The following is a 288,358-nucleotide window of genomic DNA, read 5'->3' as shown; positions in this document are numbered from 1 at the left end:
ATTGCTCCCAGGTGCATAGCTCCCTTACCTTGTGTGCTGAGCCCCCCCAAAACCCACTCCCCACAACTGTACAACACTACCATAGCCCTTATGGGTGAAGGGGGGCACCTAGATGTGGGTACAGTAGGTTTTGGGTGGGTTTTGGAGGGCTCACATTTACCACCACAAGTGTAACAGGTAGGGGGAGATGAGCCTGGATCTGCCTGCCTGAAGTGCACTGCACTCACTAAAACTGCTCCAGGGACCTGCATACTGCTGTCTTGGAGCTGGGTATGATATTTGAGGGCCGGCATAGAGGCTGGAAAAAATATTTTTTAACATTTTGTTAGGGTGGGAGAGGGTTAATGGCCACTGGGGGAGTAAGGGGAGGTCATCCCCGATTCCCTCCTTTGGTCATATGGTCATTTAGGGCACATTTTTGTGGCTTGGTCGTAAGAAAAAAAAAGGACCAGGTAAAGTCGTTCAAGTGTTCGTCAGGGATGCCCCTCTTTTTTCCATTATCAGTCGAGGACGCCCATGTGTTAGGCACGCCCCAGTCCCACCTGTGCTATGCTTCTGACACGCCCCCGTGAACTTTGGTCATCCCCATGACGGAAAGCAGTTGAGGACACACAAAATCGGCTTTTGATTATGCTGATTTGGGCAACCCTGTGAGAAGGACGCCCATCTTGCGATTTGTGTTGAAAGTTGGGTGCCCTTCTCTTTTGAAAATAAGCCTGACTGTGGTCACGTGTTTCTCAGTCCAGGTGGCTGGTCTGAACTCGAAACAGGCTCCACTTCTCCCTTCACATACCAAATTAATTAGAGCTGTGTCTTATCTTCTACATTCCAAATCATTTTCATACAAACAGAATTACTTTAATCAAACATACAGACCCCGAGTACACTTGTCGGTCAAGGCGGAGTTGAAAAATAATCTTTAAAATTCACTTCCACTACACAGGGGGTCTGGTATGGGAGTCCACTAGACCATCAGCGTCATTTGTGGGGGTTAAGGGATGCTGTCACCATTGTTGGGGATAGAGGTGTTGGATTACCACCACCATCTGTGGAGCTGGGGAGTGGTGGTGCCACTAGGGCCACCAGCGATCCGAGAAGAACAGCAGCACTTCATCACAGATTGCCCTCTGCTACTGTGCTGTAACACCAGCTTTGAGCTGGTGGAAAGATTCACCACTATAAAACATTTTTATTTAAAAAAAAACTGCCTTTTTTTTAATTACATTGAGGAACAATTCTTAGTTCAGCAAGTTGATGCATTTTTCTTGCCCACTGTGCTACTCTTCAGTTCAGCAGTGTTACACTGATTTTCCCATGCTAATCTCTCTTGTTTAAGGATGGGTGGAGTTTAAAGGTGGAACTTTCTGGCATTTTAAGCCTGCACTGGGGCTAGGGAGGGGAGTGTTAGATCCACTGGGTCACCAGAAATCAGAGGTCTCCCGGGGGGGGGGGGGGATGGGGATCAGTGTTGGGTACTAATATATTACTTTTAAAGGTAACGAGTAACTGTAATGATTACTTTCAATTAAATGTAATAAAATAGCTTTAACCATTACTTTTTCACTATCAAGTAATATATCTCAATTTATATAGTCACAGTAACTGTAATATATTACTTTTCACAGTAAATTAACATTACTTTTACTACTACTACTTATCATTTCTATAGCACTACTAGACATACACATGAACATGAACAGACAGTCCCTGCTTGACAGAGCTTACAATCTAATCAAGACAGACAAACAGGACAAATAAGGGATAAGGGAATTACTAAAGTGCGAATGATAAAGCATGGGTACTAAACAAGTGAAGAGGGGTTAGGAGTGGCATCAAAAAAGTGTGCTTTTGGCCTAGATTTGAAGATAGTCAGAGATGGAGCTTGACCTACTGGCTCAGGAAGTCTATTCCAGGCATATGTTGCAGCAAGATAAAAGGAGCAGAGTCTGGAGTTAGCAGTGGAGGAGAAGGGTGCAGATAAGAGAGATTTACCCAATGAATGGAGTTCCCAGGGAGGAGTGTAGGGAGAGATAAGAGTGGAGAGGTACTGAGGAGCTGTCGAGTGAGTGCACTTGTAAAGTCAATAAGAGAAGTTTGAATTGTATGCAGAAACGGATAAGGAGCCAATAAAGTGATTTGAGGAGAGGGCTAAAATGAGCATAGCGACACTGGCTGAATATAAGTTGTGCAGCAGAATTTTGAACAGATCGAAGGGGAGAGAAATGGCTTAATGGGAGACCTGTGAGTAGCAAATTGCAATAGTCTAAGCGAGAGGTGATAAGAGTATGGATATGGGTTCTGGTAGTGTGCTCAGAAAGGAAAGGATGAATTTGGTGATATTATAGAGAAACAAATGACAGGTTTTAGCAGTCTGTTGAATATGTGCAGAGAAAGAGAGAAAGGAGTCAAAGATGACCCCAAGTTTACGAGTTGATGAGACAGGGAGGATGAGAGTGTTATCCACAGAGATAGGGAGAAGAGGAGAGGTTGGTTTAGGGGGAAAGATAAGAAGCTCAGTCTTGGTCATGTTTAGTTTCAGATGGCGGTGAGACATCCAGGCAGCAATGTCAGACAGGCAGGCTGATACTTTGGCCTGGGTTCCTGCTGAAATTTCTGGTGTGGAGAGGTAGATCTGGGAGTCATCAGCATAAAGGTTATACTGAAAACCATGGAATGAGATCAGAGTATCAATGGAAGAAGTATAGATGGAGAAAAGAAGAGGACAGATCCCTGAGGTACACCAACTGATAGTGGGATAGAAGTAGAGGATGATCCACTAGAGTATAAGCTAAAAGTATGATGGGAGAGATAAGAAGAAAACCAGGAAAGAACAGAGCCCTGAAATCCAAGTGAGGACAGTATATCAAGGAGTAGATGGTGATCAACAGTGTCAAAAGCAGCAGATAGATCGAGAAGGGAGACCTTTGGATCTGGCCAGGAACAGGTCATTGGAGATTTTAGCAAGCGTTGTTTCAGTTGAATGAAGAGGGTGAAAGCCAGACTGAAGGTTGAGATAAAAGAAAGTCAAGACAATGGCGATGAACAGCACGTTCAAATATCTTGGATAGGAAAGGGAGGAGGAAGATGGGGTGATAGTTGGAAGGACGGGTAGGGTCCAATGAAGGTTTTTTTGAGGAGTGGTGTAACTATGGTATGTTTGAAAGCATCAGGAACTGTTGCAGTGGAAAGTGAAAGATTGAAGATATGACAGATAGAAGGGATGACAATAGGAAACATAGTGGATGGGTGGGAATAGGATCAGAGGAACAAGTAATCAGTTTGGAGGAGGAAAGAAAATATGCAGTTTCCTCTTCAGTGATTTCAGAAAAGGGAGGCATGGGTTGAAGGAGGGTTGAGAGAATGGACTGAGGGAAGGAGAGGTGGAGGTTACGGTTGAGAAATCAAGAAAAATCTTGTGAACCTTATCATGAAAGTGCACAGGAACGTAAATAGAGGATTTTAGAGGTCAGCCAAGGCTGGGGTTTGGTACACCTTACAGAACAGGGAATGGGAAAAGCGACAGTATTCAGAGCAGAGGAGAGAGTAGCATTATAGGAAGAGACAGCCTCACTGACAGACTTTGATAACATAGTGGTTGAAAAGAGGTTTGAAACACTGGAGGACAGAGTAGAAGAGTCAATAGCCTGAAGATTCCTAAATGTATTGGTGGAGATTGGATGGCATTGGGAGGAGGGTATTTAAGTGTAAAAGTTATCAGAAGATGGTCAGAGAGGGGAAGAGCTGAGGTGCAGAAACTGGAGAGTGTGCAGTTGGAGAAGAAGATAAGGTCAAGACAGTGGCCATTCTGGTGAGTAGGGGTAATGGAGCACAGTTGAAGGATGAAAGAGGATGTTAAAGCGAGAAACTGGGAAGCATAAGAGTCAGAGGGGTCATTAGCATGAATGTTAAAATCCCCAAGAATGAGAGAAGGAGATGAAGATTCAAGAAAGAAGGAAAGCCAGGAGTCAAAGTTAGTGAGAAAGGAAGAAAGGGACTTATCAGGGGGTCGATAAATGATGGCTATTCGGAGAGGTAGAGGAGTGAATAGATGGATGGAGTAGACTTCGAAGGAAGAAACGCAATGAAGTGGAAGCAGAGGTTGAAATCTACAAGAGGGTGAGAGTAGTAGCCCTACAGCACCTCTGCGGCCGACCAGGTGAGGAGAGAAAAGGTAAACTCCATGACACAGAGCTGCAGCTGAAGCAGAGTCTTAAGGGCAAAGCCATTTCAGTTAGGGCAAGCAGATTGAGAGTATGAAAGATAAAGAGGTTGTGGATACAGTGGTGGAAATAAGTATTTGATCCCTTGCTGATTTTGTAAGTTTGCCCACTGACAAAGACATGAGCAGCCCATAATTGAAGGGTAGGTTATTGGTAACAGTGAGAGATAGCACATCACAAATTAAATCCGGAAAATCACATTGTGGAAAGTATATGAATTTATTTGCATTCTGCAGAGGGAAATAAGTATTTAATCCCTCTGGCAAACAAGACCTAATACTTGGTGGCAAAACCCTTGTTGGCAAGCACAGCGGTCAGACGTCTTCTGTAGTTGATGATGAGGTTTGCACACATGTCAGGAGGAATTTTGGTCCACTCCTCTTTGCAGATCATCTCTAAATCATTAAGAGTTCTGGGCTGTCGCTTGGCAACTCGCAGCTTCAGCTCCCTCCATAAGTTTTCAATGGGATTAAGGTCTGGTGACTGGCTAGGCCACTCCATGACCCTAATGTGCTTCTTCCTGAGCCACTCCTTTGTTGCCTTGGCTGTATGTTTTGGGTCATTGTCGTGCTGGAAGACCCAGCCACGACCCATTTTTAAGGCCCTGGCGGAGGGAAGGAGGTTGTCACTCAGAATTGTACGGTACATGGCCCCATCCATTCTCCCATTGATGCGGTGAAGTAGTCCTGTGCCCTTAGCAGAGAAACACCCCCAAAACATAACATTTCCACCTCCATGCTTGACAGTGGGGATGGTGTTCTTTGGGTCATAGGCAGCATTTCTCTTCCTCCAAACACGGCGAGTTGAGTTCATGCCAAAGAGCTCAATTTTTGTCTCATCTGACCACAGCACCTTCTCCCAATCACTCTCGGCATCATCCAGGTGTTCACTGGCAAACTTCAGACGGGCCGTCACATGTGCCTTCCGGAGCAGGGGGACCTTGCGGGCACTGCAGGATTGCAATCCGTTATGTCGTAATGTGTTACCAATGGTTTTCGTGGTGACAGTGGTCCCAGCTGCCTTGAGATCATTGACAAGTTCCCCCCTTGTAGTTGTAGGCTGATTTCTAACCTTCCTCATGATCAAGGATACCCCACGAGGTGAGATTTTGCGTGGAGCCCCAGATCTTTGTCGATTGACAGTCATTTTGTACTTCTTCCATTTTCTTACTATGGCACCAACAGTAGTCTCCTTCTCGCCCAGCGTCTTACTGATGGTTTTGTAGCCCATTCCAGCCTTGTGCAGGTGTATGATCTTGTCCCTGACATCCTTAGACAGCTCCTTGCTCTTGGCCATTTTGTAGAGGTTAGAGTCTGACTGATTCACTGAGTCTGTGGACAGGTGTCTTTCATACAGGTGACCATTGCCGACAGCTGTCTGTCATGCAGGTAACGAGTTGATTTGGAGCATCTACCTGGTCTGTAGGGGCCAGATCTCTTACTGGTTGGTGGGGGATCAAATACTTATTTCCCTCTGCAGAATGCAAATAAATTCATATACTTTCCACAATGTGATTTTCCGGATTTAATTTGTGATGTGCTATCTCTCACTGTTACCAATAACCTACCCTTCAATTATGGGCTGCTCATGTCTTTGTCAGTGGGCAAACTTACAAAATCAGCAAGGGATCAAATACTTATTTCCACCACTGTATAGGAAAGTTTGTTGCAGACAGAGCAGCATTCCACAGAGCACATGAGAAAAGCAGAGAAGAAGGGGAGAGGAGAGGAACAAAAATTAGATTGGAGACATCATGGTATGACATGCATGAATAGGATGAGAGCTGATGTGGAGGACCAGGATTAGGATTGATATCCCCAACGGAGAGCAAGAGAAGGAGCAAGAGAGTACAGAGAAGAGTGGAGTGGCCTAGTGATTAGGGTGCTGGACTTTGGTCCTGGGGAACTGAGTTCGATTCCCGGCACAGGCAGCTCCTTGTGACTCTGGGCAAGTCACTTAACCCTCCATTGCCTGCCGCATTGAGCCTGCCATGAGTGGGAAAGCGTGGGGTATAAATGTAACAAAAATAAAATAAAATAGTAGGCCATGACAATAGTGATGAAAGTGAGTTGTACTCAGACAGAATGGAGATTGTTGAATGAAAGGAAGGAAATGTTGAAGGTTGAGAGCTGAGAAGGGAGAAGACAAAAGGAATGGTGAAATGACAAAAGCAGAAGGTGGGCAATGTGTTCCTGCAGTATACAGTGGTTTCAGGTTGAGAAAGAGATTGGAAAGGCATAGTGCCAAGAACAGAAACTGTACTGAGTCATAAGAAATAATAGAGAGAAAATACAAAGCATATAGAGAAAATGTTTGGTGCGTGACACCTGGAGCGAAGGCCTTGAGTGGATTGGGGTGAACCTGGGAGTCACACCTGAGAAGGCAGTGAGGATATGCAGATGGGCTGCAAGTCCTCCACAGCAACTTTCATAAAATAACTTGGCCAACACTGGATGGGTTCTAGAGGGAGCTGCAATTTAGGCCAAAGGGCTCTTTAATTTTTTCATGCCATGTGTGGGAAATTAAAACAAAAATCCCATACATTGCCAAAGCCAGGAATGTATGAGGCTGTGGCAACACATGAAAAACTCTTTGCAAAGTATAACCAAGGATCTAAATGAGCCAGGATCTCATTTGTATCTTGTAGCTACACTTTGCAAAAGCAAATACTAACCCATGGACATTTAAAATATACAGTGGGGGAAATAAGTATTTGATCCCTTGCTGATTTTGTAAGTTTGCCCACTGACAAAGACATGAGCAGCCCATAATTGAAGGGTAGGTTATTGGTAACAGTGAGAGATAGCACATCACAAATTAAATCCGGAAAATCACATTGTGGAAAGTATATGAATTTATTTGCATTCTGCAGAGGGAAATAAGTATTTGATCCCCCACCAACCAGTAAGAGATCTGGCCCCTACAGACCAGGTAGATGCTCCAAATCAACTCGTTACCTGCATGACAGACAGCTGTCAGCAATGGTCACCTGTATGAAAGACACCTGTCCACAGACTCAGTGAATCAGTCAGACTCTAACCTCTACAAAATGGCCAAGAGCAAGGAGCTGTCTAAGGATGTCAGGGACAAGATCATACACCTGCACAAGGCTGGAATGGGCTACAAAACCATCAGTAAGACGCTGGGCGAGAAGGAGACAACTGTTGGTGCCATAGTAAGAAAATGGAAGAAGTACAAAATGACTGTCAATCGACAAAGATCTGGGGCTCCACGCAAAATCTCACCTCGTGGGGTATCCTTGATCATGAGGAAGGTTAGAAATCAGCCTACAACTACAAGGGGGGAACTTGTCAATGATCTCAAGGCAGCTGGGACCACTGTCACCACGAAAACCATTGGTAACACATTACGACATAACGGATTGCAATCCTGCAGTGCCCGCAAGGTCCCCCTGCTCCGGAAGGCACATGTGACGGCCCGTCTGAAGTTTGCCAGTGAACACCTGGATGATGCCGAGAGTGATTGGGAGAAGGTGCTGTGGTCAGATGAGACAAAAATTGAGCTCTTTGGCATGAACTCAACTCGCCGTGTTTGGAGGAAGAGAAATGCTGCCTATGACCCAAAGAACACCGTCCCCACTGTCAAGCATGGAGGTGGAAATGTTATGTTTTGGGGGTGTTTCTCTGCTAAGGGCACAGGACTACTTCACCGCATCAATGGGAGAATGGATGGGGCCACGTACCGTACAATTCTGAGGGACAACCTCCTTCCCTCCGCCAGGGCCTTAAAAATGGGTCGTGGCTGGGTCTTCCAGCACGACAATGACCCAAAACATACAGCCAAGGCAACAAAGGAGTGGCTCAGGAAGAAGCACATTAGGGTCATGGAGTGGCCTAGCCAGTCACCAGACCTTAATCCCATTGAAAACTTATGGAGGGAGCTGAAGCTGCGAGTTGCCAAGCGACAGCCCAGAACTCTTAATGATTTAGAGATGATCTGCAAAGAGGAGTGGACCAAAATTCCTCCTGACATGTGTGCAAACCTCATCATCCACTACAGAAGACGTCTGACCGCTGTGCTTGCCAACAAGGGTTTTGCCACCAAGTATTAGGTCTTGTTTGCCAGAGGGATTAAATACTTATTTCCCTCTGCAGAATGCAAATAAATTCATATACTTTCCACAATGTGATTTTCCGGATTTAATTTGTGATGTGCTATCTCTCACTGTTACCAATAACCTACCCTTCAATTATGGGCTGCTCATTTCTTTGTCAGTGGGCAAACTTACAAAATCAGCAAGGGATCAAATACTTATTTCCCCCACTGTAATATATAAAAGTAATTTGGCCTTTGCTGCCTGAATGAAGCGTGTGTTGCTGGAGTGTGACTCACAAGCACTTGGAGTTGTTGGATCATCGTGGACTAAAGGGCGAGATAGGGGGAAATAATCCATGAACATTAGGATGGTGGCAAGGGGCTGGCACTGATATTACACAGGAACAAGCCAAAGATGTGCACATGATAGGTGACTCAAGAGAAGGAAATTTGAACAAACTCCAGTGCAGTTCCTCTTGTGGTTCAGAAATGAATGTGTGGAAATTCTAAACCAATTGAGAGGGGAAAAAATGTTGTTGTTTTTTTCACTATCTTTTATCTGAATCTTTCAAGTGTGTAACAAATGCAGGCCACTGGACAAAACTGCATCCTGGCAACTGCTTTCAGTACCATCTTCCAGTGAGAGCTAAGTGTTGTCTGGACATGTAGATTCAGAGAGTGGATGTGGGTGGGGTCTGCTTTCGAAATGAGAATTAAGGGGTATGTGTAGAGCTTGTGATCATATAGAACCCTGATGGCGAACCTATGACACGCGTGTCAGCACTGACACACGTAGCCATTTTGGATGACACGCGGGTTGAAAGCCGGCAACAAATAGAACCCAGCCTACCTGCTCTTACTGCCAGGGCTGGTCTTAGGCAGGGGCGACAGGGGCGTTGGTGGACACTGCAGCTTCAGAACCCCCCTCTGAGTCAGAACCCCCCTGCTCCGCCCCACCTCGCAGCCTTGGTAACCAGCAGTCCTCTTTGTCAGAATCATCCAATTAGGAGTGCCCTTTTAGGCGCCAGACAGCTCCCTACAACAAATCACAGCTCACTGCAGTTGTAGCTCAGCCAGGTGAAAAAACTGCCTGAGGCTTGAGGCAATTGTGATTAAATGCAGTGTTGCCAGGTGGGCGGTTTTACCGCCCAATTGGGCGGTTTTCCGCGACCCGCCAGGGGAAATTTTTGCCCGCGGCGGGTTGCGGTTTTTTGGGCTGCTTTTTGGGCTTCAGGGCGTTTTTTTGGGCGGCTTTTTCGGCCGCGGGGGGCGGGGTTAGTGACGTTTTGGGCGGGGTTAGTGACGTTTTGGGCGGGGCCGATGACGTGGGAGGCGGGGCCGATGACGTGGGAGGCGGGGCCGGTGACGGGGGAGGCGGGGCCGGTAACGGCGGGGGGTGATGACGCGGGGGTGGGGGTGTCAGGGGCGGGGTTTGAGTTTGGGCGGGTTTTGGGCGGTTTTTATGCTGGATTGGGTGGGAAAAAAATTTTCCACCTGGCAACACTGATTAAATGTCGAACCTGAGTGTTGAGTTGCGAGTAACCCAGGCAGCTGCTGCTCTCTTCAGACAAATAAAGTCGGGTCAGTGGCTGCTTTCTTCCTCTGTGATCCTGTTGCAGCCTTAGCTCAGCTGTGCTTGGACACTGACTGCTGCTCCTGCTCCACACTTATTTGGGAAGTTCCTAAAAATACCGGTCCAGCTAAGAAATCACTTTTCATTGCTTTTATAATGCTCCTTTAACTACTTGTTTGTAGCAATTCGTTATGAGAGAGGGAAAACAAAAAGGGAGAATAAATCATGGGTGCCGTTTCCCGACATTAGAAATAGCGGCAGGTAAGTTAAATAATTAGTTTTTGGTTTATTAAATACGGTTATATATTACAATTATACATTTTTGTTATTTAAACTATAAATATCGCGAAATTATGGTTTTTTTCCTTGAAGTGACACACCACCCGAGTTATGCTCAGTTTTTTGGCGAATTTTGACACACCAAGCTCAAAAGGTTGCCCATCACTGATATAGAAGATGTATGGTGTATGTTTTTTTGGCTGTATGTTTGTAACAGGTGAGATTGTGGAGGGATTTTATGTTTGGATGGGAAGCCTCATGAGTATAGGGCAGTGTTTCCCATACTGTGTGTCGTGGCGAACTCACAGGGATGTCGCGGGGGGAGTTGGGAGATGATACTTCTTAAAGGCATCACGCCACGTACCACATGCAGACCACAGTTAATCTCAGGGCCCACTACCGCCGGAGATAGAAACAGGGCAAAGGTAATGTACTGTTTTGTACTGCTTAGTTATGGGTGGGCCAGGGAACTTCTTTTACTTTTCTTTTGCTGACTGCCCACTCAATCTACTGCCGCCCCTGCTTCAACGGGTCCACAGCAGCAATTCACACACGCTGGCTGCCTACCCTGGGGGCAGGAAGTGGCAGGCAGCGTCCGGGAATCGCTGCCGCTGTTGTGCTGCAGTTACTTGAAAAGCCACAGATTTTGATGGGTTTGCATGTTATTTGGATTTCAAAGTCTGGTTTTCAGGTAACTGCAGCACAACAGCGGTAGCGATTCCCACATGCTGCCTGCTGTTTCCTGCCCCCGGGGTAGGCAGACAGCGCGTGTGAATTGCTGCTGTGGACCCGTTGAAGCAGAAAGTTTCCTTGAGCTTGGGGGGGGGGGGGGGAGGGAGGGGTTGAATTCTTGGACATAGAGGTGGAGGGAGAGATGCTGTATGGAGAAGGGAGAGATGCTGCATGAGATTTATGATGTCTCAGAGAAATGTGCAGCTGGGGGGAGGTTGGTTGGGGGGGGGGGGGGGGTGGCCTGAGAAAAAATGTCTGGCAGGGAGAGGGGACACCTGAGAGCCTGAAAGGAAATGTGTTGTTGGAGGGGGGGGGGGGGGGAGAAATGTGTGGTAGGGGAAGGGGCGCCACAAAAAATTACTTGGACACTAAGGGTGCCGTGAACTGAAAATGTTTGGGAACCACTGGTATAGGGAGATTGTGTATGTTGGATAGGTGTGGGGTGCCCATGTATGTGCAGGTGTAGTGACTGAGAGAGAAGGTGTGTGGAGGTACTGGTAGGGTGTCATACGTGCTAAAATTGTTGGGTGTGTGTTTTTAAGAAGCATGGCTGTGGGGGGGGGAGGATAGTTGTTGGAGTATGGGTGAGTTCTCATGAATTACCACAGCCAGATTTGTTGTAAAGTGTTTGTTGGGGCTCTGTGAACTGAGAAGCTGTGTTATTTTCACCCATATACATGTGGTCCTCCCAAGTACAACCCCACCACAAACTCCAGCACACTCACACCATCTACGGATCTACGGTGGAAAGCATTCCTGAAGTAATGCCGCTGCATGCTTTCCCTGCTGGTTCATGTTTTCTAACATATGGAATGTTGGAAAGAGTAATATAAAAGTTACTGACAGGTGTTGGTAGGCACCGTAACGCTCCAAAAGGAAAAGAAATTCAGTATGCAAGAAGAAAATGTGAATATCTCAGATGAGCTCAAAAATCAGGCAGATCAGATTGGTGTTTTAGGAAACAGGGCATTCACCCCAAAAAATTCCTATTACTTTCTATGGGATTCTATTAAAATCTGTTAGAATGGTTAAAAGGTTAATACAGTGGTGGAAATAAGTATTTGATCCCTTGCTGATTTTGTAAGTTTGCCCACTGACAAAGACATGAGCAGCCCATAATTGAAGGGTAGGTTATTGGTAACAGTGAGAGATAGCACATCACAAATTAAATCCGGAAAATCACATTGTGGAAAGTATATGAATTTATTTGCATTCTGCAGAGGGAAATAAGTATTTGATCCCCCACCAACCAGTAAGAGATCTGGCCCCTACAGACCAGGTAGATGCTCCAAATCAACTCGTTACCTGCATGACAGACAGCTGTCGGCAATGGTCACCTGTATGAAAGACACCTGTCCACAGACTCAGTGAATCAGTCAGACTCTAACCTCTACAAAATGGCCAAGAGCAAGGAGCTGTCTAAGGATGTCAGGGACAAGATCATACACCTGCACAAGGCTGGAATGGGCTACAAAACCATCAGTAAGACGCTGGGCGAGAAGGAGACAACTGTTGGTGCCATAGTAAGAAAATGGAAGAAGTACAAAATGACTGTCAATCGACAAAGATCTGGGGCTCCACGCAAAATCTCACCTCGTGGGGTATCCTTGATCATGAGGAAGGTTAGAAATCAGCCTACAACTACAAGGGGGGAACTTGTCAATGATCTCAAGGCAGCTGGGACCACTGTCACCACGAAAACCATTGGTAACACATTACGACATAACGGATTGCAATCCTGCAGTGCCCGCAAGGTCCCCCTGCTCCGGAAGGCACATGTGACGGCCCGTCTGAAGTTTGCCAGTGAACACCTGGATGATGCCGAGAGTGATTGGGAGAAGGTGCTGTGGTCAGATGAGACAAAAATTGAGCTCTTTGGCATGAACTCAACTCGCCGTGTTTGGAGGAAGAGAAATGCTGCCTATGACCCAAAGAACACCGTCCCCACTGTCAAGCATGGAGGTGGAAATGTTATGTTTTGGGGGTGTTTCTCTGCTAAGGGCACAGGACTACTTCACCGCATCAATGGGAGAATGGATGGGGCCATGTACCTTACAATTCTGAGTGACAACCTCCTTCCCTCCGCCAGGGCCTTAAAAATGGGTCGTGGCTGGGTCTTCCAGCACGACAATGACCCAAAACATACAGCCAAGGCAACAAAGGAGTGGCTCAGGAAGAAGCACATTAGGGTCATGGAGTGGCCTAGCCAGTCACCAGACCTTAATCCCATTGAAAACTTATGGAGGGAGCTGAAGCTGCGAGTTGCCAAGCGACAGCCCAGAACTCTTAATGATTTAGAGATGATCTGCAAAGAGGAGTGGACCAAAATTCCTCCTGACATGTGTGCAAACCTCATCATCAACTACAGAAGACGTCTGACCGCTGTGCTTGCCAACAAGGGTTTTGCCACCAAGTATTAGGTCTTGTTTGCCAGAGGGATTAAATACTTATTTCCCTCTGCAGAATGCATGGAGTGGCCTAGCCAGTCACCAGACCTTAATCCCATTGAAAACTTATGGAGGGAGCTGAAGCTGCGAGTTGCCAAGCGACAGCCCAGAACTCTTAATGATTTAGAGATGATCTGCAAAGAGGAGTGGACCAAAATTCCTCCTGACATGTGTGCAAACCTCATCATCAACTACAGAAGACGTCTGACCGCTGTGCTTGCCAACAAGGGTTTTGCCACCAAGTATTAGGTCTTGTTTGCCAGAGGGATTAAATACTTATTTCCCTCTGCAGAATGCAAATAAATTCATATACTTTCCACAATGTGATTTTCCGGATTTAATTTGTGATGTGCTATCTCTCACTGTTACCAATAACCTACCCTTCAATTATGGGCTGCTCATGTCTTTGTCAGTGGGCAAACTTACAAAATCAGCAAGGGATCAAATACTTATTTCCACCACTGTAAGTGACTAGTGTTTCGGGGGCCTTTTTACTAAGCCGCGTAGGCACGTACACACGTCCTACACGCGTCAACTTGGAGTTACCGCCCGGCTACCATGAGGCCCAAACAGTAATTTCATTATATACGCGTGTCTGCTACGTGCATCGGAAAATAATTATTATTTTCCTGCATGCGGCAAAGACCTGGCGGGAATTGTCATTCTACACATGTAGACGATTACCGCATGGTTACCGTTTGAGACCTTACCGCTAAGTCAATGGCTGGTGGTAAGGTCTCAGACCCAAAATTTGTATTTTGCTGCACGTCCATTTTCAGCAAAAAAAAAAGAGGCCGTTTTACAGACGCGCTGAAAAATGGATCTGCGCGCATCCAAAGCATGCACCTACACTAGCGTAGCCCATTTTTCGGCCCACCTTAGTAAAAGGACGCCTCAGTCTAATCTCCCTCCTCTTACCCTCTCAGCACTTTGGCATAGATCAACCCATGCAAAGACAGGGAATGATAACTGAAGCAACTGGTAAAGGATTGCCCCAAAAGGTGCCTTTATAACCACCATCCCACACTTCCCAAGTCATACACACACCCACAGCTCCTACAGGTGCAAGCACACCTTCCCCCTGGAAGATACAAAGAAAAGTCTTCCATCCTCCAGGAACTGTAGAGCGTTGTACAGATCAGGAGGCCACTTGTATGGTAACTTTAGAAAGAGGGAAGAACCTCTCACTGGGGAAAACAAAAGTCCCAGAGCAAAGCAAAATAACGAACCACAATGTCCATAAAAAACTCATTTTGCTATACTCATATACACCCATTTAAAAAATCTTGTAACCAAAACAATGTGTTAAAACGCTGAGGCAGCACTCTCACATGGAGCACAGGAAAAACAGAAGGTGTACTGATTGGATAAAGCAGCACAAAGACATTCTGAAGAGTGGATGTTTTTGTGCTGCTTCATCCGATCTGTACACCTTTTTCCTGTGCTCCATGTGAGAGTGCTGCTGCAGTGTTTCAACCATAAGAACATAGCCCAGTATCCTGTTTTCCAAACAGTGGCCAAGCCAGGTCTCAACTACCTGGCAGAAACCCGAATGGTGGCAACACTCCATACTACAAATCCCAGGGCAAGCAGTTGCTTCCCATGTCTGTCTCAATAGCAGACTTTTCCTCCAAGAATTTGTCCAAACCTTTTTCAAACCCAGATATGCTAACCGCTGTTACCAAATCCTCCGGCAAAGAGTTCTAGAGCTTAACTATTCGTTGAGTGAAAAAATATTTCCTCCTATTTGTTTTAAAAGTATTTCCATTTAACTTGTTTGAGTGTCCCCTAGTCTTTGTACTTTTGGAACGAGTAGAAAAATCAATTTACTTCTACTCATTCTACATCACTCAGGATTTGTTTTGGTTACAAGAATGTTAATTTGACCCCTGAAGCAGGCAGTTTGTACCGCCGAAACACGGACTGTGTCGGGTCCTCCCTTTCAATCAGCAAATAAAGCAGTTTTAAGCACCATTTCCTGTGTTGGATTGTCCTTTGGCCAGCCAATTCACATATGTTCAGTTCCACTTGTTGGACATACAAGACCCCTGAGGCAGACACTCTATGTCGAAACATGGTGTCTGTCGTGTCTTTTATGTAATAGCAAGAAAAGAAGAGGTTTTTTAAACTTAATTTATTATCAAGAAACTTTTTACTTGCCTCATGAATAAAAGTACGGTTTAATTTTTAAGTCCCATTGTTTGTTGAGCCTTTTTCTGTTTCCCACTTTTAATCTCCTGTTATTTTCTCCATGGGATTCATATCGGCCTCAACGTGGTTCCTGTTTAGTTTCCTGCTTCATTTATGGGAATCTTCATTTGTTTTTGTTTTTCCCATTCATTTCAATTGGGGAGGGGGGCAATGCTGTAAATAGTGTAAACACATTGAAAAGAGGGAGTGGAGGAGTAGCCTAGTGGTTAGTGCAGTGGACGTTGATCCTTGGGAACTGAGTTCAATTCCCACTGCAGCTCCTTGTGACTCTGGGCAAGTCACTTAACCCTCCATTGCCCCTGGTACAAAATAAGTAACTGAATATATGTAAACCGCTTTGAATGTAGTTGCAAAAACCTCAGAAAGGCAGTATATCAAGTCCAATTTCCCTTTCCCTCTTAGTGAAGATTACACACCATTTATGACACAGGAAAATAAATTCAGGCTAAAAATGACTTGTTTCAAACCAATGCACATCCCCCTAGCTTTTAGTTGTGAAGAGAGCCAGAACTATAAATGTGAAAAATAAATATATAAATAAGTTGGAAAACTACTGTGAATCTCTTCTGAGAAAGATGGGTATGCATTAGCCTAAATGCAGTGAAATATACCAGTGAATCTGGGTTTCATTCCAAAAGTATAGCTGTATCTAGGGTTTGAGGAGCTGCTTAATATTGAAGGGTGTGAGAGGGATGTTGATTTCAGTCTTTGGAAGTCTGTTTGCTATAGGTCCTCTCTTGTAACCTAAAAACTGAGAAGTTAATTGAGCTTATGAGATGAACAAAAGGGGACTATACATGATTGTATTTTTCTCAATGATGTCTATTTCACGTGTTAATAAAAAAAAAAAGTGAAATAAAACCCAGAGGCCAACTGGAGCCTCCAATCTTGTAACAGGAAGGGAACTGGATGGGCTTTACGGTCCATTTTTACAGTCATAATCTGCTTCTATTTTATTCCTAATTAATGCAGAGACACAAAATAGCACATCACAAAGAAAATCAAGACAACACCTCCATGGGGGCACATTTTTCAGGAGCAGACCACTGCATCAAGCACTTTATGGTCAGAACACTAGCAGACAAATTCAGAACCGTCTATGAATATAAGGCAAATTAGAACGATTAATTAAAAACAAACAGGAAAGTACTCTGACCCGTTACCAGCCATAACTTAGCTGCACTCTGCAACACACCACTTCCTAATGACTTCTCCACCCCTCTCTCCAGAAATAATATACATAGAGCAGGGGTTCCCAAAGCTGTCCTGTGGAACCCCAGGCAGTCAGGTTTTCAGGATATGCACAATGAATATGTATGAGATAGATTTGCATACCAAGGAGGCAGTGTATGCAAATCAATCTCATGAATATTCATTGTGGATGTCCTGAAAACCTGCAGGATAGGTTTGGAAACCACTGGCTTAGAGAGAAGTGGTGTCTGGCTGTTGTTGACTGCTGGGGTCCACAGCCTGCCACAGAACCCAATTTTTCAAAGTGATTGGGGTGCTAAGCTCAATGGAAATTGCCAATCCATGGAAAGGGTGGAGTTTGCTCAATAGCACAAGTGCTCAAGCACTCACAGACACCCGTGCACCCTGCTACAAAGTATCTCTGCATTGCCCCTGAACTGCCCCCTTAACAGAAGTGCCTGCTGACTCTGGCAGCTACACAATTGAAGAACGGATGAAAGAGGTACCCCTGCCTTGCTGTATTTCTAGCAAGTAAAGCAACAGAAGACACTGCACAAACAAACGAGCACTTACTGTCCTATTTTCACACAGCACTCGTTCCAATCTATTTAGCTCCACCTTTCACAACATACAGCTGGGAAAGCGAGAGCAGCTGACGCACCCAAACAGGCAAAAGTCATCAGAGGGCACAACATGTAGCAGCTAGTGAACTGCTGAGCATCACTGAAGGAGGCTGGGAGAAGCAGTTACTGTCCCCAAGTTTTGCCAAGTACTTTTATCAAATTTCAACAAGGTAACACTACAGTACAGTTGAAGTCGAGGCTGCTTTTACCAATCGGCAAAGAGGGCAGTTGCCCTGGGCCCCTGCATAATAGGAGCCCAATTAGCCAGTTGCCCATTGGTAAATTTAGTGCAAAGTCCGGTCTCTCTCTCTTCTCTGCTTCTCCCCCTCTCAGGACTCTAGTATCTCTCCCTGTCCATTCCTCCACTCTCCCTCCTCCCCACAGTCCTCTGTTCTTTTCTGTTGCCAGTGGTGGCAGTGATTAAGACTATGCAGAAACAGGAAGTTGCATCTCAGGAGGCAGGACATGGAAAAGGAAAGGTCTCAACACCAGCAGCCTGTCTTAATTGCTGCTAGTGATGGAAAAAATACAGAGGACTACAGGGAGGAGCAGAGATCAAGAGGAATGGAGAGGGAGAGATGCTGGACTCACAGGGTAGGGGGAAGAAGCTAAAAACAGGGATAAATGGGGAGGGAGCAACCATAGGGACAAGGGCACAGAGGATCAATGCTAGAAAAGGGGGGGAGAGATGGGAAATCAGGGGTGATGCTGGAAAAGTGGGAGGATAGGGACAGGGACACAGATGGGAGATGCTGGACAGGATGAATAGAGATGCAGAGGGAGATGGATAGTGGACATGGAGAGAGAAGAAATTTAAAATGGACAGGAAAACCTGCAAAAACATGAACATCAGAGAAAAGCAGAAAAGGGATACTAGGACAAAAGTGAATGAAAAAAAATGCTCAGATAACAAAGGTGTATAGAATGTTTGTATGTTTGGGAAGCTTGTCAGGTGCCCTTGACCTGGATTGGCCGCTGTCGGGGACAGGATGCTGGACTCGATGGCCCTTTGGTCTTTTCCCAGTATGGCATTACTTATGTACTTATGAAGTCATATGACTGGCTACATGGATATGAACGGGACATAGGTGGCAAAGTTGAAATGGTGCTGGGTCAGTGGACACTGAGCAGGAGGGGGGGGGGACAGAAAGCCTGGGTTTAGGGAGGGAGAGGGCTGGAAACAAGATGGTGGAGGGTGAAAGTGAGCATGAAATGGATAAAGTAAGATAGGAAAAGGAGTAAAAGATGGGAGAGTCATACAAGACAGAGAGAAAAGAGAAAACACGAGCACAGGTATTTCAGTACAGAAACTTGAGACTGTAGATGTTTTGCAGGTGTCAGTTACAGTGTGGGATTCATTTGTATATTCAGATAGCATCATCTTTTCTTTTGACCCACTCATTTTGTGTTAACCTGATAGAGTGTTAGCTCCCAAAAGCTAGTGGATAAACTCAAAGCCACACAACACTAGAAAACATTACTATACCTAAAGCCTTCAGATGGCTCTGGTGAACATTGGTTTTTCCCTCAGAAGTCTCAGAGCTCACCCACTAATTCACTGCACTGTGCTACAAGCTCTAGGTTCCATTCCCAGATCAGACAAGAGGTCGAAAACTGACCAGCCTTTTCTAAACAATGCATTAGCCAGTCTTCACAATATAACCTTTTACTTGATTTTGTTTTCACTCTTAGTCTTCCTTTGTTGTCCCAATTAGTTTTGTTTCTACTCTTAAACCCATGATGATGTAAAGATGTGAAAGTTGTATATGATGAAAAAGAGAAGAGAGAATCTATGCATTTGAAACCTGATGTTGGAGAATAATAAACAAAGTTTTTCTATACTGTCTCAACCTCTTAAGATTGGACAGTTTACAAAAAGCCATGGAGGAATAACCAATGGAACTTTATAAGTCTAAGTGCTTTGAAAATGAGCCCCTCAGTTTCATACCATCAGTAAGTAGACACACTGGATCACAATTTAAAATTAGAAATTTCCTAAACTTTTTAGTGAACCAGAATTTCAACAATTTTTGAAATTTCAAGTAGTTGCTTTCACATCTAACCTCTGTCGGTAAAGAGTTCCACAACCTACAATAAAAAGCTTTTCACAGGTAGAAGCTAAGCATATCATTGAGATTAATGGAAGCTTGCATTTGTTAACATAAATCAGGTGTGTAAAAATGATTTCTAATCCTCAATAAAGAGAACAAAGGGCAGACACCATGAAGTACTTCAAAAGACAAACAAAAAATTCTGAATTTATTCAAGCTACAAGAAGCTGCCAGTGCAGAGATTTAAAAAAAGTGGAGTAATCCTATCAGATTTTGATTTATATAGAATCTTAGCTGCTGTACTCTGAAATAGCTACATTCTCAGTAACAAAGACCGTGAAATACCTAAATATAAGCAACTGCAATAATCCATGCATGAAAAAACAAAAGCATTAACTAATTTTTGTATGTCAAAGAAAATAAAGTTCTAATTTAGCAGAGAAACTACAATTTATGGAACACGGTAGACATCAGAAAATACACTTGTGCACCACCCTTCTAAGTTTGAGTCAATCCAGACTCCCATTTCATACTGTAGTTTGAATTGGAACAATAGCTTTTTATAATTTAAGAGTAAGTGAATGCAGAGGATTGGCTTTACCTCCCACCCACAAAACAACAGTCTTCTCCTTGCTCTGCTTAAGATCCTGATTGCTCATCCGAAATTGAAAAATATGCTCAGAATTCCTTTGACAGCAAGAATAACTAGACAGTTCTAGCCCAGAAAAAGCATGCTTGCACCTTGGAGACCATGATGCTAAAAAATAAATTAAATTTAAAAAATTAAAAAAAATTATATTCTTTAGACATGTGATGCAAAGAATGGAACAGAAAACCCATGAACAAATAAACAAGGAGAACCTCAACGTAGAGAGTCCAGTCAAAATAAAAGTAGAGGGTGGACAATGGACACTCCAATACAGGAACTGGTGCCTAAAAGTCGCTTTATTGGGTGCTATTACAGCAGGACCCAACAAGGTCCGTGTTTCAGCACAACAAACCGCCTGCCTCAGGGGTCAAAATATATTCTAAAAACATATAAAAACATCAATCATCACATAAGGATGTAAAAAGAATTGAAGCGGTGCAAAGAAAAGCTACGAGGATGGTATGGGATTTGCGTTACAAGACGTATGAGGAGAGACTTGCGGACCTGAACATGTATACCCTGGAGGAAAGGAGGAACATGGGTGATATGATACAGACGTTCAAATATTTGAAAGGTATTAATCTGCAAACAAACCTTTTCCGGAGATGGGAAGGCAGTAGAACGAGAGGGCATGAAATGAGATTGAAGAGGGGCACACTTGAGAAAAATGTCAGGAAGTATTTTTTCACGGAGAGGGTGGTGGATGCTTGGAATGCCCTCCCGCGGGAGGTGGTGGAGATGAAAACGGTAACGGAATTCAAACATGGGTGGGATAAACATAAAGGAATCCTGTGCAGAAGGGATCCTCAGGAGCTTAGCCTAGAATGGGTGGCAGAGCTGGTGGTTGGGAGGCGGGGCTAGTGCTGGGCAGACTTATACGGTCTGTGCCGGGGCTGGTGGTTGGGAGGCAGGACTAGTGCTGGGCAGACTTATACGGTCTGTGCTGGGGCTGGTGGTTGGGCGGCGGGGATAGTGCTGGGCAGACTTATACGGTCTGTGCCAGAGCTGGTGGTGGGAGGCGGGGTTGGTGGTTGGGAGGCGGGGATAGGGCTGGCCAGACTTATACGGTCTGTGCCCTGAAGAGGACAGTACAAATAAAAAAGTAGCACATATGAATTTATCTTCTTGGGCAGACTGGATGGACCGTGCAGGTCTTTTTCTGCCGTCATCTACTATGTTACTATATAAAATAACACATCATACATTGTATATTAAAATAAAAAACAATGTTTTGTGCACATGCACTTAAAACCACATGTAAAATATAAGATAATAGCGATGACAATGAAGATAAAAAGGTTTATATGATGATAAAAAGTATAGAGGGAACTGTATTATGAAAAGATCGTCATATTTTATCTCCATTGTCATCACTAGTACCTTATTTTTTATGTGTTTTTATTTAAGTGCATGTGCACAAAAAATTGTTTTTTTTTTTTAGTTTGATATACAATGTATAAGATGTGTTATTTTCTATGTACTGATTGATATTTTTATATGTTTTTAGTATATATTGTGACCCGAGGCAGGTGGTTTGCTGCGCTGAAACACGGACCTTGTTGGGTCCTGCTGTAATAGCACCCAATAAAGCGACTTTTAAGCACCAGTTCCTGTGATGGAGTGTCCATTGTTCACCCTCTACTTTTATTTTGACAGAAAAATCATGCTCAATAATGTGGAATCAAACATTTAAAAAAAAATGAAGACGAAAACAAGGTAGACAGATGGGATCAAAGAAGACTATCTCTGCAGTAATTTAGACAGTACCTAGTATGAGATCATCTTGGGGAGAGGCTGTTCATTGGGTCACAAGGAAGAAACACCAATTCAATGGAACAATAACAAATTGGAAAATTTTCCAATTTCCATCTTAAGCACTCCAGCTTACTACTTCTACAGTGGAAGGTTTAAGCAGAGAAAGCTTTCAGGTTTTAGAAAACATCAGGAAATAAATAAATAGATCAGGAATTTCTGATTTTTTCTTCTAACTACATACTTTTGCTTGTACTGTTGCTTCACAAGTGACCGGATCGGATTGGGTGAGAAGGGGGCAATGAGTAACCACTTTGACTTCTGCTTTTCCCAGGACTGAATACTGTGTCACCACTCTGGAAAGAGCTGGTTTATAAACAGAGACTTCTCGTGGTAATGACACATTGTGAATGTTAAGACTGTTACTCAGAGGCAAATGCTGCTTAGGATGTCCCTTCAAGTTCCAATTTCAGTCCTGACCAGGGTGACACCTCACATACACTCACTATCTGTTACTGAATTTCTCACCTTTTTATCCACAGATTTTCATCTTCTCTAGTTCTTTTCATCTCCATTACTCATCAGTGCATTCTCTTCCTCCATGCTACAGTCTGTCCCTCTCACACTCTGAACTCTTTTCTTACATCTCTCAAGTTTAGGACTTTTCCTTCAAGATTGATTTCTTTTTGTCTCCTCTTTCTGATCTGTCTCCTCCTCTCTGACCATACCCTTATCATCAGAGGAAACAGCCCCCTAAACATTCTTCAAGCAGCTTCCCATAAAAGCTGGAGGCCAGGATTGAGACTTAAAAAATGAGTAACCAAAGTTAGTTTAATATCAGTACTTATCTCTTTATGCATTCTTGTATCCCACTATTATCCAAAAGCAAATTTTGGTTCAAAGTAGCTTACAATTACATTTTGGTGGAGTTACAATAGTGTTGTGTAATGTGGAGAGGGCATGTATAGTTTGTGTGGTTATTTATAAAGTTTTTGAAGAGAGAGATTTGAAGAGGAAAATGTAGTGGTAGCTTTTGTGTTCAGTTGTAGAGTTTTGGTGACGTTTATTCTTATAGTTTTTGAAGAGATAGATTTGAAAGGAAGGCGATCTTTGTGATTAGCTGTAGAAGTTTTTGAAGAAATAGGTTTTCATTTCTTTTCTGAATTGGAGATTTGTGATCCCTGGATGGATTGCTCACGTAAATCGAGGCATAATAAGAAGAATAGGAAGGTGACGTTTTTAAATTCCTCGAGCGATTCATCTGGGGAAGACACGAGTAATAAGCCTGTTAGAGATGGGAGTGAGCAGGGTTCTGTGGAGATACAGCAACCACAGCCCTCTAATAGAGCTCAAGCAGCAGCTGTGGCCCCTTTAGCAACTGAGTTGCGCAAGAGTCGGAACCCTAAATCCAGTAATAAATTTATCTACAAAAAATTTAACTAGAGATCATATCTCAGTATTGGCATTAGGGTTATCCTTTATTCCTACTGCATTTTATGATGCATTTACAGTACGGGTACAACTGCAAATTTTTTTTAGAAAATTAAGGTTGCATGCCTTTTTTGGTATACAGGATAGTGCGATGAATACTGGTGAGGATGAAACAGTGTCACATACCATGTCGGCTACTTTTTTTAAACGGTACAAAGTACCTTCAACGTGGATGCCCCCAGGGATTATAGATGCAGCAGTTGACACCTATCAGAAATTGGTTATGAGGGATTTGGAAGAAATGGAGAGACATCAAATGTTTGTGTGGAATAACTTAACAAGGGCACAGAGAGATGCTTTGCAGGATCTTAACCCTAGAACGCATGACGTTAAAAATATACATATTAACGTCATGGTGGCCTTTTAGGCCCCCATGCACATAATGTAGAAAAACACACTTAAATAACTTTCACAAGTTTATTTCAAAATTGCTCAATAAAATATGAAGAGTGGACAACATTTTAATTATAATTTTTCACAGAAAACACCAAAAAATCTTTTTTTCCCCAAATTTCACGCAAAGACATGAAAACACACAAAAATGCATAGAAATCTATAGCAAACTTGCTGCAGCTACATTTTTATTCTAACTTTCTTTTCTATTATATTAGTCTTCCAAACAATTCTGACATGTTATTTTTTCAGAAGCGTGTTCTTTGCAAACAGTTTCCTTACAAGTGGAACAATATCGCTCAGTTTTCCTCTCTATGTTTCTTGGACACATGAAACAACGCTTTCGTTTTCTTTCTCCTGGCTCTGGAGTAATCTGAAACTGTACGCCACACCGTTTCATTGCTTCTTTAGTTTTCTTTGGCAAGCATTTCAAGTCGCTTCGCTCTATCATGTGAGGTATTACAAGTTCATGACAAAGGTCCTTCAAGAATAAGCGTCTCCTGTCCTTCCTCTGTGCATGAAATTCAGGATGAGTTTCTGTATAAATAATGAATGAATTTAGGGCTGCTACATCAAGCATATTTGAAAATAGTACTACAGGCCATCGTTTTGTTTGCCTCTTACACGAATATTCTCCCACCATCTCATCCATTTTATCTACACCTCCTTTTGTTGCATTGTAATGCAGGATGATTTCTGGTTTCAATTTTTGGTTATTGCTGTCAACACTGCAATCGTGATGCATGGTACTGAGTAAAATTACAGATTTCTCCTTCTTTGCCTTGTAAGATACCAAAGTCGCTTTGTTATTGAATCCAAAGACACTCTCATAAAGTGCTCGCTGACGATTGTGTTTGAGTGCTGCTGGAATTTCTCGTCTGTTTTGCTTTATAGTACCAACAAGTGTAATAGCTTTTGCAAGCAGAAAATTGCCTAGTTCAACATTGGTGAAATAATTGTCCATGGTGATGTTTCTACCTGAATTGAATATTGGAACAGCAAGAGTTTTGACTATTTCAGACCCCAGATCCTTCTGTACTGGTGCACCAACCTCTTTGCCACAGTAGATTACGCCATTTATGCCATAATAATTTGCAGAATCACACATCCAGAAGATTTTTATACCGTACTTGGCTGGCTTGCTGGGCATGTATTGTATGAATTTGCAGCGTCCTCTGAACGGTACAAGTTGCTCATCTACAGTAACATTAGTACTAGGATTGTAAAGTTTTGTGCAATTTTTGATAAATATGTTCCAGATATAACTGATAGGGGCTAATTTGTCTGTTTCAAACCTCGCTGCACGAGTTCGCTTATCATCAAAGCGAATGATCCTTCTAATTTCCTCATATCTGCCCACTGACATTGTCGCCTTATAGTGTGGATCAGAAAGTGGGTCCAGAAATAATTCTCATATTGGGACATTATACGATTTTTGACTCCCTGCCAGCAGGAAAAGTCCAATATATGCATAAAGTTCCTCTTTTGAGATATTTTTCCAGGACTTATTTTTTGCTGAAGCGATACGTCTTCCTTCTAGGTTTGAACATAATAGGACCTCTTCTGCAATATTGTCAGAAAAATAAGTACAGAATACATCTTTAGGGGTAAAGTAACTGGGACTTCCCACAGCTCCTTGAGCCTGTCTCACAATATTGTGTATTGGAGTACGTCCGACTAATGTAGGATTACTGTCCCAAAAAACATTCGTTTTGGATGTTCTACTTATCACTTCTTGAGGATCCACTAGATTCACTTCTTCATCATCAGAAGAATCACTGGATGAGGATGTTTGATTAGCTGGTGGCAGATATTCTTCATCAGACAAAGATAGTTCACTTTCATCAGCGCTTTGAAACATAATCGCTTCAATCTCTTGGTCAGTCAGACACTTGGAGGAAGACTGTGCCATTGCTGACTAGATGTTAGAAAATGAAACAGATTTCCTCTCAACAGCTTATCTTATCACAGGTCCTTCAGCAATTAGCTCACAGTGTATACTGTCCTCAGTGTTCAGAGGACCTGAGGTGATGTCATGGCCTTATCACTCCCTCCAAAAATCACATGACATCCTCACATGTTATTATCCACACCCTGGCCCCTCCACCAGCATTACTGAGTACAAATAAAGTAACTTGAGACACAAACACTTCTGAGAACATGATAAAAACAGCGGGGGCCTAAAAGGCCCCCAATTCGTATAGATGTAGTTTTCACCAAACAAGCATTGTTACACCATAATGCCTATGAAAAAAAATTATATGAACAACTGGATATTATCAACAATGACATACTTGAGTAATACCTTGAGTTTCAAAATTCTAACTAAAGTAATTTTGCAGATAATAGCAAAAATGTAAGCATGGGGGCCTAAAAGGCCCCCAATATGCGTTCTAGGGTTAAACAGGACTCTACCATTGTGGTGTCCCATGCTGATAAAAGCGGGGCTGTAGTTATACAGGATGTAGAATTGTATAAACAAGAGGCTTATCGGCAGTTATTAGATAGTTCATTTTATAGAAGTCTGACAGTGGCCCCTACGAGTGATTACATTGATGAAGTTAGCGAGTTGTTGAATTCGGCTCTGGATTACAATGTTATATTTCAAACATTTTTATTGAATATACTCCAAAATAATACAACACATAGTCCAGTTGTACAACATTTCCTATAATAATGCTATCAACATTGTAATAACATGAACTGAATTATCAACAATCACTTTTCTCCCCTCCCTACCCCCCCTTTTCATTCCCTTACTATAACGTTCTGATGATTCGACGGTTCTATTACAACCCCTTATCATCAACCATACCTTAGTCTCAATCTTATTGGCCAAATCTTATGCTTCTCCCCCTCTCCCCCCCCCAGCCCCCCCCGCCCCCCCCCCCCCCCCCGTTGGCATGGTTCAGCCTTATCTCAACCTATCCTCTCCATTTCCCCATGGCAACCCATTGAGCACTTGGCTTCTTGCTTTCGATGAAATCATATTTATGTATTGTCCCCACACCGTCAAAAACCGCACTTGCCGTTTTGGTGTCACTCTCGCCCCTCTCACTTCCCATAACATCAGTTGGTGCATCTTATTTCGCCAGTACCAGTAAGAGGGGGGTGTGTCCAATATCCAGTGATTCATAATACATTTTTTCCCCACTATACAAGATTTGCTCAGGAACACTCTTTCTCCCTGGGTCCCTGCATCCTATTGTTCAGGCACACTCAGCAGCATTCTTTCAAACGTAATAAGAACTTGGGAGCCTGTGACCTCCCTTACGAATTGGCCTATTCTCCCCCAGAATGCCTTTATGGTCTTACATTGCCATATACAGTGTGTTAGATTAGCACCGCCCTGCCCACATTTTAGGCACCCATCCGTCTCTGTCACCCATGCATGAAGTGCCCTTCTGGGAGAGAGGTATGCCCTATGTATTATTCTATATTGGCACTCTTGCAACTCTGCACTATGTATCACCTTCTGCATGCCCCTCAATGATTGTTGTAAATGGTGTTCAGAGATATTCCTATGAATTTCAGTTTCCCACTTCATCGCCACCTCAGTTACCCGCCTCTCCGGTAGCCCTTTCTCTAGCTCTCTAAAAAAACAAGATACAGAGACCTGTCCCAACGCATCCCCTTCCAAGAACTCCCTCAACTTAATCTCAAATCTATGAGTTAGTCCTCCCTTTGGGATACTATGTATGTAGTGGGCAAGCTGGTGGTATGCCAATATCCCCAATGGCCCCCCTGAACACTTACGTTGAAAGTCAGCTATGGAAATCACAGTGTTATCGTCCCTGAGAAAACTACCCAATAACTCCACCCCTTGGCCTTGAAGTGTGCGAAACACTGCATTATCACTGCCCGGTGTGAAATCCTTATTCCCAACAAGAGGTAATAGTCTGCTAGCCGTTGGATCCTGACCCCACCTTTGTACCAATTCCCGCCACATGTGCCATAGCGGCCCCAGCAACATGCTATCTTTAACTTTTTCAGGTAGTTGTCCTTTTCGCCTAACATGGATTAAGTAAGTCAGGTGCCAGGGATGAAAGTATGCCCTTTCTAGATCCACATCCGTGTAGGTGTTTGTATCAAGGACCCAATCCCTCAAATGCCTCAATAGACATGTCTGATTATATGTCCTCATGTCTGGAATGCCTAACCCTCCCTGCCTCCAATTCTCTATTAGATATTGCCACTTCTTCCTAGGTTTTCTACCAGCCCAGCAATACTTCACTACTAGTCTTCGCAATGCTACCAACTCTCGCCTTCCCAGGCGCAACGGTAACGCTTGCAGTACGTAAAGCCAGCGCGGGAATATTATCATTCGAAATAGTTGTATCCGACCCATAAGTGACATAGGTAGCCCAGACCAACGGGATAATTGTTCCTGAGTATCCTTTAGCAACTTGGCGATATTCAGGTCATAAATTTGTCTGGTATCCATAGGGAGCTGTATTCCCAGATACCTAAAGGAACCCCTTGCCCACCTTATAGGGAATCTATCTCCCCACTCCCCCTCGAGTTCTGCATTGCTAGCTAGCGCTTCAGATTTCAGGAGGTTCAATCTGAATCCTGAGTAGTCCCCATACTCCTTTAAACTTTCCATGAGATGTGGCAGAGATCGTTTGGGATCAGTGATTAATACCAACAGATCATCTGCGAAGGCTGCTGTTTTAAAACTATGGTCGCGTATCGTAACTCCCTGAATATCAGTATTATGTTGGATTTCTCTGAGGAGAGGGTCCAACGCCAATATGAAAAGTAATGGCGATAATGGACGTCCTTGTCTCGTGCCTCTCTTTATCGGGAACCAGTCAGACCGTAGACCATTGGCGAATATCTGAGCCTGCGGATCTGTATACAAAGTTCTTACTGCCCTCACATATAAACCTGTGATCCTATAGGCCTTCAACACTGCAAACAAATAATTCCAATCAACTCGGTCAAACGCCTTTTCGGCGTCGAAACTAATTAGCACAGCTTTGCTCCTATCATGTCTTATTTTTTCCAGGGCGACCCATATTCTACGCATATTCTTAGCTATTACCCTCCCACACGTAAACCCCACTTGTGAATCTATAATTAAAGATGGTAAACATCTGGCTAGCCGATTTGCCAGTATCTTTGCTAAGAGTTTTAATTCAGTGTTCAGCAACGAGATCGGCCTATACGAGTCTGGTTTATCAGCTGGCTTACCTGGTTTTGGCAATACGCTAATTTGTGCTCTATTTAGGTGCCTAGGCAGTTGTCCTTGTTGTATGTTGTCATTAAACACTGCGGTCAATACAGGGCTGATCTCACTATTAAGGACTGGATTACAATGTTATAACTGCAAAGGAATATAAATATTTACTACAGAAAAAGCCTTGTATCCCGTCTATTTTTCACCCAAAATACACAAGACGTTAGATCGGCCTCCGGGGCGTCCCATAGTATTGGGGATAGGTTCCCTATTAGAACCCCTATCCCAGTATTTAGATCATCATTTATATTTAGAGGTTGGGAAAATTCAATCTTAAGTGAGAGATTCTGGTGATTTGCTAGCATTTTAAAACAATGAACAAATACCCTCTGAGCAGCAGATTCTTCTAATGACTCTAGATGTTACAGCGCTCTATACGAGCATACTACTACTACTACTAGTTAGCATTTCTATAGCGCTGCAGCGCTGTACAAGTTTAAACATGGGGAGGACAGTCCCTGCTCAAGAGAGCTTACAATCTAAAGGTAACAAACTAAGTAGTCAGTGTAGGTATCATGAATGGGGAAGGTGGTTATGCGCCAAAAGCAAGGGAGAAGAGATGGGCTTTGAGTAAGGACTTGAAAATGGGCAGGGAGGGCGCATGGCATATGGTCTCGGGAAGTCTGTTCCAGGCATAAGGTGATGCGAGGCAGAAGGGGCGGAGTCTGGAGTTAGCGGTGGTGGAGAAGGGTACAGATAGGAGTGATTTGTCCTGAGAGCGGAGGTTATGGGTGGGAACATACGGGGAGAGGAGGGTAGAGAGGTAATGGGGGGCTGCAGATTGAGTGCACTTGAAGGTCAATAGGAGAAGCTTGAATTGTATACGGTAGCGGATCGGGAGCCAGTGAAGCGACTTGAGGAGAGGGGTGATATGAGAGTATCGGTTCACGCGGTAAATAAGACGTGAGGCGGAATTTTGGATAGATTGAAGGGGGGATAGGTGGCTAAGCGGGAGACCAGCGAGAAGGTTGCAATAGTCAAGATGAGAGGTAACGAGCGAGTGGATGAGGGTTCGGGTGGTCTGTTCAGAGAGGAATGGGCGAATTTTGCTAATATTATAGAGGAAGAAGCGACAGGTCTTGGCTGTCTGTTGGATATGGGCAGAGAAGGAGAGGGAGGAGTCGAAAATGACTCCGAGATTGCGGGCTGAAGAGACGGGGAGGATGAGGGCGTTGTCAACAGAGACGGAAAGTGGGGGAAGAGGAGAGGAGGCTGCTTGTTTGGATATTATTAAGAGTACTATATTACGTTTACAGTTATCTGATGAGAAAACTCAGTTGTTGCTTGAGATGGCTAAGTTGGTGATTGAAAGAAATTATTTTCAATGTCTAGATGTTTTTTCTACAGATTAGAGGGGTTGCCATGGGGGCCACGGTTGCCCCCACGGTGGCCTGCCTCTATATGGCAGAATATGAGGATCGATTCATGTACCCTTCAGATCATTTTCAAAATCATATTGTGACCTGGAAGAGGTACATTGATGATATTGTTATCATATGGTCAGGATCTGAGGGTGAAGCTGATAGATTTGTTAATTTCTTGAACAACTGTGATGTTAATATTCAATTTGTCAAGCAGTCAGTAGGTTTGTCAGTCCAATTTCTAGATATTGACATTATGTATGCTAATAATCAATTTACAACTGGAGTATATCGTAAGCCTATAGATAGAAACACTTTACTTCATTTTGATAGTCACCATCCACGCAAGTTAAAGGAGTCTATACCAACTGGCCAATTTTTAAGGATCAAGAGGTTGAGTTCAAATCAGGAAAAATATAATCAACAAGCACAATTGCTAGTCACCAGGTTTAGGAATCGTGGGTATCCACAACATACTATCAGGAGAGCATATAAACGTGCTAAATATGCTCAACAGTGTTGGTTGAATACACCTAACAATACTGTGAAAGATCAAGGGGAATACATTAATTGTATACTTCCATTTTTTATGTTTCAACGGTTTTTATTACTGATTCAGCATGTTACACATTGACATACATTTCGATATTTGATTGTTTAAACAACATAACATGCTTATATGTATAGTTCCTCAGCTTCTAATAAGTTCCCTCCCATTCCTCCTCCCTCCCCTCAAACCTTTATTAGGAACATAGTGCTTATATCTTTGTTGTTATATGAACTTCTAATTAAAATATTGAATTCAAATAGTCACTCTTATACAGTGCTTGCTTTTACCCTATCCTAATCTACTTCCTCCTCTCCCTTACTTGAACTTTAACAGTTTTTATTAATGACTTTTCCAGTTGCATAGATCCAACACTGTAAGTAATATATACATGCATGCTTCCTATCTAATATAGCAGTGTTGCTGTAATGAAAAATCGTCATCAAAGTGTGTTTGCTTTAACTAAATTATCCCCCTCTATCCCTACCCATCTTTAGTTTAAACGATTTTTGTTAATACTACAGCAGAATAAACATTGCCGTACAAATCTCAGTTCACGACTCGCATCAATCTTTGAACTAACTAAACAACGTCTGAACTAGCAATTAACGTTGTTTCCCCCCTCTTTTTATACAACTATCCCCTTCCCTCCATCTCTACTTTTTTTTTTTTTTAACCAACAACCCAGATGTTCATGAGAATACAATCTCCAATAGATATAGCTGCGGTAGAGTAGGTCAGCTAGGGAGCCCATTAATTGGGCCTTCAGCAGTCTGCTCATGTACACTTGCTACCCCCTCCTCCCCCCCCCTCATCCTGTTCACTTATCCCAAATCCTGTCAGTTCTGTTCTCCTTCGTAACCCCACGGTAGCCCATTAAGAACTTGGCTGCGTGCCCTTGGGGATATCGCATTTATATATTTCATCCAAATGCTCAAGAATCGCCCTTGTCTTTTCGGTGTCAGTCGTGCCCCTCTCGCTTCCCAGAGCATGAGTTGATGGAGCTTGTTCCTCCAGTACCAGTGGGAGGGAGGCATGTCCTTAACCCAATGATTCAGAATACACTTTTTCCCCACTATACAAGATTTACTCAAGAACACTCGTTCCCCTTGTGTACCTATACCCCACTGCCCCGGAATACCAAATAACATTCTATCAAAGGTGATGGCCACAGGATATCCTAGTACCCTACTCAAGAAATTGCGGAGGCCCCACCAATAAAGTTGGATGCTTTGGCACATCCACATACAATGTACCAGGGTTGCCCCTCCCTGTTTACATTTCATGCAAGTGTCCGATTCTATAACCTTCGCATGAAATGCCCTTCTGGGTGAGAAGTAGGCTCTGTGTACTGCCCTAAACTGGCATTCGTGGAGTTCTGCACTGTGAACTATCTTCGATATCCCCCTCACTGATTGTTGTATGTGACGTTCAGATATTTGGTGCTGTACTTCTGCACTCCACCTTGTAGCCACCTCTTGAACTAGTCTTGCTGGTTGTCCCTTCTCTAATTCCTTACAAAACCAGGACACTGATACTTGGCCCAACTCGTCGCCCTCCAGGAATTCTCGCAGCTGTCTCCCAAAACGAAGAGACAGCCCCTCTTTCGGCAGGCTATGTGCATAATGAGCTAGTTGATGATATGCCAGTATCATCGCCGGCCCCCCTGAGCACTGTTGCATAAAATCAGCCGCCGGTGTCAAGGTTCCATCCTCTTGCAGAAAACTTTCTAACAGTTCTACCCCCTGCTCCCGAAGCCTATGAAACACAACATTTTCTCTACCTGGTGTAAAATCATCATTACCAGCTAAGGGGATCAAGGCACTGGCAGTCGGGTCTTGCCCCCATCGCCGTAATAATTCCCTCCACAAATGCCACATCGGTCTCTAATTCTTTCAGGCAGTTTTCCTTTTCGTTTAACATGTAATAAATAATTCAAGTGCCAGGGGTAGAAAAACGCTCGTTCCATCCTTGTATCCGTATGTGTGGTCGTGTCTAGGACCCAATCCCGCAGGTGCCTCAGGAAACAGGCCTGGTTGTACTGCCTCATATCCGGTATTCCCAGGCCTCCCTATCTCTAGTTCCCTATTAAATATTGCTATTTCATCTTAGGCTTTTTACCGGCCCAGCAAAATTGAACCACCAACCTCCTAAGTGCCGTTAAATCTCGTTTCACCAGCCTTAGTGGTAAAGCCTGTAACACATATAACCATCTTGGGAACACTATCATTCGATAAAGTTGTATCCTTCCCATTAGGGACAGGGGAAGCACCGACCACCGGGAAAATTGCTCTTTCGTTTCTTGGATCAACTTGGCTATGTTAAGATCATATATCAACTGGGTATCCATTGGTAGTTGTATTCCCAAGTAGTGGAAGGACCCTTGCGCCCATCTTAGGGGGAACCGGTCAACCCACTCACGCTGAAGGTCTGCAGAACTTGCCAATGCCTCCGACTTCAGAAGGTTCAATCTGAATCCTGCAAAATTCCCATATTCCTCTAGACTTTCCATCAAGTAGGATAAGGAATGTCTGGGCTCTGTAAGTAACACCAATAAGTCATCGGCAAATGCAGCTGTCTTAAAAATATATTCCCGAATTGTCACTCCTTGAATATCTGTGTTGTTTTGAATCTCTCTCAGCAATGGGTCCAAGGTTAGAATAAAAAGCAATGATGATAAGGGACAGCCCTGCCTCGTACCTCTCCTTATCGAGAACCAGTCCGACCGTATCCCATTCGCCAATATCTGCGCCTTTGGGTCTGCATACAGAGCTCTAACCGCCCTCATATAATTACCAGTGATGCCATAGGCCCTCAGTACTCCAAACACGAAATCCCAATCCACTCTATCAAACGCTTTTTCAGCGTCGAAACTTATTAACAGAGCCGGGGCCTGTTCTAGTCTTACCCTTTCCAATGCTGCCCATATTCTTCGCATGTTCTTACCGATCACCCTACCACACGTGAACCCCACCTGCGAGTCCATTAATAAAGATGGTAAGAATCTGGCTAACCGATTTGCCAAGATTTTAGCCAGAAATTTTAGCTCAGCATTCAATAGTGAGATCGGCCTGTAAGAATCTGGGCTATTTGGTGGCTTACCTGGTTTGGGCAGGACACTAATTTGCGCTCTATTAAGATGTATTGGCATCTGCCCTTGCTGTATGACTACATTAAACACTGCCGTAAGCACCGGACTTATCTCTGTGTTTAGAATTTTATAAAATTCATTCCTTAATCCATCCGGCCCCGGTGCCTTCCCTAATTTACTCCATTTGATCACTAAGTCTACCTCTTCCACCGCTATCAGTGCATTCAACACTTCTGCATCCTCTTCAGAAACCCTTGGTAGCTCCATACTATGAAGATATGCGGAACTGGGTTGCACTAGATCCTCCTGCTGCGTATACATTTGACTAAAAAAATCCGCCAAAACTGCAACTATTCCTTCATCATTATTAACCTGTTCTCCGTTGGCCACCTTCATGGTAAGGATTTTTTTAGCACTAAGCCTCTTGCTGGCGAGCCGAGCCAGAAACCTCCCACTTTTATTGGCGAATCTATATAGCTGGTACTTATAATATATATTTGCTTTCTGCGTCTGCTCCTGTAAGAGTTCATTTAGAGTCTGCTGCGCTTCTAGCAACTGTTTGCGAATACGCAAAGAATGTCCTTGGCCGTATTGCTTCCTTAGAGCCATCACCTGCATTTCCAGGCTAAACACCTCCCTATTCCTAGCCCTCTTTTTGAAGGCCAAGTAAGATATTATTTCTCCCCTGAGAATGGTTTTAGCCGCCTCCCAGAAGAGAATTGGATCTGTCTTGTGTTGTTCGTTATTAATACTATATTCCCTCCATTTCTCCACTAAAAAAGGAAGAAATTGACTATCTCGATATAGATAAGCAGGAAAGCGCCATGCCCCTAATGTAAGCCTCCCTTCTCCCACCCTAAACTGCAGTCTAACCCAGGCATGATCCGAAATCATAATGGGGCCTATCTGAACATCTTCCACTTTAGTCATTAATTCTCTTGAAAATATTATGTAATCTATTCTAGACATTGTTTGGTGGGCTCTGGAGAGGTGTGTGAAATCTTTTTCTGTGGGATGTAATGTTCTCCACCCATCAACCAGCCCCAGGGCAGCACACAGCCTCGATACTCCCCTCTCCCGTCTGGTCAATTCTCTTCCCGTCGGTTTAGATCTGTCCCAAACTGGGTCGAGAACATCATTCATATCACCCCCTAGTACTATTGGAACTTCTCCCAATGCGTGTATTTTGCGAATAATTTGTGCAAAAAATTGTTTATCATAGTTATTAGGTGCATAGATATTACAAAGCAGTAATGGCTGCCTTTCTAAAATCACTGAAGCCAGGACATACCTCCCTCTGGGGTCTACAACCACTCTTTTCACCTCTACATTAAGACCCTTTCTTACTAAAGTTACTACTCCTCCCTTTTTTCCCATAGCCGGAGTGTCATACAGTTCTCCCACCCACCATGTTTTCAACTTAGCATGCTCTTCTCGCGTAAGGTGCGTTTCTTGCAAGAAAGCTACTGACACCTTTTATCATTCAGCGCTTTCAATATCTTCTGCCGCTTAACTGGGAAGTGTATGCCCCCAATATGCCAGGTCATTATCTGCAAAGTAGTCATATCACACCTCTCTCACCTCTGCGGTTTTCCACATCTTGTCTTCTAATAATCATCATGCGCCAAGGGAGTGTCCCAGCCTCCACTCCCTCGGCCAATTGTACCACCATCCCTTCTATCACTTCTACCCCTAACATCTTACTCAATGCACACTCATTGCTAGTACACACCAACAGGACTATCCCAACCCTCCCCTGCCACCCCCCCCCCTTCCAACCCCCCTCCACCGCTCCCCCCCACCCCCTCCCACCACCCTTCCTCCAAACTTCCCATATAGTGCCCCTGGGTCTCTGAATGAGACCATCACGTTTAACACCACTCACCCCCCACCCCTCCTGTAACCATTCCGTAAGATCCACACTGCCCCAACAGTAACTTTTTACGCATCTCATCTCTCCTGAAGTCCCAGATGTCCAAAATAAGTAGTCTCAGTCTTCTTTGGCTGGGACCACAAGGTTTGGGCGTCTAAGACATCACTTTTCCGGGTTGGACAGTCATTCCTCCAACACGTCCTTTCTCTGCCCGCTGGCTAGCATCACTTGTGCCTAAAATAGGTCATTAATACCAATAAATTTGTAAATCCACCGTTCACAACTCAGCCACTCTTTCATGCCTTATATCCGCTCCATCGCCTTCCTGTGCCATTTCCTTCTGTCGCTCATCTGGGCTCTACCGTGCTCAAAAAGGCTTGTGCTTGTTCCACCGTGGTGTAGATCTTTGTATCGGCTTGATACGCGATTCTGAGCTTAGCTGGATATTGTAGTGCAAATCTGATCTTCAAGGCGAAAAGCCGGTTACAGATTGGTGAGAATTTCCTCCGCTGTTGCGCTACGGCAGCTGAATAGTCTTGAAAACAGAGGATTTTTTTATTTCCATAGTGCAGCTCCTGATCACATCTCAGAGCTTGCAAGATGGCCTCCTTGTGTGCGAAATTCAACAGACGACATATCACCACTCGCGGTCGTGCATGCTCTTGATGTTTGGGCCCCACGCGGTGAGCTCTTTCCACGTGCAAGGCCCCGAGATCCGCTGGGAGCTGCAATTGCTCTGGCAGCCATTTTTCTAGAAACGCCCTCAAACTGTGACCCTCCAATGCTTCAGGGAGCCCCACAAAACGGAGATTATTCCTCCTAGATCTATTTTCAAGATCCTCAAGCTTTTCTTCATAGCTGACTACCTGGGCCTTCAGCCTGGTATTTTCCTCCTCCATCGTGTTCACCCTGTCCTCGAGGGCTCCGTGTCTCTGCTGAAATTCAGCCAAGTCTTTATTTATTTGCCCCAAGTGTTCCTGTACCTGGGCTAATTTACTGTCGATGGGCCCCAGCCTTCTGTCCAGCAGTGGCTCCATGGCGGTCGTCACCTCCACTGCCACCTCCGCCGAGCTCAGGATGTTCGCTATCGGGCTCGCCAGGGCCACCATCTTGTCTTCACCAGCTCTCGTTTTTTCCTTCTCCCGTCGGACCCCCTTCGCCGCCATGAAGTCTCGATGTTGCGGGCTAACTCGCTGGTCTTTAGGCTCCCACTATCGCGGTCGCAAAAAAGAAGTCGCCCTGTGTGCGGGAACTCGCCGATCGTGAGGGATTAGTGGATAAGCTGGCGGCAGCAAGGTTTTCAGCACCCGCTCTCGATCATGGCGTCACGTGATCCTTGTATACTTCCATTTTATAAGCAGACAGGGTTGATTCAAAATATAATTATGAAACACTGGTCTCTTTTATCCTTGCATCTGGCATTAATAAATAAGCCATGGCTTTCATGTACTCGTGACAGGAATGTTGGAGAGATATTATCTAAGAAAAGGCTAGTCAATGTGAATATGGGATGTCTGGTGGCCATACACAATGTAATACTTGTGTTTATTGTAGACACGCTTTGTACATTGATTGTGTGTGGGTTCAATTGATTGGTAAATATTATTATTTAAGAATGAAAACTGATTGTAACTCTCACAATGTGATTTATGGTATATGTTGTCTGTGCCAATTGTGGTATATTGGTGAAACCACACGCAAGATCAAAATGTGTGTAGCACAGCACCTCAGCAACATTAGACTTAAGAAAGTTGATACTCCGCTTGTTAGCCATTGGTTACAGTTTAACCATTTGGTTGATGACTTAAAATTTGTAGTATTGTTTCAATTACAGGGCCAAGCGGGCAATCCTGAGCGGGAACTAATCCGCAGGGAACAGTGGGGTACTGTGAAACCATATGGTTTAAATAAGGAAGTGGACTGGCCTTTATTGATAGCACTATAAAGAAGGAAGTGAGATATACGGAGAATCATCTGATTCACGTAGCTGGTGGGACCGGATACAGAGGTAATCCTGGGTGTACCAGATGCTCTAATGGGGCTGTTAAAGGTATTGTTAAAACATCCGTTTTTTTTTTAATATGAGTTGTAGGGTGCTTGTATTAGAATGTGAGTAATTGTTAATGTTATTTGTGAACGGTCTCCTGATGAAGAAAATGAAACACGGCCTGTGTTGAGACCATTGTGTTCGTTGGATGTTTGATGAAAGGAACAGGTCAACCCTAAATGATCTCCAAATAAGAACTGGAAGCAGTGAAGATTTCACGTCTGATGGTGGTCGGGACTGAGTCTGCAGCGGAACATTTTGTCACTCATCTGTTGCACATCGATGCTTCATCTGTGAACGTTGTGTTTTTCATCTTTGAAATTTTCTACTGATTGGATACTGGACGTTGTTTATTGGGACATGGTTATGTAACATCACAGCAGATTTATAGATCTGTGATGGTCTATTGTGGATTTGATGTATCCTGTAAAAAAATTTATATAGTTGAGGTAGATGAAATGTTAGTTATTGTATGGAGTGATATGTGAGATCTACTGGGTTGAGTTGGGATATTTGATGCAATAAATGTTTAAAGAGGAAACTAGCGTGATATATTGAGAATTTATATAATTAGTGGAATTAATGAGTACATGATTAAACACTGGTATACTTAGAAGGGCATTTTTTAAAAAAACATCCAAGTCAAATTTTGGATGTTAAAAACATACAAAAATTGAGTGCTGCCTTTTTCTAAATGTTTTGTGCTCAGTGCATTTTTCTTTTGAGACCATTTTGGAAAATAAAATGTCCAAGAGAACAACACCCAAAATACAGCCATTCGGATGTCTGAGTGCCACCATTCTTAGTAGACTGGCCACACAGACATCTCAACAGAACACTGGGTCAGCTTTGGCAGCACTGAAGTGGACTTCACATAAAAGGTCCCAGGTACACATCTCACCATAACCCCCTTATATTGTACGGTAAGCCCTCTAAGAGCAGCAAAATACCTACTATACACCACAATAGTTCTCAAACTTGCAGGTATCACTTATATGTAGGTACAGTAGATATTTAATGTATTTTGGGGGGGCTCACACATTCCACCACATGTACCAGTTAGAGTGGGATATGGGCCTGGGTCCCCTTTTGCTACAGTCCACTGCACTGACCACTAGGCTAACTCCTAGGACCTGCTTGCTGCTCTAATAGGAATGGCCATCATATCTAAAGCTGTCATGGGAGGGGAGGGGTCAGTGACCACTGTGGGACCACGCTTGTCGATTCGATCACACATCCCCCTTACTCAAAGAACATTACTGATTTTCCATGGAATTTTGACAATCTTTCACATCTTACTATTCCCTATTCACCAGCAAGAGTCCTCCATTCTTTAAATGATAACCATCTTGTCCTACCAGGTCCCAAACTTGCCCAGCTAGAAACGACCAGACACCTTCCTTCTTTTTCTTTCTCCTCATATTTGGAACTCTATGCCTCTTTCCCTCCATGGCAAACCATCCCTTAAAAACGTTAAGGCAAACCTGAAAACCTGGCCTTCCAGACAAGCCATTGGAGATCAAGATTATCCAAAGTTGCTACCAGTTGGCTAGGTGCACCAACTCTTGCTCTTGGCTGTGTGCTTTATTCTTTCCTTTGCATGAATGTATTTCTTTTCTATTTGATTGGGCTTTCCTCTGTTTTCTTAACCTGGCTTTTCAGACAAGCCTTTGGAGATCAAGATTATCCAGAAGTTGCTGCCAGTTGGCTAAGTGAATCAACTCTTGCTCTTGGCTGTGTGCTTTATTCTTTCCATTGCGTGAATGTATTTCTTTTCTATTTGATTGGGTTCTCCTCTGTTTTCTTTTGTGTGAGTGTATCTCTTTCCTGTCAATAATTGGAGTTCCTTTCCTTTTTCTTTGTTTTAGTTATGTACACCACACTCTGCTCTGCCCTGACTGCTAGAGTGGTCTAGCAAATCTTATAATGTACAACAGATGGTTATGCCTTAATCTCTCCAATGGTCACTTAGGTCACCTTTTGGCCATTTAGTTGTGATTGAAGCAGATCTAGCCAAAAATGTTTAAATTTTGGCCCTAGACATTTTTTTTCCATAAGTGCAGAAAACATCTATTTTGGTGCCACCCAGAACATGCCCCTTTGAAATTTGGATGAACTGTAAAGCAAAATGTCTAAAATCAGGGTGTCGAAAATTGCAACTTGTATATTTTTTGAGACACAAATGTCCTTCTATCATCTTATGATGCTTTTTGGACTTCCCAACCTCTGAAACTGCATCAAAGATCAGTCCAGCTATGAGTCTCTTTGATGAGACTAAATAGTAAGTTTTGCTTTAATTGAATTCCATCCTTTTTCTATATAGTGATCCTGTGTTTATCCCACACATTCCTGAATTGTCACTGTTTTTGTCTTCACAACTTCCCATGGAAGAACATTCCAGGCATCCACCACCCTTTCTGTGAAAAAGTTATTTCCTGATATTGCTCCTAAATCTCCCATCTTGCAAACAACTCATGATCTCTAGTTCTGCTTCCCCATCTCTGAAAGAGATTAGTTTCCATACCTTTTATGTATTTAAACATCTATCATACCCCCCCATCCCTCCTTTCCTATAGGGTATATAGGAATGGGATTGGATATACTTTCAGTGGTTACAAACAAGTGGTTTACATATTATATACAGTTACCTATTTTGTATCTGGAACAATAGAACGTCCAAGCAGGTTGAAATTTCCCAGAAACAGCACTTCACACTTCATTCCCAGCTTTTGGATATCTATAAGAAGAGTTCTGTGCAGATTTTCCATTTGTGTCAGAGATCTGTAGACAACACCCATCTGAACAGAGGTTCCATCATCTCTCTATATGACGATCCATATTGCTGCCCCCTTTCCCCCGCTACCCTGAATTTCATCAGCATTTATGTTGCTTTTCCACATACAGTGCTACTCGTCCACCTTTTCGGCTGGCTCTATCCTTCCTAAAAAGATTATAGCCTGGTATGGTTGCATCCCATTCACAGGCGCCATTAAGCCACATCTCTGCAATAGATTTTGTCTGCCTCTGACACCAGGGCTTGCAGATCCTGCACATTGTTGCTCAGACTGCAAGCATTCATGCTCGTTGCTTTCCAACTATATTTTACTGATGCTCTTACCTTTTGCATAGATTTTTTCCATCTCCATTTCTGCTTGGTGCTGATAAATGATTTCCTAAGATGGTTTATTTTGTTGTTTCTCCCACTGTTATCCAACTTTTGTTTTTACTGGGGATGACTTCTTGAACTCAGCTAATTCTGTTTGTGAAAATGTTAAAAATGCTTGATCTGCTGAATAAACCCCAAAGTCAAATGCTTGATCTGCTGAATAAACCCCAAAATCTGTAAGGCAGAGTGGGGAAAGTGAAGAGGCAGGCCTTCCTTGCAGTGTTTAGTTTGTGGAGGTCCTCACCTGCTGCCTGAGTTGACTTTATTTTCCAGTGCACAGAGCATTAAAAAGGGAGGATGTGGAAGTGGTGGGTGCAGCAGCCATAGCATTTCCTGGGCACTGAGAAGGTAAAATTATGTATAATCATACCTGATAATTTTCTTTCCATTAATCATAGCTGATCAATCCATAGACTGGTGGGTTGTGTCCATCTACCAGCAGGTGGAGATAGAGAGCAAACTTTTGCCTCCCTATATGTGGTCATGTGCTGCCGGAAACTCCTCAGTATGTCGATATCAAAGCTCCATCCGCAGGACTCAGCACTTAGAGAATTACACCCACGAAGGGACACTCTGCCCAGCTCACCACCGCCGAAACGGGGGAGGGGAATTAACCCAGCTCATCCCCACACAAGTGGGGGAGGGGAATCCGTCCAGCTCATCCCCGCGGAGCGGGGGAGGGACACCACACCCGCCGATGTGGGGGGATCTGGCTTATCCTGCAACCGCAACCGCGGGAGGAGCTGACTGACCCTAACACCGCCGAAGCGGGAGGGGTACAAAGCTGCCCTACAGCCGCACGAAGCGGGAGGGAGTGCCGGCAGAATTTAAATCTCAATCCAGCCCCGTAAAACGGAGGGTAGAGGAATGCAGCAGCTCACTGTAACACAAACTCGTCTCAACTCTTGAAGAATCCAAGTGAAGGAAGAACTTGAACACGAAGTCTTTCTGAAGTAACTGAAGACTAAACTTGAACCTGAAATGCAACCAGAATAAAAACAGTACAGATATCTGGGAGGGGCTATGGATTGATCAGCTATGATTAATGGAAAGAAAATTATCAGGTATGATTATACATAATTTTACCTTCCATATCATCAAGCTGATCAATCCATAGACTGGTGGGATGTACCGAAGCAGTACTCACCCAGGGTGGGACATAGAAATCCCTGACCTCAACACTGAAGCTCCAAACCGGGCCTCCGCCCGTGCAGCCACAGTCAACCGGTAATGCTTGGAGAATGTATGAGCCGAAGCCCAAGTTGCCGCCTTGCATATCTCTTCCAAGGAGACGGATCTGGCCTCTGCCATCGAGGCCGCCTGAGCTCTCGTGAAGTGAGCCTTCAGCTGGATAGGCGGCACCTTCCCCGCGGCCACATAAGCCGCTGCAATGGCTTCCTTGACCCATCTTGCCACTGTAGGCTTAGCAGCCTGCAGACCCTTACGAGGACCTGCAAACAGGACAAACAGATGATCCGATTTCCGGAAATCATTGGTCACTTCCAAGTATCTGATGATGACTCGTCTCACATCCAGATATTTAAGAGCAGAGTACTCCTCTGGGTAGTCCTCCCTACGAAAGGAAGAGAGACAGAGCTGCTGATTCACATGGAAGCGAGAAACAATCTTGGGCAGAAAGGAAGGCACTGTGCGAATAGACACTCCTGCCTCAGTGAACTGCAGAAAAGGCTCTCGACATGAGAGCGCCTGGAGCTCGGAAACTCTTCTGGCTGAAGTGATAGCCACCAAAAGACTGCTTTCAACGTCAGGTCTTTCAGAGATGCCCTCGACAAGGGTTCAAAAGGCGGCTTCTGCAATGCTCTTAGCACCAGGTTGAGATTCCACGCAGGCACCACTGAGTGCAGAGGAGGGCGCAGGTGATTAACTCCCTTGAGAAAGCGCACCACATCTGGCTGTGAAGCCAGGGAAGCACCCTTCAGGCGGCCCCTGAAGCAAGCCAGAGCCGCTACCTGGACTTTAAGGGAACTGAGCGACAGGCCTTTCTCCAGACCTTCTTGCAGGAACGCCAACACTGAAGAAATTGGAGCAGTGAAGGGAGAAAGAGAGCCTGCTTCACACCACGCTGCAAAGATACGCCAAACCCTGGCGTAAGCAGTAGAAGTAGAGCGCTTCCTCGCTCTCAGCATAGTGGCGATGACCTTGTCTGAGAAGCCTTTCTTCCTCAGACGCTGCCGCTCAATAGCCAGGCCGTAAGACCAAAGGGGGAGGGATCCTCCATCACCACAGGACCCTGATGTAACAGGCCCTGTTCCACTGGCAGACGCAGAGGATCGTCCACTGAGAGCCTGATCAAGTCCGCATACCAGGGACGCCTGGGCCAATCCGGACCCACCAGGATTACCCTGCCGGGATGCTTTGCCACCCGGTCTAGCACCCTGCCCAACATGGGCCAGGGCGGGAACACATAGAGGAGCTCTTGTGTCGGCCACTGTTGGAGAAGAGCATCTACTCCCAGGGATCGAGGGTCCCGTCCTCTGCTGAAGAAGCGCGGCACTTGGCAATTGGCCGATGACGCCATCAGATCTAGGCTCGGCTGGCCCCAGCGCTTCGTGATGTCCAAGAACGCCTGAGCAGATAGCTGCCACTCTCCGGGCTCCAAGGTATGGCGACTGAGAAAGTCCGCCTTGACATTCATGACTCCGGCAATGTGGGCCGCTGAAAGCTGCTCCAGGTTCGCTTCCGCCCACTGGCAAAGATACATAGCCTCCTTGGCTAGAGGGGCGCTCTTAGTACCTCCCTGGCGGTTGACATAGGCCACAGCCGTGGCATTGTCCGACAGGACCCGTACAGGCTTCCACACCAGTACCGGGATGAACTCCAAAAGCGCCAACCGAATGGCTCTGAGTTCCAGGAGGTTGATAGACCACTTTGCCTCTGCAGGAGACCAGAGCCCCTGCGCTGTCCTTCCCAAGCAGTGGGCTCCCCAGCCCGACAAAGAGGCGTCCGTCGTGATGACAATCCACTCTGGGGTCACCAGAGGCATTCCCGCAGACAATTTGTCTGTCTGCATCCACCAGCTCAGCGCCTTGCGCACTGCTGGGTCCAAGGGAAGTCGCACAGCATAATCCTCCGACATCGGAGTCCAGCGCTGCAGCAAGGAGTGTTGAAGTGGTCTCATATGAGCCCTGGCCCAGGGCACTACTTCCATCGTGGCCGTCATAGAGCCCAACAGCTGCACATAGTCCCAAGCCCGAAGAGGAGAGGCTCCCAGGAACTGGTCCACCTGAGCCTGAAGTTTGACAATCCGATTGTCTGGCAGGAACACTCTGCCCACTTGGGTGTCGAATCGAACTCCCAGGTACTCCAGGGACTGAGTCGGGCGCAGCTGGCTCTTCTCCCAGTTGATGATCCATCCCAGGGAGCTCAAAAGAGCAACTACCCGGTCCACAGCTTTGCCGCACTCTGCATAAGAGGGGGCTCGGATCAACCAGTCGTCCAGATAAGGATGGACTTGTATCCCTTCCTTTCGTAGGAAGGCCGCGATGACCACCATTACTTTGGAAAAGGTCCGCGGAGCAGTAGCCAACCCGAATGGGAGGGCTCTGAACTGGAAGTGTCGTCCCAGGACTGCAAAACGCAGGAAGCGTTGATGAGGAGGCCAGATGGGAATATGCAGGTACGCTTCCTTGATGTCCAAGGAAGCCAAGAACTCTCCTGCCTTCACTGCCGCTATAACAGAGCGGAGAGTCTCCATGCGAAAGTGCCGCACTTTCAAGGCCCGATTGACCCCTTTGAGGTCGAGGATAGGCCGGACAGAACCTCCTTTCTTTGGTACCACAAAGTAAATGGAGTAACGTCCCTTGCCAAGCTGACTTTCTGGCACAGGAACGACCGCGCCCAGGCGGATCAGATTGTCCAAGGTCTGCTGCACTGCCACAGCTTTGACCGGAGACTTGCAGGGAGAGAGTACAAACCCGTCTTTTAAGGGTCGGCAGAACTCTAGCTTGTAGCCGTCTCTGATGACTTCCAGCACCCACGCGTCTGAAGTTATTGTGGTCCACTCGCCCAGAAACGAGGACAGCCGTCCTCCAATCTGCACTGGGGCGTGGACCAAGGCCCCGTCATTGGGTACGAGACCCTGGGGGAGGACCGGAGGAAGCACCTCCGGGACGGCGGTCTCTGCGAAAGGAATGCTGCTTGGGGGAGAAATTCCTCTTGAAGGAAGAGGGGGCAGAGGAACCCGACTTGCCCGGGCGATACCGACGGGCTTCCTGCAACCGTCCTCTGGAGGTACCAGGACGAGTACTAGCCCGAGCCCTGACCTCTGGTAATTTCTTGCCCTTAGACGTGCCGAGATCGGTCACGATTTTGTCCAGCTCGACCCCAAAGAGCAGCTTGCCTTTAAAAGGCAATCTAGCCAGGCGGGATTTAGAGGCGTGGTCAGCAGACCAATGTTTCAGCCAAAGCCACCGCCGCGCAGAGATTGTCTGAGCCATGCCTTTAGCTGAGGCCCTCAAGACATCATACAGCAAATCTGCCAAATAGGCTAAGCCCGATTCCAGGGCCGGCCAATCAGCCCTCAAGGAATGATCCGAGGGGGAAGCCCGCTGCACCATAGTCAGGCACGCCCTGGCCACATAGGAGCCGCAAACTGAGGCCTGCAAACTTAAAGCAGCCGCCTCAAAGGACGACCTTAAGGCCGCCTCCAATCTTCTGTCTTGGGCGTCCTTTAGGGCCATGCCACCTTCCACCGGCAACGCCGTTTTCTTAGTCACCGCAGTGATTAAAGAATCCACGGTAGGCCACAGATAGGCCTCACGTTCACTCACAGCCAAAGGATAGAGGCGGGACATAGCCCTAGCCACTTTAAGGCTCGCTTCCGGGACATCCCATTGAGCCGAAATTAAGGTGTGCATGGCATCATGCACGTGGAAGGTTCTAGGCGGGCGCTTTGTCCCCAGCATAATGGCAGAGCCAACAGGGGCTGAGGGAGAGACGTCCTCCGGAGAGGAAATCTTCAAAGTGTCTATGGCCTGTAACAACAGGTTGGGCAAATCCTCTGGGCTAAAAAGCCGCGCTGCAGAGGGGTCATCCGCTCCATCCGAGCGGGGATCCGTCTCCTCCAAGGAATCCGCAAAGGACCGTTGGGAGACCTCAGACACGCTGCCCTCATCTACATCGGAGGAGACAAAGTCCTCCAAGGCCTGGGAATCAACCCGAGGGCGTTTACCTCTGGGAACCTCAACCTCTTTACCAGACGAGGGAGCAGGGGCAGCGTTTTGCATGAGGAAAGCCTGATGCAGCAGCAAAACAAACTCAGGGGAGAAACCCCCCAGACTGTGCACTTCCGCAGCCTGGGCAACAGCCCTAGACGCACTCTCAACCGGCGCTCGCAAGAGCGGGGGAGAGACATGCTGCGCATCCAAAATGGCGTCCGGCGCGACACTCCGCGAAGGAGCCGCGCGGGAAGAACGGCGCTTAACTTTAGCCGCTTTTGTGCCGTCGCCCAAATTAAGGGCGTTCATGGCATTAATGTCTCCAACCTCAAGGGCGGCCCACGAAGAAGCCGTCCGAGCCGCGTGGCCGGCCAAGATGGCGGAGGCGAGGAGCGGGGGATGGGCGTTTATGGCGGGAAAAACCGCCACGCCGGAGGAAGGACCGGGACATTCATCGGTCACGAAACTGTCACCCAACAAGGGCGAATCAGGCTGTAAGACCCCCGCATCCCCTCTAGAAGCGCTCAAGCGATCCGGGGAGCGACCCTTTGCGCCCTCGCCCTCCGACGCCATATGCCACGAGGAGAAGAATCGGGGAACCCCCTGCCCGCTATAAAAAGGTAAAATTACCTGCTGTCCGCTCCAAGCTGTAACGAACTGGTGTCCCAGTGAGTAGCTGCAATGAACGTTTAAATAAACGTCGAAATAAACGCCTTTAAGGACGTTTAAAATTTTTTTTTTTTTTTTTAACGGAGCCAGCGGGAGGGGGGAGAAAAGGAGGGACCTGGCACCACCAGGTTTGCACTTGCTCAAAAGAGCCCTCAACCCCAGGCACTCAACAAAACCTAAAAATTAGGCTTGGAGGCCTAGCCAGAGCTGCTGCTGTGTGTGACCACCACCTGCTGAGATAGAGAACATACTGAGGAGTTTCCGGCAGCACATGACCACATATAGGGAGGCAAAAGTTTGCTCTCTATCTCCACCTGCTGGTAGATGGACACAACCCACCAGTCTATGGATTGATCAGCTTGATGATATGGAAAGCTGTGTTTTTGGGTTTTATTTCCTTTTGAAGTTTTAAAGGTCATGAACATAGCTAATAGGTGTGAGCTTCGTGAAAGATTAGGAAGCTGAAGTTGGTGCAGCAAGTGTTCACCAAGAACCCCCTGTGGAGAAACAGGGGATTTTCCTGCTTGTAAATTATATAGTATTTCTATGATGTGCATTTCCCTTGTTTGGCCAGCAGATGGTGTCTGTTTCCCGCTTCCTGCCTCTTTCAGCTTCAGTCCTGAGGGGAACTAACTTGCTGTGCCACTGGCCAGAAACCCCTCAGAGGTAATGCTCTGGGCTCTGATCGGCTCAGTAGTTCAAAAACCAGCCAACAGTTGCTAGGAATTCTTCAGTTTCAGATAGGGAGTAGAGAGAGAAAGATCTCTTACCGAGGCCCTGTTCATACCCTGTGAGCAGTTATTGTCCTGAAACTCCCCAGGTACTACTAAGGTAGTGGATGTTTAGTTAGTTTTACTGTTGACATCTATTTTATTTACCTGTTACTGTCTGCTATTTCCACCAATTTTTCATTGTTCTAATCTGATAATAAACATATTAATTTGTTAGCTCTGTGATCCTGGACAGACTAAGAATCCTGGCGTTTATATACTTGGTCTGTGGGTGCTTTCCAGGAACTGTGGGACCCCTAGAAGTGTGGCCCCCGTGTCCTTAGAAACCACTGGGGAATTAAGCTGCAGGTAGGAGACTTGCTCAGAGGCAAGTATAACCCAGTGAGGTGGGGGAAGGGTATACCAGTATAGAGCATGTGCCCAGGTGCAGGCGGGCCTGAGCAGTGCTGGGACAGACCCTTTAGGACGCCACAGGGTTAACCCCTAGGTGGGTGTTAGGCATTTCACGACATCCCTCTTCAGTACTGTTTGTGTTTTGGAGGCTTGAGGAATGCAATGCATGGTAGTTTCTGGTAATCCCCCTCCCCCCACCCGAGTGGCAAAGCAGATTTGCTCTGTTACACCAACAGCACACCCATCAAGGCACAACCCATACATTGGCCATTTATCAATTCACCTAATATATTCGTTTTTCACAAGCATAGACACACAAACTTGCTAGATTTTTATATTTTTTGCAAATTTTTATTAAGGGGAATATGTTAAATAAAGTGTCTTCTATCCTATTCACAAAACCACACATAGATGCTGAGGTTGAGGAGCTTGCAACAGCTCCTCCAATCTCCCCTGCCCCCAAGTGTACAGCAATCAAAGGAATAAGTCACCGGTACAGGTAGTCTGCTTGGATGTTGGCTGCAATCTCAGCTTCCCACTTGTCCCCATTATTAAGCAACTTCTCTTTATTGTACAGCAGTTCCTCATGTGTCTCGGTGGAAAACTCAAAGTTAGGACCCTGCAGAGGAAAAGCGAGAGAGGTGAAAAAGTCTGAAAGCACTCACTGCAGTAGTTTCTCAGTGGCGGTCATTAAGAGCCAGAAAAGTGGATTTGCCCATCTAGTTTAATCATCAGATGACAACATGACTACTTCGCTTCGGTAAAAATTCTGCTACTATGATCTGAGGACACCCTGTGGTACCAACCAGAATGTAAGCAGCTGAATACATATCTATCCATGTGCATATATTACACACACACACTTTTTAAAAATCTGTATGCCTGATCATTTGAACTGAAAAATAATAGATGCTCAAGCTTATATTTTTTTATTATATGTTATTTCTTTGAGCTGTGTAGTTTCATCCAGCTCCTTCAAGCTTTTAGCTCAGTCTAACATCCATTCAAAGATATTCCTCATTCTGTGACCTCTTCTGGAACCTGGTACATAATTGCCCCGGGTCTGACTACTAGGTGTTGCTCTTATGCATAGCCAACATCCTATCCCTCCTTCCCCAGAAATATCCCCAGCCAGCCTGAACAGTAGAAGTCAAGCTCAGAACTGAACTGGAGTGCCAAGGTTATGCTTCCCTATGTGTCTTTTCCCAAAAGCAGATTCTGGGAAAATGGATGCTGTAAAAATGATATAATAAAGCAGGCGTGGTCAACCTTCCATACACCAAGGAACCAGAATGCACAGTACCAAGAGCCTTACATGTTCAAAAGAGATCCCTTTTGAAAACTGGCATGGTAAGAAAGCCCTTGATAAACCTGATGGAGCACAGTCTAGACCAAGCACTGACCTCCACGATGGCATCTACAGGACACGCTTCCTGGCAAAATCCACAGTAAATGCATTTGGTCATGTCAATATCATAACGAGTGGTTCTCCGGCTGCCATCTGCTCGTGTCTCCGCCTCAATTGTGATCGCCTGCAATTGTGTAGCAGGTACAGAAAAAGAGAGGGGACCAGATAAGAAAGACAAAACATAAGAAGGAAGAAAATTTGAAGGGACAGAGAGAGAAAAGGGAAAACAGGGATACATAGTAACATAGTAGATGACGGCAGAAAAAGACCTGCACGGTCCATCCAGTCTGCCCAACAAGATAAACTCACATGTGCTACTTTTTGTGTATACCTTACCTTGATTTGTACCTGTCCTTTTCAGGGCACAGACTGGGGATGAAAAAAAAGAGAAAAAAAAAGGGAGGAAAAAAAAATTGCACAACTGCTGGAATCAAACTTCAAATTAAGAGGGGCCTGGAGCTGCTGGGATCTGATATACTGAGGCCCAGATGCACAAAACTTTAACGACCCTTTAACGACGAAATTTTCAACCGTTGCATGCATTAAATGCCATTTTCCGACGACGCTAGCAGCTAACGAAAACAGAATGCAAACGAGTCACTTCCAATTGAAATGTGAACAATTCGCAATGCACTAACCATACCGACGATTGCAACGAATCATTTACCGTGATATATTTAACATGAAGTCAGACCTGTCGTTAAGGCCTGAGCTGTCATACAGACACTGCTCCCCGCTTCTCCCTGCAGCATAAAAATCCAAGCTGGCATGTTTGAAAATAAAAAAAACCCACACAAACACATGGCTTCCCGCTTCCCCCTGTATTAAATAAAAAAAAAATCACTCTGCTCTCCTCTGAAGCCAATTTCCCGGTTCTGTAAACAACTTTAAGCTGCCCCTGTCCCCCTCCCTTCCTGTTTCCCCCAGCCGGGGGCGGGCCCAGGTCTCTCTGCTGAGCTAAAGGGGATCACAGTGAAAGAGGTCTTTTGTTAGAAAGGGTTGTTTGTGAAGGACGTCCTTTTTGGAGTATTGAGGACGACGTCAACTGCACTCTCCTGCTAGGATCACAGAGCTAAACGCTTGCACGCCCCGACCCCCCCCCTCGCATACCCCCGTCTGACATAAGCAACCTACGTAGGTTTAATACGTAGGTTGTTTTAATTTTTTATTTAATACAGGGAGAAGCGGGGAGCAGCGGCGACCCCAGGGGGGGGGGGGGGGGCAAGGCCGTCGTTACAGGACGCTCATGACGAGCGCCTTTGCCCCCTCCCGATCCTTTTTTGCTTTATGCAGGGGGAAGCGGGGAGCCATGTGTTTGTGTATTTTTTTGTTTTGTTTTGACGTTTGTGGCATGCGCAGAGCAGCCAGCATAAAGCTTGGCTGCTCTGCGCATGCTTTAGGGGCCGACTACCAACGGGGATGACACCAATTTAACGAATCTTTAATGCATTGTACTTTACAATACCGTACCGAACATTAAAGACTTGTTTTTTTGGTGCATTCTTCGTTTTTTAAAATTCGTTAAGGACTTTTACGTTTTACATTTTTTTTACGTTTGGTTGATGCATCTGGGCCTGAATCTGAGCAACGTGTCCCTGAATAAACAGAGGGCTGGATACTGAAATAATTCTTGGGACTAATGGGGTGAGAGGAGGCACTAGCTGGATTGGAAAAGCCTCAAGTAGTAACTCATAAATCACTCTGGTTGGCTCAGTTTGAGCCTGCAAAACTGTGGGAAAAACGTGGGGTATAAATGTACAATAAATAAAATTGATAATGTGAATAAAATTTTAATCAGGTAAATTGAATGCTATGGATAATAAGATGAACCATTTTAGTTGGAACTTTTTCAGAACAAATAGTATTTATAACAAAATCATGGGACATGCACAGAAGCTTTGGAGACAAAACTTACTAAAGACTGAAACAACTGAGGAAAAACTAATTAAAGATAACATTGTTATATAGAGGAAACTTGAAGCAATGGAAAATCTATCTAGAAATAAAAACATGCGCTTTTTAAATTTCCCAAGGAGAACTGGGACCTCTACAAAAGAAATTCTGGCTATTCCCATAAGGGAAAATACTTTGTGTCTACAGAAACCTTTGATATATTGCAACATAGTTTAAAATTTAACAACTTCTGATTTGGGTGCTAATATAAAGATAAACGTAACCAATACTTTGATTGCTGTCTGTGCTACTGATGTTCAAAAAGATTATATTTTGTCACTACATTATAGGAAGAGGAATCTTCATTTTATGGGTTCCCAGACATTGGTCTTCCCAGATGTTACAAAAACTATCCAAAAAAAAGACATAGGCAGTTCTTGTTACTCAGACCTAGAGTTCATCAGATAGTGCATGTTTCCTGTTGAGGTTTCCTTCCAGCTGTACTATATGATATAAAAATTATAAGTATGAGCCCTCACACCTTAAGTTTCTTGCTAACAAGGATGCACCTCTTTCTGGAAGAGATGAGCATCCGGAACCCGCCTTTTATTTATTTATTAGGATGTATTTACATGTAAAACTGAAGTATAAGCCAGTCAAGTTGTGAACATTTTTTTCTTTTTTAGATGTAACTGAGATATGGGTTACTTTTCTTTAATTACACCTTACACCTTCCCATACTACATAGCCTCAAAATTTTAGGAGTCACCCTTGACCGCTCACTTTCACTCGAACAACACGTTAACGCCACCACAAAGAAGATGTTCTTCTCACTGTGGAAACTAAAAAGAATAAAACCATTTTTCCCTCGAGAGATCTTTCGCAACCTCATACAGTCCGTCTTACTATGCCATCTGGATTACTGTAACGGAGTGTATGCTGGATGTAAACAGCAACTAATTAACAAACTGCAGACGGCCCAAAATACAGCAGCCAGATTGGTTTGTGGAAAGTCCAAGTTTGAGAGTGCCACGCCCCTCCGAAAGAAACTACATTGGCTTCCTGTCAAAGATCGTATCACCTTTAAACTCTGCTCTCTAGTTCACCAAATCCTATATGGTGAAGTACCTGGCTATACGATAGATCTCATCATCCTACCGCTTCGGAATACGTTCCGACTCTCCCGTTCATATCTTACCCTTCATTATCCAAACTGCAACGGCATCAAGTACCCGTATGCTACCTCCTTCTCTTTCAATAGCACTCAGCTTTGGAATTCTTTGCCGAGGACCATAAAAACCATCACAGATCATCTAACTTTCAGGAAATCTCTGAAGACCATGTTATTCAGATGTGCTTATCCCACAGCCTCTTCCTGTGTCTCCACTGCTAGAAGCGCATCCCCCTTCCCTCAAAGTTTCCCTTCACCTTCTGTCCATTCCTACTCTTCCCCATTACCTCTTGTAGGTTTTCTGCTGTATTAGCTTCATTTTACTGCATTGGCGTCTGCCTCTGTGGTGCATTGTAAGCCACACTGAGCCTGGCACTGTTGGGAAACTGTGGTGTACAAATGAGATAATAAATAAATAAATATTCTCCTGTTGTAGTTCACACCCCAGGTCTTTGTGAATTCTGCCAGTTTTTTTTCTTTTCCTATACGTATTGCTCTAACTTTCTATGCGAGCATTTTGCTTGATATATTATTTTTAAAACTGAATAAAAAAAATAAAAATAAAAAAAGGATATGGAAAGAAGTAGGTCCCCTTTGGTGGGGTCTCACCTGGGCAGGACAGACGGCCTCACAGAGTTTACAGGCGATGCAGCGTTCCTCTCCCGAGGGGTATCTACGCAATGCGTGTTCACCACGGAAGCGTGGACTCAGGGGTCCTTTCTCAAATGGGTAGTTGATGGTGGCAGGCTCTCGGAATAGGTAGCTCAGTGTCATGCCAAGTCCTGGGGAGCAAGGGATGGTGAAGGAAGGTAAAAAGGTTCATAAGAGTGAGGAGGACACAAAGAAGGGACATGGAGTCAATGAGTTTGAAAGAAGGAGAGAGAAAAATATCAGAAGGAAAGGGAAGTAGGGAGAAAGTTTGTGTCAGTTTGCAGTATTCTCTGGCAGCTTTAATTCTGATGATCAGCCTGATTAATGCCTCCCTTCTAAAGAACCTCCTTTAATCTAATTTCTTTTTAGTTTTTACTTTCTAATCACACATTTTTATCAATGTCCTTTGTATCACATTGTATTCATATTTCATTTCCATGGTACCTGGTCAAAATAGCCCTGACAAAATGGCCCCGACAAAAAAGCTCCAAACAAAAAAAAGCTCCCAACATAATAGTCCCTGACATAACAGCCACAGTCAAAACGGCCTGTCCACAATATAACCCTTGACAAGTTAGCCCCCCGACAAAAGGGCCCGATCAGGCTGCCCAGAATATGGGACTGCATTTTTTTCCTAATAATCTTACCTTGCCAAACAGGATAAGGTTGGTAAGACTATGAAAATGACAATATTGTTTGTTTGTTTGTTTGTTTGTTTGTTTTAATTAGTATGTTGATGGAAGAATAGTTTCTTTAAATAGCAAAACAGGAATGGCGAGGGATCTCGGTTTAAAATGCAGAGGGGTCCCCTTAGTGGGGAATGGTTAGACAGACTGGAGTTATCCTGGATGGTGAGAGGGTTGGAGGGGGCTTTTGTAGCTTTTGATAGATACAGTCAATTTTGGTTATATATTAAGTTGAAATATTGGATATTGTATTGAATTTGGATTTGTGAAAAATAATAAACATATATTAAAAAAAATAAATAGCAGAACAGATCATGAATACCAGTTTGTAGCTATAGAATTTTATTTATATATGCTTTATGCAATTGAATGCTGATAGGAGTCTTTATCAGTGAAGATTTCAGTTGTAGTTTATTATCTTTTTTGTGATGTGTTATTTTTTCTTAGGGGGCTGTTTTATGGGAGGGGCCATTTTGTCAAGGGCTACTTTGTTAGGGTATGAAATGTCAAGGGTTATTTTGTTACAAGGCTGTTTTGTTGGGGCTATTTTGTCAGGGCTATTATGACTGGGTGCCCATTTCCATTATTTTTTTAGACCACATTTTACTTATTAAAGATTCATCTTTGAAAACATAACTATAAGGATTGTTAGACACTTTTACCAAGGTTAGTTCCTACATCACTTACCATGCACACTTATGTTTTTAACACATATACATCTTTAACCTCATGCATTTGCTTCCAATAAACAATGTTATTTTCTAGATTATTTTTAATATATCTTATGTATCTTTTGGTCCTTTTTAAAATATGCTGCACATTTGCTAGTCCATTTTACCCTTTTGTAAATGTATTTTAACTGTTCAATTCTGTAACCTACCTTATTTTTAAATTTTTATCCCCTTTAGATTTTATATATTTTTTTATATATACTCAAGATGTTTATATTTTTTCATGGGATTGGGATTCCCTTTGATCCCAAGCTATTCCTTCTGGGATTGGTCCTACTAGAATTTAAACTGTGGCAGTGTTTTAGGTTGCAGTAAAACTTATTAGCAGATAGGTTGGTATGGTCAAGAAATAGAAGGGGACTGGAGGCCTTGGGATGGGGGAATGGTTAGCTAAGTGGAACAACTGATGTGTTTTGACAAGATGATACTCATGCTGAAGGCTAAGTATAATTATTATTTGGGGATTTGTTCTCTGTGATTTAGAAGGTTGGGCTACCACACACAAGGCTTGGATGCATATTGGCTTGTATGCAGGACATTTGGATTGTTGCAAGGGTTATTTTGATTTTCTGAGTTATATAATCTTATGCGGGGACAATAAGATGGGGAAGAAGCTTTGGAGAGTAGATAAAGTAAAGTAACAGATGATGAGAGGGGAGTATTTTTTTTATATTGCATACATCTTAGGATTCATGCAATCTATCTCCTCCTTTGATTGGACTTATGTTTTAATAATTTTATTAAATATATTACAAAAACAAAATCTGTACAACAAGAAATCCAACAGCAATGAAAACCATTTCATCATGTTACAAATCAGACAAAACTCCCCTATTATGCCCTCCCCCTCCCATCAACACCCACAAGAACAAGAAGACTATAGGAAAGAGGTCTTTATTCCTTTGATAGGATTTAATAGGGTGGCTATGTTTATGTTGAACTGTATATGGGACTGTGTTGACTGGTGAGCCAATAAAATTCTAGGTCTCCTTGTGGGACTGTGTGCGCTTGCCTTAAAAAATAAAATTTAAAAAATCCTGATGTTTATCCCACCTCGATACAGCTCTGTCCACAGCAGTGTTTGTGCAGCCTTGTCCGTGATAGACTTCAAGTCTGTTGGTTCTTCTCGCATGTTCACATACTCTGCCACGGAGCAGAAGAAACATATTTGATAAGCTGCATGTTTGCATTTTACAAAGCACTTCAGACAAAGGCACATAAATACTAAAGCAGAGGAAATGAACTGAGGATAATGACCCATTACACAGGAAACAATGCAATAATTGGGAAGAGCTCTCAGCCCAGTAATCGCATCCTTGCTAAAGAACCACTGTTCATTACCAGCAGCTAACTACATCTGGAGTCCCTGCAGACTGGGAGAACTGATTAGACCTATGTGAAAAGGAAACCAATGATACTGTAGAACACAAATGTTAGGCTAAATAGGTCCCATTTTAAAGGTCAAGGCTGAGTTAAGAGCAGCACAGGGAGCTAATGGGACCTACCCTGATCCCACAAAGTCTGCAGCATAGCTGGGATTAGAAGCCAGCAGTTCTGATTTTTAGCTCTGTGTTCTAACTACTAAATGTCTCCTCCCAGAATTCTTGTTTTGGATCTTGTCACTTACTGTAAGATTTCCGCTGCATAGAAATGCTAAACTGTCTTGCAGGAACTGGGCAGGCAAATGTCCCTGGGGAAAGGAGAGGAGAAATTGTCAAGAACTATCAAGCAAAGTCTTCCAGTAAGCTGGAAATGCATACAGAACCCTGCAACAGAAGAGGAGCACCCTGACCGGGAACTGTGAGGCAACAATAAGTCAGTTTCATTAATCTTTAGCTTGGCTTTAAAAAATAAAATGTCATATGAATGTAAGTAAAGGGGGGAAAGGGGAAATGGGACTTGATATACCGCCTTTCTGAGGTTTTTGCAACTACATTCAAAGCAGTTTACATAGTATATTCAGGTACTTATTTGTACCAGGGGCAATGGAGGGTTAAGTGACTTGCCCAGAGTCACAAGGAGCTGCAGTGGGAATCGAACTCAGTTCCCCAGGATCAAAGTCCACTGCACTCACCACTAGGCTACTCCTCCACATGCCTCATGGAATTCTTTTCAGAGGGGAGGATCAGGGTAATTAGAATGGAGCAGTAGACAAATACTGCATTGCACTGAAAGTAATAAAATCAAATGTGATAATATAGCTAACCATTCAACGTCACAGTCAGATTTCCAAGGATGGATTTTACAGTTTTATCACAAGGTGTCACTGGCCCAAGGCAACCAATATTGCTGTGCTTCTTCATCACTAGGAGGCTGTACACACTGCAATCAGTAGCAAACTAAACAATTCATTCACTAGATGTCACTTTACATAGCTATCATTAAAGTTATATGGTTCAGTCACTACATTTTACAAATTGCAACAATGAAATACACGTCGGAATCATTAAGAGTCAGCTCAGCAAGGATGGGAATGAAACAACAGGGTGGAGTGAGAAGGGGTGCAAGGTGCAAAAAGCACTGAGTGTGTATAGATTTATTTCCAAACCCCTCTACGTGTCTGTGTGTGTGCATGTGTTCTCTGTGTCTCTCTGACACAGAAGGGAGAAGACTACATAGAAACATGACGGCAGGTAAGGGTCAAATGGCCCATCCAGTCTGCCCATCCTCAGTACCCACTAACGCCTACTTTTCCTAAGAGACCACACATGCCTGTCCCAAGCTTTCTTAAATTCCGACACAGTCTTCACCTCCACGACCTCCACCGGGAGGCCATTCCACGCCTCCACCACCCTTCCTGTGAAATAGTTCCTTAGGTTACTCCTAAGCCTGTTCCCTCTTAACTTTGTCATATGCCCCCTCATTCCAGAGCTCTCCTTCATCTGAAAAAGGCTCTCTTCCTGTACATAAATGAGATATTTAAACGTTTCTATCATGTCTCCTCTCTCCCTCCTCTCTTCTAGTGTATACATGTTGAGATTAATAAGCCTGTCCCTATAATTTTTGCATTCAAGACCGCTTACTAATTTCGTAGCCACCCTCTGGACTGACGCCATCTTGTTTATATCTTTCCATAGGTGCGTTCACCAGAACTGCACACAGTACTCTAAATGGGGCCTCACCAGAGACTTATACAAGGGCATTATCACCTCTTTTTTCCTGCTGGTCATCCCTCTCCTTATACACCCAAGCATCCTTCTGGCTTTGACCATCGCCTTTTCTATCTGTTTGGCCACCTTAAGGTCATCAGATACAATCATCCCCAAGTCTTGCTCTTCTTTCGTACAAAGAAGCTCTTCACCCTCTATATTGTATTGTGCCCTTGGATTCTTGTAACTCAAGTGCATGACCCTGAATTTCTTAGCATTAAATCTTAGTTGCCAATTATTGGACCATTCTTCAAGCTTCGCTAGATCCTTCTTCATGCTATCCACACCCTCCACGGTGACCATCCTATTACAGAGTTTGGTATCATCCGCAAAGAGACAAACCTTACCAGACAACTCTCCTGCAATATCGCTCACAAAGATGTTAAAAAGAGACGACTCGAGGACTGACCCCTGCAGTACACCACTGATAACATCCCTTTCCTCAGAGCAAGCTCCATTTACCACTACCCTCTGGTAAATGGAGCAGTTCCCAGCACGTGAGCATCGAACAAGATGGTTGCGTAGGTCAGGAGCTCCACTTTTTCCTTCGTAAAAACCTCAGAGATTGCAAAATTGAGGTAACTTCACGATGGCTTCCTCTAAACATGAGAAAAATGAGTTAAACACAATCGCAAGGAATAAAGCGCCCTAAGAAAGAACCTCTGTCTCAAAGTACGAATAAGATGGATGCACTATAAACACTGTTACAAGAGCTTCTTCAAGTCAAAGAACTGATTAAAGAAAACAGTGAAACGCTCTCCGACATGAAGGAAGAACTTCTAAACTTAAAACAAGTTTGTTCATGCAAGTCGCACCACACAAACGGAACACTGTATCTTTTTTGAGATACGGCGACCAGAATTGAACACAATATTCGAGGTGTGGTCGCACCATGGAGCGATACAAAGCCGTGCTATATTAGAGAAACAAGGCAGATGCTAAAGACAAGATTTAATTTACATAGACATATGAAAAATGCCAGTGCCAGCCAGGATGTCACGCCTGTGGGGCGGCACTTTACAAAACCAGAACACCGTACCAGTGATTTCATAGTAAGAATCCTGAAAGGCAACTTAAAAACAATACAGGAACGTAAGACCTTTGAAGTCAGAATGATTAAATATTTTGACACCAACCAGACAGGACTTAACAAAGATCTGGGTTTTCTTTATAAACCATAAAAATGTACTGCTTTGTTTGTCACCCTCCTGTCGCCATGCATATCTCCCTGTCTCTCACCTACCCACCCCCATCCTTTTATTTGACTGCCACCGAAATGCTTTGATGTTTCACTTATATATAGTCATCTAGCAATATTTGCTTATTTCCAATCTGATGAAGAAGGGCAACCTTCGAAAGCCAATCAAGAAATGTATTAAGTTATGTCCAATAAAAAAGGTATCATCTTATTTTCTTTTCCATGTTTCATTTTGTTTTATTTCTATTGATTACAGTTTAGTTATATTACGCACTGTGTTGACATTGTAAGTAGTGTACTATGCCATACTTTGCATTGTTATTTGAATATATTTACTGCTGTAATTGTCTATTGCTTATGTTTGATTTATTCTTACTGTACACTACCTTGAGTGAATTCTTTCAAAAAGGTGATAAATAAATCCTAATAAGTAAATAATAAGTAAGTTATAGGGTGTCTCTGTCCCAAGGCAATAGATATTCCTATGCTTCTCCACCACTAGGCGGCCATTCATAGAGCAACCAGTAGCAAATTATATAGTTCACATACTAGGTATCACCATACATAGCAATAATTAAAAAAAGTTATACAATTCAGTAACTAGATTTTACAGTAATATTTACAACAAAAAAACGAAATACACAGAATACTGCACTAGGGGGAAAGCAAGCCTCAGAATTATTTTCAGAACCTATGTGCACATGGACGTGCGTGCATGTAAATATATATATATATGGGGCAGTTTAAATGAGCAGTGCCAAAGAATTCTGTTTGGATAGAATAATAAAATCAAATAAATTGTGATATTTCCCACAGCAGCAAGTTATTAGTTTGCCACATATATACCAATCATTAAGAAAACTATACTGTCTGATCAGTAGGTTTCACAGTAGAATGTACAACAGAGAAAATGAAATACACATCTGAATCACTAAAAGGCAGTCCATCAGGGCTAAGTACATAAGTAGTGCCATACTGGGACAAACCAAAGGTCCATCAAGCCCAGCATCCTGTTTCCAACAGTGGCCAATCCAGGTCACAAATACCTGGCAAGATCCCAAAAAAGTACAATACATTTTATGCTGCTTATCCCAGAAATAAGCAGTGGATTTTTCCCAAGTCCATTTTAATAATGGTCTATGGACTTTTCCTTTAGGAAGCCGTCCAAACCTTTTTTAAACCCCACTAAGCTAACCGCCTTTACCACATTCTCTGGCAGTGAATTCCACAGATTAATTACATGTTGAATGAAGAAAAATTTTCTCCGGTTTTAAATTTACTACTTTGTAGCTTCATTCCATGCCCTCTAGTCCTAGTATTTTTGGAAAGAGTAAACAAATGATTCACGTCTACCCATTCCACTCCACTCATTATTTTATAGACCTCTATCATATCTCCCCTCAGCCATTTCAGCCTTTCCTCATAGGGAAGTCGTCCCATCCCCTTTATCGTTTTTGTTGCCCTTCTCTGTACCTTTTCTAATTCCACTATATCTTTTTTGAGATGCGGTGACCAGAATTCAACACAATATTCAAGGTGCCGCCGCACCATGGAGCGATACAAAAGCATTATAACGTCCTCATTTTTATTTTCCATTCCTTTCCTAATGCTTTCTTAGCCACCGCAGCACACTGAGCAGAGGGTTTCAACGTATCAACAATGACGCCTAGATCCCTTTCTTGGTAGGGGACTCCTAACGTAGAACCTTGCATTATGTACCTATAATTCGGATTCCTCTTTTCTGCATGAATCACTTTGCACTTTCTCACAGTAAACGTCATCTGCCATTTAGAAGCCCAGTCTACCAAGGTCCTCTTGTAAATTTTCACAATCCTCTCGCAATTTAACAACTTTGAATAACTTTGTGTGATCAGCAAATTTAATTACCTCACTAGTTACTCCCAACTCTAGATCATAACCCCACTATCTACCCTTCTCCATTGAGAATACTGACCATTCAACCCTACTCTGTTTTCTATCTTTTAACCAGTTTTTAATCCACAATAGGATACTACCTCCTATCCCATGACTCTTCAGTTACCTCTGCAGTTTTTCATGAGGTACTTTGTCAAATGCCTTTTGAAAATCCAGTATCAACCAGCTCACCTTTATCCACGTTCGTTCACCCCTTCAAAGACATGTAATAAATTGGTGAGGCAAGATTTCCCTTCACTAAATCCATGTTGGCTTTGTCTCATTAATCCATAATTTTGAATATGCTCTGTAATTTTGTTCTTTATAAAATAGTCTCTACCATTTTGCCTGGCACCGACGTCAGGCTCACTGGTCTATAATTTCCTGGATCTCCTCTGGAACCTTTTTTTTTTTTTTTTTTAATCGGTGTATTAGGGTGTTGCAGCATTTAGAAGAGGTGCAAAGTGGGGAAAGCATACACCTCATAGAAACATCTACAATCCCTAACTCCCGGATTCTATATATGGCACCTAGATTCCACGCGGAGATACATGCACAACTTAATTGGCGGAACAAGGTAATCAGCATTTTTAACAGCACCTAACAAGCAATAATGAGCACTAATTGGCAATAATTACAATTTATGCACAGAAATAGCTAAGCATATGCTATAAAGAACTGCGCCTCAATTGCAAAGCGCGCAGTTCAAAATAAACACGTGTAACTGAAAAGGGGCGTGTTTATGGGCGTTCCAAAATTTCCACATGTAATTACAGAATACGGATCAGTGCGCCTAAGTCTACACGCATGGATTTACACCAGGTTTTTATTGGTGTAAATGGACGTGTATAAGTACATAAGTAATGCCAAACTGGGAAAAGACCAAGGGTCCATCAAGCCCAGCATCCTGTCCACGACAGCGGCCAATCCAGGCCAAGGGCACCTGGCAAGCTTCCCAAACGTATAAACATTCTGTACATGTTATTCCTGGAATTGTGGATTTTTCCCAAGTCCATTTAGTAGCGATTTATGGACTTGTCCTTTAGGAAACCGTCCAACCCCTTTATAAACTCTACTAAGCTAACCGCCTTCACCACTTTCTCCGGCAACGAATTCCAGAGTTTAATTATACGTTGGGTGAAGAAAAATTTTCTCCGATTTGTTTTAAATTTACTACACTGTAGTTTCATCGCATGCCCCCTAGTCCTAGTATTTTTGGAAAGCGTGAACAGACACTTCACATCCACCTGTTCCACTCCACTCATTATTTTATATACCTCTATCATGTCTCCCCTCAGCCGTCTCTTCTCCAAGCTGAATAGCCCTAGCCTCCTTAATCTTTCTTCATAGGGAAGTCGTCCCATCCCCGCTATCATTTTAGTCGCCCTTCGCTGCACCTTTTCCAATTCTACTATATCTTTCTTGAGATACGGCGACCAGAATTGAACACAATACTCAAGGTGCGGTCGCACCATGGAGCGATACAATGGCATTATAACATCCTCACAAATGGCATTATAACATCCTCACACCTGTTTTCCATACCTTTCCTAATAATACCCAACATTCTATTCGCTTTCCTAGCCGCAGCAGCACACTGAGAAGAAGGTTTAGGTGCTGCGGTATCGACAAAGCGTTCTCTATATACTGCGTCTGACTACACTTATTTCTGCGCAGATTTTTTAGGCGCCATATATAGAATCTAGTCCTATGTGTGTTCTCTGTGTGACTGTACATATGCATATATGTGCATCTGTTGTGGGTAGATATATCTTGCGTTGGCTCTGTGTAAGTCTGTGACAGAGAGTAAAGAAAAAAGGGAGAAGTAGTCTGAAAGGAGCCATTACCTAACTGCTATGCTTAATTGTATCAAAATTTCTATACTGTAGAAGCTGAACTGTTTCTCTCATAGAAATGCATTAGGACATTTTGGGGGGGAGGGGATTATTCCTCCCAAGTTTCATGTGGTTCATTTTTAAACTCAATTTGTTTTTTCCCCTCCATTCCAAATGTGGTCCATTTTGTCTGTCTGGGGGCAAAACAACTCTCTGAAATTTGACCCACTCTCAGCCTCTTATGTACAATTTCTTTCCAACATTCATTGGGTTGGAAAGAAAATGGAAAACGGTAAGGAATCAACAAGAAATTAAATGAAAGAGTAAAAGAGAAGGACATTCCGCAGTGTGTATAAGGCCACAAACAATGGTGGTGTATGTCAAAAGTAGCACTGTCCAAAACTCTGAGTCTTGGACAGTGCCTCTCAACATTAAGAATGAAGTCTCAGAGACAGTCCCATAACCAATGACATTACTACAGCTGTCTCTAATGGCACTCACCTGCCCGGGACACATGCTGCAGAATCCTCAGCGCTGACATGGCAAGGGTGGAGGATCACCTGAACCCTGAGAGAGAGAGAGAGACTATCCTGTGAATCATGTAGAGAGGGAAAAGATTCTTAGGTGATGAGAAATGCAGTCAGAGACCAAGAAACTGTAGCAGAAAGAGAGATATTTTCCATTGTGCTAGGCACCACAGACCTGATTAAAAGCATTTTCCAAGCACACCTTGATAGGTTGCCTATATATATTACAGCCTATGAACTCTAAAAAGAAGTTATATTTGGCAAAATGCAAGTATTACACTGAGCACTGGCAGTACACTTGGAAAACTGAGATCATACTCCATGTTCCTTAGTTTAGGAGTGCGGTTCAATTACTGTCCTAGTATGTGCAAAACTTACCCAAAACTAATGGTGGGAGCCAATGTAGTTTTTCGCGGAGGGGTTTTGCGCTTTCAAATCGCGTTTTTCCGAAGATAAGCCTAGCTGCCGTGTATTGAGCGGTCTGGAGTTTCTTTAAGGTTTGTTCTTTACAACCCGCATAAATTCCGTTGCAGTAGTCTACGTGGCTTAGTACCATTGATTGTACCAGGTTGCGAAATGTTTCCCTTGGGAAGAATTGCTTCACATGTTTGAGCTTCCACATTGAGTGGAACATTTTCTTTGTCGTGGATGTCACTTAGCTCTCTAGTGTTAAGTTGCGGTCCATTGTAACACCGAGGATTTTCAGGCTGTCTGAGATAGGAAGGGTGTAGTCTGGGATGCTGATGATTGTGGGGTTGTCTGTGTTGTGTTGGGATGAGACAGTGTGTTTTTTCCTTGTTGAGTTTTAGTTGGAATGCATTAGCCCAAGAATCCATGATGTTCAAGCTGAGCTTGATTTTGTTGGTGATTTCTGTCAGGTTAGATTTGTAAGGAATGTATATTGTGACATCGTCTGCATAGATGAAAGGGTTTAAGCCTTGGTTGGATAAGGATTTGGCTAGTGGGGTCATCATTTGGTTGAAGAGGATTGGTGATAGCGGTGATCCTTGTGGTACTCCGCAGTCTGCTTTCCACGGTGATGATATGTTTGAGTTTGGCAGTTTGAGTTTGGGAGGCAGGGATAGTGCTGGGCAGACTTATACGGTCTGTGCCAGAGCCGGTGGTGGGAGGCAGGGATAGTGCTGGGCAGACTTATACAGTCTGTGCCCTGAAGCGCACAGGTACAAATCAAAGTAGGGTATACACAAAAAGTAGCACATATGAGTTGTCTTGTTGGGCAGACTGGATGGACCGTACAGGTCTTTTTCTGCCATCATCTACTATGTTACTATGTTCTTGTGGTTAGGAAACCCTTGATCCAGCTAAGTATGTTTCCACCGATCCCGAACTTATCTAGTAGCCTTATTAATATATTAATTATAATTCATATGCTGGAAAATTCACCATTTTGCCACATTCACAAAAATCATAAGCTGGTAGAAAGGAATTGGTAAAGAAGGAACAATTGTTCACCAATTCCATTAGTACTAGGGCCAGATAAAATGCCATAAAATTTATAGGTAAAGATATCGGGCATCATTGTCAATTAGAATTTAACTCTAGAACCCCAGATTAAGTTGCTGATCATGAAAGCTTTTAACACACTGAGGAAACTAAGCAGCACTAGATCTTTTTTTCAATCAGTCATCTTACAGAATATTGGTACAATCTCTTGTTCTCTCGCGCCTGAACTACTGCAATGCGTTGCAAGGAGGTGGTTGGAAATTATAGACCTGCGAGTCTGACCTCAGTGGTGAGCAAACTTATGGAGGATTGTGATGTTTCTCGAATCAAATGGACTGCAGGCCCGAGGCAGCATAGCTTCACTAGAGGCAGGTCGTGTCAACACGAATCTGATTCTTTGAATAGGTGACCAAACAGTTGGACTTGGGAGGCACACTTGATGTGATGTACTTGGATTTTAGCAAAGCCTTTGACATGGTTCTGCACAGGAGACTGATAAACTGAGTGCCATTGGTATGAGGACCTTCTTAAAAGACTTCAAACACTGCAGAACACTGAAGCATGCCTATTTATTGTTCTTTCAGGTACATGTCTTTCTCTCCATTGCTGAAAAAGCTTCACTCTCGTATATTGTTCAAACTTTGCTCTATGACCTTTTTAACACTCCAAGGATATGCTTTGTTATATCTGGGGAAGCTAATACATATTTCAGTTAGGAATACAGTATTATGTAACTGACTACCTCTTTTATTACAATACTCGAGTATATATATATCCGAGGGGTGTGATATACTCTGTTCAATGGTACATTTTCCTATCAATTGCTAAATTGGTAGAACTCACTGCCATTGAACATTTGGTTAATTTCTCATTATTCTGTATACACGAAAGCTATCAAAACCTATTTCTATTATATTTTTAAAAGTTATCTCAATTTTATCTAACTTGTTAATCTGAAGACTGATGTATTTCCAGGATTTTGTCCTGCCTCTTTATATTGTGCACCGCATAAACTCTTTGGGGACACTGCAGTATAGAAACACAATGTAGTGTCAGATTGAAAATGTTAACAAAATGCTTTTTTAGTCTATGCACAATTAAGCTGTAGAACTGGTTTCTGAATGATGTGATCAAAGCTAATTGTATAGCTCAGTTTAAAAAAAGGTTTGGATGAGTTCCTGGAAGACAGGTCTATTAACAATTGTTAGCCTGGTAGGCTTGAGGATCATACAGTGCTTTGAAAAAGTTTTGCATCACCTAAGCAAAACTTCACATTTACAGGTTTAGTTGCCTCACAGTTGAAGTATGTCACAGTAACATGGAAGTAGCATACATCATTTTATTCAGAAATAGAATTTTATAGTTATTATTATTATTATTACATTTGTACCCGCGCTTTCCCACATAATGCAGGCTCAATGCGGCTTACATAGTAATTTGAAATACAAAGTTAATGGAATTTTAATAAAACAGTAGTAAAACAATGTAAAGTTGGGCTTAGTTGAGCTAGATAAAATATGACTAGGATAAAAGAGGGTAGACAGGAATGCACAGTTGAATTTTATAGTAATCATGTTCATTGTTTTGGAATTCTGGAAAAGGATTTGCTATACTATCACACCATCCTGGAAAATTTATTTTATGAAAATATGATGTAAAACTTTTTCACAGCACTGTATCTTCTTCTGGAAAGAGCGACGGGGAATAGATTCTCCCTTACGATCTGCCAAATACTGTAAAGTGATATGGAATGGTCCCTGTAAACAATGAACGCTACACTCGATGGGCCATTGGTCTAACCTAACACTTATTATTTCATTTTTTATATTCCATCTAGAAGCCCAAAAGCTATCGAAGTGGTGTACATTCAAGTACAGTAGATATTTTTCTGTCCCTGGAGGGCTCACAATCTAAGTCTGTACCTGAGGCAATGGAGAGTTAAGTGTCTTACTACCCAGGATCACAAGGAGCTACAGTGGGATTTGAACCAGGTTCTCCTGGTCATCAGTCCACTGCTCTAAGCATTAGGCTACTCTGTTATAATTATGACTAATTGGGATTTATTAACCACCTTTATGATGAGTTTCACCCAAGGTAACATAGTAACATAGTAGATGACGGCACAGAAAGACCTGCATGGTCCATCCAGTCTGCCCAACAAGATAAACTCAGTGTTTTAATCAAGGCCAACCCAAGGCTCCTTAGCCCCTAGGCAACTTTTAGCCATGTACCCCTCACCCCCAAGGGTACCTCAAGGCCCTACTCCCCCAAAGTCCAGCATATCACCTAGCCCTTCCCAATGCATTTCCTGCTTGGGGAATGCGCAAGACTTTACTGAAAGGTTCTGCTGGCAATGAGTACCTTTGCAGCAGCAGCGGGAAGGGGGTAAGATGAGATACAACTGTGCCACTGGACCCAAAAATACTGCCACCCTAGGCAGATGCCTAGTCCACATAGTGGAGGACCAGCCCCCATTTTAACACATTCTAACTTGTATTCAAGGAAAAAAAAACCCTTAGTGAAGTGCTGGGAGTTTCAAATCATGCTCCTTCCAGTCATGCGCTTTATGACCTTGAACAAGTCAATTACTCTTTCACCTACTTCTGTACAAGCTTACATGTGTATTTACTATAAAGTACCATAGCAGTAATGCACAGTAGTGCTCAGAACCTTAGGTGAGATTGGGTGGCAGAGCAGGTGGTGGGAGGCGGGGCTAGTGCTGGGCAAGGCTTCTACGGTCTGTGCCCTGAAAATGGGAGATACAAATCAAGGTCAGGTATACACAAAAAGTAGCACATATGAGTTATCTCGTTGGATGGACCGTGCAGGTCTTTCTCTGCCGTCATCTACTATGTTACTATGTTTACTGCAGGCCCCACTTTACGCAATGGGACCTATTTACTAGTAATAATGCGCACTAACGTGGCAAACACACTTAAGATAGCTAGCCCCTAGAATGTAAGCTTTCCTGGACAAAACCTACTGTACCTAAATGTAACGCTCCTTGGTTTGGCTTTGAAAACGCAAATAAACTTCAAACCAAATCCACTTGAAGCAAGGTAATCATCATTTTCATATTCAAACTACTTGAAGAAACAAAGTCACACGAATTCGGATCCCCCGTGGTCTTCAGCCTCTCTCCTCGGTCTAGCTGGCACTTCTCTCCTCCTTGCCCGCGATTCGAGACCTCTCCCTCAAACTCACACCTAAGGTTGCTCACCAACAATCCCACAGCTTTCCTCCTCCGGAGCCCCGTCCTCTATGACACAACTTCTCTCTTAGGCATCCGTCCTTTGCCTTGCCATAAGAAAACAGGAAGTTAGTGGGTTAGGAGAGGGCGCAGGGCGGGAGCGACACAGGAAAAGAAAAGTTGCAGGACCTATAGCGGGCGACCTCAAACAAGAAGGTTAGATTGAGAACACGAGCCTACATGACGTCAAAAAGCTGAAGCCAATTAGGTTTATCTCCCCTTTCTCCGCGAGTCCGCGCAGCCCTCATTCCTGTTCACCCAAAACAAAGTAAGCAAACCTATGAACTGCTCTATTCATGATATCGTTCTTTAGCGTTGGTAGCATTTTTTTTTATTTCACTTATATTTTCAAATATGCGGGCTTGTCCTGCTTATGGATGTACACAGATGAAGTATTGGTTTCATCGGTTACAGCAGTCATCATGAGTAGTAAATTGTAAACCATTGTGTCGTTTGGAGGGCTGGCTCTAGGGACTTCCTGGATTCGTGCAGAGATGTCTTTGGGCCACCAAAACAGACATTAAGTTATGAGAATCAGGTGCTTAACATTAAGACTTACTATTTATAAGTACAATTTAAAAAAAAACATGTTGAAACCTGAGAGCATTTAGCATTTTCCCCTATGTTTACATCAAAAGAAAAAGGTGGTATTTGGGAATAGTGGCTTACCTACGGTATTTGACACCCAGGGCTAGTCATTTTTAACACCACCCCCCCCCCCTCCAAAATCCAGTACTAGGCATACAGACAATACAAAACACTCAGGACCTGTAGAGCAATTCTACCATAGCATAAGCAGTAATTTCTACGAGTCACACAAGGGTGTACCTAGGAAAAGGAAGTATCTTAAACCAGTGGCGTAGCCAGTATGGGGCCACCGGGGCCTGGGCCCCCCCTTAGATTTGCCCTTGGACCCCCTGCCGATGACCCTCGACCCCCCTTCCCGCTGCCAACCCGCCGTCGCCTACCTTTGCTGGCAGGGGACCCCAACCCCCGCCAGCCAAGCCGAGGTCCTCTTCTTCCCAATCCCGCGCAAGGCTTCGTTCTAGTCTGACGTCCTGCATGTTGTACGTGCAGGACATCAGACTCACAGAAACAGAAAGCCCTGCAGATCGCAAGGCTTCATTCTGTTTCTGTGAGTCTGACGTCCTGCACGTACAACATGCAGGACGTCAGACTAGAACGAAGCCTTGCGCGGGATTGGGAAGAAGAGGACCTTGACTGGCGGGAGTTGGGGTCCCCCGCCAGCAAAGGTAGGCGATGGCGGGTTGGCGGCGGGGGGGGGGGGGTCATCGGCAGGGGGGCCAAACTTTGACAGTCAAAGTTGGTGGTGGGGGGGTTCGGCAATGGCGAGGGGGGGCGCCTGGGGGGAGGCTAAAATGTGCCCCCTCACCTCGGGCTCTGGATCCCTCTCCCGCCGAAGTATGGCTACGCCCCTGTCTTAAACCCTGCAGTGAGCACTAGAATATCAATTCACCTATTGTAAAACGAACCCAGCAACAATAGTACAGATCCTCGATCCTGCACAGTCAATGCCAACTGAAAGCCATGTCTTTTTCACAGACACAGATACACCCTAATCCACTATAGAATAAGTAACCACAAACTTTCTATTTAGATAAAAATTAAAGTGAACCCCCAAGATACCAGATCATGCTTACAATGGAACACCACAGAAACAGAAAATGCCCCCTAGTACTCTGCACAATATAAAGACAGCAGATGTAAATTTGAAAAAGCTAACAAATACCAATCACCACTTTACAAATTAACAAATAGAAATAAAACAAATACAGAAAATAAGATAATACCATTTTATTGGACTACATTTAGCTTTCAGAGGCCAAAACCTCCTTACTCAGATCAATACAGTATACTGCTGTCACCGTATCCTATGCTGACCTGAGGAAAGGGGAGGGGGTTGTTCTACAAAAGTTAGTCAAAATGTACTAAAATTAGTCCAATATAAAGATTACCTTATTTCAATTTTCTATTTATAAACATTTATTAACACTGCTACAATACTACTTTATCCTAAAGCAAACAAATAAATATATATACAGTGCAATCCGCTTAAGTGCAAGGGTCTGGGACCAAAGAAATACATGCAGTTAACTGGAGCGTGCACTTAACCGTTGTGACCCAAAGAAGCTTGACATCTGATAAACATACGTACAGTACTGTTTATTATTATACGTACAGTATACAACCTCCATTAACTGACATTAGGCTTACTTGAAGTAATCAATTACAGACCCATTAGTGTACAGAGGACTATAATTGATTACTTCAAGTAAGCCTAATGTCAGTTAATGGAGGTTGTATACTGTACGTATAATAATAAACAGTACTGTACGTATGTTTATCAGATGTCAAGCTTCTTTGGGTCACAACGGTTAAGTGCACGCTCCAGTTAACTGCATGTATTTCTTTGGTCCCAGACCCTTGCACTTAAGCGGAGTACCACAGAATACGTCTGCCAGACGGTAAAAACTGTCATAGCACTGACATCCAGTGGCCTCCAGATAGGTCCGCATGGTGTTGAGACTCTCCAGCTCTCTTGCAAAAGTGTTGAATTTCGTCAGCATGTGCCTCACTGCTCATTTCATCCTCTGTTTCATCATCAGCCGTTGTTGCCTGCATGTAGGTGCATATCTCCAAATCAGTGCTGTCGTCAGCTGTTTGTAGATTGTAATCAACAGCTACATAGCGATGAAACTCCTCTTCAGTAACACTGGCTGGGATGTCAATAACATGTATTCTCCCGTATTCGAAACAGTTCATGTTGTTACGAAATGTGGTAGCTAAACATTGGACTATTTTGGGGGTTCACTCTGTATTTAGAGAGCCCCCCAAAGTTTCATATAGAAGAGCTCAGAATAATTGTTGTCTAAAAGTAGATATGCTACGCCCGGGGAACCATGCAGTGGTGGACACTTTAAATGTGAAAATTGTGTATACTGTAAATACAGTTTATGCAGGGATTACGTTGTTCTGGAGAACAATGGGCGACATTTCCTGAGGAGTCGGACAGATTGTAATTTGAGCAAAGTGGTATATGGTATATGCTGCCCTTGTGGAAAATGGTATTTTGGTTATACCATTAGGAGGATCAAGTTGCGAGTGGGGGAACACCTTAGTAACATTAGATTACAGAAAATGGAGGCACCTCTCGTGACAGGACATAACCTGGACGAGCTGAGATTTATTGTTTTATACCAGCTCTGTAATACTCGAGGTGGAAATGAACCCCAGAAACTACATAGGATAGAACAGAAACATATATATATTTTTTTTTTATTTATCAACTTTTTATTTTAAACAAACTCCTGAGAGTCACAGAAATACAGGCAATTTCAAATTTCCTTCAAAAAATATATAAACAGAAATTATTTTCCTTTAACTATCGACCATAGAATTAAGGCAAATTGATCCAAGATTTAAGGAAAATACAAAAAAAAAAAAAAGATAATAGTTGCTGCTACCAAGAAGCATCTCCCCCCTTAGCCTATCTAGCAGTGTCGTCTGGTGGCCCGACTGTTACATTAACATCCTCTTTAGAAACCAAAAAGTCTATCAACTGTTTTGGGTCAAAAAACTGAAACATTTTTGTTTGATACACAATTCTACATATACAAGGAAATTTTAAAATAAAGTTAGCTCCTATGGCGAGAGTTCTCGGGCGTAGTGCCAAAAAAGCACTTCGCTGTTTCTGAGTTTCTCTCGCCAAATCTGGATATAACCTTACTATTGAGCCAAAAAAAGTTGATTGTAAATGCCTAAAGGAAAGCTTCAAAACAGTGTCCCGATCCATTTCCAAAGCAAAAACAACTAATACTGTTAATCTGTGAGTTACAACCTCCAAAGAGGATTCTAGAAAAGATGTCAAGTTCATCTCATTCCCTCTATTAAGTTGAGAGGAAATATTCTCCGCACTAGATCTGTTAGGCAAATATTGTGCTCGCACAATAGGGGGTAAGTTTTCACTCGACATACCCAAAGTCTCAATCAAATATTTTTTTACCATATCAATGGGGGAAATTAGAGTAGATCTAGGGAAATTCGTAAATCTAAAATTTAATCTTCTTGACTTATTTTCCAGATATTCCAAACGTCTTGCCATATAGAACTTATCTTTTTATACAATACGTTAGAACCTAACCTAAGGGTCTCAATCGGGAGATAGAATGGGATTTGATAAGATAGGTATTTGGGCTGTTTGGGTACGTCATCTCCTCGAGTTTCTCTGATAGAATGAGATTTATATTTCAACATTTTTATTGATGATTCCACAACATGACAACAGCACGCAAAGTCGTTTTACAGTGCATTGTAAACATAACATAAACATCTGATTAAACACTTTGATTCTTATCCTCATCAATCAGTTTTTAAACCTTTTCTCCCCCCCTCCCCTGTACCCTCGCCCCCCCCAAGCTTAACATTCATCTGCCCCGTGATTCCTGCTCCAAAGATCCTGTTGACAATACACCTCCTCTGGGCATCAGCAGTACACCATTGCACTGGTTCTTGGTTTCTCCTATTTTGCCCAGCTTTATGATTCAACAGAAACCATTTCCCATGTCCTAATAATGTATAAGTTTATGTTCAATAATAAGAAGTCTTGCACTACCGCTCATATCTTTCCCCCCTTCCCCCCCGATCCCCCCCTCCCTCCTCCCTCTCTATACCCCCATCTACCCTCCCCCTCCCTTCCCTCATTGCAACGCTCGAAGTATCGTGCAGTCTATACTACTTTTGCCAGGGGAGTTTATTTAAAATTTGACTACGCGCTCGTGGCGAGATGGTGTTCAGATACGCCCCCCACACTGCTAAGAACCTCCGCTGCCTTCCCGGTGTCAGGCCCGCACCTCTGGCCTCCCATATCATCAGTTCGTGAAGTTTATTCCTCCAATGCCAAAAGGAGGGAGGGTGATCCTGCAACCAGTATTGTAATATGCACTTCTTCCCTACAATGCACGCCTTCCCTAGAAATAACTTCTCCCCTCATGTGCCCAGACTCCACAGCCCGGGCACACTGAATACTGCTCTTTCAAACGTTAGTTTAAAATTCCTACTTAGTACCTCTTGTAAAAACCGGGAGATCGCCCCCCAATATCTAGAGATACTTCCACATTGCCACAGTCCATGGGCAAATGTAGCCTCACCACTTGTACATTTAAGACAACAACGGGAATCAGTTACCCCCATGTGAGCAGCCTGTCTCTGGGAAACATAAGCCCTATGCACCACCCGAAAATGACACTCCTGGAGTTCTGCACTGTGGACCAACTGTGGGCCACTTTTAAGGGCTGTCAATAACAATTGCGTAGGTATTTGCCTTCCCATCTCTCTGCTCCATCTGTCTGCCACCACCTGTAAGTCACGAGCTTTTTCTTTATTGCATAGTTCTCTATGGAACCATGCTACCGACACTTGTCCCTCTGCATCTCCTTCCAGGAGTGTTCTTAGCTGTTCACCAAAAGCAACCGACAGGCTCTCCGATGGCAGCGATCGCACGTAATGCACCAGCTGCCTGTAGGCCAATATGCTTAATGGGCCCCATCCTCCCAACCCCGCAAAAGTCTGGTAATCTACCAGCGAAGCGTCCTGTTGGAGTAGGTCTGCCAACCTTATTATTCCCTTATTTAATAATTGACGAAACACCTTGGAATCCCTCCCTGGCGCAAATTCTAGATTCCCTTGTATAGGAAGCCATACACTACTCGTGGGATTTTGTTGCCACAGAGGCAATAATGCTCTCCATAGCTGCCACATTGGACGCAGCAATATACTGTCCCGTAATTGTGCTGGCAGTTGTCTTCTGGGTGCATGTAGCAATGATGCTATATTCCAGGGGTCAAAATAGTTTTTTTCCAGTTCCATATCGAGATAAGTGCTGGTTTCCAACAACCAGTCTCTAAGATATCTGAGTAAACAGGCTTGATTGTATTTCTTAAAATCTGGAAATCCCAGCCCTCCAAGCCTTGAATTACTCATCACCAGTTTCCATTTCATTTTTGCCTTCCTACCCCCCCAGCAGAATCTTGCCGCCATTTTATAGAATGTCTCCAAATCTTGTTTATTAATCCATAGTGGTAAAGCCTGCATTACATAAAGCCACCTTGGAAAAATAATCATTTTTAGCAAGTGTACCCTACCATAAAAGGACACCGGTAGAGCTGACCACTTTGTCAATTGATCCTTGATAGAATGAGATTTAATTGTTAGTGCCTTTTATTAGGGCACAGAAATGGTTTTGAAATATCCGGTTGAATTGATACAACTTTGATGGTTGGTCTGACTGACTGATTCCCGGCGATGGTGTGCTATAGATAATATTTTTTGTGGTAAGTTTTTGTGTGTTTTTTGGTTTGTTTAAATGATGATAGATAAATGTTGTTAGTTATGTCCTGATTCTATATACACAGAATAACAGCTCCTGAAGACACCTAGTGAGCGAAACACATAAACTGAAGCTAAGTTGGAATAAATTGAATTTACAAGATAAATAACAAGGATTCTGAGTTGGATTAATAACCAAAATTATTGGATGTGAAGAACCCTGTTGGATTGACTATTAGATTGCAGACTGTTGGAGTTCCAGTTTGTGCCCCATGGAGAAAGTAAGACCTCAGAGTGGGGCAGCACAGTGAATGCTGCTGAAACACTAAAGGTTTGGACATTATGATGTGCTCCCACAGGATGACCTGACAGACTGTTGCCCTTCCTGGCTTTTGGTCTCTCCTTGGGTATATAGTTTTTATGGATAGTGAATGTATGAGTGAAGTATGAATGATTGCCTAGTATTCATTTTTATATGTGATTTGTGATGTGTATTTATAGAAGATAATTATTGTATACATACTTTTCAATATTAATAAATAAAGATTATGCTAATTATACATGCAATATCTATATTTTCCTGATTTTTAGGTAATTACTATTGGGAGGGAATTTAGACTGTGAGATTCCTATTTCCTGTTCATCTGACACGTTTGCAACAGCTGCATCTGTTTCGTCCCTCTCCACATCCCTAACAAAGCTTGCCTGCTTGTTGCAGTTCACAATGGTTGACTGTGTAACATGATTCCAGGCTTCTTTCTGCATATGTAGGGAATCCAACGGTGATAGATTACGAGCCAGTTCAACAGCACATTTATCCTTGCCAGTCTGGTCATCCATAACGCTCATCAGATGACGTAGCACAAGAGCCCGATAATGTTGTTTGAAATTGGCTATTATGCCCTGATCCATAGGTTGGATCAGAGAGGTAGTGTTTGGTGGCAGGAAGACCACCTTGACATTAGACAGCCTGACATCATCCCTGTGTACAGCAGAATTATCACAAAGCAACAAAATCTGACGCCTTTGTGCCCGCATTCTAGTGTCTAACTTCTTTAGCCACTGCTTCCAAATTTCCCCAGTCATCCATGAATTTGAGTTAGCCTCGTCTGACACAAGAAGTCGCTTAACTTTCTTGAAGCAACGGGGCTGTTTGCTCTTTCCAATGACGAGGGGTTCCAACTTCTCACTCCCATCCATATTGCAGCAAAGGAGGATCGTCAGTCGGTCCTTCGACGTTTTACCTCCAGTAGTTTCGGCATGTTTGAATGCACGTTCTCCATCAGGAATCGCTCGCCAGTAGAGACCATTTTCGTCAGCATTGAAAATCTCACGAGCTGCAAACTCGTTCAAGATGGTAGGAAGAACTGAAACAACCCAATTTTCAGCACCAAAGTCATCAGCGTCTTGTTTCTCACCATGCTGTTTCTTGAATTTTATGTTGTTCCTCTCCTTCCACCTTTCCAACCATCCAACTGTGGCTTTGAATTCAGTTACGCCAAGACTTTCAGCTAACTGGTTAGCTTTCTCCATGAGCAGTGGACCACTGACAGGAAACTGTCTGCTCCTGACTCAAGAAAACCACCGAAGAGCATCTTCTACCTCCTCAGCTTTTCCCACCCGTTTTTGTTTCCGTTGTGGATTTGTATTGTTTTGCCAGTCTTCCAGAAGCTGGTCTTTCTGCTTTAAGACACGTGAAATTTGACTGGGATTGACACCATATTCTTTAGCAATAGATGCTTGACTTTGTTTTCTAATTTTTTAAGAACTTCTATTCGTTCAGCCAGTGTTGAAGTCTTACAGTTTCGCCACGATGACGATGACCCCAGTGTACATAACAACATTCTTTTGCTTATTCTGCCTGTGGCAGCTAAAGGGGCAGTAAATTTGAAATCTCGTTGGTTGTCACGCGCCAATCGGCTTCCATATTCCGTGCGCGCGCATATGCAGAGTCTTCCCTGCAGAGGAGCGGTCTTAAACCATGCATGTAAGCAAATCTTGCACTTATCAGTGGTGCGCTAAACCGAAGTTTGTCCCCATAGAAACTGATGGCACCAAAAACGGGACCGAAGTATGGCATGCAGTTAACCAGAGCATGCGCTTATCCAACATGCACTTAAATGGAGTGCACTGTATATATATATTTTATTTACAGTTTGTTGTCTCTGGTTTCTGCTTTCCTCATCTTCTCTTCATTCTCTTCCTTCCATCCAGCATCTACCTTCTCTCTCTCCCTGCCATCCAGTGTCTGCCTTCTCTCTCTCCATGCCCTTTCCATCCAGTGTCTGCCCTCTCTGTCCTGCCCCCTCCATCCACTGTCTGCTCTCTCTCTCCCTTCCATCCACCATCTGCCCTCTCTCTCCCTCTGCCCCTTCCAACCACTATCTGCCATCTATCCCCCTTCCATCTAGTGTCTACTCTCTATCTCTGCCCCTTCCATTCACCATCTGCCCTGTCTGCCCTCTCTCTCTCTCCCTCCCATCCACTGTCTGTTCTTTCTCCCTTCCATCCACTGTCTGCCCTTTCTCTCCCTTCCATCCAGGGTTTACCCTCTCGCTCTCTCTGCCCCTTCCATCCACCATTTGCCCTCCCTCTCGCTCCCATCCATCCAGGGTCTGCCCTCCCTCTCTCTCCCTTCCATACAGGATCTATCCCCTCTCTGCCCCCTCTTTTCAGCCCCCAGTTCCAGCTCCACTATCCCACCTGCCCCTAGTTCCAGCCCCAGCCCACTTCTCCCACCTGCCCACCTTTTCAGCCCCTAGTTCCAGCCCCATTATCTCACCAGTCCCCAGTTTCAGCTCCTAGTTTCAGCCCCAGCCCTTTTCTCCCATCAGTCCCAAGCTTCAGCCCCAGCCACTTTCTTCCTGACCCCTTTTCAACCCTCAGTCCCCCATTTCAGACCCTGCCCCTTTTCAGCCCCCAGTTCCAGTACTGGCCCCCTTTTCTCACCTACCCTCCTTTTTAGCCTCCAGTTCCAGTCCCCTTCATCCACCTGCTTTGCATTACAGCTCCCCCTTTCAGCCCCAGACCCATTCTCCCACTTGCCCCATTCTCCCTCCTGCCCCAGTTACATCTGGGGCGGGCAGGACACAGTGAGGGAAGGCCAGATGCAATCTGCTTGTTTCACACACGTGAGGCGCTCCACACTGGTGCTCTGCTGCCAATTCAGAGATTTTAAAAATGAAGGGGGCTGGGTGTCAGAGAGAAGGGGGCTGTCAAGATATAAAGAAAGAAAATGAAGGAAAAGCTGCTCAACTGATCATCGCTCTGCTTACAAACACCTGTTACGTACCTATAAAGGGGTGATACAGACTGGAAAATAGGCCTACTGTTCTAAACTCATTATGCGAGTTCTGAATTCAGCAAAACTGTTCAGTGTACTTTATTCAATCACTAAAGGGTTGACACACTGTCTGCCTATGGCTGACAATTTAGCATCCTATTTTGCCACAAACACAAAACAAAATACTCTCCAGCTCAGTTTTCTGCCTAATAATCCTCATTCATTGCAAATCGACAGATACCCAAAGTCTAAACATCAAGAGCTGTGCATCAACGTTTACACCCATGTCTTTTCCTCTACTTCAGTATTCTGTAGCAGATTATCTTCAATTAACTCACCAAGCATTTCTCATTTACATAAAGTTCAACTGTTCCACATAACCCTCTACCATCCCATCTTGTGAAACATGATGTTATTCCTGCCATATGTGGTAAAAGCAGTTAGCTTAGTAGGGTTTAAAAAAGGTTTGGATAATTTCCTAAAAGAAGTCCATAAGCCTTATTAAGATGGACTTGAGAAAATCCTCTGCTTATTTCTAAGATATGCAGCATAAAATCTGTTTTACTGTTTTGGGATCTTGCTAGGTACTTGTGACCTAGATTGGCCACTGTTGGAAACAAGATACTGGGCTTGATGAACTTTTAGTCTGTCCCAGTATGGCAATGCTTATGTCAGTGGTTCCCAAACCTGATCCTGGAGGCACCCGAGCCAGTCAGGTTTTCAGAATATCCACAATGAATATTCATGAGATAGACTTGCATGCAGTGGAGGCAGTACATGCAAATCTCTGTTTGGGAACCACTGGCTTATGTTCTTATGTCTATCTCCCTCATTCTGGGTCTCAACCTGAAAAGAGATATTCCCTTTGCATCACTAGAGTATTCTTGTATCCTTAAAACAGATGCTTCTAACATTGGCTGAGGTAATCCATTTTGGCTTTCAACTCATGAAAGAAGCTTGGTCACAAATTGATTGAATATTCCATATCAATGTCAAGCTGGGATTGATTTGGACGCCCCCAGGCTGTTACACCAATGTGATGGTTTGGTGGGCTGATATACTTTAAGACTCCTGAATAATGGTCATTGGTTGGCTTATATGTCTCATAAGCTGGGAAAGATGGAGGGGATTTGATGATCCTGTAAATATTCAGTTGTTGCCATAACTGTATGATATGTGATAGCTATTTGAATTAAAAACTTTATTTGTTGCATTTGTATCCCACATTTTCCCACCTATTTGCAGGCTCAATGTGGCTTACATAGTACCGTGATGGCGATCGCAAGTTCCAGTAAGACAAATGCAGAGTGGTCTAGTGTTAATGTTCATAAATGACAGAGAGGGGCATAATCGAACGCAAACACCTATCTCCATGGGCGTTTATCTCTAAGAACAGGTCCGTGAAGGGGCGGGCCGAGCCGTATTTTCGAAAAAATGGACGTTTTTGAGCTGGGCATTTGTTTTTTTTAGCGATAATGGAAACTAAAAACGCCCAGCTCAAAAATGTCCTAATCCGAGCCATTTCGTTGTGGGAGGGGCCAGGATTCGTAGTACACTTGCCCCCCTGATATGCCAGGACACCAACTGGGCACCCTAGGTCAGTGCGGTGGACTTCAGAAAAAGCTCCCATATGCATAGCTCCCTTACCACGGGTGCTGAGCTCCCAACCCCCCTCCCCACAAATGTACATTACCATAGCTCTTAGGGGTGAAGGGGGCACCTACATGTGGGTACAGTGGGTTTTGGAGGCCTCCCATTTACCAGCACAAGTGTTACAGGTGGGGGGGAGGGATGGGCCTGGGTCCGCCTGCCTGAAGTGCACTGCGGTACCCACTAAAAGTGCTCCAGGCTTCTAGGACTTGTTGCTGTTGTATAACCTTGGCACACCAGTTGACACCTGAAGACTAATCTCTCCGAAAACGTCCTTTATTGGAATAACCACGTTTACTCAGTTAACTGCAGATCAGAGGTTGTGCCCCACTGGCAACGAGTCTCCCTGGTACTGAGATTAGCAGTAGGTCAGAGCTGGCAGAATGCTGTACAATGCCCTCTTTCAGTCACATTCAAGGTAAGAACTAAGTTGTCTAACGTGGCTAACACAGGAAAGGGAACTAAAACTGGCTTACAAAAATGGCCACTGCCGCATGGACTACAACAGGAAACACAACAGGGCACACTCTGACCCAGTAGGCAGGGGGAAAAGCACCATGGGAGAAGAGCCTACCAACATCGTGAGACTGTAACACAAGCTAATGAAATCACGGAGCCCAATACCCTACACCCACCACAATGCAATGCTGATGTGACCCTGTACTGCACCCGAGAGCCACATCTGACCCAGGGAAAGGCTATGACAGGATCAAACACATTCTGCTGTCATGGAGGTGGGTACGGCATTTGAGGCTGGCATAGAGGCTGGAAAAAAAGTTTGTAAAGTGGGTTTTTTTTGGTGGGAGGGGGTTAGTGACCACTGGGGGAGTCCAGGAAGGTCATCCCCGATTCCCTCCAGTGGTCATCTGGTCAGTTGGGGCACTTTTTTGGGACCTGTTCGTGAAAAAAAAGGGTCCAAAAAAAGTGACCCAAAATCGCAGTAAAAACACCTTTTTTTTCGATTATCAGCTAAAGACGCCCATCTCTCCTCGGCCGATAACCACACCCCAGTTCCGCCTTCACCATGCCTCCGGCACGTCCCCGCCAACTTTACCCGTTTCCGCGACGGATTGCAGTTGGAAACGCACAAAATCGGCTTTCGATTATACCGATTTGGGCGCCCAAGGGAGAAAGACGCCCATCTCCCGATTTGGGTCTCAATATAGGCGTTTTTCTCTTTCGATTATAAGCAGGAGAGCGTATTAAGTATTCAAGGAGAGAGAGAGTTAAATTTTGTCCAGTTCCGGTAAGAGTTTCGATTGTGTTGCAGGGTTCAGGTGTTTAGGTTGGATCATTCTGGTATGCCTTTATGAACAGGTTGGATTTTAACGATTTCCGGAAGTTTGTTAGGTTGTGCATTGTTTTCAAGACTTTTGGAAGTGCATTCCATAGTTGCGTGCTTATATAAGAGAAGCTGGATGCATATGTTGTTTTATATTTTAGTCCTTTGCAGCTAGGGTAGTGGAGATTTAGGTATGTGCGTGCTGACCTTTTTGTGTTCCTGGTTGGTAGGTCTATAAGGTCTGCCATGTAGACTGAGGCCTCGCCGTGAATGATTTTGTGAACCAGGGTGCAGATTTTGAACACAATTCGCTCTTTGATTGGGAACCAATGTAGTTTTTCTCGTAAGGGCTTGGCATTTTCGATTTTTCGTTTTTCCAAATGAGTCTGGATGTGGTGTTTTGGGCAGTTTGGAGTTTCTTCATGATTTGCTCTTTGCATCCAGCATAGATTGCATTGCAGTAGTCTAGGTGACTTAGAACCATTGATTGTAACAGGCTGCAGAATATTTCCCTCGGGAAGAAAGGTTTTACTCGTTTAAGTTTCCTCATTGAGTGGAACATTTTCTTTGTTGTATTTTTCGCTTGGCTCTCTAGCGTGAGATTTCGGTCGATTGTAACTCCAAGAATTTTCAGGCTGTCTGAAACAGGAAGGGTGTATTCTGGGGTGTTTATATGTGTGGGTTTGTTTGTGTTGTATGGTGATGAGAGGATGAGACAGTGTGTTTTTTCTGCGTTGAGTTTTAATTGAAATGTATCTGCCCATGGGTTCATGATTTGGAGGCTGTTCGATTTTGTTTGTGATTTCTGTTAAATCATGTTTGAATGGGATGTATATCATAACATCATCTGCGTAGATGTAGGGGTTAAGGCCTTGGTTGGATAGGGATTTGGCTAGTGGGGTCATCATTAGGTTGAAAAGGCTCTGTGATAGCGATGATCCTTGGGGTACTCCACATTCTGGTTTCCATGGTAGTGATGTGTTTGAGTTTGCTATCACTTGGTATGTTCTTGCGGTTATGAAGCCATTGATCCAACTGAGTACGCTTCCACCGATCCCGAAGTATTCTAGTATGTTTAGTAGTATTTTATGGTTAACCATGTCGAACGCACTCGACATGTCGAATTGTGGGAGAAGTACACTCTTGCAATTTCTTGTTTGAATTTGGTTAGGAGCGTGATTAGTACTGTTTCGGTGCTGTGGTTGGAGCGGAATCCTGATTGTGGTTCGTGTAATATTGAGAATTTGTTCAGGTAGTCAGTAAGTTGCTTGGTTACCATGCTTTCCAGTAGTTTGACTACCAGAGGGATGCTATCGGGCGGTAGTTGGTAATATCATTTGCTTTTTTCTTTGAGTCTTTAGGTATTGGGGTGAGTAGTATATCGCCTTAGGAAAGAGTCCATGTTGTAGTAAGTAGTTTAGGTGTGAAGTGAGGTCTGCTATGAAGCGTTGCAGGACGGATTTTATTAGGTTGTTGGGGCATATGTCCAGTTTACAGTGGGATTTGGCGAACCTGTTAATCGCTTGGGTGACTGTTTCAGCGTTGAGGAGTGCGAATGTCCAGATTCGGTCTGCTGGGTACTCACCTAGGATTGGGTCCAGACAGTCAGTGAATTTTTCGATGTCACTGGTGTTCTGTAGTAGCGTATTGCGTAGGTTTACAATTTTCTCGTTAAAGTATTTAGCAAGTTTGTCTGCCAAGTTTGTCTGTGTTTGTTGTGGTAACCGGTGTGGTATCTAGTAATTTGTTGACGAATTGGTAAAGTTTATGGGTGTCTTTGTAGTCTGGCCCTATTTTGGTTTTGTAGTAAGACCTTTGGGTTTGCCTTATTGCATACTTGTATTTTCTTTGCATTTGTTTCCATGCGTTGAGTGTGTGTTCATCCTTAATTTTTATCCATGCTCGTTCAAGCCTCCTAACGTGTTTTTAGTTTTTTCAGTTCTTCGTTATACCATGGTATCGAGTTGTGTCTTCGTGAGGTTCTTGTTTGTAGTGGTGCTATTTCATCTAATATGCTTCTGCATCTGTTGTTCCAATCTAGGAGATAGTGTATCGAGCCTGTTTGTGCTATCCATTCATTCTTGTAGATCTGTTGCCAGAATATTACCTGGTCTACTTGGCCTCTCGTGGTGTAGGTTATGCATTCTTGTGTATGGTTAGAGCCTTTTTTTCGCCATTGTAGGGATAGGTTTAATTTGTGGTGGTCAGACCATGGTATATCTGACCATTTTGTATCTGATAGTATTAGGTTCTTGTCTGAAGATAGTTTGTGTGTGATGAGGTCGAGTGTGTGCCCTCTGACATGGGTTGCTTGCATATTTGGCCAATTAAGGCCCCATAATTGGAGGAATTCCTTGCATTCTCATTCATTAGTGGAGTTTGGGTCTTCTAGGTGTAAGTTTATGTCCCCTAATATAATGGTTAGATACACAGGTGTTTGATATGAAATCAATGAAGTGTGATTGGCATTCGTGCCAGTTACCTGGTGGTCTGTAAAACAAGACACAGTTAAGGTGGTCAAGCAAGGTTGTATGGTGGATTCTGACTGAGGCGATTTCAAGTTGGGGTATTATGGACTCGGCTGTGATTGCTACGGTGAAGTGGGATCTATGGATTAATACTATGCCTCTGCCTCGTTTTTCCTTTCTGGTCCAGTGAGTGATTTTGTAACCTGGGGGGGCGTAGATCTAAAATTATGGGATACTTTTGATCGTGGATCCAGGTTTCACTGATGAATAGTAGGTCCAGGTTTTCTGATGTGATCCAGTCTGTTATTGTTGTTGCTTTGTTAACTACTGATCTGGTGTTTTTGTATCCCACTTGAATTATTTGGTAAGGGTCATTTAAGTTCGAATTTATGTTGATTTTTGTTAGTTGTCTATTCTCCTGTAATGTGGGTTTGTTGTGTCCTTTCTTTCCTTTGTGTTGATTTGTGTATTGGAGATCTTCCATTGTTTTGGTTGTTGTTAGTTTGGTGAGGTGTGTTGTATCTGGACAGTATTGTGGGTATGATGTTGGTCTGTGTAAGAGGGGTGGTTAGTGTATGGTGGATCAGGGATAGGGAGTAGATTATTAGGAACATTTTGGCGGTGTTCATTGTGGTGCTGGTTAGTTTTGGGCTGATGGTTGATCACGTTTGATTGTGATGTTGGGCTTAGTTTTTAGGATGGTATCTAAGGATCTGAGATGGATCTAATGCCAATATAGTAATGGTGAGCGGGTTGATTGGTTGAAAATAACTAGTTTACTCACAGTTGGATGTGTAGATATTTTTCCCTGGTTCTAATATGTAAAGCTGTTTAAGTATTTGGAGGTAGAAGTCTGATGGAGAGGTGGGTTTTCTGTATGGTAAAAGGTAGTCCAGAAGTGAATTGCAGTTTTATTCCGGTGGTGGGGAAGCAAACTGGATGTGCAATGAGCTGCCCTTGCTCCCACAGCTGGGCCACACGTGGCTCGTCCGTTGCGGTGCTGCAAAACTCCAGGTTCCTGCGTGTGGTCTAGACCCCAGTCCCTGAGATCTCAGTGGAGGGTGGTCCACTCACTGCAATTCCGCCAAGGGGCGTTTGATGATTGTGATGTTGGGCACTATTTTCTCCCTCTGAGTGTTTGTAATATAACTGATTGATCCTGAAGATGTGCAGACAATTACATTGCCATGATTTATTTCAACATAGAGGCGTGTGTTCTCTCTACATAGGCTAGGCAGCAGCACTAATTTGTGAGTTTGTGATTTCTAATCATATAAAATCTAGGCCACTTATATTTGAAGAGACCATTGTGAATGGAAAGGGCCAAATATGCTCAGAACGTTACACTAGTTCTGGGCTCTGGGAGAGCTGTTCCATCTTGGTAACATGCAATGATGTCATCCAGTTGTGAGTTTACTAATTCTGCTGTCTATGGAAATCACCAGTTACGTTGCTGTTCATTGGGACTACTCAGATACTATAGCAGAAATTCCTTAGAACTTTACATTCCAGCACAATGAAATTTTCCCCATAGGCTCTGATCAGAATTTATTTATTTATTCAGAACATTTATAGCCCGCTTTATACCACTTAAAGCAGCCTCAAAGCGGCTTACAATGAACTGAGGAAACAATTACAATGACAGTAGTGAGGGTAGAAGGATCAGAGGAAGAAGGGAAGGGAAAATGCACTGAAAGGCTTTGGCCAGATCAGAGGAGATACAAGTACAATGAAATCAGAAATTGATTAGGTAGAAACAAAGAAACAGAGAAAAATAGACAATAAGGAAAGGTGAAAAAAAAAAGTCCAAAAAGGTCCATAAATATGTTGGCAGGAAGGACTTCAGGTGATATTTTGAGGCTGAGGCTGAGGCGTAGGCTGAACCCCCTTTTGCTGCCTGTGCCAGTCTCTGATGGTAGAGAAGGTTTTAATTCAGTTGGATTGAACAGTGGCAACCGGCCACCCAACCATGGCAGGATGAGATGAGAGCGACCGAACAGGCCAAGTTGAAAAAGCAGGCTGCAGAAGAAGTTGAAAGCTGCTCCTCAACCGACTTCTCAGATATGTTGCCAAATTCTCATACATGAAATCTATCATCTAAAAATTGCAATTTGAATAACTGCTACCCACATGCATAAAAAGGTTCTACATTCCGAAAGCTGAAGACAAGACTTTCAAGTACAATATGTTTTTATTGCAGAAATACCAAAGCAGTAAACATGATCTCTGTAACCAGAGTTTAAAAAAGTTCTTTAAGTATCAAACATGAATAGAAAAGTGAGGGGGGGGGGGGGGGGGGGGAAGCATGGGAACCACTGAGAAAACATTGACATCCAAAATCCGAGATAAAGGGAAGGAAACAAAAGAGAGGAATGTCCATGTACACAGGAAGCTACATGGACCAACTGAAAGGAGTGAGGGAGGAGATGAGAAGATGCAATGTTGACTCTTTGCAATGTGGGAAACTCCTGCCTTAGGGTTGGCTTCTAGTTTTACCCTGGGCAGAGAAAAATGAATCTCAGGAGCAGATTCACAAAGAGTTAATATGTAAAGTTCTGGTCTGTTCCCTACAGAATATGGATGAATGTGCATTTAGTGCCTTAGTACTGCAATGGTAAGGGAATTTGGTCATGCTGTTGAAGGACTGATGCCCCCTCCCTATGCCCATGATGGGCTTCTCAGTCAGACTCCAAGGCCCCGATGCTCAAAGGTCCAGTGCTAAAGCCAACAGCGCGGACACCTAGCTCTCCAATGCTCAAAGGAAATGGTATTCAAATTATATGCATCCTATGAAAACCGAAAGCAAGGGGGAGGAATGTGCCTGGCGCATGGGCACAAGAGTTTCGCAGTAAGCGCAGCTCTTGTGCGCATGCCCAGGCAAGACCAGAAATACAAGCACACATGGTGCCATTCTTCTGTGCCCTTAAATATAAGCATTTCAAAATTTTCTCACTTGAAAAGCTCATATTTAAGTGCAAAAGAACGGCTCCAATGTGTGCTTGCACTTCCTGTTTCGCTCAGGATTTACACACATTTTTTTCTCACTATCAGCATTTATAGGCTGCACGGACTTCCTTCCACTTCTAAAAGAAGACAAAGCTGGCAGTTTAAAGTGAAAAATTCGGAAAAAATCCTCCCATCAAAACCTTCAACGCCACCCCCGAGCTGGCAGTAAGTTTCCAGCATTAAGGGCAGCATTTGTTTCTGTGCTGTTCTCTGAGCATTGGGAGGGAATACCAAATGACCTCATTAACATTCATTTGAGTACATTTAAATACAATCTGCGGCCATCTTTGGCATGCACGTTGTTTCCCTTGCTAGAGGCCTCTGAACATTCTGCACACATAAACGTGTCCCTGTCTGGCGCTAATTGCCTCTAATGCCAGCATAAGGTTTTGACCAATTTAAATGGTCCAAGAGATCAGCAAAGGTAATAAAATGGTAGTACCATCAACCCAGTTATTCTAGAATATGCAGGCAACGATGCAGTATGTGTGAGCCTTTGTGTATACGTTTGAGCAGATCGCACCCTGAGGCAGCAATTTGCGAAACATGCCACACATTAGTGGAGGTATCCGTGCACTGCAAAATGTGATAAAGATGTTGTCAAATAATTGTGACTGAAGGAATGTTTGTATAAGTTGTATACACATTGGAAGTTACAATAATAAACAATTGGGATTTTCTACTGAAATTATTATGTTGGTTGGAATTGAACTGAAGTTATTCTGGAATTTAAAGAGTAACAAAGAGTAAGCAAACAAACAGAACAGATGGGTTGATAGTACTACTAAGCATTAGGTTTTGAGCATCAGCCCCCAGAAATGCAATGGGTATTTACATTTCAGAACAGGTTAGGCAAGAAATATCTGAAGGAGGAGAAATGAGTCTCCAGTTGCTGGGAGACGAGGGCTTGTCCTTGCTCACTGGATGCTACAGGAGCCCTTGCGTTTGGTCTCGACGACTTGCAGGAGAAGGCCTAGGTTGCGTTCACTGTAGGGTGGATAGCGAATTGCATTGAGGCTCTCCAAACCGGTGTTACGTAGGAGGCAGGCACGATGGTGTGAAAAGATGTCAAAGCTGTACTTTCCATGGTACATCCCCATGCCACTGTTCCCTGGAATGGAGAGACAAGTAGGATGAAGCAGCATTTTGCACTGGGGCACAACCTGCTCCATATATCCAGGAGTCCAATTATGCATTTTAATAGAACTGTCTTCCTGAGATACTGGGCAGGTCACATTAGTTTCCTGTGCTACAGTTCACCTACCTGGAGCTGTTTCTCTTCCCCTCTCTATTTATTACCTTTAAAATGGGCTAACAAATCAACCACACTATTTTATCTTCTCCCCCTTGGAGGCTAGTTCAGAAAAGTGCATGTGAAGTTAGTGGTATAAAAGTATTTATGGGCGCTCAGGGAGGACAAGGCCATAGCGGAGAAACTGAATGAATTCTTTGCTTCGGTCTTCACAGAAGATGTATGTAAGAGATCTGCCTGTGCCGGAAATAGTTTTCAAGGGTGATGATGCGGAGGAACTGAAAGAAATCTCGGTGAACCTGGAAGATGTACTGAGCCAAAATGACAAATTAAAGAGTAGTAAATCACCTGGACTGGATGGCATACATCCAAGGGTACTCAAATGAACTCAAGCATGAAATTGCTGATCTGCTGTTAGTAATATGTAATCTGTTGTTAAAATCGTCCGTAATACCTGAAGATTGGAGGGTGGCGAACGTGACACCGATTTTTAAAAAGGGTTCTAGGGATGATCCGGGAACTTATAGACTGGTAAGCCTGATGTCGGTGCCGGGCAAAATAGTGGAAATTATAATAAAGAATAAAATTACAGAACACGTAGACAAACATGGTTTAATGGGACAGAGTCAGCATGGGTTCAGATGTGGAAAGTCTTGCCTCACCAATTTGCTTCATTTCTTTGAAGGCGTGAATAAACACGTGGATAAAGGTGAGCTGATTGATATAATGTATCTAGATTTTCAGAAAGGTTTTGATAAAAGTTCCTCTTGAGAGACTCCTGGGAAAATTAAAGAGTCATGGAATAGAAGGCAAGGTTCTAGTGTGGATTAGGAATTGGTTATTGGACAGAAAACAGAGGGTAGGGTTAAATGATCATTTCTGTCAATGGAGGGCGGTGAACAGTGGAGTGCCACAGGGATCTGTACTGGGACTGGTGCTATTTAACATATTTATAAAATGGTATGGAAATCGGAACAATGAGTGAGGTGATTACATTTGCAGATGATACAAAACAATTCAAGGTTGTTAAAACATGTGCGGACTGTGAAATATTACAGGAAGACCTTAGGAAATTGGAAGACTAGGTGTCCAAATGGCAGATGAAATTTAATGTGGACAAATGCAAGGTGATGCACATTGGAAAGAATAATCCGAATCACAGTTACCTGATGTTAGGGTCCACCTTGGGGGTCAGCACTCAAGAAAAAGATCCGGGTGTTGCTGTAAATAGTACGCTGAAATCTTCTGCTCAGTGTGTGGTGGTGGCCCAAAAAGCAAACAGGATGCTAGGAATTATTAGGAAAGGGATGATGAATAAGACCGAAAATACTATAATGCCTTTGTAGGTGTGTACGCACCTCGAGTATTGTGTTCAGTTGTGGTCGCCGTATCTCAAACAAGATATAGTGGAATTAGAAAAGGTTCAAAGAAGAGCGACCAAAATGATAAGGGGATGGAACTCCTATCATATGAGAAAAGGCTAAAGAGGTTAGGGCTCTTCAGCTTGGAAAAGAGTCAGATGAGGGGAAATATGATTGAGGTCTAAAAAATCCTGAGTGGTGCAGAACGAGTAGAAGTAAATCGATTTTTTACTCGTTTCAAAAGACTAGGGGACACTCAAGGAAGTTACATGGAAATACTTTTAAAACAAATAGGAAGAAATATTTTTTCACTCAACGAATGGTTAACCTCTGGAACTCTTTGCTGGAAGATGTGGTAACAGCAGTTAAATGTATCTGTGTTTAAAAAAAGGTTTGGACAAATTCCTGGGGGAAAAGTCTATAGTCTGCTATTGAGTCAGACATAGGAAGCAACTGCTTGCCTTGGGATTTGTAACATTGTAGATGACGGCAGAAAAAGACCTGCGCCACGATTTGAGTTTCTGCCAGGTACTTGTGACCTGGCTTGGCCACTGTTTGGAAAACAGGATACTGGGCTAGATGGACCACTGGTCTGACTCAGTATGGCTACTCTTATGTTCTTAAGACAGCCCTGTGAAAATCCATAGTGTGGGGATTCTGACTATATTATGGCAGTCAAGTTCTGTCTTAATTATGAGAAATACACTTCAGACAAACATACAGACACTTCTGGTGCTATTTATTTTTTTCCGAACGGCAAGTTTCAAGACAAATCCACCAAGGTGGAAAACTCTGAGATCCCACAAAGAGAAACAGATAAAAAGGACAGTGGGAAATGGACCACGGACTCTAGAGATGAAGAGGGCAATCAGGATACTTGAGTAGATTTATTGATCAATATATCTTCTCAAGTATCCTGATTGTCCTCTTCATCTCTGGAGTCTGTGGTCCATTTCCCACTGTACTTTGTAGCTTTTTATTTATTTTTCTTGCAATGCTGTTATGATATGATCTTTTATATGCCTGTATAAAAGTAAAGAAACGCCAAGAAGAAATCAACTAAAGCAGGAACATTCCAGTTATTAGAGTGAAGGAGTAACCTAATGGTATGAACATTGGGCTGAGAAACAGGGAAACCCAATTCAAATCCCACTGCTGCTCCTTGTGATCTCGGGCAAGTCACTTTACCCTTCACTGCCTCAGGTACAAAATGACATTGTGAGCCCTCCAGTGATAGGAAAATACCTCCTTGGGCTACAACTGAAAGAGGTGTGAGCTAAATCTGAATAAATAAACAAACAAGGAATTATTATAAGTTTCTTTTCCATCAACAATGAATCTGGACTTCAAGGTTCACTGTTGCAGGGAAGTCTCTGAATTATTCTGTAACTAGTAAAAAAGGCCCGTTTCTGGAACGAATGAAGCGGGCGCTAGCAAGGTTTTCCTGGGAGTGTGTATGTTTGAGAGAGAGAGCCAGAGTGAATGTGGGGATGTGTGACAGTGAGACTGTCTGTGTGACAGTGTGTGTGTGAGAATGAGAGTGTGTGACAGGGCCCCCTCCCCTGTTCCTAATGCCCCTCACCCTGTTCCCTCCCCTCCTTTTCCTCCTCCTTCCCACACTTTGGGTTCCTTAAGGCTTTCAAAAGTCTATGTACCCCCGTGGCCCTAACGCCCAGTATCCAGATACCCCACCGCTTTCCTCCTCACCCCTCCCCCAAGATGTAATACTTTCATGTCCTTCATTTAAAAAAAAAAAAAAAAGTGTCCTATGTACCCTGTGTACAAATGCCCGGCATTCAGATTGTGTTCCTCTCGTAAATTTTCATTTCTTTCATTCATTCAGAACTTGCCCCCCCCCCCCCCCCCCCCCGAACAGTTTTGGTTCCTTCAGTCTTTTAAAACTCTCCTATGTACCCTGTGTGCTAATGGCCAGCATTGAGATTGTTTTCCTGTCCCAAATTTGCATGTCTTTCAGTCATTTACAACTCCCCCCCCCCTTCTCCAGTTTAACACTTTCGTTTCCTTCAGTCTTTTAAAACTCTCCTATCTACCCTGTGTCCTAATGGCCAGCATTCAGATTGTTTTCCTTTCCCAAATGTTCATTTCTTTCAGTCCTTCAGAACTCCCCCCTCCCCCCATTTGACACTTTCGGTTCCTTCAGTCTTTTAAAACTCTCCTATCAACCCTGTGTCCTAATGGCCAGCACTCAGATTGTTTTGCTTTGCCAAATTGTCTGTCACTGATGTCACTGAGGTCAGTGCGTGCCTGCCTAGCAGACCACTTCCGGCAGGCACGGTCCCAAGCACATCCTGTTGGAGGTGAGAATTATTATATAGGAAGTGCACTAATGTCCTGCACTTTTGTGTTCTCAGCACTTGGTTGATTGTGTTCCTGTGATCATGAATACATTATTTGACTCAGTGGCATATTCTAATTCTTAGAAGAACTCCAAATTTCATGTGGTTTATTATTTGGATTTTGCTCACACCTTTTTCAGTAGTAGCTCAAGGTGAGTTGCATTCAGGTTAATATTTCTCTGTCCCAGGAGGGCTCACAATCTAAGTTTGTACCTGAGGCAATGGAGGGTTAAGTGGCTTGCCCAAGATCACAAGGAGCACAGTGGGATTTGAACCAGCTACCTCTGGATTTCAAGACTGGTGCTCTAACCAGTAGGCCGCTCCTCCACTCCATGTGGTGATGCCACAAGCACCAGAGCTTCAGGAAAACAAAATCCAAAGAACTCTCAGAAGTCCTCTTAGAAGCATGAAGGGACCTGAAAAGTATCATTCACTTGCATGGAACGGGCTGCGATTACACTGTTATGAACTAATTTCCTTGCTGATAACATCTTTCTTGAGCCTGTAAAATTGAACTTAAAGCCTGTTATTTACCAGAGTGCAAATAACTCTGAGAGGTGCAGCAATATGACAGGAGGGCTGGAGAACCAGAGCTAACCAACACAGTAAAATATCCTTGGCAACATCCAACAGTGCCAGCCTCTTACATACCAATTCCTCCGAAGGGCAGCGAGATCAGTGTCATATGCATCATCCCATCGTTGCCACAGAATCCACCGCTACTTGTTCGGTCAAGTATGTGATTCACCACCTACAGACAGAAAGTTAAAAGGCTGACAACAGAAGCCTGAGTGACCCTTCCCTGTTGATTTCATACACACTGTCACTAGCACCTAGGCATTCTCATTTACAGGCCTTCCACACCTTTCCTCAACTTCAATGATTTGCACCCCAGCAGTCTGGCTTTCAGGATATCCACAATGAATATGCATGAGATGTATCTGCATACAATGGAGGCACTGCATGCAAATATACAGGGCGAGGCACAAAAAAAATCCTAATTTTTTGTTGTTTTCTCAGCAACCACTTTAAATTTCAACGAGAAATTTAACATACTTATTTAGTCATCGTAGTTACATATTATTATCAAACAACATTTATCCTGAGGTACTTTGATGTTACTGACATTTTAGCGTTACTATCTAGGATTCCTTTTACTAAGTGCACTGAAAAATGGGCTGCGCTAGTGTAGGCCCGTGTTTTGAACATGCGCAGATCCATTTTTCAGTGCGCCTGTAAAAAATGCCTTTTTAAAAATTTTGCCGAAAATGGACGTGTGGCAAAATAAAAATTAGAGCACGTCCGTTTTGGGTCTAAGACCTTACCATCACCCATTCACTTAGTGGTAAGGTCTCAGCAGTAACCGGACGGTAATGGTCTACGCTTGTATAATGCCGATTACTGCCCGGTTTTCGCAACATGTCAGAAAATAAAAATTATTTTCAGACAAGCTTAGTGACAACGTGTAAAAAATGAAATTACCGCTCGGGCCACGCGGTAGCCGGATAGTAACTCCAAATTGGTGTGTGTTGGGCGAGCGTAGGAACCTAAGCAACTTAGTAAAAGGGCCTCCTAGTGACTTTTGAGCATTAAAGATGATTGAGCTAGCACCTGGGCCATATGTTGTGGCCATGTTCACACATTCAGACAAGACTCAGTTTGCATAGCATATGGCTCAGTTTTGAAAGATTAGCTGGATCCCCTACCATACCCAGCTTTGTTATTTATTTTTTTATTATTATGGGGCCCTTGCCCAGCAGGCTCTCAAGCCTCTCTGTGGCATACAGTCCTGATGGCCAAGAAGAATAATTTGACCCTCTGGCTTGTACCCAAGGCACCTACACTCTCCCATTGGCGTTCCTCTATGATTTTACTTAGCACTCTTGAGCGCAAAAGCATTCCAGATCTCTATTCCTCTGTGGGAGACCGGTTCTTGCGGACCTGGCCTCCATTCTGGGACACTCTGACCCCGGTGGCCCGTAGTTGTATACTGAATACGTAAGGAGCAATATGTCAAGGGGGGAGGGAGTGGGGGTTAGGTGTGGGTGGCTAGGTGGGAGAGGGAGATATGGGGAGAGGTTCACTTTTCTATGTTTGGGCATTTTTTCTGATTGTTCTTTGTATTCTGATTTGTTCAACTTGTTAATAAAAATGATTGAGCTAAAGAACAGTACAATATCATCATTCAAATGAGACAATAAACAATGTGTCAGAATTTCGCAGTCACTGTGAATGCTCAAAGTGTTCACTCCCAGCTTTAACACAGGCCTTCAGTTGCTTTGGGAACTTTGTTGATCGGTCCCTGTGTCAGGTTGTCCCAGATCATCTGCAATGCTTCCTTGAGTTTGGCAGATTGTTTGTGACTTTGGGTGGAGCTTGTGACAGGGCTCCAACATTGCTCCCCAGACAAAGGTCTATGTCACTGTGACATCATGAACAGTAAGCTGGTACACTGGAGGTTTTTTCCCATATAATGGTAGTTTTACAGTGCAAACATTTTTGAACACGCGAAAATCATTAGGTGGTCAGGCTAAAAAGTCTGTAACTACACTGTGTTTAAAGATAATCTCCTTCCACTCGGTACACAAATGTATACAATAGCAACAAATAAAGCTGTAAATTTCATGTTGCAATTATAAGCAGTTGTTGAGAAAAGAACAAAAAAAAACTCTAGAGGTTTACTTTTTATTGCCTCACCCTTTATATCGATGTATATTCAGAGCAGATATTCTGACAGCTCAACAACTATGGGTTCCTGAACAAAATTTGGCTCGACTTTAAGAATGGAGAACTGGGTGAACCTTATCAAATTATACTATGTAGAGGAAGTGACGTCACGAGGCTAGATGGCTGCCTGAACATCTAGCTCCTGCACTTTCCCGCACCATTGAGCCACCATCCGTGCCCAACCACTCTAATATTGCCGTTTCCTCGATTGAGAGAAGAGAGTGAGCTTTGCTGACCACGATGAGTAAATTATCGGGGCAGCAACACCGAGAGGGGGAGAGGCATTCCACTCGGCAGTTGGCGAAGGGCCTGTCCCGCCATGCGTCCCCGGAGCCACGAGGATCGTCCAATTCAGATACAGCGTCCTCTCAAGTGGATCAACGAAGCTTAACACAAAAAAAGAAATCTAACTCTAAAGATTTAACGAGATGCCTAGAAGCGATACGGGAAGAAATTAAGGCTTCCCGTCAGGAGATCTTGGAACATGTGGACGCCATCAGCATTGACTTACGAGAGCTGGGTGGCCGCGTGGAGGCCCTGGAGGAACGAACGGAGGAGCAGGCTGAAACCAGTGCGGCGATGGAAACGCGCATTTCTCAGTTAACGGAGCAAGCCGAGGATTTACAATATAAAATGGACGACCTCGAAAATCGGGGTCGTCGACAAAATCTGAGATTTCGTGGGGTACCAGAGAGCAGCGGCGGAGAGGACGTCCCGGTTGTCATACGCACCTTGTGCGAACAAATTCTGGGTGAGACCTGTGCTTCTGCCGAAATGATGATCGAGCGAGCGCACCGCTCTCTGGGTAAAGCAGTGGGAAATCGGCCGCGAGATATAGTGGTGCGCTTCGCATCATACACCTTCAAGGACCGAATCTGGCAACGGGTTCGCCAAAACAACACATTGGAATACAAAGATTCGCGAGTAACGGTCTTCCAGGACTTATCGTTATATACTTTGGCCCAGAGAAGGGCAATGAAGCCAGTCCTGGAGATTCTGCAGAAGGAGAAGGTTGCATACCGCTGGAGTTTCCCTTTTGCGGTATGCTTTGAACTAAAAGGTAAACAGCTCCGGTTTCGCCGGGTAGCGGAAGCATGGAAGAGCCTTCACGAAGCGGGTCTGACTAGCGTGGCGACCCCACCAACGGAGATGGCATCGTCCACGAAAGCAAAACTACAGAAATGGAAGAGAGTTGGGCAGAAGGCTCCTAAGTAACGTGACAGAGGTGTTTAGCACGAGTCTGCTGTAAAACTCAGTTCGAATGCTTTGGGACATGCTCTTCAGTTTGAACGCTGGTTTATGCTCAGATGGTAACATAATTTGATATGATGGATGGATGGTGGGTGAATTGATAGAATTTGCTAAATGTATATTAAAGTTGGGGTGTGGGACTGTTGCGGGGGAGGGGTGAAGGGTGGCTTTTCGGGTCTGTAGCTTGCTTTCTCTGTAATCCCATTCAGTGACAGCTGACACTGACTGGTGGGTTGATGACAGGGGGGGAGGAAGTGGAGGGTGGAGGGCAGGGAGGGGGGAGGGTTTCAAGGGGTTCTCTATTAGAGGGGGGGCGGAGGGAGGGGATAAGGAAGAGAGATCAGAGGTGGGAGCGGGACAGAAGATATAGGGTGCAAGGGGTAGGTCCGATGCTGGTTACGGGAAACATAGTTGCCGGGACTGGTGAATTAATGCAACATACTCAGGATACAAGTACTAGCCACAATAGATGATGAGTATGGATTTAAAAGTATTATCATATAATGTGAAGGGCCTAAATATGCCTCAAAAGCGGCAAAAGCTATATAAAGAGTTGCAGCAGCTCCAGCCGCACGTGGTTCTCTTGCAAGAGACACACCTCAACCGCAAGTATGAAAGGCTTCTGTCCTGCTCGGGTTACCCTGGGGTCTATTGTGCTTCCATGGCAGCTTCAAAAACATGTGGAGTGGCGATCATGATACACTCATCAGTGGGGGCGCAGGTATTACAAGTTAAGAAAGACCCGGGAGGGCGTTTTATCTTTATGCATGTTCAAATTCAGCAGGTGGACTTGACGATAGCTTCTGTGTATGCTCCCAACAGTGGGCAGTAGAGTTTTTTGCTAAGGTAAAGAACTCATTGGCAGGGTTTGTAAAGGGTTCTCTAATACTTGGGGGTGACTTTAATGCAATTATGAATCCCATCTTGGATCGTTCTGGAAATGCCAAATCTGAAGGGGGGAAAAAAGAGACATTAGCTCTTGAATCTTTGGTACATTCCTTGGGAACCTTGGACATATGGAGACTGACACATAGGGAGGAGAGGGACTATACATTTCATTCGGGTGTTCATGATTCATATTCGCGTATAGACTATATATTTGTGGATGTTGCGTTGGTAGAAAGGGGGCCGACCGCGGGGTTGGGTAGTGCAACTATTTCCGATCACGCTCCAGTGTGGGTATCCTTGCCAAGTATACGGGCCGAAAGCAAAGATAGGAGATGGGCCTTGAACACTAGCCTATTGCAGGAGCCAAAGGTGGGGGTAGGCTATCGAGAAATGTTGAAGGAGTACTTGGAGCTTAATATAGACTCTGTGCCCTCGCAAGCCGTAGTATGGGACGCCATGAAGGCGGTATCAAGGGGTTATTTTTTAAAAATCGCCAGTAAGCGTTCTAAAGTGCGTAGGTTACAAATAGCACGCTGTCTGGAGCGTATACAACAGCTGGAGGGGCAGCATAAGGCGCAGAGGTCCCCTCAGGTTTTACAACAGCTGCGAGAAGAGCGGACGATGCTGGACTCTATATATTCGGAACAACTTGGCTGGGTGCAGGATAGGCGCAGGGTGGGAGCCTATGAATTCTCTAATAAGGCAGGCCGTCTTCTTGCTATAAAGCTACGGAGACAGAAGGTGGATCGTACGGTAAAGCAAGTGCGTGATGATAGAGGCACAATGTTATCAACATCAGTGCAGATCCGTAAACGCTTTATGGAATATTATAAAGAATTATATGCTCAGGAGATTGCCCCTTCTTTGGAATCTATTGACTCATATTTGGCAGAAGGTGAGCTTTCCTCCCTCGCTCAAGGGCATCGGGAACTGTTAGATGAGCCAGTTACTCCAATTGAGGTGCAAGAGGCTATTAAAGGTTTGCCATCTGGCAAATCTCCAGGGTTGGATGGACTCCCTAACGAATTTTATAAAAAGTTTGCCCCTGATTTGGCGCCATTACTTGCTGACCTCTTCAACCAAGTGGGAGGTGGGGAGAATTTACCCCCATCTATGATGGAGGCCTGGATCGCGGTGCTGCCCAAACCAGAGAAAGACCTAGCCGAGTGTGGCTCTTATAGGCCCATCTCGGTGTTGAATGCAGATGTCAAAATACTGGCAAAGGTGCTGGCGAATAGACTAGCGCCCGTGCTGCCGACGCTCATTCACCCAGACCAGGTGGGATTCGTGGCTCATCGTAAAGCTATGGATAATATTCGGCGTACATTAGACCTTATGTTTTTGGCAAAAAGAAGTCGGAAGCCCTTGTGCCTTCTTAGCTTGGACGCTGAGAAGGCTTTTGACAGAGTCCACTGGCCATTCATGTATAAAGTGCTGGAGGTAATGGGGTTTGGGCATCAGTTTAGGAGGTGGATCCAGGCATTTTACGATGCCCCTAAGGCATGTATACGAGTCAATGGGAGTAACTCAGAGTTGTTTAAGTTACATAGGGGGACTAGGCAGGGATGCCCCTTGTCACCGCTCTTGTTTGCCCTAGTCATGGAGCCATTTGCTTCAAAGATGAGGCTGGAACCGGGCATCTCAGGGGTTCGAATAGCTGATACCTTGCACAAGTTGGCCCTTTTTGCAGATGACATCCTGCTTTACGTTTCCCGTCCGTTGACTACTTTCCCTATTCTTATGCGTCTTATAGAAGAATATGCTGCTGTGTCGGGGTTTAAAGTCAACATGACAAAGTCCGAGGCCCTTAATGTTACACTCTTGGCGGAGGAAGTGGATTCCCTGAAAGCAACGTTTTCCTTTAGATGGGCTACTAAGAAGATTAAATATTTAGGGGTAAATATAACCTCGGACCTTTCTGAGTTATTTGTGGCTAACTACAAGGGGTTGGGTAATACCATAAAGGCAGACCTGGAAAGATGGGGGGCACAAGAATTTTCCTGGTTTGGTAGGATAGCCGTAGTTAAAATGAATGTGCTGCCCAGGCTGTTATATTTATTTCAAGCGCTGCCTGTGTTAGTGCCCAGACGATTTCTTGCCTCTTTACAAGACTCTATAGTGCGATTCGTCTGGGCAGGCAAGCGACCACGCTTGGCGCGTCAGGTTCTTTACCAAAATAGGAAAAAGGGAGGGTTGGGGGTTCCAAATCTTAATTGGTACTACAGGGCTGCTCAGGGGAAGGCCGCAATCGAATGGTTTCATGAATACCCTGACAGACAATGGATATCTTTGGAGCAGCACTCATTGGGGTCCAGTCCGCTGGGGGCGCTCATGTGGTTGCCTGGGGCCTTTCGGGCTCTGGGACAGGAAGTGTGTCCGTCCATATGTGTCACTCTCCATTATTGGGACAGTCTATTTCCTGGGGGACATTGTGTATTGACCCAGATGGCACCCATAGCATTTAATCCTCTGTTTCTGCCTGGGAGTACCATGGGGCCTTTTACTAGGTGGTACAGTGAGGGATTGAGAACTTGGGGTCAATTAATTGAAAATGATTCCATGCTACCGTTCACGACCTTGCAGCAGAGATACTCTGTTGTGGAGGGGGATAGTTTTGCATATCGTCAGGTCCACCATTTCCTCAACACAAAGGCTGTTAGGCAAGTACTACAGAGAGAGCGGTTGAATTTGGAGGAGATATGTAGTAAAGGTGTAGTTTCACGGGGCCTGATTGGATACCTGTATCGAAATATTATAGCACAGGCTCCTGGTTATACCCTGCATAGGATGAAATGGGAAAAGGAGCTGGGAGTGACCCTGGGGGGGACCGAGTGGGAGAGAATAGAGCGAGCGGCGGCAGGAGTGTCTACGCACGTGCCACTCAAAGAAAACGCAGTGAAGGTACTGTTTAGGTGGTACCTCACACCGGACCGTATCCAACGAATATTCCCTAACACCTTGGGGTTGTGTTGGAGAGGATGCGGCCAGAGGGGAACTATGGGACACGTGTGGTGGAGCTGTGTAAAAATTCGTGCATTTTGGAAATCAGTTCATGGAAGGCTGCAGAAGTGGGTGGGTTGTGAGATCCCTTGGTCTTTTGGGTTATTTTTGTTCACTGCTAAGCCGCCAGGATTAAAGCCGCCTCAACAAATAATGGTACAGCAGGCAGTGGGGGCTGCGAGGGTGGTTATAGCAGCCCACTGGAAGCAGGCAGGGGTTCCTTCACTAACTAAGTGGATTGCTAAGCTGAGATATATCTGTGAGATGGAGAGGTTGCTGGCTGAACGGAAACAACAGATGAATAGATGGCAATCCATTTGGGACAACTTTTCTAAAGAGTTTGTATCTAGTGTCAGGACTAGGCACTGAAAGAATAAATAGTATGGTTATGGGGGGGGGGTGGGTATCTGGAAGGAAGGGGGTGGGGGTTTACGGATTTTAGTACTGAAAAGAAAATGTTAATAAAAGTTTGAAGTATACAGAGCTTCTAATATGACATTGTTACTTTGTTTGCTGGTTTGTCTGTTACATTGACTAAAATGACCTGGTCAGGTGGTGAGATTGTATAACCTATTTGTATTATGCACTGATGGTCTTTGGTTGTGTTTGATTACCAATGTTCAATAAAGACTTCTATAAATTAAAAAAAAATTATACTATGTAAAAAAAATTCTGTCCCGATTGCTTGGGTACTCCCACACAAAAAGGCGTTCTGCTGCTCTTGGAACAGCATTATACTTGCCTCTGCAATTTACCTGGCTTCTATAAATGCAGAACGTAGATGCTATGAAAGCATGAAGTCTGCTGTTATGTGATGTATTTGTTGGCGTTCCTGAGAGCAGAGAATGGACAGTGTGGGGGTGGGATCACCACTTGCGCGTGTACTTTACAAGAACGTTGAGAAACAAACAGACCAACAGTTCTGAGATGCTGTAATCTTCATTAAAACAGTAACCCGACGTGACCACGTTTCACTCTCAGGCTACGTCAGGGGTGAAAACTATAGGGGATTAGAACGGCATATTCCCCATACAATTAAATATGTTCCAACCAGCAAACAGAACTCCTCAGCTCAGAATGACAGCATTCCCACCACTCAGAAGTGAATCTGGAAAGGTGATGGTCTGCTTGTTTGTTGACGTTCACCTTTCATTGCAGATCTTTGCCTCTCTTTCTGTGCCTGAAGTAGGAGGGACACTGCGCTCCCGTGTGGAGCAAGCAGGCATTTTAGTTACGTTTGATATCAGCTCATCTTTCGGTTGTTCTCTTCATCTTAATTACAAGCAAACGACCCCTGATGCAGGCGCTTCGCGCCAAGGTCTTGAAAAAAGACCTTTGGCGTACGCGTAAGACGACATCAGCGGCATCTAATTTTACAGTTCGTCTTACACTCCTTTTTTTGATCTTGAAATTATCCGTGGGACCTTTGTTCTCTATCCACTTTCTCCTACATAATCTGTGTTTTCATCTTAACTCTAAGGAGAAGTCCAAAACTCCACAGAACAACCCAAGGAAAAACAGAGGATGGAGTAAAAACACATAAAAGGATGAGCGAATAACATCAGCCTTTACTGAAAGGACCCGACACAGTCACCATGTTTTGGCTGAAAAACCTGCATCAGGAGTCAATATAAGCTCTGGCTGTAAGGAGGCAATTAAGACAACACCAAATATCACTACAGAAAACCGCCTTCAGTAGTGCCAGTGGTATTGAACAGACAATATAACAAGTCAAAAGACTGTCCTCTCGCCGAAAGAATAACTGATTTTATTCACACACCCTTTTATGTGTTTTTACTCCACCCTCTGTTTTTCCTTCATCTTAATTCTAACATTTGCAATAGCTATAATTCAGAAATGTATCCTCACATATCTGGGACTGCCTCGGTAAATAGCAGTCTCTGAAGTTAGCTGAAAGAAGCTTTTCTTTTAATTCTTTCCAACCCAAGGGTCTCCTGTTTTATACAACCTCTTTGGGAAAGCAGCTCTACTCACAGAGACTATAGGTAGACAGTGGGGGTGGAGCACTGGAAGGCAGCTCTAGTTACAGGAAGGGAGGGGTGAACTGAGAGAAGTTTCTGTGCTGGAGAAGTGATTCCTGCATATGGTGGGGCGAGGAAGAAACCATTCCAACAGCTGTAATATACATCAGTAGCACAGGACTGGGAGGTCTAGGCTCCCCCCAAATTGCAGCACCATCTGCTGCTACGGCTAACAGGAATCTCCAAGTACTGCCCGCAGAAGAGGTCCTCCACTGGCAGCCTGACAGTACTTTCCATGGGTTGCTGCCACTGTGTCACATCCCCCCCCTCTGCGCATACTTAGTTTCTGTGTATCTGCAAAAACTGACACGCCAACCATGGAAACAGTCACCATCAGCCAGGCTGTCAGTGGAAGACCTCTTCTTCTGATGGGGCTTGGGATCCCTGCCAACTCAGGTACTTGGGGGTTGGGGAAGTAATAGAGAGCAAAGCAGGGGTGGAGAGCAGGGGGGGGCAAGGAAAAGTTTTGTGCCCCCCCCCTCCCGCCTTGGGCTCAGGTACCCCCAGATTTTAAGGTCTGGCTATGTGACTGGTATACATAAACTGATTCACTCTGATATAGTGATTAAGGAATTGCACTTTTCAATCTACCTTCTCCTCTCAACTCTTCTCCTAATTACAGATGTACAGAAAGTACACACACATGCCAACACACATACACAAATATGTACATTCTCACCACTAACACCGTGCATTTACATGATCCACGCTCTGCATGTTTTCTCCATTTGTTATTTTTTCTCTCAGACTATCTGGATGTTATTTTTTCATGAATGACCCCAGTCCTGGCTTTTTAACTCTTTTGAAAGTACATTCTTGGAAAGTAGATAGACTTAGTTTTAAAACAGACAAGAAGAAGGGGCAGTAGAGGGTATGGAATGGCAGACCGGGTGAGCTATATGGTCTTTATCTGGCTTCATTTTCCTCTGTTTGTAAGTCTCAGAATACATTAGGTGGGGAGTAAAAAAACCAACATGGGGCCATCACTTGACACTTAGCACTGGGGAAATGGGGGATACAATTGATTTCTAGCATTCAGGATTGGCTCACTCAATACTATTTTTATCCCACAGCATATAGCAAATTGTAGTCCTTAAAGAGGAATCAGCTACAAGTCTATATGTGCAAAGGGGTAAGACCTGAAAAAAAAAGCTGGCTGGTGACCCCATGACAAAGCTGAGAGCTTTCTTCAATATGTAGGCTCTAGAGGCATAGCTAAGTGGGGCACCAGGGCAGCAACTGTTCCCCCAAACAGACTTCCGCTGGTGCCTATTTTTCAGGCAGTCCGTTGTGCCTACACAGTCCGTTCTCCGCTTCCCCTGGCGTCACAATCCGAGTATTCTTCTGGTAGGCTCACTACTATCTCAAATACCCAATTTTGGGGCGGTGGGACGAAGACCTCAGTAGGATCATATGGTACTCCACACTCCACCAACCTGATACTAGCCAAAGTGAAGGAAGATTATCCCACTATGGTCACCACCAAAGCAATGGAAGGAAATATCACAACAGACACCATCCAACGAACGACAACTTACAAGAATCCACACAACACCTAACCTAGCAACCCAATACCAAAATATCCAAGTGGGTTACATTAATGCTAGGTCCGTAGTTAACAAAACAACAACAATATCAGACTGGATTAAATCAGAAAACCTCGACCTTATCTTCATCAGCGAAACATGGATCCACAATCAAAAGGACCCTATAATCCTCGAACTATGCCCCCCAGGTTACAAAATCACTCACTGGACCAGACTGGAAAAGAGAGGTGGAGGCATCGCGTTAATCTACCGAGAACAATTAATTACCGAAACCATTGCCGAGTCCCTAACACCCGAACTAGAAATTGCTTCATTCAGAATCCAAAACAAATCCCCGATTGATCAACTGACCTGCGTCCTGTTTTATAGACCGCCCGGTAACTGGCACGAAAGCCAGCCTGTCTTCACAGATTTTATCTCAAACACTTGCGTAAACAACTCCAATACACATACTAGGCGACATAAACCTTCACCTAGAAGATCCCAACTCAGCCAATGCAAGCGTATGCAAAGACTTCCTACAGTCTTGGGATCTCACATGGCCTCACATGCAAGCTACCCACACCAAAGGTCACACACTGGACCTTTTCACACAAACTGTCCACAGATCAAAACCTATCATTAACAGATATCAAATGGTCAGAAGCACCTTGGACTGATCATTACAAACTGAACCCATCCTTAAATTGGCGAAAGGACTCAAATCGTACATTAGAACAGACAACTTATACTACGAGAGGGCAAATAGATCCACAAATATTCTGGCAACAGGTATATGACAATGAATGGACAACACAAACTGACTCCATACACTACCTCAACCACTGGGAGGCTAGATGCAGAAGTGTACTAAACGAAATAGCACCCTTAAAAACAAGAATATCAAAAAGACAAAACTCGGTACCATGGTTCAATGATGAACTAAAAAAACTCAAAACACAATCCAGAAAACTTGAACAAGCATGGAAAAAAAGAAAAAACGAAAATACACTCAATGCATGGAAACAAATACACAGAAAATACAAATATGCAATTATACAACCAAAAGGTCCTACTATAAGACTAAACTTGGACCGGATAACACAGATCTTAAGCAACTATTTCAACTTGTAAATAAGTTACTGGACACCACCCTGGTCACTACATCCAACACAGACATCCCATCCGCAGATGAAGTGGCTGCCTACTTCAAGGACAAAATAACAAAACTACGCAGCACTCTTCCTCATCACAACACTGACATCGAAAACTTCTTTGACGATCTAGACCTAATCCTGGGTGGATACCCAGCCAACCGTATCTGGTCTACATTCAATCTACTCACCATTGAATCAGTTACACAAGCGACTCACAGATTCGCCAACACCCACTGCAAACTCGACATATGTCCCAGTCATCTACTCAAATTCACCCCAAGCTGATTCATAGACGACCTCACACTCCACCTAAATTTCATGCTACAACAAGGTCTCTTCCCCAAGGAATATGGTAACATATTACTTACCCCAATACCAAAAGACACTAAAAAAAACCAAACAACCTCACCAACTACCACCCAGTTGTGTCCATCCCTCTGGTCACCAAACTCTCCAGCAATTTTACTACTAAACAGCTTACGGAATACCTGGACAAGCACTCAATACTACATGACTCACAATCAGGATTCCGCTCCCACCAGAGTACCGAAACTGTCCTAGTCACTCTCCTGGCCAAATTCAAACAGGAAATAGCCATAGGTAAAAGCATACTCCTCCTTCAATTCGACATGTCGAGCGCATTCAACATGGTTAACCATAATATACTACTAAGACTCCTCGGCCACTTCAGGATTATTGGAAACGTACATAAATGGATCAAGGGCTTTCTAACTACCAGAACATATCAAGTAAAATCAAATTCAAACATATCACCACCATGGAAAGCAGCCTGTGGAGTACCCCAAGGATCACCATTATCACCAATACTCTTCAACATGATGATGATCCCACTGGCAAAGTCCTTATCCAAATGAGGCCTTAATCCATTCATCTATGCAGATGATGTCACAATCTACGTTCCCTTCAGACATGACCTGACTGAAATAACCAATGAAATAAACGATGGCCTGAACATCATGAACTCCCGGCCAAACTCATTCCAATTGAAACTGAACACTGAAAAAACTCACTGCCTTATCCTCTCATCTCAACATAACAACTTAAAACCCACAGCCTTACACACCCCAGGACACACACTCCCTATTTCAGATAGCCTAAAAATACTCGGAGTAACTATCGACCACAACCTCACTCTCAAGAGCCAAGTAAAAACCATAATAAAGAAAATGTTTTACTCAATGTGGAAACTCAAACAAATAAAACCTTTCTTCCCGAGGGATACCTTTCGTAAACTAATACAGTCAATGGTCCTAAGCCATTCAGATTACTGCAACGGAATCTATGCGGGATGCAAAGAACAACTCACAAAAAAACTCCAGACCGCCCAAAATACAGCAGCCAGACTGATATATGGTAAAACGTGATTCGACAGCGCCAAACCCCTTCGAGAAAAGCTGCACTTGCTCCCAATCAAAGAACGGATCATCTTCAAAATCTGCACTTTAGTCCACAAAATCATTCACGGCATAGTCCCAGGATACATGACGGACCTCATTGATCTACCAACTAGAAACAGACTCAGATCAGCACAATCATACCTAAACCTACATTACCCAAACTGTAAAGGGCTAAAATTCAAAACAACTCGCGCATCTAGCTTCTCCTATATAAGCGCACAACTATGGAACGGACACCAGTTTGTAATGAAAACAATACATGGCCACCTAAACTTCAGGAAATCATTGAAAACCCACCTCTTCAAAAAAGCTTATCCCACCGATCCAACATAAATCCCCACACCCAGCAGCACAACATAATCAAAGATTGTACTGGACAATTTACTTCCTCTTCCCCCTCAACCCCATGACGCCTAATATACTTCTACCTCATGTGACCACAACACAATCTTGTATTTGTTATCAACCGTAATGGCAAACGCCTTTACGATACTTTGTAAGCCACACTGAGCCTGGAAATAGGTGGGGAAATGTGGGGTATAAATGTAACAAATAAATAAATAAATGTGGGAGAAGATACACAGGGCATTATAGGATTATGCGGTACCTTGTTGTCGGGGGAGAAGGCATAAAGTGCTAGCGGCCGGTCACGCTGGTTTATGAACTCAATGGCCTTCTCCACATTCTCAACTGTAAAGATTGGGAGGATGGGTCCAAATATCTCTTCTTGCATCACAGGATCTGTCTCCTTAACATCCACAAGAACTGTGGGGGCTACAGTGGGAAAAATAGAAAATGGCAACTTAAATGTGGCTTAGATTCAACTACAAAATTATATAGCAGGGTATAGGTGAAATAACTAACTAAACAAACAATTTTACTATCTATGCAATAAAATGGAAGTAAGCATCTAAAGGATGCAAAATTCAGTCTGTACAAATACGAAGGAAAAGTAGGGAAAAAAAAACAATAAAGAGCTCCTACAGAGCTATTGGCTCACAGTGACCTCAATTTCTAGAACTATACTCTTCTTCATCATAGGCGAAAAACCTCCCCACCTTTACCCTTCAAAATCCAAAACACAGTGTCCATCAAAAATCAGTGCAAAAAACAAACTGTGCTAAACAAAACTACTAAATTTGCAACCCAGCCACTGCCAAGCTCAACACATCAGTACCGGAGTCGCTCCTGACCGAGTCCATCAGGAGCAACTCAGTACTGATGTGTTGAGTTTGGCAGTGGCTGGGTCGCCTTCATCAGCTGAGCCTGACTTAAGCTCTGGGATCTCTGTAAAGTGGCCGGGACGCCCTCTGGACCCTGAGGAAGCAAAGCGAAACGCTGGCCACTGTTGGTTCAATTTGGGGATCTGTGTTATGAAGGTCTGAGCTCGTACACACCGCAACCATCATTGAGATAAGTGCACTTTTAGTAGCTTTGGATTTTGAAGGGTAAAGATGGGGAGGTTTTTCACCTATGATGAAGAGTAACAAGTTGAGATCACTGTGAGCCAATAGCTCTATAGGGTTATGTCTCTGGAGCTCTTTGAGGCATTTTCTTTCAGTTTCCTTCATATTTGTACAGACTGAATTTTGCATCCTTTAGATGCTCACTTACATTTTATTGTATAGATAGTAAAACTGTTTGTTCACACAAATGTGATCCAGAAAAAGATGTACAGCAAAAGTAGAGGCTGATAAATGGACACACACCAGCTTGGGAGATGATATGAACAAGCGTTTATTGAGCTAATTTACGTGTCGGGTCCCTTATGTAAATTGGCTCAATAAACGCTTTTTCATATCATCTCCCAAGCTGGTTTGTCCATTTGTCAGCCTCTACTTTTGCTGTTGGTCTTCATTTCCTGTGGAGGCTACTCCTGTTCTCTTGGATTTGCCCAGAAAGATATACCATAACCTATTGCTCCCCTGCCCACAAACAATGCCCACCACAAGCAGTACAATATATTATAAAGCACTGGGGATTGAGCAGTGGCCTAGTGGTTAAGGTGGTGGACTCTGATCCTGGAGAACTGGGGAACTGAGTTCAATTCCCACCTCAGGCACAGGCAGCTCCTTGTGACTCTGGGCAAGTCACTTAACGAAAACCCACCTCTTTGACATTGCTTTTGACTCGTAACCACTTGTAACCACTCACCTCCACCTACCCCCTCCTCTCTTCCTTCCCGTTCACATTAATTGATTTGATTTGCTTACTTTATTTATTTTTTGTCTATTAGATTGTAAGCTCTTTGAGCAGGGACTGTCTTTCTTCTATGTTTGTACAGCGCTGCGTATGCCTTGTAGCGCTATAGAAATGCTAAATAGTAGTAGTAGTAGTAGTAGGTACAAATAAGTACCTGTATATTGTAAGCCGCATTGAGCCTGCCATGAGTGGGAAAGCGCGGGGTACAAATGTAACAAAAAAAATAATAATAATAAATCTCTCAAGTCAGAACATAAGCTGTGCAGTGCTCTCTTAGACAGTGGCTAGTTGAGGTCACTAGAAAGTACCTGGCATATCTCAAACAGTGCATCCATTTCTTGTGGCTTTCCCCATATTTAACTATTTATGGATGTTTCTTCCAGGAAGTTTTCTAGATCCCTTTAAAACCCATGTTCCCATCTGTATTTCTCGTACAGAATGAGCACATGTAGGTGAATGGCAGTTGGAGCATTATACTATGGGAGGGACACTAACCAATTCTCTTTTTTCAGGACAAGCCGATCCAGTCCTGGCTTTACTCCAGTTCCAAGTGCAGAAAGCATGCAGAACATAGCTCATGGAAGTCTTCCCAACCCCTCTGCTGCTGGGGGGTTGGGGGTAGTTATTGAGGCTGGTTTCTAATTAAATAAATGCAATTGGTGGTATCATCACTGTAATTTAATGGTGCTTCAAATTTAGTATTAAAAAAAATATATATATATATATATATAAATAAATAAAAGGATTACAGATAAGACCATATGATGCAGGATGGGCAAACACAGGTCAGATCCAGCCTACTGGATCATGGTTTCCAGCCCTCTCCTCATGTCCCAAACTTGTCTCCAGGGCAGCCGAGAAACCAGTGTTAACAGGTCAGATTTTAGATATACTACTACTACTTATCATTTCTATAGCGCTACCGGACGTACACAGCGCTTCACACTTGAAAATGGAGAGACAGTCCCTGCTCAACAGAGCTTACAATCTAATTATGACAGACAGACAGGACAAGTAAGGGATAAGGGTTAGGACAGACAGGTCATATCAGGGATAGGGGACAGTTAAAGGTTTAGGAGTTAAAAGCAGCATCGAAGAGGTGGGATTTTAGTCTAGATTTGAAGATGGCCAGAGATAAGGCTTGGCGTACCAGCTCAGGAAGTTTATTCCAGGCATACGGAATAAACCAAGGCCTAAAATGCCCACTTTTGATGATGCACCAAGACATGAGCACCAAAGGTAAACATTTGGGTTCTTCAGGGATGGCATTGTCAGAACAGATGAGGTAAAGAGCCACCCCCCTGTGAGGCCGAAGAACAAATCGTGTCATTCAGGGGAAGACTGGGAAGCTACCTGCTGCTAGAAGTTTGTGATAATAAGACAGGTAGGAGGGGGATGCTGCTACTGACTAGGTCAGGCTGGGGATGAGAACAGAAGAGAGGATGCTAGGATCTCCTGATTTCAGTGTGAGACTCTCACTTTTGAGGGTCTTCTCCCTCACTCCCACTGGATAGCCAAGAACTCAGTGGGAGTTTCCATCAGCATTAATAAAACAAGGCAGCAAGACATAAGGTCTTACAGAAAGTGGGGGACTCCTGCTTTAGAAGATCATCTCCTGCACTCCCACCGACAAGCCAGGATCTCCCGCTGAGTGGCCTCCCCATCTAGCAGCAGCAGGAAATGCCTTCATAAAGCACCATCTCATGCTGCTGTTAATCCCACAGCAGCAGGAGATGTTTTATGAAGGTGTTTCCTGTTGCTGCTGGACAAGACCACTCCTTTTGCTGCTGGCTGTGAATCAGCTGTGCTGGGGCGGAACAATGGGTTGGGATGGGCAGAGCAATGGGTGGGGTGGGCCCTAGATTTCTCACTGAGTAGGTCGGCCCCCTAGGCAGCTCTGGTCTTATGTTGATCAAATGTACAGTGGTGGAAATAAGTATTTGATCCCTTGCTGATTTTGTAAGTTTGCCCACTGACAAAGACATGAGCAGCCCATAATTGAAGGGTAGGTTATTGGTAACAGTGAGAGATAGCACATCACAAATTAAATCCGGAAAATCACATTGTGGAAAGTATATGAATTTATTTGCATTCTGCAGAGGGAAATAAGTATTTGATCCCCCACCAACCAGTAAGAGATCTGGCCCCTACAGACCAGGTAGATGCTCCAAATCAACTCGTTACCTGCATGACAGACAGCTGTCGGCAATGGTCACCTGTATGAAAGACACCTGTCCACAGACTCAGTGAATCAGTCAGACTCTAACCTCTACAAAATCGCCAAGAGCAAGGAGCTGTCTAAGGATGTCAGGGACAAGATCATACACCTGCACAAGGCTGGAATGGGCTACAAAACCATCAGTAAGACGCTGGGCGAGAAGGAGACAACTGTTGGTGCCATAGTAAGAAAATGGAAGAAGTACAAAATGACTGTCAATCGACAAAGATCTGGGGCTCCACGCAAAATCTCACCTCGTGGGGTATCCTTGATCATGAGGAAGGTTAGAAATCAGCCTACAACTACAAGGGGGGAACTTGTCAATGATCTCAAGGCAGCTGGGACCACTGTCACCACGAAAACCATTGGTAACACATTACGACATAACGGATTGCAATCCTGCAGTGCCCGCAAGGTCCCCCTGCTCCGGAAGGCACATGTGACGGCCCGTCTGAAGTTTGCCAGTGAACACCTGGATGATGCCGAGAGTGATTGGGAGAAGGTGCTGTGGTCAGATGAGACAAAATTGAGCTCTTTGGCATGAACTCAACTCGCCGTGTTTGGAGGAAGAGAAATGCTGCCTATGACCCAAAGAACACCGTCCCCACTGTCAAGCATGGAGGTGGAAATGTTATGTTTTGGGGGTGTTTCTCTGCTAAGGGCACAGGACTACTTCACCGCATCAATGGGAGAATGGATGGGGCCATGTACCGTACAATTCTGAGTGACAACCTCCTTCCCTCCGCCAGGGCCTTAAAAATGGGTCGTGGCTGGGTCTTCCAGCACGACAATGACCCAAAACATACAGCCAAGGCAACAAAGGAGTGGCTCAGGAAGAAGCACATTAGGGTCATGGAGTGACCTAGCCAGTCACCAGACCTTAATCCCATTGAAAACTTATGGAGGGAGCTGAAGCTGCGAGTTGCCAAGCGACAGCCCAGAACTCTTAATGATTTAGAGATGATCTGCAAAGAGGAGTGGACCAAAATTCCTCCTGACATGTGTGCAAACCTCATCATCAACTACAGAAGACGTCTGACCGCTGTGCTTGCCAACAAGGGTTTTGCCACCAAGTATTAGGTCTTGTTTGCCAGAGGGATTAAATACTTATTTCCCTCTGCAGAATGCAAATAAATTCATATACTTTCCACAATGTGATTTTCCGGATTTAATTTGTGATGTGCTATCTCTCACTGTTACCAATAACCTACCCTTCAATTATGGGCTGCTCATGTCTTTGTCAGTGGGCAAACTTACAAAATCAGCAAGGGATCAAATACTTATTTCCCCCACTGTATGTTTAGGACAGAGCTTTTTTTTTCAGGGGGTACTGAGTACCGGCACCTTTTCCATTGTCTGCTAAAATTGACTCATGGTCCCCAAGTTTTAATGAAAGAGCTCAGGCTCTACACACCAATTCTGCCTTGTCATAGATTCTGTGACTGGTTGCAGGGGGCCTGACTATTGTGGGGTGGGTCCCTCAATGATCACCCGACCCCTGAAGGGTGGCCTGGCATTTGATTACCGGCACCTCTTTCATTAGAAAAAAACGTACTGGTTTAGGATAATATTATTTCCTAGGGCTGGCCTAGCTTCTTTTATACAACATTGTAATCTGCTCTGATCCAGAATTTGGTTTGTAGCTGAATATAAGTTTTATTGTAATTGTAATTAAGGTGTCTCCTACTGCTGGAGAGGGAGGTGACTGGGCTAAGGTCTGTCAAGGGGTGGGGCTAGGAGATGAAGTAGGTGGGTCTGGAGGCATGTCTTGGTGAAGTGGGGCAGTCTGGGAGTGTGGCTGGGTGGAGTGGGCAGAGCTGAGGGCATGGCTTAAAATCTCCCTCTCAAAGATCGGGCATCTTTGGCATCTCTGGATCTGGCTTGGAGAATACTAAGGATCTCTTCACTCCTCACACTGCAGTATCCCACTGGCCCACACCTCATAGTAACATAGTAGATGACGGCAGAAAAATACCTTCACAGTCCATCCAGTCTGCCCAACAAGATAAACTCACATGTGCTACTTTTTGTGTATACTCTACCTTGATTTGTACCTGTCCTCTTCAGGGCACAGACCGTATAAGTCTGCCCAGCACTATCCCCGCCTCCCAACCACCAGCCCCACCTCCCACCACCGGCTCTGGCACAGACCGTATAAGTCTGCCCAGCATTATCCCCATCTCCCAACACCAGCCCCAGCACAGACCGTATAAGTCTGCCCAGCACTATCCCCGCCTCAATCAATCATACTCTACCTAGCCTTGAGCTAAAACATTTGCCCACTCTAATATGGTTCTTTCAGCTTGATATCATCTAAGATTACACAAGCGGCATACAATTTTCCAGGCTCACTCAGGGCCGCTGATAGGGGGTTGCGAGGGCAAGATTCTCAGGCCCGACCTCCAAAGGAAGCCCAGCGCCGGGGTCTGTCTCTCTCCTGCTCCTGTGTGTCGGGACTCGGGTGATTGTGTTAACGCAATAACCTAGGGTCCAGCACACACGAGCAGGACAGTGACAGACCGAGGAAGAAGGACGCACAGTAAGAGGGTGGGGGGTGGGGGCGGCTGCACTGGCCCTGCCTCGGGCCCAGCTCTGTCTCTCGGCAGTCCTTGTCTTACCAACAGATGGAGGTGGCATAGGACCTGTGACAGATGTGAACCTCTTTGCTGTATAAGCTGACATACCCCTGTGCTGAATGATGCAACCTGAAGTCTGGGCAATGCAGCCTCCACCCTGCCAGAGCAATAAACGAGTGACATTTTGAGGCTCATTTTCAAAGCACATAGACTTACAAAGTTACATAGGTTCACATATGTGCTTTGAAAATGAGCACTTTGTCTTTAGCAGGTACAAAATTAATATTTAATAATCATGCTATTTGATGTATGTAATTGAGCTTAGATTAGGCCATATGTACCCGTGGAACTATGGATTTAGCCCTTACCAATGTACTTGTCATTTTCATCTGTTTGTCCCCCAATAACGACTGTCCCATTTCCGAGTAGTTCCTTCAACCTCTGAAAGTTTTTCTCATTGATAATGCGGCCAAAGTCAGGTGATTTCTGTGGCTCCTTTCCATAGAACCTCTCCAAGCTGTCCCGCATTGCCGGCACAAGCTGATCCCGTGTCTCGGTGTCACAGAGTACGTAATCAGGCGCTACACATGTCTGGCCAGCATTGAAAAAGCGTGACCAGACAATGCGGTTGGCAGTGTTGTAGAGGTCCACACCTTTGTCCACATAGCAGGGGTTCTTGCCGCCCAGCTCCAGTGTCACTGGTGTCAGATGCTTCGCCGCAGCTGCCATAACGATTTTTCCCACGTTTGGGCTCCCTGAACAGGAAACAGATGAAAGTCACAAACACAAGATAGACACTGGACTAGGATCACATTTATGATCATAGGTGATGGTTAGCTTGCACAGGACCATCACAGAATGTAATGGTGAATAAGAGCCATTAAACCATCAGTCTCTGCCTGATTTACTCCCTGGTGCAATGCCACAGTCCTCAGTTGATCTCTGGCTCTCCACTTACTTTATCACAACTAGTCTGTACGTATCTCAAGTTACCCTGTTTTGGATTTTGCCTCTACCACCTCTGCTGGGAAACAGCGGTTAGCGTAGCTGGGTTTTAAAAAAAAAGGTTTGGACAAGTTCCTGGAGGAAAAGTCCATAGTGTATTACTGAGATGGACATGGGGGAAGCCACTGCTTGCCCTGGGATTGGTAGCATGGAATCTTGCTACTCTTTGAAATTCTGGAATGTTGTTACTCTAGATTCTGCCAGGTACTTGTGCCCTTAATTGGCCACTGCTAGAAGCAGAATACTTGGCTAGACGGACCATTGGTCTGACCCAGTATGGCTGTTCTTATGTTCTTAAACCATGAAGAAGTATTTTCTGATGTTGCTCCTAAGCCTGCCTCCATGAAGAATTTGCTCTTGAGCGCCCTTTCCTCTGAAAAAGGTTTGCTCCTTGTGCATTATTTTTACCAACAGCTCCCCTCTCTCCCCCTGTCATTTGTCTTGGTCTGTCCATCTGGCGGGCTGTGCAGGGAGCCTAGGAAGCAGAGCTGCCAAGTTACCCATTCCAGGAGGGAGACTTTTCGGCTGGTGCTGGTTTTAAACATACATCCCAAAGCAGTGTAGTATTTGTAGTCCATGATTCTATCCATTTAAATCAGTGCTGCAGGTCCCATAATGCACCAGAATGAGGTTGGCAGAAATCTTGGGCCGGCCAAAAAGTCTCCCTCCTAGAATGGGTAACTTGGCAGCTCTGAGGAAGTCTGCTGTTTGGGCAGCATTTTTGTGATTAGGCACAGAAAGGAAGAGGTTCTGGGTGAAAACTAAGTAGGGATTCTTTATGCTCCACTAATCTAGATGACATACAAAGGATGAAGGCAAAGTGTGCTAGAGAGATAATCTCTACAAGCCATCACACTCTATGGCTGATATCTGGGATGTATCCTTAGCAAAGGGGACGGATATAACTGGGCAATTTGAATGAGCCAGTTGAGTTTTTATGCTCATATCTGTTATTATATTACAGAGCAGCCAAGTTTTTACCCATTCCAGGAGGGAGACTTTGTGGCCCATCCAGGTCACAATCACCTGACAAGATCCACGGAGCAAAGCATTTTGTACTGCTTGTCCCAGGAATAGTGGATATTTCCCTACGTCCATTTAATAACATTCTATATGGCCTTTTCCTTCAGGAAGCTGTCCAAACCTTTCTTAAACTCTGCTAAGCTAACCGCCTTAACCACATTCTCCGGCAACGAATTCCAGAGTCGAATTACGCACTGAGTAAAGAAAATTTTTCTCTTATTTGTTTTAAACTTACTGCACTGCAGCTTCATCGCATGCCCACTTGTCCTAGTATTTTTGGAAAATGTAAACAGAGGCTCCACATCAATCTGTTCCACTCCACTCATTTTATATACCTCTATCATATCACCCCTCAGCCGCCTTTTCTCCAAGCTGAAGAGCCCCAGCCGCTTTAGCCTTTCCTCATAGGAAAGTCATCCCATCCCCTTAATCATCTTCGTCGCCCTTCTCTGCACCTTTTTTTAATTCCACTATATCTTTTTTGAGGTGCGGCGACCAGAATTGAACACAATACTCTAGGTGCGGTCGCACCATGGACCAATACAGTGGCATTATAATATCCTCATTTTTATTTTCCATCCCTTTCCTAATAATACCTAACATTCTATTTGCTTTCTTAGCCGCAGCAGCACACTGAGCAGAAGATTTCTGAAGCAGCAGTGGCGAAACAGGGGCCAACGTTGACCACAGTCAAGATAACAGGAATAGACAGGAGAGTGGCTTGCTTCTTTAAGCTAAGTACCCTTTGAAATAGTTGCTGTTAAAATTTGGCAAGAATAAGGCAAACGAATTTAACCAGTGGAGTGGAGGAATGGCCTAGTGGTTAGAGCACCGGTCTTGCAATCCAGAGATGGCAAGTTCAAATCCCTCTGCTGCTCCTTGTGATCTTGGGCAAGTCACTTAACCCTCCATTGCCTCAGGTACAAACTTAGATTGTGAGCCCTCCTGGGACAGAGAAATATCCAGTGTACCTGAATGTAACTCACCTTGAGCTACTACTGAAAAAGGTGTGAGCAAAACCTAAATAAATAAATAACCAGGTGGGTTTTTGCCCATGATGAAGAAGTCCTAGCCCTCTTATTGCTATCGTAAGCAGAACAGGAGCTTCTTGAGGCTTTTTCCTCCTGCAGATTTTTATGCTTATGCTATTAAGAGTTTTCAGAGTTTATATTAAGTGGATTTCGCTGGGGAGGAGACTCGTTCCCTTACAGAAGTTTAGTTCATCTCTACATTTTTAAAGGAGAATCAACAGACATCAACTGACAAATGCAGATCTCAAAAATGCATATGGACAGCACCATAAGAAAGGGGCCATATTTGGTTTTAGGTTCCAGACAACTCCACCCTTCCACATACATTATTCATCATGGAGAAGACGACCAGCAGGCTCTGTGTTTTCTAGGAATGTGGGTCCAGTCCTTTTTTTTTTGTTTGTTTTAAATCTCCATTAGATGCCTGGATTTGAAATTCCAATTTCTCTATATAAAGCAGGATCACTAGTCCAGGCCTTGGGTAAAACAAGGACTGAAACTACTTCTGCAAAAATAAAGCCAGCTAGTATTCCTAAGAAGCTTCCATGTGTTCTCCCATGAGCTCCTTCACCAATGAGGAGTGGCCTACTAGTTAGGGTGGTGGACTTTGGTCCTGGGGAACTGAGGAACTGAGTTCGATTCCCGGCACAGGCAGCTTCTTGTGACTCTGGGCAAGTCACTTAACCCTCCATTGCCTGCCATGAGTGGGAAAGCGCGGGGTACAAATGTAACTAAAATAAATAAATGAAGTGAATCAATATTTCCAGTTCCTTTGCTTGTCAGTATCTGTACACTGTAATTTTGAATGAACCACAAAGTATCCTCTTCAGAACCTACCAGTGAAGAAAATATAGTCAAACTTCAGCTCCAGAAGCTGAGTGGTCTCTGGGACACCTCCACGCACAACAGCAAAGCAGTCCTAAGGACAAAAGAGACATTCCCCTCAGTAACACCTATTCGTAAGGGGCACACACAGGATCTGTCCCAGCGCTGTGCCCAAGCAAAAATCCAGCTACATCCATTCCAGATGGGACAAACACATTTATTTACTCGGATTTATTAACCACCTTTATGAAGAGATTCACCCAAGATGGTGTACTGTAGGTACAGTTTAACATAAAACATATAAAACTTTGTTAACAGCATAATAATAGTAAAATAACCAAGAATCAACATAAATACAATAAATAAGGTAAACTTGAAAACAGTAAATTCAAACCTAATAATAGAACTACCATGAAACAGTTTAAAATATACACATATTTAACAACAGTGGAATTCACATAGCAGAAATACAATGTTGGCATAATACTAATAACACACCTAGAGGGGCATAATCAAAAGGGGCGCCCAAGTTTTCCTCAGGACGTCCTCGTATGACGTCCTGGCAAAGCGGCGGGGAAACCCGTATTATCGAAACAAGATGGGTGTCCATCTTTTGTTTTGATAATACGGTCGGGGACGCCCAGATCGCAAAATTTAGGTTGACCTTAGAGATGGTCGTCCTTAGAGATGGTTGTCCCCGATTTTCGGCAATAATAGAAACCAAGGACGCCCATCTCAGAAACGACCAAATGCAAGCCATTTGATCGTGGGAGGAGCCAGCATTCATAGTGCACTGGTCCCCCTGACATGCCAGGACACCAACCGGGCACCCTAGGGGGGCACTGCAGTGGACTTTACATATTGTTCCCAGGTGCATAGCTCCCTTACCTTGTGTGCTGAGCCCCCCAACCCCCCCCCCAAACCCACTCCCCACAACTGTACACCACTACCATAGCCCTTAGGGATGAAGGGGGGCACTTAGATGTGGGTACAGTAGGTTTCTGGTGGGTTTTGAAGGGCTCACACTTACCACCACAAGAGTAGCAGGTGGGGGGGGGGGTGGGCCTGGGTCTGCCTGCCTGAAGTGTACTGCACCCACTAAAACTGCTCCAGGGACCTGCATACTGCTGTCATGGAGCTGGGTATGACATTTGAGGCTGGCATATAGGCTGGCAAAAAAATATTTGAAAGTTTTTTTTAGGGTTGGAGGGGGTTGGTGACCACTGGGGGAGTAAGGGGAGGTGATCCCTGATTCCCTCTGGTGGTCATCTGGTCAGTTCGGGTATCTTTTTGAGGCTTGGTCCTAAAAAAAAGTGGACCAAGTAAAGTCGCCCAAATGCTCGTCAGGGACGCCCTTCTTTTTTCTATTATCGGTAGAGGACGTCCATGTGTTAGGCACGCCCCTGTCCCGCCTTCACTACGCTTGACACGCCCCCGTGAACTTTGGTTGTCTCCGCGACGGAAAGCAGTTGAGGACGCCCAAAATCGGCTTTCGATTATGCCGATTTGGGTGACCCTGGGAGAAGGATGCCCATCTCCCGATTTGTGTCGAAAGATGGACGCCCTTCTGTTTTGAAAATAAGCCTGCTAGTAAGAATGCATTAGAACATTCAACTAACATAGATATGATGCCAAAGATTTTCTACAATACGGCTTACCATATAGCTTACACATGTTCCCCGCCTCATTTTCACAGCACAGAGCCCAGCAGCTGGTCTGCAGATTGTACAGATCACTACAGCTATGATGTTATACTGTCAAACTGTTGAGCTCTATATAACACCTTTGTTACAGAGTCTTCATAGGTTACTTTTTAAGTATAAACATTTTATTGAATATTCAAGAGAGCAACTGTTCAACAGATCTTTCCCATAACAAATATACATACTGTTTACATAATTTTACACCATTCCCCCACCAAAAAACAATGCCCCATCCCAACTCCCCCTTCAAGGGTCTATCAGCATTCATTCCAAGTCAATGAGAGGTCTTGTTTCTCATCCCTAATACTCTATGACCATCCCTGCTTCAATCTCCCTTCCATCTTACCCTTCCCCCCCACAACCCAAAACCCACCCTGTCGCCTTGTGGGATTCATCCAGCAGGTTTAATATGATTCAGAAAATCAAGCTTCTAGTTCTTGGAGGGAGAGACTGTATATCATCAAAAACCTTTTCTTACATTTGGGGGTAAAGGCTGCCTCTTGATTCCCATACCATTAATGTATGAAGGTTATTTCTCCAACCCTGACATGATGGGGGAACTGTCCGTGTCCAAGACTGAAGAATATGCTTCCCCTCCCCTCCAAGCCCAGTTTCCGAACAAAGAGTCTCTGTCTCAGCCCTTTAATTTCGAACTTATCTACCATGTCAAGTAGGAAGGCGACCAAGACTGCAAAAATCTGTTGTTGGATTAACCTACTCATAACTTATGATCTCAGTCCAATAAGCCCTGATAACTGGTCAGTTCATTGGCTACTTTTTAAAGCACATGAAGATTTTAAATTACTTACTTTGACTCATAAGATACTGCAAATGCATGCACTGATATATATGGTCTCATTAGTTAATTTTTTGTTTGTTGGCAGAACCTCAGTCTCACAATGATTTAACTTTGGCTTTTCCACCTCCAAAAGGGATTAGGATTTAAGAATTATTTTTTACCTTTTTCATACTTAGCAGCAAAAGAATGTAGTAATCTATTATTATATATTAAATCAGAGCAAAACCATCAGCGTTTTTGTAAACAGATAACAATTTATCTTTTTAGATGATATATTGGTCAGCTTGAGATGTGGATTTTGTTTTAATTGGTTTTGCAGTTTTTATGAATTATGCAAGTTTGTTTTTGTTTATCTTTTTTTTAATGATTCCTAGTAGTATTTAGTTTCTTAATGTTTTATGTCCCACAGGATCAATTGTAATGGAATTGTGATGAGTCATAAGAAATTATATTGAACTGGATTGCAATGCCCAGGGTGAGATAATAGATGCCCCCCTCCCAGCTCCCCAGGATCTTGTCATAACTCCTACATCCTCTCACATTCAGGGACCCGTGAGAGGTTTGAGAGCAGCCCAATCACTGGTGGCAGCGGCACCTCCCCACACACCTCTGTATGCACATAGAATGAGGACTCTGATCTCCGTCCGAAACCTCACAACACATATGCAGAGGAAGCCTAGCACTGACCAATCGCCACAGCTCTCAGCCAGTTTCATGCATTAGGACCAGGGCAACATGGTCCTCCAGGGACACAAACTAGTTAGGTTTTTAAGATTTCTACAATGAATATGCATGGAGCTATTTGCATAAAATGGAAGCAGTACATGCAAATCAATCTCCTGAATATTCATTGTGGAAATCTTTGAAAGCCCGACTGGGTTGTGGCCTCGAGAACCATAGTTGCCCACCCCCCGGGCTATCCTCTATGTAGGTAGCTCATGACCCCCCTTATAGTGTGACACATCACACTGAGGTAGAAGAGTGCTACTAAAGGTCCATCAGCAAACCAGGGCCGTCATTGTGAGGGCTTTTGATCTGCTGGAAAACTTAATCTGTTGCTTGGACCACTCAGGGGCAGGGGCAGCCCAACCATTAGACTAGGCAGTCCAGCAACTTATTGGGGCAACAAAGAGCAGCTGCAGTCAAAACAAAACAGAGCCCGACAGCCACAACTCAAAGAACCATTAGCATATATCTTAACCTGCATTTGTATATAGGATGTTTGTATGATGACCATGATTATTGAGCTTAATAATCAGAATTTTTGCAGGGGAGGGGGGCTGGAGGTAGGGTGCCTGCTACCCTTGCACTGGCTCTGTTCGAGGGGGGAAAAGGTAGTATTACTTCACTGTAGGTTGGACAAAGTGTGTCAGATCTTCATGGCCTGCTGCATGCTTAGGGTTATCATATTTGCCGCAACAAAAAAAGAGAACACAAAATAAAATGAGGCCCCACCCCACGACCCATCTCCGCGGCTGCTGCCACTGCCATACCCCTGCTATAAGCAGTAAAAACACTGGTAAAGTAACAGAAATACATTTTCTTCCGTACTCTGCTAAATACAAAATGAAAAGATGTATATTTCCAAAAAAGCAAACATCCTTGAGCTTGTCCCTCTTTCTTTTCCCTCCCATCCATGAGCAACATATCCCCCTCTCCTCTCCATCCCTTTCTTTCCATATGCTGTATTTCCCCCTTTCCCCTCCAATCCATGTATGTCCCCTTCCACTATCTTTTTTTCCAGCCTCCCTCCACCCACATGACTCCATCTCCCTCCTCTCCCCTCACCTCACGTACCTTATCACACCCTGGTGGTCTAAATGCCTCTTCAGGGAAGGAAAGAGCCCCATTCTTTCCTGCCTGGCACTGCTGCTGACCCGCTCGCTGCCGGCGCCGCTTCCAAATGGCTGCTGAGACTTCAAGCAGCTAAACCTCTAGTAGCAGACTCACAGTACTTCAAGAACTGCAAATAAGAACTGCAAATACTTCAGGTACCGGGGTACTTGAAGTACCACAAGATTGCCACTAGAGGTCAAGGCAGCCATGTTTCCTCCTAGACCATCAAGGACCAGCAAAAATAGGCCTGGCAGGAAAGGCCTACGGGATGGAGGGGCTTGGGCTTCCTTATATTTTTTTCAGGAGGAGGGAATATCGGAATGGGAGGTCCGCAGGAACTCATGTGCGGCTACCCAGAGGTTAACCAGCCACCAACCAATATTCAGACTGGTGCCTAGTTAACTTCACCACATAGAGTCAGGACAACCTTTTTCCTGTCCTAACTTTTTGTGATCACCTAGCTGGTTAGCGGATTGAATATCGCCGCTATCTGGCTAGCTCACCGTTCCACCCTAAATCTGCTCCCAGACCACCCCCTAAGATTGCCAGTTAGTGAAAGGCAGATTAGAGGGCATACTCAGTGGCACTGTGCAGTTTAAGTGCTGCTAAATATTACAGGTTGACTGAAACTGCTTTTTCAGTTTTGGCCGACACCAAAACTGCTACCAAAACTGTCTAAACACTTTCGGCTGAAACTGAAGTCGAAACTTATCACCTGGATTCGGCCGAAACCTAAACCTAAAGTTTGGTTGTGTAAATACGAACCAATGAGGCCCACTGGGGATTGTCAGAGCTGGCAGTCGGCAGCTCTCTGCTAAACCCACAAGAGATAATCACTCTTTGCGTGAAAAAATATTTCTTCCTATTTGTTTTAAAAGTATTTCCATGTAATTTCATTGAGTGTCCCCTGGTCTTTGTACTTTTTTTAAAGAGTGAAAATTCGATTCTCTTTTACCCATTCTACACCACTCAGGATTTTACAGACCTCAATCACATCCCACCTCAGCCATCTCTTTTCCAAGCTGAAGAAGCCTAATCTCTTCAGCATTTCCTCATATGGGAGAAGTTCCATCTAACATTTTGGTCGCACTTCTTTGAACTTTTTCTAATTTCACTATATCTTTTTTGAGATACAGTGACCAGAATTGAACTCAATACTCAAGGTGAGATAGTAACATAGTAACATAGTAGATGACAGCAGAAAAAGACCTGCGCGGTCCATCCAGTCTGCCCAACAAGATAAACTCACATGTGCTACTTTTTGTGTATACCTTACCTTGATTTGTACCTGTCCTTTTCCGGGCACAGACCGTATAAGTCTGCCCAGCACAATCCCTGCCTCCAAACCACCAGTCCCGCCTCCCACCATCGGCTCTGGCACAGACTGTATAAGTCTGCCCAGCACCATCTCCGTCTCCCGCCACCGGCTTTGCCACCCAATCTCATCTAAGCTCCTTAGGATCCATTCCTTCTGAGCAGAATTCCTTTATGTTTATCCCACGCATGTTTGAATTCCGTTACCGTTTTCGTTTCCACCACCTCCTGCGGGAGGGCATTCTAAGCATCCACTACTCTCTCCGTGAAAAAATACTTCCTGACATTTTTCTTGAGTTTGCCCCCCTTCAATCTCATTTCATGTCCTCTCGTTCTACTGCCTTCGCATCTCCGGAAAAGGTTAGTTTGCAGATTAATACCTTTCAAATATTTGAACGTCTGTATCATATCACCCCTGTTTCTCCTTTCCTCCAGAGTGTACATGTTCAGGTCCGCAAGTCTCTCCTCATACGTCTTGTAACGCAAATCCCATACCATTCTCGTAGCTTTTCTTTGCACCGCTTCAATTCTTTTTACATCACACCATGGAGCAATACAGAGGCATTATAGTATTCTTGGTCTTATTTACCACCCCTCTCCTAATAAGTCCTAGCATCCTGTTGACTTTTTTGGCCGCCACCACACTAGGCAGTGCACTAAAACAGCTTAGCGCTAATATTGTACAATAGCTTAGGAATACCAGAAGCGGTTACAGAATTGGCCCCACTGGAGCACCAACATCAGAACTGCCACCATAGCACCTACATTGTGGGCACTGATAGTTATAGTTTAGAGCAGACTTGTTCAACCTATGGCCCACAGGCCAGAACCCAGCCCACCAAGTGTTTTTTTTCTGGCCCTCGGAAGCTTGGCAATTCTTATTGTGCTTATAGCAGAATTCCTGTTTCCCCACCACAGTTCGGCTCTCTGTGGCTCAAGCTTGCAGAGAGCCGTTGTGGTGGGAAGCAGGAATTCTGCTGTTTTCTTCTGCAGCTGAAGTCAGGTGAAGGAAAAGAAATTGGGTGAAGGCTGAGGGGAGGGTGGTAAATGAGTGAGAGAAACTATGTGAAGGTTGGGGAGGGTTACATGAGTGGATGAAGGCTAAGGGCAGTGGTGTGCTGGAGCGTGCTCCTCACAAGAGCTGATTGTTAAACTTTTTAACATTTTGCGAGCCGGTTGTTCAGGCATGGCAAGCCGGTTGTTGTTGTTCAGGCGGGGCTCTCCCTCCCGCTCCCTGTTGGGCTGTCTCTCCCCCGAGCCACAGTGTCCCGGCACATACCTGAAGGCAGCCACCCTGGTGGTCTAGTGGATTCTTCTGGGCAGTAAAGATCCCCAGTCTTTCCTGCCGGCGCTGACCCTCCTGCAGTCGCATCACTCTTTAAAAATGTCTGCAGAGACTTCCGCTGAAGTCTTGCGAGGCCGCCGCTGTAAGTCTTGGCAGCCATTTTAAAGGAGATGCGGCAGCGGGCAGGAAAGACTGGGGATCTTTCCTGCCCCAAAGAATCCACTAGACCACCAGGGTACTTCAGTTCAGGTATGTGCTGGGACCCTGTGGCTCAGGTGACCATGGAGCGGGGAGGAGGTCTGGAATAGTTAGGTGGGTGGGTGGGGTGGGGAGGATACTATAAAAAATTGTTGAATTTGTATTTAATCTCACTTATATTTTCAAACATGCTGGCTTGTGCATACAGATATACACAGAGGAAGTACAATAATGGAATAACTTTTCATAAATAGAGTAGTAATTTGTTACAAATCGTAATCAGTCTGTCATTTGGAGGGCTGGTTATAGGGACACCCCAGCATGTGTTATATTCGTGCAGAGATGTTTTTTTTTTCTCCTGGTAAAGGGCCACTAAAACAGACATCATGTTATGGGAATCAGGTGCTCAACATTCAGAGTTTCTATCTATCTATTTATTTATTTACTTGTTTATGGCATTTTATCCTACATTAAACATGAATTAGATTGGAACCTGGGAGCATTTAAAATCTTTGGGGGGGGGGGGGGTTCCTGGAGAGAGTAATGCATTGCCACCCCAAGGCTCTCTCCCCAGGTATAGCCAGCCCTGCAATTTGGAGGGGGGGGGGGGCGCAGAGGTGGACTGGGGCCCTCACTCCACCTTTGCGCCCCCTCCCAAAAAAAAATTTGCAGAGTTGGCTATACCCAGGGAGAGAGCCTGTTGTTAAAAATTTACCAACACACTGCTGGCTAGGGGGGGTTACATGAATGACAGAGACTGGGTGAAGACTGGGGGGGGGGTGGTTACATGAGTGAGAGAGACTGGGTGAAGACTGGGGGGGGTTACATGAGTGAGAGAGACTGGGTGAAAGCTGGGGGGGGGGTTACATGAGTGAGAGAGACTGGGTGAAAGCTGGGGGGGGGTTACATGAGTGAGAGAGACTGGGTGAAAGCTGGGGGGGGGGTTACATGAGTGAGAGAGACTGGGTGAAGACTGGGGGGGGTTACATGAGTGAGAGAGACTGGGTGAAAGCTGGGGGGGGGGGTTACATGAGTGAGAGAGACTGGGTGAAAGCTGGGGGGGGGGGGTTACATGAGTGAGAGAGACTGGGTGAAAGCTGGGGGGGGGTTACATGAGTGAGAGAGACTGGGTGAAGACTGGGGGGGGGTTACATGAGTGAGAGAGACTGGGTGAAAGCTGGGGGGGGGGGTTACATGAGTGAGAGAGACTGGGTGAAGACTGGGGGGGGTTACATGAGTGAGAGAGGCTGGGTGAAGGCTGGGGGGGGGTTACATGAGAGAGAAACTAGGTGAAGGCTGGGGGGGTTACGTGAGTGAGAGACACTGGGTGAAGGCTGGTTGTGGGGGGTTACATAAACAAGAGCGAGACTGGATGAAATCTGGGGAGGGGATGATGCATCATCATATTTTGCCAGTATTTGATGAAACATGCAGAAAAATACAACAGTGCGTGTTTTGGCCCTCCAAATATTACAAAATATAAAACGTGGCTCCTGATAGAAAAAGGTTGGACAAGCCTGGTTTATAGTTTATTATGGTTTTGATATACTGCCATTACAAAGCAATTTGATCACAGCAGTTCACAATAAAATAAGACAAACTAAAAACAGAAAGGAACGCTGGATCAAGAGCAGGCCTAAAAATTTTATCACATAACACACGCATGTATTTTTTATAAAATATACATGTAAATCACAACTCCATCCATTCTCCTCTCTTGTGCATGCCCACCCCTATAAATGGAGTGCACAGCTGTACGTGAAAATGTGTGCGCACTTTATAGAATACAGTACTGGCCACAAGTGGCCTAGGATTTTAAAAAGTACCCACCCTTAGTTTATGCACTCAGGCTGATAGCGGTAACAATAGTGTGCACCCTTCAGGTGAAGGGTGCACTCTGCTGCAGTGCTCTGGTTCTCACCTTGTCAAGGTAGGGCGGTAGGAGCTCAGCAAGGACTTTCTCACAGTTTGTACTGATCTCTGATGGTTTAAGAATCGCACAGTTTCCTGAAACAACATTAAGAGACAGAATTACAGAGGGAAGAAAAGATTGCAACTCCAGCAGACCAGTCTCTCGCAGCTTTAGGCACTGTTGGTAAGGGGAGCTCCCGGTTCCTGCAGTCCCAGCCTCTCCCAGCAGGAAGCACATTATGAGAACATGGCAGTGCCTCTCACCTGCACTGATGGCTCCAATCAGCGGGATCAGCATCAAATGGATGGGATAGTTCCAGGGTGCTATTATTAGTACCACTCCGAAAGGGTCCTTCCGGACAAAAGCAGAGTCCAGTTTGGTGGCCTGTCATGAATATACATTTTACATAAAATTAAGTGATGAGTGTTATCAGTGCTCAAGCACCCAATGTAATAAATATATGTGCCTCCTCACACACATATATAAAACACAAATACAGTATTCCCTCCCCCCTTTAGGTCTTAACCAACAGAACACTCCCAATGTCATAAAAAAAGGACATTTATTGGATACACACCAACAATACTTCCCCTAGTCCTCTCTCTCCCTCCTCCCTCCCCCCCTATCCAAGCGGCACACTTTAAAACAGTAACACACTAACATTCATATTCTCCCTACATTAGAAGCCCTGCAACACCTTATCCCAGTGACAGAGAAGTCCTACATCAGCATAAGTACATAAGTTTGCATACTGGGACAGACCGAAGGTCCATCAAGCCCAGCATCCTCTTTCCAACAGGTTTTTGATGTTTCCAATTGGCGACGTGTACTGCTAACCCTAGACAACGTTTTTTAAGCATTGGAGAATTGAGCACTTTGCTTGGTATCAGATTATATACTTCAACCTCACAGACCATTTCAAAAGAATATTAAGAATCCTGAGGCAGGCCGATTGGCCGAAACACTGCCATGTCGAGTAAATTTGAACAACGCTGGTTTTTGAACTCATTTAATAAAGAAGACCTTTATACATCGTCTAAAGACTATTTTTGTGTCATCTTCGCTGTGTCCGTGGCAGTTTTCAACTTGCGGAGATTGTGTTCTTCTGTGTTCACATCCAACAGTGGCCAATCCAGGTTACAAGTGCCTGGCAAGATCCCAAAACAGTACAATACATTTTATGCTGCTTATCCTAGAAATAAGCAGTATATTTTCCCCAAGTCCATTTTAATCATGGCTTATGGACTTTTCCTTTAGGAAACCATCCAAACCTTTTATAAACCTTGCTAAGCTAATTGCTTTTACTACATTCTCTGGCAACAAATTCCAGAGTTTAATTGCACGGTGAGTGAAGAAATCTTTTCTCAGATTCATTTTAAATTTACTACTTTGTAGCTTCATTGCGTGTCCCCTAGTCCTAGTATTTTTGCAAAGAGTGAACAAGCGATTCACGTCTACCCGTTCCATAGACCCGTTCTATCATATCTCCCCTCAGCAGTCTTTTCTCCAGACTGAAGAGCCCTAGCCGTTTTAGCCTTTCTTCATAGAGAAGTTGTCCTATCCCCTTTATCATTTTCATTGCCCTTCTTTGTACCTTTTCTAATTTCACTATATATTTTTTTGAGATGCAGTGACCAGAACTGCACACAATATTCGAGGTGCGGTCGCACCATGGAGCGATACAAAGGCATTATAATGACCTCATTTTTGTTTTCCATTCCTTTCCTAATAATACCTAACATTGTAAATGCTTTCTTAGCCGCCGCACACTGAGCAGAGGGTTTCAACGTTATCATCAACGATGACGCCTAGATCCCTTTCCCGGTCGGTGACTCCTAATGTGGAACCTTGCATTACGTAGCTACAGTTCAGGTTCCTCTTTTCCCACATGCATCACTTTGTATGCTGCCATCACCTTATACCTCATTACTTAAAATCATTTGCTCTGACTGCAGCTGCTCTTAGCAGCTCCATAGAAGCTGCTGCCCTAGGCAACTGCTTACACATATATATATATAAATGGTACATATAGCAGGAGGAAGGGCAGCCCAGGGATGGGTTGGTCTCTCCTTGCTTCACCCCTGTTGCTGTGCTGCCTTCCCTTGTGATCCACTGGTTAGTAGACGGGGAAAGCTAGTGGATACAAGCCTAGAATATTCCAGGGTGGCCTGGTGGGGGATGTGGCCCTGTAGTAATTTGAGCCTCCACAACAGTTGTTGTATGCAGGGGAGTAGCCAGACCTCGACAGGAGGGGGGGGCACAGCCCAAGGTGGGGGGGCACATTTTGGCCCAGTTCAGTCTCTCGGCAGCCCTGCCAATCACAGATAAGTGGCTCTCGCTATTATTGTTATGTTTAAATCTGTTTATTGGTAACACACTTGTTACAATGCTCCAACACGAACATAAACGAAATCATGTCATAACTTCATCTCTAACTGCGTCACCAAACATTTTATTTTTGTCCCCCTCCCCCTCCCATTGTTAACTCCCTATCCCTCCCTTCCTCCCTCCCCCCCCAGTAGAAGAACAGGCAAGTATTTAAACATTTAAACATTTAACAGTCTGCTTCGAGCTCCAGATGACAACGATCTCCAGAAGGGGTTCCAGCAGTCCTGGAATTCCACACCTCTCTCCGAATTCCAGTCCTGTATCTCCAGCCTTTCAAGCCTCATCAATTCAATCAACTTGATACGCCATTGTTGAATTCCTATGGACTGTCCGGACGTCCATCCCGTCAGGAGTAACTGAAGTATTGTTAGAGTCACCTTATTGGCAAAAGGTTCGCTATTATTGTTATAAAATTGCGGTGCTTTAAACAGACTGCACTTTTACTGCAGAAGTCCATTACTATGATTGATGAGAATGTTCTTGAAATAATTTTTTTAAAGAGACTTTAGTACTATTATAATTCACATTATAGCTGACACATTGTCTTATTGAAAAAAGTAAAAAAAAACAACCCTGGTTTGGTTCTTAGGGAGAAACACGAGCGGTCATGTGAGCCGTTTCACGGCGTGGTTCATTGCTAATTAAGCTCTACTGCAGGTGCAACCTATACTGAATTCTCCCTTACAAATAAATTTTTGTTTTACATTTATAACATTAGTAGCAATTTTTTAGTGCTAGAAGCTCTAATTACATTTTCTGAGCTTGGTTCTGTTTGATTGTTATCAGATATTAGCTTGACAATGTGTGTTCACAGTTCATCTTTATTTAATATACCGCAAGTAATAAAAGATATTTAAGTGGTTTACAAATTAAGGACCTGGTTTACTAAGGTGAACTAGTGTTTTTAGTGCATGTTAACCGTGTAGACATCCATAGGAATATTATGGGAGTCTACACAGTTAGCACGTGCTAATAATGCTAACGCACCTCTAGCGCAGATTAGTAAACAGGGCCCTAAAAGTTAATAAGGTTAGAGCAATGGGTAAAGACAAGATTAGATTACTTGGGGGATTTAAAGAAATATAAAGGAGGAATACAGTTCAATTAAAATTAAAATCTTATCAGGTAACATAGAGAAGAACACGAGGTGGGGGAGGGAGAAGAAAAGAAGAGACAATAGACAGAGATGTGCCGGGGGTGATCCTGGTACGAGGGGTGGTGAAAAAGGAGTTGCAATCATCGTGGAGCCGAGGTAAATGATTTTGTGAAAAGGTGTGCTATGTCCGATAACCTCAATTATGTACCTCTGCTGTGGTATGACTCCATGGTCCCATTACTGGAGCCTATGAATGTTTCTCTCATGCAATGCCCACCTGTCAGCTCCCCCAGCTGCCCCAATAACTTACTAAGTTCTTTTCCACATATTCATCTTTCATCCAGGATCTCAGGTTGTTGATGGCAAAGTTGATTTCTGTTCTCACCATGCTGGTCTCGGAGACTTCAGACTCGAACATGCCCTACAACACAAGTGTAACAGATTAGAATAGACAAGGAGAGAGATAGAGAGAGGGACAAACCAGGACACTAGCAGTACTAGCTTGCCTCGCTACCTGTGTCCGCTTCTTCAAGCCAAGACACAGGTTACACGCTTTGGGGTTATGCTCAGGCCTGAGGCACTGAAGGCACCAAGCGTGGGTGTCGGAAAGCGAGATCTGATGGCCGCACCGACCACACTTTTTGAAGCCGCTGGGTATCCTCGATGTCATCGACGGAAAAATCGCGGCGGCGAGGTCAAAATCGTCGATGGTGGCGGGAAAAAAGGGCCACCAAGAGGAAAAACACAAACGCGCGGCCACGAGGGCGGCGAAAAGAAGAAAAGATGCTAAAACTATGAAAATTAGGAGCCTTTTTTTTTTTAGATGAGAAGAAGAAAGAAGGCGCAGACGGCGCCACAAAACAAAGAAAAAGCGGACAAGGCCGCTAAACCGGTTTCCGAGGCTGACAACGGAGAGGGACGCAAAGCAGTCTCTCTCCAAGCACGGAAAATGAGAAACTGAGCGGGAGCGGTCGCGCACGGGCGGGAAGACGGCCGCGCATGCGTGGTGGGCGTTCCTCGCGCGCAGGACCTCCCGCGAGACTTTTTCCGGTTGGAGGGGGCTGCTGTGGACGTCACCCAGTCGTGAGAACAAGCAGCCTGCTTGTCCTTGGAGAAATACTTTTATACTCTTGAAATCTTAATAGCGTCACAGTAGCTTGAAGGAAGTCATACAGCAAAGTAGGGACTGACCTTCTCTGTTAAACTGTACAGTGCTGCGTAACCCTAGTAGTGCTTTAGAAATGTTAAGTAGTAGTAGTAAAGTACAGCATAGGCAGATTCAGTTCACAGAGCAGAATGCTGCAGACTAACTCATACAGACCGGATGGATAGACAAAGGGGCAGGGGCAACTAGTCCAGCATGCACAGAAGAACAAGGCAAGCCAATAGAAAGAGACTCATAAGACACAGGGATCTGGGACATGTACTCAGGAACAGCCTAATACAGAGAACTACAAGATTACAAGGATCTGTATTTCAAGGTCACAACCTTAAATTAAAGGTGCAGGCAATGAATCTGTTACAGACAGTGCTTAACATATAGTCATAAACAACAAACAGCCCTCCTCCATGCAAATAGGGGTAGAAGAATCCTTATTTCCTTTCCACTCTCTAACAACCCTCCCAATGTGGCCAGAATAGCCCCTTCCCCTCTCTGCCCCCCACCCCACCCAGGTGGCCAGCATTTCATCTCCCTACCCCTATCTCATCTCCATCTTCTCCCTATTCTTCCCATCTGGGCCTCTTGCCATTGCCGCAACCCTATCTCCTCCAAAGCCCAATGCTGTAAGAGGAGCGAGTGCTTTGCAGGACCTATAGGCACAGGCCAGAACCCAATGCTGTGTCCTGCCCCCTCAAAACAGGAAGTCTGCATCAGAAGGGGTGGGATATGGAAGTCCTTGAACATGGGCCTATGCTTACAGTGAATGCTATGCAAGGCTTTTTCTTACAGCTTCAGGCCCAGAAGAAGGTAGGGTGGCTATGGAAGGGGAAAGAAGAGGAAGAAGGCTTTCTCCTGCAGTGGAGCTGTGCCACTGCCCCTAGAGTGCCCTGTCACTCTAAGCAGAATGTGTCTTCTCATCACAACATGCGCTTTTACACATGTAACCCATGGGGACTTTTATAAGAGGCCTTGACATGCACAACACAGGGTTCACAGAAACAAAACCTTTGCACAGTTAGTTTCTTAGCAATTATCAACAGCAAGCTAAGTGCAATTATAATGCATTTTCTAAAATCACAAAAACACATGGTTGAAATGGGATCTATCATTACTTCTTTAAGGGGTTTAAATGTTTACCACAGTGTTTGGTCCATTACTCCTTTGTACAAATGTCCTGAACAACTTCTACTTTTACAAGTCAATTACCTAGAAGATGACGTTTCTTATTATCCTGGGAGAGATGGTTTGTGTTGATATTTTGAATGGATATATAGAGAGAACACAGGAGTGTTACATAGCATCTGAAGTAAACATTTGCTACATGACCTCCCAAAAATGTCTGTGCTCCTATAGCCTGGCCTCTGACCCCTCTCTTTACCTTGTGCAGGTCCTTGTCCAGTGCTTCAAGAATAGCTTTCTTGTTCTCCTCCAAAAAGCGTCCAAGTGCCTCCAGCTGTGAGATCCGGAATTGCTCTGACCGGGTCTTCCCCGAGAGGAAGCTGGTCCGGAGACTGTCCAAAGTCTCTTTGTAAGATGACATCCTGTGGGGATAAGGAAAGACAAGGGAGTTTAGCCAGTGGTGTGCTGGTAAATGTTTAACAACAGGCTCTCTCCCCGATCCACCTCTGCGCCCCTCGTCCACCTCTGCGCCCCCCCCTCCAAATTGCAGAGCTGGCTATAGCCAGGGAGAGAGCCTGGGGGGGGGGGGGGGGGCAATGCATTACTTCAGGAAAAAAAATTAATGATCCCAGGTTCCAATCTAATTCATGTTTAAAGTGGGATAAAATGCCATAAACAAGTAAATAAATATAAACTTTTAATGTTGAGAACCTGATTCTCAAAGTGGACATATTCCAAACACTATAATGAAAATAAAATTATTTTTTTCTAACTTTGTTGTCTGGTGACTTTGTTTTTCTGATCATGCTGGTCCAGTATCCAATTCTGCTGCTATCTTTCCTCTTAACTCTGTTTCCAGGGCCTCCTTTCCATTTATTTCTTTACTTTCTGCCTTTCTTCTTCATTTCTTGCCCTACATCCGTAAGTAAAAGCTGGGTCCTCCGCAGACTTGACTGTCCAGTGGATCCAGCTTCTGCCTATTTTCTGCATCCATGTGCAGTGTTTCTATTCTCTTCCTTTTCCCTCATCTCATCTCCTTCCTCACTCTTCCCTCCCCTCCATCCATGCCCAGCATTTCTTCTCTCCCTTCCCTCCCCTCCATCCACCCACCCATGTCCAGCGACCCTCTTCAATCTTTCTGTGGTGCAAGTCTATGTCTAAGGTGTTGCAAACTATAATGTTTTGGTCATTATAATGAAATATTAGTTTAGGTGAGTTTCTGCTATCCAAGAATTATTTTGTTGTATTTGTAGTTCTTATTCCCCACTACTCTAACAAATAGATCTCTCTCCTTTCCCCCTTCTAAGTGAATGGATTGTGTGAGTAAATGTATATATAAAATAATAATTATAATAACAATAACAATAATAATAAAAATCCTCTTAGATCTCAAGGAGAAGACTTTGAAGGAATGAAGTGTTTATCTGATTCTAATACATCTTTCTTCTTTCACTAGGCAGAAAAAGTGGAGCAATCTATTATCCATAAGTAAAAAAGGAAGAGTAGAATCACCTCAATATTCTCTTTAAATGGGCTAAAAACTATTCTCTGTGGCTTAATATTCAGCAGCACAGCAGTGCCCTACCCCCAGTGCTACAATCCTCTGACCTGATCTGGCATGCAGATCCAGGCACCTCACCTCCTGCCAGCCCCAGAAGTTTTCCCTCTGCATCATCCCATCTATATAGGGACAGAAAGTTGTGCAGAGCAAACACTTCAGGTGCTGGCAGGAGGCAGGTTACCTTGATATGCAACACTGGTTTTATCTGTCCTGACTGAACCCACACCCTCCCACTAAGCACTCTAGGGCTAGGTTCTTAAGATGACTCTGTGAGGGACTGTGTTTAAGGTGGACCAGCAATTTCCTTTACACTCCATTACAGATGGGCTAAAATGTCTGTCACAGACTGAATGTTCCCTGTACTTATTTTTTTCTATGAAAATTATTAAGATCCCTCCCTAATGAGAATTGTGAGTTTGTACCAGTGCCTGGTTAAGAGTGCTGCTGAGCTCTAATGGGCTCAGGTGCTACTGAAAAGAAGAAGGGAGATGCCACACTTCATGGCCAGCTATGCCGTAAACTTGGAGAGTTGTTGCCCCTTCAGCCCAGCCTAACTGAGGGAAATAAGTGTCTTTGAAATTTATTTTATTTTGTTGCATTTGTATCCCACATTTTCCCACCTATTTGCGGGCTCAGTGTGGCTTACAATAAGACTTGAATAATAGAAATACATTTGTTACAACTAAGTTATGGATTACATTGAACAGAGTTGTGCGAGGCATTCGAATATCATTGGTAGTATAACAATGGGACTACAACATAGAAACATTAGAAAGAGACTATGGGAAAAAAGGGCATTATTAGGCGCCTAGACATATAGTGTACATAGTTCCGTGGACGAAAGTATGGTTGACTGGATAAAGGGATGATGGATCAGATGTGGATGTGTATTGCATTGTGGACAGTGAGTGGTCTCTATGTGTTTTGGCTCTTTCCATAAGTTTGTTCGAATAGGTGTGTCTTCAGTAGTTTACGGAAGGAGGCTTGTTCGTTGATCATTCTTAGGTTGCGTGGTAATGTATTCCAAGATTTCGTGCTCTTGTAGGAAAAGGTTGACGCGTGTATCGTCTTGTACTTCAAGCCCCTGCAGGTTGGGTAATGAAGGTTGAGGTGAGTTCGGGATGATCTTTTGGCGTTTCTAGGTGGTAGGTTTATTAAATCAGACATGTATGCTGGGGCTTCACCGTAAATGATCTTATGGACTAGTGTGCAAGTTTTGAAAGTAACGCGGTCCTTCAGTGGAAGCCAATGTAGTTTCTCTCGTAGTGGTTTTGCCCTTTCATATTTAGGTTTTCCGAAGATGAGCCTGGCTGCTGTGTTCTGGGCTGTTTGAAGTTTCCTTAGTATTTGCTCTTTGCAGCCAGCGTATAATGAGTTGCAGTAATCCAGGTGGCTAAGGACGAGGGATTGCACTAGGCTGCGGAAGACGAATCTTGGGAAGAATGGTCTAATTCTTTTCAATTTCCACATGCTGAAGAACATCTTCTTGGTTATGTTGTTTGCGTGAGTTTCGAGTGTTAGGTGGCGGTCGATAGTCACTCCAAGGATTTTTAGCGTTTCTGAGATTGGAAGTTTTAGGTTTGGTGTGTTTATTTCGTTGAATTCTGTTGTGTTGTATTGGGAGGTGAGTATCAGGCATTGGGTTTTTTCTGCGTTCAGTTTCAGGCGGAATGCATCTGCCCATGTGTTCATGATGTGTAGACTTTTATTGATTTCGCTGGAGATTTCTTTGATGTCTTGTTTGAATGGGATGTATATAGTCACATCATCGGCGTATATGTACGGGTTGAGGTTATGGTTTGATAAGAGTTTTGCTAAAGGGATCATCATTAGGTTGAATATAGTTGGAGAGAGAGGTGATCCCTGTGGGACTCCACATTCAGGTATCCATGCCTTGGACGTGGTTGAATTTGATGTGACTTGATACGAGCGCAGGGTTAGGAACCCCTTGAACCAATTCAAGACATTTCCTCCGATGCCAAAGTATTCAAGTATGTGTATTAGGATTTCATGATCAACCATGTCGAAGGCGCTGGACATGTCGAATTGTAAAAGGAGTATATTGTTGCCGGTTGCAATTCTTTGTTTGAATCTGGTCATTAGGGTGACTAATACTGTTTCTGTGCTGTGATTCGAACGGAATCCTGATTGGGCATCATGCAGTATTGAATGTTTGTCTAGATAGTTTGTGAGCTGTTTGGTTACCATACCTTCGGTTAGCTTGGTTATTAGTGGTATGGATGCAATTGGCCTGTAGTTGGTTATATCGCTCGTGTTTTTCTTTGTGTCTTTAGGAATTGGTGTGAGTAGGATTTTTCCTTTTTCTTTTGGGAAGAGTCCATTTTGTAGCATGTAGTTTATGTGATTTGTTAGGTTTGTTATGAATTGTTGAGGAGCAGTTTGCATGAGGCTATTTGGACATACGTCTAGTTTGCAGTTGGATTTGGCATATTTTTTGAGAGTTTTAGAGATGAGTTCTTCTGGTAATAGTTCAAATTCGGTCCAGGTTCTGTCTGCTGGGTGTGTTCCTTCTTCTGGATCTAGACATCAGGGAAGATCTCGAGTTTTTTTTTCTGTCCCAATTGGCAAAGCAGGTGTATTTATAGCTACAAGTCTCGAAAGCATCTATTTTCGTAGGCATGCATTCTATTAAAGTACCTCGGATGTCCAGCCTGATCTGTGAAGGTTTGAACCCAGATACATCCCAGACAGACAGGAAGACTTGAGGATTTTTGTGATAGTTTGGCTTGGGGCAGAAGGAAGCTCAGAGGACTGCAGCGTTGGTGCACGGGGAGAAAAGGGAAATAGATGTCAGACCATGAAGGAATGAAGGGAAGAGACGAAACAGAGTTACTGGAGTTCCTTGCCTCTTGCAGCCTCTTGCCCACCCCGTTGCCTTCTCTGTTTAATTTGTTTTTAAGCAGTTAACACGTCAGTAGGAACAGGCTGCTTCAGCCAATCCCAGGGGCCTTCCTTCAGCCCTCGGAGGCGGAACACGCTGAAGGAAGGCCCCTGGGATTGGCTGAAGCAGCCTGTTCCTGCTGTGTTTTGTTTTTTTTTAAGCAGTGTTAAGCTCGGGTTCGCGCGACGCTAAGAAGAGAGGTTGGGGCCGGGTGGGGGAGGAGGAGAAACGAGAAGAAGTGCCGCGTGTGACAAGATGCTAAAAAAAAAACCACAGGGGACGCGCCCGTCGACACTGCCAGGTGGGGACCAGAGCCCAAATTTTGAGAGCCGGTTGTTAAAGTAGCTACTTTAACAACTGGCTCCCAAAATTCAGAAAAAAATAACAACCAGTGAGAGCCGGCTCCAGCACACCACTGAGTTTAGCCATCTACATCATCATAATCCATGCCCATGTCTCCTGAAAGGAAGCAATACATGTTAGAAACACAGCCTGCTTCTTCCTGTTTGGGCCTTTACGTTTGAGAAGCGATTTGTTTTACATAGAGGGGCATTTTCGATGTGACGTCTAAGTCCAATTTTGGACATTTTGCAAAAAACGTCCAAAATCTGAGAAGGAAAGAATGTAATTTTCCAAAAAGAAAAAAGTCTTTTTTTTTTTTTTTTTTTCGAAAATACTGTTTTCAACAATGTTTTGTGATTTGGACGTTTTGTTTTTTGGTCAATTTTCGAAAAAAAAAAAAAAAAAGTTCAAGTCCAAAACGCACAAAATAAAGCCATCGGGATGTAGGAGGAGCCAGCATTTTTAGTAGATTGGTCCCCCAGCCATCCCAGGAAAGCAATAAGGCACCCTAGGGGCATTGCAGTGGACTTTATAAAATGCTCCCAGGTACACATCTCACCACTGCTCCCTTATCTTGTCTGCTGAGCCCACCAACCCACTATCCCCAACTGTATACCACTTCCATTGCCCTTATAGAAAACTAGTTACTTGTTTTTTTTGTTATTTTTTAGGAAACTTCATGAACAGTTTTATAGAGAGTTCAATTTACAATCTTGCTGCTGACTTTTAAAGCCTGAAAAATGAACGTCCAAGATATTTGTATGATAGGTTGAAAAGATATATTCCAGGCAGGAATCTGAAATTTTAATTGCATATGTATTTGGAATGTTATTTTACTGTATCTTTATTGTACAATGAATGCATTCTTCTGAAAACTGCTTTGAAGAAATACAGTGGAATCCCAATATAAACGCGCTCTGCAATAACACAAATTCACATATAACGTGATCATCCCTTGGCTCCCCTTTTTTCTTTTTTTACATGTGATCACCTGTTAGGTTGGGGATTACTCGCTGGGGGGAATGACTGGGAGGTCCATGAATGGGTGGAGGCCCTGCCCAAGGGGAGTAGGTTTGAAATAACATGCAGAGGAATAGTGCCCTGAGATTGAAGAATGACAGGGGGGAGGAGATTTTAAAGAGATAAAGAGGAGTGTTTGCCCTTTAGGGGGATCTTTAGCTGCCTGATGGTTCCCTGCCACTGACAAGGTTGCCAGATGGGAAAAATTTTCCCAGCCCAAAATCAGCCCTAAACCCGCCCAAAAAACGCCCAAAGTCAAACCCCGCCTCCCACGTCACCAACCCCGCCTCCCACGTCATTAACCCCGCAGCCTGACGTCACCCCTGACGTTGTTAACCCCACCCCTGACGTCAACCACGCCCCTGAAAAGCTTCTATTGGACCACATCGGACCAATAGAAGCCTCGAGAAAGCTTCTATTGGACCAAATTGGACCAATAGAAGCCCCGTAAAAAAGCGCACAGCGGCCACAGGAATAAAGCCCAAACCCGCACCCCGCAGCCGCCAAAAATTTTCCGCAGCTGCTCGCAGAAAACCCGCCCAGTGTTGCGGGAAGACCGCAACCCTGACAACAATGGCCACTGACCTGACAAAGCAATGGGAATCCCAAATAGGAGAAGTGTGACCATTGGTTGTAAAGAAGAGTTGTGGTTCAGCAAAGTGGCAACTGTGAAGGAGGAGAGCTACGGGTGGGCAGAGGAGAGACCCAGCCAGGAGCGTGGGATCGGAACCAGGGAGTGCCCAGCCCAAGACCATGGTGGATCCAATGCAAAGTTCACCTTGGAGGGAGGTCAGGCCACAGGGGGGGGGGGGGGTCTGGACTAGAAAGTATGAGGGGAACATAGCCTTTGGGACACTATTCTCTGGGATAGGCATGGACAGGAGTCTGTAAAAAGTGTTAACAGCCCTGCTGAAAAGTACCGGTAAATATATCCAATGGAGGAGAATACATATGTTTCCCTGAGGAACACCAGAAGTATTGGCGTTTTAAAAACTTTGCATTCAGTGTTGGAGAGTTGAAATGGATTGATATTCCTGCTGTTGCAGAGTTGAAGAATAAACTGTGTTGAGTTTGCGTGAGCTGCTGACTTCAGTGTGTTCATTGGACTTGAGAGAATATAAAAATTCTCCCAAGCCTGCCTAATCTAACAGCCAGCCTTGTTTTCCACAGTTTGCATTTGGACTTGTTTTTTGGGTTCTTGGGGGAAAGAGGGTAATCCTACCCATTAATGCTTCTTTCCCCAGGTGGAGGTACCGAACGCAAAGAAAGTAAGGGACCGACGAAGACTGCCCTCAGGAGGCTCTAACCAGGTCAGACGGACCCCGAATCTAGGAGCACCCAGGTCAAAGATATTACAACATGTTCTATCGACCCCGCATGTAATCAAATTATATTTTATGTATCCCAATCATAGTGTTATAGCGAGGTTGCATTGTATTTGGTACTGGTATAAGCAGTATAGACATTTTTAATAAAGATAAAGTTAATGTCAACAGAGAGAAAAATGGGACTGGCAGTCTAATGTCAGAATATACAGGATTCCCCAAGGAGAGGATAAAGGGTAAAAGGTCATGGATTTCTCACGACTGACACCTTATATCCCCTCAATAGCACTTAGGTCCTCCATACATCGTTTAATACTCCCTGTTTTCAGAGAACACAGCCATTGTGGGGTGTGTCTGCATTGCTGCACAGCAGCTGCTAGCGCGGCTTAATAAACAAGGGGGTCAGTTTTTGTACCGGGAGTTACTAAATGGGAAAATCTTTGTTAAATCTCTATTTAAAACGTTTCCCACTGAAGTCAGAACTTCCTAAATTGAACCGCGAGCACCCAGGGAAATGTTATCTCAGGCACTAATAGTCCATTATCTGTAGTAGCAAAATAGAGAATGCATAATTTAACAAGCTTGAAAAATAGGCCTCTTAGAAATGGGAAGGTGCTGACTTCTCCCTACCTTGGCACAGACACCATATACAAATGGAAAAAATCTTGATAGACCGATTGAGCACATGGATATCAAATCTAGATTAACTTTGGTTGAAAATGGGAGACAGAAATTTTTAAGGCTAGAAAATGTATTAAAGTACTATAAATTGGTTTCCACAAAGTGATAGGAAAACATGTAGGTGGCAGCCTGTGCAGGTAGAAATTTTAAAAATGAGGGCTGAACATACCAGTCCATGGACCTGAGCGATGATGTAGGATGGCCAATAGGCAGTGAGCAAAAAGGAATCATGGTGAGCATGCAATATTGTAATATCCATCATCAGGGTGGTAAGGAGCGCTGTGTGAGGTTGCTAGCTCGGTTCTATCAGCAGATTGGAGTGGAGGAGTGGCCTAGTGGTTAGGGTGGTGGACTTTGGTCCTGGGGAACTGAGTTCAATTCCCACTTCAGTCACAGGCAGCTCCTTGTGACTCTGGGCAAAGTCACTTAACCCTCCATTGCCCCATGTAAGCCGCATTGAGCCTGCCATGAGTGGGAAAGCGCAGGGTACAAATGTAACAAAAATAAAATAGATACTATTGGAGATTCTACATGGAATGTTGCTACTATTGGAGATTCTACATGGAATGTTGCTATTCCACTAGCAACATTCCATGTAGAAGGCTGCGCAGGCTTCTGTTTCTGTGAGTCTGACGTCCTGCACGTACGTGCAGGACGTCAGACTCACAGAAGCAGAAGCCTGCGCGGCCACATTGGTGATCTGCAAGGGCCGACTTCTACATGGAATGTTGCAACATTCCATGTAGAATCTCAAATAGTAGCAACAGTGGAGGAGTGGCCTAGTGGTTAGGGTGGTGGACTTTGGTCCTGGGGAACTGAGGAACTGAGTTCGATTCCCACTTCAGTCACAGGCAGCTCCTTGTGACTCTGGGCAAGTCACTTAACCCTCCATTGCCCCATGTAAGCCGCATTGAGCCTGCCATGAGTGGGAAAGCGCAGGGTACAAATGTAACAAAAATAAAATAGATACTATTGGAGATTCTACATGGAATGTTGCTACTATTGGAGATTCTACATGGAATGTTGCTATTCCACTAGCAACATTCCATGTAGAAGGCTGCGCAGGCTTCTGTTTCTGTGAGTCTGACGTCCTGCACGTACGTGCAGGACGTCAGACTCACAGAAGCAGAAGCCTGCGCGGCCACATTGGTGATCTGCAAGGGCCGACTTCTACATGGAATGTTGCAACATTCCATGTAGAATCTCAAATAGTAGCAACAGTGGAGGAGTGGCCTAGTGGTTAGGGTGGTGGACTTTGGTCCTGGGGAACTGAGGAACTGAGTTCGATTCCCACTTCAGTCACAGGCAGCTCCTTGTGACTCTGGGCAAGTCACTTAACCCTCCATTGCCCCCATGTAAGCCGCATTGAGCCTGCCATGAGTGGGAAAACGCGGGGTACAAATGTCACAAAAAAAAAAAAAATACAGTGTGACTGTAGTAGAGAAATTTTATTAACATAACACAACATAGGGTATTTTTACTCTGCATAAGCCCTCAGTCAACGTTCTTCCACTAGCAGTTAGTAAGAATGTACTTATTAAAAAGAAAGTTTTAAGTGCTTTTCTAAACTGTAAATAATTTCTCATTTTTCTTTTTTGAGTGGGTAATGAATTCCAAATTAGAGGGGCTTGGTATAGAAAGGAGAAAGTGAATTGTTTATATGTTTAACATTACTACCACTTGGAAAATGGAGTAAGAGACAATTATGAAACATATAGGAATTCTTACTGCTGGTAACTGTATAAATATTAATGCAATCACCTGTTAGGATGGGGATTACTAGAAGAGTAAATTCCCTGGAGGGAGTGACTGGGAGGTCTCTGGGTAGAAGGAAGCCCAGCCCAAGGGGAGTAGTTTTGAAATAAAATGCAGAGAAAAAGTGCCCTGGTACTGAAGAGTGACTGTGGAGAAGAGTTCAGAAGGAGATAAAGCTAAGGTTATGCCCTTCAGGGTGGGAGGGTTAGGGTTACCATATGTCCGGTTTTACCTGGACATGTCCTCTTTTTGAGGACATGGCCAGGCAACCGGGTGGGTTTTGCCAGCCTGCCTGTTTGTCCAGATTTCCAGACAAATGGGCAGGCGGACCTAATGGTGTCCTATCTCCTCCCCTTACTCTACTGCCCTGGTGGTCTAGTGACTTCTTCAGGGCAGGAAAAAGCCCCCTCTTTCCTGCCCGAAACATTGCCCTGCATTCTCTCTCTTCCCCTTGCAATGCTGACTGTCCCGGTGCCGATTCAAAATGGCCGCCGAGAGTTGAAGCGGCGGCATTTTGAATCGGCGCCAAGACAGTCAGCATTGCAAGGGGAAGAGAGAGAATGCAGGGCAGTGCTCTGGGCAGGAAAAAGGGGGCTGTTTCCTGTTCCAAAGAGATCACTAGACCACCAAGGCAGTAGAGTAAGGTAAGGGGAGGAGACTAGGGGATAGGATACCCTTAGGGAGGTGTGGGGGCGGGGTGAAAAGGGTGTGGTGGGGCGGGGCATGTGTCCTCTTTTGGGGGGACCTAATATGGTAACCCTGGGGGGGGGGGGTCTTTAGTTGCCTATAGGTTTAAGCTGCCTGCACTATCCCCTGCCATTGACCTGGATGAGGGCAAGGGGAATCCTGGAAGTCAAAGATCCTTTTGCAGCTCCATAAAGTGGCAACCAGGAGTGGAGTGTGCAATGGGTGGGTAGAGAAAGGCCCAGCCGGAGCAGGGGATTGGAGTCATGGAGAGCTTAGTCCCGAGATTAGAGTGGATCCAGAAAGGGGTCACTGCTGGCAGAGGGTTAGACCAGAGCAGGGTCTGAACCCGCAGAAATTTTAAATCTGAACAGAAAGGAGGAGAAGCAACCAGGGGGAATAACACTGCTCTGCAGGATAGGCACACACAGGAGACTTGTAAATACCTATGCATACCTTATATTTAAAGAGAGGCCTGTAAATATACCTGAGGGGAGAAGTGGTACAGGAGTTTCCCCGAGGAACCAGAAGGATTAAAAGTAAAGTGGAGTTTACCTGCTTTTGGATTATGGAACTGTTTCCTTGAAGAGTTGCCTGTTGAAGTTAAATAAAAATGTAGGTTTGTTGTTAAACCTTTGGAGTGCTATGTGGTTCCTGGACTGAAGAGCTGAGTGGAACCCCGAAATGGTGAGAGAAAGGTTTCTCAAACCCCTGGATCGCTATTCCGGACCACTGACCCACTCCCAGCTCGACTGCAAGTGGACTGGAACTGGTATGTGTGGTAAGAGTGGCCTGCGTGTGAGCAGAGACTGTGAAGTTTGTTTTGTGTGGCCCGGGGCCGGAGCTAGTGTACAGGCGAGACCGGAGCATCACCATATAGAATTTTAAAGACTGAAGTACAGACTTTGAATTGTACTCAAGCCCCATTGACAACCAATAAAGTTTTTTTTTTTTAATGGCATAATTTTGTCAAATTTATGAATTGAAAATATCAGTCTAACAGCGGTGTTTTGAATTGTCTGTAATCTTTTTAAAAGAAAATTTGAACAGCCAGAATAAACTACACTGTCCAGTTGTGACAATAAGAGGGACTGGACTACCAGTCAAAAAATAGATAGCTCAAAAGAAATCCCTTTTCCTTTTGAGAAAGTTATGTTTATTAACTGGTTGACCTGAGATTCCATAGTAAACTGACTGTCAACCTGAATCCAAAGACCTTATGCTGAAGTGTAAAGAATATTGTTATCTTCAGTGGAAAATAATGAGCCGTTACAAATCTGATTGAAAAGACCTAACCACAAAAATTGTTTTATCCTTATTAAGTTTTAATTTGTGAGGTAGGACCCAATTTTAAAGAAGTTCTAATACCTTCCAAATTATTATTTTGAGTGCAAGAAACAACTAAGTAGCTCGCACTTCCAGCTAGACCTCAATATGAATACTTTGAAAGACAGACGAGAGATTGGAGATATAATTCAGACATTTAAATATCTCCATGGCATAAATGCACAGGACTGAGAGGGCATAAGATGAAGTTGAAGGGGGACAGACTCAAAAGTTATCTAAAGAAATACTTTTTTATGGAAAGGGTGGTAGATATGTGGGACAACCTACCCAGTGGAGGTGTTGGAGAAGAAGACTGTATCTGAATTTAAGAAAACATGGGACAGACATGTGGGATCTCTTAGGGGCAGGAAGAGAGGCATTATAATGCCTATAAAGGGATGATTAGACAAGTTAAAGATCCTTTCGCCAAATCATTCAAAAATGGGAAAAAGCCTTCAAAATAGAAGACTTGGAAGAGGACTTTCAGGATAGTGTTGTAAAAACCCACAAGCTTGTGAAATGTGCTGTCACACAGGGCCAGATGCACTAAACTTTACGAGCCAATAACGAGCCATTAATGAGCAAGCAGTAAATGGGTAGCAGCTAACGAAAACGGAATGCAGATGAGCAAATCGTGTAGAAACCCTATTGTAATGAGATGCACTAACCTTTTCCGATTGCCTTAATGCTGGAAAACGCTGGAAAATCTAACAAGAGGTCTGTACCTCTTGTTGGGGCTGCGCGGGATTGGAAAAATTATTAAAATGTAAAAAAAAACAAACAAACCTGGAAGTCTCTGAGCCAATCACAGCGCATTTAGCTGAGCTAAACACGCTGTGATTGGCTCAGAGACTTCTCAGCTGAGTGAAGCACGGGCAAAAAGGATGTTTTTATTATTCCGGGGTTGAATGATGTCCAAAAAAGAGCATGCAGCATCGGAGCCTGTATGATTTTTTTAATAAAGTTTCGCTTTAAAAAAAAAAAAAAAAGTCCATTTTGTGCGACTTCCCCCGCAATAATAAAAACGTACTTTTTGCCTGTGCTTCACTCAGCTGAGAGACCTGGAAGTAAGGGAGGGACATCCCAAGCAAATAGAGCTGTGGCGAGTGGTTAGAGCACCGGTCTTGTAATCCAGACGGGTTCAAATCCCACTAATAGTTTTGTTAAAATTGGAGTTATTTATTATTTTCTCCCTGTTTTTATTTATTTATTTGAACATTTGTTATTCTGCCATTCATGAACCAACAACTTCCAAACTGCACTTGCTTGCTATGAGTGAAATTCATTAGCAGAAGCAGCATCGGAGCCTGTGATTTTTTAAATAAAGCTTCGCTTAAAAAAAACCCGTCCATTTTGTGCGTCCTCCCCCGCAATAATAAAAATGTATTATAAAGGTGAATTTGGCATGTGCAGAGCAGCCAGCATAACACTTTGATGCTCTGCGCATGCTTGACCAGCCGATTCTCCGACAGTTTTAAGAAGGAATAGAGAATGCAAGTGAACTACAACGAGTAGCTCATTTGCATTCTCTTTCCTTGATGCATAGCCGTTCCCTACCGATTTGCTATGGAATTCGGTACGGAACGGCTCTAACGACGACTTTAGTGCATCTTGGCCACAGAGTTGACATTTCTATTGGGGGGGGGGAGGGGGCGTTTACTAACAACACATACTAATGCTATTAGTGTATGCTATTTGCCACAGGCCCATTGTATAAAGTGAGCCCTACAGGGTTATGCAAAAGATTCCTGTTCCTTGTCACACCAGGATCTATCCGGAAGGGATCTGATCAATTTCCAGTGCCCAAGATAATGCCTCACAGCCAGAGTGAAGAGCAGAGTCTGGATTTAAGCTCAGTATGGCTCCATCACACTATCCAACAGGGAAGAAAAGATTTTCCCTTTCTCAGACACTGGACTCTTCCACCCTGCAGGCTCCTAAAGAGGACCCTGATTAGCACTGAAAGAAGGCACTGGCAGAAGACATTCAACTCCTAGTAAAGGGACTGAACAGCTGGGACTAAGCAGATTAATCTATCCACAGAACACCAAAGGTGGGAAAACCTCAGAGGAGGTATGAGTTAAATCCAAATAGGTAGGCTGAGGATGAAACCTATGGTGTCCAGGAGGGTGGATAAGTTTTCTGTCTAAAGGGATTCTTTCGTGCCAATACAGATGAGGAGCGAAAGGCCACCCAGTAAATCCCCACTCTGGCAGCAGCTCAACTGTGAAGGACTTTGTTCCTAGTGCTTGGAACCTAGTGCTTGGAAACCGAGACTGTTGATTAGTGACCAGAGCATCAGGACAGAGATAACCGCCTGTCACAATAACTAGGGTGGAGGAGTAGCCTAATAGAGCAGCAGCTGGTTACTGCCTGAGTCTTTACCGCTAGGTCAGTGGTGGCGGTAAGGTCTCAGACCCAAAATGGACGTGTGGCAATTTTCATTTTGCTGCACGTCCATTTTCAGTAAAAATTTTTAAAAGGCTTTTACAGGTGCGCTACAAAATGGATCAGCGCGCGCCCAAAACCTGCGTCTACACTACCGCCAGCCATTTTTCAGCGCGCCTTTGTAAAAGGACCCCTTAAATCCTCTACTGCTCCAGGTACAAAATAAGTACCTGTATATAATAGGTAAACCACTTCGATTGTAACCACAGAAAGGTGGTATATCAAATTCCATCCCCTTTCCTTTCCAGTCTAATTATGTGATTCTACAAATTATTAAGACGATGGGGTTACTATATATTACAAAAATTCTCCCTTAGATAATACTCACTACTCAATAATGGAGAAATTGTACTTAATGCATATATGTCAAAAGCAATAAAACATTCAAAAGGAGTGTTTGTACGTTTGGGAAGCTTGCCAGGTGCCCTTGGCCTGGATTGGCCGCTGTCGTGGACAGGATGCTGGGCTCGATGGACCCTTGGTCTTTTCCCAGTATGGCATTACTTATGTACTTATGAAGTGAAGATGCTCAGAATATAAAACATTAGCTTCAGCGACTTGCCGATTGCTATATGCCAATCATCGCACACCAGTATTCAGTTTGTTACCATGGTTCTTAAAAATAAAAGAATAGCAAAAAATTATATGTTTGGCGACAATAACATAGCCATTAAACTTACACTTATACAAGCAATAAACTGGTGTCAGATGCCCATTACGATGCTCTTAAATCCATAATCATCGCTGAAGCTAATGTTACATTCTGAGCACCTTCACTTCACTCTTTTTGAATGTTTTATTGCTTTAACATATACATATTAAATACAATTTTCTTCATTCTTGAGTAGTCAATCTAGTTGTGTGCCATGTCCATGAAGAGGATGACACCTACCCTTCTAGTCATACCTGCTGACTTCCTTTACAATGCAAATGCCAAAATATTGGCTCTAATCCAGAGCTATACAGAGATTAAAATTCATGTCTGGAAGACACTCAGAGAGAGTCTAATCCACTTCCCCAGACCAGCAGAACTGGAGATGCTGTGAAGACAGTGTTCAAAGTCCCCAGGGGAAGGAGCAAAGTAAGCCTCCATCATTGCTCAGTTGAAACACCTAGTGGCCAGACTTTTACTGTCTATAAAAGCCAGGATCTACAGGGAGCTGACTGCAGTTTATGGGGCTGACTAAGAATGTTCACTCAGCTGATTTGGGAAGGGGATATTAAAAAAAACTGCAAATAAAGACTCATAGCACTGTAACCCAGGCAATTGCATAGCCAGACCTTTAATTTCAAGGGGGGGGGGGGGGCTGAGACCAAAGTTGAGGTACACAAAAGTTTACTGTGTCCCCCTCCCAATACCCAAGATGGCAGGGATTCCCAAGCTCTGCCAGCAAAAAAAAAAAAGAGGCCTCCACCAGGGCCGTCAGTGACACTTTCCATAGGCTGCTGCCATGCTGACCCCCCCCCCTCCCCAGCATGCTCAATTTATGCATGTTTGAAAACCAAATATGTGAGGTGGGGGGTGTCGCGGTGGCAGCAGCCCATGGAAAGTGCTGCCGACTGCCAGGCCACTGGTGGAGGACCTTTCTTGCTGGCAGGTGGAGTTTGGGGATCCCTGCCAGCCACAGATGATGCCACAAATTGGGTGGGGGGGGGCAGTGGCGTAGCCATGGGTGGGCCAGGCCCACCCAATAGCAGCACACCTATGATGTGCCTGGCAGGGGATCCCCAAGCCCCACCAGCCGATAATTCCCAACATAATAACTCATGCATACCTTTTAAATAGCAGATCTTCGCAAGCAACGACTGATATACGCACTGCTCATGCCGGCCCTACAGCCTTCCCTCTAACACAACTTCTTGTTTCTGTATAGGAAGGAGTATGTCAGAGGGAAGGCTGTGGGGCCATCACGAGCAGTGCGTATCAGTTGCTGCTCACTGCCAGCAAATATCTTCTATTTAAAAAGGTACACAGGAAGCTGGGAGAGACCATATGGCATGTGGGTGGGTGGGAGAGAGCAAATTGCCTGGGGCGCAGGGTGGGGTTCTTCAGCCCTTATTTTAATCGGGCTAGTGGCGGGAACCTCCAGGGCATATTTCATGGAAGCCCAGACCGTCTTCCGGCACCTTTGCAACTCGGAGTTCCAGCCTTGCTCGGTCCTGAGTTCCAGCCTCGCAAGTTCCTGAGTGCCAGCCTCGCCATGTCCTGAGTTCCAGTCTCACCTAGCTTTTGAGTCCCTACTTTTTCTCTGTTGCCTTGGAATTAGAAGTGACCTGTCTGCTGCAGTTGGGCCTACCACTGTGGTTCAAGGGCTCACTACCCCTGAACACAACAGGTGCACCTACATGAGGCTAGTATTCAAGTTTCAAGTCTATTAAATGTTTGATATACCGCTTTTTTTTTCAACTTTAAAGTTTTTATTGACGGAGGTCACGTGACGCGATGAGCTGAGCAGACGCTTTCTGTTTCAGCTCGAGAGCCCTCGCTCCTAAACTTATATAAATTACTGCAAAATACAGTTCCGGAGTGGGAAACCGGGTGACGCATACCTGTATGGACAAATATCTCAAGCAGTCTCCCCCTGGAATGGCGCTGCGAACGGGGAAAAAAGAAAAAGATAAGACTAAAGCGTCCACCCTGGAATCCAAGATGGTGGAGGAACCGCTCTCAGTGGGCCAAACCTTTTCGGCAACGCAACTCGAACAGCTAACCTTGGCAGTTGCAAAGGCTTGGCAGCCCAAATGGGACGCATTAGATCAGAAGCTGGACGTTTTCCACACAAAGCTGGAAGGTTTAGAGACTCGAACGGAAGACCTCGAGACCAGAGCATCTGCCCTGGAGGATGATTCCTGCAGCTTCAGTGCAGATCTACGCGATGTTAAACAACAGCTTCAAGAGCATGCGGACAAATTAGAAGATCTTCAGAACCGTTCCCGCAGAAACAATGTGCGGATTGTGGGACTCTCAGAAAACATACCCGATAGAAATTTGGTGGAGTGGCTTACCGGATGGCTATCTAAACAGCTGGCGTTGTCGGACTCCTTCGGGCCCCTGATCATTGAAAGAGCGCACAGGGTGGGCCGCAACAGGGAGAACCAAGGAAGACCACGAGTGATCATAGCGAAGTTGTTAAATTACAGGCATAAAATGGAAGTACTGCAGGGATTTAAGATCCGCAGGGGAGAGTTAAAGCACGAAGGACGGCAAGTCCTGATGTTCCAGGACTATTCAATTGGAGTCCAGGAGCGGAGACACAAATTTCATTCTTTGTGTTCTACGTTAGCTCAAAAACAAATCCGCTTTGTTCTTCAATACCCAGCAACTTTGAAAGTGCAAGTCCAAGAACAATGGCGGACATTCAATACGCCAGATGAAGCAAAAGTTGGTCTCCGTGAACAGGGCATCCTGGAAGGAGACTAAAGACCCTGGTAACCTCACTGAAATTAAGGTTATAAATGTATACTTGTAGTAGTGAGCAAGTAATGTTAAGGGTTACTGTTTTATTGGAGTTGAGGGCTCTTGGCACTTCAGGTGATCTCTTGCCAATTCTGGGCTTGGGGCTGGGAGTATGGCTATAGAGCTGGATATGAGGAGGGGGATAAAGGGAGGTTGGGGTAAAGGGGTTAAACACACTAATGGAATAGGAGGACACCAGTGGTATAGGAATATATCTAGGCAGGGTCAAGTGGGGGTTTTGTTTGAATTAACGGGACTACTAGTGGTATGTTCTGGGAGCGAGATCTTGGAGCTGGGGGACATCCATAGTAATTTTGGAATAGGGGGAGCTTGGTCACTGAAAGCAGAGGCTCTGGGAGATGTCCACTAGGATAATATCTTGGAACGTTGGGGGTATTAGCTCCCCAATTAAGAGATCTAAGATACTCTCAGCACTAAAGAGACATAAAGCTGATATCGCTTGCTTACAAGAAACACGCCTTACTGACCTAGAACATTCTAAACTGCAAAAATATTGGGTTAGCAAGGTGTTTGCGATGTCATCCCAGAGCCGCAAAGGAATGGTGGCGGTGTTGTTTAGGAGGGGACTTCCATATAAAGCAACTGTGCTAGACAAAGGAGCCAAAGGAGACTACGTATTGTTAAATATATGGCTGCCAGGCAGGGAACTGTTACTTTTGGTTCTTTATGGACCTAATAACCATGACACATCCTTCCTTACAAACTTAGCAGGGAAGTGCTTGCAGAATAGAAATGGAAACTTGATTGTAGTGGGAGATTTCAATGCAGTAATTGACCCCCCGGCAGGACTGTTCAAAGGTAAAAGAATCTCAATATAGGGGAACACGGGCTAGAGAGTTTCAGGCATTTAATAAGACACTTGACTTGGTAGATCCGTGGAGAATACATCACCCAGGAGAGAAAGATTACACGCACAGGTCGTGAGCTCATGGTACATTTGCCCGGATCGATTATATCCTGCTGGTCCGCTCCTTGTTTCACCTTGTAGAAAAAACATCTATAGGTCCAGAGGAAGTGGCGGACCACGCGTTGGTGTGGATGGATCTTAACATCACCACAGAGGCTAGGGGAAGCAGAGGGTGGAGATACCCGGCACACCTATACCAAGATCCGCACTTGCGGACGCACGTGCGAAAGAGCTAGGAACAGTATATGACACATAATAGCTGGCACGCTACCCATCAGCCTGAGCTGTTTTGGACCGCCTCTAAGGCAGTTATAAGGGGGGGCCATTATAGCCTATTGTAGCGTTAAAAACAAAAAGAGAACAGCAGCCATCCTGAGATTAGAACGCCAATTACAAAAAGCAAAAAGAATTCATCTTCACCACCCCACAACAGTAACTTTAGAAAACCTAAAATTCGCTCAGGTGGCGTTGAATAGCCTCCTACATGAAAAAGAAATGAAGTCTGCTCTCTTTTATAAATATAAGCTGCAGAGGTATGGTAACCGGGCAGGTAGAATGTTGGGGCGCCTAATTAAAACTTCGGGAACCCCAAGGACGGTGACCACACTGATAGATACCAAGGGGAATTTAATAACTGACAGTCAAAAGATTGGGCAGATATTCACAAAATATTTTACAACCTTATATCAAACAAACCCATATCCCCCCGAATCGGCAATACGAGAGTATCTGTCCCAGATAGGGCTCCCGAGAGTAACAGAGGCACAGCTAGAGAATTTGAACAAACCCTTAACAATGACTGAGCTACAGCACGTGATTAAAACGTTGAAGTTGTGGTCTGCACCGGGACCGGATGGATTTTCCAGGGAATACTATAAAATGTTGACAGGGGAGGCCCTAGCTTCTTTGCTGGAATATTATCGGGAGGTGCTAGAAAAAAGGGAGTTCCCGAGATACGCCAATTCAGCGCTCATAACTTTATTACCAAAGCCAGGAAAACCTCTAGATCAGGTAGAATCTTACCGGCCGATATCATTATTAAACGTTGACACGAAGATCCTGGCAAAGATGATGGCTGAGCGGCTGGCGGAATGCTTTCCATCACTGATAGGCTCGGAGCAGGTTTGGTTCGTGAGAGGCCGCCAGTTGGGCCACAATATTAGAAAGACCTTGATGGCCATGGCTGCTAGTCAACAGGCTGGGGCACCCACCCTAATACTGAGCTTGGATGCTGAAAAAGCTTTTGATCAGGTTGGGTGGGTGTTTATGTTTCAGAGTTTGGCGGCCATGGGCATAGAGGGGTGGTTCGGGCATGCGACTCAGGCACTTTATAGTCAACCCAGGCGGCTGTGCTAGTAAACGGTTCCCGAGAACCGGCGTTTCAGATACATCGCGGTACAAGGCAGGGATGTCCCCTATCTCCCCTATTATTTTTGTTGTCCCTGGAACCCTTGTTGCGGAAGGTCTCCTCAGCTCCAGATCTCCAGGGGGTCAACTTGGCAGGACAGGATGTTAGAATCTTAGCTTACGCAGATGATTTATTAGTAATTTTGAGAGAGCCTTCTAAAACCTTAAAGAAACTGTTAAAGATAATTGTGTATGGGAAGTACTCTGGTTTTCGGTTAAACTTACATAGATCCATGGCCCTTCCAGTGATCCCGGAGGTGCGGGCAACATGGTCAGGAAATTTTCCTTTTCAATGGACACAAACTTCCTTAAAATACTTGGGAGTAAATATTACTATGGACTTGTCAAAGCTCTATGAGCATAATGTGTAGCAAACAGCTGGAGGCCTGGGGGCCCCTTCCACTTTCTCTTATGGGAAGAATTGCCCTATACAACATGATCACAGCCCCCAGGTGGTTATTCACCTTTCAATCACTCCCATTGTTTCTAAAGAAGAACGATGAGCGGAAGTTGATAAAAATGGTGCAAACTTTCTTGTGGAAGAAGAAACATAACAGTGGCCAGCGGAATGCGCCATATCAATGATTGGTTCCGAGGAACCCAGGATTACACAGATACATCAATAGAATTGTGTTTATACCCGGGAATACATTTTAGCAGCTACCTACACACAGCCGGGCCCCTATACCATACATAATAAAAAGAACAGGAATAATGGGGTCGGCGAAAGCTGTATGGAAATGGATTTGCAAATTGCACAATTTTTCTGCAAAAAATACTCCGTTCCTGTCAATTTGTGGGAGTCCAGCTTTTCCCCCCGGGACCTTATACCCAGCATTTCAACGTTGGAAGCGAAAGGGAATGGTGTACCTATTACAAGCTGTTACTCTCGAGGGACGGATAAAGCCCTTCCAGGAGCTTCAAGTAGAGTATGGACTGCCCCCCTCAGACGAATTCCATTACTGCCAGCTAAGGCATTACATACAATCCTTGGCTTGGGAAGATTTGGCTGAGGATGTTCAGGAAGAATTGGCCTTGGCGTTTTCCCTAGCGGCACAACAATGGGTGCCACTCAAATTTCATCACAGACATATTAGAGACACTGCTCAGGAGTTGGACTATGTTATTTACTGTCCCAATGACATATCGATAGACCTTACATTGCCTCAGTTTACAGCACACGTTCTAACCCTGAGGAAGCATTCAGTTATGATTTCACATTGGGAGATGCAGTATAAAGTGGCGCTTCGGCTATATATCTCCCCCAGAAGAGCCTTTCACATGGGACTCTCGCCGTGGGGGGAATGCCCCAAGTGTAGAGAACCTGGGGCTACCCTGGGACACATGCTTTGGAAGTGCAGAGGTATAGCACGATACTGGAAACAGATAATACAATACGTCTCTGACATTTGGCAGACCAGGTGGAAATATAATTCGGGATTGCTGTTGGGCCATCCAATATTTGTTCACCCCATACCATCTGGATTTACAGCTTTTGTGCAAAAGGCAATCATAGTTACTAAGCAAGTGATCTTATCGGAGTGGATATCACACCAGTATCCATCTTACGCCCAGTGGCGGGCTCGTATGATAACACTTATGCGAACTGAGCGGATGGGAGTGATAGACTTTAAATCCAAGACTGGACGGAACTTCCAGAATACTTGGAGTCCACTTTTAAACACCCTGACCTCGGCTGCCAGGAGCAGATTGTTGAACTTTTAGTGGTGTCTTGATATATGAATGATAACAGAGGGTGGGGGGCGGGGAGGGGAAGGTTTTGGGAGGGGGGAATTATGGAGGAGGGAAGGGAGTGTCACGTCTGTGACCCCTCAGACTCACCTTATTTCCTGTGGTCAGCTTCTGAGCTGGCTTCTGTCTGTTCTTTGTGAGTTAGTTCTGTCTCTCTGTGCTGGCTGTATTAGGTTGTCGGTGTGCTGTCACCCGTTCCAGATTTCAGCTCAGTCCAGTCCGGATCTTCCAGGCTGCCCGACCCTTAGTTGCCTGGTGATTGTTGCACCTGAGTCTCAGCTGCCTGCTGGGCTTATTAGCCATTTGGAACCTCTCTGCCTTTGCCTTGCATTGCGTCTAAGGCCCTGGTATGTTGGTGCTTGTTGCACTTCTGCTAGTCCAGTGTTTGCCTGAGATTCTTGCCTGTTTCTAGTTAGTCTGTGTTTAGTTTAGGTTTTGCTTGCTTTCCTTGCCTGGTTTCTTGTTTGTAATTCTGTGTTTACTTTCTGTTTGTCTGTGTTCTGGCTTTGGGGCTGCTTGCAGCTCTTAGTTCTGTGTCTTGTTAGTCAGTGTTTGTTCACGGTTTAGTGGCTGTTCTGCAGCTTTCTGTTCTGCCCTTTAGCTTTCCCTTCCTTGCTGCCCATGTTCCTCCCTCTCCCCTCTGACCCTCAGTCCCTATGCTGCCTTGCTGTTATCCAGTCCTGCCCTGTCCAGCAAGTCCTGCTGGCCACATGAAGCTAACTGTTCATTAAGCTCTGCCTTGTCTCCGGTGTGTGGGGTGGTTTTGCCTGCCACTGCTGCTCCTGGGCAGTGGCCCAAGGGCTCACAAACCAGTTTCCAGCTTTGAGATCGTGACAGGGAGGGAGGGAGGGGGTGTTAGCAGTGGCGTAGCAGGGGGGGCTGCCACCCGGGGCGGGGCAGTTCGCCGTTGCACCCCCCCCCCCGGGTGCAGCACGATGACACCCCCCAACGACCAGCTCCTGCACCCTACCTTTAAAAAGAATACCGGGAGTCGCGCCTGCCCTGCACGTACAAGAAATGTGGACCGTCGGCTCTTCTCTCGCTCTGTCCCGCCCTTGCGGAAATAGGAAGTTGCGTCAGCGGAGGGCGGGACAGAGCGAGGGAAGAGCCGACGGTCCACATTTCTTGTACGTGCAGGGCAGGCACGACTCCCGGTATTCTTTTTAAAGGTGGGGGGGGGGGGGGTGTCGATTCGCCAAGGGGGGGGGAGCTGGCAGGGAGCACCCCCTCCCAAGCTGACACCCAGGGCGGACCGCCCCTCCCTTGCTACGCCACTGGGTGTTAGCAAGGGAGAAAATTATGTTAAAGTCTGTTGACTAAAGTTGGTGATCTCTGTACCTGTAGAGAATGGTAATCGACACGGTGTCATGTAACAAATTCTTTAGTGGTATATGTACAGGTTATTGATTTCTAATAAAAATGATATACCATAAAGTTTTTATTGACAAAATAACATTGTACAGCAAAATAACCAGATAACCATCCATTAATATATATTATCATCCACAGCCCCCAAAAGGGGAAGTCATCTTTTACAGCATCCTCTGGCAAAACTCAGTTCTCCATTACCAATATCTGTAACAACACTCTTATCCCAGATTCTCTCCCCTCAGTCCCCCCTGATTATACTAACATTCATATCACCAAATGCCAAACAATCTCATAACCCCAACTTGAAATCCCTCCCTCCCCAGACCCCTCCCCCCTTCCGAGCCCCCCTCTATCCCTCCCCCCTCAAACCAAAGTAATTATAGTTTTTGAACTCCTGCCCTTAAACGATCCCACCCCCTTCTACATCGCAAGGATCCCACCCTTCTATATGTTGTCAAATACTCCATATGGATTAAATGTCCTAATTCATCCTTCCACTCCTCCATCGTGGGAGCGCTCAGAGATTTCCACTTCAAAGCTATAAGACATTTGGCCGCCGCAAAACCCCATCTAAGCCATTTACTAACTTCCCAAGAATCCCTTTCATTATACAAACCCAAAAGACACTCACTGGGCCCACACACCAATGAGGTATTTGTCAACTTAACCAACCCTTTCACCACCCCATGCCAAAACCCCACCACCCTATTGCAGGTCCACCAAATATGAAGAAAGGTTCCCTTATGTATCCCACATCGCCAACACCTATCCGATGCTTTTGAGAAACCTTTCAGAGCAGTTAACAAAAATTTGAGACGGGATAAAAATAAATTAGAGTGATAGAAAGGAACTACAGTAATAAATAGGAATGAGAGAGGAACAGACTTTCTGTATAGCATGTTCACTGATTGTATCCCCAATAGTCCTCCCAGCATAAGGAACAGGGATTAATGGACAAATGCATGTGCTAGCAAAAATGTCTTCAGGGTGACTTCACATCTTTCCATAGTGAGAGGCCCACATCACTGAAGATCTTTACCTCGTAGCACATATATCAAAAGGAAGGAACTGCTAAGCAGTTAGAGGACCTCAGGGTTCTAGATGGAGAGTAGGGGATTATTAGGCAAGAGAGAGGACCTCAGGGTTCTAGATGGAGAGTAGGGGATTATTAGGCAAGAGAGAGGACCTCAGGGTTCTAGATGGACAGCAGGGGATTATTAGGCAAGAGAGAGGACCTCAGGGTTCTAGATGGAGGGTAAGGGATTATTTGGCAACATAGAGGACCTCAGGGCTCTAGATGGAGGGTAAGGGATTATTAGGCAAGATAGAGGATCTCGGGGTTCTAGATGAAGAGTAAGGGATTATTAGGCAAGAGAAGTACAGGAGGAGCCAGAGTTAGTCAACTTTGTGGATGATGAATAGGATTTTGGATGCCCAGGTGCAGTTATAGAATTTGCGCTCAATGCACTGCATCTTGGTGCCTAATGTTTGGCCCTCTATATGCAGGCAGATTCAATGTAGAAGAAGTATTATAGCATAGTTTCTCAGTAGTTTCCTTATGGAGCGTCTCTCTTAACAGGAGCTCCAGGCACAAGTCTCTCTCTGGACATCTCCTTCACAGGGAAATCTCTTTCAGACAGTAGGGGTTCTGAGCCTTTAGGTACAAAAGTACTTGGTTCCCCAAGGGAACTCAGCTGCTGGGGTTCTCTGACCTGGTCCCATCCTGCTTCCTAAGGCTTGCTCTTTTTATTCTTGATAGGAATGTGGTACAGGGCTGGTTCCCTGTTCCAGCTCCCACTTGTGCAAATGCAGCAGCTCTGTGGGCTCTGTTATATGCACTCCTCTCTCTCTAGGTACAATGGCTTGTTTAGCCAGACAACCTTTTCTCTTCTGGTTAGATGTTCATAAGATAGGAACATTAAGGCCAAGCCTCTTAGAAACACAGAAACATGACAGCAGATAAGAGCCAAATGGCCCAACTAGTCTGCCCATCCAAAGTAACCACTATCGCCTCCATTCCCTAAGAGATCCCATGTGCCTATCCCATTCTTTCTTAAATTCAGACACAGTCCTCATCTCCACCACCTCCACTGGGAGGCGATTCCACATGTCTACCACCCTATCTGTAAAAAAGTATTTCCTTAGATTACTCCTGAGCCTATATAACCTCTTAACTTCAACCTATGCCCTCTCATTCCAGAGTTTTCTTTCATTTGAAAGAGGCTTACCTCCTATATATTAATGCCACAGAGGTATTTAAACATCTCCATCATATCCCCTCTCTCCCGCCTTTCTTCCGCTGTATACATATTGAGGTATATAAGTCTATCCCCATATGCTTTATGAAAGAGACCACTGACCAATTTTGTAGCCACCCTCTGGACCGACTCCATCCTGTTTATATCTTTTCGTAGGTGCAGTCTCCAGAATTGCACACAATATTCTATACGGGGCCTCACCAGAGACTTATACAAGACAACTATCATCTCTTTTTTCCTGCTGGCCATTCCTCTCCCTATGCACCCAGGCATCCTTCTGGCTTTGACAGTTGCCTTTTCTACCTGTTTGGTCACCTTGAGATCATTTGACACAATCACCTCCAAGTCTCACTGTTCTTTCGTACACAGAAGTACTTCACTCCCCCTATACTATACCATTCACTTGGATTTTTGTTACCCAAGTGCATGACCCCGCATTTTTTAGCATTAAATCTGAGTTGGCAATTTCTGGACCATTCTTCAAGTTTCACCAGATCCCTCCACATGCTATCCACACCCTCCAGGGTGTCCAACCTATTACAGAGTTTGGTATCATCTGCAAAGACAGAAACCTTACCGGACAGTCCTTCTGCAATATCACTCACAAAGATGTTAAAAAGAGCCAGCCCAAGGACCGATCACTGCAGTACACCACTGATAACACGCTCTTCCTCGGAGAAAGCTCTATTTACCACCACCCTCTGACTCCTACCACTTAACCAGTTTTTAATTGTCAGTCACTTTAGGGCCCATACCGAGGGCATTGAGTTTATTTATCAGTCGCCTATGTGAAACCGTGTCAAAGGCTTTGCTAAAATCCAAGTACACCACATCTAGCGCCCCTCCTATATCCAACTGTTTGGTCACCCAGTCAAAGAAATCAATCAGATTTGTCAGGCAAGACCTGCCTACTACTACTACTACTACTTATCACTTCTATAGCGCTACTAGACGTATGCAGCGTTGTACACTTGAACATGAAGAGAGAGTCCCTGCTCGACAGAGCTTACAATCTAATTAGGACAAACAGGACAAACAAGAGATAAGGGAATATTAAAATGAGGATGATAAAATAAGGGTTCTGAACAAGTGAATAAGGGTTAGGAGTTAAAAGCAGCATCAAAAAGGTGGGCTTTTAGCTTAGATTTGAAGACGGCCAGAGATGGAGCTTGATGTACCGGCGCAGGAAGTGATATGGTGCAGCAAGATAAAAGGAACGGAGTCTGGAGTTAGCGGTGGAGGAGAAGGGTACAGATAAGAGAGATTTACCCAGTGAATGGAGCTCCCGGGGAGGAGTGTAGGGAGAGACGAGAGTGGAGAGGTACTGAGGATCTGCAGAGTGAATGCACTTATAAGTTAATAAGAGGAGTTTGAACTGTATGCGGAAACGGATAGGGAGCCAGTGAAGTGACTTGAGGAGAGGGCTAATATGAGCATAGCGACATTGGAGGAATATTAGTTGTGCAGCAGAATTCTGAACAGATTGAAGAGGAGAGAGATGGCTAAGTGGGCTACCTGTGAGAAGCAAGTTGCAATAGTCTGAGTGAAAGGTGATAAGATTGTGGATGAGGGTTCTGGTAGTGTGCTCAACAAGGAAAGGGTGAATTCAGTGGCGTTCCTAGGGGGGGCAGTGGGTGTGGTCTGCCCCAGGTGCACGCCGCTGGGGGGAGGTGCCGCGCGCGCCTGTCCTCCGTTCGTACCATGCTTCTTCTCTGCCCCGGAACAGGAACAGGTTACTTCCTGTTCCGGGGCAGAGAGGAAGCATGGAACGAACGGAGGACAGGCGCGCGTGGCAACCCCTCCCAGCGGCGTGCACCGGGGGGGGGGGGTTCTTTCACAGGGGGTGTCCTTTTGCCAGGGGGGGGGGTGCTGCACCCGGGGGCGGGGCGCATCGGCGATCCGGGTGTCAGCCCCCCTAGGAACGCCACTGGATGAATTTTGGTGATATTATAGAGAAAATTGTCTTTATACCAAAAAGCATGGTGTATCTTTAAAAAGTCTTAAACCCCATAGGTGCAGGATTGCTGTGTTCATATTTATCAAATAAAAGCAAAGGGTGTGTGGAAATTGGGTGAGCCCACCATTTAGACAAGATCTCAAATAATTTCTGCCAAAACCCTTTGTGCGGGAAGTGCCAGAGCATGTGGCCCAAGTGTGCCCCCCCCCAACTCTACACTTAGGACATTTCCCCACTTCTGACAGACTAGCTCTCCGAGCATAATGTGGAGAGATATGTAACCATATCACAAGCTTGTAAAGTGTCTCTTTATGTTGCTCAGAGAGCACATGCCTATAGATATAGGTAATGTACTCACGGAGCAAGCAAAAGGATACCTCCATAGTCAGTTCACGTGCCCGTGCTGCTGCCAGCTCCCTATTGTGTATATCAACTGTGGTATCCTGCAAATATCTGTGATGATAGGCTAGAGGCACTTCTTGTGGAGCGCCAAGTGTCAGAAATCCTTTAACAGTACTTCTTGGATATCTTCCATGAGATCTGTCCACTGTAAGGTCAGATAATGGCAGAGCGTCATATTTCCTCTGCAGTTCCTGAAAAGACATCAACTTCCTTTCCTCTGTTATGACATGAAATAGATAGTTTATTCTTTTATTTGCCAAACAGGAAAATGCTCTCCCTGCCTCTAGTGAAACCATGCTGGCCTCAGGTCCTGCAGTTCATTTGATTCTAGGGACCTCACAATCCTCTAGTTTAGAAGCGTCTCCATTAGTTTACTCACCACCAAGGTCAGACTAACAGGTCTGTAATTCCCAACCTCCTCCTTACTTCTGCTCTTGTGCAGAGGGACCACATCCGCCCTTCTCCAGTCCTCCAGGACCACTCCAGGCTCTAAGGAACAGGGGCATAGCCAAACCTTGAGGTGGGGGGGGGGGGCACAATTTGGTCGCTGCCCCGCCGCCACCACCCCTCTACCGCCGCCGCTGTAACATCCCCAAGGCCCACTAGCTGAAGCACCACCGCCGCAAATACCTTGGCTGGTGGGGGTCTTCAACCCCCGCCAGCTGAAGATTTCATTCAGCGCTTGTCTCCAGCAGCGGCGCCACTGCAGACCAGCGCTGGATGAAGGCTTCAGCTGGTGGGGTTTGGGGACCCCTGCTGGTCAACCAGTGGCCCTGAGTAAATTTGGGGGGGGGGGGGGGGTCCAGGCCCCAGTGGCCTCACCTAGCTAAGCCACTGCAAAGGAAGCACTGAAGAGGTCAGACAATGGAACCGCCAAAACTTCCCTGAGTTCTTTGAGCATCTTCAGATGTATCCCATCAGGCCCCATCACTTTGTCTATTTTTAATTTAGCTAGTTACTCCGGAACAGTCTCTTCTGAAAATTGGTCCTGGTCTACCAAACATCCATGTCCATTAGCAATTGTTTTCTGTGGCCCTGCCCTTGGCCTTTCATCCGTGAACACATAACAGAAATAATTAAGTAGTTCAGCTTTATCTTCCTCATGCAGTGAAAGCTAGAGCCAAAGATATGAAAACGCAAAGAAAGCCCTTAACTATGATCATTTTTAATGCACATCTTTGCCTGGTAGCAGCCAAGTTTGTCTCTGTAGATTAAAAGTAACTCCAAGTGTTTAGCAGACTGCGTAAGTGATTTTAAATTCAACGCTGAAAGAGACCATCCCTGCTCCATGGAGCTTGTAGTCTTGCGAAAACACACAAACAGGACTAACCAGAAGCTAGAAGTAATTTATTTACAAGAATATTTGCTGTTTCTCTGCAGCCCTCCCCCCCCCCCCCCCCCCCCCCCACTCTCTCTCACTGTTTCACTCAAGGGCCCACACGCCACACCCTCTTGCTGTCACTGGGTGTGCTAACTGCCCTGTGGAGCCTTCCAAACCCCTTGACACTCCAAACTTGTCCCATACCTCGCCCAGCTCTGTGGGTGCTGAGCAAACCAAGTATTGAATAAGTTCCTTCATGCAATTTCTACTATGTTTGGCACTCCAAATCATTGCACCTATGCCTCCCCCGCCCGCAAGATTTGATCGGTTTTTACTACTACTACTATAAATCATTTCTATGACAATAATTTTGTACCTTTTCCTTGTTCTTGATACCTGAGCAACTTCTCCCTGTGTCTGAACTCTGAAGCTTTCTCGGTGCCTCCTTGATCCGTGTCTCTCTCTCAACCGCCCCTTCCTGCTTGCTCAATTCATATCCTTCCCTTCTGCAGCTCTAGGTCTGGAATCCGACTCCGACAGTCACAGATCATGATAAATTGCACAACAAAACGAAGCAGTTTTTTTTCTGTAGCAATGGATGGGAGGAGCGGAGCGGTCAGCTGACACACACACAAACTGTCTTCAATGGACACACACAGTTCCTGCTTCTTGGCTAAACTGCACTTTTCCTTTCAGTGCCTCCAAGACAAATGCAGCAAAACTCAAACAGGCAAGAGGTGGAGAGATCCTCCTCAGCCCACACGAGCCTCCCAGTGATCATGTTTGCTTCCTCCACCACGTGGGCTCCTGTCAAAATCTGTCCACAGCACCTCACTCTCACGTGACCCCGCTGCCCTGCCTCCGCCCCCTCTTCCCTCTCTCCTGCCTTTCACCTGAGGGCAGAGGAAAGTATGTACAAAATTCATTTTAAGGTGGAGTGGAGGCGCTTAGAGCACCAATTTTGATGTCCAGAAGTGGTCTGTTGAAATCCCACTGCTGCTCCTTGTGAGCCTCCACCCCCAACTCCCCCCTCACTATCTCCCCAGAAGACCCTAGCTGAGTTCTTCCAGGACAAGGTTCAGAAGATAAACCTTGAATTCTCTACCAAACCACACCCACCTCTCCCTCCCCTTGTCCGTTCCCCTATTTCCTCAACTTCTCCGTCCATTTCCTCCTTTCCTGAAGTCACCGATGAAGGAACATCACATCTTCTCTCCTCCTCAAAACGAACTACCTGTTCCTCTGATCCCATTCCTACCCACCTTCTTAACTCCATCTCTCCTACTCTCACCCCTTTTAATTGTCATATCCTCAATCTCTCTTTCCACTGCGACCGTTCCTGATGCCTTCAAACATGCTGTGGTCACACCGCTCCTGAAGAAGCCTTCACTTGACCCTACCTGTCCTTCCAATTATCAACCCATCTCCTTCCTCCCCTTCCTTTCCAAGTTACTTGAACGCGCTGTTCACCGCTGCTGTCTTGACTTTCTCTCATCTCAAGCTGTTCTTGACCCACTCCAATCTGGCTTTCGCCCTCTTCATTCAACTGAAACTGCACTTACAAAAGTTTCCAATGACCTGTTCCTGGCCAAATCCAAAGGTCTCTATTCTATCCTCATCCTTCTCGATCTATCCGCCGCTTTTGACACTGTTGATCACAGCCTACTCCTTGATACGCTGTCTTCATTTGGATTCCAGGGCTCTGTTCTTTCCTGGTTCTCCTCCTACCTCTCACTTCGCACCTTTAGTGTACACTCTGGTGAATCCTCTTCCACTTCTATCCCTCTACCAATCGGTGCACCTCAGGGTTCTGTTCTCGGTCCTCTCCTGTTCTCCATCTACACTTCTTCCCTTGGCTCTCTGATATCATCCCATGGCTTTCAATACCATCTCTATGCTGATGACTCCCAAATCTACCTCTCTACCCCCGAAATCTCAACCAGCATCCAGACCAATGTTTCAGCCTGCCTATCTGATATTGCTGCCTGGATATGTCCCTGATATGTCCTGTCTGTCCTAACCCTTATCCCTTACTTGTCCTGTCTGTCTGTCATAATTAGATTGTAAGCTCTATCGAGCAGGGACTGTCTCTCCATGTTCAAGTGTGAAGCGCTGCGTACGTCCGGTAGCGCTATAGAAATGATAAGTAGTAGTAGTAGTGGATGTCTCAACGTCATCTGAAACTTAACATGGCCAAAACCGAGCTTCTCATCTTTCCCCCTAAACCTACCTCTCCTCTCCCCTCTTTCTCTATTTCTGTGGATGGCACTCTCATTCTCCCTGTCTCATCAGCTCGTAACCTTGGGGTCATCTTTGACTCCTCTCTCTCCTTCTCTGCTCACATTCAGCAGATTGCCAAAACCTGTCGTTTCTTTCTCTATAACATCAGCAAAATCCGTCCCTTCATCTCTGAGCACTCTACCAGAACCCTTATCCACACTCTTATCACCTCTCGTCTTGATTATTGTAACCTGCTTCTCACCGGCCTCCCTCTTAGCCATCTCTCTCCTCTTCAATCAGTCCAAAACTCTGCTGCGTGATACATTTTCTGCCAAAGTCGCTATGCTCACATTAGCCCTGTCCTTAAGTCACTTTACTGGCTCCCTATCCGTTTCTGCATTCAATTCAAACTTCTCTTATTGACCTATAAGTGCATTCACTCTGCCGCTCCCCAGTACCTCTCCACTCTTGTCTCTCCCTAAGCCCCCCCTCAGGTACTCTGTTCTGTAGATAAATCTCTTTTATCTGTCCCCTTCTCCTCTACTGCTAATTCCACACTCCATTCCTTTTATCTTGCTGCACCTCACGCCTGGAATAGACTTCCCGAGCCCAAACATCTAGCCCCGTCTTTTGCCGTTTTCAAGTCCAAACTTAAAGCCCACCTCTTTACCACTGCTTTTGACTCCTAACCACTACTCACTTGCCCTGTCCTTTTATCCTCACCTCTTTATTCTCTTACCCTTAATTGTTCTGTCTGTTCACCTGTCTTATCTAGATTATAAGCTCTTTGAGCAGGGACTGTCTTTTTTGTGTATGGTGTACAGCGCTGTGTATGCCTTGTAGCGCTATAGAAATGATAAGTAGTAGTAGTAGTAGCTTGGGCAAATCACTTAACCCTCCATTGCCTTAGATTGTGAGCCCTCCTAGGACAAATAAATACACAGAAAATAAATTTTAAGCTGGAAGAAAAAAAGAGGGAAGGAAAAACAGCTTCTGCTATTTAACTATTGCACCCTCAATATGGCTGTGACATTACCTGCAGCATACTCCATCCTGTTCTAGTACTGGCTCAGGCTCCCACACAGCTGTGCTCCTATCCCAGTACTGAGCTGTGTGCAGCTGTGCTAATGCAACACAATCCTGACTTGCTGCACTTCCTTTCCTTTCCCACTACTGACCCCTGTGTGCAGCTGTGCCAATGCACCACAGTCCTGACCTCCCAGACATCCCTCATATCCCAGTAGTGAGCCCTGTCTGCAGCTGTGCCAATAATGCACCTCAGTTCTGCCCTGCCACAGGTGTTGGTGGCAGGGCATTGGGCTGCCAGCCTGTACAGTGGGGGCCATTGAAAGAGGGCACGGGCACTTACCATCCCAATAATGGCCCTATCACCTCCTAGTCTCACAGCACCTGTGATGACTTTCAGAAGCTGGCACTGGAAATGGAGGAGTTGGGCAAAGCTACTGTGTCAGAGGTGTGAGCATACTGTTAACCCTGCATTCTGCTGCTCACACCTGAAGAAGGAAGATTGCCCAGGGCACTCAAGAGAGGACACTAGAAGCCTGGGGTCAGAAACTGGCATAAAGCTTTCAAGAGGTGTACAGAACAGCTATGGATGTGATCCTAATGTCTACATGAGTGGGGTGGCCAAATGATTCCTACAGCACCCTTACTGATTTTTATGGCTCTGTGGTTAAGAACATGAGAGGTGCCAAACTGGTCAAAAGCTGGATGCAAGAAAACCAGATAGAGTGGTAAAAGAGAAACACACCAGAACAGCGTTGATTATAGAGGTGTCAGTCTCAAGTGATTACTCGGTGAGTTGCGTGGAGAAAGAGAAGATCCTCAAATACCAAGAAATGCAGTCTGAAACCAAGAAAATGTGGCAGAAAGATATATATTTCCCATCATTTTTGGGTGCCAGAGGCTTGATCAAAAAAAGTCTATAGACCATTGTTAAAATGGACTTGGGAAAAATCCACTGCTTATTTTATTTTTTGACAGTATTTCTAGGATAAACAGCATAAAATGTATTGTACTTTTTTGGGATCTTGCCAGGTACTTGTGATCTGGATTGGCCACTGTTGGAAACAGGATGCTGGGCTTGATGGACCTTCGGTCTGTCCCAGTATGGCAATACTTATGTAACTTCCAAACACACCTGGATAAGTTGCCTATCCACGTTACATCTCATGAACTCCAGAGAGAAGCTCTCTTTGGCACAATGCAAATATTATGGCGAACATTATGTTTATGTTTATTTAAAAGTTGATATACCACCTTTTCTATAAAAAAAAAAAAAAAAAAAGACCAATGGTCTTAACAGCATTTATAAAATACAAGATAAAATGAAAGGAAATCCATTAAAAATAAGAAAGAATGCATTCATTCAAATATAACAACAACATACAATTAAGACACAGTGGCTCTGGAGACTATACAGGCCGTGCACAGCACATCTAAGTAAATGAGAGATTACAATCAAGTTGAAAATAATATGTTTTTACTAAAGTCTTGAATTTGGGCAGGGAAAGCTCTGTCCTAATGTTAGGGGGAGGACTATTCCAGAGGCAAGTTCATAGCAGTAAATTTGTGAGACTGAGATCATATGCCCTGGCTTAGGAGTGAGGTTCATTCCTGTCATGGTATGCGCAAAATTGCCCCCAGGTCAAACCGCTGGTCCACTACACTCAGTATCCTGTTCCCAACAGTGGCCATTTTGAACCCAAGCACAATTTCACCCCTGCCCACTGGAATCTAACCTACCCCACCCGTCTACACTGGAATCTCCTCCATCCCCGCCAGTAATCTCCTCCATCCTTGGCCATCCCGTGTACTAAAATAACCCGACTTGTGGTAAAATAACCCAACTTAACAGTAGCCCATGTTGATAACTTCTCCTCTCAGTGCTTATGGGGATTTCAGTGCTATCAACCATATCTATTAATGTTTTTAGTGCTATTATAATTGCTAAACTATCTTAGAAACACAAGGAAAGGATAGGTAGGCTGGCTTGGCTTGGCACTACACTTTCATGGGAACCCCGCAGGACCTGTGTCCATTCCCGTAGGATCCCCGCGGACCTGGAGGGATCCCCACAGGATTCCCATGGACCTGGAGGGGATCTCCGCGGAATTCCCACAGGAACCACGGAATTCCCACTAACCTCGTTCTCGTGAAGCTCTCTACTCTAAAAAGGAGATCCAGAATTTGTAGTACAGAACTGCAAATGATTACATGTCTTGTTGCTGGGTGTGGTGTGCTGTGCTGAAATCAGGAAGCCTCCACATAGAAAGACACAATAAGGTAGCACCTCTCATCATAGGCAGCAGAATGAGAAGGGCCAAATTTTTGCCCACACAGCACTGGCAAATTGAATGCTCCAAGGTGGAGGTTGATGTTTGTTTGGCCTCCCCCACAGAAACAGTTTTTCCACAGCTCCTGCATCTCATTCACTGCAAACTGTGTAAACAGTACAACATTGCTGAGAATGAAGAAGCTGTGATCACCTGGGGCAATTCAGTGCCAACCCATAATAATTAAAAAAAAAATAATGCAAACAAAAAAAGCCAGGCGCTGTTATAAAGGACTGCAACAAGAACGGCATTACTAACAGAAGTTTAAATAATAAGCCTGGAGGAGGAAAAGACCAAGCAATGCAGTCAGAGGTAAACACGAGTAGCAGACAATTTGCTTACAACAGTCCTTATCAAGACCCATCTTACGGTTTTATTTCAAGATTTGTTTATCCATTGAAGTTTTAGATATTTTATAACATCATTTCATGAGTATTATTCTTACTACATTCATAAGACTCCTGATGTAGGCCACCAGGCCGAACCACAACGTTGTGTCGAGTCATTAGTCTTTTTAAAGTATATTTAAATAAATACAGTTTGTTGGTTTTTAATTCTAATTTTTGTCTGGTTCCTGTTCTTTGGATAAGCCTGGTTTACATTCCCACTTGTTTGTATTTTTTCCACACAATATCTCCATGAGGGCATGGAGATGTATAAGGAGCAGCCTAGAAAGGTGAGTGTGAAGCACTACGTCCCCCCCCCCCCCCCCCCAGAATCACAGCATGTAATCATGTGCAAGTACCATACATAGACAGGGTCACATGCACTGAGGTCCCTTTGTTGTTGCAATACATGTTATTCCTTTTTCATAAGAAAGAAAAAAAAAACATTGCTGAAATCAGAATGTACAGATTATCCAATGACAAGTAATTTTGGGGCCCTCCTCCACTTACCAAGCAATGCTAAAATGAGGGGCTGCACATATCTGGACCCCCCCCCCCCCCCCCCCACCGTATCCTGGTCCACGCCTACATACTGATAGGAACATTGGCAGCAGCTCACTAAAGTATATTGAGCCACCCAAAGGCACATCTGCTTTACCCCACTGCCCATCCCCACCTCCCTGCAACAGGGCACATGCTCCACAGAAAGGCCACCATGCCACCCTCTGTCCTCACAGCCATCTCAGCTCGCACAGCACCTGTGCAATGCATGCCCACCCCTTCTGCCCCTCCACCCAATCCACATGTTGCCACCTGTCACAGGCTATGTGAGGAGCATTGCACAACATGTTCTAAAAAATAATAATGTATGTGACACCAAGAAGGCCCATCACCTGAACCCTGTCTCCACCAACTTGTGTTTTGCAGACGCTTTGGAATTCACTGGGATCTTGAGTTGCTCCGGTGCCGGTATAGGTGCATCCGGTGTGATGATCTCACCCTAACCCATCCATTGGAGCCGAGTCTGTGGGTGCTCTGGGGGCTTGATCACCCCCAATATTAAGAAAGTTCCTTGTATGTGTCCAGGGAGGGATTATTTTCATTGGGTTTAGCACCCCCAATAATTTTGAAAAGTTGGCTCCTATGAACCCAACGCATGCAGGAATACCTCAGGGCCTGAGGTAAGTATCACAGACATAGCACCCTTATAATATCTCTGTCCCAGATCAAAACCTGAGTAGCTACCCTCTTTACAGTATGCCCACAACCCCCAAATCTACTAGAATGTGTTGCAGCCAACCTCCAACACGGAGATGACACGGAAGTGAAGGGGGAGTGTGGAAGACAAAAGTGCCCAGCATGTCACACACACCTACCTGGCACATTGTAGCCGCCATGGCAGGGGAAATAAAACAGCAACCCCAAACATCCACACTGAGAATCAAATCCACATCCCATGCAGTTAGAGAACACAACCCTAACCCCTACACCAAACACACATCTGACAAAGAAGTGTTCAAGGAGGACAGTACATTGACCACAGAGGGCCATCAGAGCATCAGTTGCCCCCCAAATGGATGCTCTCTCATGCCCCCTAACCCACACTCATTGGATATACAATTGTCTGCTCCAAAGGTCAATATGTTGCCCTGTGAGACATCCTGCAAAGGCCCAAACTTGGGGTCCCTGAAATCTCCATTATAGTGGGCCCACAACCCCCACTATGGAAACTTCCACCTATGTGTACACACTCCCCCCCCCCCCCCCGGGGCAACACCAAAATATCAGCATGAGTCATGGGGTGATGTGCAGCCACCGCCATCAGTGAAGGCCGTAAAACAGCTAACATCAGTACCCCATAGATAGATGCCCCCAAACCTAAGTTTCCCACCTTGATGACTGGAAAATGCCTTTCTCCTGGGGGTCCCAGCAGAAGCGGCCAGAAGGATGGACAACTCCAACAGGGATCACTGTCATCTCCAAGCCTGCTATAGGACATGTGGAGGGGCAAAATCGAAAGGGGCGCCCAAGTTTTCCTGAGGACGTCCTAGCAGGATGTTCTGGAGAAGGAGCAGGGAAATCCATATTATCGAAACAAGATGGGCGTCCACTTTCGTTTCGATAATACGGTCGGGGACGCCCAAATCTTGACATTTAGGTCGTCCCTAGACGTGGTCGTTTCTGATTTTCGGCAATAATGGAAACTAAGGACGCCCATCTCAGAAATGACCAAATGCAAGCTCTTTGGTCGTGGGAAGAGCCAGCATTCGTACTGCACTGGTCTCCCTGACATGCCAGGACACCAACCAGACACCTAGGGGGCACTGCAGTGGACTTCAGAAAAAGCTCCCAGGTACATAGCTCCCTTACCTTATGTGCTGAGCCCCCCAAAACCCACTACCCACAACTGTACACCACTACCATAGCCTTTACGGGTGAAGGGGGCACCTAGATGTGGGTACAGTGGGTTTCTGGTGGGTTTTGGAGGGCTCACATTTACCACCACAAGTGTAACAGGTGGGGGGGGGATGGGCCTGGGTCTCTGCCTGCCTGAAGTGCACTACACCCACTAAAACTGCTCCAGGGACCTGCATACTGCTGCGATGGACCTGAGTATGACATTTGAGGCTGGCACAAAATATTTTTAAAGTTCTTTTTTGAGGGTGGGAGGGGGTTAGTGACCACTGGGGGAGTAAGGGGAGGTCATCCCCGATTCCCTCCGGTGGTCATCTGGTCAGTTCGGGCACCTTTTTGTGCCATGGTCATAAGAAAAACTGTACCAGGTAAAGTCACCCAAATGCTCATCAGGTATGCCCTTTTTTTTTCATTATGGGTCGAGGACGCCCATGTGTTAGGCACGCACAAGTCCCACCTTCGCTACGCCTCCGACACGCCCCGTGAACTTTGGTCGTCCCTGTGACGGAAAGCAGTTGGGGACGCCCAAAATCGGCTTTCGATTATGCTGATTTGGGTGACCCTGTGAGGACGCCCATCTTCCGATTTGTGTCAAAAGATGGGCGTCCTTCTCTTTCGAAAATAAGCCTGATAGGCATGGGGATGCACACACACTCACATCCCTGACAAAAATGGAAACAATGGCCCAAACCATGCAACATTGCAGTGCCATACTAGATCCCCAGTTAGTGCCTGCTCACCCAGGGACCTCCAGCAGGCCCAGAACCCATCCTGCATGCCCATAGACAGACCACCCACTCAAGGGACAAACACCTCTGATATCATTGCCTCTGTGGTTCCCTGCTATGTCATCTCATTGGTGCTACACGTCCGACATGTCTCCCAGGTAACAACTGCCCCCAGTTGTCCCTGTCTGCTGAAAGCCAGCTGCACCACTATGCAAGCCATGCAGGATGTGTTGATCTCAATTGCAAACCTTTTACACACGTGGAGGGGCATTTTCGAAAGGGACGTCCAAGTTTTGATGAGGACGCCCTCGCAAAATATCCCCATCCAGGGGTGGGGAAACTTGTATTTTTAAAAAAAGATGGACATCCAGCATTCATTTCGATAATACGGTCAGGGATGCCCAAATCCTGAAATATGGTCATCCTTAGAGATGGTCGTCCCTAGACTTGGTTGTTTCTGATTTTCGCCGATAATGGAAACCAAGGACATCCATCTCAGAAACAAGGAATGTAAGGGTCGAATCTGTTCATGCCTACAATGTTTGTATTGTGATGTTTCTTAATAAAATATTTAAACAGTAAAAAAAAAAAAAAAGTTATTCAAAGTCGTTAAATCGCGGGAGGATTGTGAAAAATTACAACAGGACCTTAAGAGACTGGGAGACTGGGCATCTAAATGGCAGATGACGTTTAATGTGAGCAAGTGCAAAGTGATGCATGTGGGAAAGAGGAACCTAAATTATAGCTACGTCATGCACGGTTCCACGTTAGGAGTCACGGACCAAGAAAGGGATCTAGGTGTCGTTGTTGATGACATGTTGAAACCTTCTGCTCAGTGTGCTGCTGCGGCTAAGAAAGCAAATAGAATGTTAGGTATTATTAGGAAAGGAATGGAAAACAAAAATGAGGATGTTATAATGCCTTTGTATCGCTCCATGGTGCAACCGCACCTCGAATATTGTGTTCAATTCTGATCGCCGCATCTCAAAAAAGATATAGTGGAATTAGAAATGGTGCAGAGAAGGGCGACGAAAATGATAAAGGGGATGGGATGACTTCCCTATGAGGAAAGGCTAAAGCAGCTAGGGCTCTTCAGCTTGGAGAAAAGGCGGCTGAGGGGAGATATGATAGAGGTCTATAAAATAATGAGTGGAGTTGAACGGGTAGATGTGAAGCGTCTGTTCACGCTTTCCAAAAATACTAGGACTAGGGAGCATGCGATGAAGCTACAATGTAGTAAATTTAAAACGAATCGGAGAAAAAGTTTTTTCTTCACTCAATGTGTAATTAAACTCTGGAATTCGTTGCCAGAGAATGTGGTAAAGGCGGTTAGCTTAGCGGAGTTTAAAAAAGGTTTGGACTGCTTCCTAAAGGAAACGTCCATAGACCGTTATTAAATGGACTTAGGAAAATCCACTATTTCTGGGATAAGCAGTATAAAATGTTTTGTACGTTTTTGGGATCTTGCCGCGTATTTGTGACCTGGATTGGCCACTGTTGGAAACAGGATGCTGGGCTCGATGGACCGTTGGTCTTTCCCAGTAAGGCAATACTTATTAACTGTACACTACTACCATAGCCCTTACAGGTGATGGGGGGCACCTAGATGTGGGTACAGTGGGTTTATGGTGGGTTTTGGAGGGCTCGCTGTTTCCTTCAAAAACATACCAGGTGTGGGTGGGATGGGTCTGGGTCCGCCTGCCTGAAGTGCACTGTACCCACTAAAACTGCTCCAGGGACCTGCATACTGCTGTCATGGAGCCGAGTATGACATCTGAGGCTGGCAATCAATATTTTAATCCAGCATAGACGATGGGGAATATTTCTGTATCTTGGTCTCTGGTTGCATTTCTTGGTACTTCAGGGTCTTGTGTCTCTCCAGATGATGTACAGAACACTGCTATATCAGTGTTATAGTTTTTATGCAGTTTCCAAAGGTTAAGATGTGCCACCTTACTGCGTCTTTCTCCCATCAGAAGTTCACAGTTCGCAGCTTATAGAACCTGTACTTGTATGATTTACCAGTTTTCTCTGTACTCATGGTAAACCATTCGATCTGTAATCCAGTGTCTTGGACTGCAGTTCCATGTGCACCTTGATACATATTATTACACCCTATGAACTACAGAAGTAAGCCTGACATAGAACGGTAAGCCTGACTTCAGTGCTGGGCAAAATAATGGAAACTATTATAAAGAATAAAAATACGGAGCACACAGACAAACGTGTTGATGGGACAGAGTCAGCATGGGTTCAGCTAAGGGAAGTCTTGCCTCACCAATTTGCTTCATTTCTTTGAATGTGTGAATAAACATGTGGATAAAGGTAAGCCAGTAGATAAGCTTTTGACAAAGTTCCTCATGAGAGACTCCTGAGAAAATTAAAAAGTCATGGGATAGGAGGCAATGTCCTTTTGTGGATAAGAAATTGGTTATTGGACAGAAAACAGAGGGTAGAGTTAAATGGCCATTTTTCTCAGTGGAGGAGGGTGAATAGTGGAGTGCCACAGGGATCTGTACTGGGATCGGTGCTATTTAACATATTTATAAATGATCTGGAAATGAAAATGACAAGTGAGATGATTACATTTGCAGATGACACAAAATTATTCAGAATTGTCAAAACATATGCGGACTGTGAAAAATTGCAGGTAGACCTTAAGAAACTGGAAGACCAAGTAGTCAAATGGCAGATTAAATTTAGGACCAAATTCTATATATGGCTCTGGAAAATTCTGTGTGGAGAGAAAAGCTGCCTAGGCGTATTCTAAAAAACATGCTTAAAGTTACATGCAGTTTATAGAATATGCCTAAGCATATAAAAAAAGACACTTAAGTACATTGTATGAACCACGCCTAAGGTTACGCTTGATTTACAGAATACACCTAGATTTTGAACAATGCACACGTATTCTATAAATGCCGTCTAAAGGTAGGCACAGTGTATAAAATACATCGCAAGGCCACGTCAACTCTCAGGGGCCATTTTGAATCAGCGCTGGGACCGTCAGCATTGCAAGGGGAAGATAGAGAATGCAGGGCAGCGCTCTGGGCAGGAAAGAGGGGGCTCTTTCCTGCCCTGAAGAGGTCACGACCACCAGGGCAGTACAGTAAGGTAAGGGGAGGGGATAGGACACCATTAGGCTCACTCACCAGCCTGCCCATTTGTCTGGAAATCCACTCAGTCTGTTGCCCCTCACTATCTTTCTACCCTCACCTCCCCTTACGTTCCCGCCCGTAACCTCCGTTCACAGGATAAATCCCTCCTCTCAGTACCCTTCTCCACCACCGCCAACTCCAGGCTCCGCTCATTCTGCCTCGCCTCACCCTATGCTTGGAACAACCTTCCTGAACCCTTACGCCAAGCCCCCTCCCTGCCCGTCTTCAAGTCTTTGCTTAAAGCCCACCTCTTCAATGCTGCGTTCGGCACCTAACCCTTACCGTTCAGTGAATCCAGACTGCCCCAATTTGACTGCCCCTATCGGACCAACCGTTCACATGTCTATTAGATTGTAAGCTCTTTGAGCAGGGACTGTCTCTCTTTGTTAAATTGTACAGCGCTGCATAACCCTAGTAGCGTTCTAGAAATGTTAAGTAGTAGTAGGCTGGCAAAACCCGCCTGGTTGCCCAGCCATGTCCTCAAAAAAAGGACATGGTCGGGTAAAAACGGACATATGGTAACCCTAAGCATGAGGGATATCTTAGGAAAAGGAAGAGTTAAGGGTTACAGAGGATGGGCAAACTGGACAGGCCAATTGGCTTTTATCTGCTGTCATGTTTCTATGTAACCTACTGTCTCTGTCATCTGAGGGTGGTTTGGCATCAACATGTTCAGGTCAGAGGGTTAGACTGCCGAAATCTCATGGTCTGGAAAAACAATTCTTTTTTTCAGTCTTAGTTTCTTTATATTCCAAACAAATCTGTTAGACATCTGTCACATGCCACCAACACAGGAACTCCCTCTCCCATTGACCTCCTGGTAACCATTAAAAAACATGACTTCAGTAAAGCACACCCCACCACAGACAGCTCTCTTAGTGACCTCTCACAGCCAGGAGACACAGCAAACAGTCTGGGATTTCTAAACCATACTTATACCATGGGAACACTTACCATTGAGACAATAGGGCAGTGCCAGAGGCTTCACTGCAGTAGGGGGACCCACTTTCCCCCAGCTTCAGTCAAGTGTCTTCCTTTTGTGGTAGGTGGTGAGAGGCCCAGCTCACTTGGTTAAATGTGTTTGCTGCCCAGCCACTATAGTGGGACTTGAACCCCAGTCTGTAGCATCAGAGGGCAGTGGACTACACTGCAGAGACAGCTGTTAAGCATGTTAGTGAGGAGACAGCTCTCATTAAAATAAGGATTGTTTGACAAGCTGTAACAGCCCCCCCCAAAAAAAAAATTTTTTTTGAGTGGAACACCAACTCTTGCCATCAAGTGAGACAAATGTGTATGTGGGCTAGTTCTGAGGCAGTAAAAAGCAGGTTGGGCCCAAAGGTTAATATGGTAGAAGTCCAAGCTACTGAAACAGATTAGTCCATAGGCGAGGTAGTCTATTAAAAAAAAAAAAAAATGTCTAAATCCAAGGTACTATGATTAGAATATGCTTACAGGCTGGATAAGAGATGCGGCCATTTATGCCAAGGAGAACTTGGTGTAAATGTCTGCGTCCAAATTTCTGCATGGAGCAGCAAATTCTATAACCACGTGCATAGAATGCAGGAACGCCCATGTCACGCTCATCTCAAATTGTTCAGAACGCCCCCTTTCAGATATGCGCAGTCCAATTTATACGGACTATGCTATAGAATATGCTTGGAGGTTACTGCGCATAACTTCGAATTAATGTCAATTAATGTTGCTAATTGCTTGTTAATGTCCAATTAGTGGTGCTGATTGGCTTGTTAATCATTATATAGAATACGTCTGGATTTCTGCACAGAATTTGTTGGCGCACTGTATAGAATCTTGGAGTTAATGTGGACAAATGCAAAGTGTTTTGTACTTTTTTGGGATCTTGCCAGGTATTTGGGACCTGGATTGGCCACTGTTGGAAACAGGATGCTGAGCTTGATGGACCTTTGGTCTGTCCCAGTATGGCAATACTTATGTACTTACTAGTAAAAAAGGCCCGTTTCTGACACAAATGAAACGGGCGCTAGCAAGGTTTTCCTCGGAGTGTGTATGTTTGGGAGAGTGTATGTGAGAGTGAGTGTTTGAGAGTCAAAGTGAAAGTGTGAGTCCAATCCATGCTCCTCTGTCACCTGGCCCCTCCATTCATCCCTATCCAGCAATTCCGCTGTCTCCCTGAGGCCTGCCCTGCAATCCATATGCATCCATGGCCATCTGTCCCCTCCATTCATCCCTATCCAGCAATTCCCCTCGCCCTGAGTCCTGCCCTTCCAATCCATGCCCATCCATGCTCCTTTGTCACCTGGCCCCTCCATTTTTCCCTATCCAGCATTTCCCCTCTCTGCCTGAGGCCTGCCCTGCAATCCATATCCATCCATGGCCATCTGTTCCCTCCATTCATCCCTATCCAGCAATTCCCCTCTCCCTGAGTCCTGCCCTTCCAATCCATGGCCATCCATGCTCCTCTGTCACCTGGCCCCTCCATTCATCCCTATCCAGCAATTCCCCTCTCTGCCTGAGGCCTGCCCTGCAATCCATATGCATCCATGCCCATCTGTGCCCTCCATTCATCCCTATCCAGCAATTCCCCTCTCCCTGAGTCCTGCCCTTCCAATCCATGCCCATCCATGCTCATCTGTCACCTGGCCCCTCCATTTTTCCCTATCCAGCATTTCCCCTCTCTGCCTGAGGCCTGCCCTGCAATCCATATGCATCCATGGCCATCTGTCCCCTCCATTCATCCCTATCCAGCAATTCCCCTCTCCCTGAGTCCTGCCCTTCCAATCCATGCCCATCCATGCTCCTTTGTCACCTGGCCCCTCCATTTTTCCCTATCCAGCATTTCCCCTCTCTGCCTGAGGCCTGCCCTGCAATCCATATCCATCCATGGAAATCTGTCCCCTCCATTCATCCCTATCCAGCAATTCCCCTCTCCCTGAGTCCTGGCCTTCCAATCCATGCTCCTCTTTCACCTCTGCCCCTCCATTCATCCGTATCCAGCAATTCCCCTCTCTGCCTGAGGCCTGCCCTGCAATCCATATGCATCCATGCCCATCTGTGCCCTCCATTCATCCCTATCCAGCAATTCCCCTCTCCCTGAGTCCTGCCCTTCCAATCCATGCTCCTTTGTCACCTGGCCCCTCCATTTTTCCCTATCCAGCATTTCCCCTCTCTGCCTGAGGCCTGCCCTGCAATCCATATGCATCCATGCCCATCTGTGCCCTCCATTCATCCCTATCCAGCAATTCCCCTCTCCCTGAGTCCTGCCCTTCCAATCCATGCCCATCCATGCTCCTTTGTCACCTGGCCCCTCCATTTTTCCCTATCCAGCATTTCCCCTCTCTGCCTGAGGCCTGCCCTGCAATCCATATCCATCCATGGCCATCTGTCCCCTCCATTCATCCCTATCCAGCAATTCCCCTCTCCCTGAGTCCTGGCCTTCCAATCCATGCTCCTCTTTCACCTGGCCCCTCCATTCATCCGTATCCAGCAATTCCCCTCTCTGCCTGAGGCCTGCCCTGCAATCCATATGCATCCATGCCCATCTGTGCCCTCCATTCATCCCTATCCAGCAATTCCCCTCTCCCTGAGTCCTGCCCTTCCAATCCATGCTCCTTTGTCACCTGGCCCCTCCATTTTTCCATATCCAGCATTTCCCCTCTCTGCCTGAGGCCTGCCTTGCAATCCATATGCATCCATGCCCATCTGTGCCCTCCATTCATCCCTATCCAGCAATTCCCCTCTCCCTGAGTCCTGCCCTTCCATGCTCATCTGTCACCTGGCCCCTCCATTTTTCCCTATCCAGCATTTCCCCTCTCTGCCTGAGGCCTGCCCTGCAATCCATATCCATCCATGCCCATCTGTCCCCTCCATTCATCCCTATTCAGCAATTCCCGTCTCCCTGAGTCCTGCCCTTCCAATCCATGCCCATCCATGCTCATCTGTCACCTGGCCCCTCCATTTTTCCCTATCCAGCAATTGCCCTGTCTCCCTGAGGCCTGCCCTGCAATCCATATCCATCCATGGCCATCTGTCCCCTCTATTCATCCCTATCCAGCAATTTCCCTCTCTCCCTGAGTCCTGCCCTCCCAATCCATGCCCATCCATGCTCCTCTGTCCCCTGCCCCCTCCATTCATCCCTTTCCAGCAATTGCCCTCTCTCCCTGAGCCCTGCCCTCCCAATCCATGCCCATCCATGCTCCTCTGTCCCCTGCCGCCTCCATTCATCCTTTTCCAGCAAGTCCCCTGTCTCCCTTCCATGACCCCCCCTTGCATCCATGCTCCTCTCTCTCCCATGTCCCAGCCTGGGCCGCCCTCTTCTTTCCCCCCCCCTCGCATCCATGCTGTCGTTTCTCCCCTTGCCCTCCCGGTCCCATTGTTTTTCTTTTGTGGTCACCCTCTTCGCTCCCCCAAACATGTTTTTTTTTTTTTTCTTGTTTTTAAATTTACCTCCGTGGCGGTTCCGGCAGCGAAGCGTCAGGGAAGGAGGCGGTGCTCCCGACGTCTAGGTTTCCCTTCGCTGTGTTCCGCCTTCTTTTGACGTCATCCTTGACGTCAGAAGAAGGCGGAACACAGCGAAGGGAAGGCTAGACGTTGAGAGCGCCGCCTCCTTCCCTGACGCTTCGCTGCCGAGCGTTGCGATTGGATGAGTGTCATTGCTCCGCCCTCGACGTCATCACGTTTGACGCGTGGGCGGGGCAGACACAATGCGATCTCACTCCCTTCACTTTTGGCTAACAGAGGCTTCATTCGAACGTTGGAGGTGCGTTTTATATAGAGAGATGATTCACATTGGGAAAAATAATCAAAATCATAGTTACCTGATGCTAGGTTCCACCTTAGGAGTCAGCACCCATGGAAAAGATCTAGGTGTCATTGTAGACAATACACTGAAATTTCTGCCCAGTGTGCAGCGACGGCCAAAACAGCTAACAAGATGATAGGAATTATTAGGAAAGGGATGGTAAATAAGACCAAGAATATTATAATGCCTCTGTATCGCTCCATGGTGCAACCTCATCTTGAATATTGCGTTCAATTCCTGTACCCGTATCTAAAAGAAGACATAACGGAATTAGAAAAGGTTCAAAGATGAGTGACCAAAATGATAAAGGAGATGGAACTGCTCTCAAGTGAGGAAAGGCTAAAGAGTTTAGGGCTTTTCAGCTTGGAAAAGAGACAGCTGAGGGTGGGATATGATTGAGGTTTACAAAATCCTGAGTGGTGTAGAACTGGTAAAAGTGAATCAATTTTTCACTCTTTCAAAAAGTACGAAGACCAGGGGACACTCAATGAAAATTACATGGAAATACTTTTAAAAGAAATATGTTTTCACTCAACGAATAGATAAGCACTAGAACTCGTTGCTGGAGAATGTGGTAACAGCGGTTAAAATATCTGGGTTTAAAGAAGGTTTGGACAAGTTCCTGGAGGAAAAGTCCATAGTCTGCTATTGAGACAGACATGGGGAAAGCCACTGCTTGCCCTGGAATGTTGCTACACTTTGGGATTCTGCATAGAATGTTGCTACTATTTGGGGTTCTATCAGGGCAGGATCCTGGCCTAGATGGACCATTGGTTTGACCCAGTATGATTATTCTTATGTTCCTATTAATGTGAGCATGAGTATTAAATCTGAGAAGCCATCAGACCTAAATTATCTTGTCATATACTTGAGGTTCAGTGCTGTCAAAACTAACCCCAGTGAGACCCATTCCCTATTGCTCACTCTAAAAAGGAGGTGGTAAATCACAAATCTACATGGTTTAGCTGTGAATTGACTTGTCATCCAAACTTGTTCAAATCTTTTTTAAGCCAGCTATATAACTTGTGTTGACACACATTCTTCAGCATTAAATTCCACAGCTTAATTTTGTGCTGACTGGAAAATACTTTCTCAAATGTGTTTTAAATCTGCAATCTGTTAGTTTCATGGCATGTTTTGTATTCTTAGGACTCTTTGAAAGGGTTAATAATTGTTTCCTATTTATTTGCTCCACCCTGCCCATGATTTTAGAAACTCTTCTATCTTCTCAGTCATCTTTGCTCCGTGCCAAAGAGCCCTAACCTGTTCAGCTTTCTTCATAAAGGAGGTGTTCCAGCCCATTTATCATCTTTGTCACATTTCTCCATATGTTTTCTAGTTCCTTTATATCTCTTTAAGACAGGACGAACAGAACTGCATAAGAACATAACAGTAGCCATACTGGGTCAGACCAATGATCCATCTAGCCCTGTATCCTGTTTCCAACAGTGGCCAAGCCAGGTCATAAGTACCTGGCTGGCACAAACCCAAATTGTGGCAACATTCCATGTTACAAATCACAGGGCAATTGCTTCTCCATGTCTGTTTCAACAGCAGACTATGGACTTTTCCTCCAGGAACTTGTCAAAACCTTTTTTAAACCCAGATACACTAACTGCTGTTACACATCCTCCGGCAAAGAGTTCCAGAGCTTAACTATTCGTTGAGTGAAAAAATATATCTTCCTGTAACTTTCATGAATTTCCATGTAACTTTCTAAAGAGTCCCCTAGTCTTTGTACTTTTGGAATGAGTAAAAAATTGATTTATGAGAGGAGTTCCATCCTCTTTATCATTTTGGTTGCTCTTCTTTGAACCTTTTCTAATTCCGCCATATCTTTTTGGAGATACGGTGACCAGAACTGAATGCAATACTCAAGATGCGGTCGCACTATGGAGCGATACAGAGGCATTATAGTATTTTTGGTCTTATTCACCGTCCCTTTCCTAATAATTCCTAGCATCCTGCTTGCTTTTTTGGCCGCTGCCACACATTGAACAGAATATTTCAGCATATTATCTACAACGACACCTAGATCTTTTTCTTGAGTTCTGACCCCCAAAGTGAACCCTAGCATCAGGTAACTATGATTCAGATTATTCTTTCCAATGTGTATCACCTTGCATTTGTCCACATTAAATTTCATCTGCCATTTGGATGCCCGGTCTTCCAATTTCCTAAGGTCTTCCTGCAATATTTCACAGTCTGCATGTGTTTTAACAACTTTCAGTGGCGTAGCCATACCCAGTATTTTGGATGGGCCTAGAGCTAACTTAGATGGTACTCCACAGCCCCTCCCCCTGTTATAAAAAAAATATATAGATTTTTTAAAATACTTGACATCAACATCTCTCCTCCTCCGCGGCGTCCCAGCATCTGTCCACCCGTCGCTGAACCCTGTCCCTCCCTGGTTTAGTTTACACAAATGGTTTAGACAAACATTTAACATTTGATACTCAAGTTTCCTCAGTAATCACAAAATCTTTTAGTTCTCTTTGGAAACTAAAAAGGATCAGACCCTATTTCTCATCAGAAACATTCAGACTATTGGTACAATCATTAACATTATCCCAATTCGATTATTGTAATGCCATATATGCTGGCTATAAGGAGTACCTGTTGGAAAAAACTCCAGTTCAAAACACTGCAGCCAGGTTCATATATAAAATCTCTCGTTTTTAAAGTGCCTCCCCTTTATTAATCAAATTACTCTGGCTTCCCATCAAAATGAGAATCACCTTCAAATTATGTACCTTTATCTTTCAAATACTAAATAGCACAGCTCCAGACTAAATGGTACCATTAATAAACTTACCTCAAAGAAACACTAAATATGAGGCAAGAAATTATCTCCGACTACACCTCCCAAAATGCAAAACAGTGATCTACAAAACTGTCCACTCTGCAGACTTCACTTAACTAGGAACCAAATGGTGGAACTCCTTACCACCCAAAATAAGAAATATACAGGAATATACTAGATTACGCAAAATCCTCAAATTGTTCCTATTCAAACAAACCCTCACAAAGGACAACCATATCTCAAACGATTAATTATTACCTGAATTGGCTATTACTCTTTTACCATTAACTTTATTTTTTTGTTACATTTGTACCCTGTGCTTTCCCACTCATGGCAGGCTCAACGTGGCTTACAATGGGCAATGGAGGGTTAAGTGACTTGCCCGGAGTCACAAGAAGCTGCCTGTGCCTGAAGTGGGAATTGAACTCAGTTCCTCAGTTCCCCAGGACCAAAGTCCACCACCCTAACCACTAGGCCACTCCTCCACTCCTTTGCTTTGTTTCATGTACAATTTCTTATTCATAAGAGATTGTCTAAATGTTAAATATCCATAGCTATCCCAGTATGTTTATGATACTGAATTGTAAAATTGGATTCTTACAACAAATTATTTTCTTATGCATTATTCTTTGTTATGTATCCTATACTGTTTATTGTAAGCCACATTGAACTGAAATTTGTTTGGGATAATGTGGGACATAAATGTCACAAATAATAATAATACCTTGAAGGCATTCCCGGCACCTGCAGTGATTCAATTATTGCTGCTTGCACCAGCCCTACAGGCTTCCATTGGCTGGGTCTCGCCCATGCTTTTATCTTTCTCTGTTTGGTGGGACCTGGCCCATGGAAACCTGCAGGGCCAGCGCAGGCAGCAAAAAATGAATCACTGCAGGCACCGGGGACACCTGCATGGTACATCAAGGAGGGACGAGGTTAAGTGGCAGGTTGGCAGATGCTGAGATGCCGCAGAGAAGGAGAGATGTTGACGTAGGGTGCTGCCGCTGGGTGGGGCTCTGGGGCCCACCCCCACCCCTGAATAGTTTTGTGTCATCTGCAAATTTAATCACCTCACTTGTCGTGAGGTTTTCCATATCATTTATAAATATGTTAAATAGCATTGATCCCAGTACTGATCCCTGCGGCACTCCACCCTCCTCCATTGAGGAAATGACCCTTTAACCCTGTCCAATAGCCAATTCCTAATCCACACCAAAACCTTACCTCCTATCCCATGACTCATTTTCTCAGGTCTCTCTTATAAGGAATTTTATCAAAAGCTTTCTGAAAATCTAGATACATCATCAATGGGCTCACCTTTATCCATATGTTTATCCATGTCTTTAAAGAAATGAAGCAGATTGATGAGGCAAGACTTCCCTTGGCTGAACCCATGGTGACTCTGTCCCATTAAACCACATTTGTCTATGTGTTCCATAATATTATTCTTTATAATAGTTCCTACCATTTTGCCTGGCACCTACTGTAATTTCCCGTAGCACCCCTGGAACCCTTTTTAAAAATCGGCATCACATTGGCCACCCTCCAATCTTCAGGTACTATAGAATATTTTAATTACAGGTTACACATTACAAACAGCAGATCAGCAATTTCATGCTTGAGTTATTTGAGTATCCTTAGATGTATGCCATCTGGTCCAGATGATTTACTACTCTTTAATTAGTCAATTTGGCTCAATACATCTTCCAGCTTCACCGAGATTTCTTTCAGTTCCTCTGCATTATCACCCTTGAAACCATTTCAGGTACAGGCAGATCTCTTACATCTTCTTCCATAAAGACAGAAGCAAATAATTCATTCAGTTTCTCCACTATGGGCTTCTCCTCCCTGAGAGCCCCTTTTGCTCCTTTGTGATCTAAAGGTCCCACGGATTCCCTCGCAGGCTTTCTGCTTCTGATGTACCTGAAAAAGTTGTTACTATGAGTTTTAGCCTCTGCAGCAAGTTTCTCTTCATATTTTCTTTTAGCCTTCTTTATTAATGCTTTGCATCTGACTTCCAGGGCTTAAGTTGCTTCTTATTTTCTTAATTTGGGTCCTTTTTTAATTCTTTCAAGGACAGTCTTTTGGCTGTAATAGCCTCTTTTACTTCACCTTTTAACCATGCTGGTTGTCGTTTTCTCTTATTTCCACCTTGGCAAATATATGGAATGCATTTGATCTGGGCTTCCAAGATGGTATTTTTGAAGCCTGATTTAGTGTCCTAACCTTTGCAGCCCATCCTTTTAGCTTCTTTTTAACCATTTCCTCATTTTATTATAGTTGCCCTTTCGAAAATTAAATGCCGCTACAGTAGATTACCTTTGCAGATTCATCCCAGATAGTAGCTCAAACTTGATAATGTTATGATCACTGTTTCCCAGGGGACCCAACACCACCACCTCTCACACTATGCCTGCACGCCACCAAGGACCAGACCCAAAATGGCTCTCCCTCTTGTCAGTTCCTGGACCAGTTGCTTGAAGAAGCAGTCATTTATTATATCTAGAAATTTTATCTCCCTGGCACTGCCTGATGTAACATTTATCCAGTCAACATTTATCCAGTACTTGAAATCACCCATTATTATAGTGTTGCCCAATTTGTCAGCTTTCCTATCTCTGAAACCTTACTTCATCCATCTGTTCATTCTGTCCCGGCAGACAGTAGTACAGCCCTACAAGAATACTCCTTCCCTTCACGTGTAATTTCTGTCCATAATGATTCCATGCTGCTATCTGTTTTATGTGGAATGTTTATTTTATTTGACTCAATTCCCTCTTTAACATATAGCGCAACCCCCCCCCCCCAATTTGATCCTCTCTATCACTGCGATACAATTTGTACCCTGTTAATACAGAGTTCCATTGATTGTCCTCGTTCCACCAAGTTTCTGAGATGCCTATTATATCTACCTCATCATTTAGTGCTATATAGTCTAACTCTCCCTGTTATTTAGGCTTCCAGCATTTGTATACAGACACTTCAAATTGTGTTTTTTCCTTGGATCTACAAGCTGCTTAGAAGTTGAGGGGGATAATGTGCATCTTCTATCCTGCTGTCTCATTAAAGCACACCTGGCTTACTTTCAGCATTATTGAAACCTCTCTACTGGGATTCCCTAAATGACCTGTTTCAATAGTATCGTTCAAGCAGGGCCGGTCTTAGGTAGGGGCGACAGGAGCGGTCACACAGGGCCTAGTGCCTCCAGGGGCCCCGCGGCGCTTCCTGTCGCTCCCTGCCATATTGTTGCTCAGCTGCTTTCTTTTCAGCCGCCCTGCGTTAAAAAAGTTGCAACGGAAAGATAAAATCAGCGCTGATAAGCCTAGATGCTGAGAAAGCGTTTGATAGCATTGATTGGGGATACCTATTCGAAGTGATACGCTACACGGGCCTGGGGGGATGGGCACTTCAGGCGATTATGGCGCTCTACTCCAACCCTAGAGCCACTGTACTAGTGAATGGAGAGCGGACCAGTCAATTTCCCATAAAGAGAGGGACCAGACAGGGATGTCCCCTATCCCCAGCATTGTTCCTTCTGGCAATAGAACCCCTCTTAAGGACAATAGCCAAGACAGACACAATAGCGGGAGTGGAGATAGGAGGAGGAAAACTCAAAGCAATGGCATTTGCAGATGACTTGTTGATAGTGACAGAGCAACCTAACACATCAATCAAATCTCTAATTCGAGAAATTACTCAGTTTGGAGCACTTTCGGGATTTAAGATAAACATGCAAAAATCCAATGTTATGCAATTATACCCTATGGGGAAGGTAGAAGGGAGAGAGAGAGATAGTGTAATTAATTTACAGAGAGTTGAGGAGGTGAAGTACCTAGGAGTGCAAATCCCACAAGATTTAACAAAACTATATGAGGCTATTATTAAGAATAAAATTGCAGAGCATATACAAAAACATGGACTGATGAGACAAAGTCAGCACGGATTTAGTGAAGGGAAGTCTTGCCTCACCAATCTAATGCATTTTTTTGAGGGGGTAAGCAAACATGTGGACAATGGGGAGCCGGTTGATATTGTATATCTGGATTTTCAGAAGGCGTTTGACAAAGTGCCGCACGAAAGACTCCTGAAGAAATTGCAGAGTCATGGAATCGGAGGTAGGGTATTATTATGGATTAAGAACTGGTTGAAAGATAGGAAGCAGAGAGTAGGATTGCGTGGCCAGTATTCTCAGTGGAGGAGGGTAGTTAGTGGGGTCCCGCAGGGGTCTGTGCTGGGTCCGTTGCTTTTTAATGTATTTATAAATGACCTAGAGATGGGAATAACTAGTGAGGTAATTAAATTCGCCGATGACACAAAATTATTCAGGGTCGTCAAGTCGCAGGAGGAATGTGAACGATTACAGGAGGACCTTGCGAGACTGGGAGAATGGGCGTGCAAGTGGCAGATGAAGTTCAATGTTGACAAGTGCAAAGTGATGCATGTGGGTAAGAGGAACCCGAATTATAGCTACGTCTTGCAAGGTTCCGCGTTAGGAGTTACGGATCAAGAAAGGGATCTGGGTGTCGTCGTCGATGATACGCTGAAACCTTCTGCTCAGTGTGCTGCTGCGGCTAGGAAAGCGAATAGAATGTTGGGTGTTATTAGGAAGGGTATGGAGTCCAGGTGTGCGGATGTTATAATGCCGTTGTATCGCTCCATGGTGCGACCGCACCTGGAGTATTGTGTTCAGTACTGGTCTCCGTATCTCAAAAAAGATATAGTAGAATTGGAAAAGGTACAGCGAAGGGCGACGAAAATGATAGTGGGGATGGGACGACTTTCCTATGAAGAGAGGCTGAGAAGGCTAGGGCTTTTCAGCTTGGAGAAGAGACGGCTGAGGGGAGATATGATAGAAGTGTATAAAATAATGAGTGGAATGGATCGGGTGGATGTGAAGCGACTGTTCACGCTATCCAAAAATACTAGGACTAGAGGGCATGAGTTGAAGCTACAGTGTGGTAAATTTAAAACGAATCGGAGAAAATTTTTCTTCACCCAACGTGTAATTAGACTCTGGAATTCATTGCCGGAGAACGTGGTACGGGCGGTTAGCTTGACGGAGTTTAAAAAGGGGTTAGATAGATTCCTAAAGGACAAGTCCATAGACCGCTATTAAATGGACTGGAAAAATTCCTCATTTTTAGGTATAACTTGTCTGGAATGTTTTTACGTTTGGGGAGCGTGCCAGGTGCCCTTGACCTGGATTGGCCACTGTCGGTGACAGGATGCTGGGCTAGATGGACCTTTGGTCTTTCCCAGTATGGCACTACTTATGTACTTATGTACTTATGTAATATTATCCCATTGTTAAAGGAGACCATAACAAAACTGAAGCAATGGCAGGGGCTCCCGCTCTCGCTGCTGGGGCGCATAGCAATGTGTAACATGATGATAGCACCTTGTTGGCTGTATAGATTCCAGATGTTGCCCCTATATCTCAACAAAGCAGATGAACTGAAGTTGAACGCTGCACTCCAAAAATTCATATGGAACGGGAAACGGTCAAGAATGGCACTGGGCATGGTGTGCGCTCCGACAGAATATGGCGGCTTGGGTCTAATGAACGTAAGAACACTGTCAATAGCATGTGCCATGAGACATTTAAATGACTGGTTCCGAGGCACGGCAGACTTTTCTGCAACTCAAATCGAGATGACCCTCTTTAAAAACTATCATTTCAGCAGCTATCTACATGGGTTGAGATGCACGCCGGTACCAGCGCTGATGACATCTCATATTCTGCCCACCCTGCAGAGAGCGTGGGCATGGATCTGCAGACTGCATCATTTCTCCCACAGAGTCACTCCCTTATTGCCAGTGGGCGGAAACCCGGCGTTCCCTCCGGGTGATCTACACGAAACATTTAGAAAATGGAAAGCCAAAGGAGTAATATATTTGTTGAATATAATCACTGAAGATGGGAGATTAAAATCTTTTAATGACTTAAAAGAAGCACAACTTTTTGGACCTAAAGATCAATTTTACTACTGGCAATTGGGGCACTACGTGCGGAGCTTGCCATGGGAGGCATTGACAGAGGATGCCCAGGAGGAATTGACCTCAGCTCTGTCTTTGAACTCACAACAGAAGGTGCCCCAATCATTCCACCATAGACATATCAAAGACACCAAGCTGAAAATGGACTATGTTAAACAAGCCGAGGTCTGGAGTGGAGACTTACCAATGCCAATCCCAGCAACGGTGTTCAAGTCTCATATACTGACGATCCGAAGAACAACTCCTTGGTCAGCATACTGGGAGCTACAATATAAGTTTGCGGCACGACTCCATATTCCCCCTCGCAGAGCGTTCCACATGGGCTTGTCCCCGGATGGGGCGTGTCCAAAATGTGGGGGGGAAGGAGCAACATTGGGACACATGTTTTGGAGTTGCCCGAAAGTTCACAAGTTCTGGATGACTATCGTAGAACACACTCGGAGAACCTGGGACGCAACATGGAGAGGTACGCCTTTGATGCTGTTTGGAAAGCTGGAGCTGGGTACATCTAGGCCCAGAGGATACACGGATTTTGCAAAACGAGCAGTGATGGTAGCAAAAAAGACCATACTCATAGACTGGTTGGAAGCAAAAGGACCGCGGATCCAACTGTGGCGGACCCAGATGATTTTCCTTCTAAGAATGGAGAGATTATACCACAAAGACAGACCAAGCCAAGAATTTGAACAATTTCTGACAAGATGGACCCCATTTTTGAGAACTCTAACCCCGGCTGCACAAAGCCAACTGTTGAATATGTAACTAATCCATAATTAATAGCCAACTCTGTATATATAAGATAAATTAACAGGGGGGAAAAAAGGAAAGGGAAGAGGGGAGGGTGGGGAGGAGGAGGGGGGGGACGGAATAAAAATGGAAATGATGATAGAATCCATGTGGAAATGTATATGATCTGATTGTCATCAATAAAAGTGATTTAAACATAAAAAAGTTGCAACGGTGGCAGCGGCAGCAAAAAAGCAGGCTTGCCTCTAGCCTTTAAGCTTTCCCCTTCTCTCTCAGCGTGCACTGATGCAATTTCCTGTTTCCGTGAAGGCGGCACAGTGCACGCTGAGAAAGAAGGGAAGGCTTAAAGGCTAGAGGCGAGCCTGCTATTTCGCTGCCGCTGCTACAACTTTTTAAACACAGGGCGGCTGGAAGGAAAGCAGCTGAGGAAAACTGAAGGCACAGATGGGGCTGGGGCTGCGGTAGGGACCTCAGAAACTCGAGGGTAAGTTAAGTTGGGGTCTGGGGCGGGCGAATCACTGGACATGGAGGGGAGGGCAGAGGAGAATCGCTGGACATGGATGGGATGGGACAGAGAAGAATCACTGGATGTGGATGAGAGAGGAAGATAGGGGGCAAAGGAGAGTTGCTAGACATGGATGGATGGGGGGAAGACAGAAAGGAGATGCACATCGATGGACGGGAGGGGAGAGAGGAGAAATGCTGGACATGGATGGGAGGGGAGGGCAGAGGACAGAGGAAAATCACTAGATGTGGATGAGAGGGGAGGGCAGGGGAAAGAAGAGAGTTGCTATGGACGGATGGAAGTGAAGGAAGACAGGAAGGAGATGAACACGGATGGAGGGGAGGGAAGAGAGCGGACGTGAGATGAACACGGATGGAGGGGAGGGAAGAGAGAGGAGAAATGCTGGACATGGATGGAGGAGAGGGAAGAGAGGAGAAATGCTGGACATGGATGGAGGAGAGGGAAGAGAGAGGAAGGAGATGCATACTCATGGAGATGAGGAAAAGGGGAAAGAGGAGAAAAACTGCACATGGCTGGAGAAAATAGGCAAAAGCTGGATGCTCTCTATACCTCCTCCAGTCAAGTCCGCGGAGGACCCAGCTTTTACCTATGGATGTAGGGCAAGAAATTAAGAAAGGAGGAAAGTAAAGAAATAAATGGAAAGGAAGCCCTGGAAGTGGAGTTAAGGGAGCATATAGAGAGCAGCAGAATCAGAGACTGGGATCAACATGATCAGAAAAACAAAGTCACAAGACAACAAAGGTAAAAAAAAATTTCATTTTATTTTCATTTTAGTGTTTGTAATATGTTCAATTTGAGAATTTACATCTGCTGTCTTATTTTGCAATGTATTGCAATGTTCTGTTTTTCTGGTATTGTGCTGCATGCAGAATCTGTATGCTAATTTGGTTTGTGTCATTTTGGGTATACTGGAGCTGTAACAGCTTACAGAAATTATTTATAATGAAAAAAAAAAGTAATTTTTCTTCTCCTGTACTGGTGTAATATTTTCAATGATTATTGTTTATATACTTAAAGCCCACCTCTTTACCACTGCTTTTGACTCTTAACCACTACTCACTTGCCCTGTCCTTTTATCCTCACCTCTTTATTCCCTTAACCTTATTGTTCTGTCTGTTTACCTGTCTTATCTAGATTGTAAGCTCTTTGAGAAGGGACTGTCTTTTGTGTATGGTGTACAGCGCTGCATATGCCTTGTAGCGCTATAGAAATGATAAGTAGTAGTAGTAATATGCGCCATGGCTGGTAAACGGGTGTGGCTAAATGTGCCAACATTGTCCAGTTCAGCACACTATTAGCAGACAAGTTCATACAAAGCTAATTATGTTCAGTGGAAAATAAATCTGTTGGCTCAGGCTGCTTGCTATCTGAATATTCAATCACTGTTTCATTATTTCTACCAAGTATTACATATTAAGGGGATTTGTTTTAATTCATTTATCTAGTCCTCTAGTCCTTATGTGCACATGGTTTTGCTTTTTAAACCCAAAGGTTTCCTAGTATAGTATTTTTCATGTTTGAATTAGTTTTTGTATACAAGTTTTGCTTGATTTGTCTTTATTTGTGGAGGAGTAGCTTAGTGCAGTGGACTCTGATCCTGGGTTTGATTCCCACTGCAGCTCCTTGTGACTCTGGGCAAGTGTAAACCATTTTGAATAAGTCCCATTCCCTTCCCCCTTCTGTGACTGGTTGCAGGGGGCCTGGCTATTGTGGGGTGGGTCCCTCAGTGATCACCCCACCCCTGAAAGGTGGTCTGGCATTTGAGTACTGGCACCCTTTTTGCTAGAAAAAATGCACTGCTTAGCAGCAAGACATGAGGTGTCTATTTAGGCACCATTGAAGAAACGAGCCGCTTCTGATGGTCCCAAAAAAATTCTTTAAAAATTGTTTAAAAAATACTGGTGAATAGGTTATACTGAGTGACATATGAAATAGTTTGGTGTGGGATTTCTCTGATTGAAAGTCTGTATGTGGGAGAATCCACTCCCCATTCAGACTGTGTGAAAAGGTTAGACATCTCCACGTTTTAACAAGGTCCAATTGTCATACTCATCAATAGTAGTTGATGCAGCTATGCATAAAGTCAAACAGTGCAGAGATTTTTCTAATACTCTCCCTGGAAAGGACTCTCAATTGATGGAACATTTGGGGAAGATGATGTTTCAAGAATCTATGCTGTTGGCAAGAATGAATGCTCACCGGCTCTGAGTGGTTCAGTACATGCAAACAATATTCTACAAGGTGTAGGTTCTCTCACCTGCTCTTACTATAGAAGTTGAGCAGCTTGCTTCCATTCAACCTGATGGTGATGAAAGTGGTACCCACTTTTTTTCATTGTGTTTTGCAATCTGTTAAAAAAAATGCATACCCCAACTGCCTAGTTTTAAAAGTCAGACATTCAAAGTCTCCTTATAGTCTATAGATCCAAACCATTTCAGTTACTGGCACAGCAAAAGGTAAGAGGGTCTCAGAATCAGCTGCATTTTTGGCTGGAGGTAGATCAGTTCAATGGCCATAAAGTGTGTTATTTGCAGATAGGAGAAGCTTTTTGGCTTTTATAGTTTAATATGTTTTATTATTTAATAATCAGAACAAAACAATTTAGGATGAATTAAATAACAAAAAAAAAAAATTATGATCATGAGGTGACCAAGGGACACTCAATGAAATTACATTGAAATACTTTTAAAACAAATAAGAGGAATAGCTAAACTCTGGAACTTGCCGCCAGAGGATGTGGTAATAGTGGCTAGTGTATCTGGGTTTAAAAAAGGTTTGGGCAAGTTCCTGGAGGAAAAGTCCATAGTCTGCTAGGGAGAGGTAATTATTTGGGGGGGGGGGGGGGGGGTACCACTGTATGGTCACAGCCAAAGTGCTGAAGCCAAGTTACACATGACAGTCTGACTGAGAACCAAGCACATGTCTAACAATGGATGATAGCCAAAGCACTATTCATATTCAGCAGATTGCCAAAACCTGTCATTTCTTTCTCTATAATATTAACAAAATTCGCCCTTTCCTCTCCGAGGACGCTACCAAAACCCTTTCCCATACCCTTATCACCTCTCGCCTAGACTACTGCAATTTGCTTCTCCCTGGTTTCCTGCTTAGCCATCTAGCTCCCCTTCAATCTGTCCAAAACTCTGCTGCGCATCTTATATTCCACCAGTCGCTATACTCACGTTAGCCCTCTCCTCATGTCGCTTCACTGGCTCCCTATCCGCTTCCACATATGGTTCAAACTTCTCCTTTTGACCTACAAGTGCAACCACTCCGCAGCTCCTCAGTACCTTTCCGCTCTCATCTCTCCCTACACTCCTCCCCGTGAACTCCGTTCGCTGGGTAAATGTCTCCTGTCGTCCCCCTTCTCCCCCACTGCTAACTCCCGGCTCCGTTCCTTCTATCTCGCTGCTCCCTATACCTGGAATAGACTCCCTGAGCCAGTAAGTCAGTCTCTGGCTGTCTTCAAGTTTAGGCTTAAAGCCCACCTCTTTGCTACTGCTTTTGACTCCTAACCATGACTCTCTTATTCAACACCCTCACTTATCACCCCTACCACTGCAATTTCCCCACCCATAGCTGTCTGTTCGTCTGTCCAATTTAGATTGTAAGCTCTGTTGAGCAGGGACTGTCTTTTCATGTTCATTTGTACAGCGCTGCGTAAGTCTAGTAGCGCTATAGAAATGTTTAATAGTAGTAGTAGTAGCACTGAAACTATATCTAACAATGTGCTAGCCAGTGCCATGAACCGGCTCCTCACTGGTCATAGCTGGAGTGCTGAGCCCCTATCTGACAATGGATGAAAGCCAAAGTGCTGAACCAGCTCCTGACAGGGGACCAGAGGCCTGAGCCCAGGCCTTACAAAAGGATTACATACAGATTGCTGAGCCCATACCTGCCAACTGGTGATAACTGCTTTGCTGAGCCCACATCTGCCAGTGAGTGACTGCTGTTACACTTAAGGTTTGTGCCTGATAGGTGATAGATGGATTGCTGGCCTGACCCCTTAGTTGATAGTTGGCGCACTTGGGGGAGGGAGGGTTGGGTTAGAGAAGGTGCTGATTAGCTGATCTCCCTCCAGGGCCATGAATACCACTGACATTTGAATGGCCAAAACAGACAAGAGCCAAATGTCTCTTTACTATTCCCAATCCCTTTCATTTGCTGACAGATTTTGCTTCTTCTTTTGATGGTGTTTTGTGCCTCCTTTCTTTGTCCAAAAATATATTACTTTTTAAACATTATTGTGGAACAAAAGACACGATTTTTCTCCATGGTGAAGTGAGGCACAGTTAAAAAGTATTTTTTTTAAAAATTTGGATCTCCTTACCCTTTTCTTATGGCTGGCTTACCTGACTAACCCCTCCAGAAAACGTTACCATTGCTCTTGACGTGTAGTAGAAAATGACCGGGGGCTGCGTACGCTTTGTAGCGCTATATAAATGCTAAATAGTAGTAGTAGTACTATCTCTTTAAGGACATTTGAGCTCATAATAATTTACAGCAGAAGGAGATGGAGCTGTTATTGCACCACGTGGAAAGCCAGTAAGTATTGGATACATTTCTAAAATCGATATCGATCGGGAGTAGTTGGGTGTTTTTTTCTGCAACGTGTTCTCCGAAAACTCAAGAGACTATGAAAGAGTTTATTCTTAAAGGTTAGCAATAGATTTTACAATTACAATTTAGTTTTAAAAGTCAGACAAGCAAGCTTCACTTATTTATTTTTAAAACTAGCTTACAACCTGTAGCCTATAGCCCACAGCAAAAGGTAAGCTTGTCTGAGAATCAGCTGCGTTTTTTGATGTAGCTAGACCGATTTGGCTGTAGATTGTGTATTTGCAGGTGGGAGAACCTTTTTGTCGTTTGTCTAGAGAACTAGGTAAAAGATGGATCCCCCGCATCTTCCGGATGCATACCATGGTCGGCATGTTTTTTTCACAGACTTAGGTTGCCACCTGAGTCCACGTCATAAAGGACAAGCTAATCCAGACTCTGCTTTATCCTGTTGCATGATGGACGTACAGTGTTGATTTACTTGGGAAATTTAGTGGGTGGGAGAAACAGCTAGCTACAGGTTGTTCCCGCATGCAAAAGAGTAAAACCAGCACTGGATCAGCTTGTTTCGTAAGACATGGAGTCGGGATGGCATGGCAGCACGTGCTATACTACTACTACTTAACATTTCTAGAGCGCTACTAGGGTTACGCAGCGCTGTACAATTTAACAAAGAGAGACAGTCCCTGCTCAAAGAGCTTACAATCTAATAGATATAGGGTGGCACATAGGTTTTAAGGAGGTACCTGACGCAACGGTACAAGTAAAGGTAAGCTGTGAAGAAACGAAGGGCTTGTGCTACTTAGTGGGGAAAGAAGATGAGAGTTTTTTTGTGACTTACCTGCCTTAAATTGAATATGCTTCTCCTGTGGGGTAGAAACTGCGGCCTAAATGAAGGAAGAAGGGGCTTTTGGGAGAAACAGCACACGTGCCAAAAAAAAGGCCAATCAACAAGAAAGTAAGATAGCTCACTGATTTTACTTCAACAAGCTACATAAAAAAAAAGAAATGGGCCTGCTCTGGGTAAAAGAAATCATTAGTGAGCAGTTCTCCTGAGTCAAACATGATTTGAGGCAACTGCCTCAACCATCTTTAGCACCAGATCTTCAAATGGGTGAACTAGGTTATCATCCCAAGATCTTGTGCCTCTAGAAGAACTACTACTACTATTTAGCATTTGTATAGCGCTACAAGGCATACACAGCGCTGCACAAACATAGAAGAAAGACAGTCCCTGCTCAAAGAGCTTACAATCTAATAGACAAAAAAAAAAATAAAGTAATCAAATTAATTAATGTGAATGAGAAGGAAGAGAGGAGGGTAGGTGGAGGCGAGTGGTTACGAGTCAAAAGCAATGTTAAAGAGGTGGGCTTTCAGTCTAGATTTAAAGGTGGCCAAGGATGGGGCAAGATGTAGGGGCTCAGGAAGTTTATTCCAGGCGTAGGGTGCAGCGAGACAGAAGGCGCGAAGTTTGGAGTTGGCAGTAGTGGAGAAGGGAACAGATAAGGATTTATCCATGGAGCGGAGTGCACGGGAAGGGGTATAGGGAAGGACGAGTGTGGAGAGATACTGGGGAGCAGCAGAGTGAGTACATTTATAGGTTAGTAGAAGAAGTTTGAACAGGATGCGAAAACGGATAGGGAGCCAGTGAAGGGTCTTGAGGAGAGGGGTAGTATGAGTAAAGCGACCCTGGCGGAAGACGAGACGGGCAGCAGAGTTTTGAACCGACTGGAGAGGGGAGAGGTGACTAAGTGGGAGGCCAGCAAGAAGCAGATTGCAGTAGTCTAAACGAGAGGTGACAAGGGTGTGGATGAGGGTTTTGGTAGAGTGCTCAGAAAGAAAGGGGCGGATTTTAAGGATGTTGTAAAGAAAGAAACGACAGGTCTTGGCAATCTGCTGGATATGAGCAGAGAAGGAGAGAGAAGAGTCAAAGATGACCCCAAGGTTTCAAGCTGAGGAGACAGAGAGAATGAGAGAGCCATCAACAGAAATAGAAAACGGGGGCAGCGGGGAGGTGGGTTTGGGGGGGAAAATGAGAAGCTCGGTTTTGGTCATATTTAATTTCAGGTGGCGTTGAGACATCCAGACAGCAATGTCAGACAAGCACTCTGAAACTTTGGTTTGGATGCAAGGTGAGATATCAGGGGTAGAAAGGTAGATTTGGGAGTCATCAGCATAGAGATGGTAGGAAAAGCCATGGGATGAGATTAATGAACCAAGGGAAGAAGTGTAGATAGAAAAGAGGAGGGGACCAAGAACAGAACCCTGAGGTACGCCGACAGGCAGAGGGATAGAAGTAGAAGAGGATCCACCAGAGTGAACACTAAAGGTGCGGAGGGAGAGGTAGGAAGAGAACCAGGAAAGGACAGAGCCCTGGAATCCAAGTGAGGACAGGGTATCGAGAAGTATGCTGTGATCGACAGTGTCAAAAGCAGCGGAAAGATCAAGATGAATGAGGATGGAATATTGACCTCTGGATTTAGCCAGTAATAGGTCATTGGAGACTTTAGTAAGCGCAGTTTCGGTTGTGGAGAGGGCGAAAACTAGATTGTAGTGGGTCAAGAATAGCATGTGAGGAGAGAAACTCAAGGCAGCGGCGGTGAACAGCACGCTCAAGTAATTTGGAGAGAAAAGGAGGGAGATGGGTCGGTAATTATAGGGACAAGTAGGGTCGAGTGAAGGCTTCTTAAGGAAAGGTGTGACCACAGCATGTTTAAAGGCAGCAGGGACAGTCGCAGTGGAAAGTGAGAGGTTGAGAATGTGACAGATAAAAGGAATAAGAGCAGGAGAGATGGCATTAAGAAAGTGGGTGGGAATGGGATCAGAGGAACAGGTGGTACATTTTGAGGAAGAAAGGAGAAGTGTAGTTTCCTCAATAGTAACTTCAGGAAAGGAGGAAAGGGAATGAGGGGAAGGAGAGAGAGGGGAATGGACTAGTGGAAGGAGAGGTGGTGAGGTAGAGAAAGCAAGGTTTATCTTTTGAACCTTGTGAAAGAATTCAGCAAGGGTCTGAGGAGATAATGAAGGGGGAGTTGGGGGAGGGGGCACCTTGAGGAGAGAGTTCAATGTGGTGAAGAGAAATCGAGGATTAGAGCCAAGAGAGTTGGTCAGTTGGATATAATAATCCTGTTTGGCACGTAAAAGAGCAGATTGGAAGGAGGTCAGCATGAACTTAAAGTGTAAGAAATCAGCAAGGGCCCGAGATTTCCGCCAGAGGCGTTCGGCAGGGCGGGTACAGGAACGTAGGTAGCGGATATTAGAAGTCAGCCAAGGTTGGGGTTTTGTACGCCTTACACGGCGGGTCATCAAAGGTGCAAGAGTGTCTAAGGCAGAGGATAGAGTATTGTTGTAAGAAGAAACAGCCTCGTTGACAGACGTGGATGGTGCCACAGTAGAGAGGAGGTTTGAAACATGGGAGAATAGAGATGAAGGGTCAATATTGTGAAGATTCCTAGATAAATTAGATAAGATAGGACGGGACTGGGAGGGAGGAGATTTAAGTGTGAAAGTTATAAGATGGTGATCAGAGGAGGGAAGATCAGAGGCAAGGAAACTAGAGGGTGAACAGTTGGAGGAGAAGATGAGATCAAGACAGTGACCATTTTGATGAGTGGGGGAGGTGGAGCATAGTTGGAGATTAAAGGAGGATGTTAAAGCGAGTAATTTGGAAATATAAGAGTTGGAAGGATCATTAGCAGGAATATTAGTCACCAAGAATGAGAGAGGGGGAGGAAGGATCATGGAAGAAGGCAAGCCAGGCGTCAAAGTCACTGAGAAAGGATGAAAGGGACTTATCAGGGGGACGATAAATGACCGCTATTCGAAGAGGCAGAGGAGAGAAAAGGCGGATAGAGTGGACTTCAAAGGAGGAAAAACAGTGAGATTGAGGTGGAAGAAGGGGTTGAAATCTGGAGGAGGAAGAGAGAAGTAGTCCAACACCGCCCCCACGGCCAGCAGGGCGAGGAGTATATGAAAATAGATAACCACCATGGCACAGGGCTGCGACTGAAGCAGAGTCAGGGCAGAGCCAGGTTTCTGTTATGGCGAGCAGATGGAGGTGACGCGAGATAAAGAGGTCCTGGATATAGGCGAGTTTGTTACAGATAGAGCGGGGCATTCCATAGGGCGCAAGAGAAGAGGAGGGGAGTAGAGAAATAGAGATGAGGTTAGAGAGGTCGCGGTGAGATCTGTAGAGTTGGGATAATAGTTGGTGAGGGGGGCCAGGATTGGGATTGATGTCACCGGCTGAGAGTAAGAGAAGGAGTAAAAGAGAGCGGAGGAGAGTAGGAGAGGTGTGGCCACGAAGGCGTCGAAGGTGAGAGGTATTTAGGTGGAATGGGGAAGGCAAAATGGACGGAAGAAAGAGGCAGAGATTAAAAGCCAAGAGGGAGGAAGAGGGTAGGAGAGAAGGTGAGGTGATGAAGTTGATGGATGGGCAGTGAGTTCCTGTAGCGGAGAGAGGTAGGGGGTGAGGGAAAAGATTAGGAAGGGACAGGGCTAGGAAGAGAATGTGAATAGGGGCCATAAATGACTGAGGTACTTTAGCAACTGGGAAGAAGATTAGATGTAAAGAGAAAAATGCCCCGGCGCGCGGCACCTAGAGCAGAGGCCCTGAGTGGATCGGAGTGGACCTGGGTGTCACCCCGGAGAAGGCTGTAAGGATATGCAGATGAGCTGCAAGTCCTCCAGAGCACCTGAAAGGCAGCCGGTGGTAGAGCTGGGCACCTCTCAGCTGAGGAAAGGCTTACCAGGGTTTAGGCCGAAGCCAGCATTCCTCCCCCTGAGGGTCGCAACACAAGAGCTAAATGAACTGCCCTGCTGCAGCCCCTGCAGTTTTTCCTGCAGATACATTGCCTTCACGGTAGACCCTCCTCCTCCTACTACTATAAATCATTTCTATAGCGCGAGGCGAGCCCTCTCCCTTCTTTCAAGGCATCCTATACTCACAGCAGGCCTCTGCATTATAATCTGGCGATTGGGCCCCCAAGGAGAGGAGGTACAGGCACTTTAGGAATGATTTACGGATTAGCAAAGACTTTATTTAAGGGAAGGCGTAAAAGCCAGATCTGCGGGATCCCCGGAATCTTCCGGATCTTTAAGTACTACCTTAAGACTGGAGCCGTAATTTCTTTAGTCGCTTCTTTGTTTTGATGGCCGTTGCTGCTTTATGCAACGATTAGTAGTCATCATAACCCAGCGTTGCGGTTCTCCTGTGCCCTTTGTCATGCACTATCAAGGAGATTTAATAGACTGGAGTGGAAGTGAGCCTAGCTAAGCTATCTAGTCCACTGTAAGCCTTTTGGTTAACCTCTGTTTCCTCTCCCCCGTGCAAAACAAAGCAAGGAAACCTATGAGCTGCTGGATCGACGTTGTCGTTCTTTATTGGTCCATCTATAACAAGTCTAAAGCTGTTTCAGTTGGATAGGCAGGTCTTACAGGGTGGAGGATAAAAGACATAATTGAATATCATTAAAAAAGCTTCAAGATTTATTATAACTGGTAAACAGCAATTATAAACTCTAGTTTGTAGTATTTTTTTCTTCACTGTTCTGTGCAATATAGATGGCCAGATTTCAGTGAAGATATGTGTCCTGATGGGTTCATCTTAACTGTTGTTGCAATTCTGCCTTGGGAAGTCTGGTGTTATAAAGATGATGGAATATATTGAAATTAAATGGAAATAGAATTAAACTCTCCTTTCATTGGGGCACATAACATAGTAACATAGTAGATGACGGCAGAAAAAGACCTGCATGGTCCATCCAGTCTGCCCAACAAGATAAACTCATATGTGTATACCTTACCTTGATTTGTACCTGCCTTTTTCAGGGCACAGATCGTACAAGTCTGCCCAGCAGTATTTCCCGCCTCCCAACCACCAGTCCCGCCTCCCATCTCCGGCTCTGGCACAGACCGTATAAGTCTGCTCTCCACTATCCTCGCCTCCCAACTACCAACCTCTCTTCCCCGACCTGCTCCGCCACCCAATTTTGGCTAAGCTTCTGAGGATCCATTCCTACTGCACAGGATTCCTTTATGCACATCCCAAGCATGTTTGAATTTCGTTACCGTTGTCATCACCACCTCCCGCGGAAGGGCATTCCAAGCATCCACCACCCTCTCCGTGAAAAAATACTTCCTGACATCTTTTTTGAGTCTGCCCCCCTTCAATCTCATTTCATGTCCTCTCGTTCTACCGCCTTCCCATCTCCGGAAAATATTTTTTTTGCGGATTAATACCTTTCAAGTATTTGAACGTCTGTATCATATCACCCCTGTTCCTCCTTTCCTCCAGGGTATACGTGTTCAGGTCAGCAAGTCTCTGCTCATACGTCTTGGAACGCAAATCCCATACCATTCTCGTAGCTTTTCTTTGCACCGCTTCCATTTTTTTAACATCCTTCGCAAGGTACGGCCTCCAAAACTGAACACAATACTCCAGGTGGGGCCTCACCAACGACTTGTACAGGGGCATCAACACTTCCTTTCTTCTGCTGATCACACCTCTCTCTATACAGCCTAGCAACCTTCTCGCTACGGCCACCGCCTTGTCACACTGTTTCATCGCCTTCAGATCCTCGGATACTATCGCCCCAAGATCTCTCTCCCCCTCAGTACCTATCAGACTCTCCCCGCCTAACACATAAGTCTCTCGTGGGTTTCTACTCCCTAAATACATCACTTTGCATTTCTTCGCATTGAATTTTAATTGCCAAACCTTAGACCATTCTTCTAGCTTCCTCAGATCCCTTTTCATGCTTTCCACTCCCTCCCGGGTGTCCACCCTGTTGCAAATCTTAGTATCATCCGCAAATAGGCAAACTTTACCTTCTAACCCTTCGGCAATGTCACTCACAAATAAATTGAACAGAATCGGCCCCAGCACCGATCCCTGAGGCACTCCACTACTCACTTTCCCTCCTCCAAGCGAACTCCATTTACCACCACCGTCGTCTGTCCGTCAACCAGTTCCTAATCCAGTTCACCACTTCGGGACCTATCTTCAGCCCATCTAGTTTATTTAAGAGCCTCCTGTGGGGAACCGTGTCAAAAGCTTTGCTAAAATCTAAGTAGATTACGTCTATAGCACATCGATGATTCAGTTCTCCAGTTACCCAATCAAAGAATTCAATGAGATTCGTTTGGCACGATTTCACTCTGGTAAAACCATGTTGTCTCAGATCTTGCAACTTATTGGCTTCTAGGAAATTCACTATTCTTTCCTTCAGCATGGCTTCCATTACTTTTCCAATAACCGAAGTGAGGCTTACCGGCCTGTAGTTTCCAGCTTCTTCCCTATCACCACTTTTGTGAAGAGGGACCACCTCCGCCGTTCTCCAGTCCCTCGGAACCTCTCCCGTCTCCAAGGATTTATTAAACAAATCTTTAGAGGACCCGCCAGAACCTCTCTGAGCTCCCTCAATATTCTGGGGTGGATCCCGTCCGGTCCCATGGCTTTGTCCACCTTTAGCTTTCCAAGTTGTTGATACACACTCTCTTCCATGAACGGTGCTCTATCCACTTCATTCTCAGGTGTACTTTTGCCAGTCCCTCGCGGTCCTTCTCCAGGATTTTCTTCAGTGAAAACCGAACAAAAGTATCTATTTAGCAAATTGGCTTTTTCTTCATCATTATCTACATAGCGGTTCGCTGTATCTTTTAGTCTCACAATTCCCTTTTTAGTCCTTCTTTCACTAATATATCTGAAGAAATTTTTGTCGCCCCTCCTTACATTTCTAGCCATTTGTTCTTCCGCTTGCGCCTTCGCCAGACGTACCTCTCTCTTGGCTTCTTTCAGTTTCATCTGGTATTCCTCCCCGTGTTCCTGTTCTTGAGATTTTCTATATTTCTGGAACGCTAATTCTTTAGCCTTTATTTTCTCAGCCACTTGCTTGGAATCACATGTTCATCTGTTTTGTAGAAGATTACCTTTTCGAGATACAAATGGATTATTTTGTTTTGAACATGTGTTAGGAGCAAGTGGTTTTCTTATATTTTGTTCTTGTAATGACTTAAACTGTGCCAAAACTGAAAACTCTTATCTCATAAGCACATAAGCACCGCCATACAGAGAAAAGACCAAGGGTCCATCAAGCCCAGCATCCTGTCTCCGACAGTGGCCAACCCAGGCTTCAAGAACCCAGCAACCCCCCCCCCCCCCCACCCGAAAAAAATTAATAATGTTCAATGGACTTTTCCTTCAGAAATCTGTCCAAACCCCCCTTAAACTCTGTAAGGCCAGCTGCTGTCACTACATTCTCCGGCAACGAGTTCTAGAGTGCAAATTCACGCTGAGTAAAGAAAATCTTTCTCCTATTTGTTTTAAATCTACCATATTCTAGCTTCTTCTTGTGTCCCCTGGTTCTATTATTGTTTGAAAGTGTAAATAAACGCTTCACATCTGTCTGCTCTACTCCGCTCATTATCTTGTAGACTTCTGTTATATCACCCCTCAGCCGCCTTTTCGCGAAGCTGAAGAGCCCTAACCGTCTTAGCCTTTCCTCATAGGGAAGTCGTTCCATCCCTTTATCATTTTCGTCGCCCTTCTCTGCACCTTCTCCAATTCCTTTATATCTTTTTTGAGGTCCTTGAGGTTAAATGAGGAGACATGGGATGAGCTTATCTGCTCCACAGGAGACTGTATGACTATAAAGTTGAAGCTGGTTCTCCCTGCAGCAGCCATCTCTGTTTGTCAAAAACAATAGCAAAGTAGATTTGCACTCTCTCTTGTTAGTGGATGGGTGATCCTGGTGTATGCATCCGTTCTGATGTGAAATTATGCAGGATCCTGGTGTATGTTTTTGACAAACAGAGATGGCTGCTGCCGGGGGAACCGGCTTCAACTTTATAGTCCTACAACTTTATAGTTATACATGTATGTGTAGGCTGCAAAAGTATTTTAGCCTGCTATATAGCTTGATTAATGCTCATTAAAATTGGTAAATTGCTTCTGAAATTCTGACTTCTATCCACCAAATAGCTTTGCAATGCTTCAAAGTCATGTACGCTAGCAAAGTAGGTAAAGATTACAAATTAGGGCTGCAGGACTGTCGATTCAGACATGGAGCAGATTGGGGGATGTAACAATTCGTGACTCAGGTTGGAGCAGTGTGCTTGGAAATGTCACTATGTGGATGATTCAATCATGATAAAATCATAAGCCAAACTGTAATCAGTCATATAAATAAGTAAAACAGAAAGCACAAACTGTAAACAAGTTCAGCATTTCTGAAGTAGGCTGTGAAAACTGTAAGGCTGTTTATAGCTATTTCACATGCTGTTTTAGATTCTTTAATATGTAATTTGTATTATGTTTTCATTACTTTTTATTCTTTAATGTAAATGCAGTAGGTCTGCATTTTGATTAACATTTATAATCTTGATTAAAGGTATGTTGTTTGTTTATTTATTTATTCCCACTGTAGCTCTTTGGACTCTGGGAAATGGAGGGTTAAGTGACTTGCCCAGAATCACAAGGAGCTGTAGTGGAAAAACATACCTTTAATCGTGATTAAAATTTTAATCAAATTGCAGCCCTACTAAAAATTTAAAGTGAGCAGCATGTAGGGACAGGCACTGGCACACTTTTCAAAAAAGCTTTCACACACCCAGAGGTGGTGTTCAAACAGCAAACCAAGGGCCCCTTTTACAAAGGCATAGTAGGGCTACTGCACGGGTAGCAAGCAGCAAAACGGCACTACTGCCGGGTGCTCCCTGTGGTAGTTCTGCTTTAGCGAAAGGCACAAACAAGCCACGATCCGTTTCCCACTCTGGAAAATAATTTTTATTTTCTAGTGTGGGGGCAGGAAGTAGGCGTGCCCGGCGGTAACTAGGCATTACCGAATGAGTAGTTCATGAGCCCTTACCGTCTACTAAATAGGAGGTGTTAAGGACCCACGCGGTAATGGCCATGATCTAACTTTAGAATTAGCACATGGCTTTAATGATATCCATTGAAAAATGGCTTTTCTCCTGCCGTGATAAAGAGTGGCCTCGGCATACGGCAATCCCATGTGCCCATACTACCACAGGCCACTTTTTACCGCGGTAAAAGGGCCCCAAAAGGCATTGTGAAAAAATGATGCAACTGCAAATGACAGTTCTGAATCGTTCAGTTAATGGTAGTTCTGAAAAGCATCTGTGCCTCTGGGTCTTCCCACACCTTAAGGCTCTTTCTACAAACTGGGTGGCTTCTTCCCTTAGCTGCTGCAGAAGCAAAGACACTGCTTGGATTTTGATTCAGGTTTCACATGCTCTCTGAGTCCCTGGAAATATACCTTGTTTAAAGATTTTAGGCCCAGTTTACTAAGCTGCAGTAGAGGCACATTAGCATTTTTGTCATGTTAACTGTGTAGGCGCCTACACAGCACATGCTAATTTTGTGCAAGTGCTAAAAAACGCTATTGCACCCTTTGTAAAAGGGGCTCTTAGATAAGTTACAGTCACGTGCATCACATAGTTGATGATAAATCAGAAAAGTAATTAACTGATCAAAAAGATACGTTTTCAACATTTTATGAAATTTCAAATAGTTCTGCTCTACCCGAATAACTATCCCTGAATGGAGCTCTCTTCCATTAGTCATAATGGGAAAAATGGTGTTAATTATTCTCAGAAAATGTATTTTACTAAAAGATGGGGGACAGAGAATGAAGTGATCCCGCAGCCGGGAGAGTGTCCAAAAAAAGTTTTAGAAATCGTGTTTATTAATAATTGAGAGGTAGAACCATAAATAATCTGAAGCAATAGGCAAAGTGCCTTTAAATAAAATACGTTCAGCTACTGGAAGCCAATGTAACTTTACCATAAACTCAGATACACTGGTGAACGTATTCACTCTAAAATTAGTTTCGGAGCAGTTTTCTTTGGGGTCCTTTTACCAAGCTGTGGGGGAGAAAGGGCCCTGTGCTAGTGGCGGGGGCCCTTTTTACTGCAGCGGGTAAAAAAAGCCCCCAGTCACACATGACCATGCTGTAAGAGAACTCTTACCACGTGGCCATGCGGCAGGGATCTCTTACTGCCACCCATTAAGGTGGTGATAAGGGCTGCACACTAATCCGGTGGTAACTGGGCAGTGTGCAGCGATGCCCGATTACTTCTGGGTTAGTGCCGAGCAAGCTATTTCCTGGGGTTTTCTTTTTTCCCTGGAAATGGCGCGCACTCGGGGCAGGATTATCGCAGGCGTTACTCCCGGAAGAGCGAGCGCCGCTCTGTAAAATGGCCCCTGTATAAGTTGAAGCCCTTTAAGATATTTAGAACTCGACCCTAAGTAGAGCTCGTTGCAATAGCTCAGATGAGGCCGGAAAGAATATTTGAAGCGGGGGAGTCGGAGAAACTAAACAAATTCTCTGTAACCTTGGAGGATGTAATGGGTCAGTTCAGCAAGCTGAAGAGTAGTAAATCACCGGGACCTGATGGTATTCATCCCAGAGTATTAATAGAACTAAAAAATGAACTTGCGGAACTACTGTTAGAAATATGCAATCTGTCCCTAAAATCGAGTGTAGTACCGGAAGACTGGAGGGTAGCCAATGTTACTCCGATTTTTAAGAAGGGTTCCAGAGGAGATCCGGGAAATTATAGACCGGTAAGTCTGACGTCGGTGCCGGGCAAGATGGTGGAGGCTATTATTAAGAATAAAATTGCAGAGCATATACAAAAACATGGACTGATGAGACAAAGTCAGCACGGATTTAGTGAAGGGAAGTCTTGCCTCACCAATCTAATGCATTTTTTTGAGGGGGTAAGCAAACATGTGGACAATGGGGAGCCGGTTGATATTGTATATCTGGATTTTCAGAAGGCGTTTGACAAAGTGCCGCACGAAAGACTCCTGAAGAAATTGCAGAGTCATGGAATCGGAGGTAGGGTATTATTATGGATTAAGAACTGGTTGAAAGATAGGAAGCAGAGAGTAGGATTGCGTGGCCAGTATTCTCAGTGGAGGAGGGTAGTTAGTGGGGTCCCGCAGGGGTCTGTGCTGGGTCCGTTGCTTTTTAATGTATTTATAAATGACCTAGAGATGGGAATAACTAGTGAGGTAATTAAATTCGCCGATGACACAAAATTATTCAGGGTCGTCAAGTCGCAGGAGGAATGTGAACGATTACAGGAGGACCTTGCGAGACTGGGAGAATGGGCGTGCAAGTGGCAGATGAAGTTCAATGTTGACAAGTGCAAAGTGATGCATGTGGGTAAGAGGAACCCGAATTATAGCTACGTCTTGCAAGGTTCCGCGTTAGGAGTTACGGATCAAGAAAGGGATCTGGGTGTTGTCGTCGATGATACGCTGAAACCTTCTGCTCAGTGTGCTGCTGCGGCTAGGAAAGCGAATAGAATGTTGGGTGTTATTAGGAAGGGTATGGAGTCCAGGTGTGCGGATGTTATAATGCCGTTGTATCGCTCCATGGTGCGACCGCACCTGGAGTATTGTGTTCAGTACTGGTCTCCGTATCTCAAAAAAGATATAGTAGAATTGGAAAAGGTACAGCGAAGGGCGACGAAAATGATAGTGGGGATGGGACGACTTTCCTACGAAGAGAGGCTGAGAAGGCTAGGGCTTTTCAGCTTGGAGAAGAGACGGCTGAGGGGAGATATGATAGAAGTGTATAAAATAATGAGTGGAATGGATCGGGTGGATGTGAAGCGACTGTTCACGCTATCCAAAAATACTAGGACTAGAGGGCATGAGTTGAAGCTACAGTGTGGTAAATTTAAAACGAATCGGAGAAAATTTTTCTTCACCCAACGTGTAATTAGACTCTGGAATTCGTTGCCGGAGAACGTGGTACGGGCGGTTAGCTTGACGGAGTTTAAAAAGGGGTTAGATAGATTCCTAAAGGACATGTCCATAGACCGCTATTAAATGGACTTGGAAAAATTCCGCATTTTTAGGTATAACTTGTCTGGAATGTTTTTACGTTTGGGGAGCATGCCAGGTGCCCTTGACCTGGATTGGCCACTGTCGGTGACAGGATGCTGGGCTAGATGGACCTTTGGTCTTTCCCAGTATGGCACTACTTATGTACTTATGTACTTATCATCTGGACAAGAATTGAAAATACCTCTTGTGTAAAAAAAAAAAAAAAAAAAGATTAGAAAAATTGTATCAATCTCAACTTCTAAGGACCATAAGACAATGAGCAGTTCAAAATAACCCCTAACACTTGAGATTCGGTATCAATAGTAAGTATGTTATTAACCCCCCCCCCCCCCCCCCCCCCCCCCCCCCCCCCCCCCCCCCCCCCCGATCAAAATGAGAAATAGAAAAATGAATCTAATAAACTGAGGAAAGCCATAACAAATACCTTGGCATATCTGAGGACGGTAGCCTGTGCATTGCCTCTTACTCCACAGGGATAGCATCTATTCGCTCATTTATTTTTTTTGTAACAGTAGATGTTTATTGTTTTAAAAATAACATACATCCTTCAACAACTAGTGAATAACAGTAAAATATCATAACCATTGGTCTCAAAACATTAAAAACTTCTTAGAAAAGGGAACAATGCTATATAGGTCTCCTGTAAAACACAAACACCCTAGTATCCACTTAGGGCCCTGTTTACTAAACTGTGCTGTAGGAGCGCTAACATTTTTAGTGCGCACTAAAACACTAGCACCTTAGTAAACAGGGCCCTAAAAATGGATCTGATTTCCCCACCACCACCACCATTAAAAGCACAAAGCCAGCTATCTGTTGCACAGGTTTTCTTCAGTATTCTAGAAAAGGATATCAACATCTCTCCCCCACCATCCCCAAATACCACAAAGAACCCTACTACTACTACTAATCATTTCTATAGCGCTACTAGACGTACGCAGCACTGTACACATTATATGCAGCTACTTTCTCTGCCCCTAGAGGGCTCTTAAGGTTTTGATACCTCTTTTAGGAGGACTGCCCAATTTGTAGTATAGGGCCCAGGTGAGTCCATTCATCAGCATCTATAATAAAACGGCCTTGACGTTTATCTGCCAATTTTTCTCAAGCTCACTGACAATCCGTAATTTAAAAATGTAGTCCAGTTTTGTGGAACCATCAGAATGCTTCCAGAAGGCAGCTATTACAGACTTAGCAGCTGTTGGGCACATCCTTTTAAAACGCCACTGCCATTTATGTCCTCTCCGATTGCCTAATCCCAATAGGCACCACTTGGGGTCTCTGGGAAAAATAGTCCCCAAGTTTGAAGTAATTAACTGAATCACTGCAATCCAAAAGTTCTTGATAAGTACATAGTCTCACCAAATATGCATAAAACATACCTCTGCATTCTCCACAACACCAGCAAAGATCCAACACTGATGAAAACGTTTTATGGAGCTTTACTGGAGTATAATACCATCTGGTTAGAACTTTATAAGTATTTTCTTTTAATAATACACTTAGAGGGGCATAATCGAACGCCTATCTCCATGGGCATCTATGTCCGAAAACGGGTACGTGAAGAGGAGGGACAGACCGTATTTTCGAAAAAATGGACGTTTTTCAGCTGGGCGTTTTTTTTTTTTTTTTTTAGTGATAATGGAAACTAAAAACGCCCAGCTCAAAACGTCCTAATCTGAGCCATTTGGTCATGGGAGGGGCCACGATTCGTATACACTCGCCCCCCTGACATGCCAGGACACCAACTGGGCACCCTAGAGGTCAGTGCGGTGGACTTCAGACAACGCTCCCACATGCATAGCACAAGTGTTACAGGTAGGGGGGGATGGGCCTGGGTCCACCTGGCTGAAGTGCACTGCAGTACCCACTAAAAGTGCTCCAGGGACCTGCATACATGCAGGCCTCTAGGACTTGTTGCTACTATATAACATTGGCACACCAGTTGACACCTGAAGACTAATCTCTCTGAAAACGTCCTTTATTGGAATAAGCACGCTTATTCACAGTTAACTGCAGATCAGAGGTTGTGCCCCACTGGCAACGAGTTTCGTTGGAACTGAGATGAGCAGTAGGTCAGAGCTGGCAGAATGGTGTACAATGCCCTCTTTCAGCCACATTCAAGGTAAGAACTAAGTTCTGTAACGTGGCTAACACGTGAAAGGGATCTAAAACTGGCTTACAAAAATGGCCACTACCTCATGGACTACCGGAAACAAAACAGGGCAGACTCTGACCCAGTAAGCAGGGGGAAAAGCACCATGGGAGTAGAGCCTACCAACTACCAACATCGTGAGCATTTGCCACAAGCTAGTGGAATCACGGAGCCCAATACCCTACACCCACCACAATGCATTGCTGATGTGACTCTGCAGTGCGCATAACAGAAAAGGTGTCACACCCGAGACCCACATCAGAACCAGGGAAAGGCTGTCACAGGATAGAACACATTCTGCTGTCATAGAGGCTGGAAAAAAAGTTTTTAAAGTGGGGTTTTTTTTGGTGGGAGGGGGTTAGTGACCACTGGGGGAGTCCAGGGAGGTCATCCCCGATTCCCTCCAGTGGTCATCTGGTCAGTTGGGGTACGTTTTTGGGACTTGTTCGTGAAAAAAAAGTGACCCAAAATCGCGGTAAAAATGCCTTTTTTTCGATTATCAGCTAAAGACGGCCCTCTCTCCTTGGCCGATAACCACGCCCCAGTTCCGCCTTCACCATGCCTCCGACACGCCCCCGTCAACTTTACCCGTTTCCGTGACGGATTGCAGTTGGAAATGCCCAAAATCGGCTTTCGATTATACCGATTTGGGCGCCCACGGGAGAAAGACGCCCATCTCCTGATTTGGGTCGCAATATAGGCGTTTTTCTCTTTCGATTATAAGCAGGTTAATGTACTGTCTAAATGCTTCTCCATTGATCCATTATTCGCTCATTATTAATAAACACTGTGAGCTGAGCTGGCTCAAAAAATACGTATTTCACAGACTGAAAATGTATGAGGAAATGTTCCTTTTTATCAACACTGTCCTTGTCTTTGATTCTTTCCATATGCTTTGCTGTCAGCTGTGTGTGTGTGTGTGTGTGTGTGGGGGGGGGGTTATTACCTTAGGACCCTAGATGGGGACTCCACATTCCTACTCTGATGATCCATGTCCTGAACACTTCATTAGCTTTGGCAAGCAGACTGTCACTCTAATGCTGAACTCCTCTTCCTTTCTCACCGTGGCCTAAACCCAAAGTGGGCGCTAGCCCGGGGCTCAGGACACCTGGAGGTGTCACAATGGAATGTGCTTAGTGCCGATTCTATAATGGCACTTAGGCGTGCCTAAGCCACTATAGATACTGGTGTAAAGACTTGTTGGTGTGTGATGCGATGTACTCAGCTGATGGTATTCTATCTCTGCCACGTCTCCCTTCAGGTTTCTCTCCCTTTCATGGGGCACAGTACTAGGGGCAGACCAGCAATGGGAATCTATGCTGGATGTGAGCGCCTTGTTCGCCTCTTCTCCCCTTCCTCCTCGATGTGCTGTTCTTGGCAATCAGAAAATATATGAAAAGGAGGAACAGGAGAAGCTGGGAGAGTATGCTTACTCTGGTTCTGTATGGCCACTAATCTGAAATTCAGGAAGGAGGAGAAACATGTCAGCTTTTAATAAAGTTTATAATATGTGTTTGAAACACATTTAACCTTTTATCCCTATAATTTTTCCCAAATCCTCTTTCCCATAGCCTTCCCCTTTGCCACCACTGTGTCAATTGTATCCATTCTTCTCCCTCCCCATTACAGCAATAATTCCTGATGTCCCTTAGTCTTTGCATCCTTGCTGTTTCCAGTTTTGAATGGCGGGACCCTCTTTTTATTTGCAATGACCTGCTGTTATTACCTTACTGATGTAATTCTCCACTTAACCAATCTTCTTTGTTCTTTGCTTAATCATCTTGGCAACAGTTCCAGCAGGCACGCCTTAGGTGTTACCGGTTATTCCCCCAGACATTTTGCATACTTTCGCTATCATCTGTTGCCAAAAACTCCACTTTCTTTGTACAATTTCACCAGATGTGTCAAAATGTCCCCCACATTCTCACCAGCATCTAGGACTGTTGGGTAAATTGTGGAGGCCGACTGAATTTTTGTTTCGGTTTGTAGCTGAAACTCCTTCCCCCCTCCCCCGGACCAGCTGACTATCCAACCCTAACCCGTTTGACCTCCCACGACACGAAAGCCCTCCCCAGGCCTACCTTTAAATGACCTGGTGGTCTAGCGGTTTCTTCTGGGCAAGAGCGATGCCCAGTCACTCTTGCCCCCACAGGTTCCTCAGCCAAATGACTGCTGGGACTTCCGTGGCTGCCTTGCAAGACTGCCACAGGAGGTCATGGTGGCCATCTTGAGATTGGAAGCAGCATAAGCAGGAACGAGTGGAGAGTAATGGCTGCCAACCACAAAATGAATTTCTCTTTTTTTTTTTTTTTCTTTAAGCACTGAAAAGGAAGCACAGAGCACACCCAGAACCCCAGGCAGAGGTCTTCCAAGGGCGGGACTGAGAACAGTGTCGTTGACTAAAGAAACGTCAGGTAACACATGCTTTCTCCTTTCTTAGTGTCAGCTCCACTGGTGTGAACCGGTGGGATGTACCAAAGCAGATCTATTGGGTGGGGGAAGACAAGACCCCCCCCCCCCAAATGACGGCTCTGTCAAAGTCGAGTGGGCTCTGGCCAGCGCGTCAATCTGTAGTGCTTAGCAAAGGAATGAAGTGATGACAAAGTGGCCACCCTGCAGATCCCCTTAGGGGATACTGCCTGGACCTCTACCCAGGAAGCGGCCTGAGGCCTAGTAGAGTGGGATTAGAGCTCCTGAAGCACTGGACGATTCTTGCCAATGTAAGCAGACTCAATAGCTTCCTTAATCCACCTCGTAACAGAGGCTGTCAAGGCTGTGTGGTCTGAGAGAAGAAACTCGTTCATCTCCTTGAGGTACTTGAGCAATGCCTCCGATCCTCCAGTAATGATCCGTGCGCCACAAAGGAGGGCAAACAAATCTGATTCACATGGAACGGAGACACCACCTTTGGAAAACAGGATGGTACCATGTGCAAGGACACGGAATCCTCTGAGAAGCAGAGATAGGTATCCTGACATGACAGGGCCTGCAATTCTGAAACCTTTCTAGCAGAGTTGATGGCCACAAAAAATACCATTTTGAGGGTAAGATTCTTGATGGAACGGAGCCTTGGACGCGCCTGGAGGACTAGATTGAGGTCCCAAGAAGGAAAAGAAGAATGACGAAGGGGGGGGGGGGGGGCGCAGATGCACTACTCCCTTCAGAAACCAAGCTACCTCTCTATGCAAAGCCAGAAAGATGTCCAGCTTTTGGGGGAAGGAAAAAGGCAAAGCAGCCTCTTGGACCTTCAGGGAGCTCAAGGCCAACCCCTGTTCCATGACTGCTTCAGAAAATCCAGAACATCGGGAAACTGAGCCCACCAGGTTGATAGGGACTGTTCCCCACACCAGGATACACTTGCTCCTCCAGAAGGAAAACCATTAGTTTCGAAGCAGACTCCCAGGTACTCCAGAGCCTGAGCTGGAGTGAGGCAGCTTTTGGATCGATTCTCAACTCAGCCCAGAGACTCCAAGAAAGATGGACTGGTCTCCGTCATTGAATCTGCTCAAATCAGCCAGTTGCCCAGGTATGGGTGAACAGAGCCCCCTAACACTGAAGATGTGCAGCCACCACTGCCATCACTTTGGAGAATGTGTTCAGCACTATAGTCAGGCCAAAAGGCAAGGCCCGAACTGAAAATGCTGCCCTAGCACACAGAAGCGTAGATAACTCCTGTGATGAACCACAATGAAAATGTGGAGATAAGCCTCCGTGAGGTCCAGGGAAGTCAAAAACTCCCATGGCTGTACAGACATGATGACAAAGCACAGAATCTGAATCAATTGTTGACCCCTTTTGAGGTCCAAGATGGGCCAGAAGGAGCCACTCTTCTTCGGGACCATAAAATAGATGGAGTACCTTTCCAGGCCACTCCCTGCTGGCGGAACAGGGCCCACTGCTTCCGTATTACAGGGATGCTAAATGGTAACAATAGCCTGGTGCTTTAGAACTGTGCCTCGGGGAGAAGTCACAAAGACGTCTGGAACCGGATGGGCGAACTGCATGGAGTGCCCCCTCTCGACCACCTCCAGAACCCACTGTTTTGAGGTGATGTGGATCCACTAGTTGTGGAAGAGAGACAGTCTGCCTCCCACCGGAAACAACAAGGGACCCAGTGGACCCTCATTGGGCAGGCCAAGCAGCTGCGGTCCTGCTTGAGAGACCCAAGGGCCCTGCTCACTTGGGGCCTCAAAAGGACGCCTGCTTGAAGGATCTACTCTGCCGCCAGCCTGGGCTGAAAGGCACTGAATGGACCTAAAATGGCCTGCCCCCTTGCCGCAGCTCAGGGAGATGGAGAGCCACGCCTCCCCCATATCCTTCTCCAACGTTTCCAAATCATCACCAAAGAGCAAAAACCCACTTCTCCTCTTCCTCCACTCTCTATCTCAGTTGATGGCACCCTCATCCTCCCCGTTTCATCTGCCCGCAACCTCGGAAGCATCTTCGACTCCTCCCTCTCCTTTTCTGCGCATATCCAGCAGATAGCCAAGACCTGTAGCTTCTTTCTCTTTAACATCAGCAAAATTCGCCCTTTCCTCTCTGAGCACACCACCCGTACTCTCGTCCACGCTTTCATTACCTCTCGCCTTGACTACTGCAACCTACTCCTTACTGGCCTCCCACTTAGCCATCTATCCCCCCTTCAATCTGTTCAGAACTCTGCTGCACGTCTTATATTCCGCCTGAACCGATATACTCATATCACCCCTCTTCTCAGGTCACTTCACTGGCTTCCAATCAGATACCGTATACAGTTCAAGCTTCTCCTTCTTACCTACAAATGCACTCAGTCTGCAGCCCCTCATTACCTCTCTACCCTCATTTCCCCTTACATTCCCGCCCGTAACCTCCGCTCACAGGACAAATCCCTCCTCTCAGTACCCTTCTCCACCACCGCCAACTCCAGGCTCCGCTCATTCTGCCTCGCCTCACCCTATGCTTGGAATAAACTTCCTGAGCCCTTACACCAAGCCCCCTCCCTACGCATCTTCAAATCCTTGCTCAAAGCCCACCTCTTCAATGTTGCTTTCGGCACCTAACCTTTATACCTTTCAGGAAATCTAGACTGCCCCTATTTGACTGACTGTACATTTCTCCTTTAGATTGTAAGTCCTTTGAGCAGGGACTGTCCTTCTATGTTAAATTGTACAGCGCTGCGTAACCCTAGTAGCGCTTTAGAAATGTCAAGTAGTAGTAGTAGCAAGTGCCCCCTAAACAGCAGTTGACTCAAAAGCTTCTTGGAAGCTGCATCCGCACCCAGTGGTAAAGCCATGACCAACGGCGACCTTCAATACTGCCACTGAGCGGACCCAGTCTCCAGGTGAGATGTCTCAGGGACTCCGGCAACTGCAGGAACCAACGCACCATGGAGCTATGTAACCACCACAAATAGCAGCCTGAAAGCTGGGGCCCCCACTGAAAAGGCCAGGCGGAGCTTGCTAGGAGCCAAGAGGACTTCTGAGTTCTCCTCTGCTCCCTCCGAAGAACTCGGACAACCCCCTGATATGACCATATACATTCTACAGTGCTGAGATCCCTTAGGGTCCCCTACCAAGAGAATGAGGGTTAGGGTAAGGGCTAGGATTAGTCCCAAATGGGACTAATCAGGACTAAGCAGAGCCTGCTTAACCATCTGGGACAAGCTAGAGCCAAAAAAACAATCAGGGCCTCATGGATTCACAGGGTCCCACCAGGACCTCCCCTGCAGAGAGACTGGGTGAACAGGAATGAAAAAGCCGCCCGTCACCTGACCAAGGATTTGTTCTCCCAGTCTGAGTGAATTGAGAGAGTACAGCGCTGCGTATGTCTTGTAGCGCTATAGAAATGATAAGTAGCAGCAGTAGAGAGGATTCTTTTTTTTTTTTTTTTAATATCTTTATTAAGTCAGAGGTAAGAGACAATAACAAAAAAAAAAACAAGCAAACTTGCTTCTACATCACAAACACTTGTAACAATAATTGGCAGTCAAGTAGCCGCCCATTCTATGTAAGCCTCACAAGGCTAGTGTCAGTTGTGCAACAAATGATAAAGTCACCCCTGAATCGAGAGGATTCAAACTGCCAATGTGCCTTAGCAGGCAAACTTTGAGAAAGAGAAATGTATTCATTTGGACTGAAGGGGGGAAGGGAACAGCACATGTAAAATGCCCACTGAGAGAAAAGACAAACAGACTGAATGAATCCACCTTTACACACTATAAAAATAATCCATTTATCCCTTCTCGACTGCTGGCTCTTTGTGCCGCCAACATTCTCTACCACATGGCAGATGCACGCAGGCCTGTCTGACTGCTCTGGCTTACCTCAGCTCAGGGCTCCAACATCTCTGCTGTCCCCGTTTCATTGTTGGTGTGCTTAAAGGGAAATTTCCTACTTACGTCCTTACCATAACATTAGCCCCTGACAAAGGGCATAATTCTAGCCAGGCCAGTTGAAAATGTTTTTTTTAATATATGCACCGTTGAAGCGAGCACTGCAGCACCGTTGAAGCGAGCACTGCAGAAGGAGCCCGTGGGGAGAAGTACACCAAAACAGGATGAATGGGCAAGAGGGATGGGGGACATGGGAACCCTGGGTAAGGCCCCGCAGAATTGAGCCAAAGCCTCACACAACGACACTAAGAAGTGCTACTGGGGGCTTGGGAGTCAAGCTCCGAGCTCAACCAGGTATGGTTCTGAGATACTGAGTTGGGAGCCGCCGTTAGGCTTGACCACACTGTGTGGCTGTGACCAGCAGAGCTAGGCCAGGGACAGAAGCACTGTCAGCACAACCTACCATCTGTTGTAGGTAATGAAAAATTCTGGATTGTTCCAGGGAGTACCTCCGCTTATGCTGGTGATGTCACCATTTGCAGAATTCAGTTTTCTCTACTTCACCTGCTGGTAGGAAAGGATAACGCCCATTGGTTCAGAACAGTGGAGCTGACGCTAAGAAAAGGCTCTTTTATGTAACTGTATATAGCTCTAGCTAAAACTAGGAAAATTGAGTTTCTGGAACAGACTTCCTTTCTTTTTAAAGTATAACTTCATTGCTAAGGAGGTCTCTCTTTCATGTTGTTGTGACTTTTCTTTCAAGCCCTGTTTTTGTTTTCAGTATATTTGATAACACTCTTCTCCAAAGAGTTCACAGTGTGGTACAAAATTAAACTCTTAATCAGTAAGATTAACAGATTTTTAAAAATTGTTTTAAAATGTTAGGGGAAAAAAGTCTTCAACTTCTTTTTAAAAATAGAATATACTCTTTCTAAATGCAAATCAGATGGTAAATTATTCCACCTTTTAGGACCGTGTACTTCTTGAGCGGCTCAGCAGTCCTAATTTGGTTTTGGTCAGTGGATACATGCTGCGGGCCATTGACAAACACTGCCATCTCTCTCTCACCCCCTTCTCGTGGTCTGATATCACACATTCTGGCTGGCCTTCCCTCCCTGAGTCTGGCGTCTTACAAACTTGATCTTTGTCCTAGCAACGATTCAGGCAGGCTCTGTCTGGCCAACCCCAGGGGCCTTTCCTCTTCATTTCCCTCCCATGTGGCAAAAGTAAGTTGCTGTAGAGGGAAGGCCCCTTGGTTTTTCCAGAGACAACCCGTCTGAATCGCTGCTGGGACGAAGATCAAGTTTGTAAGACGCCAGACTCGGGGATGGAGGGCTGGCCAGAATGAGTGATGTTGGACCGCGAGAAGAGGGTGAGAAAGAGATGGCAGTGTTCGTCAATGCAAAGCCTGCAGCCTGTATCCACTGACAAAAACCAAATTAGGACTGCGCAAGCTGCCAAAGAGGTCCCTGAGAGCCTTGCATTGAAGAACACTATCCTAAAGGGGGACTAATTTACCATCTGATTTGCATTTTGAAAGGACTGTGTGGGCTGTCCATGACTTAAGGTCCCCAAGGGCCGCCATTGGCTCGCAGGCCTTGCATTGAAGAACACTGGCATAAAGTAAAGCAGGGGAGGGGGGTGTCCTTTGATGGACAATGTTTTGCTGTATTAATGCATATAATTTTTCCCATCTCATGAATGTGTCAAACCTTTCTAAGCATGCCTGTTCCTCACTTCTGATGATAAAGAAATTCACGGGTCTGGCCGTGCTCAAGAGCGAGTCAAGTTTACAAATGAAGCCTTTCCCAGACCGTGTGTTAAAAAAAGGGAGTCCAACTCATGTGGGGGTCTTAAGAAAAAAAAGTTTGTTCTAATGCAAAAAAACATTGCACCTTTATCCAAGAAGAGATGGGAAAAACAGTAGTCCCAAAGAGCAAGCAGCTTACCACATAGTAACATAGTAGATGACGGCAGAAAAAAGCCGGGGCATGCAGAGGCAGATATGCGTTCTCTGCACGCAATAACTAAGGCTAGTGATCGGGAAACCCAGCAAGAGCCAGGAACACCCTTTCCCCAAGGAGATTGTAAGATACCAAGTCACACGCATTCGGCAGTACTCACACTCTCAAGACGCCCAGCACCCATCCTCACACGCATTCGGGGATCAGCCTGCCCTCCGCATGATCTGCCAGCTCTTCCACTCTCCTTTAAGTAACAAATAAGTACCTGTATACAATATGTAAGCCGCATTGAGCCTGCCATGAGTGGGAAAGCGCGGGGTACAAATGTAACAAAAAAAAAAGAAGACAATTCAGGGTGTACTGTCCTAATTGTATCCAGGGAGATAAAGGCCCCATTCTTAATAAAACTGAGCACCTTAGTATGGACATTCAGAAACTTCAGTGTTCAAACGTACAGGAGACAAAAAAGACAGACTGCTCACAAGCAGTGCGCAAGAGTTTGGTGACTACACCACACGTGAGATACCAATGCTATTAGTAGGTGAGAGTTTATTTTTCACCAACAGAGGATCTGCTAGGGTTTGTGCCTTTTCTTAACTGAAGACTTCACAAACATATATATCTGCTTCCCAGGGGAAATGAACCCAGGAACAGCTGCTGTGGCATGAAAACACTGATTAATCACAGACTTTGTACCCTCAAAGAACCCCTAATAAGCTGGAAAGTAAACACCTACATTTACAATTCAAAAACACCTAAGAGCAGAAGACCTAATTATCTTATACCACTTGGGAAGGGAATGAGCTGGGACATTTAGCGGAGTCTTCCATGGTGCAGGAGCAGCTGCTCTATAAGAAACGGTGATAGAAGAGAGCAAAGCTTTTCGCTTTACTGTGCAGGCCTGAAGATGTCTGGCTGCATTTCATACAGCATGCACAATGTGTGTGGGAGTCACTGCATGCAGCAGAGCTGCTAAGGGTGAACCATCCCAAACAGTGAGACTTTTCAGATACAGTATCCAGGGTATAAATATAGAAAGATTTAAATGTTGTACTGGTTTGCAAATGCAAAAAAGTGAAGCTTAAGGTTTATGAGGGACATTGGAGAGGATGAAGGGAACCATAACAATGTTTTATGATTATTTGAGAAGAAGGGAATTCATTACATTCTTGAAAAAGAGGGATTGGGAACAGGATTTAGGGGAAGAACTCTCAATCGGAGGGTGGAAAAGGATTTATGATGTGTGTAAATGCTCGATGAACACCATGAAAAAGGAAAACATTATAAATTTTATGTAGGTGGTATTTTATTCCCTTAAAACTGAAAAGGGTTTACTAGAGGCCAGCTGAAACCAGTAGTGTTGGTTCCATTCAAACTGAATCTGTGGCCGAAATTCGCTGCTCGGTTTTGGCTGGAACAGAAACTGAAAACGGTATCTCGTGGCCAGCCACTGCCACAACTCCCCCCCCCCCCCCCCCCCCCCCACCTACTTTTGTTTTAAATGACCTGGTGATCTAGTTTATACTTTAGTCTTATTAAACTTAATATACCACATTACATAATAGTTATATTAAAGTGGTTTACAATTAATTCATAAAGTACAAATAACAATAAAATAAGAAATTGAAAAAGAACTACAATGGTTATAGGAAATCTCACAACACTCCAGATACGCACTCAAAGACAAGTCATGGATAATAAAAATAGTGGCACTTTCTGGGCAAGAGAGGCTCCTACCCGGTTAACTCGCTTGTCACCACCTTAGTGGTGATATTCAGCTGCACTTAACCGGACAGTGTCGTCGTATATCGCCACAGACTCCTCTGCACTGCATTGGGCAGTGCTTGGGCAGAGCATGGCAGGAGCCAGGACCTAACCAGTTAGTGGCTATATTCAGACCACTAAGCAGTTAGGTAAGCCACTAAAGATAGGACAGCAAAAAGGCTGTCCTAACTTTAGCCACAAAGCTAACAAGGCACCGGTCTGAATATTGGGTTACGGCACATTGCTGTCCTGCTTCCTCCTCCCTCACACCCCGCAAGTATTTGAAGGCTGCCCATTGTTCCCCACCCATCCTATTACAAAAGGGGGCATGGACATGGGAGGAGCATGGACAGGTCATTGACAGTCTTTAAATTTACACGCAGTGTTAAGAATATACCCGCTCTACACCTAACGTAGATGTGAACATTTGCACCAAGGTTTACTTGGCGTAAATGGCCACAAATAGATTTAGTCGCAGGGACAGGAGTTAGGCGTATTCTATAAACTGCGCCTAACTTTAGACATAGTTTACTTTACCTTTAGACATTAGTTTATAGAATTTGCGTAGGCGTATTTTCTTTCAGCACCAAGTGTTTAGGCTTGATATGTGGAATCTAGCATACCCTTTATGCGTGTATACTGCCATTCAGTTGTAAAAGTGCCTAATTTATATATATATATATATATATATAATGCTGTTTTGTGTGTCAAAAAGGCTTACAAAAATTACCACTAGAAGGACAAGTGCACGAACCCATTCATTCTTGACTGTTCGCCCTTTTAAGTTGGCTAAAAGGCATATTTTCAAAAGTTCCATAGGTTACTATGGAACATTGTAAGTCTAAGTGCATTGAAAATGAGTCCCTTAAAGTGTGCTTGTGCAGTTTTTTGCACTTTAGTATACTGGCCTCTTTATATATAAAAAGGTGCATAGAAGTGCAATGAAAATGGTAAAAGGGATGGGATGACTCTCCTAGGAGGAAAGGCTAAAGCAGTTAGGGCTCTTCAGCTTGGAGAAGAGACGGCTGAGGGGAGATATGATAGAGGTCTATAAAATACTGAGTGGAGTGGAACGGGTAGAATTGAACGCTTGTTTACTCCTTTCCAAAAGTATTAGGACTAGGGGGCATGCAATGAAGCTGCTAAGTAGTAAATTTAAAACAAATTGGAGAAAATATTTCTTCTCTCAACGTGTAATTAAACTCTGGAATGTGTTGCCAGAGAATGTGGTAAAAGCAATTAATAGGGTTTAGAAAGACAGTGATGAAAAAGAAATTATTACTCAATCAAGATAACTGGAGGAACAGGTGGATGCAGTATTTTGGTCCTGTTTACTCTTGGTTTTCAAGGGTAGGGATGAGGTCAGGCATAAGGTGGATGGTGATAAAGTGACTCACCCAGAGTCATACACAATCCACGGCAGAGCTGGGATTCATAAATCCCAGCTAGGACTCCTGACTCAAAACTGTGCTTTAAGGATTAGAAACTTTAATATGCTTTCTATTGTACGTTGTGAAACTGGCATATGCTAGTCTGCACAGGTGTAGAAGCTCTCAGATTTAGGTTTGAATCCAAAGATTTGTGTGATCTCCCTGGAAAATCTGCAGTGTGTCTGACAGTTCCCAGAGCTGTGAGGAAGTTGCTTTGTCTCTTTGTCTTAGAAGGGAAGCAGAACTGTGGTGGCATGAAAACTGTCTTGTATCACTTTGCCCCCAGGCACCAGGCAAGTGTCTAAATGGTTTCCTTAATTTTACACAGGTATCTTGCCTGTTACCCATTCACTTTTCTCATCTCATCACTGCTGAGATTGCTTTTGATGAGGTCTGGACAACCCAGAACCAGAAGTGAGGCAGTGTGAGGAGTGCATCTGGTATTACTGTTTAAATCTTAAAAGCGTGTAGGGTCAGAATTTTATTTAATTTTTTGCAAAAATACATTTGAACTAATGGTAGACACAGTTCATAACACTCAGAGGAGAGCAAAGATTTAATGTCTGCCTTTTAACGGGATGTGTGGATATTAGGTGGTGATATATTTACCACTCTGACATCTCAACTATTGAGCTTCTCATGTATAGCTCCCAGCATACCCTAGTCGGGTTTTTCAGGGTGTCCCTGCTTGGTTTGACACAAAATTGGTAACTTTCCATATAGAAAGCTGGATGTGCTTAGACATTTACCTATAAACCAGTGGCTCAACCTTTCTTCTGTTGTGACACACCTGACACACAACATTCATATATGTGACATACAGCACTAAAATGGGTGAGAGAGGCTCATGATGTCTCCTGTCATAAAACCTCCTTGAAAGCAAAAGGGCAGACAGTCTGCAAACTCCAAGATGGAAAATCAACAAAGCAGATCATTATGAAAAAATGTAATTTATTAATAGACTAGTAAAAAAAGGCCCGTTTCCGAAACCAATGAAACGGGCGCTAGCATGTGGTTTTTTTTGTGTGTATGTGTCAGAGTTATTTTGTGTGTGTTTGTGTGTGTGTGTGAGAGGGTGCGGTGTATGTGCAGGTTGTTGATGTGTGTCTTGTTTTGTTTTGTTTTTTGCTTGGGGGTTGGGGGATGTGCTGTGCTGTGCTGGCAAAGTGGGTTGGATTGGTGTGTGGCTTTGAGGGTGTGTTTCTGTTGTATTGTGTGTGTGTGGTTTTGTCTGTCAAGGAGGTTTGTGGAGGGGGGTCTTTCTGTTGGTGAAATGTAAATGTGGTTGTAGGGGGTGTCAGCCTTTGTTGAGTGTTGTTTTTTTTTTTTTGTGTTTGCTGAGGCAGCAGTGTTGTTTTAGATGGGTGGAAGGTTGAGGAGCACGTTCTTTGTCTGTCGGTATTTTTTGGCCGTTTCAGGGCTGCTGTAGGGGAATGCTGGAAGAGAAATGTGCTGTTGGAAGCAGCGCCATCTTTTTCCATTGGGCTGGGGTTCTGGGCATCCTGGAGGTGGGTGACGGCTTGCCTGAGGACGGAGATGGTTGTTTTAAGTTGGCGGAAGGGAGAAGAGCACGGTCTCGGGCCGTCGGGGGGTGATCCGGTATGTTTGGTCCATTTCAGACTGGCTGCAGGGGAATGCTGGAACATTTATGCGCTGCAGGAATCAGCGCCGTCTTTTTCCGGGTGCTCGGGGAATCCCCGAGGTGGGAGACAGCTTGCCTGAGGCTGGGGATGGTTGGGCACGTCCTTGGCCGCTTTGGCAAAAGGGGAAGAGGAAGGGGTGGGGAGTTACCTGCAGCCGCCTGAGAAACCATGTATTCTTTGTTTGTTTTGTATTATTAGTTTGCATTTCTGTTGAAGAAAGAGTGGATGCCTTTCTAATGATGGAGGTGGTGCGTCGGTGTGCGGTTGTTTCGTTAGTTTGGCAGCCAGTCTCCAGCGATTCCTTGGTCGCTGTTTGCTGCTGGCTGGGTCGCGGGTAATCCTTCCAGCTGGGCCGCAGCTTGTCCTTGTCCCAGATGGTGACGGGCACGTTGTTTTCCGGCTCCTCTGACTCCATGTCAAGCGATCCCAAATATAGTCTGTGCTATAGGCCATCTGGCACTCTTCAGTACTGGCATTAGGCATTTAAAAATTTCCCTCCCCCCCCCCCCCCCCCTCTCCCCTGGTCTATTTTTGCACATACCCACAGCAGGAATATTCTTCTCTCGTTCCAGCGGTGGTTCTGTGCTCTCTGTGCTGCACAGATAATGAGCCATTCTGCTGGGGAATGCTCCTCCCTTATTGTCACGTAGTTTCCTCTGATTGGTCCGTCTTACGTTGCCTAGTGTTGCCTGGGAACAGTGTTGTGATGGTCCTTTGTGTTTCAGAATGTTGAGGGTGTTTTTTCTGATTGGTCCGTCATGCGAGGGCGGGGCAGAGAGACATGGTCAGTGTTTTGGCTTCACCACCATGAATCCATGAACCCTTCAGTGAGTGACTGAGTGACTTCAGAATGTTGAGGGTGAGTTTTATTATAGTAGACTAGTAAAATATGCCCATTTCAGGCGCAAATGAAACGGGCGCTAGCAAGGTTTTCCTCCCGAACCCCCCCCTCCCTGCTCACCCGTCGGCGTTGTGAAGGCACTGACCGCCATTGTTGCGGACCTCGTCAACGCACGCCAACGCCACCTTCAATGTGCTGAGTCGTTGGTTGTGAAGCCACTGACGCCATTGCTCCGCCCTCGACGTCATCACGTTTAACGCGAGGGCGGGGCCCCACACAGTGATTTCGGTGGCTTCACCACCACGAACCCTTCGAACCGGAAGGAAGTGCCCGGAGGAACTGACAGTGACGTCAGTGTCAGCAGAACGTTGAGGGTGAGTTTTATTACATATGATACTAAAAATTATATACAGTACAGCCCGACACAGGCTGTGTTTCGCCCAGCAGGGCTGCTTCAGGGGCTACACAATGATCCTGTACTGTGAAAATATGGTAGATTTGATGAAACCAAATGTACTGAAGACTGCAGTCGTAAATCTTCTAGTATATATATTGAAAACAACAGCTCAACCGAATAAACCAGAAAAATGTGCTGACATGAGAGAAGTTACACTGGCTCCCACTCAAAGAGCGCATCACGTTCAAAGTATGTACCCTAGTACATAAAATCATCCATGGCGATGCCCCAGCATACATGTCAGACTTGATAGACCTACCATCCAGGAATGCTAAAAAAATCTTCTCGCACATTCCTCAATCTTCATTTCCCCAACTGCAAAGGTCTAAATTACAAACTAATGCACGCATCAACCTTTTCTTATATGAGCGCACAGCTCTGGAACGCATTACCACGTAACCTAAAAGCGGTCCATGAACTAACCAACTTCCGGAAACTACTAAAGACCCATCTCTTCGACAAGACTTATCACAAAGACCAAGTCATGTGAAACTCACACTTATACCATGTGTCCCGTCCGTGGCCGTGACAACCCTCAGACTTACCCTGTTTCTGGGAGTCAGTGTCTGTGCTGGCTTCTGCTTGTCTCTGTGTCTGTGTCTGTCTTAGGTTCTCTCTGGCTCTGTGTGCTGATTGCCCTGCTGAACCTCACCTGTGTGGGCTATGCCTCTTCCAAGATGGCTGCCGCCTCCTCCTCTTTGCCAGTATCCAAGATGGCTTCCGCTGTTCCTTCCTATGGGATGACTGCTCTGTGTGTCAAGCCTCTGTTTGGTTGCAAGGTGATTGCTGCAGCTGTGGCTCTGGTGTTGAAGGGCTTTATTAATCACTTGAAGACTACAGTCCTGGCCTTTGCATCTCATCTAAAGGTCCTGGTGTATAGAGTGCTCTGTACACAGTTTCAGTGTTTGCTCTGTGTGAGTTTCTATGTTTGACTAGCTAGCTTAGGCACCGTCTGGCTTGTTGCCTGTGCATAGCTCTGCTAGTTCTCTGTGTTGTTTCCAGTGCATGACTAGTTAGCTTAGGCACCGTCTGGCTTGTAGCCTGTGCATAGCTCTGCTAGTTCTCTGTGTTTGTCTCCTGTGCATGACTAGTTAGCTTAGGCACCGTCTGGCTTGTAGCCTGTGCATAGCCCTGCTAGTTCTCTGTGTTTGTTTCCAGTGCATGACTAGTTAGCTTAGGCACCGTCTGGCTTGTAGCCTGTGCATAGCCCTGCTAGTTCTCTGTGTTTGTTTCCAGTGCATGACTAGTTAGCTTAGGCACCGTCTGGCTTGTAGCCTGTGCATAGCCCTGCTAGTTCTCTGTGTTTGTTTCCAGTGCATGACTAGTTAGCTTAGGCACCGTCTGGCTTGTAGCCTGTGCATAGCTTTGCTAGTGCTCTGTGTTTGTTTCCAGTGCATGACTAGTTAGCTTAGGCACCGTCTGGCTTGTAGCCTGTGCATAGCTTTGCTAGTGCTCTGTGTTTGTTCCTAGTGTTAGACTAGCCGCCCTTGCTAGTCCCTATCCCGAGACTGTGTTTGTTCCTAGTGATAGACTAGCCAGCTTAGGCACCGTGTGGCTTGTAGCCTGTGCATAGCTCTGCTAGTTCTCTGTGTTTGTTTCCAGTGCATGACTAGTTAGCTTAGGCACCGTCTGGCTTGTAGCCTGTGCATAGCTCTGCTAGTTCTCTGTGTTTGTTCCTAGTGTTAGACTAGCCGCCCTTGCTAGCCACTATCCCAAGACTGTGTTTGTTCCTAGTGTTAGACTAGCCGCCCTTGCTAGCCACTATCCCAAGACTGTGATTGTTCCTAGTGTAGACTAGCCAGCTTAGGCACCGTCTGGCTTGTAGCCTGTGCATAGCTCTGCTAGTTCTCTGTGTTTGTTCCTAGTATAGACTAGCCAGCTTAGGCACCGTCTGGCTTGTAGCCTGTGCATAGCTCTGCTAGTTCTCTGTGTTTGTTCCTGGTGTAGACTAGCCAGCTTAGGCACCGTCTGGCTTGTAGCCTGTGCATAGCTCTGCTAGTTCTCTGTGTTTGTTCCTGGTGTAGACTAGCCAGCTTAGGCACCGTCTGGCTTGTAGCCTGTGTATAGCTTTGCTAGTTCTCTGGGTTTGTTCCTATTACTTGACTAGCTAGCTTAGGCACCGTCTGGCTTGTAGCCTGTGTAAAGCTTTGCTAGTGTTCTGCGTTTGTTTCCAGTGCATGACTTGTTAGCTTGGGCACAGCTTAGTTGTTAGCTGGTGTATAGCCTTCCAAGTCTCCTGAGTTTGCTCTGTGTATGTTCCTGTGTATGACTGGTTTGCCTGGGTATAGCGTTCCTATTAGCCTGGGTACAGTTTACTAGTCATTGTGTTGAATCCTGCCGACTGCCAGAACCCGGACAGTCCCTGCCTGTCTGCCTTGCCTCCGCCTAGGTGCCAGGGGGCACTCCTGGATCTTCATTCCTGCTGGTCCTGCTTGCAAGTTCCAGTTCCGGGTTTTCCTGTAAGTCCTACCGGCTGCCAGAACCTGAGGGCTCAACCCTCGGGGAAAGGCGGTCAAGTGTAGGTGAAGCCTAGGTCCAGTGTGTTCCAGTCCAGCGGGTTTCACTCCTGTATGTTCCAGTCCAGTGGGGCCACTCCAGTGTGTCCAGGCTAGCGGGCCCCACTCCAGTGCGCACCCGTCCGGTGCGTTCCAGTTCCGAGTATTCCTGTGTAGAACTCCAGTCCGGGGTTCCGGTCCAGGGTTGTCTCATCTCCACCTGGAAGGTGATCTTGCCTGCCACTGCCGCTCCACGGTAGTGGCCTATGGACTCACAAACCCCGTGCCCCCGGGGAAGAAGCCTGAAAGGATGCCAAGGTCCCCGAGAGCGCGGCACCATGCATGTAAATCAATGCCTTCTGTCTCTTACTTTTATGCATTCCATTACCATCCAACACAAAACCCTGCTGTAACTCCAAATGCTTAACCTCTTCTCATTGCCACTATCCATGATGTATTGTAAGCCACATTGAGCCTGCAAAGAGGTGGGATAATGTGGGATACAAATGCAATAAATAAATAAAATAAGATATGTCAGACACTCTCTTGATTCTGGTAATGCTGAAAAAAAAAAAGAGTGTCTGACATATCTTATGTCAGCACATTTTTCTGGTTTATTCGGTTGAGCTGTTTTTTTTCAATATATATACTAGAAGATTCACGACTGCGGTCTTCAGTACATTTGGTTTAATCAAATCTACCATATTTTCACAGTACAGGATCATTGTGTAGCCCTGGGCTGTACTGTATATACTTTGTAATATCTATTAATAAATTACATTTTTTTATAACGATCTGCTTTGTTGCTAAAACCTCCTTGGCCAGCCAACACAGCCTGTTCTCAGCTGCCAGAAATCTAAGGTGAAATACTTAAAGAACTGGGGTGGGTGGTGAGGGAGCAAGAGAGAGTGTGTTGCCGAACTGGGGAAGGGAGAAAGCTGCCTTACTGTGAGGAGAGGGGGAAAGGGAAAGGACTGAGCTGTCATACCATGAGGAGAGGGAAGGGGGGGGCAAGGGAAGGGAGAGAGCTGCCATACCATACCATACCACAGTAGGAGGGGGAAGAGAGCTAAATGATGCCAACATCTGTAGGGAAGAGGGAGAAATACAAAGCACGTCTAAATATTGCCATACAGTATGTATTTATTTGTTACATTTATATCCCACATTTCCCCACCTATTTGTAGGCTCAATGTGGCTTACATAGTACCGGAGAGGTGTTACAGACTCCGGTGTAAACAAATACAAAGTGATGTGGTAAGATAAAGTTCATGTGGCACAGCCACACTAGGGAATCACAAAGGAAGAGTTGTGTTAAGTGCATTACGTTCTTTAGTTTTGTTGTGTTGCAAAGATCAGGCATTTATGCCTTTTTAAACAGGTTAGTTTTTAGTGTTTTCGGAAGTTTAGGTGGTCGTTCGTAGTTTTCAAGGTAAAATTTGTATTCAAATTCTAGTGTCACCTCAGTAACAGCAACACAAAATCCCTCCACTACCGTAGCAAACAGACTCTGTGGGCAGCAGACTTGCAACATTTTCAAGTTGGGGCTGGAGGCAGCAGTTATTATTGGGGGTAGTAGGGAAGCAGAACTAAGGACCAGTTACAGGGATTTCAAGAATCTGACTCTTAAGGTTGCTGGTCTTCCAGCTTTCAGACACTGATGTTTGTAAAGGAAATGCAGGCTTGCCGTCTACGTCAAATTTATTGTGACACACCTCCTACCTCTTGAGGACACACCAGTATGTCCCAAAACACTAGTTTGCATGTGTGTCTTGCTCATTAAAAGAAGAGCAACTCGATACTGGGGTAGCAGGAGCAAAATGTGTCACGTCTGTGGCCGTGACCACCCTCAGACTTACCTTATTCCTGGGGGTCAGCTTCCTAGCTGGCTCCTGTTTCTTCTGTCTGTCCTTTCTGAGCTAGCTCTGGCTCTCTGTGCTGGCTGCATCAGCAGCATGACACTAATTGCTTCACTATACTGCACCTGTGGGTGTTGCCTGGGTTAGCTCTCGCTTTCTCTCTCTGTGTGCTGGCTGCTTCCAGCATGACTCTAATTGCTTCACTACACTACACCTGGGTGTGGGAAGCCTCTCTGTGTTTCACTGTGCTTTCTGCCTGCTCCTTGGTTTGTGCCTGAACAGCCTCCGTAGTTACTTAGAGATTGCTGCAGCTGTGCCTCTGGTGTTGAAGGACTTTTTTAAGCACTTAGAGACTGCAGTCTTTGCCTTTGCATCGTCTAAGGTCCCTGGTGTGTTAGAGTGCTCTGTGCACTACTACATTGTCCAGTTCAGTGTGAGTTCTAGCTTGTTACTAGTAGCTTGGGCATAGCTTTGCTTGTTAGCCTGTGTACAGCTTTACTAGTTCTCCTGTGTTTGCTTAGTGTGAGTTTCTAGCGTGTGACTAGTTAGCTTGGGCACAGCTTTGCTTGTTAGCTTGTGTACAGCTCTCCTAGTTCTCCTGTGTTTTGCTTAGTGTGAGTTTCTAGCGTGTGACTAGTTAGCTTGGGCACAGCTTTGCTTGTTAGCTTGTGTACAGCTCTCCTAGTTCTCCTGTGTTTTGCTTAGTGTGAGTTTCTAGCTTGTGACTGATTAGCTTGGGCATAGCTTGTGTAAAGCTTTGCTAGTCTTCTTGTGTTTTGCTTTCTGGTTTTCCCGTGTGTGTTTTCCTTTGCTTCTGGAGCTTCAGCCCTAGTCCTGTCTGCTGCCAGTACTCCTTGCTACTGGAGCTCTAGCCATAGTCTTGCTCCTTGACCTGAACATTGCCTGAATCTGACTACGGGCTGACCTGACTACTGCCTGAACCCAGATATTCTCTGCTTGCTCCTTGACCTGACCATTGCCTGAACCCCGATACTTGCTGCCTGACCTGACTACTGCCTGAAACCCGATGCCTGCTGCCTGAACCCGGATATTCTCTGCCTGTGGCCAGACATGACTATTGCCGGAACCCGGATATTCCCTGCCTGTCTGCCTTGCTTTCGCCTAGGTGCCTGGGGGCACTTCTGAATCCTGATTCCTCCTGTTCCTGCTTGCTAGTTCCAGTTCCGGTTTTCCTGTAAGCCCTGCCGGCTGCCCGAACCTGAGGGCTCAACCCTCGGGGAACAGTGGCTAAGCGTAGGTGAAGCCTAGATCCCGTGGGTTCCAGTCCAGCGGGTTCTGGTCCCGTGGGTTCCAGTCCAGTGGGCTCCGCTCCAGTGTGTTCCAGTCCAGTGGGCCGCTCCAGTGTGTTCCAGTCCAGTGGGCTCCAGTCCAGTGCGCACCCGTCCGGTGCGTTCCAGTCCTGTGTTTCCCTGTGCAGAACTCCAGTCCGGGGTTCCAGTCTAGCCTTGCCTCGTCTCTGCCTTGAAGGTGACTTTGCCTGCCACTGCTGCTCCCCGGTAGTGGTCCAAGGACTCACAAACCCAGTGCTTCCTGGGAAAAGCCTGACAGAATGCCAAGGCCCTCGAGAACGTGACAAAATGGCCATTAGTCTGCCTAGTTATTTGCATCTACATTGCTCTAGTACCAGTTTGGGGAAGGGGATTATGGCCCTCCCAACAGCTGATGATGTCACACTCCCACTGCAGTGCCTTGAGCTGGATGAGTTGTTACTCATTGTGGTGTCTTGCTTTGAGGCTTGTTCAAGACCTGGCATGCTATCTGCTGTGTAGATTCAAGGAGAATGTGGTTGGCCACTTGAGCCAAAAGAAGGTGGAAGAAACATGGATGAAGGTGAGAAGGAGGAGGGCAAAATAGTAGAGAGAATTGAAGGTCTTACTGGATGTGAGGGGGCAGGAGAGCGGAGAGGATAGAATTGATGGGTTTGCTGAGGGAGGGAAGGGTGAAAGCAAACGTTTTATTGGGGTTTGAGAGAGAGATGCAAGAGAGCTGGAGAGAGGATGAAGCCTCTGGGGTTGTACAGAGAAAAAGAAAGCTAGGAGTGTTGTTTGGGGTGGGCAAACCTGGGGGTAGAGATAAAAAGTTTGGAGGCTGGCTACAGGTTAAATGGGGAAAGAGAACTGGGATGGAGGGGAACAGAAAAATCAAGAGTTCAACATGGAGTGAAGAAGGGAGGGAGAGAGTTCATAAATGAGCTAGGAGATTGATCTTAGGTATGGAGGGGTTCAAACCAGAGGGGGAACCTAGAGGAGATAATTGGAGACAGAAGAGCCACTTATGATTAGGAAACCACACATAATTATGCTTCCTTGTCATCAGTAGCAGTAGGTGGGTATGCTCCTTGATCAGTCAGTATTCTTTATCTCTCAGGTGGTAGATGGTCTCTCCTGCTTCTGCGGCTCCTGTTCTGGGTTCCCTAGTTCAGTTGAGCTGGGGTGTCTAGGCTTTCGCCCTCTACATTCAACTGAAACAGCCCTTGCTAAAATCTCCAGTGACCTGTGCCTGGCAAGATAAAAGATCTCTATTTTATCCTCATTCTTCTCCATCTGTCTGCTGATTTTTGACACTGTTGATCACCACCTATTTCTTTATACACTGTCCTCACTTGGATTTTGGGGCTCTGTTCTTTCTTGGTTTTCTTCTTATCTTTCCCATCGCCTAGTGTGTGCTCTGGTTGTTCCTCCACTGTCAGTTGGTGTACCTCAGGGCTCTGTCTTGGGACCTCTTCTTTTCTCCATCTATACTACTTCCCTTGGTGCTCTGATCTCCTCCTATGGGTTTCAGTATCACCTTTATGCTGATGACTCCCAGATCTATCTCTCTACACCAGAAATTTCAGCAGGAATCCAGGCCCAAGTCTCAGTCTGACATTGCTGATGGATGTCTCACCGCCATCTGAAACTAAACATGGCCCAGATTGAACTTGTTATCTTTCCCCTAAATCCACCTCTCTTCTTCCCCCATTCTCTATAACACACTCATCCTCCCTGTCTCATCTTCTCATAACCTTGGGGTCATCTTTGATGCCTCTCTCTCTCTCTCTGCACATATCCAACAGAGTGCTAAAACCTGTTGTTTATTTCTCTGTAACGTCACCAAAATTTGTCCCTTCCTTTCTGAGCACACTACCAAAATGCTTATCCACACTCATATCATCTTTCGCTTAGACTACTGCAACTTGCTTCTCACAGGTCTCCCACTAAGCCAACTCTTCCCTTCAATCTTTTCAAAATTCTGCTGCACAACTTATTTTCTGCCAGTGTTGCTATGCTTGTAGTCACTTCATTGGCTCCCCTATTCATTTCCACATACAATTCAAACTCCTCTTACTGACTTACAAGTACATTCACTCTGCAGCTTCTCAGTACCTCTGCACTCTTCTCTCCCTACATTTCTCCCCGGGACCTCCGTTCATCAGTTAAATCTCTCTTATCTGTACCTTTGTCCTCCACTGCCAACTCCAGTCTCAGCTCCTTTTTATCTTGCTGTACCTTACGCCGGGAATAGACTTCCTGAATCAGTACGTCAAGCTTCATCTCTGGCCATCTTCAAATCTAGGCTAAAAGCCAACCTTTTTGAGGCTGCTCTTAACTCGTATTCACTTGTTCGGTACCCATGTCTGTTTTATCATTCTGTTTGTCTGTCTTGATTAGATTGTAAGCTCTGTCAAGCAGGAACTGCCTCTTACATGTTCAGTGTACAGCGCTGCGTATGTCTAGTAGAGCTATAGAAATGATAAGTAGTAGTAGCAGGCGGGTAGACTTGGCATACACCTCCCCCCACCTTTCCCCGCTCTCCTGCCACTTCCTTCCTTCCTCCACCTTATGGAGCATAGATCTATCATTGTCTGTACAGCACAGTTCCCCCTTTCCACGTGCTGCGCTGCTCGATGTTTGGCTGTGGAGCATGGTTCTGATTACACCTGGTGGCCACATCACCACTTCTAGCAGTGGTCCCTGTCTTAGTTCGGTTCCTTCTTGGAATCCTGTAAGTTTCTTCTCCGTTGGTTGGAATGGCTCCAATCTCTGGAGGGCCTGGTAAAACTCTGTTGCACCTGACAGAGAATTTAGTGTACAGAATTTTTTTGAGGTGTGTGATTACACAGATACAAATTAACTAGGTTGTTAAAATAAGCTGTATTCAAGTGTCTCCTGAAGATCTGTAATGGATAACCATGAGCATAACTGGGGGGGGGGGCATAGTTTCCTCAAATTCTGCAGGATGAAATGCGTCCGTTCTGCCCCCTCCCCTCAAACCTTTCTGTTATGACAGTGTCAACACTAAAAGAAACAGTAGTGTTCGGAAGACCTCGCACTCAAGCTGTTGGAAGTTGTCACCAGGCCCAACCCACACAGCCACCCAGAAGTGTTCATCAGAGGTGGCAGGATGTAGCAGTGACTTGCAGCGTGCATGAGCACAAGGCTCCGTGGCACATTGCTTTTTAGTGCTGTCACTCTCACAGTAATAGGAAGGAGCCAAGACAGGAAGGTTTGAAGGGAGGAAGCGGACAGTGGGGGTGTGCTGCTGCGGCTAAGAAAGCAATAGAATGTTAGGTATTATTAGGAAAGGAATGGAAAACAAAAATGAGGATGTTATAATGCCTTTGTATCGCTCCATGGTGCGACCACACCTCGAATATTATGTTCAATTCTGGTCGCCACATCTCAAAAAAGATATAGTGGAATTAGAAAAGGTGCAGAGAAGGGCAACGAAAATGATAAAGGGGATGGGACGACTTCCCTATGAGGAAAGGCTAAAGCGGCTAGGGCTCTTCAGCTTGGAGAAAAGGCGGCTGAGGGGAGATATGATAGAAGTCTATAAAATAATGAGTGGAGTTGAACGGGTAGATGTGAAGCGTCTGTTCACGCTTTCCAAAAATACTAGAACTAGGGGGCATGCGATGAAGCTACAATGTAGTAAATTTAAAATGAATCGGAGAATTTTTCTTCACTCAACGTGTAATTAAACTCAGGAATTCATTGCCAGAGAATGTGGTAAAGGCGGTTAGCTTAGCGGAGTTTAAAAAAGGTTTGGACTGCTTCCTAAAGGAAAAGTCCATAGACCGTTATTAAATGGGGAAAATCCACTATTTCTGGGATAAGCAGTATAAAATGTTTTGTACATTTTTGAGATCTTGCCGGGTATTTGTGACCTGGATTGGCCACTGTTGGAAACAGGATGCTGGGCTCGATGGACCTTTGGTCTTTTTCAGTATGGCAATACTTATGTACTTATGGGGGGGAGATGGGGGACCATGGGATAAAGAGAGGAGAAGAAAGATGCTACAACATTTGGGGGGAGGAGAGAGGGGAAATGCTGGGGGGGGGGGGGGGGGAGATCACATGGGAGGGTTTTGGAGGAGAGGAAAGATGCCAGACTGTTTTTGGGTAGGGGAACAGGGAAGTAATAGGGAGACATAAGGGAGATAATGGATAGAGGAGGAGGGATAGAGAGACAAGGCTGAGGATAGGAGAGGGTTTGATGCTAGGATTGGGAGAAGGGGACAGGGAATGGGAGGTGGCTGACTGGAAAATGGATGGGAGAAGGGGGCAGATGCTGGGACTGGGTATTGGAAGAAGTGCAAATTTTGAGGGAAGGGTCTGATGCTGGGGCTTAAAGAAGGGTGCAGATGCTGGTGGATGACAATAGGAGAAGGAAGAGGATGGCAGACATGGGGGCAAAGGTGAGTCAAGGGTATGTGCATTGGAAGGTAGAGATGGATGGATACTAGAGGTAAGAAGGAAAGGGAAGGAAAATGAATATTTGAGGAGGAGGTATGTGGTTAAATCCTGGGGAAGTGACAAGGGAATGGATGCTTAGGATGGGAGGGCGTTGGATGTTGGGGAAAGGGGAGAAAGGCAGAGGACTCTGGAGGGGAGAGGTGACAGCTAGATTAAGGCCTAGGCAAACTAGGCATTTGCCTAGGGCCCAAATGTTTATGGGGGCCCTGTCAGATGTGCTCAGGATTCAGGAGGTAGAATTTTCAATCATCTGGATTTTTCAGGATTCTAAAAATGTGTTAATTACTCATCTTTGTAGCCAAGAAGGATGGCTAAGTGTCTGGATGTTTTAAAGAGTTTAGGTCTCTCTAGCTCTACGATCCTCTCCCCTTTCAGTGGTAGATCCAGCCAGTTGACACCCTGATGCTGTTATGGAAGCTGTACTCGGCATCCAGCATTTTGACACCCAAATTTGGGTGATTTGACTTGCCCCCATAAAATACCAGGCTAGGATTGTCAGAAATCCAGGAGTGGCTCAGAATTTCCCTCCTGGACTGGGTAACTTAGGACTCTCCAGCAGTAACCATTAATCCTCTCCATTGGAAGCATGTGTTTGCATAGTCCCCATGCTCACTCTCAAATTATTACTGTTTTCATATCCAGAGCTAGGCTCTTTCTTTTTCCCTGCTTCTTTTGAAGAGGTGAAATGTGGTGGCAGACGTGTCACACACTTCAAGCCCCCTTCTCCAGCTTAAACGCACAAGTGCCCTTTTCTCCAGCATTGGCGCTTTGCTTTCCCCCTCCCCTCACGGTAAGGCAGCAATTTCCCTTTCCTGATTTGGCAACTCTCTCTCTCTTCCCCCCCCCCCCCCCCCCCAGCCAAGTCCTTTAAGCAACTCACCTAGTTCATTGGTAGTAGCAGCAGCACTGAGAACGGGCTACATCAGCCAGCTTGTGGGATCTTCCCTCTGCTGGTCCTTCCTCCTCTGGAAACAGGAAACAGGAAACAGAAGAGGGAAGGTCCCACAGGCCCAAAAAGGTTTTATAATGATATCAAAATGTTGAAGCTGCCTCCCCCATGAAGCTGCCATATTCTGTGACCCAAACATTTGCAGACACTGTTGAAAACAGTACAAACTTGTGAGGTTTATGACTGCCTGTGTGTGTGTGTTGTGTGTGGGTTTTTTCTTTGTTTTTTTTTTTTACTTGGCAGCTTTTTTATTTATTTGAAAGCTTCCCATATGTAACCTGAGGTGTTTATTTTGTATTTTTACCTCTTGGGGTGGGGCCTCAGAACTAGGCCCCTAGGCTCGGGCATTGCCGGGGCCTTTCTTAAAGCTGCCCCCTACAAAAAGCGAGCCTCCCATGGCTCCAAAAACAAGTCTGCCACTCCAGAGCGCCTGCACCTACAGACCGCGGCTCACGTCCCAGGCCCCACCTCCCACAGGTTACATATAACAATTAAAAAAAAAACACACACACAGTCGTAAACCTCACTAGTTTGCTGTTGTTTTCAATAATGTCTGCGAATGTTTTGGGTCACACAGTATGGTGACAAGCTGTGCCCACTGCCTTCAGCCCACAGACTGGGCGAGATAGGCTCATGATGTCTCCTGTCATAAAACTTTCTTGGCTGGCCAACATGTCCTGTTCTCAGCTGCTGGCAATCTAAGGTGAGACACTTAAAGAACTGGCGTGGGGTGAGGGAGCAAGAGAGAAAAAGAGTGTTGCCGAACTGGGGAAGGGAGAGAGCTGCCTTAACTGTGAGGGGAGGGGGGAAGGGAAAGGACTGAGCTGTCATACCACGAGGGGAGGGAAGGAGGGACAAGGGAAAGAAGAGGTCTGCCATACGGGGGGGGGGGGGGGGGGGCTAAAATGTGCCCCCTCTCCTCGGGCTCTGGACCCCCCTCCCCCCGAAGTCTGGCAACGCCCCTGAGCCTAACTGAGATTATATTTAACCAGGGAATGGGACCTTTGTGATTAGAAAAGTAAAACTACCAGACAACAAAGATAGAAAAAGGTTTTATTTATTTAATTTTTAAATTTTCTGTTAGTTAGAATATGTCAGTTTTTGGAATATACATATGCTAGAGCTGGTTTAAGACTTGCCAGGGATCTGTGAGAGAGATCTCACTCATTGGCATTAAATCTCCAGCATTTGCGGTTGGTAAATTTCTAATTTTGGGATGGGCCACCCTTTGTGCCTCTGTGGTGGTGGTAATATGTTTGGGGGGGGGGGGGAGGAGGAGGCAGTGGTGAGAAAAGAAGTAAATCTGAGGAGGGGTCCAGGGCCCAATATAGTGATAATCTGACCATGGGAGAGGTATTTGAGGGAGCTGAGAGAGGGTGGAAATAGGGGAGAAAAGGATAAAATGGAAACCGAGAATAGGAGTAAGATATAAGAATGTGATTTGGGTGGAGAGGGATGAATGACGGGTAAGGAACTGGGATTTCTGAGGGGATGAGAGAAGGAAATGAGGCTAGGTAGGGTATGAGTATAGAAATTGGCTGAATGATGGGAATAGGAGGCTGGACAAAGAATGAGAGAAATAGGTGGAAATGAGAGAACTAGAAAGGTAAGTGTAAGAAGTAAAAAGAGATGAAGCTGGGGGAGGGAGGGGATTTATTTTTGGGATCATCTTCACTGCTGCATAGATGAAGCTATCTGCCTCCCAGATAGGACCATATCATGATAGTTGTGCCTAGTGTGACTCGCTCACAAGAGTCCCCTTGCCCTTCTCTCTTTGCCACTGCTAGTGAGAGGAGACAGTGAGTTGGTGGAATTTTTTTTGCTGCAGTGTGTCACCCTGTCCGAACGCATCACTTACACAGCCCTTTGGTATGGTGCTGCTCCCAGATCACAACGTCGCGTTGCCCTCTAAACCTACATTTGTCTCTCACACACTGTGTGACCTGTTCAGGATTGAAGTAGACTTCCAGATTTAGAAGAGGTGCTGTGAGAATTTCCTAACCTAGACACAGAAGAAAACTTTTCCTTTCCTTGAAGGTAAGTCAGTCAGTCTCTCTCTCTCTCTCTCTCTGAATTTAGACAGCAGCAGTGATGTAAGATGGAGAGGAAGGGGAAAGAATAGGATTTATTATATGTAAAAATATCCGTGATGTTTTTGTGGCTTGGAACTTTCTGCTTTTGCTCTTGGGATTTATAAGTATCTTTTCATCCAAGACAGGGTCGCACAGCACTTCTTAAACCCCTCTGAGGTGGAGGGAGTGCGATTCACCTGAAATGTATGAAAACAAGAAAAGGAAGATTTTTTAATATGCAGTGTTTTGGATGAAAAAAGGCATAATGAGCTGAAGATGCTTAACCATGTAGAGCCAGGGCCGCAGCAAGGGGTGGTGAGAGGTGCAGCAGCCCCCCAGCCCAGAGCCCCATCAGCAAATGTGGGCTTTCAGTGGATAATAATACAGAGAGAGTGTAGATCTTTTATTCTCTGGGTTGAGGGAAAGTGGGAGCCGATAGACCATACAGCGCTTATTTCAGCAGCCCGGGTACACTCAATACCTAACTATAGGCTTTGCAGAGAGTGAGTGGCAGGAGAAATTTGAACTTAATCCCAGGCATTATCTTGACTCCAAAGTTCAATGTTTAAAGCACCAGATCAGGCCTTTTTCTAACCCTTTGGCCCCTCATCTGTTTTATCTAGGGTTTAAAATTGCTTATTGAAATTGGCTGTGTCCTCTGTCCTTCACTACATGTGCAGTTAGCTGAGAATTGGAAAAGGTAAATTAATCTATGTATTCAACCACTTTGAAAGGGAAGACAGACATAGAAGGAAGGTAAATAGCAGTATGATGGTGACAAGAAAAGAAATAATAATGAGAGTCACGAACCAGGGAAAAATAAATATTGTAAAAGTTTTATTTAACCTTGTCTGGGAGGAGATTACAGAAGCAGAGTCTCACCCTCACTAAGTTTTGGCCAAAAGGCGGTTTAAAACTAGTCCTGAATTTCAGTGGGGTTATGTGCAGATTTATTTGTTTGTAGTGGCTGTAGCTACTACTACTACTACTATTTAGCATTTCTATAGCGCTACAAGGCATACGCAGCTAACGGTCAGTCAACATATTTTTATAATACTGCAAAGCAGACCTGCTTGTGGCATTTGAAAATCGGATTTTTAAAATGTCTGTAATTTTACATTACAAGTAAAAAGAAAAAAAAAAAGAAAAGTGGAATTTGAATTGAACCTTCAAACATCCAGACAAGTTTTTCACTGCTATGAGGTGGCCCGGAAGAACCACCTTACTATGAGCCAAGCCAAACTATTCCAGTGTGGTCTCACTAAAAGTACAGGAGTTTGAGCAGTGATAGGTTGGACTAAAAATTGGTCCTGGCATTCACAGCTCAGCAGTCCAGCCCACTCCAGGCTGTAAGATGGCCATGAGCCAATTTAACCAGCCTATAATTGAACTGGTCTTCATGGCATTTGCCAGAGCAGCCAGAACGCACATTTGGGCCTTCAGTGGAACCTTTGGCAGCAGAAATCGGGAAACAGCGCTAGAGCAGAGAAATATTTCCTAGTTGCTTGTGCAGCTATAGTTACTAAGTGATTCCACGTCATCTGGAAAGCTGAGACAACCCTAATTTAAGCCCATTAGGTGAGAATTGCAAGTCGATAGAGGTAGGGGTGCAAAACCAGGACTGTTTTATTCAATTCAGGTGCTATGGAACCAGTTGGAAATGCTATGCCGACGGAAGAGGAGGGCACAGACAACGGGATGAAGTGTCGTGCTGTCAGCCGTACAGTGAGGGGTTTCACGGAGAGCTACGATGGCGAGGACACTGCGTCTTACCAGAACCATACCATGACCCAAACAAAGAGGAAAATCTGAAATGCAATCCTTCAGCAGATGGGGTCATGACTGTGTTTACCTCTTTGATATCAGACTACTGTTTGACAGGTTAGAACTAAGAGCTTATGGTTCTATTTCTCCCAGATCCCTCTCTGTAAACTGGAATTAACTCATCAACTACACCCTAGGAATTATCTGGATTAAGTACCACACCTTACCGCTCGGCAGTCTGCCACTAATATGACACCCCTGTCAAGGGCACAGTCAGCCCCTCCTGGAATTGTTCATAGTAACAAAGACTAAGCAGGGCTAGTGAGAGGAGACTACCCCTTCTCCGCTCTTCAAGGCTTCCCCAGCAAACCCCATTACCTTCTCTGAAAATGCGATGTGGAGGTCTGTCCAGGACTGGGAGACTGGAGCATGTGATAAATGTTCTTTCTTCTCTTGGCCTCTGTCCCCCTGCTCTGATGATTGTCACTGATTGGCTGCTTGCCAAGCAGCAGAAGCAGGTGAATAGCTGTACCTGGGGCGGGGAGAGGCGAGGTGAGTGATGCTTGCTGTGGTGGAGTCTGTATTAAGGGTGATTTTTAACTTCGCCTTTTTATTAAGTTAAGGGTTACGCACAGGTCATATGAAACAACAGTATGCATGCTGGAGTATGAGGCAAGAAATTAGTGTCTTCAGTATCGTTATGCTTTAGTAAATGCTTTGAAGTGTATTATACTTACAAGAATATTTGTAATGTAACTTTACATTTCACAAATACTGCAGGGTTCTGTGCTGATGACTGCAAGAAAATCAGGCAAAACCCTGGGAATACTCAAACAATAAATAATAAGTCATACTTTTTTAAAGTATTTTTTTAAAGAAATGTTTTTTTACTTTTCTGAACATTTTATAGTTTCATATTCTTCTAAGACAAACTGGAAGTACATTCCATAGCACTGGTGCCTGATAAATAAAACCCGATGTGAAAATAGAATGAAAGCATAATCCCAAATTCATTGCTCATTGCCCTTTCTTGAGAAACCTCTAAGAATGCCTCATCCTGGTTCTGTCTGTCTATTTGCCTGCTTGTGAACCTTTTTTTTGAAGTGCTTCAGGCTCTACCTGTTAAGCTAGTAGAAGCAATAAATGCAAAGCACCAGAGGTGAACCTTTGATTTATAATATAAATACTGCCATGAAATTGGGCAAGTTGCAGCAGGGAACAAAATGAAGTGTAAACATGGTACTGGAAGCAAATTACTGGCTAGATCAATGATTCCCAAATTATGGGTCGGGTTCCCAATTGGGGTTCAGTGAATGGGGGGTCACAGAAATAGGGCCGCTCCTCCTCCCTCTGGACCTCCAATGTGATCTTTTTCTAGTAATGGCTGTCAGTGTGGGACCAGTGAGTTAGTGAGGCCCTACCTCTTCCTCCTTGTGAGCTTCCTGTTAGACAGAAAATCCATGCAGAGTACCAGCGTCCAGGGCTGTAATAACACTATATTGGGCCCTAAGCAAACATACATATGTGTGCCCCCTTGCCATGGACTTCCGTTTTATGTCTTTTCTCAGTGCCTCGGTCGTGTTCACTTTCCCTGCACCCCATCTCCCTCAACATCTTCATTCATTGTCTTCCCCTCACATTTCATCTCTCTGGAACTGGCAGGGAACAGTGCAGAGCCTCGGTGTGGTTATGGTACAGAAATAATTGTGAGTGAACAAGGGGACTAGGCAAGCTCATGCTTCCAATGGACCTGATTAGACCAAGAGACTTGCCAAGATGCCCAGTCTCAGGAGGAAGATTTAGAGCAGTCCTGCATTTCTGACCAGCCTAACCCAGTGCTTTATTGAACCTGCAGTGCTGATTCAGTAGGCAGAATCAGGGACTACAAACAACACACTGAATTGGGATGTAAGTTCAAAAACAGTACAGGCAAAAAGGTTTTCCTTCTGGAATTGGGTGACTTGCCAGCTCTGCCAGTGGGCAGAGAGCCAGGGAAGTTGGGCAAGTCATTATCACCCTCCATTGCTTCTGGTACAAACCAGAGATGCTGAGGGTAGACTGCCCCAAAGAGTAAGATTTATGGATAATGTGTCTGTGTCGCACAATTAAAGGAATCTTATTTATTTTTCTCACTGGAGCTCCTTGTGACTCTGGGCAAGTCACTTAACCCTCCGTTGCCCCAGGTATAAAATAAGTACCTGTATATAATATGTAAACTGCTTTGATTGTAACCACAGAAAGATGGTATATCAAATCCTATTCCCTTTCCTTCCCTAAAGGACTGATAATCACCCTCCTACCCACATCCAGATCCAACATCTCTCCCTTTCTCTTCCTTCCCTCCCTTTCCTTTTTACCCAGATCCATTATCTCTTTCTTTTCTGGGGTCCATTTTCTGTCTTCACTTCCTTTCTTTCATTGTCCATTACGTCTCCCTTCCTCCCCTCAACTTCCATAAACAGCGACACAAACTTGGTGGTCTTCTTTTGGCTTGTGGGGCTGACTACCTTTGCCATAGCTTCCATCAGTGGTCTCCCATATTCTTTTTGAAGACTATTTTAATAAAGAAGTTTGGACACAATCTGCGAGAGGTGGTTCTTCCTGTTTTTGTCTCCTTGACTATTTTATAAAAACACATGGGTGACTTTGCTGTCTTTATAAAACGAAATAAAACAGGCATCTTGTATTCCTGTGTCAATTCCGCACCACTGCGCGGTGCAGAATTTGCGTAGAATTCTACTCATCTATGCAGAATGCTGGAGGCCAGTAAGACAAAAATAGTTACCTTCCTGTATATAATATCTAAACCCTATATATAATATCTAAATCACTGATTGTAACCACAGAAAGGTGGTGTATCAAATCCATGACCCTTTTATCTCTTTTCTTCTTCACAGAACATGATAATCTGAAATGTAATGAAATTCATAGCTTTTATTCATTTTAAAATGAAAACCACATGAAGGAGTTATCAAAAATTAGGTCTGCATCTTAAATCAGATACTTTGCAGGTTGTCAACCCCAGCCTGCCTTGTAAATGAATTTTCTAATGGTTTCCCCTTGTAAATGACAGGAAAAAGCCAGATAAGTGGTTTAATCACATGCAGTGACGTCCGTTGTAATTATAGTAACATAGTAGATGACGGCAGAAAAAGACCTGCACGATCCATCCAGTCTGCCCAACAAGATAACTCATATTTGCTACTTTTTGTGTATACCCTACTTTGATTTGTACCTGTGCTCTTCAGGGCACAGACCGTATAAGTCTGCCCAGCACTATCCCCGTCTCCCAACCACCAGCCCCTCCTCCCAACCACCGGCTCTGGCACAGACTGTATAAGTCTGCCCAGCATTATCCTCACCTCCCAACCACCGGCTCTGGCACAGACCGTACAAGTCTGTCCAGCACTATCCCCGCCTCCCAACCACCAGTCCCGCTTCCCACCACTGGCTCTGGCACAGACCGTATAAGTCTGCCCAGCACTATCCCCGCCTCCCAACCACCAGCTCCGCCTCCCGATCTTGACTAAGCTCCTGAGGATCCATTCCTTCTGCACAGGATTCCTTTATGCTTATCCCACGCATGTTTGAATTCCGTTACCGTTTTCATTTCCACCACCTCCCGCGGGAGGGCATTCCAAGCATCCACTACTCTCTCCGTGAAAAAATACTTCCTGACATTTTTCTTGAGTCTGCCCCCCTTCAATCTCATTTCATGTCTTCTCGTTCTACCATCTTCCCATCTCCGGAAAAGGTTCGTTTGCGGATTAATACCTTTAAAATATTTGAACATCTGTATCATATCACCCCTGTTTCTCCTTTCTTCCAGAGTATACATGTTTAGTTCAGCAAGTCTCTCCTCATACGTCTTGTAACGCAAATCCCATACCATTCTCGTAGCTTTTCTTTGCACCTCTTCAATTCTTTTTACATCCTTAACAAGATACGGCCTCCAAAACTGAACACAATACTCCAGGCTGGTCAGTTTTGTTTCATTTGCTAATTATCTTTGTTTTGTTTTTTTCATTTTAGCACGCACTAAAAGGGCAATTATGTGAGCTGGCACCCAACATTAGGCGTCATATACGCGTGTAGGTTATAGAGAAGTAGAATTTCTGCATGTCATTGGTTCCAGTAATTGGCATTTACATGTGTAAATGCTAGTCATTATTCTATAAAGTGTGCACCAAATCCACTTAGCATGCTACTGTAAAGGGGGATGTACATGTGGGCGCAGCATGGGCATGCCTTCGTGCAGCACACGTAAATGATAGAATACCATCAGTTGTGCACGTTGCATGTCACAGTTAGAAAGTTTTAAAATAAATGAACATTCCATTAATCAAGATTTATTTATTAGGATTTATTTACCGCCTTTTTGAAGGAATTCACTCAAGGTGGTGTACAGTAAGAATAGATCAAACATGAGCAATAGGCAATTACAGCAGTAAAATTATTCAAGTAACAATACAAAATATGGCATGATTTACTACTTGCAATGACAACACAATACGTAATAGAACATTATAATTGGTAGTGAAGGGTAAGGTAAAGTTGTAACATATAGATGAGTAAAAAAGTAGGAAGAATTTGAAAGTAAGGTGATTTGATTTGAAGAAAGTTGCACGTGAGGTCAGAGAGATGGTTAAATAAGTCCATAAGTCATGCCACACTGGGAAAAGACCAAGGGTCCATCCAGCCCAGCATCCTGTCCACGACAGCGGCCAATCCAGGCCAAGGGCACCTGGCAAGCTTCCCAAACGTACAAACATTCCATACATGTTAATCCTGGAATTGTGGATTTTTCCCAAGTCCATTTAGTAGTGGTTTATGGACTTGTCCTTTAGGAAACCGTCTAACCCCTTTTTAAAATCTGCTAAGCTAACCGCCTTCACCACGTTCTCCGGCAACGAATTCCACAGTTTAATTACGTGTTGGGTGAAGAAATATTTTCTCTGATTTGTTTTAAATTTACTACCCTGTAGTTTCATCGCATGCCCCCTAGTCCTAGTATTTTTGGAAAGCGTGAACAGACGCTTCACATCCACCTGTTCTACGCCACTCATTATTTTATATACCTCTATCATGTCTCCCCTCAGCCGTCTCTTCTCCAAGCTGAAAAGCCCTACCCTCCTTAGTCTTTCTTCATAGGGAAGTCGTCCCATCCCCGCTATCATTTTAGTCGCCCTTCACTGCACCTTTTCCAATTCTACTATATCTTTCTTGAGATGCGGCGACCAGAATTGAACACAATACTCAAGGTGCAGTCGCACCATGGAGCGATACAACGGCATTATAACATCCTCATACTTGTTTTCCATACCTTTCCTAATAATACCCAACATTCTATTCGCTTTCCTAGCCGCAGTAGCACACTGAGCAGAAGGTTTGTGTATTATCGATGACCACACCCAGATCCCTTTCTTGGTCCGTAACTCCTAACGTGGAACCTTGCATGACATAGCTATAATTCGGGTTCTTTTTCCCACATGCATCACCTTGCACTTGCTCACATTAAACGTCATCTGCCATTTAGCCGCCCAATCTCCCAGTCTCGTAAGGTCCTTCTGTAATTTTTCACAATCCTGTCTCGAGTTAACGACTTTGAATAACTTTGTGTGATCAGCAAATTTAATTACCTCGCTAGTTACTCCCATCTCTAAATCATTTATAAATATATTAAAAAGCAGCGGTCCTAGCACAGACCCCTGAGGAACCCCACTAACTACCCTTCTCCATTGTGAATACTGCCCATTTAACCCCACTCTCTGTTTCCTATCCTTCAACCAGTTTTTAATCCACAATAGGACATTTCCTCCTATCCCATGACCCTCCAATATCTGCTGTAGCCTTTCATGAGGTACCTTGTCAAACGCCTTTTGAAAATCCAGATACACGATATCAACCAGCTCCCCTTTGTCCACATGTTTATTTACTCCTTCAAAGAATTGAAGTAAATTGGTCAGGCAAGATTTCCCCACACAAAAGTTGTGCTGACTTGGTCTCAGTAATCCATGTCATTGGATGTGCTCTGTAATTTTGTTTTTGATAATAGCCTGTACCATTTTCCCCGGCACCGATGTCAGGCTCGCCGGTCTATAATTTCCCGGATCTCCCCTGGAACCTTTTTTAAAAATTGGCGTTACATTGGCCACCCTCCAATCTTCCGGTACCACGCTCGATTTTAAGGATAAGTTGCATATCACTAGCAGTAGCTCCGCAAGCTCATTTTTCAGTTCTATCAGTACTCTAGGATGAATACCATCCGGTCCAGGAGATTTGCTACTCTTCAGTTTGCCAAACTGCCCCATTACATCCTCCAGGTTTACCGTGAAGTCAGTAAGTTTCTACGACTCGTCCGCTTGAAATACCGTTTCCGACACCGGTATCCCACCCAAATCTTCCTCAGTGAAGACCGAAGCAAAGAATTCATTCAATCTCTCCGCTACGTCTTTATCTTCCTTGATAGCCTCTTTTACCCCTCAGTCATCCAGCGGCCCAACCGATTCTTTTGCCGGCTTCCTGCTTTTAATATACCGAAAAAAATTTTGCTATGTTTTTTTTTTGCCTCTAATGCTATCTTTTTTCCGTAATTCCTCTTGGCCTTCTTTATCTGTGCCTTGCATTTGCTTTGACACTCCTTATGCTGCTTCTTGTTATTTTCAGACGGTTCCTTCTTCCATTTTCTGAAGGCGTTTCTTTTAGCCCTAATAGCTTCCTTCACCTCACTTTTCAACCATGCCGGTTGTCTTTTGGACTTCCGTCTTTCTTTTCTAATTCGCGGAATATGTTTGGCCTGGGCCTCCAGGATGGTATTTTTGAACAGTGTCCATGCCTGTCGTACAGTTTTTACCCTCTTAGTTACTCCCTATGTTGTTTTTTTTTAACCGTTCTTCTCATTTTATCATAGTCTCCTTTTTTTAATGTTAAACGCTAACGTATTTGACTTCCTGTGTATAGTTACTTCAAGGATTTTTTCCCTTTCTAACGCTGTTGTTTAAAAAAAAAAAAAAAAAGAAGAAGAAACCTGTTCACACCCCCGTTTTGGCGGGAGCAGCGGACATTTTACCTTCCACCTCCATTTTAGAGGACCGGACCTCTTCTTCTCTGCCTCAGCCAGCTGATCATTCAGCAGTTTTGCTTCCTGCTCCGGAGGGGCTTCAGGAGGGAGGATTCCCCCCCCCCCCCCCCCCCCCCCCCCAGAATTTATACTTCAGCTGTATCAAGCCTTTTTATTGAAGCAAGCAGGCCCTTCTCCTCTTTCCTCGGGGGACTATGGTACCAGGCAGACCTTGCCAGAAGGCCTAGAGAATCCTGGAGGTTGGAGGAGGATCGGGCTTCAGATCAAGATTTGGAGATGCCTTCTCTAGAAGAGATGGAAATGCAGGATGATCCGTAGTTAGAAGATCCAGGTTCCTCAGAGGCTGGGGCAGATCCTTCTTTGTTAGGCGAGGATCCGTCAGTGGTCCGTGTTTTTCACAAGGAGGGCTTACAGGAACTCATTTCATTGGTAGCTAGCACTTTGCATTTTGAGGAGGACCAGCTCGCAGTTCCGGAGGTCCGCAAGGTTGATCTGCTGGTTAAAGGTATAAGGCATCCTGGGAAAACTTTTCCTATGCACCAGGACATTAAGGATATCATCCAGGCACAGTGGGATTCCCCGGATTCTCCCTTTTGGCTAGCAAGATCCATGGTGCGTCTTTATCCAGTTCCAGATGCTGATAAGTCGCATCTTAAGGTGCCCATGGTGGATGCAGTGGTGTCTGTGGCCACTAAACGCAATACAATCCCTGTGGATGGTGGTACGGCCCTTCGGGACATTCAGGATCATAGGATGGAGGCCCTCTTAAAGAGTAGTTTTGATGTATCTACCCTGACTGTGCAGGCAGCTGTTTGTGGCTTTTTGGTAGCTAGAGCGTGTTTCCGGTGGGCTGAGTGAGTTTTGGACAGGTCTTTGGATGATTTGACTTCAATTGACATGGACGTAGCCAAAATTGAGATGGGCTGTGCCTTTTTGGTGGATGCTTTGTATGATTTGTTGAGGGCTTCGTCGAAATCCATGGCCCTAGGTTTTGCGACTCGTCGTTCTCTTTGGCTGAGGGGTTGGTCAGCAGATGTGACTTCTAAGTCTAAGCTGAGTAAATTTCCTTTTGAAGGTTCCTTTGTGTTGGAGACGAGTTAGACAAACTGGTCCATAGTTTGGAAGATACCAAGGTTCCTTGTCTTCCAGAAGATCGTTCTAGAGCCCCTCAGCGCACTTCTGGTTTTAGCTATGGGCGAGGGCGAGATTTCCACCGTTTTTGGCAGAGGTGTTCAGCCGCAACCGTCTCGTTTTTTCCAGAGGAACCAGTCCTTTCACGGGTCCCGTTAAGAAGGTAGAGACTCCAGCTATTCTTTTCAGTCCGCAGCCTGTCCAGCCCAATGAAGGTGCGAGGGCCTCTCCTCTGGTTCCGGTAGTTGCTTGTTTAGCTCTGTTTTTTCAGAGGTGGGCCCAAATTACCACAGATCAGTGGGTATTGGAGGTTATTTGAGATGGGTACGCCTTAGAATGTGCTCATCCTCTCTCCAAAACCTTTCTAGAGTCTCCCTGCTGGTCTCGTCTCAAGGCGGGAGCGGTCCGGGACACTCTGTTAAGGCTTCTCCAGCTTCAGGCTGTTTGTCCAGTTCCTCCGTCAGAACTCAGGCAAGGCCGTTATTCAGTTTACTTTGTAGTTTCAAAGAAGGAAGGTTCCTTCGGCCAGTTTTAGATCTCAAGACAGTCAATTGTGCGCTCCGGGTCCCCAGTTTTCGAATGGAAACCCTATGCTTGGTGATCGTTGCAGTCTGGCTAGGAGAGTTTCTGACGACTCTGGACTTGACGGAAGCCTACCTGCATATTCCGATTCGACAGGGGCACCAGCGCTTCCTCCGTTTTGCGGTTCTGGGTCAGCCCTTTCAGTTTTGGGCCTTCCCTTTGGTCTTGCCACGACTCTGCATACATTCACCAAGGTCATGGTAGTGGTTGCAGCGGCCCACAGAAAGGAAGGCATTTTGGTTCATCTGTATCTGGACAACTGGTTGATTCAGGCAAAGTCATACCAGGAGAGCCTACAGGTCACATATTGGGTGTTTCAGTGCCTGCAGTCCCTCAGTTGGGTGGTCAACTCATCTAAAAGTTGTCTAATGCCTTCCCAAACCCTGGAGTACTTGGGGGTTTTGTTCGACACAGTGCAGGGTCGCATATTCCTTCCTCAGGCAAGAATTCACAAGCTTCAGACTCAGATTCAGGCCTTGTTGCGCAGTCATGTCCCTTGTGCCCGAGATTATTTGCAGGTGTTGGGCTCGATGGCAACAGCGATAGAGGCGGTGCCTTGGGCCAGGGCGCACATGAGATGTCTTGTGGCATCTCTCCTGTCCCGGTGGTCTCAGACGGACTTGTTGCACATGAGGTTGCCTCTGTGGATACCAGAGCGCAGTAGCTTGTTTTGGTGGTTGAGGGTATCCAGTCTGACCAAGGGCATGCCACTGGATCCGCCCAGATGAACGGTAATAACTATGGATGCCAGTCTCACGGGCTGGGGTGCTCACTGCCTGGGACGGTTTGCTCAAGGTCCGTGGTCTCCTCCGGAGGCGTCCTTATCGATCAGCCTCCTGGAAACCAGGGCGATCCGTCTTATTACTGGAGGCTTTTTCTTCCCTGATAAAAGGCACGTCGGTTTGCATTCTTTCGGACAATGCAACAGCAGTGGCATATGTCAACTGGCAGGGAGGAACGAGGAGTCAGCTGTTGCATCTGGAGATTTCGAGACTCATGTCATGGGCTGAAGCTTATCTGGTCGCTCTCTTGGTGTCGCATGTGGCAGGAACGGAGAATGTTCAATCAGATTTTCTCAGTCGGCACACCCAAGACCCAGTGGGCTCTCGGACCGAAGGCCTTTCAAGTGATAGTTGATCAGTGGGGGTGGCCAGTCACGGACCTCTTAGCCACTCATTTCAACGCCAAGGTAAGTCGCTTCTTCAGTCGCAGGAGAGATCCACGAGCAGACGGGGTGGATGCTGTTCTTCAGCTGTGGCCTCCGGGACTTCTCTATTCGTTTCCTACCTGGCCTCTTCTGGGAAGGCTTATCCAACACATCGAGGCGCACAGAAGACAGGTGATACTGGTAGCTCCAGATTGGCCTCGCAGACCATGGTACGTGGATCTCTTGAGGGTATACATGTTCAGGTCAGCAAGTCTCTCCTCATACGTCTTGTAACGCAAATCCCATACCATTCTTGTAGCTTTTCTTTGCACCACTTCAATTCTTTTTACATCCTTAGCAACATCAGTGTATGAGAAATAACTTAAAAAAATTATATTTGTTCTGTCCTCTGACAGCCTTGCACTAGTTTATAATGTGACCCTAAAATGTGTTTAATGCCATTACTGTCATTCTCACTTCTAAGGATATTCATTGCTGCAGTTCCCTCTACAAAGATACGTGGGCAATGCGTTGTGTGTAATGTAGTTCACAGGCAATGCAGCCACACTTGCCTGTCAGTGTAAGAACTGTTACCATTGGTTTGTGCTGTGCCTCCTCTCTTTCTCAGCCAAGCCTGGCTCCTTTGTCTACCTGCTATCATTTCCTGGTCATTCTTACTATCTCTGTCCTGAAAGGCCAGCCAGGTATGACTTTTCCCTCTAGGACCACCCTTGCCACCTGGTGGCAGGCTCTGTCCTCATTGGTCTTTACCTCCTCCTCCCTGGGCCTATGTGAGCCTTCTTGACCTCCCTGTGTCTCTCGCCATGAGGCATTCTACATCTTGCTTCAGATAGCACTTGTCCTGCTTCACTCCTTGGAACGAACTTGTTTTTTTTACCTTGAATATATCTTCCTAATGAGATATTGCACTGTCCAGTCACCCAGCTCTGAGCCACTTCTACCTGTTCAACTATTTTCTCACCTTTGCAATAAAGCTGTCTGTCTTCAGATTTTGTGAAAACAATCTACGACCATCTAAACTTCAGGAGATTATTAAAGACCTACTTATTCAGAAAAGCATTCCCCACCGACATAAATTAGATGCATCAACTCTGCAACACAGCAAAACCTTAGACTGTACTGGATACTATATATTCCTTCCTACCCTCGATCCCTATGTACCTGAATATACCAACCTACCCGACTTAACATCAAATTGTATTTGTTTCCATACCGGACTTGGCGATCGCCTTTACTGTATTATGTAAGCCACATTGAGCCTGCAAATAGGTGGGAAAATGTGGGATACAAATGTAACAAATAAATAAATTTCTACTTCCAACCACTGATACAGCTCTCAGAATTAGAGTCTCTGTGCCCTGGAGAAACACTTCTGGACATCTGACTGTGAGTAAATTATCTGTGTTTATTCAGTAAAGGAAACTTCAGAAAAATAAAGAGACTTCAGGTGTGTGCTGGTGTGCCAAGGTTATACTTCAAAGATATTGAGACTTTACAGTTAACAAGTCTTAAGAGGCTTGACAATATTTTATAAGCTTTGTGTTGGTATGATTTGTTCATGTTTGTGTTTTTTCAAAAACATTTTCAATAAAGATCTAAACTTAAAAAAAAATTAAATCATGATTAATCATGTGATTGAAAATTTTAATCGATGTACAACCCTAGTAAAAAGGCATTTCTAGCTCTGTTTTACCAGTACATACCTTGTTCAGAGCAGCATATAAAAAAATTAAAAATAAACCTATCTACACATTTCATAACTTTAATTTGAGAAAATACACCCTTTATACCTTTCATTTTTTTTTTTCACATTTTTAGGTATGCAAAAAAAATACGATTTCTTGGGTGGATGATATACTGTAGTTTATATTGGAGAAGTGATCTTGGGTACGTATATATCTTATAATCCAATGGTGAATTTATATTCTCTTTATTGCATTTTTAGGAGTAAAAGCTTTTTGAAACTTCGTGATTTTTTTTTTTGACTGTTAACATTTTCTAGTAATTAGTCTCCAGTGGAACAGGAATTTGATTAACTGATCTTGTGATTATATTTTGCAGTGGAAGTAAGACACTTTGCTGCACATTCCTGGAAGGTTTAAGAAGCACAGCATTGCATGTCTGTCTTTACACAAATTCATGGAAGAGATTGAACATGCATGGAAGCAGAGATGAGGTTCTGTGGTCTGGTATGCTGCACAAGTGCATATCATTAACCAGTTTCTTCTCTTGTCTTTCCAGCCTAAATTCTGAGAGTTTATTACTATAAAACTTTGCCATATAATGTGTGGCAGCTGAAGCATTAGTACTGTGGAAAAATATTAATGCTTCAGGCCTTTAAAATGGCCAGCTTTCCACAGTCACGGTGTATATATGTATTTATTTACAATATTTATAATGGCTATACTGTGATCAAGACCTGGATAGTCTCTTCAAAGTATCTTGTCCTAGAAATTCATTAATGGTCACATTATCCTGGATAGAGTGGAATCTGGAGAACTGTAAGCCATAGATATCACATGCAAAGGATTTACCATAGCTAGACGTGGCCAAGTGATATTTCAAGCCCTGTATCTGGAACTGCTTTACAGGGCAGACTTCTCTGCTGATTCTTTTGTTTTCATATTAGCAGCAGTTTTTCTTGAACAGAAGTCAGATAGGAGTTAGGAGCAATATTAGGTGTATTTCAGGTGCTGGTGAGTTCCCAAGTTTTCTGACTTAAAAAGCCAAGTCACATTTGAGAACTTTTGATGGGTTCCATGCTATGTGTGAGGCTGGTCATATAGGGCTAGGTTTACTAAGCGGCACTATGGGTGCGTTAGTGTTTTTAATGCGCGTTAAACGCTAATGCCCATAGAAATGTATAGGCGTGTTAGCATTTAACGCGCCTTAAATTTACAGGCACGTTAAAAAACGCTAACACAACTTAGTAAACATACCCCATAGTGTTTTGTACATTGGGGGCCTGTTTTCCCAAGTTTATTTTTCTCAGATAACAGAATGGGAGAAAAGCTTTAGAGACTGGGCCCATCGCTTGTACTCTGGACTTTTGTTGTTCATTTTCTCAGCTGAGCGTCTCATCACAGGTCACAGCTGGAACATTTGCCAGACCTGGGAGTGGATTCTATGACCTGTATTCCTTTTATTTTATTCAAAAAAAAATTTATACCACCAATCTGAAAATTCTTGGTGATTTCCAGTACAACACAAACAGTTCATCAACAAACATACTTTGGCAAATCATCTCTGAATAATTCCTTTTACAATCTAACTAATATCTGTATGAAACATTTATAATTTTTATGAAACATTCTCCCCTCTTTCTGTTCTACCCTTTACCATTTCTTTATTTTTTTATTCAAACCCATCCGACTCCAATTAAAATCTGATTAAGAAAAGAATAAGCACTTCATTTTGATGAATACATTTTCTGGGACTTATTTATTTATTTACCTTTTACAAGTAGATAACTAAGAGCAGAAATGGAATTACAGTAAAATTGCACCAATAATAAAGATAACAAAACCAACTAGCCCACATCAAGAGAGAAAGCACTTACAGTACATATGTTATGATCCTCCTTTTCAGTCAGGAAGGTCACTTGTGAAGCTCTTACTCTCCAGGAAGGGTGCTATCAATCTAGAATGTCCCATGGTAAACAGAAAAGCTCCTTAAACCAACTTGTAATGGGGCTTTAACCAACTTGGGGACCCTGTCCGTTAGAGCATCAGGACTCAGTCCAAATCTTCACTGAAGCATTCACATTCATAAAGGCTTTGTCTCTAAGAAAAGGCTCAGAGACAGTTTTTAACAGTTGCTCCTCATTTCTCCAGTCTTAGGGATAGGGGTCCTCTTTACACTCAAGGTGACTTCTTCATTCCAGCAGTCATCCCCCGTCTTAGAATCCTTCTCTGAAGTATCACCGTGTAACAGGTCACATTTCTGGTACCCTTGATGTGCCTCACTTATTAACAGACTTCAGCAGATATGCAAATGAGTCATTTCGTGTCAAGTGGACCAGGGGTCCCCACCTCACCATCTCAGATTTTGATGAAATTTGGTACATAGTTTCTTTATGATATAAAACTAAGCTGTGCAAAAGTTTAGTTCAAAAGACTAAAAATTGGAGGTTCTAGGGGACCTCAAGTAAAGGGTTGCAAAATGTCGCCTGAGCAAAAATGACATTTTGGGCCAACTTCCAGAAGCTGTAAAACTGGAAGTTTTAGTAGTACAAGGGGGATATTTGGAGAACCTGCACTACTTCTAGGGCTTAATGAACTGGCAAACCCCATGTTCCTAGTCCTCTTACTTTTTGAATGGTTTAGGCTCAAACTTTGCCAAAAAACGGCAAAAATCAATTTACAGCGATGTTGAGGCTGCTGTAGTTTCTAAACTAGTTGGCCTTTCAGGTTGATGTTTGGTAGGTGTACTAAATGCACGGCTGTAATGAGGCCTTCCAATTTGCAGCACTTTCCTTCAAGTGGTTGAAAAACTATAAGTGTTCAAAGTTGGTATAAAAAGCATTTTTGCCCATTTTGGGCTATCTTTGATGCCCTTGATCTCCAGTGGGACAGCTTCAATATTCTTTCTTTTAGCACCATTAGAAAGAGCAGATTTCCTTCTATCAGAATATGTAGTTTTCATTTTGGAGTCTCTTCATATAAGGATTGCAAAAATGCCCTCAAATATTTGCGGGCAGCAGCCTGTGATTTCTTCACTACACCCTTGATACAAGTGTAGTAAAAGTGATTCTTCTTTCAAAAAGCACCAATTTTTTAAAATAAAGAACACATTATGTTATAAAACTGTATTCAAGAAAACTAAAAAACAGGAATGTTTTTTAGGATGTGGAAGGATGAGGCCAGGTTTCATAACAGGTTTAAAGAAAACTGCAGTCAGTTAGGATGACCACCTTGGCCAATTATGATTGGTGGACCCTGTTGTAAGGCGTCTGAGTGTCTGTTGCTGGTGTTTCTTCACCCTTGCTACAGTTTGACCTCTTAGTGAACTGTAGGCATCAAAGTAAGCCTAGCAACAGACACTCAGGAGCCAGGAGGTACCAGAAGCATACAATTGGGCAATGAAACAAACAATTCTGCCTTGCAACAGGGTTCACCAATCATAATTGGCCAAGTCTAACTGGCTAAAGAAGTTTTCTTTAACCATTATGTTATAAAACTGTGTTCAAGTAAACTAAAAAACAGGGTGGAAACCATTGTATACATACTTCTTGTTGAAGAAACTCACACCTGCACCGACAGGCTCATTTATATTGAATTAAATGCCACAAATGAAGATATTAATCACTTTAGACTGAAGTAAAATTTTACCCATTGAAAACCTGATTGCAAGAATAAATGCGTTTGTTGAACTGATGCTAATGGTCATCAATGGATCCAGAAAGATCAGATGAATTTCCACTTTGCTCAGTTGGCTGTTCAAGTACATCAGAGTGTCATTTACTGACATACAATAAAAATAAAGGTTTGAAATTATTAGTCACACCAGATGCAAATCCATTCCAACTAGCATCCACTATCTACTCTGTGGGGGAAACCTTCTCTAATGGGCTTGCCTCCTGAAGGAAACTATTCCTACCTTCTGCCATAGGCCCTCCCCTTTCAAGTTAGCAAAAGGGTAACCTCCGCCCCTCCCTAGTATTCTTTTCCCTGGAAGGTTATCAAGTATTTACGTGGATGACAAAAGCACTGTCTTTGTTGATCTCAACTTATGTAGACTAAAATGTTGATAAGATAGTCTGTTTGTAATATGTTTATGAAATATTTGTATTTTTTAAATTTCATTGTTTTGTATGCTTTGTTAAATGTAATTAATGTAATTAAATTTGTATTCTGTATTTACTTATTTAAGCCATTATATACCAGGGGCGTAGCCAGCCTTCCGTGGGAGAGGGGTCCGAGCCCGGGGGGAGGGGGCACATTTTAGCCCTCCCCCCGGCGCCGCCCCCCCACCGCCGACATTGCCGCCCCCCCTCCCGCCGCGAACCCGCCGCCGCTGCATCCTACCTTTACTTTTGCTGGCGGGGGATCCCACTCCCCGCCAGCCGATGTCTTCTTCTTAGTCGCTTCCCGCTCTTCAATTTGTTTGCTGACGTCCTGCACGTTGTATGTGCAGTACGTCAGACTCAGAGAACAGAACTGTTCTCTGAGTCTGACGTCCTGCACGTATAATTACGTGCAGGACGTCAGCAAACAAATTGAAGTGCAGGAAGGACTGAGAAGACGTCGGCTGGCGGGGAGTGGGATCCCCCGCCAGCAAAAGTAAAGGTAGGCGGGGGCGGGTTCGCCGGGAGGGGGGTCCTGGGGTGAATCTGCGGGGGCCCCGGCCCCCTCAGGCCCCACGTAGCTACGCCACTGTTATATACATGTTCCTAGATTAGTAGGGTATACATTTATGAAATAATTTGTTCAGATTCAGGAACCTTCTGTTTGTAATATATTTGTATTTTTAAAATGTTTCCTTGTATTGTTTTGCACGTTTTTTTTTATAAGTAATTAAACTTGCATTCTGTGTTTACTTGTTATTTGCATGTTCTGTAGATTAGTAGGGTATACATTTATGAAATAAATATTTGTTCAGATTCACGAAGTTTTGAACTTTATGTTCCTTGTGGTACTGGATGTGATATAAGGTGAGGTACAGCTTAACATATATTTAAAAGGGAAGTGGAATGTCAGTCACAGGAAAGGGGGTGGGGTGAAAGGGATAGAAGGGGATGGAAAAGGGCATGGAAGGGGGGGAGAGCAGAGTCATTGGACGCTTTTGCTCCAGGGGACCCATTCTCAGCTTAGGCCCACCCAGTTTTCCCCTCCGCCAATCAGTGCACAGCCAGCCTTTAGCCCCGCAGCGGACAGGAAAGAGCATCTCTTCATTCCTTCCAGCATCGCGGCACCAGCCACCAGGTATCGCCCCCCCCCCCCCCCCCTTGAGCCTTCCAGTCCGCCGATAACGTCAGCGAGAAAGCAGTACACACGCTGCTTTAGACCTGCCCGAGAAGCCTTTCTTTCTCCTTCAACTTCCTGTTCCCGTGTAGGCGGGAAGTTGTAGGAGAGAGAAGGGCTTCCAGGCAGGGACAGGTTGCCCTTCGAAAGCTAATCAAGAAATGTATTAAGTTATGTCCAATAAAAAAGGTATCATCTTATTTTCTTTTCCATGTTTTATTTTTTTTTATTTCTATTGATAACCTTTAAGAGTGGACTAACACGGCTACCACACCTCTCTACAGTTGAAATCGGTAACCCGAGCAAAAACGAAACTCAAGCCTGTGGCTCTCCAAAGCCTTCAGAAAAATACTTACAAGCAATTAGCACCCTCTTGACCTGTAAAGCTAAACATTAGGATGGTGCATTCAGTTAATCTTACTCTTTCGTAATGGGCTTGGGTCCTAGGTGCACAGTTTGTTTCAAGGGATCCACTGGTCTGAATGGCTGCATGTTAGTCCTTTTTTTTTTCCTAATGCAGCATAATTGTACGTGAACTGTAGAATTTGCATATATTTAGCATTTATTTCCCTTTGCGAGAAAGTTCACAGTGGTTCGCTGCTTAATTGCCCTTTTCCATGGATGGATTCCACTGTTCCTGGAATCACCCAAAATGTCTTTCCCCACCCGCAGAGGAGGACTTTATATTTCTTTACAGAGATATAATACTTAATTTTCAGTCCTAATAAGAGCTGGGAGTCAGACAGGGGTAGATGGTGGATGGAAGGGGCAGAGATAGAGGGCAGATGTGCATGAAAGGGGCAGGGAGAGAGGGAGGAAATTGGATGGAGGGGACAGCAGAGAGGGCAGACACTGGATGGCAGAGAAAGAATGAAGACAGATGCTGGATGGAAGGAAGACAGTGAAAAGAAGATGAGGAAAGCAGAAACCAGAGACAACAAACTGTAAATAAAATATATATTTTTATTTTTTTGCTTTAGGATAAAGTATTGTAGCTGTGTTAATAAATGTTTATAATAGAACTTGTAAATAAGGTAATCTTTTTATTGGACAATTTTTAATACATTTTGACAAACTTTCGGAGAACAAAGCCCCCTTCCTCAGGTCAGGATAGGATACTGTAACAACACTATACTGTATTGACCTGAGGAAGAAGGTTTTGGCCTCTGACAGCTAAATGTATTAGTCTAATAAAATGGTATTATTTTATTTTCTATATTTGTTTTATTTCTATTTGTTAATTTGTAAAGTGGTGATTGGTATTTATTTTTTTCAAATTTACATCTGCTGTCTATATTTTGCACAGTACTAGGGGACATTTTCTGTTTCTGTGGTGTTGCATTGTATGCAGAGTCTGGCATCTTGAGGGTTCAATTTAATTTTTGTCTAAATAGAAAGTTTATGATTACTTATTTTATAGTGGATTAGGGTGTATCTGTGTTTGTGAAAAAGACATGGCTTTCAGTTGACATTGACTGTGCAGGATCGACGATCTGTACTATTCTGTCTGGTTTCATTTTACAATAGGTGAATTGATGTTCTAGTGCTCACTGTAGTGTTTAAGATGCTTTCCTTTTCCTTGTGTGACTCGTAGAAATGACTGCTTATGGTATGGTAGCATTGCTCTATAGGTCCTCAGTGTTTTGTATTCTCGGTATGATGGTTTTAAGGTTTGCAACTTAGGTTCCGAATATGTATGTGGTTTATGTTGCTATTTATTAAAAATTATTTAGGATCCCAAAAAAAACTACACACCTATATATACATAGTGCCCACCCGTATTAGCTCTGGGCCCACCCAAAATGTCAGGTCTGGCTACGCCACTGCTTTCAAATCTACCTCTTCAAAAACTATATGAATAAACATCACCAAAACTCTACAACTGAACACAAAAGCTACCACTACATTTTCCTCTTCAAATTTCTCTTCAAAAACTCTATGAATAACCAACCACACGAACTATAGATGCCCACTATAGTAACTCCACCAAAATGTAAATTATAAGCCACTTTAAAACAAAATTTGTTTTTAGATACAGGAATGAATGCATGCATAAATAAATAAAATTAGGCGGTAATTCTATTTCAAATCTTTTTGTTATTAAAAAGATCAACAATAGAATACAATGGAAAAAAATCAACCATCTCATACTAAGACAATTTTAAAGTTCCAGCAAATTAATTCCCCTTTCCCTAGACAAATTGCAAAGTCTAAAAAGGACTCAAGCTAAGAGGTTTTGACTCATCTAGCTCCCCTCTCCTTAGACCACCTGTTCCCAGCAGACTGCTCCCTTCCCCCTAACTACCTGAAAGGGAGCAATTCGATAATTAGGCGCCTAAAAGAAAACATATTCCATACAGAAAACCTAACATAGTAATGGAAATAGAAATTGAAATTAGAGAGCTGCACGGGAACGGGGTTTGTGGGAATCCCGCGGGATTCCCGCAGGGACGGAAGCAGTTCTGTGGGGTTCCCGCGGGGACGGAAGCAGTTCCTATGGGGTTCCCGTGGAAGTGGAAGTTACATCTGCACCAGCCTCTCATCTACCGAGTACCAAGTTCCATGAGTGCTGTCTCCTCCTCCTCTTCCTCCTTGTTTTAACAGCACAAATGTGGAAAATTTTCCATTAAGGAGGTGGTAGACACAAATGATGATGGAATTCAAAAAGGCGTGGGATGAACACAGAGGATCTCTAATTAGAAAATGGACGTTATAAAAAATCTAACCTTAAATGGCTGCATGTGTGTGGATGTGTGAAGTAATGCTTAGATGGCGACTCTAGCTTTGATTCACTAGGGCCAATACCGGGCAGACTTGTATGGTCTGTGTCTAATATATGGAAGTCTGGTTTAGGGTGGGCTGGAAAGGGTTTAGACAACAACTTCAGTGGCTGGAACATAAGGACAGTTCTGGACAGATTTTTATGATCTGTGTCCCACAAATGAGAAGACGCATAGACTGGAGTGGGCTTCAATGACAACTCCAGCAGTTGGAACATAAGGATAGGGCCAGATAGACTTCTATGGTCTATGTTCCAGAAACACAAAAGAAAGACCATAATCAAGTATATAATATCACACTCATTGATTTAATCATGAATTGATAATGAGTGTGACTGTTGGGCAGGCTGGATGGACCATTCAGGTCTTTATTTGCTGTCACTTACTATGTTACAATTAATCCTCTTTGCTCCCGGGCTGATGAGCAGACCTCAGCTCTGACACAGGCATGAGCATCAGATGTCACCTGACCTACTGGCGCGTGCATATGGTGACCTCTCAGCACATAGTGCCAGTAAATCAGAGACAAATCTTACATGTGCACACCAGAGTGTTCCAAGTTTCAGCTTCCATTACTTCCATGCCTACAGTGCTGTGGCTCAAATCCAGAGAGAGACTGAGGGAGCTGACTGGAATTTTCTTTTATGTACCATTAAATTCTTACAGTGATGGGTGGGGATGGGTTAAATTCTTGTGGGGATGGGTAAGATTCCAGTGGGGACGGCTGGGGACGGGTAAGATTCCAGCAGGGACGGGCGGGGATGGGTAAGATTTTTATCCCTGTGCAACTCTAATTGAAATGCAAGGTATGAGAGATACTCATATTACAATTACATTTTAAAAATACTTTTTTCTATCTTTATTGTCTGAACATTGTTTTGGTCCCAGCGTCTCTTTTCTGCTTTTCTCTGTTTTCTTAACTCTCCTTCCAAGGTCTCCTATCCTTTTGACACTTTTCTTTATATATATCATCCATCTTTCCTCTGCATTCCTTATCTGTTCTGTCCAGCATCTCCCCTCTGTGTCCCCAATATTCAGCATCTCCCTTTTGTGTTCCTATCCATGTCCACATTTCCCCTCTGTGTCCCTATTTCTCCCAATGTCCAACTTCCATAGCGTCCTCTCAGATCAATCCAGAGACTTGTGGGTTATGCCCCTCCTCCAGCAGGTTAGATAGAGAGAACACTGAAGTTTCCCTCTAGAGAGCATGTGCAGCCTCACTAACTTCAGTATTCTCTCTATTTAAGCAGGTAGAAGGAGCATACTGTGCAGCTCTGGATTCCAAGGCTCCTATCCCGTTCCCTCCTGCCTCTTAAAAAAAAAAAAAAAGAGAGAGAACAGATACCTTTCATTAGACAGCATTGCCTGCAAGAAGCACTGGGAGTGATAGTGCTGGAAGCAATTTCAGTTTGCTTTACCTCAAACGTGAGCAGGGCTGACAAGGTGCTGTGAGTAAAATTTTATTTTTACCATGTCTGTGCCGTCGGAGTCTGTGAAGCGCTGTTCGCGCTGCGGGGCTCGTAGGTCAGCGTCAGGGGTTTGTGAGTCATGCTCAGTAAGTTTAAATCAGGCCGGGGCTGAGATAAAAGAACGTGAGTTGGGCCCCGATGGCGCGCACCGAAGCGATGCAGGATTGGTGGGAAGTGCTGGTATCGGCTCGGCGCTTGCCTCCGCTAGCGCCACTTTCTCTGAGAGGCCGGAGACCGTGAACGCGATGGCTGTGGCGGATGCGGTTCAGGATGGCAGCGTGAGTGCGGCGTCAGAAACGCCATGTTTGTCAGGGATCTCCCCGGCGTTTGTTTTACTAATGCATGAGGTATTTTTGCTGCGTACTGGGGGCGATCGGCAGCCGGCGGCCATTTTAGGGACCCAGGTGGGTTCGGAGTCGCAGCCGGTTCAGCAACATGCAAAGAGGTCTCGTCTGGACTTTGAGTAGCCCATGGCCGATGATTCGGCTCACTCGGATTTTGAGGGTGACATAGTATCAGCAGAATCAGGCCCAGAGGCCTTAGAAGAAGGAGAGCTACCCGCAGCTGAGGGTGATGATCCCACTGCGGCAAGGCTTTTCAGGAGAGAGGAGCTGCATACACTTATAGTGCAGGCCCTTCAAATTTTAAATCTCTCGGCTCCGGAACCCTCGGTCCCTGTCGCGGTGAGTGCGTCCATTATGTCAGGCACTAGAGCCCCCCCAAAATCTTTTTATAGTCATGAGGCCATGCAGGTTTTAATTAGGGCTCAATGGGAAACCCCTGAGGCTAGTTTGAGGGTGGCCCGGGCTATGGGCAAGCTTTGTCCGTTGTGGCAAGAAGATTTGGATTCTTTGAGGCTGCCGGTGGTGGATTCTCTGATTATGGCAGTTACTAAGAAGACCGCCTTGCCAGTGGAAGGTGGGGCGGCTCTTAGGGACCCACAAGAGAAAAAGCTCGGGGCGGCGGTCAAGTCGTCTTTTGAGGTGGCCGCTTTGACTTTGCAAGCTTCGGTATCTGGTTCATATGTGGCTAGAGCGTGCTTGTCTTGGGTGCAGAAAGCAGCGTCGCCGGATGACCTAATTGAATATCTTACTCTTTTGGAGCTGGGTTTGGCATATTTGGCTGATCTCCTATATGATATTCTTAGGGCTTCCGCTAAAGGGTTTTTTTTGGCGGTATCGGCTAGGCGCTGGATTTGGTTAAAGCATTGGGCCGCTGATCTTCCTTCTAAATCCCGCTTGGCGCCCTTGCCTTTTAAAGGTAGACTTCTGTATGGTCAGGAACTAAAACAGATTGTTAAGGACCTGGGGGAGTCCAAGGGTCGTTTGCCTGAGGATAAATCTAAAAACCAAGCGAGAACTTTCCGTCCACGTTTTAAGGAAGCAAAGAAATACAGGCTTGGTAAGGTTGGAGGCTTTCCGAAGTCCCGTTTTTCTCAGAAACTTCAACAGCCCTTTCGTCAGAAACGTAGAATTCCGCAGGTAGCTCCTAGAGGTCAGTCTGGAGCTAGAGGTCCGTAATGATGGGGCCCTGGTCCAGTCCTCTCCGCCGATAGGAGGACGGCTGTCCAACTTTGGAGAAGAATGGGCCAGGGTAACTACAGATGAATGGGTGCTGAGTACTATACGAGAGAGTTACAAACTGGAGTTTGCACGCTCTCTCGCAGACAGTTTTCGCGAGCCTCCGTGCAAATCGGCGATAAAGTCAGCAGCGGTGAAGGCTACCTTGGCAGAGCTACTTCGTCTGGGGGCAGTAGTTTCAGTGCCGGCAGAAGAGGTGGGGCGAGGTCGCTACTCGATTTATTTTGTTGTGCCAAAGAAAGAAGATGCCTTCCGCCCAGTGTTAGATCTCAAGGCGGTAAACAAGGCCCTCGCTGTGCGACACTTCAGGATGGAAACCCTTCGGTCGGTGCTTGCAGCTGTACAGCCTGGAGAGTTCCTGACAGCTCTCGATCTAAAGGATGCCTACTTGCATAGTCCCATTTGGCCTCCTCATCAAAGATTTCTGCGTTTCGCAATATTGGGAAAGCATTTCCAGTTCAGAGCTATGCCGTTTGGACTGGCTAAGGCTCCTCGCACGTTCTCCAAAGTGATGGTAGTCGTGGCTGCTCATTTAAGGTCCAAAGGCTTGCAGGTTCACCCTTATCTCGATGACTGGTTGATCCGAGCCCCTTCTTACGCAGAGAGTGTGCAGGCCACTCAGCAGGTAATAGCTCTTCTTCAGTCTTTGGGTTGGGTAATAAACTTTCGGAAGAGCCATCTCGTCCCAACTCAGACTTTGGAATATTTGGGGGTGAGATTGGATACCGCCCAGGGCAGAATTTTTCTAACAGATCAGTGTCGCTTCAAGTTGGAGGAACAAGTGTCATCCATTCTTCAGAATCCGACTCCAAGGGCCTGGGATTATGTTCAGCTTCTGGGATCAATGGCGGCGACAATAGAGGTGGTCCCTTGGGGTCGGAGTCACATGCGCCCGCTGCAATGGCATCTTCTCAGTCGGTGGTCTCCTCTGTCCGAGGATTACTCGGTGCGACTTCCCTGGTCTCCGCAAGCTCGTTTTGCCCTCCGATGGTGGCTCAAGTTGGACAATTTGATTCGAGGAATGCCTCTGTACATGCCCGATTGGTGTGTAGTGACGACAGATGCCAGTGTCTCGGGTTGGGGGGCTCATTGTCTCGGTCACTCAGCGCAGGGGACCTGGTCGGTGCAGGAGTCAAAGCTGCAGATCAATCTTCTCAAGCTTCGAGCAATCCGGTTGGCTCTGAGGGCGTTCGAGAAGTTTGTAGGAGGTCGCCCAGTCCGAGTTCTCTCCGGCGACGGCGGTGGCGTATGTCAATCGTCAGGGGAGGACGAGAAGCGCTCCTCTGGCAAAGGTGGTGGCAATACTGTGTCAATGGGCAGAGAGCAGGTTGGCACAGTTGTCGGCAGCTCACATAGCAGGAACCTTAAATGTTCAGGCCGACTTCCTCAGTCGGAATCGATTGGATGCAGGAGAGTGGATTCTGTCCCAGTCTGCCTTTCACCTGATTTTGGAGCGGTGGGGACAGCCGGTGATGGATCTGATGGCTTGCTCCTCCAACGCCAAGGTGGCCAGATTTTTCAGCAGGGCCAGAGAGGTCAGTTCCAAAGGTGTGGACGCTCTTCTTCAGCGGTGGCCACTGGAGCTTCCTTATGTCTTTCTTCCGTGGCCAATGATCGGTCGGACGGTGGGCAGGACAGCTCGACATCCAGGACCAGTGATTCTGGTGGCTCCGGATTGGCCCAGGTGTCCTTGGTATGCGAATATGATTCATCTTCTAATCGACGAGCCGGTCCATCTAGCTCATCTGCCGGATCTTCTCTGGCAGGGTCTGGTGACCATGCAGGACTCAGCTCACTTTCGGCTTACGGCCTGGCTATTGAAAGGTCGCGTCTGAGACGTAAAGGCTATCCGGAGGACGTTATTACCACATTGTTACACATGCATAAGCGGTCTACATCGAAGGCGTATGCGAGAGTTTGGAGAACTTTTGTTTCCTGGTGTGAGGCGGCTGGATTGTCTCCACAGTCAGCTCCCCTAGGCTCTATTTTGGCCTTTTTGCAACAGGGTTTGGACAAACAGTTGTCACTTAGCACTCTGAAGGTACAGGTTGCGGCCTTAGCCTGTTTTAGGGGCCGGTTGGGGAGGCATTCCTTGGTCTCTCATCTGGATGTGGTGCGTTTTTTGCGGGGAGTAGGTCAGTTGAGGCCGCCTCGAGTTCCGGTAGTGCCGGCGTGGAATTTGAACCTGGTCCTGCGGGCGTTGCCACGGCCTCCGTTTGAGCCTCTCAAAAAGTCTTCCTTGAAGGATCTTACGTTGAAGACAGTTTTTCTTGTGGCCATGGCTTCCGCTAGACGGCTATCGGAGCTTCAGGCGCTCTCATGCAGGGATCCCTTTCTTCGTTTTTCGGAGGCAGGGGTATCTTTCAAGCGGGAAGATTATCCTCAAGATTTTCGAGCTCTACGTTGTCGGGATGTTCGGAGAGCCTTGTGTGCATACCTGGAGGCAACTAATTCGTTTAGGAAGTCAGATCACCTCTTCGTTCTGTTTGCAGGAGGGAAGAAGGGCAGTATGGTCTCTAAAGGCGACCATTGCTAGGTGGCTTAAGGAGATGATTTCCTCGGCATATCTTTTGATGGGGAGGTCTTCTCCGCTAAGCGTAAAAGCACATTCTACAAGGGCGTAGGCGTCGTCGTTTGCAGAGTCTAGTCTGGTGCCATGGGAGGATATCTCGAAGGCGGTGACGTGGTCGTCGGTGCATACATTCTCAAAACATTATCGGATTGATGTCGCAGCGTGTCGGGATGCGATCTTTGGGGCTTCGGTGATGGCGGCCGGTGTTGTTCGGTCCTACCCTGTCTGAGGATTGCTTTGGTACATCCCACAAGTCTCTGGATTGATCTGAGAGGACGCTATGGAAGGTAAAATTATGTCTTACCTGATAATTTTCTTTCCATTAGTCCTTCAGATCAATCCAGAGTCCCTCCCTGTAATGCGAACTTGTGATTTCAGATACGTTCATTATAATCAGTTGGTTCTGTTCACGTTCTTGTTTTTGTTGAACGGTTACTAAGTTTGGTGGATTGCAAATTCAATTTTATACTTTTCACTTTAGCAGCGGGGAGTATTCTCCCAGGTTAGGCTGCTGTTCTAGAGGCAGGAGACTGTATCTTGTTCGTTTGTTACTGCTTTGGTATTGTGTATACTGAAGTTAGTGAGGCTGCACATGCTCTCTAGAGGGAAACTTCAGTGTTCTCTCTATCTAACCTGCTGGAGGAGGGGCATAACCCACAAGTCTCTGGATTGATCTGAAGGACTAATGGAAAGAAAATTATCAGGTAAGACATAATTTTACCTTCTCTTTCCTTCCTCTTGCACCTCCCCACTCCAAGGCCAGCATCTCTCTCTCTCGCCCCCCTGCCCCCCCAATGCATCTTTCTCTCTCTCCCCCTTCATTGGTCCAGAATCTCCCTCTCTCTTCCTGGTCCAATTTCTTTCTTTCTTTCTTTCTTTCTTTCTTTCTTTCTTTCTTTCTTTCTTTCTTTCTTTCTTTCTTTCTTTCTTTCTTTCTTCCCCTCCTTACCAAACCCCTGGGATCCAGCATCTCTTTCTCCCCCCTCCTTTGGTTTATAATATCTCTCTCTTCCCTCCACTTACCCCAGATCCAGCCTCTCTCTTTCCTCTCACACTCACCCCCCCCACCACCACCACACACAAACAGGTCCAGTGTCCAGCGGATTCAACCTCTTTCCCTTCCTTTCCACCATGAGTCAAGAATCTCTCCACTCCCTACCACCAGTTTGGCATCTCTCTTTTCCTTAACCCCCCCCCCCCCCCCCCCCATGGTCCTTCAAATTCGCAAGCAGTAGTAGTGATGAAAACAGGCTGCCTTCACCAGAGTGAGCCTGATTTAATCACTACCACTGTTGGCAATTCACTGCAAGTTTGGAGTATGGAGTGGAGAGGATGTCAAACCCATGGGGGGGGGGGGGGGGGGAGGGGAGAGAAAAAGGTTAGAAGAGAGAAAGACATCTGACTGTGGTTAGGGACAGAGACCAGGAAACCAGTACATTAGAGGGCACTTCAGTTCAACAGCAGGAATCATTCTCAAAAAAACATCTAACACCGGACAATTAAATATCAGCAGTAACATCAAAATGCTTCAGAATACTATGGAAACTGAGAAGAATAAGAGAGTATTTCCCTAGATAATCTTTCCGGATACTGGTCCAATTAACGATACTATCGCAACTAGACTACTGCAATACAGCATACATAGAGTGCAAGGACAACACACTAAAATCACTGCAAACACTACATTAGCTACCAGTCAGGGCAAGAATATTTTTCAAAGCGAGCATCCTAATCTTCAAGATACTATTTGGAATGTCACCCGAATATATGCTTAACATGATTGAACTATCTCAAGAAATGCCAGCCCAGTAAACAGAAACTAACTACTCCTGTATCTTTGGCCAGGCTTGCTCAATGGTACCTACACTTCTCTACCATAGGCACTAACATTTATTCGCTGATTACGCCTATGCACTATTCTATAAAAACCCATTTAACTTACATATTTGCAGGATTTAGACAGTAGCACACTAGCCCCATAGCTGACTAAAAAGCATATATGTAACTGCTTAGGCTACTATTCCATAAAGGAAATTAGACACCTAATGTTTCTTTATAGATTAGGCTCCTACCAGCCACGGTTATAGAACTGTGCTCTTAATGTCGGGTATCATATCTTTATCTTTCCTACCACCACTCTGTATCCAAAATCTCCCTTTCCTCCTCATTTCCAGGCTGCTGCTGCCCTCCAACCTCCTCCTGTGTGGGTCCTGTAAATATAGGCCCATTCTGAAGCAGTCATGTCCTACAGTCCTACTCCCTTCCAACAGGAAGTCTGCCTCAGAGGGGAAGGGGAGAGGAGGCGGCTTGTGCGACCTTGCTGCCTATGCTGGGAGCAAAGATGGATATTTTCTTCCCAGGAGTGCAGAGGAATACCCATAAAGGCCAGTGGCTCTGGATTTGACTAATAGGGACAAAGGCTAAATATATAGCTGAGTTATGAGCAAGGCAGGTCTCAATAACACTGGAGAAAAAGATCACATGCAGCATTTAGACCCATCAGTGCAAAGGTTACAGGAACAAGGCAGGAAACAGCTTACATTAGCTTAAAGCAGTCAGTATAATACAAATTGAAAGTAAACATGCACACCACAGGAAGGAGTGGCAGTGACAGAATTGGCTTCAAAGGGCAGCCTCAAAGTTGGGGACAGCAGGAGTATGCTGGGGTTGGGTTTGTCCCTTTGTGTGGTGAAGGGAAGCGAGTATGTGTATAGGTTTGAGTATGAGCGAGTGGGAGCAAAACTGTGGTGTAGCCAGACAGCCAATTTTGGGTGGGCCTGGGCACAAAATTTTCTCTCTGCCCCGCCCCTTCTTCCCCCCTATTCTCCACCTCTTCCCCAGCACCTCCCAACTCAAAATAGAAACAGAAACACTTTAGCTCATGAGGATCCCCAAGCACTATCAGTACTACTACTACAAATCACTTCTATAGCGCTACCAGTCGTACGCAGCGCTTTACAATTGAACATGAAGATTTTCTCTGAAGACGGCCAGAACTCCATTTTACCAAGCTTGGCAGGCACCAGCAGCAGCAGCAACTCCTTGAGCTACTGATGCTGGCACCCCAGGCATGCTTAGTTATTGGTGACTCGAGGATGTTGCCGCCACCTGCTAAGCTTAGTAGAAGGAAGTTTTGGCTGCCGTCAGAGGAGGTCGTCATTATGGGGCTTAGGGATCCCCTCCAGCCACAGCAAAGGTCAGGACTGGTGTTCGACATGCTAGGGCCCAGGGCAGAAAATAAAGAAGGTACCCCCCCCCCCCCCAATTCCCTCTTCTCCCTTTCTGCCCTCCAATCTCCCCACCTGCCATTGCAATAACACCAACAGACAAAAATTGAACTGGGAACCTTGGCATATACTGCAGGTTCTAGGACAGTTCACCTAAGCAATTCCCACCCTTAACAATCATGAAAAATACAGACTTAAATCTATCTCCTTCCCTTTCTTCTTCCAGATAGTTTTTATTGGGGGGGTAATGCCCTCCCCCCCCCCAACACACACTCAAATATTACCTTTAACATGCCACACCAAAAAAAAAATTAAAATAAGCCAAAATCCAAATTAATACAGAGCATAAAATATATATAAAAACTTACACAAAATATTACCAACACATCCACGACACCCAACAACACTCCTCAAAAAAATATGATAAGAAAAAAACCCAGTAAAACATCAACTAAAAAAAACAAAACAAAACTACATGCCAGTAAGAACGAGTCTCTCTCTGTCAAGTGTTCAGCGCTGCGTGCGGCTGGTAGCGCTATACAAATGTTAGTAGTAGTAGTAGTAGTAACTAGCCAGGAGGGAACAGACCTAGGAGGGAATTGTCCACCTTGGGGAAACGTCCTAGGAGGGAATTGTCCAGGCAGGAATTGGTGAGTGGCAACTAGCCGGATACCATACTGCAACCATGGAGAAATAATAGAAATATATCTTTTTCTACTAAACACAATAAAGTGACATTTCTCAAGCTATCATATTTCAGTTAAAATTCAAAATAAAATGCCTTTTCTACCTTTGTTGTCTGGTCATTTTATTTTTCCATCATGTTGATCCAGTTTCTCTTTTGAACTTTCCTATCTTTCTGCTATTTCTCCTTCAAGCAGCTGCTGTCCATTTGTCTTTTTCTCCTCTCTTGTTCCATTCCCTCACTTCACTTGCCTCTGACATATTGATCTTTCCATTTTAGCTCTTTCCTCTCTTTTCCTTTTCTGCTCTCTGTCCACCCAAATTTTATCCTGTCTAACCCCTTTTCCTTTGTTTTACTTTTCAGATACCTGTCAAATTTCCATTTCCTTTTCACCACTAGTTCTCCTATTCCCCATCTCTCTACTGCCCCAGCCATCCATTCCCTTCCATCTTCAATCTATACCCCGTTACCATATTTCTTTCCCCTGTAATCACCATCCTCCATGCGTTCATTTCCTTGCCACCCCCTTGGCCTCTCCCACATGGTTCCACATTTCCCAGTGTCTCTCTCCCTCCACCCTTCTAGCCCAGCATCTGCTCCCTCTCTTCTCCCCACCCTTCACCCTCTCCCAGCATCTTCCTGTCACTTCTCTCTTTCCTCTTGCCCCCTCTCCCGTGATCCAGTGTGGCCAGGATCTCCCCCATTTCTTCCCTCATGCCCAGCACCCCCTCTCTGTGACCTGTCCCTCACCCAGCACCCCCTCTCTGTGGCCAGAATTCTACCCCCCCCCCACCCGAGCATGCCCTCTCTGTCCAGTCTCTCCCTGTGTGTAGAATCCTCTCTCATTCCTTTCTTCAAGTCTAACATTCCTTCTCTATAAGCTTTTTCTTCCCCCCCCCCACCCAATCTAGCATCTCCTCTTTATTTCTCCACCCTCCAATGTCTTTATTCCCCAACTCTGGTGCCCTTACACGATCTAGGTCATATTTTCTGCCTGACAAGCCATCCACCCCTCTCTCCCTTCAGCTCTCTTATCTTCCTGTTCACTGCAGCAGCTCCTTTCCCCTGCGACCTTCATTCGTGCTTGCCTCCGGATCACCCGAAGAGATCCATGGGGCGATGTCATCCATTCCTCAGACTGCAGCGTGGGACCAGCCGCATGCCCACTAACAGCTTTGCAGCGTCCCGACTCCCGCCCCTTAGGATACAAACTTCCTTTTTCTCTGTGTTGGAAACAGGACGTTTGTGTCTTAAGGGGCGGGACTCGGAGTCGGAACGCTGCGCAGAGCTGTTAGCGGGCATGTGGCTGGTCCCACGCTGCAGTCTGAGGAATGGATAACATCTCCCCAGCTATGGCTCTTTGGATGCTGCAGATTTGTTGTCTGCTGACGTGCAGCTGGGAAAGACCATGGTTGCCTTCATAACTTCGCTGCTGAAGCTGCAACAACGGAGGAGGGACTGATTATAGTAGTCGGTTTTCTGCAGGGTGGGCCTGGGATGAAAATGGATGGGCCCAGGCCCACCCGTGGCTACGCCCCCTACCCTGTTCCTTTTACCCTATCTAATGTAATTGATTCCTGTACATTGTAAGCCACTTTGAGTCTGCTTAATGTGGAAAAAAGTGGGGTATAAATGTTCATAAATAAATATAGGTGACACCTGCAAGCATAAGGGCTATTGTAATGGTGTACTGTTGGGTACAGTAGGTTTTTGGTGAGTTTTTGAGGGCTTACTACATAGGAGTTGTTTAAAGAGGTGCAAATGCACCCCCCCCCCCCCCCCCCAAAATCTTCATTGCATGCCCAGTAAAAGCTCCGAGTTCCCGGACTTACCCAAATGGTTCTAGTAGGTCAGGGGACTCAGGGCTTTGGTGTGTGATTGGGTAGCAGTGATAATCCAATCGCTGCTTCCTGTGTCGGCTTCACAGTTCTAAATGGTGGCTGTGAACTCTTGTTAGACTACTGCAAGCGGTTGCAGCCGCCATTTTGATTCTCAGAGCCGGCACTGGCTGCATCAACTGGGGATCACTGCTGCACTGGGGACAAGGAGGGAGAGATGCTGCATGATTGGAAGAGAGAGGGAAAGGCCACTCTTGGAGAGCGGGGAAGGTGGCATGGATAGGAGGGAAGGGAAGAGAGGGGGAAAGTGTGCATATGATGGTAAGGTAGGGGGGGACTTGCTGGATGTGGATAGGAGGGCAAGGAAGGCTGCATATAAATGGAAGGGACGGGGAAAATGTGCATGGATGTAAGAGAAGGGGGGGGAAGACTTCACTTGGGTAGGAGGGCAGGGAGAGAGGGAAATGTACATGAATGGAAGGGAGGGGGAATGCTGCATTTAGATAGGAGAACAGATTGGAGAAGGGGAAAGGCTGCATATGACTGGTAGGGAAAGGAGGGAAATGCACATGGATGGGATGGGAAGGAAAGGGGAAAGGCTGCACATGAATGAAAGGGAGGGGGAAGGCTGCATATGAATGGAAGGGAAAGGAGAGAAATGGACATGGATAGGACAGAAGGAAGGTGAAAAGGCTGCACATGAATGGAGGGGGAGGGAAATGCACATGGACGGAAAAGAAGGGAGAAAGAAAAATGCTGCACTTGGATAGGAGGGAAGGGAGAGGGGAATGCTGTACATGAAGAGAAGGGCGAGGGGGGAAAATGCTGCACTTGGATAGGAAGGAATGGAGAGGGAAATGCTTCACCTGGATAGGAGGGCAGAGATGGGGAAATGCACTTGGCTAGGAGGGCAGTGGGAGGGGGAAATGCACATGGATGGAATGGAAAGGATGAAAGGCTGCATGTGAAGGGAAGAGGGGAGACATGCTGCACATGAATCGAAGGGAAGAGGGAAGACGTGCTGTACATGAAGGGAAGAGGGAAAGCTAGATAAATTTGAGAAGGAGGCAGAAAAATTGAAGAAAGTTGAATGTGAAAGATCAGTGCTGAACAGATATAACGCAGGAAGAGAAGAAAGGAGGTGAGCAAAGAAATACAAATGGAAAGGAGGCCCTGGAAACAGAATTAAGAGCAGACAGAGGAAAGCAGAACCAAAGATTGGGAACAAGATGATTAGAATAATAAAATCACCAGACAACAAAGTAGGAAAAATGATTTTATTTTCAGTTTAGTGATTGAATTATGTCGGTGTTGAGCTATATTTTGCACTGTACAGGAGGACATGCATTTCTTTCTATTTCTCTGGTGTTGCATGACATGCAGAGTCTTGTATCTCTGCTTTCAGTTTTTGCCTCTATTTTAGGTTTTGTCTGCATGTTTTTTGCAATTCCCTATGAGAGCCATGTTCTGCAGCTGAGGCGAAGGATTCTGCTGGCATGTGGTGTCTGTGTAGGATTATGTAACAATCCATCTTGTTCCAGTTTCCCTGTAGCAGGCTGTTTTGGTACACTAGGGCCCGTCTTGATAGGTGGGTTAGGGCTATTATGGTTTGGTAAGTGTTCTATATAGGTGTTCAGTACTCTTTTGCTGGGTTTTGTATTATTTTTCAAAGTGACTGGTGTGTTTGAAAAGTAAAAATGCTCTGGACTAATGGGGTCTCCAATTCTGGTAGAGCAGAAACCTAGTCATTTGGGTTTTTGGAATATCCACAATGAAGATGCATGAGAGAGATTTTCATACAATACCTCCTTGGTATACATAGGTCTACCATATGTCCGGATTTACCCGGACGTGTCCGGGCAACCAGGCGGGTTTTGCCAATCTGCCCGTTTGTCTGGATTTCTGGACAATGTATGTTATTGTTTAATATCATTGGATGTGTCATCTCCCTTCGATTCAGGTGATGGAGATAGCCTGTTAGCTAGACTACAGACGCTTGGTAGGGGTAAAGTGTATGATTGGTTTGCATCCTATTTGTCTGACCGTGTTTTGTTAGTTCAGAGCGGAGGAGGGGTTTCTAAATCTATTCCCATTTTGAGAGGGGTCCCACAGGTGCGTGCTTTGTCTTTGTTTAACATTTATATGGCCCCTTTGTGTGAGGTTTTTGAAACATTAGATGTTGAGTACCGGCTTTTCACCGATGATATACAGTATTTTTTTTCCGATAGTATCATGAGGAGAACAGTTGTCCTCACGGCTGACATCTTGTATGAATGCAATTTGTAAGTGGATGACAACTAATAAACTTCATTTAAATATGGATAAAGCTGAAATTCTTGTGATAGGGAAAAAGGAGGATGAATGTTGGCCTCAGACTGTTCGTGTGGGTGCAAGTGATGTACCAGTGCAGAAGGAGATTAAATTGTTGGGTATAACCTTGGACTGTCATCTTTCAATGAAAGAACAAATTATGCATGTAGTTAAATAAGCTTTCCATCAGTTGTGGATGTTGTTTCATTTAAAACCCATGTTATGTACAGTGGATTTTAGGAGTGTTATTCAGGCTATGATTTTGTCAAAAATTGATTATTGTAATTCTCTTTTTTGGGTGTTCCAGAGTACAGGATCAAAGCTTTACAAATGGCACAAAATGCAGCTGCTAGGTTTTTGGTGTTTCCAATTTTGAACATATAGCTACATTTTTGAAACAACTTCATTGGTTACTTGTGAAATATCGAGTGCATGTAACAAAGTTTTAAGTATAATTCATCAAGCAAAATGCCTTCATATTTTGGCCAGGTTTTCACTTTGTCTACATCAGGAAGGTCTAAGATCAGATTTCTCAAAATGCCTGAGTTTGCAATAGGTGTCTTCAGTACATTTATTTTATGTAGATTTTGCTCACACCTTTTTCAGTAGTAGCTCAAGGTGAGTTACATTCAGGTACACTGGATATTTCTCTGTCCCAGGAGGGCTCACTTAGATTGAGTTTGTACCTGAGGCAATGGAAGGTTAAGTGACTTGCCCAACATCACAAGGAGCAACAGTGGAATTTGAACTGGCCACCTCTGGATTGCAAGACCTGTTCTCTAACCACTAGGCCACTCCTCCACATTATGGCATTACTTGGGTTTCTGCTTTTTCTATAGCAGGAACTTTAATGTGGAATGCCTTGCCAGGTCAGTTTCACTTAACTACTAGTTTCCAGCAATTTAAGAAATTATTAAAAACACAGCTTTTTGTTCAAGCATACTATTGAAGTTATGACAGCAGCACCTTACGTTTTGGATTATGTTAGTAGTATTCTGTGTTATATTTCTGTTGATTATAATGTTTTGTTTTACATTGGTATGTTTGTTTTTATGGAAACCGCCTAGTTTATAGGCGGGTTAGAAGTATTTAAAATAAGTAAATAAATTCGGAAAATGCAAAAATCCAGATTGATTCCATCCCCGAGCAGTCCGGATTTTTGGACTTCTACTGTATGTAGTTTCTGTATAGAGATCCATAGCACAGTTATAAGGTTGACACTCTTTTAAGTCCTGGGAGTTAGTGGTTTTATGGTATGGTAAGGTGAATGTGGTTTTTGCACAAGTTTGTGCATAGTGTTTTACAGTGGAGGGTTTGCTTGTTGACCTTACTCAGGGGACATCTTTAGTTTGTTATAAAATGGGGTTTTAGAAGATTTTGCAGGATCTGATGTGTGTTGAGGTGGTTTCAATATAGCAGAATTGTATCTGATCAGGTTTAAAATTATGAAGCACTGCCCCTTAAGGGGTCTTTAAATACAGTTGAATTGTTTCCTTAGATGTGTGTGCAGTTTAGTGTTGGTTAATTTCTTGAAGTAATTGAATTTAAAATATGTAATATTTCACCTGTGACACAGAAATCCATTTTTAAAGTCACATGAAGGCATTGCTTGTAAAAAAAAAAATAGCCAGCTTCCCTTCCCATGGCCTCAGTCCTTTCATCACAGTGTCAAATTTATACCCCAAATGCGCCACAAAAAAAACCTCACTCATTGGCCTTCACTCTCACTCTTTGGGATGGGCCACCCTAGGCATATCTGCACTCTGGTCCAGCAACTTCCTTCCTTCTCATTCCCTGGCGCAGTGGCGTCCTTAGCCTCCACTCCCACCCCCACTTTTCTAGCAAAAACAAAAGTGATATACAGGTGTGGAGCTGCTGTTTAGGGTGCACAGCTGATGGCTCTGCTATGTGGCCCCTTTCTGACGTCGACTTTCTCTTTCTGAGCGGCAGAACCAGCAGAGCCATCAGCGGCATGGCCTAGACAATGGCTCTGTACATTTATGCTGTTTATTTTGTTTCCTCAGGGGGCTAAGGAAACTGTGCTGCTGGACTGGGGGGGGGGGGGGCATAGGTGATTAAAAGTGGCCCTGGGCTAGGTAGACCATTGGTCTGACTCAGTATGGCTATTCTTATGTTCTTTCTCCTTGTACGCCCCCAGTTTCCAGTTTCACCTGAGTTTAGCTTGTAATGCAAGCTCTTAATCTGGTGTCATGTTAAATGAGGGAGAAGAACAACAAAAAACCCAATCCCAGCTATTTAACCAGAGGGTCATTAGCATTCTTCTGGCAGAGAGGCAGCTTTGATGATTACCTTAATGTGTTAACCTGGGGCTGGCTTTGCGGCTTTGGCAGTGGTGTTGGGTATTAGCAGTGTGACTGAGAAGGGATTGGTTCACCATTTACTCTTTCATGAACTCGCAAAAGATTCTTCGTATTGCATGAAGAGAATCAAAAATAACGAGAATCTATTAGCAAAAGTATCTGCTGCAATAATTTTCTTGAAGGTATCAAGACTGCTCAGATTGTGGATCTTCACAAATGTGGCCTGTGGGCTAAAGGTGGCCTCCTTAAACCCCCCAGTGCAGTTTCCTTTCATTTCATTTCACTGATACTAAAACTTTGGAATGTGCTGAATGTAAAAACTCAAAAACAAAAGGATAGCATAAAAGACACTATGTGATGGACCCTATCACATCTTCTCTTGATTGGAAGCTGAAGTTTCTGAATAAAGAATTTGCTAGTTTTCTTCAGCGCTGGGGAAGAGTTCAAAAACTCTGGACTGAGTCAAGGGGCATTTCTAGCTCTTAGGCAGCATTTTGAATATGCTTCGTATCTTCTCAGTCATCGTGGCTTCAGTTATGTTCTTCTGGATCATTCCAGTCAGATTCAATAGTCCCACTTTATTTATTTATTGTTCGCTTATATCCCACATTTTCCCACTCATGCAGGCACAATGTGGCTTACAAAATGTTAATAAGATTACAAAATAGGAAACTTAGAAAAGTATACAGGAAGTAAGCAGGGGGAAAAGCATCTAACAGGGCAAACTAGCAGGGTAGGGGTCAGGGAGGGTGCATCAGGCAGCAGTATAAAGTGAGGAGTAGGTCTTGGCAAAGAAGTGGATCTTCAACAACTTCTTGAAGAGGGCGTGGTCCGCTTGAGTTTTGAGGTGATGCGGGAGAGCATTCCAGTGCTTAGGGCTCCAATAGCGGAAGGAAGAGGCGAAGATCTTCTTGTACTTGACACCCTTACAGTTTGGGAAGTGCAGATGGAGATAGGAACGAGCGGCAGGATTGGCATTCTTGGGCAGAAGATCAATCAAGGGGTGCATATATTCCGGGGCAAGCCCATAGATGATTTTATGGGACAAGGAGCAGAGCTTAAAGGCAATGCGCTCCTGTACAGGCACCCAGTGTAATTTGAAGCGCAAGGCTGTGTCAGATGTCAGGGTCAAATTATTTCATTTCAATGAAGCCTTGACAGCAACTGGAAAATTCAAGTTTTATCATTTATAGTTTTCCGGTATTTCACTTGTTGATATTGGCAATGCCATCAATGAAGAATGTTTTGGAACTTCATCGAATGACACATTGTCAAGCCTCTTAAGACTTGTTAACTGTAAAGTCTCAATATCTTGAAGTATAACCTTGGCACACCAGCACACACCTGATGTCTCTATTATTTTCTGAAGTTTCCTTTATTGAATAAATACAGATAATTTACTCACAGTTTTCAGAAGTGTTGCCCCAGGGCACAGAGATTCCGTAATTCTGAGAGCTGTATCAGTGGTTGGAGGTAGACATCTGAAGAGAGACAGCTTTATTGCAGAGTTGAGAAAATAGTTGAACGGGTAGAAGTAGCTCAGAGCTGGGTGACTAGAGAGTGCAATATCTCATTAGGAAGATATATTCAAGGTAAAAAACCAAGTTCGTTCCAGGGAGTTTCGCAGGCCAAGTGCTGTCTGAAGCAAGATGGAGAATGCCTCATGGAGAGGGAGAGAGAGAGGCTAAGAAGGGCTCACACAGGCCCAGGGAGGAGGGGGTAAATAGACCAATGGGGACAGAGCCTGCCATCAGGTAGCAAGGGTGTTACTAGAGGACAGCCCTCGATTGGAGGCAAAGGTCATACCTGGCTGACCTCTTAGGACAGAGATATTAAGAATGACCAGGAAATGATAGTAGGTAGACAAAGGAGCCAAGCTTGGCTGAGAAAGAGAAGAGGTCTGGGCAGGAGCACAAACCAATAGTAACAGTTCTTATACAGACAGGCAAGTGTGGCTGCATTGCCTGTGAACTACATTGCACACAATGCATTGCTCACGTATCTTTGCAGTGAGAACTGCAGCAATGAAAATCCTTAGAAGTGAGAATAACAGTAAAAGCATTAAACACATTTTAGGGTCACATTATAAACTAGTGCAAGGCTGTCAGAGGACAGAACACACATTAGGAATAGGCTAGCAGAAGAGTTTCGCCAAATTGTTTACCCCTCACCAAATGATGCTGTCATATACTTTGGAACTGGGACTACTGCAAGATCAATTGTGAGGTCCAGCAAATATGATTCTTGTAAGGGGAACGTGAGATACTGGAATTGGACCAGCATTTAGAATACAGTCAGGCTCATTTTCGAAAGAGGACGCCCATCTTTCGACACAAATCAGAAGATGGGCGTCCTTCTCACAGGGTTGCCCAAATTGGTATAATCGAAAGCCGACTTTGGGCGTCCCCAACTGCTTTCCGTCGCAGGGATGACCAAAGTTCCCGGGGGCGTGTCGGAGGCGTAGCGAAGGCGGACTTGGGCATGCCTAACACATGGACTTCCTCAACTCATAATGGAAAAAAAAGGGGTGTCCCTGACGAGCACTTGGACGATTTTACCTGGTCCTGTTTTGTTTACGACCAAGGAACAAAAAAGGTGCCCCAACTGACCAGATGACCACCGGAGAGAATCGGGGATGACCTCCCCTTACTCCCTCAGTGGTCACTAACACCCTCAAAAAAAAATCTTTAAAGATATTTTTTGCCAGCCTCAAATGTCATACTCAGGTCCATGACAGCAGTATGCAGGTCCCTGGAGCAGTTTTAGTGGGTGCAGTGCACTTCAGGCAGGCGGAGCCAGGCTCATCCCCCCCTACCTGTTACACTTGTGGTGGTAAATGTGAGCCCTCCAAAAACCACCAGAAACCTACTGTACCCACTTCTAGGTGACCCCCTTCACCCGTAAGGGCTATGGTAGTGGTGTACAGTTGTGGGGTTTGGGGGGCTCAGCACACAAGGTAGGGAGCTATGTACTTTGGAGCAATTTATGAAGTCCACTGCAGTGCCCCCTAGGGTGCCCGGTTGGTGTCCTAGCATGTCAGGGGGACCAGTGCAGTACGAATGCTGGCTCCTCCCATGAGCAAAGAGCTTGCATTTGGTCGTTTCTGAGATGGGCGTCCTTGGTTTCCATTATTGCCGAAAATCAGAAACAACCAAGTCTAGAGACGACCGTCTCTAAGGACGACCTAAATTTCAGGATTTGGGCATCCTCGACCGTATTATCGAAACGAAAGATGGACATCCATCTTGTTTCGATAATACGGGTTTCCCCACCCCTCCATTAGGACGTTTTACGAGGACGTCCTCAGCAAAACTTGGGCGTCCCTTTCGATTATGCCCCTTGTGTGTTTCAATTTTTGGAGGAGGTTATCCAGCTTCTTTTCTTTTCTTTTTTTTAAATTTATTTATAAACATTTCAGTATACATAATATTCAAATAAGAATAATACACAATTTGTGAAATATTATAGTGAAATAAAGAAAAGGAAATTAATATACAATTACCATCGTCCACAAGTAAAGTAAGAAATGATCCAAGAATTTAGTAAAAGCAAATATATCAAGCTAGAAAAACCAAGCTTTTAAACAGAACTATTTAAATCAAAGACTGCGCCAAGCCCTGTGGACTCACTCCAAATTGCTATACAGTGTTACATTCGGGTTTAAAGTCTCACAACAACACTCTCTTTACTTTTTAGAAAAACATCCAGCTGATTGGGTTCAAAAAATTGATATTGTTTAGTGTGAAGTAGAATCCTACACACACAAGGAAATTTCAAAAGAAAGTTTGCACCCAGGGCTATTGCCCTAGGACGCAAAACAAAAAATGACTTACGTCGCTTTTCGGTTTCCATAGATAAATCTGGGAAAACCCTTACTTTTGAACCCAAAAATAAAGAATTAAAGTGTTTTATGGAAAGCCTGAGAACTGCATCTCTATCTAACTCTAACGCGAAGGTCACCAGCAAAGTAGTTCTTTGCGTGACCACCTCCAAAGAAGATTCCAGGAAAGCCGTTAAATTCATTGCATTTTGAGAGTTTAAATTTTCTGGGGCTTGCCCAGTAGTTTGAATGTAATATGCCCTTGTAATAGGTGGCAATGAATTCTCGGGCATTCCCAGAATATCCACAAGATATTTCTTAACCATTTGTACAGGAGAAAAAATAGGTGATTTCGGAAAATTTATAATACGTAGGTTAAGTCTCTTGGATTGATTTTCCAAATATTCCATGCTTCTAGAAGTAAAGTTCCTCTCTTTAATTAACGTTTGTTCCACAAGTTCCGTTTTTTCAACTCTCTGAGTAAGGTTTTTTACTTCAGTCTCATGAACCTCATTAACTTGTAATTGTTTTAGTGCAGCTTCAGCCAGTACTTTAATAGTGTATGTATTCTTTGAAATAGCTGACTGCAAAGTTTGGAGAGTTGTGGAGTTTAGATCCCAAAGTGACTCTAAGGTCACTACAGCAGGTTTTTCAAACTTTCCTTCATTAAATACCAGGGGAGACACTTGAACAACTTGTTCCAGGGTACTCACGATTGCAGGAACTGCCATAGGAGCTATTTTTTGCTCTGGAACATCCAGTTGTTCAGGAGATGATCTTTCTGCCTCCATCAAGTTCCCTCCCTGCTCGCTCCCTTCACCTCTTCGGGCGGACGCTGTAGGACTTGACTGGAAGCTCTGACTTCCTGGTTGAGGAGGTGCTGCACGAAAAACAGGGCTAAGGGAAGCCCCGTCGCCACAGTTGGTCAGCGCTGAAACACTGACACCAGCTGCAGGAGTAGAAGTCAACCCGGCTCCGGACACTATTCCAAAGTGCTCAAGCGTTGGCTGGGAGAGCGGAGGTTTACTGCCAGGGTCCGAGGGAATATCCCTGACTGTCCCTCGTCGCTTGCCCATCTCAACGACGGGTAAGGTAACACTTTCCGAGTCTGCTGTGCCCCACTTGGAACACGTCCATTAGCGCTAAGTCACTCCGTCGCCATCTTGGATCTCTCCAGCTTATTTTCAAAAGAGATCGCCGGCCATCTTCCGACAGAAATCGGGAGATGGCCGGCGATCTCCTGAACCCGGCCAAATTGGTATAATCGAAGGCTGGTTTTGGCCGGCGCCAACTGCTTGCCGTCGCGGAGCCAGCGAAACTTCAAGGCAGGGTACAGAAGGTGGGACGGGGGCGGGATGGTGGCAGGGAGGTGGGGTTATGAGATAGCCGGCTTCGCCCTATAATGGAAAAAAGATGGCCAGCTCGAATGAGCAGTTCGCCAGCTGCACTTGGTCCATTTACTTTTAGGACCAAGTGGTAAAGAAGTGCCCCAATTGACCAGATTACCACTGGAGGGAATCGGGGATGACCTCCCCTTATTCCCCCCAGTGGTCACCAACCCCCTCTAACCCCAAAACAAATTTGTTGCCAGTCTCTCACGCCAGCCTGAAATGTCATACCCAGCTCCCTGAAAGCAGTATGCAGGTCCCTGGAGCACTTTTAGTGGGTGCAGTGCACTTCAGGTAGGTGTACCCAGGCCCATCCCCCCCCTACCTGTTACACTTGTGGTGGTATATGTATTGTTGAGCCCCCCAAAACCCACTGTACCTACATGTAGGTGCCCCCTTCACCCCTTAGGGCTATGGTAGTGGTGTAGAGTTGTGGGGAGAGGGTTTTGGGGGGCTCAGCACAAGGGAGGTATGCACCTGGGAGCAATTTATGAAGTCCACTACAGTGCCCCCTAGGGTGCCCGGTTGGTGTCCTGGCATGTCAGGGGGGCCAGTGCACTACAAATGCTGGCTCCTCCCATGACCAAAAGGCTTGCATTTTGCCAGGTTTGAGATGGCCGGGCCCGGTTTCCATTATGGCCAAAAACCGAACCCGGCCATCTCTAAACCCGGCCATCTCAACATTCGGCCTAAATGTTGAGATTTACCAGCTTATTTTCAAAAGTGATCACCGGCCACCTTCCGACATAAATCGGGAGATGGCCGGCGATCTCGCAAAAGCGGCCAAATTGGTATAATCGAAAGCGGCTTTTTTTACAGCATCGCCGCTTTCCCATCGCCTCACCAGCAAAAATTCAAGGGGGCGTGTTGGCAGCGAAACAAAGGCGGGACATGGGCGGGCATGGCTACCAGATGGCCGGCTTTCGCGGATAATGGAAACAAAAAAGCGGCGTTCATCAGCATTTCGCCGGGTTTACTTGGTCCTTTTATTTTCACGACCAAGCCTCAAAAAGGTGCCCCAACTGACCAGATGACCACCGGAAGGAATCGGGGATGACCTCCCCATACTCCCCCAGTGGTCACCAACCCCCTCCCACACTAAAACAATAAAACTAAAAACCTTTTTTGCCAGCCTGAATGCCAGCCTCAAATGCCGTACCCACTTCCATGACAGCAGAATGTGTTGTATCCTCCGACAGCCTTTCCCTGGTTTCGATGTGGCTCTCGGGTGAGTGTGACACCTTTTCTGTTAGGTGCCCTGCAGAGTCACATTAGTGTGTCCAGTTTTGTTTCCGGTAGTCCATGAGGTAGTGGCCATTTTTGTCAGCCACTTTTAGATCCCTTTCATGTATTACCCACGTTAGAGAACTTAGTTACTACCTTGAATGTTGCTGAAAGAGGGCATTGTACATCATTCTGCCAGCTCTGACCTACTGCTCATCTCAGTACCAGAGAGACTCTTTGCCAGTGGGGCACAACCTCTGATCTGCAGTTAACTGTGAGTAAACGTGCTTATTCAAATAAAGGACTTTTTCAAAGAGATTAGTCTTCAGGTGTCAACTGGTGTGCCAAGGTTCTACAGCAGCAACAAGTCCTAGAGGCCTGCGTGTATGCAGGTCCCTGGAGCACTTTTAGTGGGTACCGCAGTGCACTTAAGGCAGGCAGACCCAGGCCCATTCCCCCCTACCTGTAACACTTGTGTTGGTAAATGGGAGCCCTCCACAACCCACTGTACCCACATGTATTTGCCCCCTTCACCCCTAAGAGCTACGGTAGTGGTGTACATTTGTGGGTAGTGGGTTTTGGGGGGGGGGGGTTGGGTGGCTCAGTACCCAAAGTAAGGGAGCTATGCATGTGGGAGCGTTTTCTGAAGTCCACCGCACTGACCCCTAGGGTGCCCAGTTGGTGTCCTGGCATGTGAGGGGGACCAGTGCACTACGAATGCTGTCTCTTCCCATGACCAAATGCCTTGGATATCGCCGGGTTGGAGATTGCTGGCATTTTTTTCCATTATCGCTGAAAAACAAGACCGGCCATCTCAAACCCGGCGAACTCTGGCATTTAGCCGGGCTAAACCGTATTATCGAAAAACAAAGATGGCCGGCCATCTTTTTCGATGATACGGTTCCGGCCAGCTGTAGCGCTGCCACCAAAATAGATCGCCGGCAATCTATTTCGCCGGTGACGTTCGATTATGCCCCTCTTAGCCAGCGCCAACCGTATTATCGAAGGAAAAGATGGCCGGCCATCTTTTTGGAAAATAAAGTTGGCTCCGCCCATTTACGGAGTCGGCCATGGAGATGGCCGGCGCCGTTCGATTATGCCCCTCCACATGTTTCATCTTTGCTTATACCCTACTCTGTCTATTAAAATATATATATATATATTTTTTACATATTGTGTTGACATTATAAGTAGTATACTATGAAAATTCAAAAATAAAAAAATACTGAAGAGCAAAAAAATAAAATAGTACCACACAATTTGCCCTAAATCATAACAATAACCCTAAAGATTATCAATAAGTAATATATTAACAAAGGAAACCTCAATAGCCAGGGGTGCCTACATTGTGAAGTAGTATACCATACTTTGTATTGTTATTTGAATAGTTTTACTGCTGTAATTTTCTATTGTTTATGTTTGATTTATTCTTGCTATACACCGCCTTGAGTGAATTCCTTCATAAAAGGCTGTAAATAAATCCTAATAAATAAATAAAATAAATAAATAATCAAGGAGGTATGACCAAACCAACTGACTACACTTCTATAAGTACATAAGTATTGCTATACTGGGACAGACTGAAGGTACATTTAGCCTAGCATTCTGTTTCCAACAGTGGCCAATCCAGGTTACAAGTACCTGGCAAGATTCCACAACAGTACAATACAATTTATGCTGCTTATCCTAGAAATAAGCAGTAGGTTTTCCCCAAGTCCATTTTAATAATGGCTTATAGACTTTTCTTTTACAAAGCTATCCAACCCTTTTTTTAAACCCCGCTAAGCTAACTGCTTTTGCTACATTCTCTGGCAACAAATTCTAGAGTTTACACATTGAGTGAAGAAATATTTTCTCCGATTCATTTTAAATTTACTACTTTATAGCTTCATTGCTTGAAGACCCTTAGTCCTAGTATTTTTGGAAAGAGTAAACAAGCAATTCATGTCTACCTGTTCCACTCCACTCATTACTTTATGGACCTCTATCATATCTCCCCTCAGCCATCTTTTCTCCAAGCTGAAGAGCCCTAGCCGCTTTAGCCTTTCCTCATAGCGAAGTCGTCCCATCCCTTTTATTGTTTTTGTTGCCGTTCTCTGTACTTTTTCTAATTCCACTATGGAGCTCATTTTCAAAAGAGAAAAACATCTAAAAAGTGGCATAAATCTACATTTGGATGTTTTTCTCACAAAAACATCCAAATTGGTATTTTCAAAACCAATTTTTAGACTTTTTCTATGATGTCTGTCAGAAGTGTGTTCAAATCACATGGGGTGTGTTAAGGGCGGGATCTGAGCGTTCCTAACACTTGGACCTTTTTCAGCTATAATAGAACAAAACAAAAGTGTCCAGGACTAAAAACTAAGACTTTTTCAGCTAGACCTCTTTTTATAACAAATAAGGCACAAAAGGGTGCCCTAAATGACCAGATGACCACTGGTCACTGACCCCCTCCCACCCCCACAAATGATATAGCAGCCTCTATGACAGCCTCAGATGTTAAAGACAGGTCTATTAGAACAGCATGCAGGTCTCTGGAGTAGCGTAGTGGGCAGTGCACCATGGAGTGGGGCACTCTGGTCCCTATCTCCCTCCATCTGTCACATTTGTGGGGGAAACTGTGAGCCCTCCAAAACTCACCAGAAACCCACTGTACACACATATAAGTGCCCCCTTCACACATAAGGGCTATTGTAGTGGTTTACAGTTGTGGGCAGTGGCCTTTGGGGGGCTCATCAGACAAGATAAGGGAGCAATGGTGAGATGTATACCTGGGAGCATGTTTTTGAAGTCCACTGCAGTGCTCCCTAGGGTACCCCATTTATCTCCTGGAATGTCTATGAGACCAGTGTACTAATAATGCTGACCCCCTCCTACATCCCAATGGCTTGATTTTCTGTTTTTCACTTTTCTTTTTTTAAATGGACCAAAAAAACAAAATGTCCAAAGCACAAAACCTTGTTAGAAACAGTATTTTTGAAAACAAAAGGTAGATGTTTTTCTTTTTTGAAAATTAACTTCTTTCCTATTCAGATTTTAAACGTTTTTTGCAAAACGTTTAAAGTCGGACTTAGACCTGTGATATTTAGACCCAGCTACCAGTCTAAATATCACAGGTACCTGGATAAGTTGCAGTGGCCAAGTATAGGCTGGATATTAAATATTGGTGATTGGGTCAAATTCAGCTGATGAAATGCTGACCACCACCTTCTGAATATCAGGGGGATAGAATATGACGGGAGATAAAGATGATCCCCCTCCCCCAACATTCAAAGCTCTTTAGCTATCCAGAAACAGCTGCTGACCCATTAAATAAGATTTCTGCATCAAACCGTGAATATTCAGCATGAGATAACCGGTTATTTCTGCTGAATTTTCACGGTCAGCACTGAAAAGTTAACCGGCAAAATTCAGCACTGAGCGGCTAGGTTTGGCGGGCAGATAGGACTGCATATATAGCAGTGCTATCTTAGCCCGCTATTAACTTGACCGGCCAGTGATGAATATTCATTTAGCCAGTTAGCACCAGAAACAACCCGGCGTTGAATATCCAGGGTCAGCGCTAATCATGGCACTTATGTGGGCTGCCAGCTGAATATTATCAGCCCTGACATGACTTATCCAGTCTGTGCATCCACTCAAAGCTCTCGAATCCCTGTCTGCCTCAGAGATCCTCTGCTTGTCACATGTTTTTCAAAATTCAGACTCTGTCCTCCTCTATCTCCTTTGGGAAGCCGCTCCATGCATCCACCACTCCTTCCGTAAAGAGATGTTTGTTTAAAGTACTCCTCAGCCCTTTCATCCCCTTTCACCTACATCCTCGGGGTAGTCTCCAAATACGTAACACTTATATATTATATTGTATATTTGTAATTGCAGTCCACAAACATATTATTGCAGATGGTCTGGAATAAGTATCATGAAAACCTGGATAAGGACAGCAGATTGGATAGGTCATGCTAGCTTTTGTCTGACGTCATTTATTTATTTATTTTAAAATTTTCTATAACACCTATAACTAGGTATTCATAACACAAACCATAATAAAAATACAATCTTCCAGGCTAAAAAAAAATACTGAAACAATTTTATTTCCAACAATTTCCTAAACTGTGTCTCACTGCTACAATTCCGAAGGTGACCTGGCCATGCATTCCACACTGTTTTCTCTGCAGGAACGAAGGCTGTAGCTTGTGTTTCTGCATACGGAATTTTAGTAACTAAATCAGTTGAAAGCCTCATAGTAGCCTCCGACCACAATTCACGTCTTGGATGGTAAACAGTCAGCATATGTTTCAAACTGAATGAGGCAACAGCAAACAGAGTCTCATGTATAACTGACAGTACCTTGAATTGGATCCTAAGTTACTATACAATATAAATAACATAGAAAGCAATTCAGCTCTACAGGCTAAATATAGGAAAAAGGGAGCTGACGGTGCACATTGGACTTAAACATTAAGAAAACATTTGAAGATGTTGCATAAATCTTGATAAAGTGTTAACATGACCTCATGAAATATTTCAATAAATGTACCTAATTTATTGGATACCACTACATTTTAATCACATATCACATCACTTTTCAATATTTTGTTGCATAAACTCTGCTATATCATCCATCTTTCTTTCTTTGGATTTATTTACCACCCTATGAAAAAGTTCACTCAAGACAGTGTATAGCAAGAATAATTTTGTGTGGGTGTGACTATCAATTTAGTTGTTTGCTCCATTAAAGACTTGGGAAAAGAGCCAAGCTTTCAACTATTTCCTGAAGAAGAGATAGTCTTGCATTGAGCAAACCTTTCAGGGAGTGTATTCTAGAGTGGAGGGCTACTCTAGAGAAGGCTTATTGGCGGGTGTTACATCATATGTGTCACGTCTCTGGTCGTGACCACCCTCAGACTTACTTTATTTCTGGGGGTTAGCATCTGTGCTGGCTTCTGTCTGTTTCTGTGTTAGTTTTGTCTCTGTGTGCTGATTACTTCACTAGACCTCACCTGTGTGGGCTATGCCTCTCTGGGGAGCCAGCATCTAAGATGGCTTCAGCCTGTTCTGTTCCAGCTTCCAAGATGGCTCCTGTCTGTCCTTCCTGTGTGCTCACTTCCTATGTGTCTCAAGCCTCTCTTTGGTGTCAGTGTGTTCCCTGCTTCTATCCTGCTGTAGGTGACATCATCAGGGAGAGCCTTCATAAGGAAGTGCTATACAGGCATTCAGGGCCTTTGCATTGTGTTATGCCAAAAGGTCGTCAGGTTAGTGAGTGTACTGTTGCGCTGCCTCATAGCCTTTCTCTGGGGCTCTTGCTCATCTGCTTTTGTGTCTGTGGACTGCTAGTCCTTCTGTGTGGGCTCCTGCCCTTCTGCTTGTGTGTCTGTGGACTGCTAGTCCTTCTGGTGCTCCACTCTGTGTTTGGAGCCACTGTACCTTCAGCTTTTGTGGGTTCCCTGTCTGTGTTGGGAGCTGCTGAAGCTTCAGCCTGTGTTTGTTCCCTGTCTGTGTTTGGAACTATTTAGCTTCCAGCCTTTGTTTGTTCCTTGTCGGTGGTTGTTAGCTCCTGAGCTTCAGCCATTGCCTTGACCTTTGCTAGTGCCTGGTTTATTCTCTGCCTGCTGCCTGTCTCTGACTATTACCTGAACCCGGATATTCTCTGCCTGCTGCCTGTCTCTGACTATTGCCTGAACCCTGATGTTCTCTGTCTGCTGCCTGTTTCTGACTATTGCCTGAACCCGGATATTCTCTGCTTGCTGCCTGTCTCTGACTATAGTCTGAACCCTGATACTCTCTGTGTGGTTTTGCCATGCTTGTCTGCTTATCTTGGACCCCCGCTTCAGCCAAGCTTGTATGTATATCCTGAACCCTGCTTCTGCCTAGCTAGGGCATATCCTGTATCCTGCTTCTGCCTAGCTAGTGTATATCCTGAGTGTATATCCTGTATCCTGCTTCTGCCTAGCTAGGGCATATCCTGAGTGTATATCCTGAATCCTGCTTCTGCCTAGCTAGGGTATATCCTGACCCCTGCCTCTGCCTGGCCTGTATGTGCATCCTAGCCTCTGCTTTGCCAAGCTTGTATGTATATCCTAGCCCCTGCTCCTGCCTAGTCTTTGTGCACATCCCGTCTGCTCAGCCTGTCTTGTGTTTCTTGCTTAGTGGCTGTGTAGCAGCTTTTAGTCCTAGTCTAGTTCTGTGCCAAGCCTTCATTGTGTATCCTAGACCCAGGGTGGGTCCTCTGGGTCTTCAGTTCCTGCCCTGTCCTGCAAGTCCTGCCGGCCACCTGCACTTGGGAGCTCAACTCCTGAGGAATGGTGGTCAAGTGCAGGTGAAGCTGTTCCTGTTCTGCCTGTTCTAGTTGCCTGCCTTAGTTCTACTCCAGTCCAGAGTTCCAGTCCTGCTCTTCCTTGTATCCAGTTCCAGGGTGGTCTTGCCTGCCTCTGCCACTCCTCGGCAGTGGTCCAAGGGCTCACGAATTCTGGTTCTGCCTCGAGAACCCGACAATATGATGCCCTTTGAGGGGGTGTGGTTTGGGATAATCATAGGAAGGACTTTAGTAACTTTGGAAGTGAGTAGAGATAAAAGAAGACTATAATAAAATGAGGAGAATGGTAAAAAAAAAACCAATGGAGCAGCTGTGAAGGTCAAAAATTTACATCAGGTGTGGATGCTGTTCAAAATTACCATCCTGGAAGCCCAGACCAGATGTATTCCATGTATTAAAAAAAGGAGGAAGGAAGGCCAAATGACAGCCGACATGCTTAAAAAGTGAGGTGAAGGAAGCTATTAGAGCTAAAAGAAAATCCTTCAGAAAATGGAGGAAGGATCCAACTGAAAATAATAGGAAACAGTATAAGTAATGGCAAATGCGATCCACTGATAAGGAAGGCAAAGAGACTTTGAAAAGAAGATTGCGTTGGAGGCAAAGACACATTGTAAAAATCTTTTTAGGTATATTTGAAGCAAGAAGCCGGCAAAAGAATCAGTTAAACCACTAGATGACCAAGGGCTACGAGGGGCACTCATGGAAGACAAGGCCCTAGTAGACAAATTAAATGAATAGCCAGTTGATATTGTGTATCTGAATTTTCAAAAGGCATTTCACAAAGTACCTCATGAAACATGCCAGAGAAAATTGGAGATAGTGTTCTATTGTGGATTAAAAACTGGTTAAAAGTTAGAAAACAGACAGTAGGGTTAAATGGTCAGTATTCTCAATGGAGAAGGGTAGATAGTGGGGTTCCCCAGGAGTCTGTGCTCGGACCGTTGCTTTTTAACATATTTATAAATGATCTAGAGATGGGAGTGAGGTACTTAAATTTGTTGACAACAGAAAGTTATTCAGAGTTGTTAAATCGTAAGAGGATTGCGAAAAATTACAAGAGGACTTTATGAGACTGAGAGACTGGGCGTCTAAATGGCAGATGACGTTTAATGTGAGCAAGTGGAAAGTGATGCATGTGGGAAAGAAGAACCTGAGCTATAGCTACATGATGCAAGGTTCCATGTTAGGAGTCAATGAATAGGTATCATCATCATTATGATATGTTGAAACCCTCTGCTCAGTGTGCAGCAAAGGAAACAAAAATGAGGGCGTTATAATGCCTTTGTATCACCTAGAATACTGTGTGCAATTCTGGTCACTGCATCTAAAAAAAGATATAGTGGAATTAGAAAAGGTACAGAGAAGGAAGACGAAAATGATAAAGGGGCTGGGACGACATCCCTTTGAGGAAAGGTTAAAGTGGCTAGGGCTCTTCAGCTTAGAGAAAAGACGGCTAAGGGGAGATAGAGATCTATAAAATAATGAGTGGAGTGGAACGGGTAGACGTGAATCCCTTGTTTACTCTTTATAAAAATACTAGGACTAGGGGGCACACAATGAAGCTACAACGTAGAAAATTTAAAACAAATCGGAGAAAATATTTCTTCACTCAATATGTAAGTAAACTCTGGAATTCATTGCCAGAGAATGTGATGAAAGCAGTTAACTTAGAGGGGTTTAAAAAGGGTTTGGATAGCTTCCTAAAGAAAAAGTCCATAGGCCATTATTAGGATGGACTTGGGGAAGATCCGCTGTTGTTTCTAGGATGGGCAGCAAAAGATGTATTATACTGTTTTGGGATCTTGACAGGTGCTAGTGACCTGGGTTGGCTACTGTTGGAAACAGGATGCTGGGCTTGATAGACCTTCAGTCTGTCCCAGTATGGCAACACTTATGTACTTATGACATATCAAAAATGCCCCTCCACATCAGAATTGCACACAATATTCGAGGTGCGGTCGCACCATGGAACGATACAAAGACATTATAACATTCTCATTTTTGTTTTCCATTCCTTTCCTAATAATACCTAACATTCTATTTACTCTCTTAGCCACCACAGCACACTGAGCAGAGGGTTTCAACGTATCATCAACAATGACGCTTAGATCCCTTTCCTGGTCGGTGACTCCTAATGTGGAACCTTGCATTACGTAGCTATAGTTAGGGTTCTTCTTTCCCACATGCATTATTTTACACTTGCTCTGTAACTGGTTTTATGGTTGCTGTTCAGTGCTGGCATGTCTTCCAGAAGTTAAAAACATCCTGTAACCTAAATGAGAAATTCCTGTTCTCACGATCTCGTGGGTCACTTTTTTCTAAAATCATGCACCGTTTCAGTTCTATTAAAGCATATGGGCAAATGTTGGCAACTGACAACTTCTGTATTAAAGGACACAACTTGTTTAAAAAAGAGAAAAAATTACTAAACTGCAAAGCTCTTCAAAAAGTGGAATGAAGCAAATGAGACAGTTTAACATTTTCTCTATTTGAACATTTTGTCTATCATTTGTGGCTGACTTGGTTTATAAATTCTCTAAATATTTAATTGTTAAATGTCTTTAGTATTTTTAAATATTTCACATATGTCACTTGTTTAGGGGCCCTTTTACCAAGCGGTTTTAAAAGGAGCCCAGCGGTGACACCAGTATGTAACCCCACATACCTGGGCTGGTGGGGGTCCCCAAGTCCCATCAGCAGAAGCCTTCCTGTGGCGATACTTGGCACTGCGCTGCCTGCCCTGCTTTCCCACCCCAGTGAGCATGCAACACAGCATAACCAATGATCGTACTGGACAGTCCACTATCCACACTCCCTTCGACCCTATGACGCCTGATTCACATCTACCTCATCTGACCACAATACAACCTTGTATTTGTTATCAACCGAACTGGCAAACGCCTTTATGGTACTATGTAAGCCACATTGAGCCTGCAAATAGGTGGGAAAATGTGGGGTACAAATGTAACAAACAAATAACTAAATGCTCAGTTTTAGTGAAATTGAGCATGCACGAAGCTCGCAAATGCTCAAGTTCATTAGAAAACCAAGCATGCTCGTGAGGGAGGGGGAAGCTGGGCAGGCAGCGTGGCAGCAAATATTGCCGCAGGAAATCTACTGGCAGGGCTTGGGGACCCCCCGCCAGCCAAACCTGCAGACTTTGAGGGCCCAAACCCAAATTGAGGGGTCCAGGTCCCCCGTGGCTACACCACTGGCTTATCTGATGAAAGCAGTCAGCCTGCCAGTTCTTGTATTTTGCTCACAAGTACCTCAGCCCACCACCCTCCAGAAACCTTCCATTTCAGATCTAATGATGGAATACAGGTTCAAATCCCTCTGACACTATGTTTTATGGGTAGAAATAGACAACCAAGAATTCCTAGTGATCAGTTCCTCTGTTGCAGTATGCAAGTAACTGTATCAGCACAGGTTAACAAGTGATGCAATCAGTATAACAAGGAGGCACAAGATAGATTTTTCACGCTATCTGTCACGTTTAAAATATGTGCCATTGGCAGTAAGCTGTCTGCTTTCCCCGCGCCCTCAGCCTGGCTACGCTACTGGTGTGTGTATGTTGGTGGATGTATATTTCTGGGTCTGTGAAAAATGTGTGTATATGTCTCTATGTGTATCTGTGTTTGGTCTGTATGTGTTTATGACACAGACAGTAGAGGAAGTTTAAAAGGAGCAATTCCTTAACTGATACATTTCAGAGGCTGCGTAAGCATCTATGTGCGCCCAACGTGTGCCAGAATGGAGTTACTGCCTGGCTACTGCGTGGCTCTTGTGCTAATTTCATTTTTGGCGTGCATCCGAAAAATATTTTTTGTTTTCAGATGCGTGTATCGAACACACACCAAGTGGCATTTGACGCATTTAGGTAATTACTGCCCGGTTACTACTACTACTTATAATTTCTATAGCGCTAGTAGACGCACGCAGCACTGTACACTTGAATATGAAGAGACAGTCCCTGCTCGACAGAGCTTACAATCTAATTAGGACAGACAAACAGGACAAACAAGAGATAAGGGAATATTAAAGTGAGGATGATAAAATAAGGGTTCTGAACAAGTGAATAAGGGTTAGGAGTTAAAAGCAGCATCAGAAGGTGGGCTTTTAGCTTAGATTTGAAGACAGACAGAGATGGAGCTTGACGTACCGGCTCCGGTTACTGCGTGAGTCTTTACTGCTAGGTTAATGGCTGGCGGTAAGATCTCAGACCCAAAATGGACGCGTGGCAATTTTCATTTTGCCGCACATCCATTTTCGGCAAAAATAAAAAACCAGGCATTTTTTACAGGTGCGCTGAAAAATGATTCTGTGCGTGCCCAAAACATGCGTCTACACTACCGCAGGCCATTTTTCAGTGCGCCTTTGTGAAGGGACCCCTCAGTGTGTTGAGGTTTCTATGCTGTAGAAGCTGAACTTCATATGTTTTTTCACCA

General features: G+C 44.8%; 2 protein-coding genes across 5 annotated transcripts; both read right to left on the bottom strand.

Moving 5' to 3' along the window:
* Positions 1-48,290: 48,290 nt before the first annotated feature.
* NDUFS8 (NADH:ubiquinone oxidoreductase core subunit S8) lies at positions 48,291-67,926 on the bottom strand. 4 transcript variants are annotated; one of them, XM_030185564.1, is made up of 7 exons: positions 67,799-67,926; positions 63,103-63,168; positions 56,133-56,195; positions 55,559-55,648; positions 53,047-53,219; positions 49,369-49,497; positions 48,291-48,584 (listed from the first exon to the last, which is right to left on the bottom strand). In XM_030185564.1, the coding sequence occupies exons 2-7, from the start codon at positions 63,140-63,142 to the stop codon at positions 48,453-48,455; spliced, it is 627 nt and encodes a 208-aa protein (XP_030041424.1). In that variant the 5' UTR covers positions 63,143-63,168; positions 67,799-67,926; the 3' UTR covers positions 48,291-48,452. The 4 variants fall into 4 exon arrangements, with proteins under 4 accessions (XP_030041424.1, XP_030041415.1, XP_030041434.1 ...); XM_030185555.1 differs by having other exon boundaries at positions 67,813-67,925; XM_030185574.1 differs by lacking the exon at positions 67,799-67,926 and adding an exon at positions 67,581-67,678.
* Positions 67,927-85,042: 17,116 nt separating this feature from the next.
* On the bottom strand, positions 85,043-160,192 carry ALDH3B1 (aldehyde dehydrogenase 3 family member B1). The gene is made up of 10 exons (XM_030222639.1): positions 159,821-160,192; positions 130,807-130,969; positions 128,577-128,687; positions 125,046-125,166; positions 124,792-124,877; positions 115,748-115,829; positions 112,220-112,606; positions 105,463-105,629; positions 91,498-91,597; positions 85,043-86,987 (listed from the first exon to the last, which is right to left on the bottom strand). Exons 2-10 carry the CDS (start codon positions 130,966-130,968, stop codon positions 86,794-86,796), a joined length of 1,410 nt encoding a protein of 469 aa, XP_030078499.1. The 5' UTR covers position 130,969; positions 159,821-160,192; the 3' UTR covers positions 85,043-86,793.
* Positions 160,193-288,358: the final 128,166 nt, after the last annotated feature.

Source organism: Microcaecilia unicolor, chromosome 1 (assembly GCF_901765095.1).
Source record: "Microcaecilia unicolor chromosome 1, aMicUni1.1, whole genome shotgun sequence".
In the NCBI taxonomy this organism is placed as follows: Eukaryota; Metazoa; Chordata; class Amphibia; order Gymnophiona; family Siphonopidae; genus Microcaecilia; species Microcaecilia unicolor.
Note: the sequence above shows the minus strand (reverse complement) of the source record. Positions and strands in the feature narration are given on the sequence as shown.

Bases quoted from the DNA above. Each gene is read 5' to 3' on its own strand.
- NDUFS8 (XM_030185564.1), bottom strand. From the start codon at position 63,142: ATGTCAGCGCTGAGGATTCTGCAGCATGTGTCCCGGGCAG. The intron at 49,498-53,046 runs GTGAGACCCCAC...ACACAATTGCAG, and splicing joins AGGCCGTCTGTCCTGCCCAG to GCGATCACAATTGAGGCGGA. The intron at 48,585-49,368 runs GTCAGTGCTTGG...TTTCCTCTGCAG, and splicing joins CTGTAGATGCCATCGTGGAG to GGTCCTAACTTTGAGTTTTC.
- ALDH3B1 (XM_030222639.1), bottom strand. From the start codon at position 130,968: ATGTCATCTTACAAAGAGACTTTGGACAGTCTCCGGACCAGCTTCCTC. The intron at 124,878-125,045 runs GTGAGAGGCACT...ATGTTGTTTCAG, and splicing joins GATTGGAGCCATCAGTGCAG to GAAACTGTGCGATTCTTAAA. The intron at 91,598-105,462 runs GTACCGCATAAT...TTCTGTCTGTAG, and splicing joins CCTTCTCCCCCGACAACAAG to GTGGTGAATCACATACTTGA.